Below are 266081 nucleotides of genomic sequence, written 5' to 3' on the forward strand. Positions count from 1 at the left end.
TATCTCTTTGTGGTTTTAATTCACATTTTCCTAGTGACCATGATGTTAAATATCTTTTCATATGTGTTTGCCATTTCTTCATGTGCTTATTTGACACCTGTATATCCTCTTTGATAAACTGTCTCTTTATATCTTTTACCTATTTTTCTGTTTGGATTTATCTTTTTTACTGTTGGGTTTTAAAAGTTCTTTGTATTAATATTCACTACTACATTAGTAGTCATTAAAATTAATTTGTAATGATATGAGTATTTTGCTAGTTTGTGGTTTGAAAACATTTTCTTCTTGTCTATAGTAACATTTTCGTTATCTTAACAGTGTCTTTGGCAGAGTAAAATTGTTTAATTTTGATGAGGTTCAATTTATCAGTTTTTTTTCTTCTATGGGTTATGTTTTTGATATAAAGTCTAAGAATTTTCTGTCTCACCCTAGGTTTAAATTTTTCCTCCTATTTTTTCAAAAAGTTTTATAGTTTTATGTTTCATGTAAGTTCATGATCCATTTTGAGTTAATTTTTGTAAAAGATGTGAAATGTAAGTCAAGGTCCTTTTCTTCTTTCTTTCTTTCTCTTTCTTTCTTCTTTCTTTCTTCTTCTTTCTTTCTTTCTTTCTTTCTTTCTTTCTTTTTCTTTTTCTTTCTTCTTTTTTCTTTTCTTTTCTTTCTTCTTTCTGCCTATGGATGTCCACTGACTGCAGCATCATTTGTTGAAGAGGCTACCTTTCTTTCATTAAATTATGTTTGTATCTTTGTCAAAAATCAGTTGAGCATATTTGTGTGAGTCTATTTCTGGGTTGTCTATTGTGTTCTATTGGTCTATGTGTTTATCCCTTCACCAGCATCACACTATCTGTATTACTATAACTATGGAGTAAATTTTAATATAAGACAGAGCAACTACTCCCACTTTATTCTCCTTTTTCAAGTGTTTTATCTGTTCTAAGTCCTGTTCTTTTTCATATAAATTTTAGAATACATTTATCCATGTCTACAAAAAGCTTTGCTGGGATTCTCATAGAAACAGCAAAAAACAAAACAACAACAACAACAACAAAAAAAACAACAACAACTGGGCAGCCCCAGTGGCTCAGCGGTTTAGCACTGCCTTCAGCCCAGGGTGTGATCTTGGAGACCTGGAATTGAGTCCCACATCGGGCTCCCTGCATGGAGCCTGCTTCTCCCTGCCTGTGTCTCTGTCTCTCTCTGTGTCTCTCATAAATAAATAAAATTTTTTTTAAAAAAGAACAACAACAACAAAAAGACCCAAATAAACTATAGGTCAATCTATAGGTCAATTTGGAAATAATTGACATCTTTATTATGTTGAAGTCCCAACCCATGAACGTGATATGTCTCTCCATTTGTTTATGTTTTTTTCTAATTTCTTTTACCAGCATTTTGGAATCTTTAGTATATAGTTTCTTTTACACATTTTGTTAAATTTATACGTGTCTCTTTCTTTGAAGAGATTGTAAGTGGTATTGTGCTCTAAATTTCAGTTACCACATATTTATTATTAGTATATAGTAAAGCAATTGATTTGTTTTTATTGAGATATAATTCACATATTACAAAACTCATAATTTTGGAGAAGCATACATTCTTTGAGTTTATCTTATTTGGGATGTATTCAACTTCTCGAATCTGTATTTCTATTTCTTTTGTCAAATTTGGGACAATTATTAACCCATTATATCTTTGAATACTTATCCAGTTCAATTCTCTCTTCTCTCCTTTTAGAATTCAGATGATATTTTAATTCTTTTGTTACTGTTTCAGAGGTCTTTAAGACTTTGTTCATTTTAATTTCAGTCTATTTTCTCTCTGTTGCCCCAATTGTATAATTTCTATTGATCTAACATCAAGTTCATTGATTCTATCCTCTCTCATTTCCCTTTTACTATTGAACCCTTCCAGCAGTTTTAAAATTTTGATTACTGCCTTTTTGCAGTCCTACATTTTCATCTAGCTCTTGTTTATGGCTTGTATTTCTTGAGATTTGTAATTCCTGCTTTCCATGCAAAGCAAATAACTAGCAAAAACAGGAGAAAGTTGTATGTGAAATTTAAAATTTTAAAATCACCCAAAATCCCATCTTAAGGAGTTTGTCTATGATGAAACCAAATGAATGTTTTTGGCTCTAGCATTATGTTTACATTTGTATTGTCAGAGATCCTTATGCCTACTATGGTAATCCATTAAGCAATGGAAGACAATGTCCAAAGTTTGCTCACTAAATTTATCTTTTCTACACTGCAATTTTCATTCATTCATTTATTTATTCATCATTCATTTGATCTGTATCTGCTGACTGACTGATATAATCCCCAAAACTGGGTATATAAAGAATAAGATATGCTTTTTAAAAAAAGAATTTACTTATTTATTCATGAGAAACACAGAGAGAGAGGCAGAGACATAGACAGAAGGAAGAGTAGGCTCTCTCTGGGAGCCTGATATTGGGCTGGATCCCAGGACCCTGGGATCATGACCCAAGCCAAAGACAATTGCTCCATGACTGAGCCACCAGGATGACCTCGGAATGATATTGACCATTACTCAATAGTGCTGCTCAGAAATTTGGATATCATCTTTGGCTCCTCCCTCCTGACTAACCCCACTTGCATCCAATCCACTAGCAAATTTTAAATTTTCCCTCCAAAATAGATATTGAATTCATCTAATACTCTAATTGGCAATATTTATTGCCAATCTAATCCAAGATGCCATCATCTTTCTTCTGGGCTATTGACCCACTTTTTAAGCTGACCTCTCTGCTTCCTCTCTTACTCAGCAGCCAAGTGATCTTTTAAACATGTAAATAGGAACATACCAGTGCCCTCTTTAGAATCCCCCAGTGGCTTCTTATATATGAGGAAGAAAATGCAAATTCTTCATCAAGGGTTTATCTACTTCTCCACTCAACTTTGTACCACTCTACTTTGTAATCTGTATACTTCTACTTGCTCAAATTCTCAACCTCCTTTCTACTCTGAATTCTCTGTTCACATAGTTTTCTCAGGCTGAACATTCATTTCATTACCCTTTTCTAGCAAATTCCCATTCAATGTTTTCCATCTCTTTTTGAATACAGAATCTCAAATGTTATTTTTCAATTTCTTCATAAGACTTCTCTTTACCCTCAATTTAAATGTGGGACTTCCAGTTATTCCCTCTGTGTTCACTGTGTTGTTTTCCTCAGACTTCTTACCCCAATTTGGAGTTACAAATTTGGTTCACGTTGGTTTAATACCTACTTCTTTCACAAGGACATACGGACCATGAGGACAAGGGTTATTACTCCATTATTTATAACTACACAATTAAAAATATGATAGTGCTTGGCACACAGTAGGTGTTTGATACGTATTTTTTAATATGTAGGGGGCAGAATGTTTTGTCTTCAATTTATGATCCAACTAAGGAGAGATAAATACACAAAAACTAGGTATTCTGAGTGTTATGTTTCCTCCTTTCTGGCACATGGGTGTATATCTTGCAAATATATGGAGGATGGGAAGATAACAATTGAATAATTTAGTTTCACCATTCCTTGTGCTTGGTGAGCCCCGTTGCCCAATGTCTCCTCTGGGTCCCTCTGTCCTAACTGCTGCCAACTATCTCCAATCCTCTAGCCTTATTTCCCTGAAATCCCTCAAGGACTTCAATAATTTATTTATTGGGCACTTTTATTCAATAATGACTTAGCAAGCACCCCCTCTGTGCTAGGCACTATGTTTGGAACTGGAGGTCAAGCAATAGACAAGATGAAGAGACAGTCTTAGCTTTCATGGACTCCATATTCTATTAATGAAGACAGATAACAAATATGAAATAAAACAGAAATTAACAAGATTTCATAGTGATAAGTACTATGAAAAATATAATACAAAGTGGTGTGGTAGAAATAAGCTGGTGATATGGGGTAAGATGGAGTTGTTTTTGATTAATGGGTTAGATATGATCTTTCCAAGGAGGTACAGTTTGGACTGAGACATGAATACTGTGAAGGAACCAAACATATGAACATCCAGAGAGGAAGGGCATTGTGGGCAGAGCAAATAACTATCATAAAGATAGGAGAAAAGCAGGTATGTTTGGAGAGTAAATGGTAGGCCATTATAAACTGTGATGATTAACAGTGGAGTTGAGGAGGCAGGCAGAAACCAGGTTATGCAGGACTACTCAGTCCATAATGGGCTTTCAGAATTTATTTTGAGTATGAGGGAAAGCCATAGGAGGAGTTTAAAGCAAGAGTGACACAATTAGATTTTTATTTAAAAAGGTCACCCTGGCTTTGATGTAGATAATAGTTTACAGGCAAGCAAGAACAGAAATAAACTAGTTATAATGCTGTCTTCATAATCTCTGCAGAGGGTGATGATACCTTGGTAGGGAAGACAGAAGAGAAGAGATTTATTACAGTTTGGAGGTCATGACAACACTCCTGAATTCCCCTCATTCCTCCTCCGGTCATTACCCCCTGCCCTGTAGGGATACTACTATGCTGATTTTTAACAGCATAGACAGATGTTTGTTTTGTTTTGTAATCTGTGTTAAGTGGCATCATGTAGTATGTACTCTTGTGTCTTTCACTCACATTTTTCCATATTGTTGCATGCAGTGTAGTTTGATCTTATTGTTGTATATTTTTCTGTTATGCAATTCCATCGAAATTAATTTATTCATTCTCCTGTTTATGATGTGTGGATGATTTCCCACATGTGGGGCTATTAGTAATGGTGCTACAAAGAACACTCTAGTGCATGATATTTGGTGACCTGGACTAGAATTACGAGGTTATAAGATATATATATATGTTTGGTTTTAGAAGGTAGTACCAGTTCTCAAAAGTAATTCACAGATTTACACTCCCACTAGCACTTAATAGCAATTCCAGCTACTTGGTATTTTCGGTGTTTTTATTTTAGCCATTCTGGTGGATGTAACAGATAACAATTTCTATTTTCTTTGATATGTTTGTTCTGTGTGTTTACTTTTTAAATCTTTTTAGACCTATGACTTGTACTGTCTTTATTTATTTTATGTTTAGACAGTACCTTCCAAATTTGAATAACTTTCCTTTTATTAATAGGCTTGTCATCCTGTTAGCCTATGTTGCGAGATAGAAGACACCACTTGCTTTCTGTTTTTGCCTTCATATGCCTTCTTATCATTGAAATACAAAAATATTTCATTATTAATAATCTCACATTGTCTTACAGTGACCATAGGATCTAATTATTATTCTATGAATTCCATGAGAGGAGTTTCATTGATAGATGGCTTCAAAGTCTCTTATATCTTCACGTTATTTTATTTGAATAATTTTCATCCTTAATTCTTTTTGTGATCTAATTTTCCCTTTGGACCAACCTCTACTTGTTTCTGCCTCCATGGTGTTTACTCCTCTCCCTCCACCCACTTTCACCTAGTATAGGATCCCAAAGCAACTCTTAGGTGTTTATTCTACTTTGATATGAAATTATATTTTATACATGAATTAATTTCCCAGAGATTTTAGAAGAGTTCTTTTACTTAGAGAAAAGTGTCGTGGAATGACAATCCTTTTAGAATGCTTTGAAAGAAAGAGGTCTTCAACGACCAAAGAAATTCAAAACTATTTTCACAAATATGGTAGAATCATGACCAACTTGTTCCTAAAGTAACTTAAGAGTTAAACAAGTCCTTATGCACAGTAGCCAATAAAAGTGATTAGAAGTGATTAATGTTTCTGGAACTTTGCTAATTGTGCCATCATATCAAAAGGTTAATTAGTTCAACTGAAAGTTACAGTCACAGTAATTTAAGATGGGATCTGCAGCTGTGCTTGTGGGATTAGCCATTGACTCAGAAAATAAAGGGCAATAAGGAACTCCTAGTAGGCAATTTGAATTCCCTTGTATGTGTGTCTATAGCATGTTTTGTGTGATTTTGCCAGAAGTTAATGAGATACTGAGATGCTATTTTCTGAGTCCCTATTTCTGCATGATTCTGTGTTCCACTTCAACATGATTATAGGTTACATAGCAGAAATCTCAGATTAAGCTATTGCCCTTTAACTTTCCTCTCCTGGGGTTTAGGCATGGCTAAATTGTACACTTGATCTGCTGGAGTTTCTTAGTGACTGAAAAACTTTCTGGAAAAGAACATAAACTGTATCCATTGCTGAACTTCAAATATATCTGATCATGCCTGATGACTTGATGAGTTGGCTCCAAAAAAATCAAAGTATGAGCAGGAGATTAAGAATTGTATAGAAAGAGTTCATTCCAAAGGAAGAAGAAACCAGGCAAATGGCTTAGGTCCAGCAACAAAGCCTTTAGTCATCCGAGGAGGAAGAACTCAGTAGAATGTCATGGTCAATATATGATTTCATTCCAGGCTCAACCTCAAGGACCTCTAAATTAAAACAGACAGATTTTTTTTTTTTTTTTTTTTTACTAAACACTAATACTTTGTGGCATAAGCAACACTAATTTTCACCACCAGGGTTCTTTGAGCCCTGAAGGAGCTATATAAAAAAAAATGTTTCAACAAAAATGGATGTATTTGTTATATAAATTGTTAGTTACTAAGTTCTCACCATCTTTCCCTACTGATTCTAGTTCATGGAGAAATAAAATCAAGGGATTAAATAAGGAACAAAATTAAGTACCAACTTTATTACTGATAGAGCTAGGTTGAGAACCCAACCTGAATCTGAGGCCAGAATGGCACTTCCTACGGCCTCTCCTGAACTGTCATTCTGGATTCCCAGGGAAGTATTCACTTATGTACAGGCAGAGATGCTGGATTAGAGAGAGCAGAGGACAAGCAGGATCCACCAAGGCACTTTTTGCCTTGGTGACCACAAAGGTGGTGGGAGTGCAAGGTGGTCAGGCTCTAAGCATTTGAAGATATGTGGATGATTAGAATTGCTGTATGTGTTTGTGTGGGGAGGGTGGATTTTTTAGAAATGCAGCATTTCAACACAATGTCCCTGCCTCCCAGTAAATGCAGCCAACAGATGGTAAGCTTTTCTGGAGCTCACTAATCAGGTATCTTACCTCTGCTCTTACGTGTAGAGTATGTACAGACTATCCTCTCTCAAAGAAAATAGGGAGAAAGAAGTTAAGTAATGAGTTTTCTTCCCCAGTACCCCAAACTTGTGCTTATTTATTTCTGTTTAATAACCAAGGCTGTGGTCAGCAAAGGTTGCAGCTATATCTCTTCAGAGGCGGGACTAGCAGAGTATCAGAGACATCTCACTCCCCATTACTGCCCCTCTGGGCCTTTTTTTTTTTTTTTAAGATTTTATTTATTTATTCATGAGACACACAGAGAGGGGGAGGCAGAGACATAGGCAGAGGGAGAAGCAGGCTCCCTATGGGGAACCCAATGTGGGACTCAATCCCAGGACCTGGGATCATGCCCTGAGCTGAAGGCAGATGCTCAACTGCTGAGCCACTGAGGCGTCCCTCTCGGCCTCTTTCTGGGTCAATAGTGAATAGCTCGGTTTTTGTACCCAGAAGTTCTGACAAAACTCAGAATAAGCCATTAATTGCTGTAACTCACAGGATACAATGTACTCACGGCCTGAAACTGAATACCCATTCAATTTCCAACCTCAAATTATGCCCAGCTTCATTGTCAAATATTTCTTATCAGAAACTATACAAAAAATGCATAGAAAAGCAAAAGCACTTCCAATAATGCAATATAACTTTATAGTATATCACATACTTGAACAACATAAAATTCCTCCTATTATTACATTCTTAGGAAGAAATTAAAGACTGAAAGCAAAATCTGATTCGAGTTAATTAAACTTCAAGGAAATTAAAAGTCCAAAATCTTGCCTATTCAATATGTTTCTCTTTTTATTTTTGTCAAGAAGGATCTCAGTCACATGCAGTCTGGGTTCTTCCAGGAGTGGATTGTCCCTTTTCTATGGGTATGGGTGTCGTCCCTTTGGCAACTTCAAAATTTAATTACTCCAATTTCAAGTCACTTTCATGTGTGACATGTTATCAGACAAAGAATCCAAAGAGTCTATAGGACATGTAAAATGATCTCAGCTGCAGCCCTCACTCATACAATTTAGAAGAGACAAGATAATTTCAATCCTCCCACAGCAGTCATTCCCATACATAATATAATGTCACAGTGCAATTGCTAGCACTGAACCGTAGCAGGAAAAAATAGAGTAGATTTGACTTCAGTCTTGCCAGAATGCCCAGTAGTCTAGGCCAGTTTATTTTGATTCCTTAAACCATCAACTTTAATTCAGTTATGAGAATGCTTCCATTAAGAGGTTAATTGTGACATTGTTTCCCGCATTTGATATATTTCTACATTTTGCAAAAATTGTAAATTTGCTGTGATGGCCTCACCAGCCTCCAGGCCTTATTTGAAGCTCTTTTCTTTCTCTTTATGTGCATTTCACCTCTTTTCATTTTCTGTATCTCCTTTGAGCTGTGTGATCCTGGCATGATTCTGGCATATGGCTGCTGAGGAGTGAGCTTGCTGCTGGGGGATACAATCCGCATTTCCCTGAGAGCTGGGTGCCCTACATTTTAAAAGAACCAGTGCTCCAGAGTTCATTGCATTACATTCTCCACAATGTCAATCTTCTGCTCTTTTTCTGGATTTCCTCAACTTCAGAAACATCTAGAGGCATTTTTAGCTGTGTGCAATTTACTGCTGCTGCCTGTTCTGGAATTCCTTGAGCCCAGGCATCCTGTGTACTAGGGACATCTTTCCCTTGCCTCAGATGGAGATTTCCCTTCAATATATTCCTGAGCTGAAGCTGCTATTGATTTTTTCCCAATATTTGTGCCCTTAGTGAATTAAAAGAGAATAAATATATCCTTTCCATGTGCACTTCATCCAATTCTGCACTCCCAGGGTTTTAGGGTTGGTAGCACTTGAATACCTTATGTCACTTCCACAGCATCCCAAACACTGCTCCATGACATCTCTTTTCTTGCTATTTTCCATTTGCAACCAGTGCTCTACTCCTCTCTGTGTTCCTCCTACTCTTTCAGCCATGCCCAGTGGAGCTTTTATTTTTATTTATTTTATTTTTTAAAAGATTTTACTTATTTATTCATGAGAGACAAAGAGACAGAGAGAGAGAGACAGAGACACAAGCAGAGGGAGAAGCAGACTCCCTGTGGGATCCTAATGCGGGACTTGATCCTAGGACCCCGGGATCATGACCTGAGCCAAAGGCAGATGCCCAGTCACTGAGCCACCCAGGTGCCCCAAGATATTTTATCTTTATAGATAGTTTGCTTCATGATATTATCAAACTATATTTTCTTGTAAAATTGACAACATGCAGTATAGTAAAAGGGGGTTGTTTTATTTTTTATTCATGAGAAACAGAGAGAGAGAGAGAGAGAGAGAGAGAGAGAGGCAGAGACACAGGCAGAGGGAGAAGCAAGGCTCCATGCAGGGAGCCCGACGTGGGACTTGATCCCGGGTCTCCAGGGTCATGCTCTGGGCAGGAAGGCAGGAGCTCAACCGCTGACCCACCCAGGCATCCCCCGGTGGAGCTTTTAAATATGTACCCACTCACTAAAGCAACAAACCACATTATGAATTATAACAGCCAAAATTTACTGAATTCTTGTGAGGTGCTGGATCCCGTGCCAAGATATCTAAAGGGAGGCATGGCATGCTTGCTTCCCAGTAACTGGTAACAATTTTGAGGATTAATGAGGTTAAGATATTTTCTGAAGTTTACAAAATATAAGGTAACCTAAAATTAAGAGAGCGTGGGAGGGACAGAGAAGAAGAAAGAGGAAAAAGATGAATTACCCTGTCCACATTTCAGTGGAATATCTCTATCTCTGATAAATGTGCCCCAAGTTTCTTACCTTACCAGTCAGTTAAATTACTCCTTCTTCAGTAGAGAAGCATAAGTGAAAGGGTAGAGATGGTCAGGAAATATTTATTCCAGTGCTGGAGGAAATTCCTTGTTTGTGGTCAAGGGCCCCAAACCCCTATTTGAGTTATTTGTAGAGACTCAGTGAATTCATGTAAGTTAGCTCCCATTACAGAAATCAGCAATTGCTGCTCCTTTCCCAAGAATGTTGCAAAATCTCCTCTCCTCTATAGACGTGAGGAAGAGGAATAATAGTGTTCTCCAGTAATATCCAAATTCAGGACACTCTGCCAAGGGTGTGACTACTCAGAGTTGGAGTGGGAGGAGAGCCCATTGTTTTGTTCACAGCATATTCCTCTCTATCCTACGGCATAGAAGAGGGTGCTGATTAGTACTTAACTTGTGGTAAGTGTGTCTCTTTTATGCTTTTTGATAATGGTGCTCAATCATTTATTTGCAGTGTTGCATATAAACCCTAAGGATTTTTCTTCCTAATAAATGACTTGTTTTTATTACAAATATAAAGCATGTAGAGTTTAAGAAATTAAACAGATGAACATTGGGGAAAAAGAGAGGCAATCCATAAAACAGACTCAGCTATACAGAACAGACTTCCTGAAAGGGAATAAGGAATGAGCAAATGGGTGATGAGGATTAAGGACTGTACTTGTTGGGATGAGCACTGAGTGTAAAATGAATTATTAATTTCTACTCCTGAACTAACATTACATTCTATGTATTAAAAATTCTGGGACATTTTCTGATACGTATAAACTCTCTGCATCTGTCAGAAGGGACATGTACTGGGAACCTATTTTGTTTGCAAAGACAAAGAGAGCTTAGTCATGAATTATTTCCCAATTCAGTTTCACTAAGCTTGTAATTAGCAGAATTTCTTATAAAATTTTGGAACTAGTTTGACTGTAAACCTAGTTTCCAGTGTTGTTATAAACTTTTCTCTTATTTCTGTGCTCTCATAGGTTTTTAAATTATTTTTTCATAAAAGCATGTATTTTAAGTAGAGAGAATTACAAATAAGGTGACATGTATAATAATATTTTGAAACACTATGTCTTTAATTTCATAAGAACAATGTTATATTGTACAGCATTTTTCTGTTCTACTGGAAACTATCTCTAGGTTAATCAACCACTACTTAAAGCAATGAGGCCAAAGACAGAAATTTTCTCCTGGATTGTATCACGAAAAAGAAGAAAGGGTCGAAATATGTGCTGTAAGGATATAGAAATAGCCAATACCTGTGGAACAATAGAGTGGATTCCTACTACCCAGAATGAACTCATTGCCTTGACCTTGTCCATGTTTTCCTATGGAATCTGTTTAGACCACAAATTAGGACCAGAAGGAAAATCTGTAAACCAAAATAAGAGGTTGACCTCTCAGTAGAAATAAGTAGAAAGGAAACAGCTGTGAATTTTTAGACATTCGGTATTTCTTAATTTTATTTCAAAAGACCAATTCACTTATTAGTATGTACCATGGCTAGCCTATGAACCTGAACTAGACTTTGTTTTTTTTTAATTTTTAAAAAAGATTTATCTGTTTGATTATTTGAGGGAGAACAATAAAGAGATAGCAAGAGTGGGGGTGGGGTGGAGGAGCAGAGGAGGAAGGAAAGAATCTCAGGCAGACTCCTCACTGAGTACAGAACCTAAGGCCAGGCTGGATCTTAGGATCCTGAGATCAAGACCTGAGCCAAAACAGAGTTGGACACTTAACCAACTGAGCCACCTAGGCTCCCCAAGAGTATATTCCTTTAACTCTTAATTTTGATCCCTGTGTTTATAACTTCAACATCTGTATTTCATTTTTTATCCATCCATCCATTCATTCGTTCAGTCAGTCAATGAGTCAGACAGTAAGTACTTATTGAACATTTATTATAGTCCAGGTTGTATTATAGGTTCTGGAGATATAGCAAAAACAAAACAGAAAGAAATTGCTGTCCTCACAATTAATCAATGAAGATTTTGTGATTTGGTAACTTGCCTTAGATATGCCTGACATTTAATATATAATTCAGATCTTTACAATTTTCTAACATAGAAGGGTTTCCTGATCCCCTTCAGACATGATAGTTTGGTTTTTATGTTTGACTCCTGACGGTCCTAACATGGAAAGCCCTGCCATGGCCTTTGGGAACAAAGTCACAACTACTTTAATAGTGCACTCAACCAGTGTAGACGTTTGCAAATGAGTTCTAATTCACATCCACAAGAAATATGGCTTACTTACAATAACTGATGATATCTTTCTTTAATAGTATCTTTCTGTTTTCACTCACCAATTTCAGGGAGCAAGGAAAATATACTTTGTTTTAATCTAGTAATTTGTATTAATTCGATAATTTAAACTTTTTCTGTGAGAGTCTTATTCAAGTAAATTCCCCATCATCCAGATTTCCTGTCCTTGTTCCAGTTATATTCAAGATGGTCTGAAGTTACAAAATTGAGAGGACTACATAATCAACAGTGATTGACAGGAGGGGAGGGACAGTCCTACATACAGGTCCTCATAACTGCTTTATACTACGCTAAAGTTTGTGGTTGGGAAATTTCTTGTCTCCTCTTCAGTTTGATCAGGACTAGAGATTCCCCTCTCCTGACTCAACTTACCTTCACTTCCTGGTGCTAAGAGGTCTTGGGCATGGCTGCTGTAGTTGGGTACTGTAGTTGGCAATAGCTGACCTAGTACACTCAATCTCAGCCAGACCTCTGTGGAGCTTCTGGCAGGTAGCACAGCTGGACTCCCTCCTAACTGCCTCTACATCCCCACATCAACTCCACTGTGAGGGTATGAGGTATCTTTCCATGGCACATAGGAGTTAAGAGTGCCTTAGAGTCCAAAGTCTGCCTAAAGCCTGAGAGGAGGATAGGAGGGGCATCCTGCAGCTATGTCCTCTTCAGGATAGACTTATTCAGGGAGTTCTTGACCCAGGACTCAGTGCTAGCTGATACATGTCTCCATCTTACTGTAATGTTTTCTGTCTGGTGTGGCAGACACATGTATATGTGTTAGGTATGGTACAAATACTATATTCTCACCTTGTGCCAAAAATGCCTGCTTTTCCCTGGGATTTTTCCATTTAAAAATTGACCTAACTTAGTGAGGTACGTAGGATAGACAATCTTCAATCACATTCCATAAAGCAGAACTACCACCAAGTGGCTACAAAAAACATTTGGCTGAAGTTGATGGGGATGTTGATACAAACGAGTATAATAGAGAGATATCCTTTGGCAAGTGAAAAGGTATCTGGATCAGTACTACAGCACTACAGTAATACAGAGTTGTTGCCGGTACTCTTTATTTTCTCAAGTCATTTGCAATTTTAGAGATGCCCAGTTTGCACTAAAGCATAATGAAGCCCATGAGATTTTAACATTGTCGGCCCAGTTTTAAAATGTGGTTAACTGAGTTGTTAATGTAGTGTGAGTTCCTAGGACTGCATTAGGCCAATCAGGCTAATTAGGTTGCATGCCCACTGGGCATGGATTGTGAGTGCTTTACTAAGTTTTTATTTAAGGCTCGTGCATTTTTTATCTCAATAAATTTCTTCACACTAAATTGCAAAAAGTGGTATGCAAATCACCACTTAAATATTGTAAAATTAAAAACATATGATTTGTGGAGCTAATACTTGCACTTGATTTGGAAACTGACCTCTAACATTATGAAAGTGCTCTGGGACTGTTACATAATTTTTTTCAAAACAGTGAAGGGCAAAATCTAGTGACACATATATACATTATATAGATGTTAGGCCATTGGATCCCTGTAGGATTCTGTAATTCTATGTGTATGGAAAGAAATTTAAAAAAATTATTCTATATTATTTCCGTCCAAAATTTGGTAGACTGATTTATTAGTTGTTGAGTGGTTTAACCAGTAGCTCAAGATAGCCTAAGGAGTTTCCACTTCTTAAATAGGCTGAACTAATACAACATCAGTCTATGTAAACATAACTTTTGTGCTTCATTGATAGCTAACTTTTAAAACTTTATCAGAATGATCCTTTTTCTACTATCTACAGCTATTTGTTATATATATATGTATATATATATATACACATACATATAAGTTTATATATTCAGAGATAGACTATTTTTCAAGAGAAACTTTATAACTACATGGAAGTATTGTAGTATTGAGACCGTAAGACTTATGATGGTGTATATAGGTCTTTTCCATCTTAGTTTCACAACAGTCTGGCACATGGCAATGACACAACCCAATACAAATATATAAATACCTGACTGAAATCTCCTAGCAATAAGAAACACCCAATCATGTGTTCATGAGCTGCCACTGGAAAAAAAGAAGTAATAGTGACTCTAGGAGACTACCTGTGAGATTCAAGGGACTCCTAAAGAACTTCAGTCAGGAGAAAACTCATTCGAGATGGAAAGATCTCTGTAGGCAAACATTCTCCTGCAAATACTATACCTGCACTTTGCTTTGGTCATTACAACTTTAACTTCCTTGAACAAACCCTATATGTTTTACAGAGTCTATAAGATCCATATGAAGTGCCGAAATGAAAAGATAAATTCAATATCTTATAAACATTTTACAGTATCAGGGGATCCTAGAGTTGAGAAGAATCTTTGAGATAATCAGGCCAAGCTTCTACTAAAATTTAGGAACCCCTTCCTAGGCATAGAAATCATTGGGTCTGAACCCTTTCACTAATATAGGAATTATGTACTTTGTAATTATATACTTACATTCTTGCAATCCAAGTTAAGCAAATCCAGATCCTAGAGAAAAGAGTGAGCCTGAAGAAAAGAGCTGTACATATGGGACAGAATAAATGGTTCCAGATATAAAAGAAGAAAATTGTAAGAAGAAGAAGAAGAAGAAAATTTACCTAATTAAAAATAAGACATATACCTAAATCAAAGGGAAATATGTTCTAATAGCCAAAATTAATTAAGGAGACCAAAGCTATACATATGTTAGGGAAATTATAATTTCAAAGATTAAGTTATCTTTTAGGCTATATCAGAGATTGTTGACACCCTCAACCCATTATTTTTTCTCATCTTCATCTGTATCAGGAATACTTTAACAATAAATATAATAACTTTAAAAGTAGAATAATCCTTCTCTTTTTCAGCCTCACTTGAATCATAATGTGACCATGTTCTTTGGACCATCATCTGGTCCCCATCCATCTGCCTGAGATGTGAATGTGGTAATGAGCCATCTTCCATGCGGATGAGAACAACCTCCCAGAAATAGCAGAACAGCAAGATGGAAACCTCCATATCAGCCCTGGATTGATTATGCTTAGACTGTTACAAAAGAGAGAAAGAAACTTTCCACTTATTTAAGCTCCTTTTATTTTAGGGTCTACAAGAAACTTAAGCATCCTACAGCAGATACAATACTTTCTCTTTAAAGTTGACAAAATATTTTCAAATATTATATTGTCACAGAAAACTCTTTCAGCCTGCAAAAAGCAAAGTTTGTAAGGATAGTTTTCTTTGATCAAGAAAACAATAACAAGAAAAGGAAAATAGATAATCAGAAAACATTTGACCACCTGGACAATGTGTAAATATATCTCATAGGTCAAAGAGGAAATTAAAGTTCTAATTATAGACTATTTAGAAAATGAATGACAAGAAGTTTCTTTTAAAACTTATGAGCTATGATCCTAGCACTTTGATTATGATCTCTGGATGTCATTTTCTACTGAAAGGAACCAGGTTTCAGGGAAGAAAGCTTATTTTAGGCCTGGGTCAGGAAATGTACAATATGAGCCCAGAACATTTGTCATAACAAAAAGTAAGAAAGCTCTCAAAATATACTAGATTCATTTCATAATGAATCAAGAACAAAATGATATTTCCACTGGACAAAAAAGAACATATTGAACAACAATAAGAATAAAAATATCAAATATGTTTAAATCCATGAGTTCATAAGAATAAATGCCTTCTCTACTACTCCCTGCCAAGTAAAAAAAAAAATCCTTGGAGACCCATAAAGATACTAGGAAACCAACTTTATATTTTTTTAAAATGTAAAAAAAGAAAATAATTAATCAATCATTCCACCCTTCCTACAGGAACTATATACCTCAGAACAACAAAATAATTGATGAATGGAAGTTACTCTTTATGGAAACTTTATAACTAATAAATGAAGGAAAAATGAAAAAAGTGCAAATCACCATTCTGTAACCTCTTAAAGTAAACCTAATGTAAACAATCTGGGCAATGATCAACAACATTTGCTATTTTGACAAAGAGACAATAGACACTATGTGTCTCAGTGGATATACATGACTCCACCTTTGGTTGAGATGACATCTGCTCCAGTAAAGATCAATTTACAGGGAAAATGAGAGACATAAAACACATGGTAAATGATACCTAACAAAATCTAGATTTGGGAAACTATAGAATAATGGAATAAAACAGCCAGATTTCTCCAATAAAAGGAGGGAGAGAGTTCTGTACTTAAAGAAATATAAAGTTACATAAGAATACTTATATTTTAGAAGTTCTTACAGATGAAATGATATGATGTCTAAGATTTACTTAAAAACTTCCAGTAGTGGAAGATCTTGCTGAAGATCTAAAAGTGAAAGAAGACTGGTCATCTGTTCATACAGTGCAGCTGGGTAATAGATATGCATGGGACTTCATTATACTATTCTACTTCTGTATATACTTAAGTAGCTCTACAGTTAAAAAGTTAAAAAATTATGGAACAGGACCAAAATATTTCTCAGAGAAAACATCTTAGTCATGGATATATTCATTATTAAACAAAGCACAAACTAATCATTCAGCTCAAGAGCTTCAAAAAGAATAACAAAGCAAACTCCAGGAATATAAGGCAAATTACAAAATCAAAGCAAATATTAAAAATTTCAAAAGTACAATGACTTCTAAGTCAAAAATATTTTTCAGTACAATTAATTCTTCATTTCCTTTCTAACCTGTATGAGGGCAATGAAATCAAGCCATCTTAAAATCTAGCTTAATAACAAAAAGCCTAATGGAATTCAGTCACAATAGCTTCCTCATTCCTATGAATATGTGGACTTCTTGGGAGTCCTGGTGTCATGGAATCAATAGAGGTGATGGTAATGACGTCTTGCAAGTCAGTATTAAAATCCCAGTATTTCTGGGACCTCATAGCTATTATCCAAGGACTGTTGATCCTCCTCTGACTGGAATTCTTGCCAATAATCTAAGTGATAATCTCACTGTAAGGTCCCAAACCACCAAATTCTTCAATAAGGGTTTCTAGTCATGCTATATATGCCTTTCCTCCTACAAATTACTTTCCTCTGGTTACCCTACCTCTACTCTGCCCTAGTCTCCTTCTCTGGTGCCTCCTTTTGCTACCTGTACTCTACAGGGTGCAAAAATCCAGAAGGCAAGCTTTTCATTTGATAAATTTCTTCTACTCAGTCAAGATAGATTCTCAAATTAAAATCGTCATACAAACATCAGAGGGTGATAGACTCTCCCATTTATAAGGGATTCAGATGTTCGGGTGGTTACGTGTTTGATGCAAAAATCACTTTAGAGCATACTCTATAAGTAAACAGCAAATATACAGTCACTGTTTATTATATGTATTTTAAATATACAGAATCATTTATTTTTCTTTAAAATTTTCTCCCTACATTTTGGATTGGCTATAGCTCATGTAGGCATTATTTTATGTATCTATGTATCTAATTATTTGCTCAAGGATCTATGCAATATTGAAAAAATACTTTGTTTCCCTGAGGCTGAATTTTTTTATAGATAGCATTGAGATAGCAACACCTCATACTGATGTTCTGTGAGGTAGATAAGACAACAATTTAAACCTTCTACGTAGTATCTGATGCATGGTATACACACTGTATATCTTAGATTTCTCATAAATAAAAATGACAAACATTTAAATACTAAACATACAGTCCTTATGAATTGTATATTACTATGACACTATAGTGGCAATACTAAGACATTTGAGCAATAATTCTTTAGTCATGCCTTTCTTGTTCTGCTTTAATCACAACATTCATTCTTCTCACTGTTTAGAAGAAAATTTTAAAGAAAATGATTTCTAAAAAATAGTTTAAAATTTTTTCTCATAACTTTGGGACAAAGAAATTATGCACTATATGTACCCCCAAAAATGTCAGACAAAGAAAATCAAAGGGAAGCTATTAATGCTGGCTTATTCGTGGATTATGGATTATGCTGCTTTAATTACACACATATATAAGATTTTAGAATGAAGGAAGAGTTAAAGGACACCAAGTGCAATTCAGGGCATCTCATCCTCAGTAGTTGGGAGTGTTATTCATTTTTTAAGGGGAATATACATCTCAATAAATAGAAACATAAATGTCTTTGTTCTTTGTTGAGTTATTTAAGAATAGAAATTTGACAATATCTCTGCTTTCTATATCCCTTTGTTTCTTTAATGGGATGGGGTGAAGATGGAGAGGAGGAATTGGAAGAAATGAATAAGAATATGGTTTTAGGTTTATGTAAAGAATAAGCCAGTCGTGTTTCTGTCTTCCACAGTATCAAATAGACAAAATACAAAAAGTATTTATTTTCAAAAAAAGAGGTAGAAAAAAATAAACCTATTAGAATGAATCTTTGATCAGATAGTTGTCTAATCAATGTAATTTTCTTTTTTTTTAAATATTTAATTTATTTATTCATGAGAGACAGAGAGAGAGAGAGAGAGAGAGAGAGAGAGAGAGCCAGAGACACAGGCAGAGGGAGAAGCAGGCTTCATGCAGGGAGCCCGACGTGGGACTTGATCCCAGGTCTCCAGGACCACACCCTGGGCTGAAAGCAGTGCTAAACTCCTGAGCCACACGAGCTGCCCTCAATATAATTTTCTACTGATTTTGTTTCCTTCAGGAAACTCTAAAAATTGAAATTTTGCCCAAACGGAAAAATATTTTTTATTCTTATTTTAGTTCTTAAATTTAGTGTAAGTTTTTCAAACCCCCCCAAAAATGTTTGACTAATATGTGAACAAGAGGTGCATCCAATAGGATTTTCTGTCAAATTAAAAGTCTACAATTTTTTCAAAAGTTACGACCAGTTCTACCACATTTCCTCAGTTAACCCCTCTCTTAGGTAAAGACTACAAGCATTACAAAAGACAACAGTCAAACGTCACCAAATGCATTCCTTTTGGACCAGTACACCTTTTTCCTCTCTTCCCTCTTTCTTATCACTACCCATTGCAATTCACTCCACTAAAACATTTCCATATAATATATGGGTCAATTATATCCTTCCATTTGACAGTCTTGATTCTTTATCTCCTTGAGGCGTGTTTTTTCATCATATCCTTCTATTTGGTGACACTCTTCAAACATTCTGGCCACTTGAGGTCCATACAAAACCAGTATCCATGTCAAATCCATTTCCTGCCAAGAAATCATCTTTGATTTCTCCATTTGGAATGAGCATCTCTTCACTGCAATTACTTGTGAAAGCCCCAGCCCTGGTTAAAGTCAATTTTCTGACTTCTCCTCTTTCAACCCACGCAGCTGATCCTGGCTAGAAGAGAGCGGACAGCCATGCTAAGCAGTGTAATTTTAAACTGTCATCAACACTTGCATCAGGGATCCCTGGTGGCGCAGCGGTTTAGCGCCTGCCTTTGGCCCAGGGCGCGATCCTGGAGACCTGGGATCGAATCCCACGTCGGGCTCCTGGTGCATGGAGCCTGCTTCTCTCTCTCTCTCTCTCTGACTATCATAAATAAAAAAAATAAGAGACTTTACACTCTTAAAAAAAAAAAAGACAAAAAAAAAAAAAAACACTTGCATCAAGTTACAACCAGTTCTACCACATTTTCCCAGTTAATCACTCTCTTTGGTAGAGATTCCATCTTCTCTTCTCTCTTATAAAACTCCAATAATCCCTTTCCTTCTCTCATTTAATTTCCTTGATTCTTATGTCATTGAGAAAATGTGATCAATGAGAAGAAAATGTTCACATGCTCTCAATATTGAATTTATCAACTTACTCGAATCTGTACTCAGGCAATGGTGAACTAATGGCGCCTCTATCTGTGAACATGCCCTTCCTTGTGGAATTCCATGGAATTCCATTCTTCTAACATAGTTTAGGGTATTACTCCTGCCTTCAGCCCAGGGTGTGATCCTGGAGACCTGGGATCAAGTCCCACATCAGGCTCCCTGCATGGAGCCTGCTTCTCCCTCTGCCTGTGTCTCTGCCTCTCTCTCTCTCTCTCTCTATCTCATGAATAAATAAATAAAATCTTAAAAAAAAATAAAACATATGTTAGTTAGATCATGACACTTTTCTGCCTAAACCCACTAGAGATTTTGCATCTAACTCAGAGTAAAGCCCAAATCTGCAATATTGTCTGAAAAGCTCCCATGGTCTGGCCCCCAACCAACTCCCCAGTGTCATCGCCTACTCATTTCTCGTTCTGACATCATCTCCTCTCATTCATTCTGCCCCAGGCACGTTGTCCTGCTTGGAGATTCTTGAGCATGCTGAGCACTCTCAGAACTTGGCATCTGTTCTTCCCTTGTTTAGGAAGTTTTACCCCCAGTGTTTACCTCTCATTTCCTTTGGTCTTTGCTCAAATGTCATTCTGATCAGAAACGGCTTAGCTAACCACTCTATGTTTCCTCTCTTCCCTCTCTCTGCCTTATTTTCTTCATTCCACTACCTGATTATTGCATGAGTATCTGACTGTCATTAATTTTCCCCTGCTAGATAGAATATAATCCACAACGTACTTTTTTTGTTCACTTATTTATTCTCAACAACCAAAATTGCAGCTTTCATGTAACATTGTGCTCAGTAAATATTTATTGGCTAAATATTAATAACATGTGCTTGATCTTCCATTATATATAATTTGTTATAATTTGTACTATTTATATAATATATATGTATGTTTTTATTTCCATATACATAATGTATTTTCAGAGTAATCAATGATGCCTAATACCACACTTGCATTTTTTTTTTAAAGATTTGTTTATCTATTAGAGAGAGAGAGCATGGCAGGAGGGGCAAAGGGAGAGAATCTCCAAGCAGACTCCCTGCTGAGCATGCAGCCCTTCTCTGCTTGATCCCAGGACCCATGAGATCCTGACCTGAGTCAAAACCAATAGTCTGAGGATCAACCAACTGAGCCACCCAGGCACCCTAACCACACTTGCATTTTGTGTACATTATCTGTTTTAGTTCTTACAACAACTCTTAGATGAGGGCTATATTATCCTTATTTTATAGATATGGAAAAAAACTCCAAAGAGATGAAAACTGCTGAAAATGGTTACTATTCACAAACCCCATTCCCACCTCCCAAATTGAAGGCTTTTCCTATTACTTTACATTTGAATTTACTTTTGTAACATTTAGTCCAAACTGTGCTATTTGCTGGAAATTTAATTAAATTAAGTAATAGGTCAATTAAATGTTAAGTATCATTTGTAGACCTTTGAAACTTGGATCTATAGAAATAGCGGTTGAATTAACTATTTGACAAGAACTATTTTCCCATTTGCTTTAATTTTCTTCATTCATTAATGAAGAAAATTTAAGTTCTATGAAATAATGGAGTTACCTAAACCATTGCAAATGAAAGGCTGGAAAAACATGCTGCTTCAGCTCAGTAGGACCCTGAAATTTCCATTTTTAGAAATATTTTTGGAGAGAATAAGTTTTGATGAAGTATATGAAAACTTCAGCCTAAATGTTTTATTCATCAAGCTAAAGTTTTAAAAATAAACCAAACTTTAACATTTTTTTAATGTTTATTCTTATGCTACTCATTTTCTATTACTTTCTACTCATGTTCTCATATCCTCTTCCTCAGGCCTTTATACTTCTAATTCTTACAGATATAGTATGGGCAAGAACAAATGGATGGGAGGAAAAAGTAAAAATTTGCCTTAGTATAATTTTCTAGGTGTGTTTCCCTGCTTCCAAATTAGCTGCAGTTCTGGAATTGATGTTGCTTAAGCTCCAGAGTGAGTATATGTAGATGCAGACAATTGAAAGAAGCTGTACTCTACATAGAGTATCTTTTCTGCACTGCTATGCCTCTCTATGTCTTGTCCATCTCTGCACATGGTTATGCCATCCACCCAGCAGCACAATGTCTGTTTTTACAATGCTTGGAAATGACCTTGGGTGTTTCTTCTCCCTCTCTAGTCTTCTGTCCCCCATATCAAATCCATCACCAAATCCTGTTGACTTAACTAATGTATGAATTTCTCTCCCTATTTATTTTCACAATCTTGGTTCAAGCTTCTCGCTTATGGCAATAGCTTTCAAACATGTGTTTCAGCTTTCAAACTCTTTAAATAAATAACCAGTATGATCTATTTTTTAAAAGATTTTATTTATTTATTCATGAGAGACACACACAGAGAGAGAGAGAGAGAGAGAGAGAGAGAGAGAGAGGCAGAGACACAGGCTGAGGGAGAAGGGAGAAGCAAGCTCCCTGCAAGAAGCCTGACGGGGGACTCGATCCCGGATCCCGGATTAGATCCCAGATACCCAGATCCCGGTATCAGGCTCTGGGCCAAAGGCAGACGGTCAACTGCTGAGCCACCCAGGCATCCCCAGTGTGACCTATTTTAAACAAAATAAACTCATATCTCTGTCAATGTCTTCCCACTGCATTTAGAAAAAAAGAAATCAATTCCTTTCCATAAACTACAATGTTCTCTGTGATTTAGCCTGGCTAACATCACTGTTTCTCTTACATCTCCCATCCTGCATGTGGAATTCCATTGGAACTTTGCAGATAGCCTTCCATTTGCCTAGAATGCTCTTTCACAGACTCTATATGGCTGGCTTTCTCTCACATCCCGGTCTCAGTTTAAATGACTCTTCCTTAGACAAGCTTTCCCTGACCATCCAAAGTAAAGTAATTTTTCTCATTATATAATATGTCAAAGAATCATATTCATTTTCTTTTAATACTTTTTGCATTCATGATGACATATTTACTTGATTCTATGTGTCTCTCAATAGATTGTAAGCTTCACGAGGACAGAAAGAAAGTCTATATTGCTCTCCGGTATATATCCAGGGCCTAACATGGTGCCCAGCATGTGGTAGTCTCTCAAAAAAATAGTCGTTGAACAAATGAATAAATGAGTACTCTACTACTACTTAAATTGTTTGGTAACCTTGACTAACCAATACTATTTGGTTCAGATTATTTTACAAGATTTTTAAGCCAAATAAACTTAATTTTAGATAAAATAAATATGTATAGTCATATTTTTGGAATAGTGCTTTACATTTTTGATAGCATATGAGTACATTTTTGTCAACAAAGGATTTAGTTATCAGACAGACTAAAAATGTTGGACTCCTTAATTAAAAGTGAAGGCATATCTGACTCAGCATTGTGAGTGCCTTGTTTTCACAATGTCCCTCATGAAAGCATCTCCTTCAGTGTATGCCTCTTTCCTTCTCCACAGGGCTAGGATTTATTTATGTTGTAGTACCATTCTGGAAAAAGGACACCACACTATCCACCTCCATTGCCCAAAAACTCTGCCTTATTCAGATAATTTCATGCAAATAGATGCCTGAGAGGAGTAACATCTATCTATCATCTCAGCAGATACATGTGCATCTTTGTTTGGGGCCAATCAGATTCTATATCATGCATGTATCCAGATGGCACAAAAAATGTTTTTTTTATTATTTATTTTTTAAAAGATTTTTTTAAAGATTTTATTTATTTATGAGAGAGAAAGAGAGGGAGTGAGCATGAGCAGGGGGGAAGGCCTGAGGGGAAGGGAAAAGCAGACTTCCCACTGAGGGAGAGGCTGATGTGGGGCTCCATCCTAGGACCTTGAGATCATGACCTGAACTGAAGGCAGACACTTAACAGACAGAGCCACCCAGGTGCCCCTGTTATTTCATTTTTAAAAGGAAATTACTAAAACTTAAGCTTAAAGCATAGGATACAAATACAAATTATTGTGGAAATGAAATTATTGGAAACTTGACTACAGACATGTAAAGTTATATAATAATCTAAGAAAATACATTACAGCAAAAATAGGATAACATTTAGGCTTATTATCGATTCACTTTTCCAAAATACTGCTGAATTCTGGAAAGAACACTAGAAAATAATAAGTTAAACATTTTTAAGAACTCTTTGCTTATGACAGATAGTTTTCCAAGCTTTTTTATGCATTCAATCACTTACGCTTCACAAAAATTCACTGAGGTGCATAGTATAATTCACCCTATTTTACAGATGAGTAAACATGACAGAAATATTTAAGTAACTTGTACAAAGTCACACAGCTAGTAAGTGGCATGAATAAGATTTGAATCTAAAAGCCACATTCTTAAGCATTATGCAATACTGCATCTGTTAAATTACATTTCAATCCATTCTTAAAGAACTTATCTATTAGTAAATTGAGAAGATGTGTGCAGAAACAAATTATTGATCCTTTCATACAATTAATATTTATAATTTCTAAAGTAATTTCAATATATTATTACATTGGTTCATATAGGTAAAAATTAGCATAATACTTGGTGTACAGTATACTTGCAAAATGTGTTCTTCACTAGATCCTAATCTCAACTCAGATAAGAAACTATAGGTGTCAAGATGAGATAAGCTATTCATGATGATAAAGTAACCCTGAAATTCCAGTGACATGTTCAAAAGTGTATTTCTCATTCAGAAAAAGCTTCCTGTGGGTCAACAAGGGCTCTTTTTCAAGCAACAAATCGGAGAGATTGAAATCCTTGATCATGGTTGTCAGTTATAAACCTTAGTTCTAGCTCCTTAATCCCAACACATGGCCACTGAGGAAGGGATAAGGTACAGCCAAAAAGGCACAGCAGCTAATAACTCCCTCCCTCTAATTCAACACAAACGCTCAGATTTGGATCAGAACCAGTCACATGACAAAAGAAGTTGTGAAACGCTGTTCTGTAGACCCATATAAAGAAAATAATATCATAAGTATTGCTGTTAAGTACTAGTATTCCTCTTTATCATATCAGTAAAATGAGATACATAAAGGTACATGGGGAACCTGGGTGGCTCAGTCAGTTGAGAATCTGGCTCTTGATTTTTGGCTCAGGGTATGATCTTAGAATCCTGGGATTAAACTCTGTGACCAGCTCTGCACTCAGCCTGGAGTCGGTTTAAGGATTGTCTCTGCTCCTCCCCTCTTGTCCCTCCCCTCATGCTCCTAACCTGTTCCTAAGCAGGGCTTGCCCTCTTTTATTCTAAAATAAAATTTAAAATCTTAAAACAAAAAAAGGTACAGTAACCTGCTCTCGCCCATGTAGTCAGTAAATGTTAAGCTAAAACTTGAAACGGGCTTACACATTTTAAATTAGCAGTCATTATGTCAAGCATCATAACCAAATAGTTAAAATTTTAGGAAGAAAATAATTCTTTCAGTTGAGATTTATGAAAAGGTTTCATAGAAGAGGTGCCATTGAAATTATTAGTAAAGGATAGAACTTATGTGTTGAAAAATGGGATAAGGGAATCCTAGGCAAAGTCACATGAGCAGAGTAGTAGAAAGTATGTACAGGAAATAAGAATTAACTGTTTGACCAAGTCAGGATAATTGTTTTAACGGGCATAAGATTACACTAAGTAAAAAATTTCACTTGATGTGATCAATAACAAAATATATAATTGCTCAGTTGATATGAGCATTAAGACAACTTTTTATTTCATGATCTGATCACTTTTCCTCCTTTTATTTTTAACCTAGGCACAGCCTTGTGTTCCAAAACATACCTAAGATACCTGAAAACTCATAAGTTATTTAAGTTTGCTAGTACTAAAATGCTTCAAAATATTCCCCTAATGTCAAGTATGGTCATTCATGATTGAATATTGTTATATAATGGATGCCTGGGTAGCTCAGCCATTGGGCGTCTGCCTTTGGCTCAGGGCGTGACCCTGGTCTGGGGATCAAGTCCTGTATCCCGCTCCCTGTAGGAGCCTGCTTCTCTCTCTGTATATTTCTCTGCCTCTCTCTCTGTGTCTCTCATGAATAAATAAATAGAATCTTTTTTTTAAAATAAATAAAATCTTAAAAAATATATTGGCATATACCTGAAAAAACAATCTGAAAGAGCATATATAAAAATATTAAATTTAAACAAACTAATTCACATTTATCCAACTTACTCATTTGACATTTGCCTTTCAGGAAGTTGTTATATTCCAGGCAAGGTACTAGATGGAGGTAAGACATGATTGAGGTAGGGCCATTCATGTTCTTTTTACTAATGCGTTTAGCATAGAATTAGAATGAACAAGATTCTCAATAATAAAGACATGCTTTATAAGTGCTTGTATTTTTCCCTTTTTAAAAATAATTCAAATGTTAAACCAGCAATAAAATTAAGTTGGGTACAACTATACTGGCATTCAAAAGAACAGACTTATTTAATCATACCTGGAAGGATTTAACATAAGTAGAGCAGAGGATCTGCTTTTTCTCTCTTTCTGTATATAGTATCCTGAATGAAGGAGAGATTCTGAAGCTGTGGCGATAGACTTGGAAAAGAAGCATGCAGTATCTCCCCAGGCAAAGTTCTAAAAAGACTGAAAACCTTTTATTTTTATCAAACATCCTATATGTGATATTATTAGAATGAGATAGCCAAGAGCACAGAAAATAATAAAAATAATCCAGCTTTCTATTTGTGTGCATCTTGGAAATTAGGCAAAAGGGGATCACTCGTGGGTAGATTAAGCTACCTAAAATATGGCACCTGTGCCCAGTGAGAGGGTACTTTAATGTTCAGATTCTTTGGTCTCTGTGGTTACGGGAAGCTGGGTCACATGAAGATTGGCTTGCCTTTCTCTTTTTCACAAAGTAAAGGGTAGTAGGCAGGTATTTGCCCACATTTTTACCACATTAGGTGTCACAAATGAGTAAGCTGAGTATCAAGGATGACAAAATATCACAATTGTAAAAGTTTTCAAAAAACACATTTATTTTAGAATCTTTGGCATTGGAAGATAATGGATGGATTTTGGTACTACATATAATGTGCTATAATTTGTATATATGTATTTGTATATATGTATTCTGTATATACTTATGTGTATATGTATTCTAGAAGGCACTGCAGGATTAAAGGAAGTCCCAACAGAGAATAAAATCATCTAGGGATCCCTGGGTGGTGCAGCGGTTTGGCGCCTGCCTTTGGCCCAGGGCGCGATCCTGGAGACCTGGGATCGAATCCCACACCGGGCTCCTGGTGCATGGAGCCTGCTTCTCCCTCTGCCTATGTCTCTGCCTCTCTCTCTCTCTCTGTGACTATCATAAATAAATAAAAATTTTAAAAAAATCATCTAAATAATGTAAGTAGTCTCTGGGATTACATTTTTGTAACTTCATTATTTAGTGGAAATCTTATGATGTGGGAAACCCAGTTATTCGCTAGACACAGATGGTGATATATGGAATCTCTAAGAGGTGAAGTATTTCAAGTGGGGCTTCAAGGTTTGATTAGAACAAGGAGGTCAGGAATCTATAAACCTAAGAAAGAGTCTCCAGGTTTTATGGGTTAAAAACATAAACAAACAAAAAAATGTACTCACAAGCAATAGTCTGCTTTCATGGAGCTCTGTTGCATACAATGGGGGATATTTAAAAGAGCATGAGAAAACTTTATGCCTCTTCTCAGGGGACAAAGATACCATGTGATGAGCACTGTTGTTTGCCAGTGTCGGGCTGGAGTCCTACCAGCTGAAGCAAGACTGGAGACAGACACACAATAATTAAAGAGTGTGTAAGTTGAGATAGAATAAACAGATAAATTTTTAGTTTTCAGTCTTCATATTACAGAATTTTGGAGAAAAGGACTCCATCCAAATACAAGGTTAGACAGAACAACTTCAGGAGGAAAATGAGGCTTGAGTTGAAGCTTAAAGGAAGGGAAGATAATGAAAATAAGAGGGTTTAGAATTCCCAGACACGGGATCACGTGAATGAAGACATGGGAAGAAGATAACAGAACTTGGGGTCAGCAGCAGGGAGGAGTGGGAAGTTGTTGAGGTAACTTAAGGAGGATCAGACAATGAGATAAAATTTTAGAATTGATATGTTTAGCATAGAATCCATTGGAAGTCATTTTATAAAAAGTGTGATGTGATAATTATGCCCAGTATCTTCTGAAAATTAGTCTGGAAGGATTACAAAAAGACAGCTAGGATAAGATAGGAAGTCAGAGAGACCACAGATTGTACTAATTCAAGCATAAGGTGATAAAGCACCAGGAATACTCTACATTATATAAAGGGTGAGGAGGTTCTCCTTTGCTAAAAATAATCCACCCCCCACTACCCTCCCTAGGCCTCTTGATTCATTTCTTTTTTCATAGCTTTCCTAATCACTTTAATTTATTATCTGTCTCTCACCCCTATAATAGGTAAGCTATTTTGTTGTTTTGGTTTTCATTCTTGTATTTCCACAGCCTGGAACAGTGGTTGACACAGGATAGGTGTTCAATAAAATTTTTTCTCAGGAATCAATGAACAAATATAAAAATGCAGAACAAAGTAATACTTAGGAGCAGATTGAATATAAAGCATGAAAAAGAAAGAAAAAACTAAAATAATAATTCCAAATAATACTATCTAAAATATATATATATATATATATATATTTTTTTTTTTAAGTCATAGGAACAATTAGAGAGTTTTTATCCAATGGGGGAAATTTAGAGTCAGTTTTAGATCAAAACCTAAATAATATTAGGAAAGTATTATTTGGTTTTCTTTTTCTTTTTTTTTTTTAAGATTACATTTATTTATTTGAAAGAGAAAGATAGAGTGAGCATGAGCAGGGGTGGGGGGGGTGGAGGGAGAGGGAGGAGCAGAGAGAAAGGAGATCCCCAAAGAGGGCTCCATCCCAGGACCCGTAGATCACGACCTGAACCAAAGGCAGACACTTAACTGACTGAGCCACCCAGGTGCCCTGGAAAGTATTATTTGGTTAGCACTATCTTTTCCACACCTAGCCCAATACCTACAAGGTTGATGTTCCACAAACAGTCTTTGAAAAATACATGTTATTTGAAGACTGAGGATTGTAAATGTATTCTGTTTGGAGTTGGAAAGATTGGAATGAAGAATGGGAAAATACAGAAAAGGTAGATTTTAGACATTTCAAGTTGGAAGCTAGATGATATGGTGTGGCTGAGTTTTTAGAAATTGGAAAATGCGTAAATAGTTTAACGTGTTCATGCAATTGTGTATAAGATTGGTGATTCTCATTTGGCTGAAAACATGTCTTAGCAAATTTAGAAATTAATTTGAGGAATTTGCGACCTGGAGGCAGAGCATACAAACCCTAAACTTTTGAATTAATTTTATGAATACGGGTCTTTTATACATTAGGTAAATTTCTGAAAAGTTATGTGCAGATCAAATAAGGACAAATCTAATTACATTGACTTGAAGTAAAAGAGCTATTTTATTTGCATTTCTGATTGATTTGCAGTTGGCTGTCCTTCCTAACACCTTCACCATTTCTCTGCCTTTCAAGATTCTCTGTGAATTGGTTGATGGACTGTCAGCACTTAAATTCACTGGGGGCGGGCAGCCCCGGTGGCGCAGCGGTTTAGCGCCGCCTGCAGCCTGGGGTGTGATCCTGGAGACCCTGGGATCAAGTCCCACATCAGGCTCCCTGCATGGAGCCTGCTTCTCCCTCTGCCTGTGTCTCTGCCTCTCTCTCTCTGTGTCTTTCATGAATAAATAAATAAAATCTTTAAAAAAAATTCATTGGGGGCTTATATTTAAAGGATGTTTATGATAAGTGTTTCAGTTATATGAGAAAAGCATATTTGGATATATTGAGTTTTATAAAGAGCAAGGAACGGAACATGTATTATAAAATCTTAGAAGAGATTTAGTATTGTAAGTATAAATAAAGCATAGAATATGAGTAAGAGTTGATACAAATTAGTTCATTAAAGTGTAAGAGCAAGGTGTATAATGTTTTTATTTTTTATCGTTTTAAGATTTTTTATTTACATTTGAGAAAGAGAGAGAGGAAAGACTCCTTGCTGAGTAGAGAGCCCAATGCGGGACTTGATTCTAAGACCCTGGAATCATGACCTGAGCTGAAGGCAGATGTTTAATTGACTGAGCCACCCAGACGCGCATATAATATTTTTAATCAGTGTGAGAATTTGACCAGTTATTAAAATTTTTGAATTCGAATTTTCCAAGACTGAGGATTTTTGTTTTTGTTGTTGTTTTGTTTTTTAAAATTTTTTATTGGAGTTCAATTTGCCAACATATAGCATAACACCCAGTGCTCATCCCGCCAAGTGCCCTCCTCAGTGCCCATCACCCAGTCACCCCAATCCCCCGCCCACTTCCCCTTCCACTACCCCTTGTTCATTTCCCAGAGTTAGGTGTCTCTCATGTTTTGTCAAAGACTGGGGATTTGATATGAAAACTTGAAAATGCCATTGGTATTTTTCTGTTTCATTCTCTTTAGTCTTAAGACAAGGTTATTATTGTTATTAGGGGAATATTTTAATTATGTGCATCTGTGTGTCTTCAGTATATAATATACACATACACATAGTTAACTACTCAGTTTACCTTACTTTTTCTTTCTCCTGAGGACACATATAGTACATAATTTGAGTCTATTTGAGCCAATTAATATTTCAAGAAATTCTTTTTTATACCATTTACATGAAAACACTGAGGGAACAAATTTGAATATGTGTTTCACTTGACTAAATGAATTCTGAAGTTAGTGACCCAAAGACCAAACTGAGAAGGAGGAACGAGGAGAGCAGGAATCCTCATCCAGTCTCCCCTTTTAGCTCCTCATTGCACTAACTAAAGCATATGGTTGGTACTTAACAAATACTATGTTCTCTGCTCCAAAAATAACAACAAAAAAATCAAATTTAACCAATTATTGGGTTACATATTGATATAGTTATTCCTGCTTCTTCCCATCTTCTGAAAAAGATAAAAGTATCAGCAACATGAGTCTGCTGGTCCTTAGACACTCTTTTCAGATATAATCTTCTTCCAAACCAAATGCGTTTCTCATGTTTTTCTTCACCCTCTCTCAGCTGTTCCTTTTTTTCTCACCAAAATTCACGATTTTGATGCTGATGGTCTAAATTTCTTTCCCTAGACTTTCCTGCTAAAGATAGAGGCAGAACCAGCATGATCATCCCACTACGTTACTGTTCACATCTTTGATCTTCCCATGGATTAAATAATAACTAGAGATAAGCATAAATTATGTAGGGAAATACCATCATTTAATTTTCACACATGAATAGATCATGATTATTATTCAAGATAGACTAAAAATGTATTGCAGTACAAAAACCTTTAAAAATCTCAGTGGCTTTCAGGATATAGACTTGGATTTTGTTTGTTTGCTTGTTTTGTCTTCCTTGCTCCTGAACATATCCATCTCAGATCAATAGTGAGCTCTGTACTTTGTCATCTTCACTTAGGGGTGCAAGGTGACATTGTTTCATGTTGCAGGGAATCAGCAGTTATCTCCTAAGGGCTTCCGCCTGAAAGTAGCATGCTCAGCTTCCCTTCACACTGCATTGGCCAAAGGATGTCCCATAACTGCCCAACCTCAAGGGGCTGGGAGTGCAGTCTCATCAGGTGCCTGGATAGGAGAATATTACAAATCACAAGTGATCTCATAACTCCCTCACCCTAAAATAAATACAAGTTATGTGTATAGAACTTATTTTTAAATATACATTTTCAGTTTAAATTAGTTCAAATGCACTTCGGAAAGTATAAAATGCAATAGGAATAGAGGTGTTATAATTAACCTATTTTAGATAATATAATCATTAGAATGGAGAGTTTGGTAATTATAATAACTACTTTTAAAATGTCCTCAGATTTTTTTGCATCCATAAAGAATTTATTGAATACCTTCTATTTTCCTAGTCCTAGGTACATAGAGATAAACCAGACACACAAAGAAATTACAATCCAGTAAGAAAAGAGTCACTAGCAAATTGATGCTTTTGATAGAGTACATCAAATTTGATGGCAGAAACAAATTCATGATGCAAAGAGCATACTAAAGGGAGAAATTTCAAAAAGTGAGGTCAGAATGACTCTGTATACGCAGAGAGATTGCAAAGTAGTGACTTTGAGATAAGTTTTAAATACTGAATAGAAATTTTTATGGGTAAGAATAATCCAAAGGAAATACCATCTCCCAGAGCACAGGAGCATGAGAGTTTATATGATGGTGAGAAATTGCAAGTAGTACTAACTGACTGGAGAATACATTTATGGGGAGAAGCAGGGCCACGCAGCAAAATATAAGGTGAAAGGGAGGCAAATGCATGTGTACCATGCTAAAAATGTCAACTTTATCAGAGATAATGGTGAAACACAGGAGTTTTTTTTTTTTTTTCTTTAGAAAGAACATTATGTTGGAAAGTGAAGAATGAGTCTTCACCGCCTGGTATAATACCTAGTACATAATTAGGACTCAATAAAAAATGTTGAGTGAGAAAATGTGGCATGTAAGGAAGGATGAGATCATCTCACTATAATACATTAAACAATTTCTCTAAAATTGGAGAAATATCATACATTGAAGCTATCAGTATTGTTTATGGTGGGTGTTCCTAAATGAAGCAGTGATTCAGAAATGCAACTCATCAGTCATTTATTCATCCCCTGATTTTTTTCTTTGATTCATTTATGTAATAGATATATCTCCTCTGTAAAGCACTGTATTCAGGGGCACGAGAAGCAAAGATACCTATCATATAGATTTTTTTTTATGCAAGAACTCTGGAATCCAATAACAGAAGTAAGACTCATACTCAAATAATTACTGTGACGTAGTCTCTGGAAGCAGGGAGAACAGAAAAACAGATTGGTGCTAATTTGAGATCAGTGGTTATAAATGGTTTCAGGAATAAGTATTATTTAGGTTGGCTTCTTAACAGGTAGATTTATTGTAGACCTTCAGAGATTGTCAAAGTAGAAGGAAATAAGGTAAGCAACAATACCTATTTCAAACAATTTGTTCAATTTTGTTTTTTATTGTTACTGTTTAACCTGTCATAATTATGAGACAGACTAATTTTTAACTAATCAGATGATTCAAGTAAAGCAGTCAGTCAGATAACTCTGAGTTTCTTTTGCATACAAATGAGCTCTCAATGCATCAGCTATTATATTTAGTTACCTCTTCTGACTTGACTTGTGGAACAAATATTGACAGTCTCTTTTTTAATCACCAGTATTTCTAGAGAATTAAAATTTAGCAGCATTCCAAACACTTTTAAAATTTTATGCTTTAGAAAAGAAGTGGTAATGGAGTAATTAAGTGCATATACATATTCTGAAGAAAAAACATTACACTTTATAACCCGAAAGTTGATGAAAGTGCTTTTATTATACCATCATATTTCATTAATTTATTAACCACTTGAGTATTTAGTATGTTCCAGAAAACATACCACATGATTAATAATAATATTAGATTCGTTAAGCCTTTTGATTTGTCAGGCAGTGAGCTGTTTGCACACCTTATCTCATTTAATCCTCAAATTGACAATATGAGATAAGGATTATTATCCTCATTTCACAAGTGAGAAAATTGAAATGTAGAGAACTTACATAACCTGCCCAATGTTACCTTAAAAATATGTGAGGATTATGCCAAGTGAAATAAATCTGACAGAAAAAGACAAATACCATGATTCCACTTACATATGGAATCTAAAAAAACAAAACGAACAAACAGATCAGAAACAGACTTATCAATACAGAAAACAAATAGGTTCAGAGGGGACAGGGTTAGGGGATAGGTGAAATAGGTAAAGGAGATTAAGAGGTACATACTTCCAGTTATAAAATAAATAAGGCATGGGGATGAAAAGTACACCATAGGGAATGTGGTCAAGAATAATAAATAACTTTGTATGGTGACAGATGGTAACTACACTTAACGTGGTGAGCACTGCGTAATGGCCAGAGTTGTGAATCACTATGTTGTTTACTTGCAACTAGTATAACATTGTATATCAACTTCTACTTCGGTTTTTAAAAGTGGAAAAACAAAACAAGATTCATATTCAGATATGTCTTTTCCAGAAGGAAAAAATCTGATTCAACCTTAATGTCAACCCAGGATAATCAATACATAACAGATGCAACAAAAATCTCTGTAATACAAACGTAGATTCTGGGACTGGAAGTTCTGAGAGGCAGAGGCTGTCTTTTCCTTTTTGAAATCCCAATGTTTCATCTTATCTGTTGGTGCATAGTAATTGCTTAGGATACATTTGTTGGATGAACAAGAGATACAAGGAGAAATGGGAGCAACAGGAGACATTTTTGTATAAGAAGAGATTGAGAGGTTAAATGTCCACCCCAATGCCAAACATCTATCTATTCAAAATGTCTAGACTTCAGCCCACCCTTCAATTCTAGCTCTGTTCTTTACCATGGTGCTTCTCTTTGCCACTGTTTTAGTAGGATGGCATATAGATGCAGAGATCATACGTATAGTTTACCAAGATGAACTCCTCGAATGCAGGTTTTGCCCTACCTCTCTGCTTAAAGCTTTGACGTGTTCTTGCTTGCGTCGGGAGACAGTAGGCAGTGGTGGAGATGGGGAGCTCTTGGTCAGGCTGAGTGGGCTCAGATGTCAGTTCTGCCCCTTACTGCTTACTGTGTTCTCCTTTATAAAATGAACATAATCGTACCCAACCCACAGAACTGTGAGGATTGAATGTGAAAATCCATGAAAAATACTTAGCAAAGTATCACATGCATTAATTACATAGTCTGAAAGGGCTGGCTATTATTTTGAATCACTGGGTGTATTAGTTTCCTAGAACTGCTATCACAAAGCACCAAAAAACCCCACAAAAAAAAACTGGGTTGCTTAAAACAATGGAAATTTATTCTTTCATAGTTTTGGAGGCTACAGTCACATATCAGGGTGTTGGCCAGGCCATGCTCTGGGTCTGATGCTTTGAGAGGAGACTCCTCCCTTGACTCTTTTATCTTTTGGGGGTTATTGGCAATTTAGCCTCTGGGTTTTATTGGCAATTTTTGGCATTCTTTGGTTTGTAGATTTATCACTCTGGTCCCATGACTGTCTTCTCCCTGTGTGTCTCCACTTCATCTCCCCTCTGTGCATGTCTGTTTCTGTGTCCAAATTTCCCCTTTTTTAGAAGGATACCAGTCATACTAAATTACAGCCCACTGTAATGACTTTATCTTAAATAGCTTACCTCTATACACACCCTATTTCTAAAAAAGTTTACATTTGGGGGTACTGGACTGTTAGGACTTTAACAAATTTTTGGAGAGGGCATAATTCTGTCTGTCTATTTATTAGACCAGGCATCTACTTTTAATATTGTGTCTTAAAGGAGCCATGTGAGTTGAAATCCCCTGACCCAGAAGAGCATAAAAAGCACTTTTCTGAGAACTATCCCTTGTGTGTCCTACTTTTCTTCACCTAGCTTCTCAGCCATCTCCTGACAGCCTCAATTGAGAGTTGCCTCTTGGGTCTGGTTTAACTTTCACTCCTGGTCTAATTAGGGGAGCCATTGCTGACCTGAAGCTTCCATCCCCAGAAGACCCTGAGTTCTGCTTTTCCTGCTTTGGTACCTGCCTCTGGTGATAGGATTGCCTCCCCTGGAGGCTGACCTTGTCCTCATTTTACCATCAGTAATCCTCTATTGACATAGATGATAGCAGTAACAGTTTCTTGAAAGCTCTAAGGAGCCAGGGGTGATACCAAACACTCCACAGGCATTCCATTATTTAATTGCCACATCAGCCCAATATGGTAGGTTGGCCAATGTACAGATGAGGAAACTGAGGTTTATTGAGGTTAAAGTACATGAAATAGACAAGAAACGATGAGGCTTGAACTAAGTTGGTGGCTGAGGGAACAGAGCAGGGAGAGGCTTTCAGAGAAAGCAGGTATAATCCAGTGCACTGGGTTCTGACGCAATGTGCATCTGAAAGAGGATGACCGTGCTCGCTTCGGCAGCACATATACTAAAATTGGAACAATACAGAGAAGATTAGCATGGCCCCTGCGCAAGGATGACACGCAAATTCGTGAAGCGTTCCATATTTTTAGAAGAAGTTCAGTGGAACAATCCACAAAAACAAGGACTGAATAGATATGATGACACTAAACTCATATCTGTCAATAGTAACTCTGAACGTGAACTGGCTTAATGACCCCATCAAAAGGCACAGGGTTTCAGACTGGATAAAAAAGCAGGACCCATCTATTTACTGTCTACAAGAGACTCATTTTAGACAGAAGGACACCTACAACCTGAAAATAAAAGGTTGGAGAACCATTTACCATTCAAATGCTCCTCAAAAGAAAGCAGGGGTAGCCATCCTTATATCCGATAAATTAAAATTTACCCCGAAGACTATAGTGAGAGATGAAGAGGGACACTATATCATACTCAAAGGATCTATCCAACAAGAGGACTTAACAATCCTCAATATATATACCCCGAATGTGGGAGCTGCCAAATATTTAAACCAATTAATAACCAAACTGAAGAAATACTTTGATAATAATATACTTATACTTGGTGACTTCAATCTAGCTCTTTCTATACTAGATAGGTCTTCTAAGCACAACATCTCCAAAGAAACAAGAGCTTTAAATGATACACTGGACCAGATGGATTTCACAGATATCTACAGAACTTTACATCCAAACTCAACTGAATACACATTCTTCTCAAGTGTACATGGAACTTTCTCCAGAATAGACCACATACTGGGTCACAAATTGGGTCTGAACCGATACCAAAAGATCGGGATAGTCCCCTGTATATTCTCAGACCATAATGCCTTGAAATTAGAACTTAATCACAACAAGAAGTTTGGAAGGACCACAAACACGTGGAGGTTAAGGACCATCCTGCTAAAAGATGAAAAGGTCAACCAGGAAATTAAGGAAGAATTAAAAAGATTCATGGAAACTAATGAGAATGAAGATACAACCGTTCAAAATCTTTGGGATGCAGCAAAAGCAGTCCTGAGGGGGAAATACATCGCAATACAAGCATCCATTCAAAAACTGGAAAGAACTCAAATTCAAAAGCTCACCTTACACATAAAGGAACTAGAGAAAAAACAACAAATGGACCCCACCCCCAGCAGAAGAAGACAGTTAATTAAAATTCGAGCAGAACTAAATGAAATCGAGACCAAAAGAACTGTGGAACAGATCAACAGAACCAGGAGTTGGTTCTTTGAAAGAATTAATAAGATAGATAAACCATTAGCCAACCTTATTAAATAAAAAGAAGAGAGAGAAGACTCAAATTAATAAAATCATGAATGAGAAAGGAGAGATCACTACCAACACCAAGGAAATACAAACGATTTTAAAAACATATTATGAACAGCTGTACGCCAATAAATTAGGAAATCTAGAAGAAATGGACGCATTCCTGGAAAGCCACAAACTACCAAAACTGGAGCAGGAAGAAATAGAAAACCTGAACAGGCCAATAACCAGGGAGGAAATTGAAGCAGTCATCAAAAACCTCCTAAGACACAAGAGTCCAGGGCCAGATGGCTTCCCAGGGGAATTCTATCAAACGTTTAAAGAAGAAATCATACCTATTCTACTAAAGCTGTTTGGAAAGATAGAAAGAGATGGAGTACTTCCAAATTCGTTCTATGAGGCCAGCATCACGTTAATTCCGAAACCAGACAAAGATCCCATCAAAAAGGAGAATTACAGACCAATATCCCTGATGAACATGGATGCAAAAATTCTCAACAAGATACTAGCCAATAGGATCCAACAACACATTAAGAAAATTATTCACCATGACCAAGTAGGATTTATCGCCGGGACACAAGGCTGGTTCAACACTCGTAAAACCATCAACGTGATTCATCATATCAGCAAGAGAAAAACCAAGAACCATATGATACTCTCATTAGATGCAGAGAAAGCATTTGACAAAATACAGCATCCATTCCTGATCAAAACCCTTCAGAGTGTTGGGATAGAGGGAACTTTCCTCGACATCTTAAAAGCCATTTACGAAAAGCCCACAGCAAATATCATTCTCAATGGGGAAGCACTGGGAGCCTTTCCCCTAAGATCAGGAACAAGACAGGGATGTCCACTCTCACCACTGCTGTTCAACATAGTTCTGGAAGTCCTCGCCTCAGCAATCAGACAACAAAAAGACATTAAAGGCATTCAAATTGGCAAAGAAGAAGTCAAACTCTCCCTCTTCGCCGATAACATGATACTCTACATAGAAAACCCAAAAGCCTCCACCCCAAGATTTCTAGAACTCATACAGCAATTTGGTAGCGTGGCAGGATACAAAATCAATGCCCAGAAATCAATGGCATTTCTATACACTAACAATGAGACTGAAGAAAGAGAAATTAAGGAGTCAATCCCATTTACAATTGCACCCAAAAGCATAAGATACCTAGGAATAAACCTAACCAAAGAGGTAAAAGATCTATACCCTAAAAACTATAGAACACTTCTGAAAGAAATTGAGGAAGACACAAAGAGATGGAAAAATATTCCATGCTCATGGATTGGCAGAATTAATATTGTGAAAATGTCAATGTTACCCAGGGCAATTTACACGTTTAATGCAATCCCTATCAAAATACCATGGACTTTCTTCAGAGAGTTAGAACAAATTATTTTAAGATTTGTGTGGAATCAGAAAAGACCCCGAATCGCCAGGGGAATTTTAAAAAAGAAAACCATAGCTGGGGGCATCACAATGCCAGATTTCAGGTTGTACTACAAAGCTGTGGTCATCAAGACAGTGTGGTACTGGCACAAAAACAGACACATAGATCAATGGAACAGAATAGAGAACCCAGAAGTGGACCCTGAAATGCATGGTCATCTAATATTCAATAAAGGAGGAAAGACTATCCACTGGAAGAAATACAGTCTCTTCAATAAATGGTGTTGGGAAAATTGGACATCCACATGCAGAAGAATGAAACTGGACCACTCTCTTTCACCATACACAAAGGTTAACTCAAAATGGATCAGAGATCTAAATGTGAGACAAGAGTCCATCAAAATCATAGAAGAGAACACAGGCAACACCCTTTTTGAACTCGGCCACAGTAACTTCTTGCAAGATACATCCACAAAGGCAAAAGAAACAAAAGCAAAAATGAACTATTGGGACTTCATCAAGATAAGAAGCTTTTGCACAGCAAAGGATACAGTCAACAAAACTAAAAGACAACCTACAGAATGGGAGAAGATATTTGCAAATGACATATCAGATAAAGGGCTAGTTTCCAAAATCTATAAAGAACTTATTAAACTCGACACCAAAGAAACAAACAACCCAATCATGAAATGGGCAAAAGACATGAAGAGAAATCTCACAGAGGAAGACATGGACATGGCCAACACGCACATGAGAAAATGCTCTGCATCACTTGCCATCAGGGAAATACAAATCAAAACCACAATGAGATACCACCTCACACCAGTGAGAATGGGGAAAATTAACAAGGCAGGAAACAACAAATGTTGGAGAGGATGCGGAGAAAAGGGAACCCTCTTACACTGTTGGTGGGAATGGGAACTGGTGCAGCCACTCTGGAAAACTGTGTGGAGGTTCCTCAAAGAGTTAAAAATAGACCTGCCCTACGACCCAGCAATTGCACTGTTGGGGATTTACCCCAAAGATTCAGATGCAATGAAACGTCAGGGACACCTGCACCCCGATGTTTCTAGCAGCAATGGCCACAATAGCCAAACTGTGGAAGGAGCCTCAGTGTCCATCGAAAGATGAATGGATAAAGAAGATGTGGTTTATGTATACAATGGAATATTACTCAGCAATTAGAAACGACAAATACCCACCATTTGCTTCAACGTGGATGGAACTGGAGGGCATTATGCTGAGTGAAGTAAGTCAATCGGAGAAGGACAAACAGTGTATGTTCTCATTCATTTGGGGAATATAAATAATAGTGAAAGGGAATATAAAGGAAGGGAGAAGAAATGTTGGGAAATATCAGGAAGGGAGACAGAACATAAAGACTCCTACCTCTGGGAAACGAACTAGGGGTGGAGGAAGGGGAGGAGGGCGGGTGTTGGAGGGGAATGGGTGACGGGCACTGAGGTGGACACTTGACGGGATGAGCACTGGGTGTTTTTCTGTATGTTGGTAAATTGAACACCAATAAAAATTAATTTTAAAAAAAATGATAGAGGATGACCAATGAAGTAACTTCCAAGCTTCTAGTCTGTTGTTTGGATGGATGCAAAGTGATACTTTTCACTGGAATAGGAGAGAAGGAAAACCAGGTGTAGGGAAGGTGGGAGGCGATCATGGCTTTAATTGCAAACGTGTTGTGTGTGATACTGTAGATTACACAAGCAAAGATGAGGCAGGTGGATATATGAGCCTAGAAGTCATGTAGAGGGGATCCCTACATTCTCTTCCAAACTGGTCTCCCTGCTTCTACCTCTGCCCTCTCCCATCCTTCTCCAGTCTATTTACTATACATTTACATTGAATCACTCCTCTGTTTCCTAGCAAAGGCTTCCCATTTCATGCAAAGCAAACCCCAAAGTTTGACAGTGACCTACAAGGCAAGACACAATCTGGTATCCTGTGGACCATTCTCCTCCTCTTGCACTCCACTTTCGCCAAGCCAGCCCCTTTGCTTTTTTTTTCAAGCCAGGAAAATTCTACCTCCAGGCCTTACTCTTGCTACTTCTACCTAGATGTTCTTCCTCCCAGATGTATGTATGGCTGGTTCCCTCACTTCCTACAGGTCTTTACTCAAAAGTCTTTTTTCAGTGGGGCCTTCTTTGACCATTGTATCAACTCTTACATAGTAACATTTCAAATCCTCTTTCTCAATTTTATTTTTTCTCCTTTACACTTATCACTATTTAGCCTACACTAAAATTTACTTATGTACCTTGTTTATCTGGTCAAATGTAAGTTCCATGGGGGCAGGGAGTCTGCGTATTAGCTCAATGGTCTAACCCCAGTGTCTAGATGGTTATTGACACATAGTAGGCCTACAATAAACATTTATAAATAAATGATTCCATGGAAAAATATGATCAAAATATAGATTTTATTCATTCATTTGGAAATTATCTCTTGAATATCTGTATTATGTGCCAAATACTGTTCTATGTTCTGGAGAATAACAGATGATATGTCTGCCATCATGAAGCTTACTTCCTAATTAGAAAGAGCAAAAATAAATAGTTAATTAAATATACGAGGTTCCAGATGGTGACAAGCTCTATGGGGAAAAAATAAAGTGAACTAAGGAAGATGGATTTCAGAATCATGAACATAAGATATTGGAGTCCCATATAAAAGTGAAGGATCATGAATAGTTTGTGATCTGGGAAGCATAAGCATTAAAAGGATAAGTAAAGCAAGAAGGGAAGCTCATGAAGAGATCTAAATGGGAAATGACAGAGAAATGGAAGGAAAGTCAGGATAGTGTGGTGTTAGGAAAGTCAAGGAAGCAGAGAACCTCAAAAAGGAAGGAATAATCAATAATGTCAAACATCTAATTTGCAGGGGTCAAATACTATAAGAACAAAACATATTTGCTAGAATTTGACATTTAAGCAAATTTACAAAAATTAGTTTCAGTAGAGCAATGAGATAAGAAGCCAGATTACTGTGAGCTAAAAAGAGAACAGGATATGAGAATATCAGTAGAAGTTGATAGGACCCACTTTTTTTCAAGATGCTCTGCTTTAAATTTAAAAAAGAAAGAAAAGAAAAAAATTAAGAGGATAACTAGAGGGACCCATGAAAACTGCATTAGAACTGTTGTGGATATAATCAGAAAGCTGAAGACAGCTCACTTTCTCTGTCTCCCCGTCTCTGTCTCTCACACACATACTCTTCACATACATACACCCCTCCCCCCACAATATTCCCATTGATTAATAATCTTAATTTTCAAAGAAAATAAAATTCCCAGAAGCTTGCATATTTATGAAGTTTTAGCCCAGGATTCATGCTCAGCAAGCTGCAAGGTTGATTTTACCCGTGGATTTAATGAAAACATAGGTCAATTACAAGGTGTGTATTAACAGTAAGAATAAGAGCAGCTAACATTGGTTGGTTACTGGGGTCAAATATTATGACAACTGTTTTAAATTTATTTGTCCTCACTTTTGAGGTGTGGAAATGAGGCTCAAAGATGTTAAATTGAGCTGAAATTCAAACACAATCTAACTTTCAACTTTATGATTCAACTACACGAGGCCACCTAAGCTACACAATGTTTTAGTGTCTAATGCTAGTCCAATTTATGGATAACTTCCAAGTGGGTCAGACGAAATGTAAAAAAAGAAGCCATATAGGTACTAGAATAAATACATGAGTAAGTTCTTCTATAATCTGGTAACAAAAACAAAAACAAAAACAAAAACCTATTCCTATTATCAAAAATGAGAAAAATAAGGGAAAAGATTGAAAATTTTGAGTACATAAAAAAGAAAATAATTTCTTTTTTTTTTTTTAAGAAAATAATTTCAAGCTGAGAAAGTACCTAAGTTATAGACAAAGAGAGAGTAACTCTAATATAGAAAGAGCTTCTAAAAATAGAAAGCTGCCAACAACCTTATTGAAAACTGGGTTAGACATAGAAATAAGAAAAGAAATGCAGTGTATTAGTAATCTATTGCCAAGTAACCAAGTGCCCCCAAACTTAGCAGCCTAAAATGATGAACTTTATTATTTCACGGTTTCTATAGGCCGGGGACTCAGACACAGCTTAGCTGAGTCCTCTGCCCTGGTTCCCATACAAGGTCAATCAAAATGTCAACTGGGCTGTTGTCACAGATTGAGGAAGAGTTCTCTTACAATTTATTTCATAGTTTTTATACTGCAAATCAAACCAGAAGGGATAAAGTAATCTCTAAAACTTCAAAGCAAAATGAAATGAAAGAACCTAACTAGGTATCAAGGTGGTAATATAACCATATGAGGAGGAATTATTTAAAACACAAGAATTTGTCTCTACAGTTGGTGGGAAACACCCTAAAAACAAACAGATACACAAATAAAACTGCCCTTACCTTGAAGAAAAAAAAGCACACAACAAAACTTTTAACAGTTTTTAGCAATTATATTGTTATTAGGAGTGTTGAAAAATATGTATGATTATGTAGTGTGCCTGTGAATCAGGATTTTCGGTACTGAAGAGATGAGGTACAGATGCAAGACCAAAGAGTTAAATTTAAACGCTGTATTTCTGACTCAGGAATGGCATGTCAGTATGAATTTATGGTGTATTTTCTCTAAAAGAAAAAGATATTAGCTTTATCCTTTGAAAAACCCTATAAACAATGACCAACCAGGTGGTAATAAAGCAAACTTTATTGACCAGATTTTGGTCTCTAAATATAATTTCTTCCTACAAGAAACCAAAGTACCTTAGAAAAACAGCTGGTTCCAGGTCTAGGGCAAAACATGTTGGAAATTATCCTAGAACATTTTATCATACCAGAAGTGAGAAAACTTCTCACTTCTGAGAAGTTGAGAAGTTACATCAAAAGAATCCATGAAACAAGGGCAGCCCCAGTGGCTTAGTGGTTTAGCACTGCCTTCAGCCCAAGGTGTGATCCTGGAGACCCAGGATCGAGTCCCACGTTGGGCTTCCTGCATGGAGCCTGCTTCTCCCTCTGCCTGTGTCTCTGCCTCTCTCTCTGTCTCTGTGTCTCTCATGAATAAATATATAAAATCTTTAAAAAAAAAAAAAGAATCCATGAAACTAATGTAAAGACAATCCTGCTGGTCAAAAATAAAATAGCTGGAGTATAAATAAGAATAACAACCTAATGGATTGAGATATCAAATACCTTTAAATTCATAAGTTTATAATTATGTAATTACATAATATATAACATTATTATTTTATATTATTATATTAAATATGGCATAAACAGTGCATATATAATCTTAATAGTATAGATTATTAGTTAAATAATAATTGAATCATAATAATTAAATAAGTAAATAATAATAATAATTAAAATAATTTTGTAAGGGTGCTTGGGTGGCTTAGTTGGTTAAGTGTCCAACTCTTGATTTTAGTTCAGTTCATGATCTCAGGGTCAGGAGATTGAGCCCTAAGTCAGGATCTGCTCTAAACATGGAGCCTTCTCTTTCTTTCTCCCTCTACCTTTCCCCCTACTCCCCACTCACATTGTCTCTCTCTCTCTTTAAAATAAAAAAAGTAAAAATAAAATAAAATAAGTAGTATTGTATTAATAATATAACTAATATATATTAATATTATGTAGGTAATATGTATTAAACTCTCATTGTTCACCTTTGGAATATGCTGAGAAGCCAATTCATGATTTTTAAATGGTAAATAAAGAGAACTAGTCAAATATTTATCCTGTTTTTCCTACACAAATTGTACTATTGAAAAATCAAATAGCTGATTAGCTGATGTTTCTCTTTATAGAAGTATTAGAGCTAAAGAATAAGGATGAAATGATAAAATTAATATTTTTCAATCCCTAAAAGATTAACAAATCGAGGTAATAATCATCAGTGGTTAATAATAGCTCTAACAGAGAAAAACAAAACAAAGCAGATGTCATATACTTCCTAATGTAAGCACACACCAAAACCTATGAAACATTCTTGCCAAAAAAACCCAAAACTAGATCTACCTTCCTATACACAGAAATACAGGGAATGAGAAGATGTTAACTGACCCTATAGATATGTAATTATCAAAATCTAGACTATAGGGACTCTATAGGTTAAATGACTAATTTCTCTAATAAATTCAAAAGAAAAAACCAATGGAAAGTAAATGCATAAATTATTATAGAAATAAGAGACATAACCAATTGCAAACTTTAAATCTTATTTGCGTTTTTATTTGAATAAACTATAAAAAATGACACAATAGGGGAAATGTGAATACTGAGTGGACAGATATTGGATGGTATTAAACAGTTATTAAGTGTGATTATTCTAATTTTGGTTTGTGTTTTTAAAAAGCACTTATCATTATATGGAGATATAGACTGAATTATTTATGGATGAAATGACATGTTGAGAATTTGCTTCCAAATAATCTAAAGGAATGGAGAATTAGAGATAAAACAAGATTGAGGTGATAATTACTGAAGGTGAGCAATAGACAGAAGATTTTATTATACTAATCTCTTTAATGGTATATGTTTGTAAAACATCCATAAGAATTTGTTAAGCTGGTCAGCCCGGGTGGCTCAGCGGTTTAGCGCCGCCTTCAGCCAGGGCGTGACCTGGAGACCAAGGATCGAGTCCCACGTCAGGCTCCCTGCATGGAGCCTGCTTCTCCCTCTGCCTGTGTTTCTGCTTCTCTCTCTTTCTCTGTGTTTCTTATGAATAAATAAATAAAATCTTTAAAAAAAAAGAATTTCTTAAGCGGAGTGATAGTGGGTCCACAGGTTTTTTAAGATATTATTTTTGTACTTTTTTGAACGTTTGAAATGTTTCATAATGTAGGAATATATCCCAGGAAATTGGAGCTTTAACAATATCCTGAAAGTAGCCAGCACCCCTCTAGGACACACTTTATTTATGGTTTTATGTTAAGAAGTTCATTTTCAATTGATACTAACTTGCTGATTCAAAGGAAGTCATTGAATTATTTATTTCTTTTGGTCCCCCACTTGCCTATGTTTTAAATGGGAACAAATGAAAACTGTTAATTAAAAAGCTTTATTTTCTCTGCTTCAAGTTCCTTGGGAGAAAACCATTATTAAAACAGAATAGTTTAATGCATAACCAATCCTGACACTTACTACATTGCTTTGGCCTTTTGTTTTTAGTACAAAATTCTTTTACTATACATTTTGAAATGTTTTCATCTTTCTCACATCTTTCTCACAAGTATAACACATTACTGATTTTCACTGACAAGTGCTAGACCATGTGAAAAACTTTGTGGGATTAATTTTCTGTTTTGCATTTTTTCCCATGCTATGCTGATTGGACATGTCCCATGACTTAGCTCAGCCCCAAAACATGGCACCAGATCAATCAGTGGGTTTGGCACAACTTTAGTTACACTGGTATAGGATTCATTAAAAAGGACTCATATTCATAAGATAGGCTAACTGCTAAAGGAGAAAAAAATAAAAGTGTTTTGTGTCCTTGCTGTTTTTTTTTCCCAAAGGGAAGGGGAAGAGGGGGTGTTAGGGTGAACTGAAAGAGTCAAGGGAGTGGAAGCCACAGTTCCTGGAACCTTAAGGTCTGCCACTAAAGTTCAAGATTAAGCTTTGTTCTAATAAGAGTTTGGCTTTCCAAATAGGGATGCCAAGGTCCTTTCACTCACATATACTTCTAAAACTCTGCTTTTCAATTGCGTTCGTGTGTTCTATTTTAGAACACTTCTCACTCACTCAGTAATCCAAAAGAAAGACTTTGATACCAGAGCTAAATTAAAGAGGAAACAGTGCCTGTTTTCAGATAAAGTGAGAGTTACCAGCCTTCTTGAGAACATTGTGTTTTGATTGATCTACTTTCTCACTGGCTCTTTTCTCTCAACTTCTCTTGGTAGAGGACCTCATCAGGACCTCACCAGATTCTTATCCCTGTTTTTCCGTGGGTTGCTGTACCTATCCTCACCTTCCCATCTCAGTGAAAGAAGATAGCTCCACGAAAGGCTTGACCCTATTGCCCACCTCATCTTCTCACTCTCTTGTCTCTTTTAAAATCTACCCCCGTGAGTAGGTTGTTTCTGCTCTGGCCTCTTCACTCATTCATATTTCCATAGGTTTTTAATCATCAAATGGGTCCACTGATCTTCCCTTTACCTGCAAAGCAAAACAGAATAAAACAGGCTTTACCGTACGACCTCCTCCAGCCGCTACTCTATTTCCCCTCACGTATTGATTCTCAAACTAGTACCACAAATAATCTGGACCCGCTGCCTCTGTTTCCCTACTGCCTTCTGGAATCTGGCTTCCTCTTTGACCATTCAATGTAGAACAAAATTGTACAGGTGACCAAGAGCCTCATCACTACATTCAGTGGCTCAGACACTGCCCTATTTTCCCTCATCTGCTTGGCAGGTTTAATCTGTGCTCACCTTGCACATCTTTTGTGAACTTTCCCTCCTTGGTCTCCTTGACACTGGGAAATCTTCAATATCTTAAAACATTTTCGATGATGACTTTTCTGTTTCGCTGGCTGCTCTATTATACTTCAGCCTTACATATTTTCTTTCTAAAAATTTCTAGAATATTGGGGCTCTTGGGGGTTAATATATAGCATCATTTGATTCTACTGCATAATATTGAACCAAATGGTTCAATAAAAACTAGAGTAGGAGATCAGCAAATGGATATTAACTATTTCTATAGATCCATGACCAATATAGGATGCTAATATTCTCTCTCCACTTATACCAAATTCAGAGATTGAAAGAATCTATTTAAGGAGACAAAGTAGACTCAAAGAGCAGACTTACCCAGAATTGCTGTCCCCCCCCCACACACACACACATACACACAAAGAGGGAGCTGAGTCTCCAGATCGTTAGCCTTTAAATAGATAAGATTTACCCAGTGGAAAACTGTGAACCAGTGAATGTCACCGTCAGTCGAAGTCAGATAAATCACTGCTCCTGCTTGGGGAGAAATGAGTAAGATACATCACGAGTGTTACTCTCAGCATAGGAAGCTATATATACACAAACAGTGTGGGATAGTCTTCATTCTTAATCATCATCTTCATGTAGATAATTCCCAAATCTGTGTCTCTGAGTCTGATGTATTTCTAACCTTTTCAATGTTAAATCAACCTGTTCCCTTCCACCTCATGTCCTCCTCTGCTGTGGTCAATGGCACTTCTACTCCCAGTCATTGGGAATCTTTGGCATCACCTTTCACTCATCACTCGCCTTTGTTTCTTCTTTTAGAATGTCTATGGTACTCATCCTTTCTCTTCAACTTGTACCTCTACCACTATATTCTACTCCTTATTTATCATGTATGCCTTCAACAGCTACTTATGAAGTACATACCAGGTGCCACGACATTTTTTAGGCAGTGGGGATATTAAAGACAGATGAAACATTGATTCAGCCCTTATGTTGAGAAGAGTGGACAAGGGGTTATCAAATTCTAACTTAAGTCAATATGTAACTTCAATATGGACAATTGCAATACTTGGAGGGCACTTGGTGCTCTGTGAGCCTATAACAGGAGGTATGGGAGATGAGAAATAACGTCTCTAGGAGATGATACTCACATTGAAATATGAAGTAAAAGCAGGAGTTTTTTTTTTAATTTTTTACTTATTTATGATAGTCACAGAGAGAGAGAGAGGCAGAGACACAGGCAGAGGGAGAAGCAGGCTCCATGCACCGGGAGCCTGATGTGGGATTCGATCTAGGGTCTCCAGGATCGCGCCCTGGGCCAAAGGCAGGCGCCAAACCGCTGCGCCACCCAGGGATCCCAGCAGGAGTTAATTAGGCAAAGAAGGCAGAGAGGAACATCCCAGGCAGCATTCTATATGCACAAATGCCTTCTGACTGGAGGTAGCAGGAGGAGTAGAGGTCTCAAGAGGGGTAATGTGGTACAGAATAGAGGAGCTGGAAAGGTAGTTAAGGGGCTGTGCCATGTAGGGCCTTATACATTATGTTAAGGAGTGTTTTGAAATCAAAGTCACTGAAGTGTTTAAACGATAGGGATTAGCACTGGGGTTTGAAAAGACCACTCCTGCATTTTGGATCATTACCTTTGCTTCTCAATTGATTATTTGTGTGTCTCCCATTCCTCCACCTTGTGAATTTTCATACAAACCAATGTCCAAATAATCCTCACTATGAGCTGCTTGAACCTTATCTGCTTCCTAATCAAATGGTGTGGATGATGCCCCATTATTTTTAAGATAAAGCTTAGATTTTTAGATCTGTTTTTTTGCTGAAGCTTGCTATCATCTGGGTTCAGTCTCCTTGTCCAAAATATTTTCCCTCTTCTCCTCAATACAGACTTTCTCCTCTAGCTAAGTCAATCTTCCCAAACACCCCAGCCTCACTCAAATGCCATTAAGTGAAAGAAATTGCCTTTGAGACTTTGAAACTTCTGCCAAAATTCTTCCTCTTATTAAAATCCAAACATATTCAAGATTCCAATGAGGTTCCACTTCCTCTGTAAAATGATTGCTAACTACTCTGGACCACAGTGTGAGTTCAGTTGTGCTAAACTCTGATGATATTTGTGTAGTTGTAACACAACTAAGAGCTAAACAGGAATGGGCATTGCATAGGCAAATTTTTATGGGACACAAATCATTCATTTTAGGCATCATCATCTTGGCTTGATGTGTTAATTTGGACCTTGATTATAGTATTCTCAGCAATATTTTGTTTTGTTTTGTCTTTCCATTATTAATTGAGGTTTTTCTAAAGATTTAGAGTTAGAGAAAAAGTGGGGCATAAAAAAAGAGTCTAATTCTAATAAAAATATGTTCAATGTTCTTAAAAATAATTTGGTAATATTTTTATTTGTTGTGTGATATACTTACTATTGATTTGCTATTTCTCAATTTACTCAAAAATGCCTTGTTGCTGGAAATTTAAATATTTCCATTTCATCATGTTTTAAATAATGTGGTTAAACCATTATTTCTATCCTTATGTTCCATTTATTTTCCTAGGATAGATTTAAAAATATGTAATTACTGGGTCTAGAAGCCATTTTTTGTTACATATAAGCTAAAAGGCTTCCAATGAGGCTCTACTACAAATAGTGTATGAGAATGTTCACAACACATTGTTATTAGCATGGGTTTTTATCACTGCACATATCATCTGTAATTTAATGTTTCAAAATTTAAAAAAAGCCCACTATGTTGTTTTGATTTGAATAGCTGTCATTGTGTCTTTGTGGTTTGAGGGAATGTTGGGGAAATTACTGTAAGAAGGGTGCAACTGAACCCTAATAGCTAGAAGACTTTTTGATCTGAGATTCTTTCACTTATTCTACAAATATACATCCAGTGCCTGCCATGTATCAAGCACCACATTCTATGTCAGATGGGCCATAAAGTAGTGGTTCCCAAATTTTTTCTATACATTGAAATTACCTAAAGATTATTAAACAACAACAACAACAACAACAAAAACTACTACTGCCCAGTTCCCATCGGCAGACATTCTGATTTAATTTGTATGGGGTATGACCTGGGCAGTGAGAGTTGTAAAAGCCTTCTAGGGACTCAGTGTGTAGCAAACTAGGTCAGAGTAGAGGCTGGAGTCACAGAATACGGTCAGGGATACAAGTGCTCTAAAGTGTATAAAAAAGACACACACACACACACACACACACATACACAACCACAGTGTTTTGAGTCTAGTAGACTTCCTCTGCACTAGGTTACCTCAGACAGTGACTTTGAACAGTCCTGCTTGAATGACTTCAAAGTGATAAGACTAAACATTGGGCTGAACGAGGTACCAATGATAAAACAAACAGCTACTTACTACCTCAGTCTGAGTTTTAGTTTTCATTGGAGAAAGATGGGAGCTTCAGATGCATCAAATGTGACATCCTCACTATCCCTTGGGTATCAGTTGGGTAGAACAGAGCTCTGCTTAGGAAAGTCATTGTTAAAACAGAACTCAAGCCTTTACCCAGTATGCCTATAAAAGACATTAGCGTGATGTTGTAAATATATTTAATATTTTGATATATATGAATTATGCCTTTTAAAAATAGTGTATACTTCCTTATTTTCCCTCTGAATTGCTCATTAGAGAGTATCTCTCTCCTGGAAAATATATGTAAAGTGTGTGCCATGGTTTTTATCCATCTCATTTTGATTTAGTTATCAGAATATACAACATCTGCTAAAGCTGAAGCCCACAGTCTTAGAAATTTTTCTTTCATTGCACTCTCAGTCTGCACATCATTAGTACAATTCAGATGGAAATTCCGTAGAGATGCAATATTGCTAACAGATTGTATTTTCCTGGAAAATCTGACCCCCCAAATTTGATTTATTTAACATATTTGCATTTTAATGGATTTTTCTGAAAGGATAATCTCATCAAGATGGGCTGCTGTGGTTTTACTGAGTAATTCACAATTTTCAGCTCATTTATATATGTTTATTAATGTGCAGTATGAATATTTGCACAATGTGCAGGCACATATGGATTATGTCTACCTGAAATGCATGCTTATATGTTTGGAGACTGAACATTTGGCATTTTGGTTACCTTACAGATTGATCCTCTAGTTTAATATATTCCATTGAGTCAGTCTCCTGGCCTCAAGGTTAATAATAACAGTGCTTCTGTGGTACCCTACAATTTATAGTACTCTTTTCACATACATTAACTCATTTAATAACATGCCCAAAGTCTTGGGAAAGCACGGTAACCTTTTGAAGCTACAGAAGAACTGCTTAAAGGGCCAGTTCCTCCCTCCACAGTCTCCCTAACCTTCAAGGATGAAAGTTTCTAAGCCAATCCTGACCAAGCTGTTAGTTTTTGGTATAGCAGGTGGGTGTGTTCAGTGGTTGTGGTTAAAGGAGGACCTGCTACTTAATGTGACGTCAAATTCTTGCACTCTTTCCTTTCGCCAGCCCAAGCCTCCTCCCAAATTCCATTTTCCAGGCTTAATTGGCACAGCTGTGTTTTTCCTGATATCTCTTTCATAGTTCTCTAGCTCTCCACGGGAATCAGTATGCTTTCCTCTAATCACTGGGACAGGGTGCCTATTTCTGCCACCAGTTATTGTGGAACGGAGCTTTGGCAGAAGGATTTATCTACATTACCTCTCCCCAACCCCACTATTGGATGGGATGTTCCTCTTTACACAATGAATGCTTATCTGAAATGTTCACATTATTCCATAAGATACAAAATATATATCCTGACTCCAAGAGACATCAGTCTCGATTATTCCTAAGCATCATATTTTACCATCTTTCAAATACAGGTAAGTCAGAATTTATACTTTTCTGGATGGGATTACAAACTCTCACAAAACATGTATAAGAACAAAACTACAGGGACGTCTGGGTGGCTCGGTGGTTGAGTTTCTGCCTTTGGCTCAGGGCGTGATCCTGGAGTCCCAGGATCAACTTCCACATTGGGTTCCCTGTGGGGACCCTGATTCTCCCTCTGCCTAAGTCTCTCCCTCTCTGTGTGTCTCTCATGAATAAATAAATGAAATCTTTAAACAAAGGAAAAGAACAAAACTATAAGAATCTCAGAAGTCTTATTAGTATAGTGAGTTTTTTTCTCCAATTTTTTTCACCCTTCAAATATTTCCTTTTTGGATTTTTATTGATGTGTTAGTGTATAGTTCAATGGATTACAGCACATAAATAGTTCAGATAATTGCCACAATTGGGATGCAGAACAGTTCCATCACCCCCAAAGAACTCCTTTGTGTTATTCCTTTATAGTCATACCACCCACCCCACTCCCAGTCCCTGCAACCATTGATCTGTTCTCCACTCCGTAGGTGTTTTGTCAAGAACAACATATAAATGGAATTGTGTAATATGTAAACTTTTGAGACTGGCTTCTATCATTCAGCTTAATTCATCCAAGAGACTGGCTTCTATCATTCAGCTTAATTCATCCAAGAGACTGGCTTCTATCATTCAGCTTAATTCATCCAAGTTATGGAGTTTTATTCCTTTTTATTGTTGGGTAGTATTCTCTAACACGGATATGGCACAGCTTGTTTATCTATTCAAATATGTATTTTAATATATTTGTATTAAGTATAAATGGTATTTGTAGAATTGGTACAACATTAAAAATTGTCCATATGATGCAATAGTAATTTTCTGGGAACCAGCCAGATCAAGATTCAAACATCAGCCCTAGGGATCCCTGGGTGGCGCAGCGGTTTGGCGCCTGCCTCTGGCCCAGGGCGCGATCCTGGAGACCCGGGATCGAATCCCACGTCGGGCTCCCGGTGTATGGAGCCTGCTTCTCCCTCTGCCTCTGTCTCTGCATCTCTCTATCTCTCTGTGACTATCATAAATAAATAAAAATTTAAAAAAAAAAAAAAAAAAAAAACATCAGCCCTGCTCTTATTAGTCATGTGCAAGTGAGAAAGTCTCTCTGAGATTCAGATTTGGCAAACTGGGCAAGTGAATGATACTTATTTCATAAGATTCTAGAAGTAATTAAATAAGATTAAAATATGAAAAGTGTTTAGCAGACAGTAAATAATCAATTGTGTCTGTTTGCCCTCCCACCTTCCATTCAGTTAAGGTAGCACAGTATGTATTTTTGGAAATTTTTATTCTCCTGATTTTCAGGTGTGGAAACTTTGTAATACTGACTTTTTTACAATCTTTCTTGGTGAACATATGGGAGACAATCCATTGTACTATGCCTAGGTCAGATCTTTGCAGAGTGCAAATTCTTAGTACATTTCTAAATAAGGGCAAAAGGTTAGTTTGCAAGTTTTTCTAGTACAAGGTTATCTTATGAGGTGAGTGTCAGAGGTCAGGAATTTGGGAAACTCGTTTTGAGCAACACTAGCAGAACTGGAGGTCCATGTAATCTAATGACAATGTATGATAGGTGCATATTTCCTTTGGTGCTCATCATGCAGTCATAGCCAGCTGGAAAGAGGACGCAATACTTAAGCACATAGAATGCTTCGGTGATTCAGACAGCACTGGTAAGCCTTCTGATGAAAATGATTCCTAGGCATCCTTATCTCATTTGATGCTGGACTCCATTACTTGTCAGTAATTGATTTGTTGCAATTCTTGGAGCGTAGCATTCGACTTCCTTATCTGTATGAGCAAGAAGCAGCAATTAAATTTCTGACCCAAAGATAAAAAATATGTGTGTGCTTAGCCCAAACTCCCCATATTTTATTCATTTTATACTTCTGGCTGCACAATTGAATAAGACTGTCCTTCAGTTTTAGTGAAGTTGTGCTGGCCAAGTAAATCGTTAAAGTTATATGCCATTGATTCCATTTTAACTCATGCTTTCTGACTTTTACAATGAGGTAATAAAAATACACTTGGTCTCAAACTTAACTTTAAAGAGTTCAACTGGAAATCTATCAGATTGGGAGAAATAGATACCATTAAAAATGAGTAAATACCTTATTATTTCCTAATGTTATAATTTATGGGATGATCATCTTAATAGTCCAGCAATCAAGTATATTTGTATTGACCTTGTAGAGGTTAATCCATTTGAAGTTGCCATTAATCTAACTATTTTGCACCTGCAAGAAAGGGCAAGTTCATACGGTTCAACCTAATAAACATCCTAATATATTGAATTCAGACAGCAACAGGATACTGTTCTGGACTTAATTCTGTTCCCCCAAATTCATATGTTGAAGCTCTAGCTTGAGATGTGACTATATTTGGAGACAGGATAGGGAGATAACTAAGGTTAAATGAGCTCATAAGGGTGGGTCCCTAATCTGATACAGGACCCATAAGGAGGGGAACAGACACCAGAGTTCTTTCTCTCCATGCAGGCATAGGGAAAAGACCAGGTAAGACCACAGTGAGGAGGCACTGTCTACAAACCAGAAAGGGAGGTCTCATTAAAACCCAACCCTGATGACATCTTGATTTCAGACTTCTAGCCTCCAGAATTGTGAAAATACAAATTTCTATTTCTTAAGCTACCTAGTGTACCATATTTTGTAAAGATAGCGAAAGCAGACTGATGTAGGTGCCAATCACTCATACTTCTTGAATCTTCCATTCCTGGCTCAGTAGCTAAGCTGGATTATCAATGTTAAAGGGATATATGGGCATATATTCCTCAAGTCTCATTTCCAGGTCCACTAAACATCAAAATGAAAACTTTGTGTCACTCTAGAGCATTTTATGCTGCTGTACAATTACAAATGGGTATCTTGATAAGTAAAAACCTGATTTATTCACATTGGCTTCCACACACAGTGAAAGCCTCAATTAAGTGGTGTAGTTTTAGTGGTAGCATCAACACATGACCTTTTAGAAGATAGTTAAATGAAAACAGATGCTGTATACCTCATCAATAAACTGGGGGTGGTTGTGAGGATCAGAAATACGTGAGTAAAACACCTATATGCTTCTAGCATAGAGTAGCCACTTGATACATGATTCTTTTTTTGTTTCAATAAGACAAAAACATATTTCAAGAAAAGCCAGTACTGAGGAGAGAGTGTTCCCAAGCTGTGCACAGGCAGGGGGATTAATTCATAGCCTAGGCTGAGGATAGCTCCTGGACCTTCCCAACCAGATAGCCTGTTTGGGAAATTGAGAGCAGATTGGAGTGGCTCCTCCCTCTCCCAGGCAAGGGAACTACAACAGAAGTCCACCTGTGGAGACACTGTGGAAAGTGTCTTTTGTCCCCACCTGACCAGACGGGCTGGAGACAACTACTGGAAACAGTGTGGCCCAGTGGCACTCAAGCCAAAAGGCAAGCAAGCAGGGATGATAGTCTACAAAGCAAAGTCAGTGGTCTGTTTAGTCAGGGTACTTGGGGTGCCAGTCAGCTTGAGTTAAGACAACAAAGAGCTTCACTGGCTTTATAGCTGCTTCTCCTGCTACACCTGGACAGGAAATCTCATTTGTAGCCCGACTCATTGCTGAATACAGCAGTCAGCCCATCTAACTAGGGACCCCAACCAGAGCACACAGGCAGCTGCATAGCCTATTCTACAGGCCTACATACAGTGTCACTTAAACAGAGAGACAGCCTCCGGCTTCCTTGTTACACAGAGGAAAACCTGATCTGCCTATGGAATTCAGTGCACACTCTGACCTGATTCATGTCCCCAGACAATGAGCTTTACAGATCGTGGGTCCTGTCCTGCTGACTTGCCAGTTCAGGGGAGCTAATTCACAGCCCTATCTACTACTGAAAATAGTACTGAGTGCCAGCCATCAAGTAATCCTGAACAAAGAATCCAGGAAAATGTGGAGCCATCCTAAACATACCCTAGTTAGAGAATCAAGCTAGCAGTCTTATCTAACTATTCTCAGTCAGTGGCACGATACCCACCCCCACCTCCATCCTCAGACTCAAATTTTGCCTCACCCCAAAACTGACCATAATAGCAGGCACCACCTGCCCAAAGACATTACCAGGAGACACTTAGAAACCCAAACTGAGCTGACTGATGAAGAACTGTCTCTGTCAAAGCAGACCTGTAAAGTCTGGAAGAGGAGCTCAATTACTCAAATGTGCAGATACCAACATCAGAAATCAAGGATCACAAAAGATCAGGTAAACAGGGGCATCTGGGTGGCTCAGTGGTTGAGCGTCTCCCTTTGGCTCAGGTTGTGATCCCAGGGTCCTGGGATCGAGTCCTGCATCGGGCTCCCCACAAGGAGCCTGCTTCTTCCTCTGCCTATATCTCTGCCTCTCTCTTTCTGTTTCTCTCATGGATAAATAAATAAAATTTAAGAAAAAAAATCAGGTAAATAGGACACCAAATTAATAAAGCTCCAATAACTGACCCAAGTAACAGAGATCTGTAAACTATCAAAGAATTCAGAGTAATTCTTTAAGAAGGTCTAGTGAATGATAAGAAAACACAGACAATTAAACAAAATCAGGAAAATGATGCATGAAGAAAACCAGAGGTTTAACAGGGGAAGAGGAATCTTAAAAAAAAAAAAAAGTCAAACAAATGCGAGAGCTGAAAAATAAACATCTGCATTAAAAAATTCAGTAGAATTTCAAAAGTAGATTCAATCATGTAGAAGAAAGAATTACAACCTAGAGAACAGGATATTGAAAATTACCAAAAAATAAAAAATAAAAAGAGAGAAAAAGAATGAAGAAATCCTATGGGAATTATAGGACACAATGAAAAGAGAACATTCACATCATGAGAATTTCAGAAGGATAAAAGAAAGAGAAAGGGACAGAGTGATTTAAAAAAATAACAGCTGAAAACTTACTAAACCTGGGGAGAGAAATGCACATTCAGATCCATGATGCCCAAAGAACCCCAAATAATTTGAACCCAAAGAGGGAAATATTGAGACACATTATAATTAAATTGTGAACAATCAAATAAAGGTATATATACTATGAAGGTATAGTCATCAAAATAGTATGGTACTGGCATAAAAACAAACAGACCAATGAAGAAAAAAACGTATCTTCAATAAATGGTACTGGGAGAATTGAACATTCACACGTAAAAGAATGAAACTGAACTCATATCTTACCCATCACAAAAATGAACTCAAAGTCAGTTAAAGACTTAAGTGTAAGACCTGAAACCACGAAACCCTTAGTAGAAAACATAGGAAAAATTTCCTTCGTATGTACCTCAGCAATTTTTTAAACATGATACTTCAAGCATAAAAACAAAATCAAAAATAAACCAATGGGGCTACACCAAACTAAAAAGCTTCCACACAGCAAAAGAGACCATCAACAAAGTGAAAAGACAACCTATGGAATGGGAAAAAATATTTGTAAACCATATATCTGATAAGGGGTAAATTTTCAAAATATATAAAGAATTCATACAACTAAATAGCAAAAAACCAAATAACTAGATTAAAAATGGGCAAAGGACCTAAATGGACATCTCTCCAAAAGAGATACACAAAAGGCCAACAGGTGCATGCAAAAATGTTCAACATCATAAGTCATTAGAGAAATGCAAATTAAAACCACAATGAAAAAAAATAAAAAAAAATAACCACAATAAGATATCACCTCATGCCTGTTACAACGGCCACCATCAAAAAGACAAGAGATAACAGATGCTGGTATGGATGCAGAGAAAAGAAATCCTTGTGTGGTGTTGGTGGGCTTATAAATTGGTGCAGCCACCATGGAAAATAGCAACATTTAAAATAAATAATAGCAACCATATGATCCAGCAATCCACTTCTGAGAATATATCCAAAGGAAATGAAAAACCTACCTTGAGGAGATCCCTGGGTGGCTCAGGGGTTTAGTGCCTGCCTTTGGCCCAGGGCATGATCCTGGAGACTCAGGATCAGGATCGAGTCCCCGCCGGGCTCCCTGCAGGGAGTCTGCTTCTCCCTCTGCCTGTGTCTCTGCCTCTCTCTCTCTCTCTCTCTCTCTGTGTCTCTCATGAATAAATAAATAAAATCTTAAAAAAAAAAGAAAAACCTACCTTGAAAAGATATCCACACCCCCATGTTCATAGAAGCATTATTTATAATAGCCAAGTCATGAAAACAACCTAAGTGTTCACTGATGAATGAATGGATGACATTTTGTGGTGTATATAGGTATATACAACAGAATATTATTCAGACATAAAAAACACAAAGAGATTCTACTATTTGCCACAACACGGCTGGAACTTGGAAAACATTAGAAAGTAAATCAAAGAAAGACAAATACTGCATGACCTCATTTACATGTGGAATCCAAAAACAAGCAAATAAAAACACAAAAAAATAAGCTCATAGTGGAAGAAATCAGATTATGGTTACCAGAAGTTGAGGGTAAAGGGGGAAGGGGTTGGAGGAGGGTGGTCAGAAGGCACAAACTATCAGGTAGAAGATAAATAAGTGTTGGGGATGTGATGTACAACAGATAACACTGTTGTATGATACACAGGAAAGTTAAGAGAGTAAATCCTAAGAGCTCTCATCAAAAGGAGAACATTTTTTTCTTTCTTTTGTTTTTATTGTATATGAGAATATGGATGTTAGCTCAGTCTATTGGGGGTCAATTCACAGTACATGTAAATCAAACCATAATGCTGTATGCCTCACTCTAATACAGCGATATACTTCAATTACTTCTCGGTAAAACTGGAAAAAAAAAAGAGTTCCTCTAAAAAATATGAAGGGTTTCTATTAATAAAAGCAGTAGTTCCCCAAGATACCCTATTTTATGAGACTTTTATGAAGTTAATTAAGATTTTACTATTCATGTTCTTCTATTTTTATTAGAGATCCATATGAGCCAGAAGAATATTAAAGCAAGTCATCAGTGAGTGGAAAACAAACTAAAATGTTTTATTCTTACCCATTACATTAAATGGAAGACATCATTACATCTGAAGCGTTGCTTGCAATAATAAGATTGATATAATAAAATATGATTAATCAATACCTGATTCAATAACAAAAAGCGATAATCAGAAGTTAATGATACAAGCACAGGGATGATTCTCTTCAAAAAACTTCCCCCATCTTTCTTTCAAAGTGTTACAACATATAAATACTTAAATTTTAGAGTTAATGCTTTCTGCTACTATCTTCCAATGCAGTAATTAAGACATTATTTTCTTTCCTTGACCAAAAAATTATTCTTCTTGCTTATTGTTGTAAGCCCACAGGGTGAAAAAAGTCCAGAAATTTGATAATCCTTTCAAGTATGATGAAATTTACAGCAGAAAAATTCATTAAGCCAAACATCTTTATGCCCTCACTAAAATAGCATTCTGAAAATTATCTGATTCAACCAATAGTTGATTATGGTCCATATATGAGCATAAGGAACCATTCTGAGTGTCTAGTTTCGCTGTATCTTTGTTTCAATCATTACCCAGTACACTGAAAGACAACCAAACAAGTGCTAATTACCATTCACAATCTGTTTCATTGACAAAGGACCTGCAGCTGTCATGAGCATAGTTTGTCCCACATTTTCCAAAACACCTCTAAAGAAATTCTGTTTCTCAGTGTTAGCAGGATTTGTGATTTTGTTTAGGACAGTCCTCATTTATCATAGCACAAGTAACGACTTTCAGGTGTCTTCAAATAACATGAACTTACATAGACAATTCAGCACGATTTTATGCAGGCATGTTTCCAAATGGATCAATGAAAGTTCTGCTGACCCAGCAGTAGCAAGATTAATTATGCCAGAGGAGTCATAACAACTGTGCTGATCATTTATTGTCATGAATGGCCTAGGCTCTGTGTTACATCTTGGTGAAGTAGGCAGCCTTTTCCTCTTTTTAGAAGGAGAAACTATAGAAATTAAGGAATTGAAATGACTCCACCAAGTTCCCATAATTATGAACCTACATAACGAAAATATCTGTTGAGTTCTCAGTCCTTGGGCTTAAGCACCACTTCCATGATACACTCCTATGTCTTTATCTTTAATACTTGTTTAAAGCTATTCTTAGGGAACTGAATATTTTGAAACTTTCCCCCCATGTTATGGATCCATTGACTTACATTTAACCAAGGAATGTGGGGTTTTAATGATTCAAACATAGGGCAAATAATCCAATATTCACAGATGTGGAAACATATCCAATGGCAAATAATCTGGAGTTTCTTAAATTGGAATTAAGAGCTGGGGAGAAAATTCAGCACCCACTTAGATTAGACATTTTCTCCTCCTAATTATGATATATTTTCTAATGCAGAGTTGCCCAATGCTTTGATATTTCCAAAGCAATTTATAAATAGAAGCCTTTCAATGTTTTTGTAAAGATTCACTAACCCAATTTTACAGATAAGCAAACCGAGATTCAGAGAGGCTGACTGCCATGGCCACATAGTAAGTATCATCAGCATGTTTCATTAACTCTTGCTAACTCAATAATTTAAGTTTTTACTTTAATATAAGAGTGTTCATTTGATAGCATATTACATTTTTCTATTCTTTCCCAGCCTCAATGTCTTATAAATTTTAACTCTTTTACTTAGTCCATCAATTTCATGCCTCTATACTTTCAGTGAAATATAACTAGAGTTAATATGTGCTCCAATAAAATATGTGCTTGGATTGTGATCACTGTTTTGAAAGTGAAAACTTAAAATAATACTGGAAATATAGAGGAATACAATAAGCTGTAATCCAGTCACAGAGTAAGGCATTTTAAAGATATCTCAGATGTTGTAACTGAAGATAAATAGTACTTTTCCAGATCAGAAGTTTCTGGCCCCAGAACTTGCCCGGGGGGCTCGGTAGTTTAGCGTCTGCCTTTGGCTCAGGGTGTGATCCTGGAGTCCCAGGATCAAGTCCCGCATCTGGATCCCTGCATGGAGCCTGCTTCTCCCTCTGCCTGTGTCTCTGCGTCTTTCTCTCATTCTGTGTCTCTCATGAATAAATAAATAAAATCTTTAAAAAAGAAAAAGAAGTTTCTGGCCCCTGTGATAAACATCCTGTTACAAATGGAACCTCAAAGACAGACATACACATTACTATACTAGTTGTTTTTCCTCCTGTTTCCTTGAGAATGCAGCTCCCTCCAACATCAAGCACTGAAGATCATTACATGAGGATGCAGGGCATCCTGTCCATAATTGTGATGTCCATAATTAGAGGGCCAAGTGCAATCCCCAAAGTCCCTAGCTCTCTTTAGTCTGCCTTTGAAGAATCTGTATTTTTGAATTCATATGAACACATTTAAGTACATTTCTTGGGTTAAACAGTTCCACATATTAAGTATCTGAGATGTTTTCTGTATCAAATTGTTTGGGAGTTAGTAAACTAGTGTCTTTGCTCCTTCTCTTGATCCAATTCAATAAAGACCTGTCAAGATATTGCCTTCCGTACTTCAATAATTATTAGAATGAGCCAGATGCCTTTACTTCTTCTGAAAGCAATTACCTGGACTATTAAAAAAAATGACTTTCCAATGTCTATTCCCATTAGATCCTTTACCAATCTATGTGTTAATATTTAAAGTTCTTCATTAGTACAAAGTTATCTAACTTTTCACACTCATGAATCTCTTCAAACATCTGCAGCTCAGGTTTAGCATGATGAACATTTTTTTTTTTTGTCTTTGTCATTGATTTTGTCATTGCTGTTATCAAAAGAAGGACCCTATTCTTTTGGAGATGCTTCCTTAGTTTGTCTTGTGTAAAGTCTTCTGAATCCTTCACCTCACTATCTCAGCTATGCATTGAAAGTAATGTTATTTTTTCTGTTTTTGCACCATGGAATGAGAAAAGTTCAGGAAATTCCCTTGATTTACCTCTGAGCTACTGGAAACACATGGAAACCCAACACTTAACATTCTGTATCTTCTTTAGTCCTTGGAAATGCTCAGCCATCTTTGCCAAAACCATGCTGTTCTATAAACTAATGAGGGCCAAATCCTTAGCTGTTAGTGGAAAAGCCTCCGTCTCCCTCTATTGCTAGCCACAGATGTGCAGAATCCAATTGGTAATAATCTTGAAGAGCTAGGTACGTCTCCAGTTCTCTTCTAGCAAGCACCTTAGATTTTCAAAGTTAAAGAGGAATGCATTCATTTATCTGGCTATGCACAAATATTCAATGCTTGGCTTCCTAAAGAGTATTCATTTGTTTGGTCTTTGCACGGATATCAGCATAAAGATCTACTCCAAATTTTTGTACATTTGTTTTCTGTCTGTAGACAAAAAGGTATAAACCATATGAACAAGGACTATATATCTTCATGCTGGTCTAGCACCTTACTAGTTCTTATTAGAACATTAATATTGAAGTGGGAAGATGAGAGATATTGGAATTGGTGAATGACTCCCCCAAGATTTGTCTCCGTATTCATCATGGTTCATGTTTTATGAGTGAAGAAAGAGAGTAAGATCAGAGTGGTTGTTAAGATGTGCAAATAAATATAATATGAATCACTGGAGGTAAAAGTTATAAATGCCACATTTTGACCTCAATAATCTACCTTGGTGGGAGCTAAAATGGGGAGAATTTGCAGGACTGGATAATGTTTTAAGAAAGACTGATTGCTGGGGTGCCTGGGTGGCTCAGGCCACGATCCCAGGGTCCAGGGTTGAGTCCCACCTCGGGCTCCTTGCAGGGAGCCTGCTTTTCCCTCTGCCTGAGTCTCTGCCTCTCTTTCTGTGGGTCTCTCATGAAGAAATAAATAAAATCCTTAGGGGGGGGGGAAGAAAGATCGACTGCTATAATATATTTGAAAGCACAATGATGTGCCTAAGAATTAAATTAAATTAAGAATTTAGGCGAGGATTCCCAAGGATTAAATATAAGCAGCGCTGTTGTTAATTTAAAAACGATAGAAAGGTAAATTAAAAATTGAGGTAGGGTTCGTAAGGGTTCTTTGAAGTTGAAAAGATGTATTTTGGAAAAGAATGAGCCTAATTAATGTATAAGAAAATAAAGTGAAGAAACATACCAAACAAATACCTTCTTTGGGCTAGGTACTTTACATAGTCTTATTTAATTGTCAAAATAAGCCCAGAGGTAAGAAAAATTAGTTCATTTTATCCCTGAAAAAGCTCAGAGTCAGGAAAGTAAAATAACCAGCCCAAAGGCACATAGCTCATGCTCTTTCATCCACTTCACATCATTTCTATGAATAACCAATCTGCTCAAATATTCATGGAAGTTGAACTTAATATTGGTATCTTTATAATGTGAATTAAGATTCAGTATTAACTCTGAATTTCAGCATTGGATCATTAGTCAACCATGAATCGGTCAACAATACTATTTGACTGTCTATGTCTTATATGGACAAATGATGGGGATATTGAAGATTCTGAAGAAAAATATCTTATTCCTGAGATAACAGCATCTGAAAGAGAAGACAAAATGTGCATAAATCTATAGAAAAGTGTATACATCTACAGAAATAGGGATGCCCCCAGAATTGTTTTGTAAGCCAAAAATTAGAAGGAAGTGACTCGTGATAGATGTTGGAGAGACCTGAGTTAAGGTCTCTGTAAGTCTAGATATGTTTATGTGTACAAGTCAAATTTCATAAAATTTAAATGTGACACAGGTATTCACTACGTGCCGGACATAAGTGAGCATCATTAATCCTCGTATCAACCTTGTATTAGTTGGTAATAATATTATCCTGATTTTACTAGTGACGAAACTAAAGCAGAAAAGAGTCAAGCATCTTGGCCAGGTTTCCAGAGCTGGTACGTGGCAGAGCTTGGATTTGAACCGAAGCAATACCAGAGCTGCTACGCTTACATTAACCGTATACGTTCAGTGCCAGTATGCCATGTAAGTGGGCATGGACGTCAAGATTATGATTCCCTAAGCCTTGACATATACCTCGCCACTGTCCTTAGAGGAGCACAGTCATTAATTTACTCACCAGATATTTACTGAATACCTACAATGTGGCATACGCTGCTCATGCTGGGGACAAGAGAGTGAACAGGACAGGCTAGGACCCTGCTTTGTTACATCCACAGGTCTAGGCACCCCATACACGTTAACAATGCAGTACGTGCATTTTAATTTCAAAAATAATGCATGTTTTCATTGGCTCGGATAAATCACCTCCATCACTTTCCTTGATCCGAATGACCCTTAAAATCTACCCTTAAAATATTAAGACCATTCCAAAAATTCTATTAAGTAGGAAGGTTTGGGAGATACCTGGGTACAACCAGAAGAGCAGTTTAAACACTCTCAAGCTCTTCATATGATTCTCTGAATGGGTTTTTAAATCATGTGTCTTTGTAGTAGTTACATTTTCATAATATGGCAAGCCACTTTTGTCCATTAGGGAACGATTTCCTCCCACTGCCCCAAATTGCTTATTATACATGTTGTTCAGGGTCTTTTATCCAGCAAGTAGTTATTAAATGATGTTTAGTAACATGTGGTGGATAAGGTATCCCTCATTAAGGACATTTCACACTGCTGTTACTTCCCCAACATACCAATCTTTTGCCAAATTTAAATGGCCCTATTAGCCTACCAATGCTGCTTTTTTCCTGATGCTAAAGATCCACCTCTAAAAGTCATCAAGTACAACCCATCAAAATGAATGAATATTCTGGAAACCTGCTAAAGTAATCTACATGTTAACCAGGGGGGAAGGGCTCTGGGAATTTTCTCATCCCCCTGTCTCAAGCATATGCTTCCTCACCTGTTCTTCCCGAGTGGAGGCTGTGAGCAGCGGCAGGCTCTGCTAAGGTCCTCCCCCACCTCCACCTCCACCGCCACCCCCAAGTTCGCTGGCTGAGCTTGCACCCACAAGGCACCCCCAAACTGGGTTCTTTACAGATCTGCAGCTGCACAGCCCCTTACAGAGCTGTGCACACGCGTGCGTGCCCGTGTATGGGCGTGCTTCGTACGCGCGTGGCGTGAGCCGCGCTTGTCCCTCCCCGTGCACCGACCCGTGGAGAGTCCCCGCAGTCCCCGGAGCTCCGGGCAGAGCGGGACGAGGCGCCCTGCCCCCTCCCCTCCCCGGGCGGCAGGCGCCGCTGCGCCCCGGGCCCCTGCAGTGCCTCCTCGCCCCGGGAGCAGCTAGAGAGGAGCTGGCGGAGGACGAGCGAGCGGGGAGCACGCGGAGGAGGAAGGGGCCGTTACGCCAGATGCTCCTGGCGCTGCTGAACTGTGACTGTGGCTCTGCATTCAAGGCCCCGCGGCGCTGGCGGGGAGCACAGAAAGTCGGAGTGTGAAACGCCCTGCGCCGCCGTCAGGGCGCCTGGGAAGCGGCGCGGCGCGGCGCGGCGCGGCGGCTGCGCGGGGCTCGGGGTCGGGGTCGCGGTCGGGGCGCGCGCCGGGGACACTCGCCAGGGCGCCCCGCGGGCGCTGCGCTCCCGAGACGCGGCCGCGCACCGTCTTCCCCGGCGTCGCGCGGGCTCCTGCCACGGCCGCGCGGCTGCCTCAGAAAGGAGTTTCTAGAAGCTCCTTCTCTGCTGCCTCCCCTCCCCCCCCCCCCCCCCCGTGTTCGGCTTTTCCCCCCGCGAGCAGCGCCGGCAGCTCCACTGCGCCCGCCCGGCTCGTGCCGCCGCGTCCGCCGACGCCGCCTCCTCCGGGCTGGCCCGGGGGCTGCGCCCGCGCTGCTGCGGCGCCGACGCTCGCTGCTCGCTCGGCCGCCCGCGGGGCGCTGCGGCCGCCGCCGGCCTCCGGGGACTCCCCGCCCTCCCGCGCGACCCCGCGGCCGGGCGGGCGGCGCTTGCGGCGGGCGGCGGGCGGCGGGCGGGGGGCGGGGAGGGGCGCGGGGGCTCGTCCGGGGGGGCGGCCGCCTCCTCCGCAGCCTGCCGGCGCCTGGGCTCCCGGCGCTGCCTCCGCCTCTGCCCGCGGCCGCGCCTCGCCGTCCCGCCGCCCCCGGTGGCGGCCCCGGGCCCCGGCAGGGGCCCCCGCGGCGGCCCGCGGCGCTCGGCAGCAGCATGCTCTATTTCCAGATGGTGATCATGGCAGGGACGGTGATGCTGGCGTACTACTTCGAGTACACCGACACGTTCAGCGTGAACGTGCAGGGCTTCTTCTGCCACGACAGCGCCTACCGCAAGCCCTACCCGGGCCCGGAGGACCGCAGCGCCGTGCCCCCCGCGCTCCTCTACTCGCTGGCCGCCGGGGTCCCCGTGCTCGTGGTAAGCCGGGGGGGGGGGGGGGGGGCTCGCGTCCGACGCCCTCCGGCCGGCCCTCGCCGCCAGGGGGCGGGGGGCGCCGAGGTCGGGGCGGCGGAGCTCCTGGGCGAGCCGAGCGCAGCGCCTGCCCCGGGGGAGCGTGCGGCGGGCGGCCGGCGGCCCCGATCCCCGCGGAGGCGCAGGGGAGCCCGCGGGCGGGTCGGTGCCTCCGCGCCCAGCGACCTGCAGCGGGCCTCGGCCGCGGGGGGCGGGTAGGGGGAGGGGGCGCCGGCTCCCGGGGCACCACCGCCCTGCCTTCCAGATGCAAGTGCCCGGGGGCTGGGCTGCCCAGGACCGGGCGCCTGGAACAGACTCCGGGACTGCCCGGTGCAGAGGCTCCCGGCAGGGGCTGCTGGAAATTCCAGCAGGAGCCGGAGGACCAGATGCATTGAGAGGCGGCTCGGCTCGGCTCTCGGGCAGCTCAGGTGCTTTGCTCTGACAGCCTGGCTGCGAGGGCCTGGCGGATTTGGGGCGTGTGTGTGTGTGTGTGTGTGTGTGTGTTTACGGACACACGCACACACACGTAGGTCACTGTTAGGGTGGCGATCACATCGTAATCTACGTATGCGAACCTGGTGCGAAGTTCTCGGGAGGGGACCTGGTGCTGGTTCTTCGGAGGACGCGATGGCCCTGGCCAGGGTCCGAGCGTGCAGGTGTCCTGCCCGCGGTCTGCGCTCTCTGCAGCTCCCAGCACAGGACAGGCAGTTAGGACACGAAGAGGAGAGGGAAAGGGAAGTTTGAGGTCCAGTGGCCGAACGTGTCGATCTCAACGAATGAATGTTGGGAACATCACTCGGACCCATGGGTGTGGACATTCATGTCTACTTTGATTTTAGGGGAAAGTGATTTCATCGGTTTTGTTTTGTTTTGTTTTGTTTTTTCCAGAAGATGAGAAGTTCCTAACACGCATAATGGAATTCCACCAAGGAACTTCTTGGTAACTTCAAAGTAACTTCGTTTATCTCAGGCCCCCATGATAGTCGACTTTGAATTCAGCTTGGCTGTCCTGGTTGGACAAGTGTTAGACCTTGCGCCAGAAAATGCCTTGTTTTGTTTCTGATACTGTAATTTGCTAAAAAGTCCACCTTCATGTTTGTGTTCTCTCCCTTCCATTTGAAAAACTGAGAGAGGAGAGGGAATTTAGTCATTTTAGGGATTTCTTCTCTCTGTAGATGTTGGGTTTTCAGGCACATGTTTTCTGAATAGCCCAGGGATTTTTCTGTGTGATTTATTTATTTATTTATTTATCTATTTAATTAATTAATTTTTTTAAAAGAAAAAGTCTGTCTCTTTCAGGTCACTGGTTTGGTTATGACCGTAATCAATAAGGTCTGTAAGTTGGCCCTTGGTAATTACCATTCCGTGTCTTACTTAAATGAGATGGCATTTCAGATCCTAACCATCCGTCCATGGTGGCAGGTGCCAGTTAGAGACGAGAACATATTGGCCTTAAGATGTTGGTTATTTCCCACTTACAGGGAAGCTAGGAGGAGAAAGGGAATGAAGTCATTATTGAGGGCATACTCTGTGCTGGGCACTGATAAGCCATAACTGCATTTATTCTTCAGAGCATTCCTCTTCAGATAACATTTAAGGACACTGAGGATCAGATAATAAAATGGAAACACTTGAAAATAAAAATGGTGGGTGTGGTGCTTGTACGCCCATGGGACTGATGCCAAATGCCATGCTACTTCTACTACTTCTAAAGAACATGTTCTATGAGAGGGGATGAGAGATGGCTAATGCGTCAGGCATCTAGAATAAAAATTGAGGGGTTTTCAAAGGGAGGATCTGACTTAATTTCCACGTTTTGACTTTTAGTTCTTAAGTTGCAAGAGAAAGAATTTAGGAGGCCCATCTGAAGAGAAGGACATGTAGGGTTTTAGAGGCTAGCTGAGCTGCTGGCCCTTGTTTCCTCTTCTGCTTTCCGAATAGCATGCTCTCACAATGTGAGAGGTCGGGAACAGTAATGGCACCTCTGTCTTTCCCTTCCTCTCAAAAACACTGGCTTAGCACAGTCACTTTGCATGAAAACAATATTACTGATAATAATAATATTAGTTGTGCCCATCATTTGTTGAGTTATATACCTTATACCTGTCTAATATTTGCATTATCTATGAAAGCATTTGTTATTATTGTCACCTAATATTTGCAAAAACTGAGGCTTAGAAAGATAAGGTAACTTGCCCAAGTTATGACACAAAGTGTTATACTCAGAATTTTAACCCTACTTGGTCAACCTCCAGAGCTGGAGCCTTTTCTATTATAATACAAAATTCAGTTTACTCATAAGTTATTCTAAATAAATGCCTCAGACAGTCTCCCCCCCCCTTACATTTCTTGGACTGTACTGACAAATGTTCCTCGTATTGTATATTTTTTAACCTTCAAAACTCATTTTTAATTCTTTAGATTAATTTGCAAACTAGCTCTCCTCACTACCACAAGCTGTGGTTTTGTTTCATACTTGCTAAGTTCATTTATCTAAAAATCAAAAGCAATATATCTTTTCAGTTTTATCACTTTTATGTAGTGTTGATTTGGAGCCCAGGTTTGGAATCTAACAAATTTGGATTCAGATCCAAAGTACATCCTGCTGCTATGTTAACAGTTGGGAACTCTACTTGCTGTGTAACCTTGAACAACTTATTTAAGCTTGTTAAGCCTCAATTTCCTAAGTCACAGGATTTTGAATATTAAATTAGGTATAATACATAAATGTCATCCTTGGCCCATAGTGGATTCTCCATAAGAGATAAGAGATCAGTAAATCATTAGCATGGTTAATTAAATGATAATTCAGTTAATGGTTAATGAATTCCTGTGTTGCAAGCATGACATCAGACAGAGTAGACGTTATAAAGGAAACTTCAGAAATAAACCAAACTCCTAAGGAGTTTACAGCCTAATTTGGGAAATTAGGTAAATATGCCAAGGTCATAATATAAATCACCGTAATAGAAGTGTGCGCACACACACATACATATACACACACCACAAAGACCTTTGGTGGGTTCAGAAGAGGACAAGCTTGTTTTTATCTAGAGGAAAGGCCTCATGAAGGAAATGGTGGCATTTGAGATGTGACTTGCAGAAGAGGCTGGAATGGATTTGGCGTCAGGACATCACAGAAGCAGCTACACGGATAACCACTTGGTAGCAGAAAACGTAGGCTGTACTCTTGAAACAGCAAGTGGTTTGTCTTGTTTCTAAGAGTGGTGTGTGGGGAACACTGAGGATATACGGCTGAAGGGGAAGACTAGCGTCTCATTGATGAGTCCTGGAATGCCCGGCTGAATATTTTTCTCAATTTGTTGGGAACTGACTAGGGACATTGTCTAATGGGGGGTGTTTTAGGACATTTTGGGGACAGTAGTATAGGGCTCTCCTTTATTAAAATTCCAGTATAAGAATTTCAAACTTTAAATTTTATCCTCAAGTCTATTTTGTGTTGTGAAATATTAATTTGTGTTTTCAGAAAATACCTGTAACTTGGGATCATTTACAAAGATGGCTTTTTTGTTGTTGTTGTTGAAGATCTTATTTATTTCTTTGAGATGGAGTGTGAGAGAGAGCATGAGTAGGGGGAGGGGCAGAGGGAGAGAGAGAGAATCAGACTGCCTGCTGAGTGGGGAGCCCCAACAGTGGGGCTTGATCCCAGGATCCTAGGGTCATGGCCTGAGCCGGAGGCAGATGCTTATCCAGCTGAGCCACCCCGGTGCCCCAAAGACAACATGCTTTATAAGCTCTTTGAAAATGTCCTATTCACCTTGATCTATGTAGCATTTGCTGAAGCATCACATACATAATTTTATGGACATAAATTTAATTAGTGATCTTTGATTTTTCATGGATTGAAAGATTTGGGGATGACAATATTTTCTGCACCCCAACTTTGGATACAGTGGCCATGAGCAGCTCTTGTTCCTTAGGTCATTAAGCAACAACACAGGTGATTTGAAGGACACCAGGGCTAGAACATTCATCTTCGTAGAGCCAGAACCAAGGCAGAAAAAAATCCAGCAGTGAACCCATTTCATACTCATGGTAATCCTATGAGGGATTATCTGCAGGGAAGATTTGAGTGTTAGGAAACATTTCTGATTCCTAATGTCTGCATCCTCAGGAAACTCCCTCTGGGCTCTGAGACTGTGAGGGATGCAGCTACTGCTGTTGTCCCAAGGGTGTTGAGTCATAAATGTGACGGGTAGATAATGACAGAAAGACATCTTGTGTCCAGGCCCTCCAGCTTATTAGATCAAAGAGTCTGAAGCTTTCCCATGGACCTCTTCTTCTATGAACCTCACCTTGAGTGCTTGCTCCTATTTCAGCTCCTGGAACACATGCCTGTGGCATGGTGCTGAAGAAGCACGGATATGGGTGTCCGACGAGCCTGGATTCTTATCTGCATTTCTCTCACTTACTCTACGTGTGACCTTGGGCAAAAATTTCTTATTCATAAACTGGAGATAAAAATGCCTACCTCTTGAGAGGTTAAGATCACAGACTCTGGAGTCAGACTGCTTGGGTTTGAAGCCCAGATCTGCCGTTTTCCCGCTGTGTGAACCTGAGCCAGTCTTTCTACACCTGTTTCTTCCACTGTAAAATGGAGATAATATGAGTATTGACCTCATAGGGTTATCATGAGTATGAAATGGGTTCACTTAGATATCAGAGGAGTGCCCAGCTATACCATTAGCTATACCATTAGGTATACCATATACCAGCTATACATATTAGCTATACCATTAGTCCTCTCCAGGTTGTGATGATTAATCAAGATAATCTATTTAAGGCACCTAGCAAAATGTGTTTTGTCAGTGGATTCCAGAGCTGATAAAATACTAGAGGTGGAAAGAGGCCACCCGATTCAACCCACTCACCCACAAAAATTGGGGAGTCTGAACAGCAAGAGTAGCAAAACTCAGAACTCTGTTATTGGCACCAAGTCCACGATTCCTACCTTTGATGATCCCTCTATTTTTTCAAGTAGGCTGACACTAGCTAGTACTTCCTGTGCAGCAGACACTGTGTTAGATACATTTAGCATTACTTGATTTAATGCTCACCACTGTAGTACTATCATTAAATCCACTTATAGATGAGAAATATGTTTAAGTCAGATTATGTGTCAGACTTGTGTTAAATTATTTAAATCTATTAATTCATTTTTTACCTTCAGCTTATGAAGGAAATTTGGATGTGAAGAGGTTGGAGTGCCAGCCAGGAGTTCCACATTGACAGTGTCAGAATCCCCAAAGCCTGTGCCTCTAGTTCTTCTATTACATCCCTTTATCCTAACCCATTAAATAGATCTTTAAAGATACTCGGTCATAGTGATTCAATACTAGAGGAGTCAAATTTTTCTCAAATCTTTTACCCTCCATTTCAGTTTTTCTGGTTTGATCAGAAGCTTTGTGTCCCAGTGTAGATGATGGTTTCAGTGTGGTGTAGGAGATTGTTTTGTTTCCCGTTAAGCTCAAAATGTTGTAGGGAGGTGGGTGGCAGCAGAAGGGATTCAAAGATATTTCTGTTATTCTGATCGGAAGCCATGGTTCTTATCTCTGTATCATATGCTGATCCAGTGCTGCAGGAACCTGCATTTATGTGGAACCGCTGTCTGGTTTCTAGGTCTGCACACTACGGGGCAGGGGTTCTATTTCTAAGACATGTTTCTTAAAATGGGACTTAGCACTAAATTTGGGGTGCAGCAAACTCATTAAAATTGTGTGTAAATACTATATATATATATATATATATATATATATATATATTCACACATACATATATACAAACACATTTTTCTAGTAAGAGCCTCTGTAGCTTTATCAGACTGTCAGATATACAAGATTCCCTAAAAGTTAGAACCGCACTTTGAGGGCTTATGAATCTGATTAAACTCCTCCATATGTCTCTTAGGACCTTCCCTCACTTAGATAGTCTCATTCATATTCATTCATTCATATTTTCCTTCCCTTCCTGCGTTTCTTTTTGTCTCTCTTTTTCCAAAGATCCTCTCCACTTTGCATACTGGTAAAGGAGACAGTGATACCGAGGGGAAGACAGAGGCTGGTCTAAAAACCAGCTAGCGTTCCTCTGCTTCTCCTTTCTCTCTCCCCTTCTCCCTCTGCTTCTCCTTCTCCCCATCTTCTTGTCCCTTTTTCTCTTGCTGTCTTCTTTGTCCCCTCCAACTCCTATCCCTTGGTAATCCCTGTGGTTTTTCTGGGCCAGTTACCTTATCTGAAAAATGTGGACTTATTTCTTCCTACCTCTTAGAGCTGTTGTGAGAATAAAATAGGTGAGAATATACTTTGGAGACAAAATGAGGAAAACATACTGCGAGCAGATTACATGGGTTATATACCCACTGGTCACTGGAGATGATTATGACCGCTCATAGCATGACTACATCCCAATCTTTGGTATAGTTTGAGACAAAATAATGTTTCCAGGGAACAATATTGATACCATCTGTTAGGCATGTGCTGTGTCATATTAATTTTTAAACTTGCATTTTTCCAAAAAGACGTTATTTGTAAAAGTTTTAAATGATAATGCATCTACTAGGTACCAGGTACAATGCTATTGCTTGAACTTGTATAAGGAGGAAGGTATATTCACTGCCCTTCAGGCGTTCGGATATTGTGCAGCAAGTTAGAGCTGCAAGCCTCCGCATCCTTGTCTGTAAGATTGAGATAATGATACTTAACACAATGATTTATGAGAATTAAATATGAGCACGCATCAAGTACTCGATAACTGATAGCTGCTCTTTTAGCATAAATGCCAATAATATTTATTGATAGTACATAGTGAAATGACATCAGGTGGCTTAATCATTTCTGTGAAACAAATGAAGCAAACCTATTATTTTTCACTTTAACCCTTTCATATAGTCTGTGCAGTAATACATCTAGGGGGCTTTAGCAGTTCCCTCCAGCTGGTAAATGACACATCTAGGATCTGAATCTATTACTTCAAGTCCAATGCTCTGTTGGCTGCATGCAGTTTCCCACTAATTTCATTCCCAACATAAATGGTGACATTTCTAGAAGACAGAGGTGAGTTAAAGCATATCGATTATGTATCGGTGTGCTGTTTACAGTATCCATATATTTGTTAATGTATAGGCTCAGTTACAACCAGACATGGCAATGGGATGTTCAAAGACATGTTGAAAGACAAAACTTCATTGGCTTTTAGAACCAGTGGAATAGCCAATAGAGCAGCTCAGCCTTCCCATTCATTCATCAAGTTGAGTGGCAAGTTCTGATCTCAGAGATCTTAACCTATAGTTAGGAGGATCCTTTTAACAGACTGGAAAATCATAAAGAATATCATTTGGATGGAAGATATTTTAAAATATGTGAAGTGGAGTTCTATATTCAGTACTATTTAAACTATTTCTGAGAGTGCCAGTTTTCACTCAGCAGGCTGGTTATTTTTTTTAGTCTTATTATGACAGATGTAGTTTGAAAATCACTGTCAGTAAAACCACCATTTTTTTTTTGTTATTGTTATATGAAACAGAATCCGAAAGATTTTTTTCCCAGACCAGGTGCATTTAAGATTCTAAAGGCAGGGGCAGCTCAGGTGGCTCAGCGGTTTAGCGCTGCCTTCAGACCAGGGCATGATCCTGGAGACCAGGGATCGAGTCCCACATCAGGCTCTCTGCATGGGGCCTGCTTCTCCCTCTGCCTGTGTCTCTGCATCCCTGTCTTTCATGAATAAATAAATTTAAAAAATTTTTTAAAAAAGAAAGAAAAGATTCTAAAGGCAGTCTTTTGGTGGATATTTCTCAGTGAGTGAATATGTAAGTGAATGTGTTTGTGTGTGTGTGTGTATACAGTGCATATATATATAATTTGGTCTGTAATAAACTTGGAATTTCTTATATGGATTAATTTTTATCTCTCTTGCTTCTAACCTCTATAATGCTCCACCATCCACCCCTCTCTCCCTCCAAGAAAACCCCCAACTTTCTGGAACATTCTGCTATATCTCTTCAGACTTAGCAGTAAGCAAATTTCTTGGACTCCCACATTCTCCTCTATGACTCCTTTAGCCTCTTCAGCAGATTATGATATTAAAATAGCCTTATATTGTGCTTTGTGTTGTATTTATTTTTATTCCTGTTTCCATCACTAGACATAAGCATCTCAAAGTCAGGGTATTATAATCTGACTAGAGCTAACTTCATCATACCCAATTCTTCAGTTATTCTCAGTAGGTAAGTTATTCAGGCACCAACTAAGGTTGTGATAATGAGGTTATAATGACCAAATTCTGATGAGCATGCAGTTACTTAAAAACCATTTGTTAAAACAGGCAAAAAAAAAAAAAAAAAAAAAAAAAAAAAAAAGTCCACATGCCCTGTTCTGTATGCTCAGTGAACTGACGGCTCTTTGTCCTTTGAGGTGTCTTAAGTGTATGAACCCCTGTATGAAAGGTTCATCACGGACAAGGTTGGATTCTGTGCCCTTGCATTGATGTGCTTCATGCAGAAATCCTAAACCACTGGCTGGACCCAAGATCCGCTGAGAATAAGCCACTGGAGTATAGGTTACAGGCCTCACTGGAGTCTTATGGGTTATTCATTCAAGGATAGAAAGAATGTCCAAACTATTTTAGTCAATCCACATAGCTTGAAAATATTTAATTTCACCAATAAAGATTCTATTCTTAGCATTCATCATGCTAATTAAAAGTCATTTCTTTCATCAACAAAAAATCATTTTTCATATTCATAACTCTAATTAAATCAGTTATTAATTAACATACAGATAGCAAAAAGACTTGTAGCAGCCTCTTTAGGTTGGGCTTTTTTCTGATAAAATGTTAGTAACTTTCCAAGACTCTCCCTGTATTCCTCATTCCCTCTTTCCCTGAACAATATTCAGTGAGAAGCGTACCTTGAAAATGAGGCTAAAAGAGCTTACTTGGTTTGTTCCAAATCCCAAAACCAGGATTAAATCCCAACTTTTCCCTTCTTCAAATCTTTCAAAGTATAAAAGACTTATGAAATCATAGGTCAGTTAAATACAGATGTAGTCCTGACATATCTACGTATTACCAAAATAGCTTGTGGCATTTCCTCTCTAAGGGAAGCAGGATTTGTGTTGATAGAACCAGAACCTCTGTCCTGAGTAAATTGTGTATTGTTTTTCTCATGTGATGATCCCCATTTTTTAAAGAGTGCTTTCAATCATGCCAGCAAAAACTGTACTTCTCTATCAAGATTTTTTAATTGAGATTTCAGATTTATCTTTTTCTCACACTGGGGTGCACAGAAGCACTTTTCATCCTGAGAAGCATCTTATATTTCCAGAGATCTCCTCAAAGCAGAATGCCAAGTTTTCACAGACACCAAAATTGAGCAGTCTTGGATAGAGATAGTGCACCTGGAGCCTCATATTGTAATTTAAAATGAATTCCTAACATTTCCAGTTAAAAAACAAAATAATATCTTTGGGTTGGTGACAATGACCTCTTCCTTCACACGTGCCTTTGCAGTGTTGGCTTCGTTCAGTTACTAAACTGAATGAAGAGACTTAGTCAAAACTACGTGACAACCCTTTTGGTCTTCCACAAAGAGACCTTTGTTTCCTCTTCATTCTGGCTCCTAATCACATGATTATTTGGGGTCCCCTTTTTATTTCTCCTGGGGCTAAGTCTAGAATACAGATATAGGAATCCAGTAAACACTTTATTCAAGCTACACTATTAGGCGCTTTTTGACATTCAATTTTTGGAAAAGACTTGTGAATCCAATGTTAGAAGATGCTTCTTTGTGGCTGAGATTTGTTAGTCATGAAAGCAGCCTTAGAAATCATTTAGTTTCATCTATTAATTTTCAAACAAATGGTCAGACAAATTAAGGGACTTGCCCAGGGTCATGCAATTAATGAGGAAAGATACAAATAGCTGTCATATGTGGGCACTGGGTATTTATCAGGCATTACCATGAGTACTTTATATATATTAATTGAATCCTCCCATCATTGAAGATAGGCACAACTGTAATCTCAGTTTACAGATGAGGATATTGAGGCACAAAAAGATTAAACAAGTGGCCCATAACCCCACAGCTAGGAAGTTGACATACCTTAGCAAAATGGCAGATATGTGCTTTTAACACAGAGATGGGCCTTGTCCCCTTACCAAATTTTTTGCCATCTCCTGGTGGGGCTAAGATCACCTGCAAGAAATTGTTCCGCATAGCAGTATTAGTTGGGAGGGAGAGAGGAAGACTATGTGATTATTATGGGAGCTTTTCCCTCGTGGCTTTTATACTGTTGACCGAAAAGATTTCACTGAATATTGTATTTACAATTGACACTGTCTGTGATAGTGAAAAGGTAGTGACAGATAAAGAAAAAGAACATTTAATTCTCAAATCATTTGGTTCTCCTATGTCTTTTATGCTTCTATCATCAAATATTTTTAGACAAAAAGTTAAACTACGTTTGAAACTTGCTACAAGTGGATGTAATAAAAACCTACCCATTTTTGATGCACAGATTCCAAAGTCTTATAGTGTTATTTTAATATAACACGATATAATATAACACTATATATAATTAACATATAGCATAGCTACTGCACCCAAGGCAGAGTCATTATGTTAAGTTTGTCAACTAGTTAGAGGCGTGAAAGAAATACACAGTGGTGTGTGTGTGTGTGTGTGTGTGTATTTCAAGGAAAAGCATAGACATTTATATATTTGTATGTTTTGAAGTCATTTTTCTTTGAAGGGACTTAAGATACTCTTAAAATTATTGTAGAAATATTTGGTACAATCCTGTAGTGCCATTTTCTGCAAAATAGCAGTGACTTGAGGAGTCAGTTCTTTACTGTGCTGTGCTTTATGTTATTTTCCCTCTTCATCATTTCCATCTGCTTAAATACTTTTCAGCCTTTACTTTAGGCAACCACAATCCCACTTCTTTCATAACTCCTCCTTTGATGCTTCTAGTCAACAGTGATCTACCTGGCCTTTAAAATCCTTTTTGAATAATAGTCTGTCTTCTTAGATACTTTCCATAAAAGTGTAGTTGTGGACGAGGGATAGGGAGCTGGAGAGACAGCAAGACCAAAGAAAAGGTACAGTAGCGATAATGTGATATAGTATGGACATAGTGAGTTCTGGTAATACATTTTATATATACAGGTTTTATGATGATCTGAAATTAAGAGAGAGAGAGAGAGGAAGGAGGGGAGGGAAGAAGGGAGGAAGAAAGAAAGAAGAGAAACTCACTGGCCTGAGAGGCCATTACTCATTACTTCTCCTTATTACTTCTGCTATTTACTGCCTTTGAGGTCTTGAGAAAATCAAGTAGTTCTGTCCTCTGTATCATTAGATACTTGATTTGGAAGAGTTTGAACTCCACCTGGGGCAGGAGACTAACAGACTGACTCATGATTCCTTACATAGCCCTTTATGTGTATGAAACAAGTGTAACTATTAGGACATTTTACCTTTCTTTAAAAAAGGAAAAAGATTTTATTTATTTATTTATTTATGAGAGAGAGAGAGGCAGAGGCAGGCTCCCTACAGGGAGCCTCAATCCAGGATCCTCAATTCCAGGATCCCAGAATCATGTCTTGAGCCGAAGGCAGATGCTCAACCACTGAGCCACCCAGGCACCCAACACTTTACCTTTCAATGAAGTAAAGTTTCTCTCTGAGTTGTCTGCTCTTAGGCCTCTCACCATTTGAAACCAGTATCATATGATGTTATTTTTCAGTACTTTGACGATTCTTCTTCTTCTTCTTCTTCTTCTTCTTCTTCTTCTTCTTCTTCTTTTGAGACTTAGAGTTTTCATGTTCACATGGCATGGATTTGAGTCTGGCTTTCACAGCTGACCTCACTTGACAAGGTAGGGCACCAGCACTGAATGATGTATTCCAGGTGTACTTTCTCCCCTGGCAAATACATCAGAAGGTCTGCATACTGTTTTCTTTAATGCATTAGCCTTGGGGTCAGTATAAAGTCTCCTTGTGGTTGATTTTCTCATTTGTGAAGGGAGTAGGTTAGACTTTTCTTCAGGTAGACAAAAGCACTGGATGATGATGTACACTGTCTCCTTCCCATGACCATAGTAGACATTGCTAAGAAATTGTGGCATTTTCTTCCCAAATGAGACTGATCTAGGTTTTCAGTCCTTGAGGTAGAACTACAGGCAACATCTTCTAAGTGGATTTGCTGTCTTGCAGTCAGATAATTGTTAAAATTCCAGTTGTATGTCACATATACAATGTAGTACACTACATATTTATGTATTATAACTAATTACATGAGAGTATTTTGCCCATAAAAAGGAATTTAAATTCAGAAAATATGTCTTGTATATTTTTGCCTCTTGCTCACTACATAGTGCCTAATATAATGACTTTCAAATGGTAGATATTAGTAATTATTAATGTATTTAAAGAACACAATTGGAGAAGCAGGAATTGAAGTTCTTTGGGGGTACCCATTGCTAGATACTTATGTTATGAAGTCCAAATTATCTTTCCAAAACCCATTTTTTAATGTTTTAGTTACCAGTCATCCCTGATTTCAGATATTTTCCCCATGCACATTTTTCATTTATTCATTTATTTGTAAATTTAATCAGTCATATAAAATATAGTTCAAAATATTTACTTAGAATGGAGAATATTTCAAACACCTATTATTTTGTTTTAAAAATCTTTAACATCATCATATTTTTGCTTCTGTAACCATATTTCCCCCATCTTTAATTGTCCACAGCACAAACTTTTACAACTGTAAATTGTTACTCTGTAAGCATTTCTGTAGCATATGCTTTCTCTTCATCAGATGTGACATATTCCGTATTTCAATACTTCTCCCCCTGTTTTTATTTTTAGAATGAATTGGTGGATTTAAAGAGCATATCATCTTCCATTCTATTTTGTAAATCAAATAAGCAATACATTCTACATTGAAAGTTTGTCTATTTGGTAAATTAGAAAACTTTTTTTGATCTTCTGATGTAGGATTCAGCTAGCTGGCAGAGTATCTTTCTTTCTTTCTTTTTTTTTTTTTCCAGAGGTTTTATTTATTTATTTGAGAGAGAAGACAGACAGAGCACCAGCCCAGACAGAAGCAGAGGGAGAAGGACAAGCAGACTCTGCGCTGAGCACAGAGCTTAACACAGGCCTCTATGCGGGGCTCGATCTCAGACCCTGAGATTATGACCTGTATGCGGGGCTCGATCTCAGACCCTGAGATTATGACCTGAGTTGAGACCAAGAGTTGGATGCCCAACTGACTGAGCCAGGACTGAGTCCTCCTGCTGGCAGAGTTTCTAAATGAAATAAGTCATGACTTTATTGTCACTCAGATCTCTGAATCATAGTATGTACATTTTCATTACTAATCCTAAATAAAGAGTTGAAACGTTTGACTCGATACATAGAACTGTTTTTGAGAAGAGTTTGTTTCCTTAGAGAGTGATAAAAGTTAGCGGTACTTTAGAAAATGACATTAATGAGTAAAGAAAGATTTAATGCTGCTTGGGTAGGCAAATTACTTACAACTTCAATTAACTTCAGAAGGAACCAGGAAAATGAAATTAGGATTTTATCGTTTATGGATACTTTTCATTGAAATTCAGGATTTCCCAGTTAGAGTGGAAAATCAACCAAGTGCAAATTAGCTGCCTACCTTATCCAGTGGGTGCAAATGATATAGCCTGCTAGCAATCACATTGAAGTACAATGATTTGTAATTCAATAATTCTTTCCTTCGTTTGTCCATTAAAAAACAGTTACTGAATTCTCCCTGGACAAGGCTTTGTATGTGTAATGGACACTGCATATTCAAAGATGGAAGAAAGGATCCCTCTCCTCAAGGAAGTCAAAGTTTAGTGTTACGGGAGACTTAAAATAGACTAATCCTGAAAACTGGCCTGAGAGAGGAAGACAGAAGGAATGAGATTTCTGAGAGGAGGCGCCCTTGGCTAGTCAGGGCAGTGAGGGAAGGGCAAGAGCATACATATACAAAGCCATTTAGGCTGGAGAAACCTTTCCTGTTGAAGGAACTCCAAGAATGTCTGTAATGGAAAGGCAGATGGCACAGAAATAATTAGGTTCAGAACTTAAGGACACATAGTAGAAAATACATTACGATAATATGCAGGGATTCCCTTACCAGCATGAAGAGGTAAGTCTTTGATACACATTCTAATGTCTTAGACTCACTTTCTCTGTCTGCAAAATGGGACACCTAAATCTGCCTGTCTTACAAGTAATTCTGTTTCTGTGACTGATTTTAATTTAGTTTACTAGAAGGAAAACATTAGAACATTGTTTTAGAGTTTTAAGGAATCTAGAGAAATAGTCATCACGTTGATCTTGACTGCCAAGTGTGTTCCAGAAGTGCTTACGTTTTCCTACTTTAAAATAAAAATACTGCTGTGAAATAAACTTTTAATTAGATAGTGCCTAAGAGGACAACCCCTCTGACATACATATTACATGGTTTTCAATCATTATTTGCAACATGGACAGTGCTAAAAGATTGGTATTGGTACAATTATGGAAGCTTATGTTGATATACACAATTAAAATTTAAATTGGCAAGGGTATTTTTGTTACTATTGCTGTTTTTCTTCTATAATTAGGATACCTTGTCTTGCATTTTCTAAATTACATAACAGGTGGGCTCACCTGTGTAGTAAATATCTTTAATCTCCTCATTTTAAATTGGAAGGTAAAGTGAAATATATACATCTATATGTTGCTCTAGAAATCTGAGAGCATGATATTCTAGTTTTTTTAGAAAGCATGGATTGAAATTTATGTGAAACCAAGCAGTACTATTCCTGGTAGGTGAAATTCATATTTTCCAGTTTATGGTATTAAGGATTAAATGTTAAAAAAAAAAGGATTAAATGTTCTTGGTTTTCTTGCAAGATGCTCTATCCTTCTAAATTTAGTCATCTAATTAAGATTTCCATTCATGGGAAGTGACTTTAAAGAGCACATAAGACAGGCTTTTATACAAACAAGCTTTGATTGGATTAATTGGATTTGCATAAATTTTATGATGTGAATATGCTAGTGTCTTGGCTTCATTCACTTAGAAGGGAGAACTTAAAGGAATCAGAAAGAGAAAACACATGAAAGGTTGCAAAGGAACCATGTAAAAACAGGTTAATGGCATGGAAGCACAAACTGTAAGGAGCTAAAGCAGTCCAAGCTTGAGCAATATATAAACTGGCCAAGCCTAGAAAAGCTGAGCATAGGAAAAAAGGGATGGGAAATTCGGACAGACCACAAGATTTGAGTGTTTTTTTCCCCCTGAAGACCTGTAGCCTTTGCACTTGACATGGGTTTGATGACAGGGTCTAGAAGGCTGGTGGTACATGTAGGGCTGAGAAGGCCAAGTGAGGATGGCAGCATGGACTGTGGGCAGGCAGGCTTCTGGCAAGTAGCTCTCTTGAGGGTCACTTGGTCTTCAGAGGCCAGTGCTGCCCCAAGGTTACCAAAGAGATGGTAGCCTGGAACTGGTACACTAACAAGTAGGACAGAGCAGGGCCGTATGGAGGAAGCAAAGACGTGGTGTGGTCTCATAAAGGTGCACATGAAGGGCAGCCCGGGTGGCTCAGCGGTTTAGCGCCACCTTCGGCCCAGGGTCTGATCCTGGAGACCTGGGATCGAGTCCCACGTCGGGCTCCCTGCATGGAGCCTGCTTCTCCCTCTGCCTGTGTCTCTGCCTCTCTCTCTCTCTCTGTGTCTCTCATGAATAAATAAATAAAATCTTAAAAAAAAAAAGGTGCACATGAGTAAGACAGGGTGGGCTGGTCAGAACAGGCAAGTCCAGGGGACCTGGGGAACTGAACAGGATTGTGGGATGAGGCCCTACACATACAGTCCACAGTGCTGGGGGTCAGCAGCCCACATCAGGATCACCAGCGGGCAGGACCAGGACCCCTTCCCAGCAGGCGGCCATCAGAGCCCAGAAACCGATTCAGAGCAGAGTCTAAGCAACAGGTATAGGCTAATGGAATTAAGAAAGCATTGGTGTGGAACCAGACTTTGGACCTTACAGCTGCTAGTGCACAAGTGATCTGCTGAATATTCCTTCTGATATTCATGCACTCATTAATAACAGTGAGACACCAGCAGTAGCAACAACATGACCCTTTACATTTCTGTAAGGCTCTGTCATTCACAGAATGGCTCACAATAATAATGCAACATAGATTGTAATCATGTTGAGATGATGAAATCCAGGCTTAGGAAAATTAGATTTGCTCATAGCCTTGCAGCCCAAACAGTGGCAGAACTTAGATTAGAATGTGTCCCTGATGTATTAAACCTTTGTTTGTAACCTACTTTGCAGTGAATAAAGACAACGGTAACCAGAGTGAAAATAATGAGGACTCTCCCGACCTCAGGAGGTTTACAGTCCAGGCAGGGATGCAGGCTCATGCTGATGTAACCTTAACATTTCGAAAACTCGTCCCAGGTCTAGAGGAGTGACTGAGATTTAGGAGGCACTAAGTCACAGTTTGATGTATTAATGAATAGCTAGTGAAATGCTGTGGTAGCCTAGCAAAGAAAATCATCAGTTTGGACTTAGGCTACAGATAAAGCTTCTCTGGGAACATGGCATTTTGGCTACTCAATGATAGGATGCGTCCATGAGGGACAGGCATGTTTAGATTCAGTTGGAAGAGAAAAAAGAACTAATAATTATTGAGTTCGATTTAGAATCAGACATTACCAGGGTTCGGATCTTGGATCTACTGCTAACTTGTGTAATTACTTGACCTCATTGATTCTCAGCTTTGTTATGGTAGGTGCTCATTGTATAGAAGCTAATGCTTTTGCACATGTTAATTTTGGGAGAGGCTAATTTAATTTTCACAGCAGTTCTATCATTTTGTATTATCATCATCCTTTTGCAAAAGACAAAACTGGGACTCAAAAAAATCAAAAAAGTAATTTGCATAAAATTAAGTAATTTGAAACCAGAAGGGTCTTCTTGGTTCTAAAACCCATTCCTTTTCTACCACCCTCCAGTGACACGCAAATGATGTATTGAGGGGATCCAGGAGGAGTTTTTCCTCTATATAGTCCCTTTGACTGCATAAAGAATTTATAGAAGGACAGAGTTAGGAGCAAGTGAAAAGAACAATAATTTATGTGTAATTGGGACTAGTCTGAATGCAACAATGAACCACCACTGATGGAGCAAAGGAGGCTTAAGGGATGAGATAAGAATCCCAGAAGAACATCAAATAGCTGAGATGCCAACTGAAAATGTAGCATTATAAAGTAAAATGAGGTGGGTCTAAAAATATAAACGTATTCAGCTAGTGAATCCAGATAATAATGGGTTGAAATAAACAACCAGAAAAAATGTATGTCTTGTGGATGTTTTGAATTAGAGAAAAAAGCTAGACCAGTAAATAGGATGGAGATGAAAAAAATATATATTAGGTACTATAATCTTACCTGGGGTCTATTTGTATTTAGCCATCTTTTCATATCTCCTTTTTTTCAATTCTGCTTTTCCCAAATTATTCTTAATTGATGTAGGATCCCAAATATACAGAAATGATAAAAATGTAAATGAAAGGGCTGTGGATTCTCATAGTACCATAAAAAAGAAAGCTGTCCTGCCACTGGATATGTGATATGAATAAATATTTTTAATATATTAAAGTATAAGCAGAGGCATGAATTCTAAGCCATACGGACTGTCTGCATATGAGTGTGTGGAGGGGTGAGGACACACTGGCACCAAGGCACGGCCATGGTGTCAAGTACACAAGTGTCCTGTCTGATCCTACATTTGTCATGGCTAATACCGTCCATTCAGGTGGCAGTTAAGTTGTTCATGAATCAACAAAGTGGAGCCTCTTTTCCTTTCTCCTATGTCTCTTTTCCTTCCTCCCACTCGTCCTCCCTTACTCCCTTCCTCCCTTCCTTCCTCCCTTTCTTTTTTCAGGAAATTTTCATTGACTGTCTTCTCGGTGCCAGGAAATAGGCAGATTCTGGTAATTTAAAGATAGATAAGAGTCAGGAATTCATAGTTGAGACTTGACCATCATAGACCTTGGGGGAATTTTTAAACTCATTTCTGCTTTTCTCCTTTTATGCTTGATAAAAGTTTGGGGCCGTCAAAAGATTTTACAACTTTTGCTTCCAGTTTTTTTCATGACTTACTGTATAGGTCATAACATCAGAGGTGGTTTTGAGTTCTGCGTGGGCATTTTGAAAGAACATTCCTTGGTTCTTTGGTTACTGGTTTACAGGATTGATTTACAAGTACTTTCCAAAAGCTTCATACCCTATAGTATACGTACACACTATATATGATATAGATGTTCTTGAGAGCCTTCTCTACGTAAGAGGACAGTTCCCTAAGAAAAGAGAAGCCACCCCTCCTTAGCAAATTATCTACAAGCGTTAGCCACTCACAGGGACACTAACCTGATAAAAACATACCAGGAAGAAGGTATGCTTAAATAATGTCAAGATGAGGAGCTAGATAAAGGAAGGGTTTAGTTCACTTAAAAAAAGTTTATTGAACTAACTTGCTGCATTTAAATAGCTGATGTCTATAAAAAGGTTACCTGAGAATCCTAGTTGATCAGCAAAAAATCATGGCCAAGAAAAGCTAGGTTAGAAATTGTAGATACATTAGCACGTGTCTAAAGAAACAATAATAACATTGCTTTCAGAAAGGAAGGTAGGAAAAAAACCAATCAAGGTAGATTGATTTTGTGAGTTGATTTCTCTGATCTGTTTTAGTTAGAACATGTAGGAATAATGGGTAGTAAATGGATTGTTGCAGGTTAGACCTCAGATGTGATTGCCAAGCCAGAACTCTATCCAATTCAGGAATATGACAAATGACAGGACAGTCATTTACCGACACGGTCAAATACCCACACAGCACACTAGAGTTTTCACGTGTGTTTATTTAATCCACCCACAAATGTATGCTCAGTTGTTTAGTGGAATCCTTATTGTAGATCATTTTATCTTTTAAAGATGAAGATAATATAATAAAGAAACATGACGGAAAGTTTTCTAAAAGCTCTGCTCATGTCTGATGTTATACTTCTACCTTAGAAGGCCAGTCAGTTTTGCATGCTAAGTAAAGGTTTAAAAATCTATACCCAAGATACCTCTGTAGCTCTTCCATCTGCTCTGGTTCCTCTGGAAACCCAGGACCTATTGAGCCACCTACAATGATGATGGGCCAGGGGATGTAAAAATAGAATCTAGCCCCATACTATCCAATGGCAATATGATGCAAATATTTTAAGTTTTATAGTAGACACAATTTTTAATGTTTAAAAATTAAAAATAGGTGAAATTAATTGTATATTACTTAAGTCTGTATATCCAAAATATTTCAACAGGTAATCAGTATAAAAATTTACCAATAAATTATGTCCTATGGCTTTTTGTGCAAAGTCTTTGAAATCTAGTACATGTTTTCTCACTTACAGCACATCCCAATTTTGACCAGCCAGCTTTTGAGTGATCGATAGCCGAGCACTTAAGGCGAGTGGCAAACTGTATTCTCAGGGCAGATCTAGACTTTTTCCCCCCCACCCCCTGTTATTTGAAAGAAACTTCATCATTTCCTAGTCTACTTTTTCACTAATTGTGGGAATACTGTTGAATAGATATGCACCATTTTGATCTGTACTTCAAAAGACACACCTGAATAGATTTTTGAAGATGTTTTCTCAAATTAACAAATACTTGGTTTACTGTAACTGTTTCAAATATGATTTGTAAAACACTTCGTTAAATAGAAGATTCTTTTTCATCAAGGTTGGGGGGGGGTATGGAAATATTAGAGTACTTTTGAAACTTAAACTTGAATCAGGGCATTTTACAGATTTCCTTTCCACATTGTCTTGCTGTGGGAGGGAAGGATTCATGACCCTGTGTAGACTCTCCCCATTGCCTCTTCCTTTTGCCAGTTCTTCATATATGTTAATGAAGTTGTGGAGAAAGGTTAATCATGGTAGTGTTTAGGCATTCTTGCTTTTGCTTTTTTTTTTCTAAATAATAGGATTATGTCTCATCTCCAGCACACATGGTGGCAACAAGTGCCCAAAGACTGTAGTTCTAGCACTGTCTTCCTTCCTTCCTACCTTCCTTCCTTCCTTCCTTCCTTCCTTCCTTCCTTCCTTCCTCTCTTCCTTCCTTCCTCCCTGTCTTCCTTCCCTCCTTTCTTCCTCCCTCTCTTTCTTCCTTTCTTTCCTCCTCTATCATTTAATCAAATATTCATTCATTCATTCACACAATTCTTAGTGAATATCTGTTATATGCTAGGCAACTTGCTAGACATGGAGGTTAAATGATAAAAAGCATCTTGCAATGCAGTGGGAAAATTGTATAAGAAAGTGACAAATGTTATGATGTTCATCACCATCATCAAGAGGACACATTATTTATTCTTTGTGGTGTAATGGAGCTTGGGCCCAGCTATCTTGGAAATGGGGAAACATTCCTCTCTTCATTTTATGAAAGGTTCTGATCATGTTAATATTTCTGGATTCCAGCCAATCCCTTTCCAACAAATAGCCCTATCAAGAGAAGCTTATGTCAGGATGCCTAGTGGCTCAGTTGGTGAAGTATCTACCATGGGCTCAGGTCATGATCTCTGGGATTGAGCCCTGTGTTGGACTCCCTGCTCAGTGGGAAGTCTGTTCTTCCTCTCCCTTGCTTCTTCCTTTCCCTCTGCCTTTCCCCACCACTCATGCAATCTCTGGTCTTTCTCCGTCTTAAGTAAATAAAATCTTAAGGAAAAAAAAAAAAACAGAGAGAGAGAGAGAGAAGCTTATGTCTGTGTTTGTGCTCAGTTACCAGAGCCATCAGATCAGATTAGATAGACGTCTAGAGAATTTAACACTTGGGCAGCCCAGGTGGTTCAGTGGTTTAGCATCACCTTCCACCCAAGGCCTGATCCTGGAGACCCGGGATCAAGTCCCATGTCAGGCTCCTTGCATGGAGCCTGCTTCTCCCTCTGCCTGCGTCTCTGCCTCTCTCTCTCTCTCTCTCTCTTTCTGTTTCTCTCATGAATAAATAAATAAAATCTTAAAAAAAAAAGAGAGAGAGAGAGAACTTAACACTTTACTGTTTGACATTACACATGGGCTTTGTTTGTACTTTTATTTCAAGTATTGTCATCAAAATATTATTGTTGACAACTTTGTTCATACTGCAAATATTGGCAACAAATATGCTGCTGTAATCTGTGTTCATGGATTAGTTCTCTCTGCTTCCAGTATATCTCCAAGTACACGAAGCGCATGCCATGAATTTTATTAATGGATGAGGGTAGTATAGAATCTCTTTCTTCTGGACCAAGTTACTAGTGCTCCCACTTGTAGTGAATACAGACATAAGCTTCCCCTTTTCTCATCTCCTTGATGCCCTTTGCAAAGGTGAGACTGGATTTTTTAAAAAACCTATTACCATGTATCAAGTAAGGCAGACACCCAATCTGTAACCCAGTGGAATGAATTAAGTCAGGAAGCGCTGGGACATCGAAACAATTGAGGAATGGACACACAGAAAGGTAGACTCCCTCAAAGGTGCTCTGGGCACCTGGTCCTGCAGCAGAACATGGGCGGTGGAAGGAAAAGTTACAGAAGACAGGGATTCTGGGAAAGCGTTTCAGGGAGGCCAGTGGGGAGTAGTAGCATGGTCTGGTATTGGATGGAACGCAATGCCTAAGACTCTAGGAGCCGGTGGGTTGAGGAAGGTCTGCTGCCAAGTAAGAGAATAGGGACTTTGCCACTGTATAGAGTTAAGCAGAAGAACTCCAGTGCCCGGAAGACAGATGGGAACAGATCGTCTCCTCCTTAGGGAGACGAGGTTTCTGACTAGGTGACTAAAACAGAGCCTCAGGAACAGAGATCAGCTAGTAGAAATCAGGCACAAAATAGAAATTGCATTTCAGGAACAATGTATAACTTTCGTTATCAAATATAGGCCAGAATTAGCAACAGAGATTTGATACTGAATCACAGGCCTTGGGCTGAAGCTGTGTAAATCCCTCTTGTGTAAGGTCAGAGTTTTCAAAGATCAGATAGACCTGAGCTTAAGGATTGGGGACAGAAGGGATAGAAGCATACTGAAGTGACTCTGGCTTTGTGAAGAGAGTGATGCAGAGCCGAGATTGAAGTAGGATGACACACCTGTAAGCCATGTCAGAGCTCCACCTTCTACTCACCAAAACGGTTTCATTATTTCAGTTGAACCCACTGTCAGGTTTTTTAAGGTTAGATGGTTTGGGGAATTGCTGCGCTGATTCCACTAACAAGGTTTTCTGAAAGGCAAAGGAAACACTAAAAAATTCCCTGTTTTTGTCACTGTCAAACCCTTTCTTGGAGGTCACCAACAACCTTCTTGCTTGGACATTAACTTCCTCTATTTCCTTACGGTACTAAAGCACCAATCAAGGACCACGTGCCCACTCCTCCTTGAAAGTCTCTCCTTTCCTGGGTTCCTTGACAAGATCATTTTCTTCAGACTCTAGAACACTCCCGCTGTTTACTTCTCTTTTTATTTCCCACTCCACAATTGTAGGCAGTCTCAAAATTTATCCTTAAGCTTTTCTTTCTTTCTGCCCTTTTGTCCTCATTATTGGCATGTTTCCCTTTGTTTTTCCCACTGTTATAAGCTTGGCTCATTACCTAGAAGGATTACTGCAATAGTGACTTAACAGACTTCTCCCCCTTTTGCTCATCTTCTCTGCTTCCCGATTGATTTTCCCAAAGCATAGGTCTGATCACACCACTCCCCTGCCCAGAAATTTCATAGCCTCCCACTGTGAACAAAATTAAGTACTAACCTTATCTTGGATCTCAAGGCATTTACATCACCGTCCCAACATAATCTCCTATCAGCCCTCCCATCTAGTCTACATTGCAAACCAAATTGGGCCACTTACTGTCTCTCAAGGACACCTCAGACTTTCCCTCCTCCAAGGCATTATTTATGTTCTGTGTTCTATAATTTTGGCAACCATGTGTCCTGGTTTGCCTGAGTCAGTCCTGGTTTATTCCTGTTGTCTTGATATTAGTATTACTAAGCTTTTATTTCACACTCCAAAGTGTAATGGTTTGGATGATGAACTATATTGTCACCCTACCTGTAAAGCTCTTTCTCCTGTTCCTTCTTGCAGTCTTGTTCTCCAGTCTGCACTCTATTTAACTTTGCTTCTGGTAAACATAACTCTATCCTTTTAAGCCGTGTGCCATGTAAAAAGCATCAACTTTCATGAGATTTTTTTCATCACTAAGTTCAAGGCTATATTCTTTTATCAATTAGATTGTTTTCATCTGCACATAACAGAAAACTCCAACTTAACCATTTAAACAATAAGGAAAATTTATTATGTCATACAACAGGGAATGCCATTAGGATGGCCCAAAATGTCTAATTCAGTATCTGAACAGCAGATCAAAGATCCAGGTTTCTCTTATCTTTCCACTCTGACATAATATGTGTCTGCTCTGCTCTTGGTGGTTCCTCTCATGATTTTACAATGACCACCCTTGTTCTGGAATCACGTGCAAAGTTGATGATGTCTAGCAGAAGAATACTTCTTCCATGAGTCTCTTTTTAAATGCAAGAACCCCTATTTGGAAGCACTATCCCTAGCAGAGTTCTCCTCATCCTCCTTGGGTGCAACTTCATCTCATGCCCAGGCCTAAATGTGTCATAGACTGAGCCACCAGGTCCCCAGGACTTGACAAAGCATTCATCCTTTGAGGGTCAGGATGGCGGTAACTCCCTGAGGACCATGACTGTAATAGAGAAGGTTGATAACTGAACAAAATCAAAACTCTGTGAGGAAGATGGACAGTTAACATTGCTTAGATAGACGACGGTGTCTGCTACATGTAAGTTTGGGTTCAATCAATGTTTATTAAATAGGGGTTTAGTTTTCTTTCAGATATGAAGAATTTTAATTCACTTGAATATTCTAATGCTGTCATGAATTATAAATACTGATATTAAACAAACATTTAAAATGATCAGCACTACACATAACAGGTTCACTTCAATACTATTTTGCTTGAGTTCATATGGAGAGATTATAATTAAGATTTTGAAAGAAAACTTGATTGAGATTTTAATAGCCATCTAAAACTGCCGGCCAGAAAACTGCTCAGAATTGCTCATTAAGTACAATTGTTTCCTGTTGCTTTTTGAGGGAATGTTTTTCCAAGGATTTGAGTCCTATATTCATTGGACTCCAATCTATATTCATTGAGTCATATATTCATAGGACTCAAATATTCACAGGATTTCAATTACCTGTTACAAGTTTACCTTTTGGGACTGAATTGCAGAATTCTCAAAACGTCTGCCAGTTGTGAAATGTGATAAACAATGGGTCAAAAAACTGTGATTTTGAAATGCGCTATGGCACCAAGGGGGGCTTGGAAAGAAAGGCTGCTAACTGAAGATCTTCTTCTCTCATGCCCATGGCAGGACTCTCATTCTTCCCACTCAGAGTCTATTCAGGCCCGGCACCTCCCAGGATCCTCTGTGGGAAAGTCAGAGGTGGAAGCCAGAACATCTGAAAATTAGTAACGTGTAGCACAGATGGGGGCTTGCTCTACCTTTTGAAGTGTTGTCACTGGTCCACAACACAGATGGTCTCAATGGGGGGACCACAGGGACCCAGGACCTCACCCCCCCAGGTCCACATGAGAAGGAGCCAACACTATTAACATGAAAATATTCCATGCAATGAAAGGATCAGAAAGACTCATTTTGTTTCTGAATGAAATAGAACAGAACAGGGGCAGGGGCACTCTGGATGGCTCAGTCAATTGAGTGCCTCAGGACACTCAGTCAATTGAGTGTCTGCCTTTGGCTCAGGTCCTGAGATCAAGCTTTGCATTGGACTCCCTGCTCAGCGAGGAGTTTCCTTCTCCCTTTCCCTCTGCCCCTCTCCCTGGCTTGTGCTCTCTCTCTCTCTCTCTCTCAAATAAGTGAATAAAATCTTAAAAAAAAAAAAGAAAAAGGAAATAGAACAGAGTAGAGAAATACTGTTTCTAAACCCTTCATTAGATATTGCTGCTCAGAGTCACAGACCTTGATGCCAGAGGGCATGGAACTGGCATCGTATGTTTTCATCAACACTCTTCCTAACTGCTGAGATGTGATGACTCTAAATATTTTGACAGCCTACAATAGGACTCAATAGAGAAGCAGAATCTAAGATTATGCATGGTTTGGACATTTGAACAAGTTTTCTAAAGGATGAAGGGGTTGGATAAGATTGAATTCCTTCCAAATGTAAAAGTCAAAGTTAGTCAGTCTTACCTGAGGGAAATTTTTTACGTGCATGTTCAAATACCTGTGAAAGCTAATCTGAATCTTGCAAGGAGTGCTGGTGGGAAATAGCATAGAAACTGAGTAAGTTATATATGGAAGAGACAGTGAACTTCAAAGTCATACTTTTCCCCCTCTTAATAATTCAAGTCAATAGAAAGACCTTCACATTAGTTCTACAGGGTTCTACTATTCTATTCAACTTCTCCAAATGAATATTTAATCATTATGCCTTTGAGAAATAACATAAATCTATAACTCTTCCTCAAAATTTTCTCTTCCTTAAAATGAACATCCTGTTAATATTATCTGAACGTCCCACCAAACCACTGCATCCTCAATCTTTCCAAATAACATTTTAAGGTAACAGGCTAATTCTACAAATAAGTTGAAGCACGTTGGGGGCACATTTAGAAAATTAGTATTCCCAGCCTAATTGCACTCTGCCAACCCATATAAACTCTGTCTTTTACTCTTTGTTTGAATACATGCTATTGTTTGTTGGAGTGTCTTATCTATAAGCTTTATTTATCTAGTTGTTTCTTTTTTTTTAAAGAATAGATTCCCATATTTGTGCTTTCTGTAGGAAAGCATATTGGGGGAAATTATATTCATAAGTACAAAGTTCAGATAAAAGGCTTTAACTGTCAGACTTTTCTTCCTAAAATAAAACGAACTAACAAAATATTATAATGTCAAGGTTGACATCAAGTGATAAAGTGAGTTCATATGTGCTTCATAAAGAGCTTTGACTCCATTCCTGAACAAATCTTTGATGATGAGGATAATATTAAAGTTAGAGTGATGCTGCTGAGGTTTGAATCTCAGGCCCGCCATACTAGTTGTGGGATCTTGGGAAAATTATTCAACTTTTCTGTGCCTCAATCTCCTTATCTATAAGAAGGAAGAGTAATATCTCCCTCATAGGGCAGTTGTGAGGACCAAATCAAATTAGTATATGTAACGTGTTTAGAACAGCACCTGGCCCATGGTGAGTGCCATATATCGCTTTTAAAAAATGACAACAAAAGGAATATATTTATGAGTTTATATAATAAATAATATGTATCATAAGCTTAATTTAAAGGCCTTTGAGATCCTAAATAATCAGTTTTGTAAAAGGTACATCCTGTTATATATTGGAAACTTTCAAATTGGCTTGCTTAATAAATTTAGTTGAACCAGAGCTATTAGGGTTTCACATTTAAATGATAATTATACCTTTTCCTAATACACCATGAAACAGTAAGCTGCGAAGTTGCACTCATACCAAAAACAAATGAGACCAGACTGCAAAATGAGTTTATGTTCCAAGATTCATCTCATTCATTTATTTTTGGGTCTCAATCATGCTTTTCTTTGTGCGTTCTCATCAAACATTTTTAATGGCTTAGCAAAGTATAAGGATTTCCTATGCAATCAACATTTACTCTTTCTGTGAAAGTGTTTTAAAAATAAAGTCCTTCAAATGTCTAGTCATTTTTTTTCCAGTAAAAATGAATGGCCTTAAAAGACATTTGTTCTGGCAGTCTGTTTAAAGATGAGAGAAATGAAAGCCAAGAAAACCGGAAGAAGATGGCCTCAAGGGAAAGATCTGTATGATGAATTGGAAATTGCAAGGAATACTATTTCTGCTTTCCCAGGCAGAGCTGTCACCTCAAAAGCCATGGAAAGGAGTGTTACCCGGAGTCTCACAGTCGGTTGAGTGCATAGTCCCTTAATGGGAGTAAGGCACTTGAAGGTGACCACGAATCATTCAGTCCTGTTGAATAACAGAAACTTAGATTTTGATACAGAAGAAACCTCAACTGTACAGTAGAAATCTGAACCATGCAGCAGTCTCAAGTTTCGGAACCAGTAAGAAAATAAACATTAAAAAAAAAAAAGATAAGGAGAAGAAAAGAGGTAGAATTACTGTCTGCTACGAGCAATTATGAAGAGTTCCTACACTGGCTCAGGTTCTTTGATAATTCTCCCCAGACTCAGCAGCCAGCAGATACCTCAAGGAGGTCCAGTGGGGAAAAGTATGAATCTTCTGTACTGTAGAGAAAGGAATGTGAGTCTTAGATCGGAAAGGTCAGGTAAATCCCACTGTGGTTCCCTGGCCACTTTGTGCTGCACGAATAACATCTCAAAGAGCTACTTATATGCCTTTTTATTTCCCATCTGTGTCACTGTTTAGAATAACACTTCCCTCTCTCCTTGTGTGAGTTAATACTTGTTCTCTTTTTTTTTTGAAGTATTATTTTCTCCTCTTCCTAATAAACGGGGAAGTGGTGAATGAGTTTGCTGTCACTTTATGAAGTTAGCCTTTAACATTTTTCCTTTTTTCTTTCTGAAGAGCCCTAATTCTTTTATTCGATTATCATAAATAACTCTACTGGCTAATCCTTCCTAAATGTGAATTTCTGTCCTCTAAAAAAGGAGATGACCTGCTTTTATTGACTCCCCCCAGTGTTTCTGGGATATCAGCTTTAATGATATTTAGGATTGTCCCTAAATCATAGATTTCTAAAATCAAATACGTTTGGGAAACACTTGGCAGTAAACTTCAGTTCTCTTTAGTAGTTTTCTGTAGCAGATTGTCATGCTTTTGGTCCTATAGGAAAGCTAATTAGGAGGAAATTGCCCTCTTAAATACAGAAGTTCAAACAAGAAGGCTTTGATTACCAGATGCTTCTTAAAATAAAGCAAGATTTAGAAAAACATTATAAGGTCAAGTTGAACTCCAGAACTGGACTGCATGGAGTCGAATCCTGACTTTGTAACATACTAGCTAAATGACTTTAGGTAAATCATATAATCTTTCTGTGCTTCAGTGTCTTCATCTATAAAATAAAGACAATGAAATAATACCATCAAGGGGCAGCTAGACATTTTAAATCTTAATGTGCTAATATGCCCTGTGAATCTCTGGGAAGGATTATAGTTTGTAACTTTTAGCTGATTGTTTTTTTGAAACCAGGAATATCTTCCCTCCCCCAAAAATCCCTTAACATCCTGCTGAACATAGTTTTGTAAGCACTGATTTAGAGACATTTAATTATTGCTTGTGCTTCAACGGCTGATGTCTAGAAACTCCATTATTTCAAATTCCCACAGAATATTTAAGTTTTATCATGTTTTATTTTATTGTTGATAAAGAACAGGGGGAATTAATTTTAACGGGCATTTTAGAAGACCTGGAAAGGAAGCCAATCTGGTCTAAGCATTTTTATTAATTATGAATTAGTTCTTTTGAGGAATGACAGGTACATTATAAAGGTAGTGGCCTACAGTAGGTTTATGAACATGAAGAATTTGATCTTATATATTATTTTTTTCAAAACTACAAGTATGCAAAATAACTTTGAATTGTAGTGCTCTCATAATTCATTTTTCTTATAGCTTATGTTCACTACCTTCGTGTGAATGGTTGGGCAAGTATAAAGATCATGGAAAATTTAATTAACTAGGAAAAGAGGTTTTTAATAGTTTTCATAAACTTATTATTATTAAAAAAAAAGAATGTGCATAATGTAAACCTGCACCTTGCTGTTAGGCAGACCATGCTTTCTTTTTCTGTAGGATCGTGCTACTTGTTTCCCACCCCCTGACCCCCCAACCACACACACACATGCACTACAAGATTAGTGTCAGTACTTTCACATTATCCCAATGTGTCAAACTACTATATTATACTATTCCCAGCGTCCCAGATTTCCTTACCATGAGCACTAACCCATCACTTATCTGAGTTGGAAAGAATCTCAAGATCATCTAATCATAGCTAAAATTTGCCTAGTGCTTACCCTGGGCCAGCTCCTGTTCTAAGAATTTTATAACAGTTAACCCATTTAAGTCTTACAGCAGCCTATGGTGGCATTATTTCTGTTATCTTCATCTTGCAGAGGAGGACACTGAGGCAAAGATTCCTACTACACTACTTTGGAGAGACAAGTATGCCTTTCCAGTGCTTAGAGCAAAAACATTCCAGGTAGTACTTCTCCATACTGTGCTCTAGCTAGTTCCTCAGGGTCTGGAGGGTTTTAATATTGACCACACTGCTCAGGTGGAGTTGAAGAAGACTGGATACCTTTCCGTAAGAGTGTTCTGGAAAGGAACACCATGTTTGGTCACTTGCGTGTTCAGTCCCCAGTCAGCACTTACTCCTCATATCCTCTCTTCTTTATTCATTCACTAGTATAGTTAGTGAGTGTGTCTGTGTTGGCAGATATGTTGTAAGTTTCTCTGGCACCTCCTGCATGTCAGCCAGAGTGAGAAGTGCAGTATACTCTAAGCCAGAGGATGAGCATGTGCTGGGGTGCTGAGCAGTGAGTGTCTTGTCAGGACACTTCATCTCTCCAAGGCTCTCTTAAAACATGTGGAAAGCAAGAGCTTCGGGATTCTTTTTTTTTTTAGATTTCATTTAACCTTGCCTTCTGCAGTCCCACCTAGAATCCCATTCTAGGTATCACAATGCCTGGAATAGGTCTTTGCATAATATAAATATGTGATAATTGTTTGTTCAAATAAATATCTAGAAATTCCTTTAAAAGAATCTCTGAAAAATACCAAATGTGGTAATCAGGGCTTTTAGACCCCTCGAAATATCCTGTAAAGAGCTTGGGGGACTTCTTAAGACACAAGTGACTGGACCTCATACCCAGAACTTCTGAGACAGTAGGTCTGGGGTGAGGCCTGTGAGTGTACACTTCCATCAAGTCCCCAGGTGCTGCTGATGCTGCTGGTCTGAAGACATCTGAAAACCACTGTCCATAGAGCACTCTGAAAATTGACACCTATCCTCTGACTTCACAATTAAAAAATGATTTAAAAGGGCACCTGGGTGGCTCAGTGGGTTAAGTGTCCATCTTCCACTCAGGTCATGATCTCAGGATCCTGGGATTGAGCTCTGTGTCAGGCTCTCTGCTCAGCAGGGAGTCTACTCCTTCCTCTCCCTCTGTGCTCTCTCTCTCTCTCTTTCTCTTTCACTCTCTCAAATAAATAAATAAAATCATTTAAAAGTTTTAAAAATAAAAAATGATTTAATAAGCTTATCCCACCCACTGGCGGATATAACAGTTTCATGTGTTTCTTATCCCTGCTATTTGCATTTTAACAGGAGTCTCCTAAAGACTGCAAACCCTCACTCAAAAGAACAAGTCCATTCCTGGCCTCATTTCCTTCTGTGTAAGCTGCCTTTTGACACACTGCTTCACTAAAACTGTCCTACCCCCCAGGATATGGGGGCATTCTGGTTGCCACCTGCTGCAGTCCTAACCACCATTACTACTGTGTGCAGATTAAGACCAGGGGTTCAGAAAATGAACTGCCTTGGGTTCAGATGTGCCTCTTCAGTCTACACCCAGCACTGGGTAGTTTACTTTATCTGTGCCTTATTTTCTTCATCTGTAGCTGGATTTTTTAAAAATTTATTTTATTTTATTTTATTTCTGTAGCTGGATTTTAATAACAATACTTATAGGGCTTTTCGATTAAATTGTGAAGCACTTGGTAACAATCCCTAATACCTAGTAAATGCATGTAAGTTAGTTTTCTTTTCAATCCTTTCTCCCCCAGCTTTATAGAGATATAATGACATATTACATAAGTTAAGGTACCTGTACAATGTGTTGATTTGATAGATTTCTGTATTGCAAAATGATTAACACCATAGCATTAGCTAACACCTCTGTCCTCTCACATAATTACCATTTGTGTGTATGTGTGGTGAGAACATTTAAGATCTACTCTTATAGCAACGTTCACCATGCAGTACATTAGAACCTCAGAACTTGTTAATCTCATAACTGGAACTTTGTGCCCTTTGAACAATATCTTTCTTTAAAAAAAAAAAAAAAAGATTGGGACGCCTGGGTGGCTCGGCGGTTGACCGTCTGTCTGCCTTTGGCTCAGGGCCTGATCCTGGAGTCCTGTGATCGAGTCCCACATCAGGCTCCCTCCATGGAGCCGCTTCTCCCTTTGCCTGTGTCTCTGCCTCTCTGTGTCTCTCTCTGTGTCTCTCATGAATAAAGTAAATAAATAAAAGATTTTACTTATTTGTTTGAGAGACAGCACACAAGGCAGTCGGGGGAGGGGTGTCCAGAGGGAGAGGAAAAACAGACTCCTGGTTGAGCAGGGAGCCAAACTCTGGGCTCATCCAAGGACCCGAGCTGAAGGCAGTTGCTTAACTGATTTAGCCACCCAGGCACCCTGACCAGTATCTTTTCACTTTCCCCACCAGCTCCTAGGCCCTGAGAACCATCATTCTGCTCTCTGTTTCTATGAGTTCAACTTTTTTTTTTTTTTTTTAGATTTCACATATAAGTGATGCCATGCAATATGTGTCTTTCTGATTTATTTATTTAGCAAAATGCCTTAAGGTTCACCCAGGCTGTAGCAAACAGCAGAATTTTCTTCTTTCTCATGACTGGTATTTAATTGTATATACCACATCTTCTTTATCCACTCATCCATAGACATCATTCCACATCTTAGCTATTGTAAATAATGTTGCAATGGACATTGGAGTGCAGATATCTCTTTGAGATCCTGTTATCAATTCCTTTGGATAAATACCCAGAAGCAGCATTTCTGGCTTACATGATGTTAGCATATTGGGTTTTTGTTTGTTTTTGTTTTGCTGTGCAGAAGCTTTAAGTTAGCTTTTATTATATGTTAAATATTCCCCAAATTTGCCTCTTGGGGTATCATCTTCATGACTTCTCTCATAGCTACATACCACCTCAACTATCACTTATTTTTTCTTTAAATCAATCCACTTTACTAACAAATTGTAAAAGAAAACATACCATTATCATAAATGAAATAATATCAATTGGTAAATAGAAAGTAACCACAAAGTGAATATACTGAAAATCAGTATTTTTCAATTTTTTTTTAAAGATTTTTACTTATTTGAGAGAGAGTGAGAGCAAGAGAGCACAAGCAGGGGAGCAGCGAGGGAGAAGGAGAAGCAGACTCCACGGTGCAAGGAGCCTGCTGCAGAGCTTGATTCTAGGATCCCAGGAACCCAGGATCATGCCCTGAGCCAAAGGCAGATGCTTAACCAACTGAGCCACCCAGCCACACCAAAGACTTGATTTACTTGAGAGACAGACAGACAGATAGAGTGCACGCATGAGTTCGCATGCACATGAGTGAGGAGAGGGGTAAAAGGGAGAAGCAGACTCCCCACTGAGCATGCAGCCTGAAAAGGGGCTCATCCCAGGACCCTGAGATCATGACCTGAGCTGGAGTCAGATGCTTAACTGACTGAGCCACCCAGGCGTCCCTGGTGTTTTTCAATTCTAGCTAAGTATTATTTTCTGCTGAAAACTGAGCCTGACACTCATTCCTTCTTTATTGGGGGGAAGAAAAGGAAATTAGCAAGTTCTCACTGCTGTTAGATAAACCCCCCCCCATCTCACTGGCTTCACACGTTAGGGTTTATCTTCCACTCATGTAGCAGTCTAGCACAGGACTACTGGCTGGGGGGCTCTGACTCCTTCTGTCTTACAGCACCAACAACTCCCAGGCCCAGAGAACTCCCTGTTTCTAGGCAGCAGATGGGGAGAGAACATGGGGAAGACACATGATTTTTCCTCTCCATCTGAAACTGACACACATCATTGATCCTGACGTTCCTGTGGTGTAAGTCACCTAGCAGCAGGCATGCAGGGAATGATGGTCCAGATAGGTAGCCCCTTCCCAAGCCAACTTTATAATAATGAAAGTGAGAACACAAGTTTCTGTGATCAAATTAGGAAATATATACACTTATAGCAAAACATAGCCATAGTTTCTTACCTGTGGGGAGGGATGGTGTGTCACTAACTACATTACTAACCATGTTACTGTTGTATCACTCATTATATTGCCTCTCCAGTAATTCTGCTGAATTCCATTAGTTCTTTTTCCTAATCTCAATTCCACTAAGAGACTATGTTTCAAGAAGTTAGCAATGCCTTACTTAGCAAAAGTGCTGGAATACATATAGACACTGAAGAAACCTTAATTTCTCTGTATCATAACACAAAGTTAATGAGATAGTACCCAGTGTAGCTTTTTACCCCTTGGTATAGCTTAGAACTTTCCTTAGCTAGCTTGAAATTGATGATGGGAAATGAGCTCTCTCTTTATATGTTCCTGTATGATAACCAAGAATACACAGTGTGTTTGATAGGGACCTAAATCTAAGCCCAGTGCCTTCCTACGTTTTAAATTTTAAGTCTGTCTCGTGACCTTACCTTTATGGATAAGTTTCCTTTTCAGATATTGTTTCACATATATCTGAAGTGCATGAGACATGCCAAATACCATCACACCAATTGCATGACCTCTACTGCTGCATTATGTCTGAAATGGTTTTCTTGTACCAATTTCAAACCAATGATGCATGGATATCTTTGAATCATCACCAGTTGAAAAAGAGAGGAATTTCTAATTAGGTTTTTATAAATGAAAACATAAAGCTATTTTATAAATGAAAACATAAAGCTAAACATCAAATGTTTGGCATTTGATGAAAGTCTACAGTGATTTCATCTTCCTGAGAAAACTTACAGTATTTTGTCATTAAGGAATATAGATACTAGAGGGTCAGCCTCTGGGAACTGAGGCATGAGAGCAACATTATGTCCTTATAACAAACATTTAAACACTTATATTTGGGGATTTATGATTCACACTTGCATTTTTGTCAGTTGCTATTCATCTACACAGTGGGGCTTTTACTCACTGCCAGGCAGGACAATGGATGAGATATAGGATCACACACCAGTTCTAGCCTCAAAGATGGGATAGAGACGTGGATGGGTGATTTAGAAAGGTCCTGCTTCATAAACAAGGTAGGGCTCAAGTGACTTTATAATGTCAACACCAAGTTCAATAAAACATAATGGAGTCACTCAATCAGAGAATGGGGTATAATAGGAAACATGGTCCTCCAGCTTGGGAAGATCTGTGGAATGTAAGGCTTCTGTCTACCAGACGGGTTGAGGTTCAGGAGCACGGCTCTTGCCTCCAAGCACAGAGACTGTCAGGTTGCAGTTAGGAGGGGACTGTGACTCAAGGAAGAGCACAGTTGCTCAGACACAACCCTGGCTGGGTGGGTAAAACAATGAGGGTCCTTCAGTACCAGCTCCTGAGCTCTTCGTGGGCATCATCACATTCCACATCAGATTTACAAGGACCATGAATAGACACCACCAACCTTCCACAGGGGTTGCTTAAGGGCTTCCGGTAGAACTAAGGATCAGGCCGGAGCTGTCTCCTTTACTGGCAGAGGAGGAGTGGGGGTGTGATGAGTTAGTGAGCCCAGATGAAGGGAACTGGAAGGCACATGCAAGAAATGAAGTGAGGGTCGACACCTGTGTACTTACTGTGCCAATTTATACTTTCTCTTCCAGTAGTGTCTTTTTTTTTTTTCTTTTCCTTTTCTGTCCCAGTGAATGAACTTTGCTAAGGTGGAAGAGCTATGAACAGCTGATCCATGGAATGCCAGTGGCGGATTCACCCCAGTGGGGCCACAGACATTCTTCCTTATGTTCTGCTCCCTTCTCACTCTGCTCTCCACAGACAGCTGGAAGCTGAGGCAGGCAGATGGAGGGGCCATGTTCCTTACCAGCCCGTGTTCCTTACCTCAGCTGTCTTTGGAAACAACTTTCATTTATTAGTTATTAGTTGATAGAAGAAAGAAAATTTTATCAAGGAAAACTATGAAGTGACAAGACTTTTAGCATCCCTGTCTCTGAATTCCATGCCCTCTACTTGTCATGTTTCCCCCTCTCCTACTCCCAGAAAAAGAAAGCAAACTAGTTACACTCTTTACCCAAGAACTGCTTTGGGAATCTGATGAGAGTGGCAGCCAGTGACTCCAGATTAAGAACTCCTTCTTGATGATGGTGAGAAAATAACCAAACCACCAGGTGCTTCATTCCATATAAGAACTGAGAGTATGCAAGGACACCTGGGTGGCTCAGTGGTGGAGCATCTGCTCAACCTTTGCATCCGGAGCGTGATCCCAGGATCTGGGGTTGAGTCTCGCTCCCTGTGGGGAGCCTACTTCTCCCTCTGCCTGTGTTTCTGCCTTTCTCTCTCTCTCTGTCTCTGTGTGTGTGTGTGTGTGTGTCTCATAAACAAATAAATATTAAAAAAACTGAGAGTATGCAGAGGAAACATGAAGAAATTTCATTGAAAATGGAATCTCAGAGAAATAACAGCAGAGTTAGAAAGGATGGCATAAAGCTCCCTTGGTGTTTATTGGAAGCGTGGCATTTTATATCAAAAGGATCAGGAAAGCATTTTTCTAAACTCTGTTCTTTTATGCCTAGAGACCTCAGGATTGTAGAGATCCTTGTGAGGTGCTGTCTGCCCCAATACTGTCCCCTTAAAACTGTAGAAATTTCTAGGAACGTGGCAGAGCTCCAGGGTATAACCTGGTTGTTGAGAAGTGTGAATAGAGGGCAGGAGGCTGAAAGGGGTGGGCCAGCTTAACCTAGAAAAGTTTGAGAAAAGCTTACAAGTTTCTAGGCAGAAGCTGTGGTCAAAATCCCTCTGAACCTGGATTCAGATTCTGGCTGTGCCAGTAACTGTGTGATTCAGGCACGTTTAACTTCTCTATTTCTCTCCGAATAGGTGCCCTTATCTATAACATGGGCAGATTGAACTGGATTTCATTCACGCGTACAGCCATTCACATTTATTGCCTATGACTATGCTTTCATGTAGATGTATAAAGATAGACATTTTACAGTCCCTGCTTCAGAGAAGCTCTCAATTGAGTGGAAGAGACTGATATTGCTGATTATTATAGAATCATGTGAAAAGTACCATAGTAAATGTACAAAATGCCACTGGAACATGGAGAAGGGATAGGTTGCACCAGGAACAGGCACAAAGAATAGGCAATATTTAAATTATGTCTCAAGCACAGAACTATGCCTTGCCTACCAAGCTATACTATGTGATGGACCAAGTCTAAAATCCTGGATGTATGGAAAGGCCTGGCATGTTGGCATGTTGGGGGGAATTTACATGTTTAGCTCTGGCTAGAACATGGCATGTGGAGGCTGTTGTAAGATTTGGAAGAAGCTAAAAAAAAGAGAGAGAGAGAGTTGGAGGAAGCTGAAAAGGGTGATTTTAGGCTCAGCTATAAACAGTCTTTTATGATAATTCCTATTATCCCATTGTCTGTGAAGACACACAGGAACATCATAAATAGGAAATTTGGATTGTACATATTTGTTTTCAATATATCAGTGTGGCAGTAGATGTCTTGATGGCCAGAGAAAAATGGTCAGATTTGAAATATAATGAAAATATAAAAGAAACAGGAGTTAGCAATTGCTGGAGAGAGGCAGATGAGGGGACAGAGGTGTCAGCATGGTGTAACATGGTGTGAGAGTTCAAGCTTTAGTGCCCAAGTGGAGGATGGTGGGTTAACCGAGATGGTGACACGGAGGAGCAGGAGGCTTAGAGTGGGAGAGATGAATTTCGTTTTGGATGGGAAGGCTCTGAGGACTTCAATGTACAGATCTGAGCATGTTGAGATGTTATCACTTAATGAGGTGGTTGGAGACCTGCATCTGAAAGTTAGGGAAGAGAGAAATAGGATTCCTTAGAGTGGTAGGGATTGGAAATGCCTTTGGGAGAATAAAGTCCTCCAGGGAGACTTCTGACAGGGCAAGAGAGAAAGAACCAAAATAAAAGGCCAGGCACCATAGAATTTAGGTTTGTAATTCACAGATGAGAGCTTTTGCCTCCAAGGCAAACTCCATCTACTTTGGTTCTGTTTGGGTCATGTTGAGAGCTACCAGGAGGAGGGCCACCTCCACTCCTCTTCCAACATTACCTTCCTGGTGTTGTTTGTGTCTAAAACCTTTTCATCTATCTGATAACATCTATTTACCTTTTCTTTAAAAGTAATTAGGTTTTCTTTGATGCTGTGCTTTTTTTGAATTCTCCTAGAAGAAAGTACCAAATGTGATTAGATGTACAAGAGATTTATCAAGAGAAACATCTGTAGAAGATAAACATTTGAGGAGGGGTAGGCCAGAGAAGGCTGGGAGAGTATGGAGGTGTGACCCCTGTGAAAGAGAGGGGGAAGGAAGGGGAATGGGGTAGCAAGCACCTCAGACTACAGTGCAGTTTCAAGAAAGCCTTGGCCAGGCGGATTGGCAGTTTTCAAGTCAAAATTGCTAGTTGGAGGTATCCCACATCTCAGAGGAATAGGCTTTCCTGAGTACCCCCACCATGCTTAGTTAGTCATTTACTAAATGGAGCCTACAGGAAGTGAGATCACAGTGGAACAACAGCTGGGCCCATGAGCTGGAAAACCTCCCTACAGCAGGAGAATCGGAGTGGCACGTTTTACTGATACCACAGATGCTTTCAGTGACTCAGTAACATTTTTTCCTAAATGTGCTTGCTACTGGCAGTTATTGTCCAACGAAGTGAAACTCAGCATCGAACCTTTATAAATTATTTTATCTGTGTCCACCCAACTAGATGATAAAGCTTGCTTAAAAGAGCAGTACCTAACATGGAACCCTTAACTCAGAAGGCATCTAAGTATTCATCATAATAAAAATGGTTTTATTTTTACTACGTGAATTTGCTGATAGTAAACAATGGGAGTTTTGATTTAGGAAGTTGGGATGGGTGGAGAGATTAAGAGAGAGTATGATTTGGATGAGGAGTTGCACAGGTATCACAGTGAGGAGGGCAGAACTAGAGCACATGACGTAGACACAGCCATGGGAGGAAAACAGACACTAGGGTCTAGGCGCCTACATTTGATGAGATGAAGTCCCAGTAGCACACAGAACGCAGTATCCAGAGAACATGGTGGAAAGGGCTAGTCTAGAGAAAGAACTAGCGTGGGGAGAGGTCCAGCAAGATGGGATAGATAAGAGTTGAAATAGACCTCACTGCAACTCCCTTTTTTTTGAGAACTAGGCTTTCCACCCACAGAGGCAGTTTTCATACACCATGACTTACCTTCTTAACTGGTTAATTGGAGCAAAAGAGACACCTGTCCCCAACTAAACCCCCTGGGAATTTGAAGTTGGGGTTTGGTAAATCTAATTAGTTGAACTTTCCCTCAACTGACCTGACATTTTAAAACAGGGCTCTTGGAAACTTCTGGGGCACTCATGTATGCTAGGAAATAGGAGAACTGGCTTGCAGAAAGAGAAGAATGAGTCAGGCATTCAGAGAAGAGCTGAGAAGCAGTGTGACTCCAGAGATAGGGAGTGAGATGAGAGAGTAGTTGCTTGAACTTCTGAGGAATTTCCATTTCTGGACCTGATCCTGAGACCCATCCCTCCGAGTTCTGAGATAACCCTCCAACCCTAGAATAAGTTTCCAATTTTGCTTAATCCAGTGTGAGAGTTTCTTTTAGTAGCAGCCAAACAGTATTGATTGAGACAGCATTTTGGCAGATATGCTGAAGACACAAATAGGGAATTCAGAAACGTGCAATGTGCTGACATGCAGCCAGGCAAGAGGTTAGCATTAGGAAAACCAGGAAAACTGTAGCCCTGGGAAGAGGGGCCCAGACAAGGCAGGTCTGGTAGGATCCTGGTAACCAAACGAGTTATCAAGTCAGGGATGAGCACACAGGATCTGGTTTTAGGAAGAAACTAGGGTGTAAGGTAGAGCCTTCATCACAGGAACAAGGCAGAAAGAAGTTGGTTATCAGGAGTCCGGCAAAAGGTCAGGGGCTGACTGAGACCTCGGATCTAATGAGGATGGAATTCATGCATCCATTTAGTAAGAATTATTGGATATCTGTTGTATTCTAAGGAATGTCATGTAGCATGTACTAACAGACCAAGTTGGGGGGGTCAGTGTCCTAGGGAGTGGAGCCATTCTAGGAGTGGAGACCCACTGGTACCTGCTGTGGAGAAGAGAAGGCTGGGAGGCCAGAATTAGGCTGAGAGCCAGGCAGCTCATGATGTGGAGTAGGTGATAGATTCTTTGAATTTGGAACGTTGTGGGGGCAAAACAGACCTGGAAGTAGTTGAAACTGAAAATTCAGTAATTTCTTTCAAAGAGCAGAAGAGTGATTCAGAAAGGAAGAGGAGAAGATGTCAAGTACACAGCTTATCTATTAGTTAGCTTCTTTTAGGGCCGTGGTGGCACCTGATGAGCCCATAGAAAATATCTCTTGTGCCTCTTCAGGTCAGGTGAACTGTTTCATCACATACCTGCTCTACTTTATCAAAGTTAAAAATTTCAGGAGGATTTGGGAGGCTATAAACTATAAATTAGCCTTTCCTAATTCAGTCCAATCTTACCAGATAGGCAAGACTGGGTTTCTTTATTATAATTCAGCTCAACATCTTCTGGTTTAATCTTGAAACTTGAACTCCTTGGAAGAAGAGATATAGTAAGAAAAGAGGAAAAGTTAGAAAGAACAAAAATTAAGAAATGCTTTATAATCGGTTACCCATGTAGGAGTAGAACTAGGTTAAATGTTTCATCTCCTATAAACTCCTGTATCTCCCACTTACAATTTTGAATATCCTATAATACAGATGTTGCCTTTCATCGAGACCCCAAAAGCATTTTTCCAGGCAATGTCCCTGTATAGTACGTTACTTAACCTAGACAAGACGTACTGAAAACTAACCTTAATAATGACAAATTAGGCAACATACCATTTGCTCCAGTTTCTTTTCTCTTAATCATATTTCTAGTGTTGTTGATCATAGTATTAAATGGAGTCAAAAGATCTGGGGGAGAGTCAGCAATTTCTGCTTGGCTTCTGACTGGTTTGATGGGGACCAAATTATTTAACCTCCCTAAGCATTCATTTCCTTATTCATAAAATGGAATATTAACACATACTCTAATACCTTGCTGGATGATTTTAAAGGACATGAATGAAAACCACTGCAAATGGTATAAATACCAAGGGAAGATAGGCAGGTCCTTTAATAAATCAGCATAGTAGAGCAAAGAATCTGTACCAGAATCTAATTTTTCTCCTTATTGGCTATGTGGCTTTGGGCAATTCATTTGAATTCCAAGTCTTGTTTTTTTCAATTGTAAAAGAAATATGGTATTTTCTGTTTCATTTTTTTATAAAGATTAAAATGACATATGTTATACTAAAGTATAAAGAATATAGTAATGACTGTAATTTTTAATACTGTCATTAATACAGAATAAAATAATGAGATTTTGGCAAGGGGTAATCTCATAGCCAAACACATGTGAATTAATTTTGGTTTTTGTTATAAAAGTATTAATATAATTTGACTTTAGGATGTCTTTATCCAATCATTTCAAGAATACTTTCATAGAAAAGTTTCATCAGAAAATTCATTGATTTCTGTGGCACTGTCAAATTTAAGCAAGACATAACCCCTTAAAAATAAAACATGAAATTCAGTTACATACCAAAAATAAATGAGTGCATCCTTAAAGCAAAGATCCTTTGTAAATTTTTTTTAACTAAATCCATACAAAAATGGAATGGTCCATTTGGATTCATAATTCATCAGCTTAATACTCCCTTGAATTGAGAGAAATATGGGTTGTACACATAGAGATAAGGTTCTAATAAAAGGATTTAGTTAAGTAAATATGATTCAGTTTTATATTGAGATTGTTGTCACTCAGAGGAGTTACTTTTTGCATTTTTTCTATAAAATTATTCTTCATTTATACTGCTTAAATTCTAATGTTCTTTAACCTTTTATTTCCTTGCAAGATAATAGTTGGAGAAACTGCTGTGTTTTGCCTACAACTGGCCACGCGGGATTTTGAAAACCAGGAGAAAACTATTTTAACTGGAGATTGTTGCTATATAAATCCACTGGTGCGGCGAACTGTACGATTTCTGGGTATGTGTTCATTGAATTATTTTTATTGTTGCTGCAATCATATTTATGTGTAAGCTAACCCCTAAAATGATCAGCATTTTAACTCTATGCAAATACTGGATTATATTTTATATGAAATGTTTTAGTTTGGCTTTAAAAATAACATTGCATACTACGTTCATGTGGCTCCACCTCAGGTATCATTTTCATATTACTTTAAGAAAAAAAACACTACACTTGGATGTTTAATATTTATTAAGAAACTAAAAATTATATAATTAAAAGAAATTATTTACTGTGTTTATGAAATTTCAGAAACAATGCTTGGGGAGAAATGATAATCTAGGTAGACTGCTCAGTGTCATGACAAACAAGAAAGATAGCTTGGCAAAGAAAAGGTATGTTGTATTCGTTAACTGCCAGATGTAGCACTACCTCTGAGCTTTTTTTTTTTTTAATGTGAACAAAAACGTATTAGTGATTTTATTAGAGGAAAAGATTTACTATTACATATTGTACACCTGAAACTAACATAACGTTGTATGTTAAATATACTGGAATTAAATTTTAAAAAATAAAATTAAAACAAATTTTAGAAAAAGATAAACTGACTTTAACCTTCAGTCTGAAATTCTAGCTCTAATACATATAAGCATTGATGAATTAATGCAAATCATTTCAATTCAATAGAAATTTGGCCAAGACAGATTTTTTAACTGACACAATAAAGTTTAATATAAATTATCATTTCCTGTATTTATCAGATAAAAGTATGTCTTCATATACTAATAAAATTTAAGATAAATTTTGACTTGTGTTTAGATTAAGGTACTGTATCCTTCAATATATATTTCATATCAATGGGATCAAGATGAAGACTTTGGAGATATTATGCACAGATCACCTAATCTATATATAAACCCACTTAAAGATTAATCAGATGTCATCATACCTTTGAATCTCTCTAAAGACAAAAGGTCTCCTTATCTCGGACTGTTCTTTCTATTGCCATCAAGTTATACATCTCCAAAGCCCTCATTTATACTGTTGAAGTAATAACTTTTATATGAAACTTTAAAAAGCTTTTTTTTTTCACATGCATCAATACTCTGTAATCTTTGCACGAGTCTTTTAATAAAAAAATAAGCAATAATATACTCAAAACTAAAAATGATGAAATTGACACTTTCCAAAAATACTGTTAAAGCAAATTTTATTAAGCCTACTTAAGTAGGTATGTTTTGCATTTGCACATGTATTTCTAAAGAATTATGGCACAAAATAAAGCATACTTTAAATCTCCTATGTTTCTTATTATGTGATTTTATAAAATATTTAGGAGTGCTTGATTTGTTTCTTTTCCCTTGTTCATAATGATCTGGGTATTTCTAGTTGTTTAAAATGGGAAGTTTATAAGCAAAACATTACTGCATAATAGGGCATCATTCTTTGTAGGGACTTTATCCTGGTGGTCAGCACTGTGGATACACTCATGGGATCTCACTTTAATAAGTATCTTTGTAGTACAATATTGGCCTTGGGCCTAATGCAATGAATATTTTAATTTAAAAGCACATTTGGGAACTTTACAAGTATCAAGAGATATTTCCGTATCCTTATCAAATATTTCTCTCTATTTTACACAGGAAACCTTATTACAGCAGATAAAAAGAAGGGTTTGGTTAAATAAGATGAGTACATCTTAGCCTAAATTTCAAGGGAGTAGAGATGAAGACTTGCCATTTAGGTTCCTGTGCTGGGGCATGATGATTGGAAGGAGAGGTTACGTACAAGAGCATTTTATTGAGCTCCATTCTCTTTCATTTCTCTTCCTCTCCTAAGTTTCTACTTTTGATAGCATTACTTGTATGACTCATGACATGCTGGGAAGATGTAAAGAAAGAGCTTTTATTATTTTCTTTTAACATTTTTAGATAAAGAACTAAGGTTTTTGTTTCACAACCATTTGCATACACAGTTTTGCTATGTGCAGATTTATGTGCATCAGCCTTTTATAATCTTATATTTCAAAAATTAAAAGGATAGCCATGCTTCTGATGCTGGAAAATTATTTGATCCTGCACAACAAAATTATTTGTTTCCTGCATAACAGCCAATAATTAAGTATAAAGGTCTAGCAAATAAGCAATCCAGAAATCTATGACTAAAAGATAAGTGTCTGATTATTCTAATAGAACCATATGACTGTTTAATGAATAAACTGTTTGGAAAGTATTCTGTCTCTAATAATTTATAAAGTAAAAATACCTGATTTGAATATTATTTCCCTAAATTAAAAATAATAGATTTTTTTCACATTGGTACCATATCCTCAAAGGTTGTATCTGTCAGTTTAGTTGAAAATGATACTAAGGAATTTATTTTGCCTACTCTACCTAAAGAGAAAGATAAATTTTGATTCTAATGACCAATGATATTGAATTTAGAAAGAAATTTTTAAAACTTGAGTAAATTGTCACATTCCTTTCAAGGGACAAAAAAAATCTCTGTATACCTAATTTTCTACCTTCCGATTACCAAAACAAATCAATGTCAATGCTATAAAGATAATTGACAAATTATCATTTTGATTGCATTATTATTTATGAAATTGCCCCAAATTTGATAAATTAAAATACAAACATAAAATATAAGGTGGGACTAAGTTACTAGCTGTTATGTGACTTTTTAAAATACATTTGTGAAAGCAGGTTAAAAATTAATCTGAACCATTCTTCTTAAGATATTCTGTGATATTTAAATGAAAGCTAATGGCATTGGATTTTACTGCTAATTGGCACCTCCAACAGAGTTAACATCAGTCTGGATGGGTTTAAGAGGCATAATCAAAGGGAGACAACTGCTTGGCTTTATGTTTGTAAGATGCAAAATATTTTCAAAATAGGGAAAATAAAGATTGCCAACATTAGTACAAGGTGAGAGACGGAGCCCTCTCCAAAGAAGCATGTCTCCTTGTTAAAAACCACATTACCCAACTATAGTCTTCTTTATCTTATGTCTTACAAACCTGCCATGCATAAAATTGTAGCCAGTGGTAGACAGCACGATATGTTAAATGATTTAATACTCTCATCACTCCAGAAAGCAAAGAGCTGGAAAGAAGTGAAATGGAAGGAACCATATGTATGTACGTATATGTATGAATGTATGAATTATTTTGTAGTTTCCAAAATGTTGCTATGTTGGCTTATTATAGACAAATACAAAAAAAAAAAAAAAAAAGCAAAAAGAAACAAAAAAAAAAACAGAAAAACAACAAAAAACAGAGTTACAATGGTTTGTTTTCTTCCTCAGGTATTTATACATTTGGGCTATTTGCTACAGATATCTTTGTAAATGCGGGGCAAGTGGTTACAGGGAATCTGGCTCCACATTTTCTTGCCCTGTGTAAGCCCAACTATACAGCACTCGGATGTCAGCAGTACACACAATTCATCAGTGGGGAGGAGGCCTGCACGGGCAACCCAGATCTCATCATGAGGGCAAGGAAAACGTTTCCATCCAAAGAAGCGGCTCTCAGCGTCTATGCAGCTATGTATCTGACGGTAAGCAAGGATTATTAACCAGTTTTAGTCTATCTTTCTGTTAATTCTTCCAGTGAGGAAATTATTTTTTCTGCCATAATGGAAGTCACATTAACAGCTTTCTGTAGGCCACTTAATTTATTTTTAATAATAGCTGTTTGTACTGCGGATAAAATTAAGTCAGTTGACTCTCATGAGATTATGTGTGGGTAGTTGGTTGTATTAAAAAAATATAGCCATTAGCATTTCTATTTGAGAATATGTTTATCTTTATGTTAAATAGGGCTTAATGGAAACAAATTTGTCCCGTAGCAGTCCCCATAATCTCGTAATAACCCAATTAAGAAAACTATCCTGGCCTCTTAGCTGCCTACTCAAGCTCTAATATTTTCTGGTGGAGGCGGGGAAAAGAGAACTCTTTTTTTAAGAACGATTTTTGTTTGGTTATTGGTAACTATTTCATCACAATGTCTCAACTAGTTTTAATATTTTCTCCAAGAACTAGCCAAAATGTCCTTATAAATTATGTTTTTCCCTTTTATTCTTGAGTCTTTGCCATCATTTCAGAGGTGAGAGCCAGGCTTCTACTGCAGCTGTCCCGGACCTCTAGGTGGAAGTAAATGGTCATGGTTGAGCACTTTACTGGATTTGCAGGAGTAGAAAGAAGGGCAGCCTTGACAGGCAGTTCTTGGCCCCAGAATCCTGCCATCAGCCCTCCCCCCTATTACCAGGATCTGCCTGTAACTATGGAGCTGGACTCCAAAAGTGTGCTCTGTAGGCTTTGCCATGGCTACAGTAAGAAGTTTAGAGAATTTAAAAGACTTTTGGGGTTCTCCATTCCAGCAATGCCAATAGCTATTTTCTTCTGTTTTCAGCTCACTGACGAGAGATCTCAGGACCTAAATGCAACCAAACTTGGTCATTCCTGATGACTTAAAAAAATTAATTCTACCCACAAGGAGTTTTTTGATTATGGAAATATTTCTGATATTCTTGTTGTAATCATGCCAGCTTATCTCTAAAAAGCAGAGAGAATCCACAGTAACACCCTATGACACCTCTCCTTGAGATTGGAAATAAAATTACTAAATAAGCAACAATTTAGGGGGAAAAATACAGCACTATACATACCACTCACAATGGCAGGATAATTTCGGAAGCCATAAGCATATGCATTTTAACATTTCTGAAGTTTTCTAGCTGAGGCAATTCTATCCCTCGCAGCCCAGACTTTTAAAAATCCCATCAAAAAAGGCTTTCTGGAGTTAAAGATCGAATCTCATCCTATCCATTTTCTCTTCCACAGTCTTCTGACGTCTGCTGCACCTCCCTTAGTCCCCTCTCAGTGTGCTCCCAACTCTGCTCCTCCCATTTCTCCTGATTTCTTTATCCCATCAGCTTTGCTTTCTGCTTTCCATTCTAATGTAATTCCAACTTGATATGAAATCTGTTTATCCACGCACATTCTTTCTATTCATTAAATTGCTTGACTGCATGTCCCACCTCTCTTAAAATATGAAGCATTCAGCCTTAAAATGAAGATTTTAAAACTTGAGTGAATCACAAGTCACAAAATACTTTTCATTCACTGTCATCACATCTAAATCTGACATTGTTATTTGTATCCGAGTATGAATTGCAAATGTCTGCATATACATATGTGATCAAGCCAATGACTTGAGACCAATTCCAGAATACTCTCTGAACCCAAATCCTATTACATGATTATTTTAGCACTAATAGATGATAGATTTTGCTGGCAAACCAGGGTTTGCTAGTGGTGGTGAATGTGCTAGTATTATAAATACTTGATATTTCTGTCCTGCCAAAATCGTGTTTTCAAAGGCATTGCTTTGGGAGAAGGTATTATCCTTTGAAGTCCCAGAGAAATCTTCATATCTTGTCTTGCCTCTCGTCAGCTGCATGTGTTTTAGCAACTTCTTATATATATAATTATATGATAATTTATGTAGTAATTTATGTAGTAATTGATTATTTGTACTGATTTATTGAGTCCTCATAAAAACTTCTTGATGTAGTATTATGATGCCCATTTTACAAGTGAGGACACTCAGAAAGCGAAGCAGCCTGTTCCAAATCCATAGAATCGCCCATCTTCCTGGCTACAATGATTCCAAATATTCCAGAAAAGGACTATTAAATCATATTAGCTCTAATATGTGCATGGTCAGCTGAATTTCCTCCTGCTGCCACATAACCTAAGTAACCTTTATGTGTAAAGGTTACAGCCAAAGGTTCAGATGGTAGATATGTTTAGAGAAAAAAAACATTTAATAACACTTCAGCACTCGGAAATCTTCTATCACTAAACAGTGGTTTGGACTAAAAGTCAGGATTCCTACTTGTAATTACATTGCAGAGTACCTCTGTCTTTTTAACAATAGATTCTGTTCTCTGCTAACTGCTTTTTTCTCTTCCCTACCATCCCTTTATGAGTGTGTGAGTGTGGGTGGCTGCTATGGCAACTCTGAATATAACTCTTGCTGCAAATGTAGGCATTACAGTCAGGTTTTACTGTTATATTTGAACCCTTATACATATATATTTCTTCCCAGCTTCACTAGAGACACCTTGGGAAAACTTTATAATAGAAATGTTGGGGTGTTTCAACACCCCATCTCGTGAAATACTTGCCAGAATTTTGATGAGTAGGTACATAGGAAAACAGCTGTATATTCAGTATTTTCTGTGGAAACAGGCTTATTGCTGTATTTAGGTAGAGATAAATTTGTTTAATGTTGTATAGGTGTTATAAACATACGTAAATACATAAAATAAATAAGCTCTATTATGAAGTCTTTGAATAAGAACTGAGGCATATTTTTCTGATGTTTCTCTTTGTGGATTAGTCAATAAAATTAAGGAACTTAAAGTCTCCCTTAGCATTTGACTTTAATTAAGGCTTTGGGGATAATTTGATAACAGAGTTGTTCTCTTTTGCTTTACTGAGAACTTTCAGGGGAAAAAAAAAATATATCTCTATGCCTATTTTTGCAAATGTTGTTGGATTCCCAGGAAAAAAATTCTGAAGGTTATTTAACCCTCAACCATTAAATTTATAATTCAGTGTTAAGTCACGTTAGAATAATACTTAAATTTTACTTTGTGTTATTCATTTCATATAAAATGAGAAGTTTTTCTAATTAAAGTTAAATGAACTTCAAAGTTGAGAATGAGAAATAATGTTTGGTGACTTTCCAGTGAACCTCATAAGCCAGTGAAACAGAAAGACCTAAAATAATCTCTTTAGGTTACTTCCAATTCTGGCCTTATGTTGATTTTTCTGAAAATCTTTAGAAAAAGAAAGAAAAAGAAAGGAAAGAAGAAAGAAAGAAAGAAAGAAAGAAAGAAAGAAAGAAGAAAAAGAAAGAAAGCAAGAAAGAAAGAAAAAGAAAGAAAGAAAGAAAGAAAGCAAGAAAGAAAGAAAAAGAAAGAAAGAAAGAAAGAAAGAAAGAAAGAAAGAAAGAAAGAAAGAGAGAGAGAAAGAGTCAGCTATGCTTGTTGGCCTTTTTCCATTATCTTTTGCTGTAAACAAACCATCCTAACCCTCAAAACAAGAATTTGCTATTCTCAGGATTCTGTGAAGGTGATCTGTGGTTTTACTGGTAGTCAAACCTTGCTTCTCTCATGGGTTGTGTTTAGCTGGTGGGGGGAGGGAGGCGCTGGGACAGCTCAGTAGCCAGGCCTTGCTCCTTCTCAAGAGATTTTCCCTTAGAGACTCTGAGAGCAGCCCCTCCTTTATTTTTATTTTTTTAAGATTTTATTTATTTATTCATGAGAGACAGAGAGAGAGAGAGAGAAAGAGAGAGAGAGAGGCAGAGACATAGGCAGAGGGAGAAGCAGGCTCCATGCAGGGAGCCGACGTGGGACTCGATCCCGGGACCGTGGGATCACTCCCTGAGCCGAAGGCAGATGCTTAACCGCTTAACCGCTGAGCCACCCAGGCGTCCCCAGCCCCTCCTTTAGTAACATTTTCCCTAGTCTATATAGGGGAATGCACAGGTCCTCATTCTGGGATACAGGAATTTGGGGAACGCATGGCAGCTTGCCTGCAGCATTTAATGTCATGAGACTGGACAGGGATTGTGTTTGGTGGAGAACCATTGGGGTGGGTAAAAAGAAAAGCTCTGGGTTACCTTCAATATACTTGCCTTGAATGACTGATGAGATCTGGCTGCCATCAGAAAGCCATTCCTCTAAATCTTCCCTGCTCAGAAGTAATTTAATGCTGACATGTATAAGATCCCTGTGCTCTAGATTTCAAATGAGCAAATTTGTGTCTGGTAGATAATCTATCAAACAGTATTTATTGAGCACCCACTTATACTGTGACTGCTCTGCTATTACCGCGACTGCTGCTGCTGTGACCACTATTATTAGTCGATTGACATTTGTCCTGTCAGCCTTCAGCTAAGTGTCATAGGGGGCAGGGAGGTTACTAAAGACATCTGCAAAGTACCCACTGAGTTCCAATGTTTTCATTACCAAGGACCCCTTTTATAATTTACCGTCTTCTTGTCCCACATTCCCCCATGAACTTTGTATTTCTAAATCTTCTATCTAATATAATGCTTTCCAATCCCGACTTAGGCCCAGATATGAACAGTGGCCCATAATAATAAAAGTAGAATTATGTTGTTTTGAAATTGTACACATACAGTTATTAAAATTGCACACATACAACTATTAAATAACAAGCGTAAATGACTAAAGACACATGTATACTCTGCATCTTTACCATAGTTTTCCCTGGCTTCTGTAAGTGAGACTTATGATTGGGTATTCTGTGATTGACCCATGGCTTTATAATAGTGTCTGGTTCTCCAGTCACATCCCAGAAATTCCTGCATCTTCCACAATGCATCAGAACCACTAAGCAGCGTGAGATCAACAGTGTTGCCAAATGACTTAATATAGTTCCGGCCAAAAGTAAAGAGTACTGACATTTTAGTTAGTGCATGTGGGCTTATTGTGGGTAAATATACTATTCTATTAAGCTCTTTGAAATATTGAAAAATATGTCATAGAATTCCATTAATATGTCTGGAGTTCCTTATGTGTTAACAAATTCCAGGTTGGGGATTCCTGGCAACATTTGTACATCCTATTTAGGAAAACAGAATTTACTCTCATAGGACAATACAAAGTATAGTCAGGGCTCTATTATGACTTTTGTCGGCCGTAGGCAATTAACTTGTGCTCTCAGGGCCTCTTCTGCCTTTGAAACAAAAATGTATACTTTTACAACCTCATTGCCATAGAAACAAACTTATAAATAACATATGTTAAACATTTTTTAACCTACATTTTCACTTTTCCTTCTGTTTTTAAAAAGAAATTAAGACAGTTTTATTGGTCCCTAAAAGTATCATGGGCCCTAGGTACCATGCCTACTAGATATGTTTTCCCTGAAGATAGTGAATAATAAAGTTTTAGTTGGAGTATGATTGTCAGTATATCTGGTTCTGACAGTGAGAGCCACTCAGTGTCCAAGAGGGAAGAGATCACTATTGCCAAGCACCATGAGAGAGTGCTTCAGAAGTAAGTGGTACTTGGGCTGGGTTTTGAAGATGAATACGATTTGAATAGGGAAAGAAGAGGCATTCCAGGTAAGAGGACAGTGTGAGCAGGAGACTGCAGATACAGTTAGGAAAAAGTGAGGGGGAACCTCAGATGGGGAATATATGGGGATTTAAGGATTAGCAAGGATAAATAAATCAGAAACACACGGTAAACCAACCTGAGGCTTCACATTTGGGTTAACAAGTAATGCGGAGTTGAAAAATTACATTACAGTAGTGCTTCAGAATTATTTTATTTAATTCAATTCCATAAATATATATGGAATACTAGAATGCATTCAGCCTGTACATGCTGATATAACCTCCTTATTTAAAATGGTCTGATAAAGTGTAAAGAGGGAACTAGAAAGGAAAGAAACTAAAAGTAAAGGGAATATTTTAAGGAGATTGTCAAAGAATCTCAGACATGAAATAAGGATTTGGATATAGCTGGTTCTCTTAAGATTGAGAGCCCTGGGGTTGATGAGACCAGAGTCAGATGAAATGAAGTGAAATGAAAGGAAATTCCTAGTTTCTGAGAAACGGAATAAGCTTGGACTCTGTGAACTGTCAAGACCCTGAGCAATGGCAAGGGGAGTGTAGATTTGAGCAGCTGGGAATCCGTAAGCATTTTCTCTTAGAACAAAGGAAAAAGAAAGTCTGATCTAGACCAAGATCTCAGTGCTCCAGTGTGCACTGTGGGGTTTGCACACCATCATCAGCTTCCTTCGATGCTATGGCTAAACTTAGCCAAATCCCTGGGCATCCTGCTCCTGTATCTCAACCCTCTGTCCCCCAGCTTCCATTTATTGGAAAGTAAGCCTCCCAGCCTCCTACTAAGTAGTTTATAGAACTTAATCTTCACAGTGGCTGGAATGAAAGTATGGCCATCTTCATGTTACAGGGAACAAAAATGAAGATACAAGAGGCTAATTAACTTGCCCAAGGTTGTATCGCTAATATTCATTGGAACCAGAAATAGGACACAGGCCAGTATCACTCCAAAGCCAGCATTTGGTCTCTTATATTGCACTGCTTCCTGGTATGTGCCCAGTGAAAAGGAGGCAGCCGCATGCCCTGTGATCTTCAGAGTGCAGTGCCTCACACACAGTAGGTGAAGAAAACTACTCCATTGATTTTAATTGAATGTTGCACAGTATAAATTAGGAAGGTTGTTGAAAAACTGTATACTCCATAAATTCCTGTCTCATGTCTTATTTTCCAGGCAGCCAAATAGCTCAAACACACAAAGTAATATAAATGGTCATGATGATTGGATTTTAATTGTGCTTTTGATTTTAAGTAAGTGAATATTTTATTTTTATGATCCTTAATTTGTAATATCTTATGTTCTGCACATCATTTGAGATGTTAAAGAACTTTAATTGCTTTTAAAATGACGACTTCTAAGTTACCTTTTACTTCTTTACAGCATACAGTAATTGGATACATAATAATCTAACTGGCATTGGTAGTGCTTAATGCTCATTAGACCTCCATGGTAGGCGCTATCACTTTGACCAGGTCCAACAGAACCCAGATTGCAATGGGCAGCTCTGAATGTGTGGTCATTTGATATCCCAGAATCAAACATTCCATTTATTCCATGCCCAATAACATGCTCAAGTGTACTTTTCAAAAGATGCATTAAGCTCTGCTGTAGAAGTAGTGGACTTGCTCCTGAATTCCAAGAGCCACACTGAATTTCACAGTAGGGCTGGTCATGAGCTCCAGACTGTATGCTTTCCACTGCTGACATCTCAAGAACCATAGGGTCTCCTGGATCTTGTGGCCCAAGTAGCAGGGCTGCTTACCCCCCACAGGATCTTTTCTGTTCTGGCCCCACTTAAAGCTGGCAGATTTTCATGTCACTTGGCATATAGGCCAGAGCAGTATTCATAGGTGTGGGATGTGTGTCCCCAAGAACAAAGTGATCTAAAGGTGCTGTGCTTTTCTTTATGGTGGGGGTACAAGATATAATAATTTGTCTTTTACTTTGGATGGGATATGTAATATGTCCCTGGTCAATGGATCCCTAAAAACTTTAGTGATGTCCCAGGCCCTTGAATCTTATAGGGTTTATCTCCCAAGATCTGGAGTGCATGTGTCTTACGAAGGCCTCCAGTGTGCTGACCATCTTTTATTTATTTTGCTTAAAGTTTAGCATGTCATCTTTGATGCAGAGGATCAATATGATGGTCATGTCAGACTATGATATGGCAAAGTGCAGGAGGGTTAATATCGCATTGACATAAACGGTGATGTAAAATTTGCCTATTCCATGTGAATGTGAACTCTTTCTCATCCTCTTTTTTGAACAAGACAAGAAAAAAATGCATTTGACAAATCAGTGGTCACTACTACTTGGTTGAAGATTCAGTAGTCTACAGTCATTCTCGGATCTGTCCAGACTGTTGCATTAAATGGAGATAGGATAAGAACCACCACTCCTGTATTCTTGAGATCCTAAGTGGTGGACAAATCTTTACCATCCCCCATCCCTTAATGCAGTATTGCTTTTGATTTACTATCTTGGCAGGAGTGGGCGGGTATAGTTTCATAAGCTTCCTACTGAATTTCCCCAATATTCCACCTGCCAAGGGGAAAGTGACCCCTGGATGTGTTCACAGACCTAGAGACTTTGGCCCATACTCACTATGTAGTCCTCCTAGGACCCTACTCCAGCAGGGGCCATGATGATGCTAATTCAGGTCTCCAGGTATCAATGACCCCTTAGACTCTGTGTCCAATAGTCTCAAAATATCTGGATATTCTCTTCTTCCCAATAGATAGTCACGTGAATAAATGATCAGAAGTCCTTTTGAGGAAGGACTGGGAAAATCCTTACATTATATACTTTCTGTAGAGTCACAGGGTCCTTCTCTCTGGGCACCAGCTGCCTCTTCAGTTAGTTTCATTCTGATTTGGAAACTGCACAAAGGATTAAAACTTTTTATTGGGGCATCTACTTTCAGCTCTGCATTCTTGTTACCTTGTGGTTATACAGTATTTTTCTTGACTCCTCATCTTTTGCTCCAGGGAGCACTATGTTCTATAAATCCTCTCTAAAACTATCTGCTGGTCAAGTCACCTTGGCTGTCACTCAGGCCTTCTGCATTGTTATGATAATTGGACACACCCACACCCACACCCACTCCTGCTTCCAGTGGTAAAGCACTGGCTTCTGTTTCTTCAGGCTCCCCAGGATCTGCATGGGTGTAAAGGACCCAGCTACGTGGTAACCTACCCTACCGTCAATCTTGGCCTACAGAGGAGAGGCACCCCTCAACTTCTGTGCCTTTCTCATTAGCACATTCCTGGTGCCTCAAATGGACAGTGTGTCCATGAGGTCCTCCTATACTACATCATCCTTTGGTGGGTCCTTAAGGCTCATATTATATGTCCATTTCAGCAATGCCACTTCTCTGAGCCTTTTAATTCCTTCCTCCACCATCTGCCAAAGCAATTCAGGCATGCCAGCTTCATGGAGAGAAAGTAATTCATTTCACCAGGCTGTTAGGAGCCTGCCCAGCAGGGAGTTTTTACTTTTTCCTGGGGGCCTTGCAAGAGTAAAATCCCACATCCCCAGGGAGAGTACTCATGTCAACGAACACTCCCTTATCTGTTTATATTTCAACCTCCTTGATAAAGCCCCCTCAAAATTCAGCCATATAGGTCTCCCCTGGCTCCATCTGTCATGTATCAGCTAATTCATGCAGCAGTTTGGGGATAGAGGCTCTCTCCTCCCTTATCAGGTTCATCTCATCCTGAGCCACTAAGCCCTAATTGTGGGCCTGACAGCAGGAAGAAGAGGTAGAAGCAGATCTTGAGAGAGTCCCTGTTGCCCTGGGGAAAGAGGCTTCTCATACCCCTGTTAGAATGTCTTCTGGTGTGGGTGGGACTGGGAGGAGTGCTAGCACTGCATAGGTAGGGGTAGGTCACATCTGAAGGCTCCAAGGGTTTAGAGGAGTGTAATGAACCATAATCTTCGTGTACATCCTCTCAGATGTCTCAGTCCCTCATGTCAGGGTCTAGATTTTTCTTTCTTTTTTTTTTTTTTAAAGATTTTATTTATTTATTCAAGATAGACATAGAGAGAGAGGGAGAGAGGCAGAGACACAAGCAGAGGGAGAAAGCAGGCTTCATGCAGGGAGCCTGACGTGGGACTCGATCACAGGTCTACAGGATCATGCCCTGGGCCAAAGGCAGGCACCAAACCCCTGAGCCACCCAGGGATCCCAGGGTCTAGATTTTTCTAACCAGGGTCCTGTCCTTGGTCTAATAGATCTGCCATATCTGAGTATTCAGTCATCTTTGAAGATCCCTGGACTCTTAGCTCATAAGTCCTAAGTCTGGCCTTCGGCTCTTTTTACTCTGACATTGCAGAAACAAAAACTTTCTATTAAGTTCTTTCTACTAAGAGGCACTTTGACTATCACACTCCATTTTGATTTGTTTGTTAGCTGTCCTCAGTTTTTCAATTTCCTTCTGTAGGGCACCAGCACAACTTAGTAAGAGCCAGTCAATCGCATTATCCCTCTAAGCATTGTTTCCAGGGACTTCTCAACTTCCCACATCATTGGCCTCATTAGGATATTTCTCTCCACTAGGAGAGAAATTGGTTGGTTGGTTAAACTAAACCAGGTTAGATCAGTTACCTTATCCCTACCAGAAAAGTCTCCCAAGTCACTACTGGTGGGTTTTAGCAATTGGCTTGCTACCTGGTGGACTGTATGTGCCTCATTTCCAGCAAGAATGTGTCCCCAGATCCCATCTTACCACCTCCTTTCTTAAATTGTCCCAATTCTGTTAGGATCCTCCAAGAAGTGGAAGCTGAGATAGACTTAGGAGTAATATTAGAAATAAAATTAGGAAACTGAGATGTACTGGCGGATTGGAGGGGATAATACTTGTGAAAGCAGATAGAAGCAAGATTGAATAGGGAGAGTCTCAGACCGCAGTGTAGACCTGAGAGAGTCTCGGCCAGTCTTGACCAGAGATTCCCATTAGGAGAGCCCTACACTGCAGAAATGGCTCAATCACCACCACCCCCCCTCAGCCCCCTGGTTGGGGGCTGGCCAGGCACATTGTGAGCTCTGCTCAAACACTATGTGCTACAGGTGGGACTCACCTCACTGCTCTCCCTATAGCAGAATGGCTGGCTCTTCCCTGAAGGGAGAGGAGAGCAACTTAACCTCTGTGGCTCGCCATACTTGTTTCATGTAGTTCTCACTCAGAGAGGATCTAATAAGCTAACACACAGCAAGGGGTTAACACTGTGCTGTATTATCTTCTGTCATAACTGCCTGTGCCAAATATACTTGCATTTGAAGTGCCTTCACGTATAGGAAAAAAAATTATGGCACTGTAATTTCAGTCATCAGACCCCTCCTAAATTGAGATAGTTTAAATCAAGGAGAATTCTTGGCACCTTTCCCACTGCATTACAAAAGAGGTTACCTTCTCCTATGAACACAGTCTGCTTTGAGCCATTTGTTTGTTTATGCCACTTAAAGAAAATCTTGGAACAGGAACAAAGGATTTCAAACAACAAGGAGAAATCCCTCTATAATGATACGGAAATGTAAAGTATAAAAATAATAACTATTATTACTGAGTACTTACTGTGCTAAGCACTTTACACACAGATATTTATTGCTTTCTCTCCTTTGTCAAACATGTTAATCAGGCATCTTTTACCTATAAGGATGTGCGCTATTAGTTTCCATGTGATGTAGAGAAGTATGATTTCTTAGACTTGCTAAAATTTCCACTATCAAAGAACAAAACCAATAACTACCTAAAAGCCATCCATTAATTTGAGCTACCATTCCATCTCTGAAAGAAACTTCTAGAAAGATCAGTTTATATTTCTGCACCTTATAAGCCATTTACAATGTGTTTTGTTCCCCCTTCACCCTCCATCCCCCCACCACACACTCTACCAATACTACTCAGATTTCATCCACAGTGACCTTACCAAAAGCCCCTTCAAATCCTTGTTTTGCCAGCCATGTCAACAACATTGAGGCTCTTGCTCACCCTCTCCTGTCTCAACTTTTCTCTTTTTAAGACATTGAGGACAATGTGTCCAAACTTGCTTCTTCCCTCAGTAAATGCTTTATTGCAATGTCAGAAAATTGTCTACCGGTGTTTACGAAGTCTCTGTTCTTGACCTTTGCTTCCCTCTATTATCCCTCCTAAGGGTGATCTCATGCGTTAACACCTCCATGTCTTCAAGTGAACCACCAATTCCTTCACCAACCTTAACCTCTCTCCTGAACTCCAGACTATTCCTAACATGAACATACCATGTGGTATTCCATTACCTCTTTAAACTCAACATTTCAAAAGCCAAAATCATGATCTTGCCATTGCTCCAAACGAGCTCCTGCTTTTGTCTCTTCTGATTTGATTATTGGCATCCCTACCCTCCCAGTTACCCAAGCCTGAAATCTCTGAGTCACCCTCAACCCCTCCCACTTCTACACCCCCACATCCAGATGTCTGATTAATCCTGTTGGTTCCACATTTGAATATCTCTCAAATCCAGACTCTTCTCTACCCTGTCCCCCATTCTGCTACGGCTTGAATTTGGCTCCTTTGTATCATTTGCCTTTACTATTGCAGTATTGACCCTGATAAAGGTTGACCTTTTTGAAGTTTTGTTCCATCTTTTTAACACTCCTAAAGCATGAGTGTTAAGCAGATCTCTCTTTGCACAAAAGCTTTCCATAGCCTGCCCCCACCTACCCTTCAATCCCTACATGTAGCATATGAAGCCTTCTTGATTTTGGTTAAAACCTGTTTTTTCTTATGCTATGGATTGCATTGTGTCTTCCTCTACACCCCCACTCCAACTTCATACGTTGAAGCCCTAACCTCTAATTGTTGGTATTTGGGGATGAGGTCTTGGGAAAGAATTAGGTGTTGATGAGGTCATGAGGGTGGAGGCCTTATGATAAGATTAATGCCCTTCTAAGAAAAGAGAGCAGAGAGCATATTGTTTCTCTGGGCCCTGTAAAGATATAGCAAGAAGGCTGTCACCAGAACCTGACCATGTCGGCTCCTGATCTCAGATTTCCAACCTCTAGAACTGTGACAAAAATAAATGCCTGTTGTTTAAGCCATCTAGTCTGTGATATTTTGTTATGGTAGCTGGAGCTCAGACACTTCTCTTATTTCGTAATGCCCTCTTTCATGAGTTCAATTCTCAGTTCATGGGAACTTTGTTCAGAGTGGACCATTACCAACTATGAATCACAATATTTTCTTCTACTTAAATTCTTTTACTTTTGTTACTCTCTCCATCTGCAGTATCTCTAGTACCTGTAGATATGGTCTGCTCAAACTTCTATTCACCTTTTATGCATTTGTCAAAATCTCTATTTTTAGAGACAAATATTTATCTCTACTATAAATAATAGAAAGCGGATCTGACAAAATGAAGTGAAAGGACAAGCTTAGAGCCCAGGTTCAGGGAATGAGCAGGAGCTGCTGGAGCCTGAGCAAACAGAGCCACAGTCAGAATCAGCCCATAGGAAGTGTACGGTGAGGATGCACTGCTCTGACCACAGGACCCTGGACACTACTGGTGCCACACCTCTTGATGCCTCCACCAGCACGGCTGCCACTGTGGTTGCGAGTGAAATGGATGTTTCACTTGACTTCTTTGGGTGACTTGTAGGCATATCTGTTTGACAGTGCGGATCATGTGCCAGCAGCAGTTGTTTGCCAGGGCTTAAAGGAAGGAGACACCAACCTTTGTGTGGTTTTGGCAGGGGAATGAAGTATATGCTTCTCATGTAAGAGGCATACCATGGAGTATCTCCCAGTTACAACAAAGGATTAAGATCCTCTGTAGTGAAAAAAAAATTCTTTACCGTTATGACCCTGATCAAGGTTGATCTTTTTGAAGTTTTGTTCCATCTTTTTAACTGAAGTTACTCTACCCATCTTCAGTGGCACACCTAGTATATTTGCCACAAAGCAAATAATTTTCATATCTTTTCCTCTGTATGGAAAAAAGTACTTTCAATGACATTTACATGATAACAGTAATACTAACAGTAATAATCACGATTTTTCAGTTTTAAAATAAATAAGAATAGATTTTAATTTTAAAGCATAAAAATGTAGAACAATTCATGTGTCTTGAAAATTTGCACTTAACAACAAAAATACTATACATTTATATTATTTCATTAGTTCACTGTAATGGAATATTTCATTGTTTTATTATTTTCTTTCCTTAAGTTAAACATACAAACAAACTCCAAGTGGTCACACAAATAGGCAGAATTGAAATAACTCAAGATCTCTTTCTTCATCTTTACAATTATAATCCTATTGTGTTTTTTTTCCTTCTCTCAAGTCTGCTTAAATGTAACACCAGAGGAGTTGGAGATACTCTGGGGCCAAAGCTTGCAATGAGTGGCTCCCAACTTTTACAGATTTACCCTCAACAAATATATGTAGCTGAGTCCACATGCCAGAGGCAGATGTGTAGTTAAGAGTTCTTCAAATTAACTTCCTTATACAATAAAATAATATTTATTAGAGATTATGTAATAAAATGTGCTGATTTAAAGTTTACATCTATGTTATTAACACTCAACAGTAACTGCAGTGATTCTTTTAGCTTAGACCAATGTTCCACTTAACTATTGTTCCATAACAAGTCACTCCAAACTTGGTGACATAAAACACTCTGCTGTACTCACAGACTGCGGGTCTGATATCTGAAAAAGACACAGTATGGCTGTCTTGCCTCTGCTCCATGATGTTATGGATGCAATTGGGAAGACTCAAAGGCTGACTCAAAGTATGTCTTGATACCTGAGGCACGGAGTCATCTGGAAGACTGCTCATTCATATGTCTGCATCTGGGCTGGGACTTGAAGGTTAGGGCTGCCAGCACATGGCCTTTCCATGTGTCTTGGCTTCCTCTCAGCATAGCAGCCCCAGGTGATCTGGTTTCTTACAATACTCTAAGCACAAGTGTTCCAGAGAACTAGACAGAAGTTCATGGGCTTTTATGAATTCATAGTGTCACATCTGCTGTCTTTTATTGGTGACAAGCAAGTCACAAGACTGCCCAGATTCAAAGGGAGGAGAATTTAACTTCACCTCTTTCTAGGGAAGAGGCAAGGGAGCCAGGGGTTGGGAGACTGTTACAGCCATCTTTGAAGGAGACTATCAACTGCATCAACAAAAGATTCTGGGGGGCAGGAGCATGTTATTCCTAACACTGTTCATAATCGCCTGGCAATCATAAAGAGCAGAGAGACATTCAGTAGGGTTTATTATTGCATCCCCTTATTGCTTGCACCTGGGGCAGACTGCTGCTACTGCCCTGCCCCTAGTGTGCCACTGCCTCTGTTCTAATCTGGAAAGATTTTAGTAATGCTGCATTTAAAATAGATCAGCCTCCTTGTTTTATTATTTACATATTTCTGCCTCTAGTAGAGTATAGATTTCCTGAGATTAGAGACCATTTCTTTATAGTAAGTACCACAATGTCCACAGTAGCATGAATATAATACAGACATAGAAAAGTGTGTTGATTGGTTCAGACAACTACAGCTGTATCTTAAATGCTCATATTTTGTAACCAGGAGATTTAAATAGATGCCTAGCCTTGTCCCCTGATGAATCTATAATCTCAAAGTATAGTGATGCAGAAAATGATACTCAGACTGAGAGGCTGTGCCTACTCAAAGCACTGGATCGATTCCTCTGATAAATGGGGTCAATTCCTTAAATAAATTAAGCTTCTGCATTTTCTATGGCAATTTTATTAGAGCCAAGAGAGAAATGGGGATACTGCTTGGCATTTATATAAAGGCCACAAGCCATCTCACCAAGGCTCTTTGCCACTCTAACTTCAACTGGGAAAACCTTTCATCAGTCTGGTAACTGGAGAAAATGCCTGAATGGGATCTGTGCACATCCTGAGGATGGACAGGCCCTGCTGCACGCCTATAAATGATCCCAGTTAACCATAACTGCCCGTGGACATGGAGACAGCTGGATTAGATTCACAGAGATGCTGGCTGGTGAGGTCCCTGTCCTTAGCTGCGTCTGTGGCTGCTCCTGGCTACTTTCTCACCATCCTGCACAGCACCCCTTTGGACCCTCCAGCGGCCAACTCTAGAATAGTCCTCATGCACTCTAAAAAACCCTAAAACTGAAGACCCGTTTGACTCTTATTTTCCCTTAAAAAGGGAGCCTGTATTTGCGTGTACAGCTACCAACTGCTGTCTGAATAAGTAACATCCTTTTGCTATGTGTGCTGGTACTGTGCTAAGTACCTTACACAGATTTTCTTGTTCAGTCCTCACACTTGTATGCCATGGGTACTATTAGAGTTTGCAGATTAAAGATGAGAAAACTGAAGCTCAGAGAAATTTAATAACTTGCCCAGAGTCACACAGCTAGTGTATGCTGGAGCCAGGATCCGAATCCAGAATGCCTCTTCAGTGTGCTCTAAACCACCGCCTTCCGACTGCCTCCCAGTAACTAAAGTACATGCCCTGGAGCGCTGACAGTGCAGAACTTCAGGTCTCTTAACCTTGGTTCTGCACCGCTCATGTCTCTGTAGTTTCCCAGGAGCAGTTTTGATTCCCATCGTGGTCCCTTGCTGCTCTCATGGCAATGGCATAATGCCGTGTTCTAGCACTGCTGGCTTCTTAGAGTGAGCCACAAATCTCAGGACATTCATCAGATAAGAGACACTAAAGGGAGCCACCGCACGTAAATCAGACATATTTCTTGTATTTAAGTGCTCTCATACGTTCATTGCTATTATGTTTAACTTACTTACAATGCTACCCACTAATTCATCTGGGCCATTTTTTAACATAGAGTCACAGGGCCTTTTAACTCAGTCTATAATTGATTTTTCTTATTCCATAAAGTTTTCTTATTGGGTACTTTCATTTCTTGGAGCTCTGCAGTGTTAAGATTATAGCTTTGGAGTCATTTATGAATATAAATAAAACAGGGGAAATTACATAGCCAAAGTAGACAGTCAAAGGAGGTATTACTTCAGCATGTTAACACTTCACTCCCAGTTCTACAAACTTGGTTCAGACCCTCATCATCACTTGCTTGGATTATCAGTAAAATTTTCCTAATACCCTGTCTTCTTGCCCACCATAATCCACTCATTCTTTAAGTGATTTTCCAAGTAACTTTCCAAACTGGGAATCATAACATGCAGAGCCAGTTTCACGGGTGTATAACCTCTGTTGTCACACAGGCCGCATGTTCCGGAGGGCCCCACACTTGGTTTAATGCTCTGCTGTCACGATCTTGAGATGCTTAATGATATCTCAACAAGGCACTTCACGTTTGCATTTTGCACTGGACTCTGCAAATTAGATCACCAGTCCTGGTAACATATAATCATATCATTCACCCTCCTTCCCCACTTTCTTTCTCATAAATGCCCTAAAAATTCTTCTGTGAATTTCCTAAGAATTCATGAAATATAGTTTGGAAGAATCTGAATTTTCTTCTAATTATGTAATTCCATGACCGTAAAATATTTTACAAATATAATTATTAAAGGGTATCAGAGATCTAATATTTACACAGACACTTCAAAAATTGACACAGCACTAATAAACACAAGATCACGTTAAGTTTTCTTTATTTGGCTTGATTTGTTGTCTGCTTTGTTGTTTTATCAGACACATCACAACATTGACTTATATTGACCTGGTGGTGACACAATTCTCAGGAATTTTTTTTAGCTGTGATCTTTATCTTTTCCTTTAATTCACAGACCTAGATTGAGTTTTTCACTAATTGTCAGTGTCATCAATTATCTTAGTGTCTGATAAGAAATGTCTAAAAGGGCTCAAAATAAAATAATCATGATTCACTCCATTTTTATCTCAATTTAGAGTGTGTGTACCACATTTTTTTAAAATTTTTTTTAAATTTTTATTTATTTATGATAGTCAGAGAGAGAGAGAGAGAGGCAGAGACACAAGCAGAGGGAGAAGCAGGCTCCATGCACCAGGAGCCCGATGTGGGATTCGATCCCGGGTCTCCAGGATCGCGCCCTGGGCCAAAGGCAGGCGCTAAACCTCTGCGCCACCCAGGGATCCCGTGTGTGTACCACATTTTAAAGAAGAAATTTATATCAGACAACGATGAGCTGGTTTAATTCTGAAACATTGAAAATAGCAACTCGTTCAATTATGTATCAGTCCATTTGGGCACCTACCATATTTTGAAGATTCAGAGACAACGACCCTCAGCCTCTGATCTCAGGATACATGCGTAACACTTAGATGTGTCCGGGAGGTGAAGAGATATATTAATCTGCTAGGGCTTCCATAACAAAGTACTACAGATTTGGTGGCTTAAATAGCAGAAACTTATTTTCTCTGAATCCTAGAGGCAAAAAGTGCAAGACCAAGTTGCCACCGGTGTTGGTCACTGATGAAGCTTCTCTTTTTAGGATGCAGACAACTACCTCCTTTCTGTGTCCTCCTATGGTCTTTTCTCTGTGCTGTGTGGAAAGAGAGCTTTCTAGTGTCTCTTCCTCTTCTCATAAGAACACCAATCCTATCAGCTAGGGCCCCATCTTTATGATCTCATTTAATCGTAGTTATTGCCCTAAAGGCCCTATTTCTAAACATCATCACATTGGCGGTTAGGGCTTCAACATAAAAATTTTGAGGGAACATAGTTCAGTCCATAACCAACGCAGTACCTCACACTACCAATAAAATGTGTCCTAAGTGCTTTCATAGAAAGGGACATAGGGCAGTTGTGTGGCCAGAAGGTTTTCCAGGAAACAGAAGTGATTTCTCAGTGAAAGAGAGCCAGGCAAGGATGGTAGGTGGTTGAGTGTATTAGTTTCTTATGACGGCCATAGTAAATTGCCACAAACTGGAGGGTTTTAAACAACAGAAATACATACGCTCACAGTTCTGGAAACCAGAAATCTGAAATTAAGATAGTAGCAGGGACATGCTCCCTTTGATGTCTCTAGGGGAGAATTCTTCCTTGCATCTTTTCGTTTCTGACGGCACTAGCTTTTCCTTGGTTCGTGGCAATCTCAATTTCATCTCTACCTCCACCTTCACACGGCCTTTTCCTGTGAACATCCCTTCTCTGCCTATGTCTGCTCCTCTCAGGAAGACACTTGTCTTATCCCAAGACTCTTGACTGAATAACATCTGCAAATACCCTGTTTTCTAAATAAGATAACATTCACAGGTTCCAGGGATTAGGACTTGAACATATTTTTTTAGGGGTCACTATTCAACCTACTACAAGGACTTGAGAGAGATGGGACGGTAGAGAACAGAGTGAGGATTACAAGCAGTTGAGCATGGCTAAAGCATAGCCTCTGGGAAAGGAATGAGAAGATGAGGCTGGAGCAACAAGAAAAAAGGTCATGTTGGAGGGGGCCTTACACATCAGTAAAAGTTGGACCTTTATTCTGAACGCAGTGGGGTTACTTCACAACTTGCCCCCACTCTGAGCTTTCCGTACTCTTGCTTTCCCATTTAGGAATGTGAACTAGCTGCCGATGACTAAATCAATTAACAGATGTATTTTTATCTGTCTAGCGTATTTTTAAAAATGTAATTACTTCCCCAAGCTTTTAGTGGGAGAATTTCATATCAGAATAATATATCTACTTATTTTTGAAACACTAGTGTTGTGGTAGCCCTGGACTTATGTTCCCCAACAACAATAACTGGTTGGCGCCGAGCATGACTTCCCACTCTGGAAGGCACATGTTCTCTTCTGTTGGCCTTGGTCCCTCTCCTTCATTGTCTTCTCAACATAAGGCTGAGGCCATTTACCTCAATCACCTCTACTGTTGGCTTTTTCTCTAGTTGGTCATCTTGGCTTGTCTTGCCCTTCAGGTAAAGGGACTTGGAACCTTCTCTTTGTATAAGGTATCCTCTCTCTTTCTCTGCCTTATGTTCTCTTCCTCTGCTTTCTTCTCCTGTCTCCTATTTTTCAATCTTATAAAAAAATCCCCATGGGAAACTGCCTGGCTCTCTCCACATGTCTGGGTTGTTGCTTCAATTTTACTCAAGGCAAGCAAAAGGTCTTACATGTCATTTTATAGTCAGGACCTAGAAAAATCTATTGATCAATTCAACTTCTATTTTCTGTTCATTCTTTCTGTGATTTGTGCCCCTGTATCCCATACATCAATTATTCTTTTTTTTACATCAATTATTCTTACTACTGACTCATATTATAATGATATTTTTACATGTCTCTCTTTTTTCTTATACTAAGTTTCTTGAGGTCAGAAATGAAAGACTTCCCTATCTCTGTTTCTCTAGCCCAACACATTGTCCAGGACAGTGAAGGCACAATAAATGTTAATTGAAAATGAAGAAGGGAGGAGTTGCCTGGATGGCTTAGTCGGTTGTCTGACTCCTGATTTCAGCTCAACTTGTGACCTCAGGACATGGGATTGAGCCCCACAGATAGCTCTGTGCTCACCATGGAGTCTGCTTGTTCCCTCTCTCTCAGCCCCTTTCCTCCTCCCTCTCTTAAATGAATAAATAAAATCTTTTTTTTTAAATAAAATCTTTAAAGAAGAAAAGGAATAAAGGTATGAATTCCATCCACATCTCTTTCCTTCTCTTGAGGCCTTACATCATTTTTGAACTTTTACTTCATAACTTTTTCTAGCACATAGTGTGTTTTTAATCATATTCTAGGAACTCTTTTATGCCTGTCCAGAAACATAGAGCCTGTCTTCCCTTCTCTGCCATATTTGCCCTGGGGGATAATATGCTTGCCAGACAGCAGCTCCTGTCCATCTATAAGTACACCCCTGCCTACATGCCCAGTCCTTCCTCTATCTCCTCAGCTGTCATTTTGCCACCCAAGTTCCAAGCCCCAGCAAACCAAAAGAGTTGAATCATGCCTGTGAAATAATCTCCTGTCTCTCATCTTCCCACTGAGGTTTATCCCCTGAGTATGGTCAGATTCTCATATTTCGTTTCTCCAACTTTATGTCCCTGATTCCACTGAAGTAGTGAGACCTAAGCATCTCTGCCCTCTGTCTTCCTTCTTCCCCTGTTGCCTCTGCGGTACCACCCACCAGGCACATCTTCCTCTAGCACCTTAAGCACCTGTGATACTTATCTTCTCTCCTCAGGTTGAGTAACATATTCCTTCACTTAGCTTTTAAGGCCATGTTAGGTTTCTCAGCATAATTCTTGAACTTGATCCAGGTCTATCTGTTCACTCTTCTGAGATCAAGCCTTACTCTGTACCCATTGGTCACTTCACTGCATGCATCATAATGCACCCCCAACTCTGGCCAGCCCTTTACAATGAAAGTCCTTCCTCAGGCATCCAATATATTCCCATTATTTGAATGGTCAGTGTATTTTTAGGGCTTACTCATTTTTCAAAGCTGATGGGAACTCTTCCATATTTAGTCATAGCACTTCAACTGCCATAGTTGGAATTACCAAAAAGTTGGAGCCCAGGCTTTGGCTATGTGAAGCTCATTTCCTCATCTCTGCTTTGGCCATTTGTAGTATCATGCATCTGATTCTGGTCTTCAAAATACCTCACAATCTCATGGTCCTTTTTTTTTTTTTTTTTTTTTAAGACTTATTTATTTGGGAAAGCATGCATGCTGTGGGGAAAGAGAATCAGAAGGAGAGAGAGAGAGAGAGAGAGAGAGAGAGAGAGAATCTCAAACAGAGTTCATGCTGAGCACAGAGTCCCACGTGGGGCTCCATCCTGTGACCTTTAGATCATGACCTGAGCCAAAATCAGGAGTCTAACAGCCGACTGAGACACCCAGATACCCCAATTTCACAATCCTTTATCATCAGTTCTGAAATCTCCAAAACAAAAACAAAACTATAAAAACAAAGTTATTTTTTATTTTGTTAGCTTTTTGGGTGACTGTGATTTTGTGATTTATAGCACATATGTATTTGGTCTTTATCCATAGTTCCTGGCCCACAGCTCTGAAAACCCTTGGAATTTCTTGTGACAAGAGTGATAAATGTGTCTTTGTTATGTTAATAAACTGACTTTTGGAAAGCCCTGGGTAACCTAAGGACAAGGGCTGGCTGCTAGGAGAGCAAAGGGTTGAAACTCTCAGAGGGCCTGGAAGTCCAATCATTGCCATGGCCAATGATTTAATCGTCCATGCCTATGTAATGAAGCCTACATTAAAAACCCAAGAGGATGGGGTTCAGAGAGCTTTCTGGTTGATGAACACATGGAGATCTGGGGAGAGAGGTTCACCAGAATAAAGAATGGAAGCTCCATGCCCTTTCTTATGCCTTACCCTGTGCATCTCTTACATCTGGCTATTATATCCTTTTATAATAAATCAGTGATCTAGCAAGTGTAAGGTTTCTGTGAGTTCTGGGAGCCACTCTAGCAAATTAATCAAACCCAAGGAGGAGGGTCATTGGAACCTCCAGTCTGCCCCCAGTAGGTCAGAAGCACAGGTCATAAACTTGGTTTGTAATTCATGTCCTCAAGTGGCAGGGAGAGGCAGTCTTGTAGGGCTGAGCCCTTTTTTTTGCGGGGGGAGGGGGGGTTGGCTGAGCCCTTAACTTATGAAATCTGGTGCTATCTCTGGGTAGATAATGTCAAAATTGAGTTGAAATTTAGAACACTTGGTGTCTGAGAATTCTTTTTATTGGGATGGGTGAATTCCCCTGCCCACTCCTCACCTCCGTTGGAACTGGTGATCAGATTCGAACCTTTTTAATGACAAACCTGATATTCCCTGAATTAATTCAGTGTATTAATGTGAAGCTACTTATATTCTTATTTATTCTTCTTGCTGTGAATATCTATATATTTAAATGTAGAAATGTGAATATGTTTTATTGTGGGGCATAGCTTCTGACCCCATTTGGAGTAATGAGAAGTATATGCATCACTTTACCTTTCTAAAATCTGAAAATATTCTGAATTCTGGAATATTTCATAACTCAGTAGTTCACATAAAGGATTTCATTGACACTTTTCACATTTGACCAATGATGAAACTAAGGCTCAGAGATAGTAGGTCACTCACTAATGTCATATCCCCAATCTACTGGAAGGTTAGGCCTAGAAGTTGGGTGCTCTGAGTCCACTCGAGGCATGATCCTCTCACTATGGCCACCAAGTGCAGAAGCTTCCTGTAAGGTGAAGATAGGAAAGAAAGGAGATTCTTTTACCACAGCCATTAATTTTTCAGAAAACCAATAGAATTCTGGAAAATACCTTCTTAGACATAATTTCTGAAATATAAAAGTCTACAACACACTTCAAATATAGCTCAAGTAACACCTAGGGTAAGAAAGTCACAGATTATTTATGGAATAATTGTGGAATTTGCTGTAAGTTTTGTATATATATTTTTGTTTTAGTTAGATGTTTCAGTATAATATGACACAAGCCTAGTTTCAAAAGTAGTAAGTTCATCCATTCATTCATGCAGGGCTTCCTATATTCCAAACTCTTCTTATGTTCTCAGCCCCTGTGCTGCCGTGCAAGTTGGCGGCCATGTCAAACATGGAGTTTGGGTACCTAGGTCAGCCTTCAGAAGCCAGTTTAATTCATTAACGTGCTTACCATAGAGTACGAAAAGTGCTGCAGGACTACCCTGGAGACAAGGTTTCCATGAGAAAACAGGTAAAACATTCAATTCTTGGTGCATATGTGAACATCATTATCCCTCCAGGTGGGAATTGAGATTTCCTCACTAGAAACTTTTCTGTCAGCTGTTGAGGCTTGGGACTACCTATGCCTTGCTCTTCCCTCACCTTACTTTCCATGCCCACCAATCTCCACTCAGTTCAAACTCATCCACTCAAATGCGTGCGTGCGCCGCGCACACACACACACACACACACACACACACATATCTAATTAACCAATGAGTTTTACCAATTCACCTTCCTAAATATTTATCTAATCTGTTCATAATTGCAGTTCAGGACATGATGATCCAACACCTGGAACCGCTTCAGCCAAAGTGACACTTTAAAACTCGAATCTGCTCCTGTCGTTTCTTCCTGTCCCCATCGTGGCTCTCCATTTTTCTTTTACTAAAAATCCAAACTCCCTCACTTGACCCACAAATCCTTTGGTAACCTGGCCCCTGTTAACCTCTTTATCTTAATTTTCTGCCACTCCCCTCTGGGCAGGTACCTCCCAGGGCTCACCCCCAGCCCCACCCACAGAGCTTTCTGTCTGACACTTGGAGTTATTTTCAATTCCTCCACCATCTCCATTGTATGAGCTCTCACCTCTGTTGAAAGATCTCCTTGAGCCCTGCCCGTCCCCCACAGACTGAGGCAGAGACCTCTCTATTCATACAGCCTTGGGGTAGTCAGAGCATGGACTTCATAGTTAAGCTGCTTGAGTTTGGATCCCTGCTTCATCATGAGTAGGTCTAAGTCCATGGGCGAGTTACTTAACTTTTCTGTGTCTTACTTGCCCCTCCTGTTAAGTACCAACACCATGGGATTATTTGGGCTACATAATTGATACATGTACAGCACTTGGCACAGTCTTTGATGCACAGTAGACATTTCAGTAAATTTTAACTTTCATTATGATTAACTAATTATTGAGAGTGAGTCATGCTGGCCACTGAGGTGACAAAGAAGAAAAGCTATTTCTTTCCCTCATAAGCTAGCAAAAAAGAAAAAAATATATTGTTTCAATAACAAAAAAAATGATGTATTTTTCCAGTACTTATCATGAAACCAAATGCTGGGTAGCAAAATGAGATCACTCTCCCCAAACAACTGGGACCAAGGCTGAGAATGTGATTTGAGATGCAGGGCAGGCACCCAGGATCGAGGGATCTTTTGACATCTGACAACTTTGTTGCCCCCAACCCAGAATGTCTGGTGGTGAGGGGTAGAAGCTGGAGGGTGTGGGAGAAGAGTGGCTGGACATGGGGGCTCATGCTTTCCTCTTTCCTTCTATGTCTTGAGGGGTAGTGAGGTGAAAGCTGAAAATCTGGGTAGGGTACAGTGGGGGTGAATCTAGGCAGCTCTAAGTTAAATAAAAATTGAGGGAGCAGGGGAGGGAAATCTTTAACCTTGAGAGAGGGGAAAAGAAGGTACCTCCTGAGACCCCTGGGTGACCAACCACGAAATCTCCCCTGTGATTTAGCCTCAGACAAGCATTAAGCATGAGGTCAGCGATAGCCTAGTAGCACATGGTTCAATCCTGATATATATCTTGAAATGTCAAGCTGTGGTTAATATTTATGATGTTTATTGAAATTAGCACAAAATTGATAAAGTACTTTGCTGCTGGCTGCAAACCTATATATATAATGTCAATTCACATATGGCCACGGTGACTACTACGAGACTCTGTGTATGTGTGCATGCCTTGTAGCACACATTTCTTTTCCTCGTTGTGATAGAACATTTATCTTTTTAAGTTATGAGTCTTTTCCTGTTATTTATAATTTAACACAGTCTCTCAAGATGTGAATCCAGTTCTTAATATTTAAAATGTTTCTGATTCTATATGTTATATGGAGATATAAAGTGCACATCATACAGAGATCATGTCTGCGAATAATCACATACTCATTAATTATAGTTTCTTCCCTTAACTTAAATCCTAAGATTTATTTACAAAATCAGATTGGTGGATTAGGCAGAGATATTTGAGATATGCTTTCACCATTTTACCATTGATTTCTCGTCCCTGACATTGAACTTGCATATTTTAATAGCTATTTGGGTTGTATTTTCTTCATTTGCCTTTAAGTTAAACTAAAACTGATCCCTAAATTCATCTAGCATTCAAATGAGCATTTGTGTAGTATTTAAAGATCTCCAGATCCATCTTTTAACATATTAATTTGAGTTCCTTACTTGCTAGTCGGCAAACTTAAAATCTTAGAAATGACATAATTCTTAAAATTATAGGAATCAAGTATCTTTTGCCTGCATGTAACCCCTCCCCCCATGTATAGCTTCCTTTTCCTTGTATTAAAATCAGAAACAAGACAGCAGCCTATTTTTATCTAAATATTCTCTTACTTTTTATATGGTGTTTGGCAAACAAATGTTAAATGGTTAATATGTGTGGTTCTTGATTTTATAGATGACATAGGAAATGTCAAGTAGGAGTGTTTTGTTTTTTTCTAGCTGATAGATGAAGCACCATGCATACAATCTATTTATCAGGAGGTCATACTGGAGAGAAATGGTCTCCATGTTAAATCAGCCACGGCTGCTCTTCAGGGATAAGGTAAATGTGCCAGTGATGAAGGAGCTGTTATTTACAACCAAACCATCAATTGGCCATTGTGCTGGGGGCAGCTGAGTCACTGAGCATATTCGGATCTTAACTGCACGTACCAGCTGGTCCTGAACACTGAGGGTGTTGTTACTCACATCACATTTGTGACTCCCTACTGTTGCCCATTCAAGGACATCAACTACATGATAAATTTGGTGTTCATGATTATGTAATCTTTTGTTAGGTACCCACTAAGTATATTGTAAGGAAATGGATGACTACTCTTCATTTTTCAACTACAATATGTTTAAGGACCTTTATCCCCATGCCCATTTGCTAGGCAAATTGATTTTATTATTTCTCCCAGTAAATATATAGTTTTAATCTAAATAATATCTTTTGAATCCTTTAGGTGGATTCCAGTCACAAAATAAACAAAAATCTTCATGGTGCCAAAACTTGCATTCCTTTTGCAATTTCTGTGCTAAATCCCACAAACTATTATTGTCATTTTCATTTTGCAAATAATATAAAAGTATGACCTAGAGAAGTTAATTTATCTAAAGTCACAGAATTATCCAAAGGTAGATTGATGTTTTAACCCAGAATATTATATTCAAATATAGATTCAATATTTAGAACCAGGAGTTTTACCTCCTGGTTTACGCTAACTAAATATGGAATCTCTCAAGTTCCTAAAGGGTATCAGTAAAATACAAAACAGATGATTAACTTTGATGAAGTCAAATATTTAAAAGTGGATGTTATGATAATTAGAATCTGAAAAAAATAGGATAACTGTGACTCTGAAAATTCAAACAATATCCAAATATCACTAAATCACATTATGTGTTATTTAAACTGTAATATATGAATAGATATAAAAGATAAATATAGGTAAAAAGATATAGATAACTATAGTCTGATAAAGCACAGGTGCCCTAAAAAATGGTTTTAAGCTCAGTGTCCAACTCCAACCAATAAAATAATTAAATAACAAAATAGCAATAAATGATGAAATGCATATAATCTTTTTTTTATAATTAACTGATATAATGTTCATTCCCCTTGAATCATGATGTTCTTATTTAGGTCAGCATTCTCCAATAGATTATTTAGATTATTCAGTAGGAATATATAATGAACCATATATATGATATTTAATTTTTTTAGTAATCACATTAAGAGTTTTTTTAAAAGTGAGATTAATTTTAAAATATACTTTAAACTGAGTACATCTGAAATATTACTATTTTGACATGCATCAACATAAAAATCATTAATGAGATATTTTGCATTCCTTTTTTGGCAAAGTTTTTTAAATCCAGTGTGTATTTATTTGACACTTGCAGTACACTTCAGCTCAGATACTAAATTTTCATTTGAAATACTTTATCTGTATGTAGATTTCATAAAATTTACAGTGTAAAACCTAGATCCATATACCCAATTTTTTCTAAATATATTTAAAATATTTCTAATAATTAAATCACATTCTAATTTCGAAATTTAAATTAGCTCAATTTAACTAAAATCTAAAATTGTCCCTTGATTCCATTAGCTACATTTCAAATGCTCTCTTGCTACACTAGCTAGTGGCTACCATATTAGACAACATAGCTCTAGGATTTCTCATCTTTTATTCAGTGCCTTAGAGAAGAATGGGCCATAAGAGAAAGGCTGACATCTCCTCATCCCTCTTCCCTCGATTCCTGGCAACCACCACTCTATTCTTTGTTCCTATGAGTTTGACTATTTTAGATTCCATGTAGAGAGGTCATGCAGTATTTGTGTATCTGCACCCAGATATTTCACTTAGCATAATGTCTTTCATGCTTATCCCCCAAATGGTAGCATTTCTTTTCTTTTTTTTTAAGGCAGAGTATATTCCATTGTATATGTAGTATATGTACCACACGGAGATTTAATGTTCAGCAATGTGATTATAGTTAATACGTATTTTATACTTAAAATTTGTTAAGAGGGCAGGCAGGTCCTAAATGTTCTCACTACATACATGCACACAAAATGGTAACTCTGTAAGATAATGGATACATTAATTAGTTTAATTGTGGTTATTTGATAATGTATATATATATATCAAAATCAAGTTATATATATTAAGTATATATATTTTTTGTTTGCAAGTTATACCTCAGTAAATCTGGGGGATATAGGAAAGAGATGAGCCAATATCAGTCAAAATGGAAGATATTATTTAGTTTTAATAATCAAATCTTTGGACTCCTAGGTGGCTCAGCAGTTCAGCGGCTGCCTTTGGCTCAGGGCCTGATCCCAGAGTCCCAGGATCGAGTCCCACGTCAGGCTCCCTGCATGGAGCCTGATTTTCCTTCTGCCTGTGTCTCTGCCTCTCTCTGTGTATGTCTCTCATGAATAAATAAATTTTTAAAAAATCTTAAAAATAATCAAATCTTTGTCAGAAGAGAACAGGAATTTCTAAATTCCCAAACTACCTTTACATACCAAAAGCAAAATTTGAAGTTCTGAGTATCATGAGCCAGTAATAGAGAGAACACTGGATATCATATGAGAGGAGGTACCATCAACTTAGGAGAAGAGAAGGTGCATTTCTGGGCCTAGAAAGTGACAAGATTGGAAGAGAGCAAAGGGCAGGATGGCAGATGTGGTGATCATTTTGAGGGAGTGCCCTTGGGTTAGAAACTCTGAGAAGGAAATTGGTCACCAGATAATAGAAAATCTAGAAAAGTTGAAAACAGAAAACAGAGGGGCTTATTCCTTGTTTCTGGCTTGAAACAGGAAGAACTTAACTTAATTGCACCCCTAGAGCAGTAGGGCAGGCAGCAGAAAGATGTATGACGCACACCAGAGCTAGGGATGACAGCAGCCCACCTGGGGCTAGAAGGAAGATATGCTGGAGATTCAGAGGATTTTTATAGCATGTGAGCCTAGATGGAACAAGTCAGCATGGGTTCACAAGGACTTTAGCAGTGATTGTCAGTAGAGCACTCAGTGGAGACCAAGAAAGAGAAGCACGGGGCAGTGGAAACCAGCAGAGATGAAGAGGCCATTCTGTAGGACAGCCCTGTGGCTGCTCTGAAGTTGCCGCCCCACTTGGGCCGCGTAGTCTTGCAGACCTCCAGCTGGACCCCAGTACCATTTTTGCCAGAAAGCAAAGAATGGAAAACTGAGAACAACTGAGGGTTTATTAAACATTCCTCCCTCCCCTGTTCCATCTCTATTCAGTCTTGGATGGATGCTCATGATGAAGTTTAGATCATTATGGAAAATAAAGTAGCTGCATGCTTTATATGACCTAGATTGTGGTATATAAAATTTATGGCTTCAATATACTACTGTTTATTGCATTCCCCCATCACAGCCCTGAAAGGTCTGAATTATGTGAACACAAATCTGTCTGGCACAAAGTCTATGATCTTCCCTCTACTACATTACCTCCCATCACCGTTCTGTTACATACCCTATCAGATATCTTATTGTTGTTTGGCGAATTTATGAATGTGGATAAGTATGGATACAACAGTAAGACTTTCAGGACATAGCGTGTCTAGCTTAATAAATGAACCTAAAATACAGTGCTCAGTGTCTCCATAACCAACTTGCAAATAAATCTCTAGTGGAGTGCCATAAGGTTCTGTCTTTGATGCTGTCTTGTTAGTGGTGATCTATATAGAGCTAACGAGAAGCTCAGAGAAAGAACTAATATGATAAATGTCATCACAAAAGTTCAGAATGAGGGGATCCCTGGGTGGCTCAGCGGTTTGGTGCCTGCCTTTGGCCCAGGGTGCGATCCTGGAGTCCTGGGATCGAGTCCCACTTCGGGCTCCCTGCATGGAGCCTACTTCTCCCTCCTGCTGTGTCTCTGCCTTTCTCTCTCTCTCTATCATAAATAAATAAATAAATATTTGTTTAAAAGTTCAGAATGGTCCTGATAGGGTGAAATATTTTGAGAACAAGAAATTGGATTTTTTTTAATAATCCCAGGAGTCCAAAATAGGGGAACCTGCTAGAGCATCAGCCCATGAAAGAAATCACAAACACCCTGACCAGTAGTGCTATGTAGGTACTAAAAAATAAAACCCCCAAAACAGATTCCTTTTTTAGATTGTATTATTCAAAATAGTCAAAACATGGAAATCAGTTTAAAGATGATCCAATCCTAACCTAATTACAAAAGACAGATTCATGAGTAGGAAGACTCATGCATGGTCTTTTGGATTGGGTACAATCCAAAAAAGTTATAATTGTACTCTGGGCTGGTCAGAGGATGTGTGCACTGGCGGGCTTAATATTGGACTCTACATTCTGGGAGGAGGACTAGAGTATGTCAGAAGCACTAGAGTGTCATGTTGCTGAGGGATCTGGCCACTGAGTTGCTTCTATCCTGATGGGTGGAATTTAGGTCAGTTCACCTATAGGAGGGAGGGGGCAAAGGATAAGAGTAGGTGGTAACCACTTACAAATAAACAATTAGTGGCTGTCTTTAGAAAGATAACTTGGAAGAAAGAAAAAACTGCAAAATAGCATAAGGGAAAGGTGAAAGAAGCATAAAAACAAGAGAAGGAACCAATTTATCCACATGCTGTGCCACGAAGCCACCATTAACTTAATGATCCCAACTCACCAGGCACCACCTTCACAATCAGGCAGTGCAGTAGGTCCTGGGCTTGCTGTGTTCTTCAGCCTGGCCCTGACTTAACCCCTGCAGGTACTAGGCATTCACCATGGGCCATGCTTATAACTTGTCTACATGAGTGGCAGAGCTAGGAATTAAACTAGATCTTATTGGCTGCAAAGTGGATGAGCTAATCACTAGGCTACAGTTATCTCTTCCTTTGGACCCGTTTTACAAATCCCAGTACATTTCATTATTCACACACTGAGCAGATATTGATTGACTGTAGTAGTTCTCTTTTGACACCATGACAGATTATCACAAACTTAGTGACTTAAAATAACCCAAATTTATTATCTTGCAGTTCTGCTATTCTGAAATTCAGCATGGGTTTCACAGGGATAAAATCAAGGGTTGAGGGGCACCTCAGTCGGTTAAGCAGCTGCCTTCAGCTTGGGTCGTGATCCCGGAGTCCTGGGATCGAGCCCCGCATGGGCTCCCTGCTCCATGGGGAGCCTGCTGCTTTCCCTCTGCCTGCCCTACCACCGCCTGCTTATGCATGCATGCACGAGTGCTCTCTCTCTGTCAAATAAATAAACAAAATCTTAAAAATTAAAAAAAAAAAGTCAAAGGTTGAGCCCAATCGCACTCCTTCTGGAGTCTCTAGGGAGAGAATTCATTCTTTGATTTTTCTCAACTTCTAGGGTCTGTCTGAATTCCTTGGCTTGTGGCTCCCTTCCTCTGTTTCATAGGATGAGAATGTGGGCATCTTTAGGGTGCTGTATTCTTCCTATCATAGGTGCCTGGCCTGTACTGGGTCTTGCTCCAGGCAATATGAGATAGACAAGGAGGAGAAAGACAATAGTAAGTAAACAAAATACATATGCCAGAAAATTTGTGTGCCAAAAGCAAAAACCAATATAATCATCTCAGTAGCTGCAGGAAAAGCATTTGACAAAATTCAATAGTCATTCCTCCACCCCTTCCTCTTTGCTGGGAACTCGCATACTCATCTTTCTGGATCTCACCTTAGATGTCTCCTCTTGAAGAAACAGTTTCAGGTGTATAGTAAGTGCTTAACAAACACAAATGTTTGTCTGTTTTTATTTTTATTTACTTATATAATAGTATTTTAAAATCATATGGTGCTTTCTCAAGTTACCCAACAGATGGATGTTTATTATCACAAGTGAGTCAATTCACATTTCTGGATAACATGGGCATTGTGATTACATTTTAGTAAAAGCAAACAAGTAAGCAAAAACTCTTTATGTATGTGTCAGTTGTTGTATATATTTGTGTAAGTGAGGAGGAAAGTGTAGAAGAATATATGCCAGACTGTTAGCGGACAACAAATGATCAGCTTTGGATTCTGCATCTTTATGCTGATAAATACTCATGGAATGGATGAACAAAGACTGCTAATAATAAGAGGTTAAATAATGAGAGGGTCTGTAAGGTAGTGAGCATCCAGTGACCCTTGAGGACTGAGTGGGTATCATTTTGTTCAAACCATACCCTCTTCTGTTTGTTTTATTTTAGCTACATTTTGACATCTGGTTAACCTAGATGGTTTTATAAGTGAATTAAAAACCAAGAGAGCATTAATAATCAATTTCTGTACTGCATCCAACTTGCTTAATAGATTCTTATGCCATAATTTCCTCTTCTGCAAATTAGGAATAATAGACTTTCTACAAGGATAACACAATTAGACTGGTTAAAAGGCACTTATATTCATAAAGTACCAAAGAGTTGTTGAATATAAGTGAAAACTCTCTAATTTTTCTTTTGTGACATCCATGCCAACTGATCATGCTCCAGAAAAATCCGTGTATTATAACGCACTGCTATGATCCACCTTAAAGTTAAATGTATTTGTACAAATGTCACCCTTTTTCCATAACCCTTAAAATTCAATCTTCTTTTCTGGGTCTGGCTAGTAAGTGGGGATCTGGTGGAGGAAAAGCCAAATTCCAGGCTATGTTTCATGAGTTGTCTTTGTGGACAGACTATATCTTTAGACTCCTTACAACCAATGCTTGAGTCATTAGAGCAAGTAGCGCAAACATTCAAAAAGAAACTTCACAGTCATCACCAAAGCTAATAGATCACTCTAAGCCTACATAACTTGGACAGGTATCTGAGATGGTCTTTGAGGATGAGGGGGAAGACAGTGCTTTCCAAAACCAGATAGATTCTGTAGTAGGTTTTCCACATAGGCCATACTCACATTACTTCTTATTTCCCTCTAACAGCAGAGTTGAGATATAGCCTCACTCTAGGATACTACAGTAACCTTCTTTTTCCTCTCTTTGATTTCAACTCTCTTGTATGTCCATTGGCCATTTCCTCCATGCAAGAAATCAGTAAAGAAATAAGAAAGAGTAAGAGGTGCTTTACTTCTCATTTGCACCTCTCCATTCTCAGCAGTGCCACCCCCAATAGCCAAATTGTATTTTCTTCATAAGCTTTATCTTGATTCAATTTTTTCATCAATAAAATGAAAGTATGATGAGATCTGACTTCTATGGATATTTTGAGAATTTAATAAGATAATCTAAGGTACTTAGAACATTGCCTTGAACAGCGATCACTCATTAAGTCATAGCTATAATGAATATTAGCAATATTATTTGCAATACTATTCAATTATCATTCCACATTTATTTTTGTCTTAATAAGGACAGAATATGTTTAGAGTCCTGGACAGATGTGAAGAAATACAAAAGTAAAAAAAAAATTAATTGACGTTATAGCTGTGTTAAAAGAAATCTCACCAGCAGCCCAAATTTCACTCCCTATTCATGTGCACTAGTCAAATAAAGAATTACTCCATTAGATGCATCACTGGCAACCTGAAGTGGTGTGATATCCCAGCCTTGTTATTCGTGTGGGCAGAGCTCTTTAACACATTCTCTCAGAAAGGCAGAAACATCATTTTCTCTCTCTCGTCTCTTCTTGTTTCCCCCTCATGTATACTTATCCTTCGTCACTGAAATTATTCAGCTCTTCCATGCACGGGCTTAGAATACACAGACTCAGCTCCAAAGATCACAAGCCCAAGATGAAACAATTCAACTTTTTTTTTTTTTCCTCTAGAATATTGGGACCTGAGAGAGATGGCAAAGGGCTAGAACTTGGATAGATAGAAGCCTTGTATCACATGGACTGTTTAAATATTCATGCAGCCTCTTCTGGCAGCTAACAGGGCTGCAAACTTTGCCCAGGAAAAAAAAAGGGGGGAAGATAATTACTGAATTTCATCACATTCTGAAATGGCTGCTGTGAAGGAAAACCTTAAGTGCTGATTTTTGGTTTAATCTCTTAGGGAAATATATTTTTTAATTATTCAATGCAGGACAATAGGCAAGTGATTAAATGTATGTCTAAGTTTTTTTCTGAGTATGTCATCAGTGTTAGGTACCCACTGACATTAATACCATAAAAACGTATTGTACTGTCAAAGCCATTTCCTTTATAATTACTTTACTAATGACTTGAAATATTAACTGACACACTCCCCTTGCAGTCAACAGCTTTGCTTATGTAGTAATACAAGGTTTAAATCATCGGCAACTGAGCGATAGAATAAATCAGAGTGGAAGAAAGACCAAATAAATTATTCTTGAGTGTGATGCCTCTAAACATGAGGACATTTCATTTAGTGCAATCAATTGGCACTATATGTTCTTCATTAGCATATGTGAAAACACCAGCAATGTAGGTATCTATTCATTGTCTTGTTTGTTTTAAGGAGACATTTACCCTAAATGTAATTAAGTTTTTTTTGTTGTCCTAATTCTGGCTGATAGATAAAATTTAATAAAAACAAAGTAACTTTCACAATATCTGATAACAACATGAAAGCAAACCTTGTCACCGCAGTGAACCCCAAATTCCTTTTTCAAAGTACTTTCTATTTAGTGAAAATCAACTATATCTTATTTTTTATAGCTACAGTCATACATTCTAACCTATCAATTATACGTCCTTCCAATGTGGCATACAAAAGTGTAAGCATTAAAAACATTCCTTCATCAGTTTGTCCCTTCTAACAGTAGTGATCTAAGATGTCAATTCAGAAAAAACAATAAGTACATTAATAGTTAAATGTTAATAGTTTCACTAGTTAAAAAAAATCACTTGGAATGTCAGTATTCAGTGTTTCTAGGTAATTCATATTACAGAAGAATTGGCCATTAGTAAATATGAGGTAAGTAAAATTAAATAATTACCATTCTTAAATTCCACTTACAAGAAAGTTACTTCAAAAAATTCATAACTAGGACTAATTATTTGAACTCTGTATGCATAGCTATGTCTATAAATATATATGTGTACATATATGCAAATATATTGGATATATATTAAGAAAATACCTTCATGAAATGTTATGTTTTTCATTTAATGTTTCAGATGTACATTACCAACACAATCAAAGCCAAAGGAACAAGACTTGCTAAACCCGTTTTATGTTTGGGCTTAATGTGCTTGGCCTTTCTTACTGGACTCAACAGAGTAGCAGAATACCGAAATCATTGGTCAGATGTGATAGCAGGCTTTCTGGTTGGAATATCTATAGCAGTGTTTCTGGTAAGTACAAACTTACTTGGATTTCACTGTATTTTTGATTAACGTCCATAATCACCTACAAGAAAAAAAAAAGGGTGACTCACATGCAGGTGTCTCTGCATGTGGTGTATCAAATGATAAGATGTATATTTTAAGTCATTCATTTCTTCCTCCTTCCTCATTTGTTCTGCCTAAAGTCAAATTTGGGGAGGAATATATATAAACTCTACACTTAAAGGCGAACCAAATATTTTCGTATTAAATGGAACAGAGCTAAAAACACTCAGTCCTTCTTGGATAGTTTTTAAGAATGGGTTGCTTGGATATTTTAAGAATTTCCTCAGGTCACTTTCCATCCCAGAGTATCTAGAGCATCCCAGAGTACCCCCAAGGCCTCAGCATAGTACTCTCCATGAACTGCCATGTTACAGCGCCTGCTAATAGGTAAACCTCATTTGAGAGATCAGTTGGTTCCCTTCAGCAACTAAAAATGCATGGATGATTTCCAAGATAATACCATCTCACATCAGAATTTGCCAAGTCGTGAAGAGCATCCGTAGTGATTTCTAGTGAAGTAAGCATGCCATCTCTCTTCTTTTTATAAAACCTCTTTGTAGTATTACTACAAAACCAGGTTTTGGTTGTTGGAAAATTTATTTTAGTCTGGCTTTTAAAAAAAAATCAATCCATTATGAGTATATAACATTTAACCCAGATGGAAAATGTGTAGGCTATAAATCAAAACATATTTTTTGCATTGACACATTATAAAGGGAAAAAACACTTTATTTCCATTTTGATTACATTTAAATTGCTTCTCACGCTTAACTTCCCTTCTTCAGCTCCTTTCCCTAGTTCATAACCAGTAAGCAAAAACTCATATGAACCTTTCCAGCTAATGATTTGTGTGCCAGGCATTTTAAATAGGCTATTTTCTGTAGACCGTCCTATGTTAGAGTGGTGAGTAGGACCTGTCCCTGCCCCAAGTTCTGTGCTGGTTTTCTTCCTGATGTCCCCCCTCTGATTCTCCAGGTGCCTGGGAAACGTAGGCCCATTCTAATCTCTCTCCCAGAGATATTTTATGACCCCAGAAAGCCTGGGGCCCTGACCTGGGCCAGAGCCTTTTCCTTCCTTTCACTCACCACAAATGAAGCAGATTGAAACATTTAAAATAAAACAAAACAAGACAAATATCCTGCATAAACCCTAAGTAAAGAACTACCAAAAGTTAAAATGTCAAAGCACTAGTGTCAGATGTAGCTGTCTTTCATCTCCATGGGTCTAGAGCATCTTCACTGGCATCTCATCAGTCTACCTGCTTATCTTCCCATGGCTGTCGCCAACTTTCCTTCACTTCCAGTGAACATCTTGACACCTTGAAAGACCAAATCCAAAACCCTAGTATCTTCCTTGTCACTTCCTTATCTGAAAACCATGTGGTGAATGGGTTGGATTCTGGATCCCTCCTGGGCTCAAGCCTCTCTGACTGTACATATTCAAAACATTCCACAGCAGCCCTTCAGACATTCCCACACACCTGGTAAATGACCTTAATCAAAAGTCACATGAAAATAATGCTTTAACTGTAATAACTAAAACAGACATTTGTGCATTCATGCACAGTCGTTTCTGAGCATGAGTGCCTACAGGTGCCAGGCACTGTGCCAAGAGCTGGGGATGCAAGGAGGCTCAGATGAACATGATGTCTCTCCTGTGAGAGTTACGGTCTGGTTCACGGGTCAGACACTAATAGGGGTTATTCCCTCAAATATTCCCTTACTCCCTTCCTTAAAACATAAACATTTAGTGAAGCCCTGTTATGATCCAGCCACTGTGCTTAGTGCTGGGGATAAATACATGAAAAAGATAGAGTCCATCTACTTGAATAGATCACAAAATAGACACAAAGAGTTTTACAAACTCTAAAATGTAATGATATTAGTTCCTAAACTAAAGAGATTTCTGTTGGGATTAGGGACAGTCTGAAAGAGGTTGGGATACATAAACTTGAAATGTTTGCAAAGCAGGGAGGTCAAAGCTGGGGCATAAGGAATGAGGGGCAAGGAGCACAGTGCTCAGAAGCAACATAAAATGCTTCGTAAGAGGGACACCTGGGTGGTTCAGTGGTTGAGCGTCTGCCTTTGGCTCAGATTGTGATCCCAGGGTACTGGGATCGAGTTCCGCATCAGGCTCCCTGCAGGGAGCCTGCTTCTCCCTCTGCCTGTGTCTCTGCCTCTTTCTGTCTCTCTCCTGAATACATAAATAAAGTCTTAAAAAAATGCTTCATAAGATAGGCCTTTATGGTGCCCTCAGTATATTATAGGCCTGGGCACAGCATTCACACGAGGGGAAGTGACATCTTGGAAGTGGTACCAGTCATCCAACGTGAGTGACAAGAGTGGGAAATAAAAAAAATACAGGGGTATTTATTCTGTATGGCCTTGTAGGTTAGAATAATCTGGGCTTTTTTCTTTTGAATGTGGATGATCTGAGAGCCACTGTCAGAGTTCAAGTGAGTTAAAGCTGGTTGAATCTCAGCTTCTTTATTCACTCAGTTTGTGCCATTGCCAATTTACCTTTCCGAGCCTCAGGTTCTTCCTCTTTAAATGAGGCTAATGACAGCCTCCTTAAAGCTTATAAGGACATAAAAGTTGAAACGGGATGGTGTATGTTCAACAAATGGCCACATGAATGACTGAAATAAGTTCCATAATTGATAGTTTGCTTCCTTTCAGCCCCTTCTCTCCGATACAGTTTGCATTTTGAAACTAGTTTTGCTGGAAAAGTAAAACTCCAGGTGAGGGTAGGGGAGGCAAGTTGTGCGGAAGCAGGGAAATAAGATGGCGCCAATCAGGCCTCCATGGGCACAGAGAGAAGGGAGGCTATCTGGGAGGTTTGTGAAACAGAAGGTTTGGAGCTTGATGGCACACTGGGGATGATGGAGGTGAATGAGAGGGAGCAATCTGTGATGATTCCCAGGCTTCTCATTTGGGCAAATAGAATATTTATTCTGAGCAGCGACTACAGCTCTGGCTTGCAACATCCTGGGGTGTCTCCAGTTATCTTGCAGTGTGTGCAGAACTCTGAAATGGTTCCAGAATAAAATGAGCACTAACCTACTCCAAGACTCTATGTCTTGGTTAAAGGCATCCACATCCCCCAGTCACCCGGGCCCAATGTCTAGTGTCTGCCTTTGACTCATTCTTCTCGACTCACCCGGTGAGTCATCTGATCCCAGTTTATTTCCACTACAAAATGTCTCCTCCACATTTTATGTCTTGGCCATTCTGACCAAAGTGTATACTGTGAGACTATACTCGATTTTCGAGATTAGTGCTTCTTCCCTGTCTTCTATCTCTAGGTTCCTAACTGGCTCCTCATCTCAGACTCTCCAAATACCTCCCGTTCTGCCTCTCTTCTTTAGAACATAAGCTGTTGCTAATAACAAGACAAAACAAAACAAAACAAACCTCATTCCTGCTGCATTAAACTCAGATATGTCCCACTGGGCTTCTGGGATCATCAGTAATCTGGCTGCACTCTTCACAGCCCAGTTTTTTTTTTCCCCTCCTTGCAGTGAAATCCTGTATTATGTATCCACTCAGCTTCCTTTGCCTTGCAGACAGGTTCTGTGTCGCCTTTATGTTTGACCCAGTGAGAATGCCAGTTCCTCCATATTTTTTTTTACAGAGCAAAACAGGGGTCTGGGAGTCATGTGAACCTAGGTTTGAATCCTGCTTTTGCCATATGGTGCATATGTGACCTTCAACAGGTCACTTGGCTCCTCATTTTTTTTTACATAGAATTGTATTTAAAATGGCTTTCCCTCTCCAAGGAATCCTTTCCTCCTTTCCTGTTCACTTTTATCCATAGGATATTTCAATTTTTAATATGCCACATATAATAGTTTTGTTTTTGTTTTTGTTTTGTTTTTGCTGTCAAACCCACTAGAATGTAAGCTGCGCGTGGAGAAGGCGCTTATTTGTTTTCCTCACTGTGTATTCCCAGTACACAGTACAGGGTCTGGTAGATAGGGGGTTCTCAGGAAATATTTGATGCATGAATGAATGAATGGAGGAACTATGTTATTCCCAAAGCTCTTTTGAGGGTTAAATGAAATCTCATACACTGTAGGTACAGTTGAGTGTGGGGTGCAGAGAAGGCTCTGGAGATCATGGTCCTCACTTTTGATGACTATTCAGATCCTTTTTGCACTTGAGATTGTTCTCAGACAAGTCCTAACTTGCCCAGGAAGTGTCCCTGATTACCTGGTTCTCCCATTTTTCTGGAGTTTCCACTGCACTCAAAGTCTGGCCTGTCACATTATACCTGAGGAATTATATCCTGTCTTGTTGATCACTCCCACCCCTGTGTGTTTTCTTTAGTTAGAGAAACGAATCCCCATGCTTAAGAAAATGCAAAACAAATACTAGGTGAACAATAGTTGTAGATTGGTTAATATTATGTAACAAATACATGCTGAACAAATGTCTGCTTCAAAGTGCTTCCAAAAACGATGCCCAGGGTCAAGTTAGTAGTTCAAGTTTACTGAGCACATCAAGAGCTTGTCATATTATCCTGTGTAATGTAATAATAATGGTAAGAGTTATTTGAGTAATCTTTACTAGATTAACTCAATTAATCCTCACAACAGCACAGTGAGATACAGTTATTTTCCTCATTTTGCAGGTAAAAGAAGCAGGTTTAGTTATATTGTGTGGCTTGCCCAGGCTCACAGAGTGAGTAAATCAAAGAGGCTGGTGTTAAGGCCCAGCCTCTTTACCAGAGCCCATGCACTTATCTCCATGCAAAACACATGTATTACTTGCTGCAAGGGAAGAGGTAAAATGACCACAAATAGATCTGATTAATAAATCATCACCAAAGGCAAAAGAACACAAAAATACATGTGTAGTGGTAACTTATTAGTGTCAGTTTTGTAGGACAGGATAAGATTATACACATGGAAGCTGCTAATGTAAAAACAGAGTGTTTCAGAGGAATGTCACTTTAAATTATATAGGAACATTGGGAAACTTGAGAATTCTTGGCTGGACACATGCTCATTAGTTAGTCTATTCATTCTCTGTGGTACTGCGAATACAATGATGAGCAAAAGGAAAAAGAAGAAGGAGAAGGAAGAGAAGAAGTAGAAGGAGAAGAAGAAGAAAGAAGAAGAAGAGGAGGAAGAGGAAGAGGAAGAGGAAGAAGAGCATTTCTGCTTTCATAGAGCTTATAAGGAAGCCCTCTAAGGAAGAGGTTCACATCAACCAAAGTAGTATGTTTTAGGAAGGAAAATTGAGCAAATTGAATGACTGGTTGAATATAGGAGAATCCTATATTCATCCCTTAGGATAAATCCAAGTTTTCAGCCTTGTGTAATCAGGGGAGAGGGAGTGTGGGGGTTGTTTTCCCGACAGAATCCAGAAAAAAATCAAGTTTTATAGGGGGGGGGTCCAAAGATAGGCAGATCTTGGGTTTCACTTTGAACATTTGTTGAATTTTTCATATCTTTGACAACCAAAGGAATGGTTGTCCACTTACCACTTAACTTGGTAAGATATTGCAACCTCTTCTCTTACAAATTGAGAAAATTCAGACCCAGAGGACTAAGAACATACAGACTCAGGATCAAACACCAAGCCTCTTGCTTTCCCCTATGAGGATTTTTCCTTTTTATTTTTTTAAGATTTTATTTATTTATCTGAGAGAGAGAGAGCCATAGGAGGAACAGGGAGAAGGGACAAGCAGGACCCCATGTTGGGTGCAGAGCCTGACTCAGGGCTCCATCCCACAACCCTGAGTTCGTGACCTGAGCCAAAATCAAGAACTTGGATGCTTAATGGGCTGAGCCCCCCAGGAGCCCCCCAACCATGTCCATTTTTCTAATAGGACATCAGTTCCATACTTGTGAATGTTAGCAGGCAAAACTTGCTAAATATTTGAAAATGGTTCTGAAGAAGATTTGGCAATTTCCTCCCTTATAATTTAAATAATAACAGTAATGAATAATCATTATGCTAATAGATACTATTTAATGAATATCTACTATCTGTTAGGTGTTTAAATAGTGGCATTTGAATTCTCAGCTGCTTCAGTGGTATTGTCCTAACCCTCAATTAAGGCAAAGACATAACTGATACAAGCTTTCAAAGAGTTTACGAAACCTAAATAATATAAAAAAGCAATTATACTAATTTCAAAAGCCCATATTAACTCTAGATGAACTTTTCTTCATCTCATGACTTCCATACATCTATGTACATAGTTATTTCATTTCAATAAATATTACTTCACAAGAATTTGTAGCAATATTTTTCATCTGCCTAATCTTTCATTAATTTATAATATTAATGAGAAGGGAAATATGTGTGTATGTTTCATGGAGTGAGTGTGAAACTGCTTGCTTGTTATGCTGTTATTGGCTAAATTCTTGATTATATTCTTTGTACTCTAAGCAGTGGTCAGTTAGCAAACTGCAACCAATTCAACCCGCTGTGTTTTTTTTTTTTTTAATTTACAGTGGAACACTGACATGCCCATTCATTTATGAATTGCCTATGACTGTTTTCACATCAAAAGCAGAGTTGAATAGCTGCTGCAGAGATTGTATGCCAGCAGAGCCAAAAATATGTACTATTGTGCCCCTCCCTTATAACCAAAATTTACTGACCTTTTCTATAGGGAAGTCTTTGCCCTATAGTCTTTTGTAGGGTCATCATTTGATACTAGGTTTATCAAGTTCCCATCTCCAAGCCTGTACCATCCCTTACTTTAAAGATCTTAATGGCACTGATAAAGTTGATGTATCAAATTAGTAGGCTTTGATCTGTGCTTCTGATCTGTAATTATTCATGGAAATGGAAGTATAATAAGTATTCCACAACTAGGGAGATTTTTTTTCTGAAATAAAGTTTCATAGTGTGTGTTATTATTTTGTAGATTTATTAATTTTATTTAAAAACTGGAGAATAATCAAGATCTAATTGGCCTTTGAAAATACTCAGTAATGAGGCCTACTAAAGAAAAGGCTTTCCAGTGGAGCATTTGTGAAAATATACAATGTAAATGTGTAATTATATATTAAGCATTTATCCTTTTTAAAAATGAATGTTAGGTTATAACTGCAAGTAAGTTCTGGGTTTTGGCTTGGTAATAGACTATAAACCCAGCAAAAGAAGGCTCAAGAATATCTTATCCAGGGCAGCCCAGGTGGCTCAGCGGTTTAACGCCACCTTCAGCCCAGAGCCTGATCCTGGAGACCCAGGATGGAGTCCCACGTGGTGCTCCCTGCATGGAGCCTGCTTCTCCCTCTGCCTGTGTCTCTGTCTCTCTCTCTCTCTCAATCTGTGTCTCTCATGAATAAATAAATTAAAAATCTTTAAAAAAAAAAAAAGAATATCTCATCCACTGCTTAATATAAGTAAATATAGCAAGTAATTTTCCTGTGTTAATTTACTATTCCTTACAGTATGATTCACCTGCATCAGAAGCTTCTAGACCCCATCCATCATCTACAAAATCAGAATCTTCAGGGAAGGTTTTAGGAATGTGCATTTTTAACAGTGCTGGGCCTTTATTATTATGTAACCCGAAGTATGAGAACCTCTGGCTTAGTTCAAATACTGTCGCCTATGGGAATATAATCAATTGAAACAAGGGTCAATTTCCTTTATGTAAAAGGTCTTCTATTTCACTGGTAGCCCCAGTAAGCTATTGTTTAAATGCCAAGTATACATGGGATACAATAATAGACAATAAACTAGGTTAATTAAAGGGATGCTACTAAATTAGAAAGTGCCAATTGTAGAAGGTTTATTATGAATGTAATGATCTTGAAGCAATGGGAAATAATTAGCATTTAAATTAAGTTGTAGGTTAGCCACATTAGGGAAAGGTTAGCTTGCTATGAATTTTTATAAGGCTATGATGTTATTTATAGATTGATCTGAGCATTGACTATAATCTAATTTAATGAAAAATTTGGAATAATGAAATTGTCATTATTAACTGAGCTACACATTATTCGATAAATTTTCTTGAACACATTTGCATTGGAATAACTATTAAAATTTATACAAGATAAATATGGATGTAAAGTTACATATGTAATACTTAAGTAATTTTTATACTTTAGTACTATGATTCAATTTATTAAGCTACTTACAAAGGTCATAGTCACAGGGAGTGTGGCTTTGCTTCAACCGCATTTTTTTCCTGAAATTTTAGGTTGTGTGTGTGGTAAATAATTTCAAAGGAAGACAACCAGAAAATGAACATATACACATGGATAATCTGGCACAGATGCCAATGATCAGCATTCCTCGAGTAGAAAGTCCTTTGGAAAAGGTAACATCTGTACAGGTGATTCATGATTTAAATTCTTAAATGTGATTGTTATCTAGAGCAAATGAATAATCATTTCTGAGAGTTCCTGCACAGTCATTTTTTATTTAGTGAAGCAAATTTAGACTCTAATGTGGTATTTAGCAAGAATTTAGTCACTGAAGACATCATCTTAGAAAAATGCATATTGCATCGAAAATAATTCTTTGAATACCTAATGCTAAAGGCTGAGTATCTATACATGGAATATGCTCTGTGCTTTGCCATAACTTTGAGATAAGGAACATTGTGCAATGATGGTCTCATGCATGGGTGAAATAATAAGGTTCTATTTGAGAATACATGCATTTTTTTCATTAAATATATTCCATTTTTCCCATGCTCTATTTATGTGAGAAACTGCTTAGTATAATGCCTAGGACATAACAGGGCTCAATAAATGTTGTCGAATCTCATTATATAAAGGTCTGGCAGCAAGAAAACACCAGTCATGCCCTCCTAATCAGGGAGGTCCTAAGGGTCAGGTTGGGCAGAATGGAGCTGGACCAGATAGTACTTTGAATGGCAAGTCAAGGCTTCACTGGGCATAGCAATGAATAAGAAGCCAAGTATTTAACAAAAACTTTTCTCAAAACTTTGTCTTGAGACATCTGAGAGCTACAGAGGATAGTATTTCTTAAATGATGATGCAGTTATGTAATTGGTTCAATGATTTGTATTTGTAATTGGTTCAATGATTGCTCAGAGGGTTACTAAATGCTTCTCAGCAGCCCTATCCATATCCACATTTTGATCAATATGTTAGATGAAGAGATCAATTACATGCTAATCAGGAGCTTTGATGGATGAATCAGTGAGGGATAATTAATACATTGGTTGAAAGAATAAAAGTTCTTGAGAGATTGGATACAATTAACAACTAGGAATAAAGCAAATGTTTTATATTTGGATTTAAAAAGAAGTTCATGTAGGGTAGGGTACATCTAGGGTAACTGCACAAACAAAAAATGGCTCAGAGGGTATAGTAGGTTACCATTTGGTGTGTGTCAGCAGCGTGTTACGGCTGCCAAGTGTTATATGATCTTAAGTTCCACTTAAGGAACATAATATCCTGAATGAGGGGATTGATGATTTGCTGTGCTCAGAGTAGCATGAACACCATATACTGCCCTTGGTGACATAGTTTTAAGGTGAGCATTGATAAAATAGAGTAGTCGGTACTCAAATATTTGTTAAACGAGTGAACGAATGTGTCCAGGACAGTGAGTGGCCTCAGAGTCACAGATTATGAAAGACTGTTGAAGGAATAAAAAATGACTAGAGAAAAAGAAAACTCATAAAAGAAACAATAACTTTCCATGTATATCTGAAGGACTATTGTATGGCAGAGGAATGCTATTTGTTCTGCTAGTGCCTCAGAGGTGCACTCTGCTAGTGCACTCAGAAAAGTAAATATAAAAAGATAAAATATCTAGAAAGAAGGAAAAACTCTAAAAATGGGATGGCTTCCTTAAGAGCAGTGAAATTTCCTTTTTTAAGGAAATTCCTTTTATTATAAGGATTCAAGAATAATTAAACTATCACTTATCCTTGATTCTGTGGAGGGAATTCAAGCATTACATTGAGGATAGAGGTACTAGATCATCATCATCATCATAAGAAGAAAATATTAATAACTACCATTTAATGAGTATTCAATATGTGTCAAGTACTATGCAGATTGCTTATGTAAATTCTGCAAATACACTTCTATACTCTGAAAGTATAACTTCATTCCTTACAACAATTTTTATAGTAGCAAATGCTGCTAATAGTCCATCTTCCCTTCTTCCTTTTAATAATTGAATTCCCCAATGCAATTTTAGCCACATCCCCCACTGCCCAGTCATACATAGTCTGTATCTCCCAGCTACCATTGCAAGTAGGCAATGCAGCTAAGTCTAGACCAATGGGGTATAAGCAGAAGTGGTAAGTGCAACCTCAGATTCATTGCTTGAAGACTCTTGTCTCTGTCTCTCCTCACCCTTCTCATCAAGTAGAAAAAGTATGACTGGAAATAATCTTTAGCTTTTTGAGATAGCCGATCCACTTTGACAGCCTAGTTCCTGGTTGAGCTCAGGGAGCAGTCCACAGACACACTCTAGATGGTTCTGAAAAAGAAATAAACTTCTTTCTTCTCTGAACCATTGGACTGTTTTCATCTCTTTTTCCACAGTGGCTTAACTAATGCCTGATTACAATAAATGTCCCCATTGTACTAAACTCCTAAATAGTTAAGTAATTTGTGAAAGTCCACATTATTGATAAGGAACAAAGTTCTATAATGTGATATTTCTAGATGCAGATTTTTTTAAAAACTGAATAATATGTACAAAATTAGATCTTTTTTAACTCAAGGATTAAACATAGCAATAGAATTTAGGAAGAGCTATTAGACATTTTGAAGACAATGGTCAGGGTAACAATTAGTCTTCATTTCATATACCTCTGAAGTTAATTTGAACAATAATCACTGTCTTCTGTTTTAGAACATATTTGTTTATTTAAGGGTTCTTCAGTAGCCCCCTAGCATTGCCAAATATCCTGATATATACCATTATGCCCTTTTATATGTAACATGATCATAAATTCCTGTTGTTGAATTTATGCAAATTTATTTAGTAAGTTTTAAAATATGAAAGCAAAAATATTCTATTAGAGTATATAGATTTCAAGATATCAATGTTCATTAACTTCTTTCATTAATTTTTTTTTATTTACAACAAATTCATGTGCCCTATTTTTACTTCCCACCGAAGTGTGTTGGCACAGACCTTCCTGAGCTCCGACCTTGTTCCCGTTCTTTTCATCCTGTTTCCAGGCAGAACATTGTCTGCAGAGTGCAGGGTCTGTTCTTGCATCACACAGACCACGGGAAGATCACAAATCCAGCTCCTGGGGACATATCTCAGACTTCCCTGCAGAGCTCTGTTGCTGAGAGGACATGTATTTGGCTCATCAGCCAGAAAGGGAGGAAGGCCATCACTTAAGGGAAGCCCACGATGGCTTTCTCTTTCTTATGTGATAAGGAGTATTTGGAGTAAATATGTTGCTTTTCATCGTACTTCACAATGGGAAACAAGTGAATGCAAAACTCTTCCCACTGTTTGATCTTAGTAATTGATAGTTGGAGAGTGACATTAGGTTCATGAAACTGGCTCTCAGAGGAGAGGAAGGGAGTCCAGTATTAAAGTTTGGTCTGCAGACATGCAGTAGTTTGAGCACTATTATGTATTATGCCAAGCTATCATTTTCTGCTTGCCAGTTTTGTGTGGAAAAGGCAAAGGGTTTCTTTTAGAAGTTATGTACTTATATAACCTCCTATGTTCAGAGTACATGTTTGATAAACTGTAAGCTACAGAGTAATTACAGCATGCCAGCGTTCTTTATTTTTATGCCAGCAATTTATCCCTTAATTATAGGGAGTTTGTCATATACTTAATTACCGTAGTTTATGAGGAAAAGTCATGATTTTTCTGAAAGCTAAGTAAATCTGAACATTCATTACATTTGGTTTTATGAAAAGAATTAATCATCTGTGGAAACTGGCCCATCATATCTCATTGTCCACTAAATATTTAAGTTGCCAGTAACTTCATTACAGCTGTTTGTAATATCAAATCATAAAAGTCTGTTTATCAGTAGTGAATGATTACATTCGCTATATGTTACATTCCTGTAATGGAACCCAGTACATTATAATGTGGTGTTTCAGCTCACAGGTTCTGGAGGTAGACTGGTTGGGAATTTGGGACAATTTTGACCATGGGCAGCTTATTCGAATACTCTGATTCAGTTTTCTCAATCATAGAATGGCCATCGTGAGAGTTCAGTAAGCTGATAGTAAAGTACTTAGAACAGTGTCTAGAATCTGTAAAGCCATTAATCATTGCCAGTTATTATTACCATTTAACAGTTGAAATGGATGGGGTAAATCAAGGTGTGGAAAGTTTTTCAGATATATATTGTGAAGGGGTTTTTATTTTTTGTTTTTTAAAAATTTTATTTATTTATTTATTTATTTATTTATTTATTTATTTGAGAGAGTCTGTATGTGCCCCTGAACTAGGGAGTGGGGGGAGCAAAGCGGGGGAGGGAGAGGGACAAGCCACAAGCTGACTGCTCGATAAGTGTGGATCCTGGGATCCTGAGATCCTGACCTAAGCCAGAACCAAGAATCAAGGGCTTAACTGCCTGAGCCACCCAGGTGCCCTGTAAAGATTTGTGTGTGTGTGTGTGTGTGTGTGTGTGTGTGTATGATTTATGTGTATGATGAAGCCAGCTAAGCAAATTACCACACAAGATAATTTCTTTCTAGTAGGATACAAAAGAGCATGTAGGTGAGAGAGAGAAAGAGAGAGAGAGAGAGAGAAAAGAAAAAGAGAGAAACTGGATACCAATTTGAAAGCAATGCTTAAACCTAAATAAGCAATTGAATAGTGGGCCAGATTGGTTTCTTTCCCTTTTTCATTCCCTCCTTTCATTCCTCCTTGCCTCCCTTTCCTCTATCTTTTGTTTTCCCTTTCTTTTTCTTTCTATAATGAATAATTCATGAATAATTGTGTAACAAAAATAGTTACAATTTTTAAAAATTATCCAGTTTTCTTAAGCTAATCTAAGGAAGTTCTGGTTATGATTCCTCGTATTGACCACCAATATGTTCAGATTTACCAAAGTCGCTTGAAAAAACTCCCTCAGAGTAATTTAAATCCCTGTGCTCCTTCCTTATGAGTCATAAGGATTTAAAAGGATCCTTTTAAAACTGTTTGTTTGGTTTATTCTTCTCTGCTGAATTGAGCATGGTGGTGGCTCCCAGGCCTTTATGCTCTCATGGCTAGAGTCCAACCTGTAGCCATCCCCATTCCAGGTCCCATCTGTCCTGAGAACCTGCACACAAGCTTTGTGCAGGTGCCTCTTACTTATAGGAGCCACAAAGTTCCCACCCCACAAAGGCCCCAGGGAACCAGTCTTCTTCATAGGTCATGCCACTGCCTTTCAGACTCATCTTTTTCTGGCTCCTGCCTTCAAGGGCCCATGCATCCTAGACAAAACCTTCAGTGGTGCTGGCCTCAGGATGTCTCCAAATACATGAAGATATTAATTACACTTGGGAGTCCAAGAAACAAAAATCTGATTCTCCTTCTGGGAAGTGGAGATGGAAACATTTACATATTCATTATCTTTAGTTCCTCATATTAGCAAGAGTGAAGTAAGAATTAATATATTAATAGCGGTGTCATGAAGAGTAAAAACTAGATAGGATAAAATTTTAGTCATTTCTTTTAAATAGCATATAAGTTGATCCAGTTTGAAGGGTGTCATGAAAGGATGATTAAAATGTTTCCTTGCCAATAAAAAGTTCAATATTGCAGACTTGGCTAAAATCCTATAGAATCCCAGTAATATACCAAAACTTCAAAGAGTAAAGATAGAGATAGGAGCAATCTTTGAGAGAAGAAGTCTATTCTATTTACAGTACATTTCAGCTCCTTGAACCAACACCATTTTGAAACTGGGTTAGCAAATAGGCAAATACATGACAAAAGAAAGCCTTCAGGCAAGAAGTTTTCCCTCTGATCAAGCTTCTTATTAATATGGGTTCATGGCAAATGAAGGAATTCTTTTCCTCAATTAAACGTGTGCTATAAGATGGAATGGAGAGTTAACCTTCATTCAAAAACAAAAAACAAAACAAAACAAAACAAACTAGCTCCAATGACTACATCTATCTGGAGTAGCGGTTAGGCTGAAGAGATTAGCAATCTCTCTGATATACTAATAACCTTGGGAATGAAACGATATAGGAACAAAGTAATTTTCCTATAGTCTCAGCTTCTTCTCCCACTTCACTCATCAAATAATCAAAATAATGTTATAAATCTATATTCATCATCTTTCAGCTCAAGATCTAAGGTAAGGATTCCTTGACTATTTATGGAACAATTTGGGGATCTTTGATGAATCTTCTCCCACTCGTTTTAGGAAGACAAACTGAGCTAAATCTATTATGATTCGATAAAAAAATCAGGATAATTATTTAAATACTTTAAAATGAGAAAGACACATCTCAAGAGTTAGAATATTTTTTTGAAACAGAAGATTAACTACAGGAAATTTAATTAAATTTATTATAGGTATTTATTGTAGGTAGCATCTTCTTTTCACTGTCAATGAAATTAAATACATGAAATGAGAGATGAAAGATAGCTGGCACAGTGGTACAACTAGGAAACTAATTAAGAAAACAGGTAACTAAAAGAAAAAAAAAAAGAATAGAAATAGGTAACTGGGCAGCCTGGGTGGCTCAGTGGTTTAGTGCCTGCCTTCAGCCCAGGGCGTGATCCTGGAGACCTGGGATCAGGTCCCATGTTGGGCTCCCTGCATGGAGCCTGCTTCTCCCTCTGCCTGTGTCTCTGCTTCTCTCTCTCTCTCTCTCATGAATAAACAAATAAAATCTTTAAAAAAAAGAAAACAGGTAACATTATGGCAGGATGGAAACCAGTAGTATAAACCCTAAAGAACAAAATCCACACTGGAGAATGTCATATCTGTTCTATTAAGGACAGGTTTCAGCATATATAGTAAAAGAACAAGAAAATAAAATTGACCTGAGAGAAGATAACAGATACGGAAGACATACTGTCTAATATGAATCATTGTAGATCCAGAAGAAATGGACAAATAGAACTATAGCAATATTGAGAGACAAATATTAAGGAGACTTTTCTTTCAAATAAATACTTTTAGTCTAGAAAAGTTAACTAGATACAAAGTAAAATTAAAATATATACTAAAACATAGATATTTCTCAGTGAAATTTTTGAATTTCAACACTGAAGAAGGAGTCCTATAAATTCTGTGAGAGATGTTGTTGTTGTTCCCACTTATTAACTACCCCCCTTCTGTAGGCAGAATATCCTTCCTGCTCCGGTTATTTTGGATTTGGTCAATAACATGTTAATGAACCTGATTATGCATCACCAATCAGAAATTTGTAGAAACATTAAGAGTTTTTGCCAACTTTATTACTCCTGGACATTTTCCCAGGAAAAGTCCATGTTCCAGATAAGGCTGCTCCCTCCAGAATGGGGACACACGAGAAGCAGAAGAGTACCCAACCAGATGGCTGGAGCAGATCTATAGAACCTGACCACCAACCTGTGGTATGAGGGAGAAATATCTGTTGTTGGAAGCCACTGCACTTTTGAGGTTATAATATAGTATACCTAGTGAAAACTAACACACATACCAGGGCAGAAAAAGTAGGTTATCTACTCTAGACTGACAGGATACTGGCCTCAGACTTCTCTCTCCATAAAGAGAGTAGATGCCAGAATAGAAAGGAGTAATGTCTTTAGAGTTTTCAAAGAAAAAGTTTGTGACATAAGAATTCTATTCCCACCAGAAAGGATATTTAAGTATTAAGATAACCATAAAATATCAGATATGCAAGAATTCAGGAATTATATTATCCTGAAATATTACCAGAAGATGTTTACCAGCTAACTGAACAACACACCAATATCTGGAGCTCTCAAATTGGCAAAGTCATGATATGAATGAATTAGTAGAAAGAATGGAAACCATTTACATAAGGAATTAGTTAGAATTGGCTATGGTAAATATAGTAACAACAAACCAGAAAAAAATATAAAATTTATTTAAGGAGAATATATATAAAAAAGAAAATAATATGGGACACCTGGGTAGCTCAGTGGTTGAGCATCTGCCTTTGGCTCAGGTCATGATCCCAGGGCCCTGGGATCAAATCCTGTATCAGGCTCCCTGCAGGGAAGCCTGCCTTTCCCTCTGCCTATGGCTGTGCCTCTCTCTCTGTGTCTCTCATGAATAAATAAATAAAATATTTTTTAAAAAATAAAATAATATAATAATGACAAAATGAGACAGACATCCTAGATAATACCAACAAAAGTAAAATTATGATGATTTCCAGACTTTATAAAGAAAGGACTCAGTACCACTGTTTTGTTCTTGACATTGCTAACTAGAAAAATATAGGTTGAAGCATTTTTAAAAGTAAAAGTTATCAAACATAATTAAAAACAACCTAAAAAGTCTAATAACAAAGTATAAAATATCAGCAATACTTGTGTCAAAGGTTGATGTCTGTAATGAAACATCCTAATTGAAAAATGGGCAAAGTTCATAAGTATGCAAATTATTAGAGGTCAATGCAAATGAGAAATAAATATATGGAAAGTATTCTCTGCCACCTTTTTCCCCTTTTCACCCTTTTTTCTTTCATGGAGGTATAATTGATGTATAACACTATAGTAAATTCAAGTGTATAATACAATGATGTGATATTTATATATATATATATATCCCAAAATGATCACCACAATGAGTTAACATCCATCATCATATAGTTACAATTTTTTTCTTATACTGAAGACATTATTTATAGTCACCATACTGTATATTATGCCCCCATGACTTATTTTATAACTAGAAGTTTGCATCTTTTGACTCCCTTCACCCATTTTGCCCATCCACACCACCTCTTGCCTTTCACAATTACTGATATGTTCTGTGACTATGAGTTTTGATTTTTCAGATTCCATGTATAAGTGAGATAATACGGTATTTGTCTTTCTTTGTATAACTTATATTACTTAACATAATGTCCTCAAGGTCCATCCATATTGTTGCAAATGGCAGGATTTCTTTTTTGATAGTTAAATAATAGTCTTTTGTGTATATATTTACCACATATCTTTTATCCATTCATCCATCAATGGACATTTAGATTGTTTCCATATCTTTGTAAATAATGCTGCAGTGAACATGAGAGTGCATATATCTTTTCAAACTAGTGTTTTCATTTCCCTTCAGATAAATGCCCAGAGGTGGAATTGCTAGATCACATGGTAGTTCAATTTTTACTTTTTTTAGGAAACTTCATACTGTTTTCCATAGTGGCTGCACCAATTCACATTCCTACCAACAGTGCACAAGTCCCCTCTTTTCTCCACATCTTTGCCAGCACTTGTCATTTCTTGTCTTTTGATAATAGCTATTTTAACAGGTGTGAAGTGATAGCTCATTGTGATTTTTACTAGAATTTTCCAGATGCTTAGTGATGTTGAGCATCTTTTCATGTATCTGTTGGCCATCTCTATGTCTTCTTTAAAAAAATAAAATTCAGAATTTTGCTCATTTTTTCATAAAATTAATCTTTTTGCTGTTGAGTTTGATGATTTTTTTACATATTTTGAATATTAACCTCTTATCTGATATATGATTTGCAAATATTTTCTCCCATTCAGTAGGTTGCCTTTTTTTTTTCTGATGGTTTCTTTTGCTGTGCAGAACCTTTTTAGCTTGATGTAGTTCTACTTATTTATTTTTGCTCTTGTTGGTTTTGCCTTTGGAGTCAGAGCCAAAAAAATCATCACCAAGATCTGTGTCAAGGAGCTTACTGCTTACGTTTTCTTCTAGGAGTTTTATGGTTTAGGGTGTTACATTCAACTGTCACTTACATTTCGAGTTAATTTTTGTGTATGGTGTAAGATAACGATCCAGTTTCATTCTTTTACATGTGGCTGTCCAGTTTTTCCAACACTATTTACTGAAGAGACTGTCCTTTCCTGTCCATTCTTGCCTCTGTTGTCATGAATCAATTGATCATATGTTCATGAATTTATTTCTGGGCTCTCCATACTGTTCTATTGACATATGTGTCCATTTTTATACCAGTACCATTCTGTTTTGATTACTATAGTTTTTTAATATAGTATGAAATCAGGGAGTCTGATACTTCTAGTTTTGTTCTTCTTTCTCAAAATTGCTTTGGCTATTCAGAATCTTGTGTTTTCATAGAAATTTCAGGATTGTTCATTCTGTTTCAAAATGCCAATGGAATTTTGATAAAGGGATGCCTGGGTGGCTCAGTCAGTCATTGGTCTGCCTTCTGCTCAGGCCATAATCTCTGATCCTGGGATGGAGCCCCACATCAGGCTCCCTGCTCAGTGGGGAGTCTGCTTCTCTCTCTGCTTCTTCCTTTCCCCCACTGCTAATGCTTTCTCTCTCTCTCTTTCTCTTAAATAAAGAAATAAATAAGTAAATAAATAAAACCTGTAAAAAAAGAAAAAAGTTTTTTTATAAGAATCGCATTGGATCTGGAAATTGCTTTGGGTAGCATGGGCATTTTAACAGTATTAATCTTCCAATCCATGAACATTTATTCATTATCCTTCCATTTATTCGCTTTCTTTAATTTCTTTCATTATTGTCCTGTAGTTTTCAGTGTACAGGTCTTTCCCTCCTTGATTAATTTTAATCCTACACTTTGTATCCTTTTTTATTCAACTGCAAGTGTTTCTTCATCTTTCTTTCTAATAGTTTGTTATTAGTATATAGAAATGCAGTGGATTTTTGTATATTGACTTTTTTGTATATTGATTTTGTATCCTGCAGTCTTATTGAATTTGTTCATTAGTCCTAAGAGTTTTTTGGGCATAGTCCTTAGTTTTTTCTATATACAGCATTATGTCTTTTGCAAGTAGTGAAAGTTTACTTCTTCCTTTTCAGTTTGGATTTACTTCTTTTTCTTGCCCAATTGCTCTAGCTAGGAATTCCAATACTATATTGAAGGGAAGTGGTCATAGTGGCATCCTTGTCTTGTTACTGATCTTAGAGGAAAAGCTTTCAGCTTTTTCATTGGGTATGAAGTTAGTTTTGGGCTTGTCATATATGGTCTTTATTATATTGAGATATGTTCCCTTTATACCCACTTTGTTGAGAATTTTTATCATAAATGGATGTTGAATTTTGCCAAATGCTTTTTTATATATCTATTGAGATGATCATGTGATTTTTATCTTTCATTTTGTTAATGTGGTATATAACACTAATTGATTTGTGGGTGTTGAACAATCCTTGCATCCCTGGAATAAATCCAACTTGATCATGCTGAATTATCCTTGTAATGTGTTGCTAAATTTGTTTTGCTGAAATTCTGTTGAGGATTTTTACATCCATGTTCATAAGGTATATTGGCCTATGATATTTCCAGTGGTATTCTTTTTAGTTTCAGCATCAGAGTGTAACGCTGGCTTTGTAAAATATGTTTGGAAGTGTTCTTCCCTCTTCTGTTTTTTTTTTTTTGAGTTTGAGAAGAATTGATATTAATTCTTTTTAAAATATTTGGTAGAATTCACCAGTGAAGCTTTCTGGTCCTAGACTTTTGTTTGGCAGGAGGAAAGGAGATTGCTGATTTAATCTTCCTACTAGTAAGATTTTCTAGTTCTTTATGATTCCATCTTGGAAGGGTGTATGTTTCTAGGAATTTATCCATTTTTTCTAGGTTGTTCAATTTATTGGTGTCTAATTGTTCACTTACGATCCATTGTATTTTTGTGGTACAAGTTATAATACATCTTTCACTTCTGATTTTATTTATTTGAGTCCTTTCCCTTTTTTCCTGATGAGTCTAGCCAGAGGCTTGTCACTCTTGTTTATCTTTTCAAAGATTCTGCCACTTTTGATGAAAATTCATGAAGAGTCTTTTATGGGATACTTACAAAGAAAGAAAATGTCATGTCATTTTGATTGACCAGTCATCTTCTGGCAAAGTTTGTTTTTAGTTAGATGCCAATTCTGGTCAAAAGAGTTGACTTAGTGTGTTCAGGCTGCTATATCTAAGTGCCAAATAAACAATAGAAATTTATTCCTCAAAGATCTGGCAGCTGGGAAGTCCAAGATCAAGATGTCAGCAAACCTAGTGCTTGGCGAGAGCCCATTTCCTGTGTCCTCACATGGCAGAAGGAGTGAGGGAGCTCTCTGGAGTCTCTTTTATATGGACACTAATCCCATTCATGAGGGCCCCACCCTCATGACCTTATCACTTCCCCAAAGACCTTCCTTCCAAATACCACCACACTGGGGGTTAGGTTTCCACACTGAATTTGGGGAGGACACAAACATTCAATCTATAGCAGGAGTTATCTAACTATCCCAATGATTTACAGTGGAAAAGGCTAACTGCTAGGCAGGCTGTCACTAAGAAAATTGTCCCTGTACTCTCACTCCCGGGTACAGGCTGACCTTGCATCTGTGGCATTTGCCTGTTTTCTCTTCAGAGATTTCTTTTGTCTATAATTAATGAATAAGGAGTACATTGACATTCCTTCCAGGGATTCTCCTGGGTCAAGCTGCATTCATCACAGCAGCAAAGCACTGAGCACTTTTGTCCTTTTCTCTCTCTCTCTCTTTCTTTCTTTCTTTCTTTCTTTCTTTCTTTCTTTCTTTCTTTCACTCTGCTTATTCTCACTCTAAGGCAAACCACTGGCATTCAGATTTGAATAGGTAAGCATATGCAAATAATAATGTGTGCATCTGTATTATTGATTTTAACTCTAAGAAAATCTAAGGAAAGGAATAATTTAGCAAAAGAACAAAAAACTCTTAAATATATATGAAGATGAATGGTATTTGATAGAAAAGGGTGTATTTGTAATAAATCTAAGAGTTTATATCTACATACGTGTGTTAAGGCAGTTAGGCCACGATAATCACTTAGAGCTAATTTGAAATAATCTTGAGAGTTAACTTAGTGAATATAACCAGGTATAATAGATGCTTTTTTGAGAAAATAATTTTGTTTCTATCTAAACCTAGGCATTATTTTTTCTTAGGTTTAAGTGATCTTATCAAGTGAGTCAAAAGGAATTCCCTTTGCCAATAACACGAATGATAGGGATAATTTCCAAGATTACAGTTTTGTATTTTAGGTAAGGGACTTTTCACCAACCTACGCTACCCAAGAAGCTCATAGTGTAAAAGCACACCCTGATTAACAGAACTATCACCTAAATGAAAGTGGTAAGCCATGATGACAGTTCCAAAAATCTAAAAATGTCATGTGTGTATTATTACAGATGGAAATTACCATGTTTAATTCCCATGGCTATTGCAAGGGAAAATAATATGCATAGGAACATTCTAAGAGAATTCACAATGAGAAGCATATGCATTGACCTTTACATTTACTGTTTTGCAGATTATAAAATCACAAGGGTCAAGGAGAAGCCTGAGCTGAAATTAAGGCAGAGTGGAGGTGGGGGGCAAATGGAGAGCCAGGCTTTTACAGCTGGAAATCCTGAATTTAAAGCCTTTTTTGATTACTTAATAACTAGGTGGATTAAAGAAATTATTCCTCCTTAACTGAAAAATTGGTACAATAATGACTCCCTTGTAGGGTAACTGTTGGAATTAACAGATCACAAATAAACTTCTTGGTACATTGTAGGTGGTTAGCACAAGTTAGTTCCCACCTTCAATAATATGATTCCCTTAATAGGATTTTCATCTTATCTCAGACTAGGAAACTCCAATAGATGTATTTCATAGACTTAAAAGTTTATACAGATTTTCTATGACATACATAGCACAAGTGGCAGAAAATATTATAGTATAAAATTTTGCATACATTAGTGTCATAGCAATAGCAAAACAATCCTGTGGTTTCTTGCCAAGACAAATATGATTATGCATTACGTGCTCTCTGTGATAAATTCCTTTGAGGTTTCAGAATGCTGTGCATGAATAACTACGGCAATCTATTTAAGATTTAGTTGCTTTCCTATAATGCAAATCTTTGTTTTACAGAACTGCTGAACTGTATATAAATGTTATATAGGACCTTGTCAAAACAATTTTATTAGTGATCAGATATTGGAATAGTTAGTGAAACTAAATATATTCATATTTTAGGCATTTTTCCTCGATCTAAGCTTTGAACACTAATGAAAAATATTTGAAGTAAATGAGTGTTTACATGCTGTACTCTGTTCTCATTTGTTAAATTTAATTTTGCTTAAAAAAAGTCAATTGAGAAGGGAAGCTTAAAAATTCCAACAGACATCAACATTTTAGGTTAGAAAAACTAATGCATTCTGTTATTACTTTGCCATATGTCATTTTTCCTATTTATGTTCCCATATATTTAGTATTTTTCCACACTATTTATAAATCATAATATCCTACATAAAGAATAAAAGCCAGATTTTTTTCAGTTATCTAAATTGGCCTTTTATAAAAGCAACTTTTCAATAAATTACTTTTGAATATAAACATGCTTCCTCATCTTATTTGTGTGAATAAATATACAGTTGATGACTGCATCTTTAAATTATGTGATTCTTGCAGTCAGCAGTTAAGGAGAGAATAAAACAATGATAGATTAAAAAATAATCCTTGATACACACACAATTAATTATACATAGGAGACAGCTCCTACCCATTCATTCCCCTCTTCTCTCAGATTTGTTCCCAAATGGTGGACTGTCCTAGAGACACGTATGGAGGCCTTCAAAACCGATCAAGAGCACCGTGACACTATGAATGCTTTTTGTAGAGAAAATGTAAACTTTTATATTAATAAAACTAGGAAAATAAACAATAAACTCATTCACAGTTTTATGAAACAACCATAATTTTTTGTTGTTTCAATCAAAGAAGCAAGTAATTTGTGTATATTGTTTAAAATGTCAAAGTCTGGCAAGCAAAACAAAGGTAGATAGAAACTATCCATATCCCACCACAGTGATCACTGGAAACTTTTTCTTCTTTTTTAAAAAAGATTTATTCATTTGAGAGAAAATGTGCACGTGCATGTGTGCGCATGCATTGGGAGGGGGATATAGAATCTCAAGCAGACTCCCCACTAAGCATGGTGCCCACTGCCCCAGCTCTATCCTCTCTCCATCTTAGGATCCTGAGAGCATGACCTGACCTGAAATCAAGAGTCAACTGACTGAGTTGGCCCTGGAAACACTTTCTTAAGTAGCCTTGATGATCCCGTGAGTCTATATGTGGATTTGTATATAGTACGGGATTTCCCTGGATGTTCTTTTCTGTAGTCTGCTTTTGTTTGGACAACAGTATATCAAAGATATGAATACAGATCAATAAATCTAATACTCATATCAAGCATAAGAGTAAAAGCTAATCTTTAGGAGAGCTTAATATGTGTCTGCAAAGAACTTCACACATTAAACATCATCTTATTTATTTATTAAGATTGTATTTATTTATTTGAGACAAAGAGTGAGAGAGAGCATGATACTGAGGGAGAGGCAAAGGGAGGGAGTAGCAAACTCTCTGCTTAGCAGGGGCCCTGATGTGGTTTTGATCCCAGGACCCTGAGAACAGGCCTGAGCCGAAGGCAGACTCTTAACCAATTGAGCCACCCAGGCCTCGTTTTATTTTTTATAGAAACTATTTAAGTATATCTTATTATTTCTGTTTTACAGAGAATGAGATATAGAAAGGCTAAATAACCTGCCCAAGGTTACACACCTGGTATGTGTTCTGAAACAAGAATACAGAATTGTATTTTCCATTTTCCATTTCCAAATATGTTTCATATTTATCACACTTCAAGAGCTCAAGCTCATAATCACTCTGCTATACAATATTACACAATTATATTGAAAAAGTTCTAATTCATATAAATTAACCACTACCTTTGTTAGGCATAGGAGATTCTTTCCACTTCCAATTTCCCATAATTATAAACAATAATAGGGTTAACATCTCTAAAACAGATATCTTTGTAAGTTCCATTAATAATTTATTTAAGAATAAATTCCACTTCCATAGAAGTGGAAATGCTCAGAAAACAAGGATGAGTACTCTTCAGGCTTTTGGTGTGATTCATATTTTTATGTCTCCAACAATGGAGAATATTACTTTTAATAATCCTCACCAATCTCATAGGTCAAAAATAAATGTTGTACCTCATTTAATTTGTATCTTTTAAATATCCTCCCATACATATATTTTATATTTTTCTTTTGAAACAATGAAATATTGAAGCAATAATTCAATAATTGACAAACCAAATCCTAGGTACCATTTGGCTTTTAGACTTAGTTCATATTGTAGCTAATGGTTTCAATATTTGAGGGGAGGGTATTAAAGGCATACTTTACATTCTATAAAACTCTTTCTTTTTTTGGCACATAGTTTTATGAGTTTTTGTCAAGTACATACCATCATATAATCATCACCATAATCAAGTTATAGAACATTTCCATCACCCTAAAAAGTTCCTTCCTTTCCCTTGTTGGTCAAACCCCTCCTTCAACCCCCAACTCCTGCAACCACTAATCTGTTTTCTGTTCCCATAGTTTTACCTTTCCCAGAATATTGTGTAAATGGATGCGCGCCATCTGTAGCTATTTGAATCTGACTTCTTCCACTTGGCATAATGCATTTGAAATTAATTTATGTTATAATTTACACGGGTAGGTTATTTTTTTCCTTTTTATTGCTATTATTCTGTCATATGTATGTACCACCAATTGAAGGATATTTGAGTTTTTTTAAGTTTTTCACAGTTATGAATAAAGCTGATATAAAAATCCATGTACAAGTTTTTGTGTACATACATATTTTTCTAAATCTTGGATAAACACCTAGGAATAGGGATTGTGGTTTTATAGTAAATGTATATTTACCTTTACAAAAATGTTCCAAAGTATCTGTGTCATGGCTCATGATACTTAAGGTTTTGAAAGGTTCTGAAATGAATCTTGTTGTGACTCATCTAGATTTTTACCAACTGGTACCTTCTGGTGAAAATAGGCAAGTTTTATTTACTTATTTGTTTTAATTTTTTTTCAAATTTTTATTTAAATTTGAGTTAGTTAACATATAGTGTAATGTTGGTTTCAGGAGTGGAATTTAATGATTCATCACTTGTATATAATACCCAGTGCTCAACAACAACATGTCCTCAAAAAAGGGAAGTTTTAAAATGAGTTTTAATCAGCTCCTGGTTGTACAAGAATTTGTCATGCACTTGACCCCTTACCATGTCCTCTGATTCTTCTGTCAAGTAGCACTGAGGTGCTTATATAGCAAATCTAAAGCATTTTAAAAAGTTAAAGAAAAATGAAATAGTAATCCAATTAGGTGATTAAAATGCCAGTGTAAAACAAGGCCTGGGTACAATTTATGGAAGAGTTACCTTTCTTATTATCATTTGTTATATGTAGTAAAATTTTACTTGTAATTAGATTTATAATATATGAGATATGTAACAAGTACCAAATAAGAAGCACTATGGTACATTTCCCAGGATCCATGAGCTTACAGTCTAGTGGGAAGATCAATAATCTTATGAGCAAATATGGGACAGGGTGATGAGAGCTGTGCTAGAGGAGGGCATAGAGGGTGACCTACCTAAACGTAGAAATGCTTGCAGCATCCTCTCAAGGAACAGCCGAAGGACTGTTAGCCAAGTGAGGAGGAGAGAGAAGAATGAGGAAGATAGAGGAAGCAGCTTTTTCAAAGATTTTGTTTGGCAGGTGAGATAAGAGCATGGAGGCAAGAGACTTGAGGGTTCCATTAAAGAGTGTTCAGGTAGGATCCAGAATGAGGGTAAAAGAAATTGAATTGAGAAGGGACAAGATGCACTGGAGCATAGTAACAGATTAGTGGTTGGGAAATTTCAAAAATGGCCAAAGAAACTTTGTAGTATAAAGGAGGTAGGACAGGAGGTAAACTGGGGTTTTACATTTCTAAAATTTTATTTGTTTATTTGAAAGAAAATATGAGTAAGAGAGAGCACACAAGCCAGAGGTGGGGCAGAGGGAGAGGGGGAAGCAGGCTTCTGAGGAGGGAGCCCGACGTGGAACTCAGTCCCAGGACGCTGGGATCATGACCTGGGCACAAGGCAGGCGCCTAACGACCTGAGTAACTCAGGTGCCCTGGGGCTTTACATTTTCAATGTGGTTGATGGTTGGGAATATAGTTGTGAGCATGTGCCACAGGTCATTAGAGTTAGGGAGGTTAAGAAACTAAAGATAAAGAACATGGATACCCGCATCCACCAAGTACGCAAGTCCATTAATATTAATAGACTCACATGGAGCTTCATGTCATTGTGCTGAGAGACACTGAGTTACAGTGAAACCCAGTCTCTGCTGCAGATCCCAACACCTTTCTGCACTTGCTCTAAGCAAGGAATATAATGTGCAGTTATTCTCAGAAATTTTTGAACACAACAATTTTATTTTCAGTGGGAATCATTCAGGATTATTGCTTTTTAAAGCAGTGCTCTTGGGGATCCCTGGGTGGCGCAGCGGTTTGGCGCCTGCCTTTGGCCCAGGGTGCGATCCTGGAGACCTGGGATCGAATCCCACATCAGGCTCCCGGTGCATGGAGCCTGCTTCTCCCTCTGCCTGTGTCTCTGCCCCTCTCTCTCTCTGTGACTATCATAAATAAATAAAGCAGTGCTCTTTTTACCAGAGAAATGGTAGTTTTTTTTTTAAGATTTTATTTATTCATTCATGAGAGAGAAAGAGAGAGAGAGGCAGAGACACAGGCATAGGGAGAAGCAGGCTCCTTGCAGGGAGCCTGATGTGGGACTCGATATCAGGACCCCAGGATCACGCCCTGGGCCAAAGGCAGGCACTCAACCGCTGAGCCACCCAGCGATCCCCAAGATGATAGCAGTTTTAAAGAGAATTTCTTTCATACACCTGACAGTGTTTACATTGCTAACTAATCACTTTACAACACCTTTAGACAGTGATTCTCAGACTGGTGTAAAAGGGAATCCTTCCCTTATAGCATTTGTGCAAAGGGCACATTTCTGGGATGCACGCCCAGAGATTCTGATCCAGTAGGCCTGGGTGTGGTTGGGCCTGGGGATCTCTAGTGTATCAGCCTCTCAGGTGATGTGGATATGGAGTCAGCTGTGGCCTGGATTCAGCTGGGCCTGCAGATCTTCTGAAACAGTAGTGTTCAATATTGGCTAAGCATTAGAGTCACCTGGAGGGCCTTTAAAACTACCATTGACCAGACCATGCCTCAAACCAATTAAATCCAAGTCTCTGGTGTCATGTCAGTATTTTTTTAAAGCCCCCAGGTGATTTCCAGCATGCAGCCGAGATTGAGAACCCGTGCTCCTAAACATTCATTGTGGAAAGCCTTAAATCCTTGGCTCCTCGGGACTTGGGAATACTTCATAAGATCTATAGCTAATGCTCCAGTAAAAGCCCGGGCTGTCTGTGGTTTAATTAGCTTATCAGTGAAAGCCACCTAGAGACTTCTTCTTCCTCTGGAGAGTAACGATTCTCTCAGAAAGTAGCTTTGAGCCCCCGTCTCCAAATAGTACAAAAAAGAAATTCCAGAATAGAAACAAAGCTGAGTGAATGTAAAACTCTGAGCTGAAAAGCAAACCTCGGTAGAGGAAGAAATGGTTCAAAACAATCTTCTTTCCCATGAGAACCCTGGTTTTATCACATTTCAGCGTTTATGTCTTTATATCCCCAACTTCTTAAAACATGAAACTGTTGAGCATCTTTCAATCTGCTTCACAGCCTAAGTTTGAGGTTCTCTAGTAATTTCTTCTCAAGCAGACCTAACATTGTTTCTCTTTTACTGAAAATACCAGCTTCACAATCTACCAGGAGGAAAACTGAATGTGACGAAGGTCCTAGAGCACATGCTCCAAGTATTACTCCTTTCCCTCCTTCTCTCTTGTGCCCACTTTGTCTCCCTCCAGGGACACAATGAACAAACAAAGGAAGCAAATAGTAAAATACAGAGGGCCAGTATTTAGGAGTATGGCATTCCTTTACCCTCCCATGTTGAAATAAATGTAGGCTGCATCTATACAGCATCAGAATTGTTAATTATTATAGGACCATGATACCCTATCCTAAACCTTAGTGCTAGAGTTTTTCAGTATTCAGTATAAAATAAAAATATTTTATATTTTAGGGGAAAATACTGTGTATTTTGTTATACAAGCAGGGTCTTGGGCAGCACTTTGTAATCAAAGATGAATATTTCTGCAGCACAACATAAAATATAAATTACCTCACAGCATAAATTATCTCACACCATAGAGTATAAATTGTCTCAAAGCAATTCACCACCAAATGAATTTGCACCAATCTTATAACAAACATTTGGTTTTAAAGTTTGTGTGGATATTGGAATTGTAGACTACAACATTGTGAAATTCCAGCCAGCTATAATATATATGTATTTCTTTCTCTTTGTGCTTTTTGTTTCTTTTTTTATTTTTTCATCTTGTTACCCTGTCTTTATAGAAAATTATAGATGTTCGAGTAGAGATAAGGAACTTGGTTCATATAATCTCATTTAATCTTAGCAAGAATCCATTCAAATGGGTATTATTATTTCCATTTCACAGACGAGAAAGTTGGGTCTCTCTGAAAGGTTAACTTGCTTGTGAAAATTTCAGTTGTTGTGAAGCCCACCTTCGACACTTGACATTCCTACTACTTGACCACAGAGTCCACTGTACCACACAGCTTCCTTACCAATAGAGGTGAAGACATAAATCATTGAATTAACGACATTCTATGCACAGATCTCATTTTATATTCAGGTTAAAAGCCTGAGCTGATTGCTGACAACCTCCTATTAGAACAGAAAAGCTCTTAATGATCATCTTGAAAGAAAGAAACTGGAATAGTATTTAGCCTCAGCATTTGGTCTAATAATAGAACAACATAGAACTTGAAGTAAACTAGTACTTTGTCCAAGTCAGTCAATCCACATTAAATAAGCATTTAAATAATGAATAAAACACATTTTGTAGGTGTCCCGAATCCAACCCATTGAGAATGGTCAAGAAGAAACTTCACAGGGAAGGTCCTTTAAAGACTGTCTTGCAAGGCTCTTCAGCTGGATACTGGGACTAAGCCACTGCGAACATCTTCAATTAAGGCAATAAACGTATGTGCGCTAGAGCGCACTGGCCTTGAAGTTGGGTTGCAAAGCTAAGGCAAATACAGAAAATGTCCTTCTGTGCAGGTTTCTATTGCATCCAAAACTCGAGGTACTTGACTATTGTTATTATTTTACCTTCCAAATGTATTTTTTTAATTTTTTACTTAATGGGAATTTGGCATTCCTCAACTGAATAGCCCGTAATAATAATGGCTTTTTTGTTTTTCCTATCTGAAGTGCTCTTTTTACATTTCCCTCATATTTTCTTAAAGGGAAATGGTGAGTGGCATGTCTTGTCAAGTGACATGTCATCTCCACATTGTCATAAGTTGATGATAGTTTTGTTTTAAATAACATCTTTTTAAATAAGTGTAATTTCTACAAAGGGAAGTATAGAAGAAATAGTAAAATAGAGATTTTTATGTAGAACTTAGAGCTTCAAAAACTGGCATACTATATAGACTTTAGAATTCACCGAATTTAAGAATCCAAAACTACTTTTCAAAAACAAGTGCTTGTTTTTCCATGGGACCTCTGCACTCAAGGACTGGATTCGGTATTTTGCACTCTGATTTGCTGTGGACTTGAATGAACACTTTCTAATGGATGCAGCACCTTTTAATCTTCAACTTCTTGAGCTCAAACTCTGCCATCTGTACTAGAAACCTCTGTGTGTATAGTGCAAAAAGCAGTAATTGCACTGATCAAAGACCTGACCACTTTCTTCATGTGACTCTGAATTAAACTATTATGCATGAATTTTTAGTTTGCCTACTACATGCTTTCAGTATTATCTACTAATAGGATTTAATATTGCATATTAAGAATTCAGCCAGATTAAAAGGGGAAACCTCTCATTACCTGGTTTTGCCTCATAAGAAACACATTTCTCAAGACAGGTGACCTGAAAATAATAAATGCAATTCTGGCTTTTTCTATCACTGAGAAAAACGCTGACCAGAAGTGAGCACTACCATAACTTCCTTCATAGGAATTATGCCATGTGTATATTTCAAATTATGCATTTACATACATTGCTAATGTAATTTTTATAACATAGAATCAGAGTGTTTTAGGGATGGTAGAGACCTTAAATAATTACCCTTGTACTTTCTCTAGATTCCTTCAGGGAAAAATCACCCCTATGTTAAAGAGACTTAATCCTAGTTTTTAAATCTTACTCAGCTAAGTAATCCATCTCCTTCATTCTGTGGTGTGAGTCCATTTGCTCTTAGTGAAATTGATTAACAGATGGCCCCCATGCTCTCTGTATACTCCTTTCATGTACTTAAAACCTATTATTAAATTTCCCTTTAATTTTCTCTTCCCTATGTACAGTCACTTTAATGTTTTATTTTCATCTGTTTAATCTCTCTGCTAATGCCAACCTTTAAATGATAAGCCGCAAGCAGCATCCTTCTAATCCCAGTCAGACAGAAAAAAAATCATCTCAGAAGTTAAAACTTAAATGTGCATGAATTAAAAGGGTGAAACTAAAAGGGTGCTAATTGGAAAAAGCGGGAGTTGGGATCTAAAAATGTAGTAGGTCTGGAAACTGTAGTCTAACTTGATAATGACTTAGCTTAATGCAAAGGGTAATATTGTTTGGACTCGATGGGCAGTGAAAGGAAAATCCAGTGACCACTGAAACATGATTTTAAAGGCCCAGACTGAACCCAGTATTTCCTAGTTCTCCATAGTAGACTTCGAGATACACATCTGATGCCATATATCTTAAGTGTCCTTACACCCCTGTTTGGGACCATCTCAATTCCAGCCTATTGTACTCTGTGTATTATTAGCAACCCTCTCTAGGGTTTAGATCATAATGTACAGATAGCCCTACATCCACCACAATATTCTTTGTCACTCTCTTCAGCTTGCACTTGTCACTTGGCTTTCCTCTGCTTCTGTCCTGCTTTGCACTGATTATTAGTGATTTGTTTCTGATACTTTCTCTGTTTTATTAAGGTCTTTTAATATTTCAGTTCTACCTTCCAAGGTGATGGTCGTCTCCTTCACTTAAGATCATCTTCAGCAAAATTAATGGGCCGTGTAGACACTTGATTACTTGGGCCAGTGGCCTTCAGAACACCAACCATTTTCTCTCTTTTGTCTCCTTTCCTTTATTTCTGTTGTCACCTTTTCACTCCTTTCCTACCCACCGTTGCCACTGACCCGTTAATCTTCAATTTATGTCTTAACATCTCTCCAGCAATTGCTATGTGCTAGGTCCTGTCCAGAGGTACGACACCCCCGCCAGTTTTGTAGTGAAACACTGTGTATCAGATTGTATTTTCTCAGTTCACAGGTTTCAAGTTCCCACAGGGCCACTGGAAATAAAATTATGATGTCCTGTTTGCACAGGTCTGATGGCTTTTATCCAATCACAGTGTATCATAAAGCTCTGACAATCCTTTTTGTCCTAAAGTCATGCTTGTGCTTTTGTAAGAGAAAATCAAGAAGACTCAGAGATGAGTTACTGAGTTCCCCAATGTTTTCATCTTGCATTTTTAAAATGAAAAATTACAGTTTCTTAGGTATTCTTGGTAGTTAGTGAAAAAGGCAGTATGTTCTGCTCACTACTGACTCCTACTGTTTTTCTTTAGGTTTAAGTGAGTCAGACCTGGAAAATAATGCTGTAAGCACTAGTCAGTGATATTCTTCTAATTCTGGTTTAATATGCCTAAATTTGGTACAAATGAGTTTTAATTTCTTCACACACATTTTGTGAGTGTTTTAACTAGTTAAGATGCTTTAACTTGAAACGTTCTACATATACATGGAAGAAATTTCATGGCATGCATTCATTACATGAAATTCTGTTTATGATGTCCTTGACTTAAGAAGAGTCAATACGGAAAACTACTACGAAAAACACTTCAAGCAGGTAATATGGTAAAATCCTTTTGTAATGCTGCTCTTATTGGTTGGGGCTGTCAAGTTTATTACATCTTGATGTAACCCTATATGTAACATGATTATGTCATATCAATTTTCCACTGCAATATTTCAGAAGCCATGATCTGGCCCTCTGTATATCTGAAAACATTTGAATAGTAGCCCTTCCACAGGGTGTTGCTTTAAAGGAAAGGGAGGAAGAAGAGGAGAAGAAAGCCCTGCAAGGAATTCTATAATTGAACGAAACAACAGAAATTGCAGTCTGCAGTCTTTGATTCATGAATTCAAGACTGAAATGTTTGGAGTGACACTGCCACAATGACAACACAGGTTGCTCCTGACTTTGCTCCCCACTGCCCACAAGAAGAATCACCAAGAGCTGTTTAAGAACAAGACATCACTGAGAGAATCCTAGACCACAGGAGCCTTCAGCTCCTCCAGTGAGCAAAGAGAATCCCAAAGGGAAACCAGCTCCCCCCAACCCCAGAACTGTGGGTTGCTTTGAAGGAATCCCTATTCTGATCTCACACCATGGGAATTGCTGGGTAATCTGCAGGCTCAGCTATGGGGAATCTGCATGTGATAGAGAAGCAGGGAGGGGCTTGCAACAACCAGCCCAGGGATCTGGGCAGACCAAATTCATACCTGCAATGCCCAAGTAGTAATCCTAACCAGCAGTTTGAGTAATCTCCAGGACCAAACTGAGGGTGCACTCTGACTAGGGGGATCAGCGGGGTGTGGATCTGCCCAATCCAGATCCTTAAATGAGGACTTCTGCCGGCCTGCAAGCCTGGTTTCCCCACACCCAGGTGAGGAGCAAAGTGTCTTCCAGCCCCTTTGGTCCAGAAGGGCTGGTGACAACTTCTGTAAGCAGTGTGGCCCAGCGGTACCTGAGAGACAGGGACTCAGAGCAAAGAGAAAGCCAGACTGGGCAGGGAGCATTCCTGTGCTTCTGCCCAGGCAAGGACGCAGCAACATAATCTCACCTGCTGTGGAGAGTGTCCTTGGGTGCCATCTAACCAGAAGGACTAGAGACAATGGAAGCTATCCAGCCCAGTAGCATTAGACAGACAAGAGGCAGACAGGCGGAGCCAACGGTATGTAGAACAAAGCCTTTGACGTGTTAGGTCAGGGAACTTGGGGTATAGGTCAGCTGGAGTTAAGGTAACAAACAGAGCTTTACCAACTTTAGAGCTACTTCTCCTGCTGTGTCCAGGCAGGGAACCAAATTCATACCCCACTCATCACTGAATACAGCCTTCAGCCTGTCCAACAAGGGAATGAGAGCAAGCTCCACCTGCCCAAGGAGTTTACTAGCAGACACAACCAGAAGCCCAAACTGAACTGACTGGTGAGGAACTATTCTCTGCCAAAACAAACCTATAAAATCTGGAAGAGGAGTCTAATTATTGAAATGCACAGGATACCAATCTAAGGAATCAAGGATCACAAAAAAATCAGGTAAATATGGTACCACCAAAGGAAACTAATAAAGTTCCAAAAATATCTCTAAATAAATAGAGATCTATGAACTGTCAAAGAATTCAGAATAACCCTCTTTAGGATGTTTAGTGAACTACACATTAAAATTAAATATAAAAATAAATAAATAAATAAATAAATAAATAAATAAATAAAATTAAATATAGTTATAGATTCTGCCATATGGTAACAATGGTACCTAATTCACTTAAAACTCTAGTTTAAAAGTTAAAAAAATAACATAGTAAAAATAACCTTAACTACAATAATCTGTTATTTCACAACATAAAACATGTAACTTGTAATAGCAGTAACCTAAAACGTGAAGGAGAGGAAAAATAAAAGTATAAAGTTTATAAATTCTCCACAAGTTAACTTATTATCAGTTTAAAATAAGTTATGTTTAAGATATTTTGTATGTGCCTCAAGGTAACCACAAGGGAAAATTCTGTAGAAATTAACACAAAGGAACACAATAAAGAAGTTAAAGCATTCTGGTACCAAAAAACATCAAAACACAAAAATGACAGCAAGATAAAAACAAGGAACAATGGATTTATTTTTTAAAAATGGCAATAGTACATTTTTACCTATCAACAATTACTTTAAATATAAATGAGCTATGTCTTACAATTTAAAGACATAGAATGGCTGAGTGGATTTTTTTTAAAAAAAGATCGAACTATATGCTGCCTGTAAGAGATTCACTGTAGCCTTGAAGACACTCAGAGATTGAGAATGACAGGATGGGAAAAGACATTTCAAATAAATGGCAATTAAAAAAGAGCAGAGATGGCTCTGCTTATATCAGACAAAATAGACTTTAAGCTAAAAATGGTAAATAAAAAAGTCATTATATAATAATAAAGGGGTCAATATATCAATAAAATATACCAGTTGTAAGCATTTATACACCCAACATTGGAGCACCCAAATATATAAAGCAAAAACTAATAGAGCTAAAAGTAGAAATAAACAGTAATACAGTAATAGTTGGGGACTTTAATACCTCACTCTCAACAATGGTCTTCCAGACAGAGACTCAGTAAGGAAATAGCAGATTTGAATACTATAGACCAAGTGGATCTAACAGATATATACAGATATCCAACAATAGTAGAATATACATTCTTATCAAGCACACATGGGGCATTTTTCTAAGACAGACCATATGTTTGGCTATAAAACAAGTCTTAGCAAATTCAAGATTGAAATCATGCCAAGGACCTTCTCTGTCCACAATGGGATGTAACCAGAACTCAATAACAGGAAAAAAAACTGGAATTAATGAATACGTGGAAATTAAACAGCACTTTCCAGAACAACCAATAGATCAAAGAAAAAGTTAAAGGAGAAGTAAAGTTTCTTGGGATGAAAGAAAGTGGAAATGCAACATACCAGAACTTGTGGAATGCAGCAAAAGTAGTTCTAAGAGGGAAGTTTACAGCAATAAATGCCTATATTAAGAGAAAGAAAAATCCCAAGTAATCTAACTCTCACTTTAAAGAATGAGAAAAAGAAGAATGAATTGAGCCCAAAGCTGTAGAAGCTAGGAAACAATAAAGATTAGAGCAGAAATAACAAAGAACAGAAAAAAAAACAATAAAAAATATTAGCCAAATTAAGGATTGGTTCTTTGAAAAGGTAAACAAAATTGACAACCCTTATCTAAACTAACCAAGAAAAAAAGACAAAGGACTCAAATCAAAATTAGAAATGAATAAGAAGATACAGTAGATACTATGGAAACTTAAAGGATCATAAGAACTACTGTGAAAAACTATACACCAACTTACTAAGACAGAATCAGGGAGAAATAGAAAATCTGAAAAAACTAATATTAGTAAAGAGATTGAATCCATAATCAAAAATCTCCCAATGGTGAAAAGCCCAGGACCAGATGGTTTCACTGGTGAATTTTACCAAACATTTAAAGAATTAATAGCAATCCTCAAATTCTTTCAAAACATCAAAGGAAAGATTCTAAAACTCATCTTAATAGGTGAACATATCCTATTACTAAAATCAGAAAAAGATTTACTAGAAAAGAAAACCAAAGGCCAATATCCCTGATGTCTATACATGTTAAAATTCCCAATACGACACAGGCCTACCTCATTTTATTGTGCTTCTCTTTATTGCAGTGCACAGATACTGTGATTTTTTACAAATTAAAGGTTTATGGCAACTTTGCTTCGGGCAAGTCCATCAGTGTTGTTTTTCCAATGAAATTTGCTCACTTAATGTCGCTGTCTCACATTTTGATAATCCTCACAATATTCCAAACGTTTTCATTATGATTATATTTGTTACGGTGATCTGCGGTCAGTGATTATGACTTACTGAAAACTCAGCTAATGGCTAGCATTTTTTGGCAATAAAGTATTTCTTAATTAAGGTATGTTCATTGTTTTTTTAGACATAATGCTATTGCACACTGAATACACTACAGTATAGAATAAATACAACTTTTATATATACTGGGAAACCAAAAACATCTTTTGACTCACTTTATTGTGATACTTATTTTGTTGTGGTTGTCTAAAACCAAACCTTCAATATCTTCAAGGTATACTTGTACTAACAAACTGAATCATTCATCATAAACAAGTGTCATTTATCCCTGGGATGCAAGAATGGTTCAACATATGTGAATCAATCAGTATGATACCACATGTTAATAGAATGAAAGAAAAGAATCACATGATCATTTTAATAGAGAAAAACATTTGACAAAATTCAACATCCATTCACAATAAAACTCTTAACACATGAGGCATAAAAGGAATGTTTCTCAACATAATAAAGGCCACATATACCTAGCCTACAGCTAACATCATACTCAGTGATGAAAAGTTGAACACTTTTTTCTCCAAGATCAGGAGCAAGACAAGGATGCCCACTCTCACCACTCCCATTACATAGTCCTGGAAGTCCTAGGTAGAGGAGTTAGGCCAAAAAAAAAAAAAAAAAAAAAAGTATCAGAATTAGAAAGGAAGAAGTAGTAAAATTAAAATTTACTCTATTTACAGATGACACGATTTTATAAGAGAAAAATCCTAAAGACTCAACCAAAAGCAGATCTAAATAATTAGTTTAGTAAAGTTGCAGAATACAAAATTAACATACAAAAATCAGTAGCATTTCTATTCACTGACAATTTTTTAAAAAATAAATCAATCCCATATACAATAGCATCCAAAACAATAAAATACTTAGGAATAAATTTAAGGAGGTGAAAGATCTGTACTCTGAAAACTCTGAGACACTGATGAAAGAAATCAAAGAAGACACAAATAAGTGGGTATCTCATGTTCATGGATTGGAAGAGTTAATATTGTTAAAATGTGAATACTACCTTACCAAAAGCCATCGGTGGTTTCAATGCAACCCCTATCAAGATTCCAATGGCACTTTATACAGATTTAGGAAAAAAACACTCCTAAAGTTATATGGAATCACAAAGACCCCAAATAGCTAAAGAAATTCTGAGAAAGAAGAAAAAAGGCATCACAGTTCCTGATACTATACTATAACACAATAGTTATTAATATAATCAAAACAGTATAGTACAAAACAGTATAGTATATTAATATAATCAAAACAGTATGGTACTTTATAGTACCATAAAAAAAAGACAAATAGACCAATGGTATAGAATCGAGAGCTAAGAAATAAAACCAACCATATATATAGTCAACTAATATTTGATAAGGGAACCAAGAACACTCAGTGGAGAAAAGGTAGGTTTTTTTTTTTTTTAGTAAATGATGCTGTTATAATCGAATATATACATGTAGAAGAATGAAACTGGACCTAGGGATCCCTGGGTGGCTCAGCGGTTTACCACCTGCCTTTGACCCAGGGCATGATCCTGGAGTCCCAGGATCGGGTCCTGCATTGGGCTCCCTGCATGGAGCCTGCTTCTGTCTCTGCCTCTCTCTCTCTCTCTGCATCTCTCATGAATAAATAAAATCTTTTAAAAAAATTAATAAATACACATCTAAGAGAAAATAAAAAAAACATTAAAAAAACTGGACCTATATTTATACCACTTAGAAAAATTAACTCAAGAGGGATTAAATACTTGAATGTAAGGCCTGAAGCCATGAAAATCCTAGAAGACATAGGAATAAAGTTCCTTGAGGAGTCTTGGCAATTATCTTTCTGATAGGACATCTAAAGTATAAGCAGCAAAATCAAAAATAAATAAGTGGGACTACATCAAACTAAAAAGTTTCTGCACAGCAAAAGAAACCATTAACAAAGTTAAAAAGCCTATGGAATGGGAAAAAATATTTTCAAACCATATATCTGAGAAGAGGTTAATATATATATATATATAATATATATAATAACATATATATATTATATGCAAAGGACATGGATAGACATTTCTCCAAAGAAGATATATGAAAAGCCAACAAGCATATGAAAAGATGCTCAACATCCCTAGCCATTAGGGAGATGCAAATCAAAACCACAATGAGATATCACCTCATGTCTTTTGGAATGACCATCATCAAGAAGACAAGAGATAGCAGATGCTGGCTTGCATGTGGAGAAAAGGGACCCCTTGTGCACCACCAATAGAATTGTAAATTGTTGCAGCCATGTCACATGACCCACCAAATCAACTTTTGGGAATATAGCCAAAAGAAAAACACTAACTCAAAAAGACATCTGTACTTCATGTTGATAACAACACTATTTACAATAGCCAAGACCTGGAAACAACCTAAGTGCCCATTGATGGAGAGATGTATAGAGAAGCTGTGGTGTGTATACACACACACACACACACACACACACACACATACAGAGAAATATTATTTAGCCATAAAAATGAAGAAATCCTACCATTTGTGACAACAGGGATGGACCTTGAAGACATATGCTAAATGAAATCAGTCAGATAGAGAAAGACAAATACTGTATGATTTCACTTATATGTAGATCCTAAAAAAACAAAAACAAAAAACTTAAATTCATACACAGAAAAAAAAGAAAAAAGAAGAGATTTGTCCATCCGAGGTGAAGAGTGTGGGAAGTGGGAATTGGAGGAAGATGGTAAAAAAATAAAAACTTCCAGCTTTCAAGTAAATAAGTACTAGGGATGTGATGTACAACATGATGACTATACCTAATACCACTGTATGACATCTAGGAAAATTCACGAGAGAGTAAACCCCAAGAGTTCTTAGCACAAGGGAATTTTTTTCCTTTTTTTTTCTTTCTTTTAGTTGTATCTATATGAGAAGATAGATGTTAACTAAACCTATTGGGGCGATCATTTCACATCATGTAAATCAAACCATCACGCTGTATGCCTTAAACTTACACAGTGATTTATGTCCATTATTTCTAAATAAAACTGGAAAACAAATGAAGTGTTTAAGCAGATCTTTGTCAACCAGCAAATGCCTTTTAGTCTGAGCATTTCACCAACTCATTGTATGCCAACTGTCTCACTAGGAGCAATTAATGTGAACCTCCAAGCCTCAGCATTAAAATTCCATTACCAGTAAGCAGAATATTAGTGTCTGGGATTACCATTTTCATCTCTCCACATTTCAGTGTTAATTGTGACCACGATTTCTTAATCTATTGGGTGAATTAAGAATATTGAATAAAATCTATAATTAGCCATTAAATGTATGTAATGATACATAGAACTTAAATGCATGTTTCTGCAACTTAAACGTAGATGGGCTACAGATTATATTAAGCTAATGGTCATTTGTAAAGCACTAAATATCTTTCAAAGCCAATTTTCCCAGGACTCTGACATTGTAATTCCATTCTCTTTTCCAGAACCATATCACCGCCTTTGCAGAAGTCACATGATATTGAAGAAGATGGTCTGTCACTACATTGGACATCATCCCTTTTCACCATCCACTCATAACACCCAAAGTTTGTTTGATTACAAAAGAAATTTATAAAGTTGTCTAATAATTTTTATAAGTTTAAAACCAGTGTCCACTTATCTGTTTCCCCCACTAGACTGTGAGCTCCTCAAGGGCAGGACTGTGTCTTTCTTCTCTGTATCCCCAGCACCTACAACAAAACCTAGCACAAAGTAGGTGTTAAATAAAATGTGACGACCCAATGAAAAAAATTAGTTCTGAATTAAAACACATTAGTTTCTCGCAGAATCACTGATACTGTGTGAAAAGAAACCTTAACACAAGTCATCCTGTATAAGAAATTCCCTCCATTTCAGTCTAGTTAAGCTTTTTAGTTGCTCATATATCTATTTAGCAGTATACCACATTTCATTTGAAGTGGACTTTGAAAGTCATGGGGGTTTTATGTTATTTTTCAGCATGACATTATTTCCATTCTAACAGATTTCAGTGTGTGAAATTACTTTACTTTTAGAAAGTATGGTCTATACTAAAATAATGTTTGCACATAATAATATGCTATATTTCACTTAAAATACCATTCATACTATACATTCTAAGACTGGTGCTTCTGCTTTTGAAGGGGAAAATGCCAATTTTTACTGTAATAAGTAATGTATCATAATTAAAAATTATTTATTTGGACTTTTGTTCCTGACAACTGTGGTTTAATTGTTGACTTGTAGCTTTTGAATGTAGGCAGTGTGTAGGATATTTTAAGTGACAAAATCTAGCAGTGGTTCCTATGTAGTGAGCAATTTTCCACTGATAAAGTGTCTTAAGAAGGGTGAAAGTCTCCATTATTAGGGTTTTTACTAGTCAGAATTCCAAATAATTTAAACAGGAAAGAACCACACTCTGACACATAAATTAAAATCTGTAAATGCCAGAAATGTGGTTAACACATTTTACTTTGCATTTGTATAGTACTTTATGGTTTACAAAGGACATTTTTATTTATAATTTTACTTAATCCATATAGTAACCCTGTGTAATAATTGAAAATGGCTTTAGTTTATAAATGCTAAAAATAAAGCCAAGGCAAGGTGGATAATATGCCTAATTCCAAACAACTAGCAGGAGACACTTAAAATTTAAATTCAGGTTTTCTGACCCCGAACTTGTATTCTTTTCGAATACACCACAGCTGTTGTATCATTTTGGACACATTAAAACCTTTCAGAGGTGAGTAGAGTCCTGGACAACTGCCTATGTTTTTTAAAAATGAAGAAATATCAAAATAGACTTATAAGACCTATGCTGTATTCTAAATATTTATGTTTTAAGAATGAATGCTTTACAAATATGCAATTATATGGTAACCTATTTTTAATTTTCTTTAAAAATAATGTCAAGAGTCTAGATGTGAGGTCTTTTGTAAAGTTGAAACCCAAATCAGGTATATGTCCTGCAACCCTCACCCCTGTGCTCTACACCCCACCTCTCAGTAGAGGCCCCAAAAGACGTACCTCACTGAGCAAATGAAATTAAGGATGAAATCATGTGAATATAAGGAAGATGAACCAGGCTACAATTACACCATTAAATGTACTCCTCTACCATAACCTCTCAATCTTTAAAGCCACCCTGAGTAGCTTTGTCTTATATGAGCAGTAGTTAATTGACTGAAATGATTCTTCCTCACCTTGACAGTATTAAAAAAAAAAAAACTACATTTTCTCTGTAATTTCAACAGAAATCAGCAAATAAATATAACCAAAGACTTGTCTATTATTCCCCAAATAGATTTTACTTGCTCTTTTCCACCAATATGGGACTTAAAACACTTTTTATAGGGTCAAAAGCAGAAAATCCATATTTCTACCAAATTCAGACTTCTATATAGCAATTCAGCATGGTTGGAAATTTAAAATATAAAAAAAGTTAGAATGCCTTGATCCACTTTAATGACTTTTTTAAGGCAATAACAGTAATGGGGAATTCACTTACAGGGAATGGAAGTGAAAAAGGATGATTGTAATGTCTTCAGAGGCAGGATAACCAGTAAGACTTCTGGAGTCAAATTAGTTCTGTAGGTTCCAGAATCAGTTTTCCAAGGAGCCAGTTTGGATTGTTTTTCCTGTTGGAAGCCTTAGCTATATATTCATGTGTAAATGTTGTGTCTTTGCACCTTGCTAAACCAGGTCTGAATACAGGAGTTATAAATTCCTCAGAAACCCAGATTTTATCCAGGATCTGAATAAGATCATCTCACATATTAAATGTTATGGGCTTAAGATTGTGCATTGAATGATCCTGCCATGAGGAAAATTTAGAAGAATAAAAAGATACACATGCATAAAGGCAAAAAGCCAGCACAGAGCCCTGAACTATGATACTATAACTGCAGATAATGAAAAACACCTTTAAGAAAACATTAATTTGTAAATATGTACATATATAGTCTAGTAAAAGCAGGCAAACACATACTTTTCTGATAAAGACATCTTTTTATTCTACTCACTTGGGGCCCAGCAGTATAAATTGGTCAGCTTGAAAATTTTAGTAGTCTCTGTTTGCATGGCAGAAATTCTGCACATGTTCTATCTGATTCCTAAGATTATTTAAAAGGCTCTTTTATGTTAAAAGAGAGGTGAACCTTCTTTGACAGACTTTGTCTTTTCCACTTCTAACTGGGCCTCTCTTTTCTCAGGATCTATCCTAGCCAAATATCACAGTTACATTTACCATACAGTTTCCTTTGTGAAAGAGCAGTAGGGGAGGACATAATTCTCTGCTGTGTATTGTATTTTTCAAATAAAATTTTAAAAATTAAAAAAAAATAAGTTTTATTCATTTATTCATTCATTCTAAATCCTTTCCTGGGGTAGACAAAGAATACTTGTGTGATAGAAGTCAGTTTGTCAGAATGACTGGGGAATGTTTGCAGAGGGATCACAGTGGTTGACATCAGATCAGTTCTCTGGGCAGCTATATGCTGTGGGCCACCTTGGGATCTTTGCCACCTTCTTATTTGCAAAGAAGCTCCTGAAAGTATCTGAGACATCAAGCAGGAATATGAACTACTACGTAATTTGCTTCCTATGTAGAAGCAAGGTGTTAAAGAATGAATGTAAATGATCTTGTTCTTGCCTCTCAGACACCATTTATAAATTTTGATTGCATGTTTTAAAAAGTTTCCCTGGACATATACCAAATGGTTCTATTTTTGCCTTAGAAACATTAATCTTTTAACAATTTGCCAGACACGGGCTTTGAAATGCAGGTTGTGACTTTGGGTTCTTTTAAAACATCAATTAAGGACATTTCTTCCAGATTTTAAGTGAGAGATTTTTTTCTAAGAAGAAAATAATAAGAGTATTTATATTCGTCTTCACTGTTCCCTTTACTTTTTGATATAGCTGGTTCTTAGTCTGGTAAACCTTGGGATATGATCAAGGTTAATAAGAAAAAGATGTCTTTTCCCCCCAGCCCAAGCTTTGTGAACCGTGGATGGATTACAGGATCTAAATTCTAAACTCAGACTGACATTTTCAAATCTGTGGCCTTGCTCGTAAGGACCCTCCCGATAAGAAAATACACAGGAGTGGACAGACAGCCTCCTTTAGCATTCAGATGAAAACGTGAAGTTCCCATCTCAAAGATGCCATCCTTACCAAGAGTCATCCTCACGAACACCATCCTGTTTCTTGTTTACCTTATATTATTGCATTTATAAATGTGTGTCCATTTTTTGCTTTGCACTGAAACACTATAATTGTACAAAAGAGGAAAAATTGTTCTCTTCCCAGGAGGAAAAAGAGAGAGATTTTTAAATTGATACTAGAAAAAGAAAGATCTTTCCAAACTAGTGAGACACTTTGAGTATTAATCAGGCTTCCCTAGAGTTATTATTGCTCTTACTCAAGAAGAAGGTGTCCTTCCACCTTCTTCCATTCAGCACATATTTACTGACTGGTTCACACTGGAAATTTGGCAATGTGCCCACTAAACTACATGGCCAGAAAGACAGACATGGTCCCTGTCTTTTCAGATTGAACAACTCAACAGCCCCAAAACTGATGGTACCGTAAGAGGTCTGTTTAAAGTTAGAATGAGAGAACTGGCTTGGGGTTAGCCAGCTAACCACCTACTCTCAGGACAAAGCAAAGGACATTTTCATAGATTACAGTGACAGCTAAGGTTAACGAAAAAGCATTGCCTCCATAAACAACATGGTATAATTTGGCTATTGCTGAACTTAAGAAGCTCTAACGTCCAATAATCCTCACAAATCTGTGGTTCATTGGAGCCTTTTTTCTAGTCTCAGCTGGCTCATTAATGCCTTTGTAATCAGGCCAGTAGCTCTGCTGATCTTGGTTAGATTCTCACATAATGGGGCTCAGCTGGCTGTCGGCTGATCTAGGGTGGCTTCACTTGAGACACTGAACTTTTTTCTGCATGGTCTCTCACCCTCCCTTTGTGCTAGCCACATGGGAGTTGTGGGGAAGGGCAAGACAGATCAGAAGCATGCAGGCACTGGCACATTGTCACTTCCATCTCATTTAATTGGCAAAGGCAAGTCTCAAGGCCAGCCCAGGTTCCAGGATTATAGAAGTAGCTGGAAAGTCACATGCAAAGAGGTGGACACAAAGATGGGTGGAGAATAAGAGCCATTTTGCATTCCATGTACCATAAAATTTTAGTGCACCTTATACATGTTTAAGCAGTGCCCCCTTGAATTGAGTTCCTCACCTTATTGAGTACAGATTTTTTTCTGATAAGCACAGGACACCCACAAATGACAATAGAAAGCAAATACATTGTATCTGAACAAAAATGTCCACCCCACTCATCACCAACTACACCGCAAAAAATGTCTCTGTGATAAACTGGCTCAAGAACTGCCCATCAAGCTCTTAATTGGATGTGACGGGGAACTTGCTGGCGCTCTTCTAGGTTTTCCCAGAAAACCTCCCTAGGTCTTCTCCTATAGTAATAAAGGAAGTAGTCATAATTTTATAAGAAAATGAAGAGACAGAATGAGAAAAGCATCTGAGCAGAAAGAATAGGGAAAAAGTTGAAGCCAAAGAATAAGACCTGAAGAAGGAAGAAGAATAACTGAAATAGAAAGCCAGGTTATGATTCACTGATTGATTGATTATGTGCATGTATATATGTATGTCCTGTATGTACCTACTTTGTGCAATTTTTATTTTCACAAATTTCAGTTACCATGGGTTTTGAACTGAATATTTGTGTCCCTCAAAATTCATATGTTGAAGCTTAGATCCCCAATGTGATGGTATTTTGAGATGGGGGAATTTGGGTCATGAGGTCATAGTTATGAGAGTGGCCCTTCTTGATGTCAGTGCCCTTATAATAAGAGACATAAGAAGACTGTCTTCTTCTCTTTCTGCTCTCTGACATGTGATATATGAGAAGACAGGTATCTACAAACCAGGAAGATGGCTTTCCTCAAGTACTAAATCTCCAGGACCTTAACCTTGACTTCACAGCTTCTAGAACAATAAATGATTATTTTTCAAGCCACTCAGTCTGTGGTCTTCTGTTATAGCAGCCCAAACTAAGAAATGGTTTAGTTAAATAACATCACTCTCCCAGCAACAGGATTCACATTTTAGTTTATTTTATCATTCACCATGATAACTATGAGTTATTGCATAAAGTGAAAATGTTGCTGCTAATTCTTCTGTTCTCAAGTCACTATGTAAATAACACATGTGGGTTATGATCAGTGACCTATTATGTCACAGTTTTAGAGTCTGCCAGTGATCGCTGCATATTTGTTATTCTGTTCATGCACAGACAGCAAAGCATGCAATTGTGTTAACTCCTTGTCTCCCTGTGATAATTTCATGTGACATTTTTTAATTTTATCTTTTAAAGATTTATTTATTCATGAGAGATACAAAGAGAGAGAGGCAGAGATGAAGGCAGAGAGAGAAGCAGGTTTCTTGCAGGGAGCCCGATGTGGGACTTGATCCCAGATCCTGGGATTGCGCCTTGAGCCTAAAGCAGAAGCTCAACCACTGAGCCACCCAGGCGTCCCCATGTGACATTTATTTAAATGCATAATTAAAAGGAGGAACTAGCCAACAAAGATAGAAGTGCAGCAAAGAAGAAAAGGTGATAATGCTAAACATGAAATCCAAATCAAACATACAAATGGTTGTAGAAGACTTAGCTGACTATGAAAATGTTGACACCTCCACCATTGTTGGAGATCATATCCATACCATTTCAGAAACCTTGATATTTATTCTGAATCCCTGATTTTGATCTTGAAATACTAAAGACACACAGACACACCTGCTGGGCCACCAGCAACTGAGACTGAACACTGTTCACCTGAACAGCTAGAAGAGTTAAGGAAAAGTGACTTTATTAATGAAAATGAAAAGAATTTGTGATGAAAAAGATGAAGATGTTTCAGAGAAAGTGATATGGACCCCCCCCCCCAAAAAAAAAAAAACCCAACTTTACACTCAAGGTACTCTTAGAGATATTCTACAACATTAAAAGGTGAAAACGATAAAATATTGATAGCTGATCCAAATGAAGAAAGGAATATGACAATTAACCAAGACATAGAAAATAATACTGTGTCATAAGTTAATATGATAGGAAGAAGGCAAGAACTGTTCAAACTGCTCTGAATAAAATTTTTATAAAGAAATAAAGCATTTCTTTTCAGTGTTCCTAATGCTTTAAACTATGGTGTATTGAATCCATATTAGTTTTGCTATTTTTTTTTTTTAATTTTTATTTATTTATGATAGTCACAGAGAGAGAGAGAGAGAGGCAGAGACACAGGCAGAGGGAGAAGCAGGCTCCATGCACCGGAAGCCCGACGTGGGATTCGATCCCGGGTCTCCAGGATCGCGCCCTGGGCCAAAGGCAGGCGCCAAACCGCTGCGCCACCCAGGGATCCCAGTTTTGCTATTTTTTATTTCTTATACATTTAAAACTGGCAGTAAGAAAGTTTTTAATATTTTGACAAAAAAATTTAAAGATAAAAGATAAATTGTAACTTTTCCCTTTGCTTATTATGATCTCTGCACGGATTCAGGTTGCAAGATTATTGTTCATGGTCCCACCCTATGGTACAAAATAAAGACTGCTTGTCTACATGTATATAAGCATATGTGTATATGTATATATGCTGGATATTATATATAGAAGCATTTAGAGACCATTATAGGGATATATATATATATATATCCCTAATATATATAAAAGCTTTCTTTTTAAAATAAATATTTTATGATTTTTTTTAATACACAACATAATTGTAGTCCCATATTTGTTCATTATTATATAGATCTCTTTGTATTGCAATTATTTGGTCACATAGTTTCTATGGCCAAATTAAGAAATATTGATCTTATGAATGGATAGAAACGTATTTGTATTAGAATGCCATCTCAACTCTAGACTATTCACTAAGAAGAGTGGAAGGGTGATCAGGAAAAGTGATTTTTTTTCCCAAATAACTCAAGCTTAATACGGTAGGTAATCTTTCTAAATTATATTGCACATATTCTGGCTTAGTACATAAATACACATAATTTAACCCACACCGCCTTTTGAGCAGGAATCATTTTTTGGTGCTCTAATAAAGTAAAGTTCTTGGGAGGTATGCTGAGTTATGACGTTATATGGCGGAGAGGGGGGTGTTTCCTTGCTCTAAGGATTATTTATTTGATTTTTCTTCCTATTTACCTTCTTAGAGCTTTCTCTGCCCTCTGCTGTTAATTTTCATTATTTCTCATCTTGAAATCTCTCTCAGCAACCTTCTGACCTGCTTTTAGTATGTTACTGTATTAGTCAACTCAGGCTTGCCACAACAGAGTACCACAGGCTCAGTGGCTTACACCATAGAAATTTATTTTCTCACAATTTTGAGGCCTGAAAGCCCAAGATCAAGGCCGTGTGTGGTGAAGATTCTCTCCTTGGGTTGGAGACAGCTGCCTTCCCTCTGTGTCCTCACATGGCCTTTCCTTCATACACATGCAGAGAAAAACAGCCCTGGTGTCTCTTCCTCCTCTCACAAAGACACCAGTTCTATCAGAATAGGGCCCATTCTTGTCACCTCATTTAACCTTAGTTAGAATAGGGCCCATTCTTATGACCTCATTTAACCTTAGTTAAATCTCCACAAAGGCTCCATCTCCAATACAGTCACACTGGGGGTCAGGGCTTCAACATATGAATTGGGGGGGGGGGGGAGGATGCAATTCAGTCCACAACAGCTATTTACTCACTCTCTTAAAATTTCATCCTCTATAGTTTATAATGTCCCACCAAGAAACGGAAGGGTGCCAGTGGAACACAGATAACAAGGGTGTTATTATATGTAAAACTAAGTCAATTAGGGTAAAGTGGACTCTACTCTCTCAAATAAAATATGTGGGCTTTGTGATAGATGTTTTCACTGCTGCTACTCTGACTTATTTGCTGTGCTACTGATTTCAGATGTCTTTCAATGGTTCAATTTCAAGCCATCTGATCATTAAAAGTGGGGCAATGATTATATATTTGTTGTGGGTAAGTATATTTAAGGCAGGCTATTTTTTTTCCCACTACTGAAAATAAGAATGTGTAACATGAGATTTCCAGATGTTATCTTAAGGCATGATCTGCAAGAACTCAAATAGATGTCAGATTATGTTTGCTCTCTTAGAAAATGCTTTTGGCATATAACCATATGTAATGTTAATACAATTTGTTATAAATGAAGTTTAAACTTTTGAGATCCTAAATTGCAATGATTGAATGTAAAATTTCAGCGCCATGAAGATTTCAGCTGTTTTAACTAGATTGCTTTCATTGTTCTTTGGTGCTTTGTGCTAAGGAAGATCAACTTGTATATTAGACTAGATAAGCCAGATAATATAGACCTGGTATTTTTTAAGTGAGAAATTCATAAGACATATGGTGACAGCATCTGGGATCATATCCATACCATTTTAGATGCTTTTATATTTATTCTGAATACTTGGTCTTTATCTCAAAATACTAAAGACATATGGATGTACCAGCTGGGCCACCATCAATTGAGACTCTAACATTGTTCACTTTAACAATATATATTTTAAAAAGACAGCATTGCTATTTTTCAACTCCATATTCCCCTCCTTTATTGCTGCCTCTTTCTAATTCAACAGATTTCTAGGAACATTGAAAGGATAGCAGAAGCAATAGTAAGCTAAATTTTCTTCTATCCAGGTTAATCTAGATGTAGCTACAGAAATGTTATGTACTGTTTATACCCTGATATATAAATGGGGGATGGGGATAAGGAGTGTACCTGTTGTAATGAGCACTAGGTGTTGTATGTAAGTAATGAATCACTCAATTCTACACCTGAAACTAATATTATACTGTATGTTAACTAACTGGAGTGTAAATAAAAATTTGGAGAAAGAAAAAATAATAAAATTTATGCATTCCTAAATAAATAATTTATATGTATCATAACTTATATATATAGTTTATATATATAAATTATATAAATATGTAAAATAATAACTTCCATAATATTAAATACTATATATCATATATTATACATTTATATTACATACAAATTACAAAAGTATATAAAACATTAGCCTTAATAATATTAAATAAGTATTAAATATTATAATAAATATTAATGTTTACTAATAAATACAGAAGGATTATATATAAGTATATGTATTATATATATATATATATGTATATTTCATTTGGGTAATATTCCAAGCAAGCACTTCTATTCCTATTGTTATGGATTGAATTGTGTCCCTCTAAACTCAATATGCTGAAGTCCTAACCCCAGGTATCTCAGAATGTAACCTTCTTTGGGAAAAGAGTAGTTGCAGGTACAATTCTTTAAAATAAGATCATCTTGGAGTAGAATGGGCCTCCAATCCGATATAATTGGTGTCCTTCTAGAAAGGGGAAATCCGGACACAAACACACATAAGGAGAACACCATGAGAAGATGAAGGCATACACTGGGTGATGCTTCTATGTGCCAGGGAACTCCAGGGGTGCCACCAAACTGGCAGAAGCTAGGGGGAGGCAAGGACGAAACTTCCTCGCAGCCTTTAGAGAGAGTCAAGTCTGTTGACAAACTTGATTCAAATTTCTAGCCCCTAGAATTGTGAGATAATAAGTTTCTTTTATTTATACCAACCCATTTGTAGCACACAGCCCTAACAAGCTACTACACCTACTCCTGCCCGTGGAAGTCAGCAATAGCAGGCAAGGTACAGACTAAATGGTTTGAATTTCCCCTTTTCCATTGTAGTTCTGTGATTTAGACCATGTTATCTAAACCCACCAATCTCTGTGTCAATCAGGTTACACTAAATTTTACTACAGAAAGAGTCAACCCCCAAATCTCAGCTCAAAGTAATTATTGTTTATTTCTGGTTCACATATGCTCACCAAGGGTTAGTTGGACGTTCTGATCTATTTAATACTCACCCTTAAATGAGACCCAGGCTGGTAGAAGAGATGCTATTTAGAACATAAGTATTAACTCTGGGGGAGGGAAAAGAGACCAGTAGTGAGTGTGCCTGGCTTTTAAATAGTCCACCCCCAAAAGACACACATCACTTCTATTCACTTTTCATTGGCCCAAGCAAATTGACCATTGCTTGAATGCAGGAGAACGAAGAGGTAAGTACTCAGAAAAGAGAAACAGCACCAAATATCTATAAACAGTCCTAATGGCCATCTGTCAGAATTGATATGATCATAAATTGAAGCTAATTAAATCCTTCATATTGTCATTCAACAATATTTATCCAGGCCCTACTGTATGCTGGGTATTACCCCAGAGAGCAACACACAAGACAAAATCCTGGCCCTCAACAAGTTTTCATTTTATTTTCCTTTATAGTTTTTAAAGATTTTATTTATTCAAGACAGACACACAGAGAGAGGCAGAGACATAGGTAGAGGGAAAAGTAGGCTCCCTATGGGGAGCCTGATGCAGGACTCCATCCTAAGACCCCAGGATCACCACCTGAACCAAAGGCAGACGCTCAAACCCTGAGCCACCCAGGCGCCCCAGGTTTTTATTTTATTAGAGGAGTTTTATAGTAAAATAAAGAAGAATGTAAATGTGTAATATAATTTCTGATATTTCTAAGTGGTATGAAGAAAAATGAAGCAAGGCAAGGTTATTGAGAGACACTGGAGTGGGAAGGTGAGGTCGATGTTTTAGACAATGTGTACAAATTCCCTAGCATGGTCCACAGCAAGTTGCAGGCACCCGAGAAATGTTTTTTTTCTTTCCCGCAACACCCTAGGTCACTGGCATCAACAACAGAAGACTCAAAGCAAATTTTGTGACTATGAAATTATAAAACATAGAAAAAAGATTAAAATGCCCAATTCTGGCAAGAATGTAATGCAACTGAGACAAGCATACATTTCTGCTGGCAGTATAAATCCCTTTGGAAAGCAATTTGGCAATACATTTCATGATCCACTAAAATGCTCATAACCCTGAGTCAGTAATTTCATTCCTCTGAATCTGTCTCCAAAAGTAATATAATTTAATAATCACAAAGATGATTATTGCAGTGTTATTTGTGATATCAAAAACAACATGAATATGCAGCAATAGGGAAATGGTTAAATGGATTATGGCTTACCAACTATATAGAATATTATGTAGTAATTAAAATGATAATTATGCACATTATGTAGCAACAGGAAAAATGTTTAGGATATAATTTTAATTTTAAAAAGGATGCAAATTATACCCTATAATTATGTGATGTAAAAATCATATATGTAAATGCATAAAATTAAAAGTACATGGAAAAGTGAAATCTGGAATGTACAAATTTACCGTAATTAAAAATATATTTTATTCATTTTGTTACCTTTATCAAATGTTTAACAAGTACTCCACAGTATTGTTTATATAATGGATTCAAAATTATATTAAGAGAGCTATGGAGAACAATGATTCCCCACTCAGTGGATTTGATCTTGACTGAAATCTTACCATCTATGTGCTCTAACCTAACCAAACCTTATCCTGTCTTAAATTTATAATCTTCAAATTACCACTTTTGTGATTTCTATATTAAATTGATATTGTAAATGATGTCCTATATCTTAAACAAATAAATCCTGAAATTTAGTAAATGTCCTAATCAGCCAGAACTTATTTCTAAAATGTTGCATTAAACGTGGATTTTCAATTTTAAGACATTTGATGTCTTAACTGCTGAAACGTGAGGGGGCTAGAATCTGTGCCTTTATTGCTTAAAAGCAGATTATGGGCTAAATCCAGTAGTTCTCTAACAGGGCTCAATTTTGCCCCCCAGGGAACATTTGTCAATAATTAGAAACATTGTCACAACTTGGGGCAAGGAGTGGTGCTGCTGGCATCCAGTGAGTAGAGGCCTCATGTAGCTAAACATCTTACAACATACAGGGATAGCTACAGGACAGCTCCCACAACAAAGACTGATCTGGCCTAAAATGCTATTAGTATCCAGGTTGAGAAATCCTAAAATAGGTTGTGGGAAGAATACAAGCTTGACAATAAAGAAAATCAACTTTTAAATTTTGCTTTCATTGCTAAAATGGTGACCTTGAGGTAGCTACTTACATTCTATCCCTCAATTTAATTATTAGCAAAATTAAGGTAAATAATATTTTTCCTACTTCATGGGATGATTCTGAGAGTAAAATGGAGATAATGCAATAACTCTAAGAAGCTAAGGCATACCATATAAATACTGTCATTGTATATATTTCAAAAATCTCTTTAAGCTGATAACCATAAAAATGAAGATAGGAATAACTATCCAATAGCTTATGAGTAACTTCTTCTGATATTTTTGTCATCTTTCCCCCCAAAATATTAATGATAACCATTACAAAATATGCCACTTTACTGATATTTTCCAAATAAAATCTAGTTGCATTAATCAATTGTCTGCCCCCATCTCATGTCTTGAATTTCTCCACTGTCACTGGGTTCTTACCTTTAGCTACAGATATGCCCAGGATCCTTTGGGGGACCACCCAGGCTCCTGTTTAGTTTACCACTTCCACTCTACCATTTATTACTTGGTACTACCGATTTCTCACCTCCATTTCACTCCAATGCCAAATGATATCTAGCCCATACATTTCTTCTTTGCAACCGCTTAGATAAACCTCAACCTCCCTTATGGATTCCCACTAGCTAAAGAGAATGCCTAGAAGCAATGACACTCCACTAGAAAAGCACACTAAATGCCTATATCTTGGTTTTTTAATATCATTCTCTAATAAGAGGAACCAGGGCCTCTCAGAGAAATAGCTGATTCTCTGACTGGGACAAGAAAATATGCAAGATATGCAACCTGGGGCATCTTGTAGTTCCAGAAAGAAATGAAGTGATAAGACACGCACACACACACACACACACACACACACACACACACACACGATGATGGGAATATGTTGAAGGAACATGAGGGCCAATTTAAAAAAAGCTCCCAATGGCCAAAGCCAAAACAATTCAAGTAACAAAATGAATAAAGTAGTATTGGATTATAATCAAAGCACAAGATGAATACCAAAGATCTCATGCTGATATAAATAAGTGATTGAATAAATAAATGGAGAATAGATAATTCTATGCAGCATAATTAGATACTTCACCTCAGGGAGATAGAGAATGACTTCCCACTCAGACCCCTCACTAAGTGGGGACCAAGTTGAGTGACTTTGATCCAAAGAGGACAGTATGGAAAGTGAGGAAAAAGAGTGACTTACCAGTGAAGGAAAGTGACAAATAGTACCTCAATCAGATGATCAAAATTTTGATCAACAGTCACAAATCATGTCTATGGTATGTACCTTTGATTTGATATGATGAAAATGGCACTTTATCTTTGTGGTCTTCCCAAAACCCATTAACTCAATCTAACCACGAGAGCGATATCAACAGATCTTCATTGAGAGATATTCCACAAAATACTAATCAGTACTCCTCAAAGCTGTCAAGAGTGTCAAAAACAAAATAGGTCTGGAAAACAGTCACAGCCAAGAGAGTCTAAGGAGCACAACAAATAAAGGCAATATGGTATTCTGGATGGGATCCGGAACAGAACAAGAACATTAGGTAAGTTCTAAAAAAATCAGAATAAAGAATGGGCTTTTAACAATGCCTTACTATTGATTCATTAACCGTGAAACTGTGCCATACTAATGAAAGATGTTAATAATAGGGGAAATTGAGTGTGGGTATATGGAAAGAGTTTTTGTACCATCTTCACAGCTTTTCTGTAAGCCTAAATATTCTGAAATACAGTTTAAACTCAAAAATAATGTTTTTTTTAAAAAAGCTCTTCTCAGGGATTAGTCAGTGCCATCTTCTTTGCTGAACTACCTAAATGTCACAGACAGAAGATGAAGTTCACATTTGTTACTATTTGGACTTTAACTTCATCTGTTGCCTATCACTAGTTATTCATAGTATGACTAATGTTTACTTGGCAGACTCTCTATGTATAATAGTCTACATATCAATTAAGAACTAGAGATATTTGGGGGCACCTAGGTGGCTCAGTCATTTCAGTGTCCAACTTTTGGTTCTGGCTCAAGTCATGATCTCATGGCTGGTGGGTTCAAGCCCCATGTTCGGGTCCATGTTCAGCAGGGAGTCTGCTGAGATTCTCGCTCCCTCTCTCCCTCTACCCCTTCCTCTGCTCTCCCTCTCTCTCTCTCTGTCAAATAAATAAATAAGTCTTCAAAAAAGAACTAGAAATATTTGATCAAAAAATAAAATAAAAGAGGAGTATTGAAGGGAAATAAACCTCACTGTTCTTTGAAGAACAGGGCTTATACTGGGTGGACTGCAGTGAGGTAGATCGGAGTGAGGTATGGGGGTTAGGGGAGCAGCCATGACCGCTAGTGCTTGTCTAAGATAAAAGGCCATTCTTGTAGGTAATAATACAATAATCTCCCCGCCAAAGCAGAGCAATAGAAAACCAGAGGTAATCTAATAGGTTAGTCTGTCTCAGAAGAGCCTAACGTGGAGCAACATGGTTTGAAGAGGCATTGAACAGGATCCAAGAGTAGTTGCTACTACAAATACGAATGGGCAGTTGTCATGTAATGACCCTACCATCAGGGCAGTGGTTCAAAAACCACTGAACTAGGTTGGGATACTGGGGCTATGCCTCTGAATCCTTCTCCTTCACCCTCCCTGCCTCCAAAGGAAAATGTAAGGCAAACCTTAGTCCTGAAATGTGTTTAGTAGGCTTGTTATCACAACAGGCATGAAAACATGAGTATCAAGATAAGACTTTGATTACCAGTGGAAACATAAGATTAGGATCAGATACTGAAAATGAAGCAGAAACCTAGGTTTATTTAACAAACAATTATAGAACCCTTATGTGTCAGATGATTCTAAAGTACTTTGAAAGTTTTAATTAATTATATCCTTATAAGAGAAGATGACTTTTCATTACCACTTTATTCTCAAAGCCTATGACAGAACATGGTTCATAATAGGCCCTTAGTACATGTTTTTTGTAAAGAAGAAAAGAGAGAAGGAGGGAGGGAGATGAACAAAAGGAAGGGAAGGGGGGAAGAAAAGGAGGTAAGAGAGAGGGAAGGGAGAAGAAGGAGGAAAGAAGGAAAGGGAGGTGAAGGGAGAGAAGTGCAACAGGGAGGGAGGAGGGAATAGATTAGTTCTCCTAAAAGTCTAGGTTTAATATACTGAAATATCTGTTGTCTGGATCAGGACTGGTTTTAGGAAATGAAAGGGAGCAGAGAATGGAGCTGGTGGGGGGGATTAAGAAGGTTATGGTATCTTTGAGGAGGGATGAAGACAATAACAACAAAATGGCTAACATTTATTCATCACTCGCTATGTGCCAGCATCGCACATGTATGATCCCTATAATCACTTTTATTATTAATATTGTTATCACCCATTTTACATATAAGGAAAGTAATACATATTTAATAACTTACTCTAGGGAACACAGATACTAACGCACAACGCTGAAACTGAAACTCTAATTAGGTTCTCTGCTCTTAGCCACTGCGTAAAATCTAGGCTAGGAGCACACAGATCCGGACAAAATAGATCAAACGGTGGGCCCAGTTTTGAAGCAATTTGGTACCTGTTTCAAGCAATCAGGTCCACTTGTAAATGTAAGAAACACATTCTACAGAGTCAATATAGACAGCCTTTGTGAAAATGAGTCAGAAGGGTATACAGGGACATGGTACTCAGAAGGGAGGTGTCGGGGGTGGAGAGGAAATGATTAAAGACCTTGGCATTTACATCACATGTATCAGTATCTGCTTTAAAATCCTTCTGATTCTCTCTCTCTCTCTCTCTCTCTCTGTGTGACTATCATAAATAAATAAAAATTAAAAAAAAAAAAAAAAAAAGGGATCCCTGGGTGGCGCAGAGGTTTGGCGCCTGCCTTTGGCCCAGGGCGCGATCCTGGAGACCCGGGATCGAATCCCACGTCAGGCTCCCGGTGCATGGAGCCTGCTTCTCCCTCTGCCTGTGTCTCTGCCTCTCTCTCTCTCTCTCTCTCTCTCTCTGTGTGTGACTATCATAAATAAATAAAAATTTAAAAAAAAATAAAATAAAATAAAATAAAATCCTTCTGATAAAAAAAAACAAAAAAAAACAAAAAAAAATAAATAAAATCCTTCTGATGACTGAAAGATAGAGGATATTAAATAAATTCTGTGATGTCAGTCAAATATATGCAAAAGCAAGTAAAATAGTCTTATTTAAAAAGTCAATGTATATGGCAGGGATTTTGAAAACCATTCAAACACAATTCACACTTGTACACAAATTACTCTTTGGTCAAAAAATTTTTTTCATCCTCAAGTAATACGTTCACCTGTAAGGGGGAAACATTTAGCAGTAAAATAGTAAGAGGAGCTTGAAATATCAGATAGTATGAAGTCCCCTTTAGCCCAGAACCAAAAGTGTCCTCGTTTTTCGGAACATTATTCAGAGCATTCCATCTTTAAGAGCTTCGAGGTGCATTAATGAGACCAGCATCATGAAGCTCAGGAGACGGCCTGTGCTCCGACTTCTTGTAACGTTGTTCTTGAACTTCAGCTCTTTTCTGATCCCTGTTGCAGTCCCAGAGCTGGGGCATCAGCCTCACTCTTTTGAACCTGGTGTGAAAATTGTGCTATCTCAGAATCTGACCTCAGACCAGATATGTCAAGTTCATTTCCAATCACTTCCAGCCCAATATATTAGTAGTTGCTGCCTTCCTGGTTGGGTGAAGAGTGCGAAGCAGTATCCAGGCTCAGCGGGATGCAATCCTGTGATTGATGAGCAACGTCAGCCAGGACACTGAGGGGAAAATTGTGGGACTCTACGTCCCTTTGGGGCTTCTATTTCTAGCACCAGCTAGCTAGGACTTATTTGTGTGATTCTCTTCCACCTACACTGGAAACAAGGGATGACTTAACCAACCCTCTGGCAGTCCTAAACTCTTGTTCTTCCCTGCAAAGACTGGGAGTTCCTCTCATAGCTATTGGGTGAGCCCCAGGCCCTCTGCCCAGGGCTGTCAACTAAGTCCCATTTGCTTTGCTGCATGAGATAAGTTTACTTCTAGTATCCTGGGACATTGGCCTGAAAACTCACCTGACTTTTGCTATTCTTGCCCTAAACATATAGGTCAAGATACCTTTAAAGGTAACACTATGATAAATCACTCCGTGGTCCATTTTACCAAGTTTTATCTCCAACTGTCCATTCCCCCTCCCCCCACAACCAATTTTTCATGGCAGATATTGCTAATCCATCACCAAATCCATTTTTTCGCTGAGCCTAGATGCAGCTTCAGAACCGAGCTTAACTTGGCAAACCAGAGTGGAGAGGGAGGACACCAACTACTCAGGGCTAGGAATCCGATGGATCTGTTCTCCTCACCACCAGAAGCAAGGATCTGCGAGAAGTGGGATTTACTCCGATGACATTACATCTGCTATGGGAGGGGAAAATTTAATTCTAGAGATGGACATATCAAAGCCAGTATATCCTGAGCCATAGGCAGGACTGAACTCAGACAAAATTCCCAAGGAAACTAAAATTCAAGTTTCTTTTCCCATGTCCCCCTTTCAGTTTCTTTACAGTCCAGCCTGCCTAGTGTCCCTCCCCAGTTCCTCCCCAGTAATTTTTTTCTTCCAACGACTGCCTCCACCTCAAAACTTAGTAATTCATTGTCTCATTCCTTTAAAACTAAGCTCTTAGCTTGTGCACATTTTAAGTATTTAAGAAATGCTGGCTGGCTGGCTGATTGGAGGGGAGAGGGAAGTGTCAAGAAAAAAAATGCCCATTAGATACAAGAGGTTCTTCCCAATAGGTACGGAATTATACTGCATCTTGTGAAGCTTTGTACAGCAATGCAGGGCAGATTGTGACTGCTTGGATGCATCTACATCTTATATGTAAAATGGGTATGAAATAGTTAAATAGCAAATCCCAGCTAGGTGGCACTGTGTTTTAAGTAAATAATTTTCAACCCAACTGCAATAAGCCTGCTGGGAAGTTTGCTACACAGATAATGGCTTCCAAACAGTGAGGGGCAATTATTCAAGCTATAGTGCCTCATGAAAACAAACAGAGCTTCATGGGCGTGAGGTTGCCAGATTTGGCAAACTAAAATACAGCGTCCAGCTAGCTTTGAATGTCAGACAGACAATGAACACATTTTATGCCCTATGTCATATTTGGGACATATTTAGAGAAAAAAATTATTTATTGTTTATTTGAAATTTAAAGTTAACTGTGCATCTTGTGTTTTATGTGGCAACTCTATAGGGATATCTCTTGTGTATCTTGCCTAGCATTGGGCATTATACTCACATTTTCCTGTCCCTTTTGCCCCTATTCAGATCCTCAGCTCTTTACTATCCAACTCCCAAGTTTCTCTGGAACTCTCTAGCATGCATTTCATATGTGCTAATAGTGACTCTGTCACACTGTTTTCTCTCTTTCTTTCTGTCTCTTTCTCCTTTTCTCCCTCCCCCTTTCCCTCTCTCTCTTTCAATGCTTTTCTCTTTTGCCAGAATAGTCTGGCCACAACATCAAGGCAGTAATACCAATTCTCCACTCCTGTCAGGTGCCTTAGCATCTCCCGGGTACCACACTGGTCCTTAAGTTGGCTCTGGCATCAACAGGTGTCAGCTGAGGCTTGCCACATTTACCAGGAACTATCTCATCCACCTGACTTTGCTACTTCTCTGGGGAGTGCCATCTCCTGCCAAGTGTTGCTGCCTAAGTCAAAGCATTGAAGCCGGCTGTGTTCTCTGCATAACTACACAGAAGGATTCTGTGTTAGACCTGTTAGATCTCTATTTTCTCACAGGGACCCCAAAACCTGTTGCATGTGTTCCAATATCTTAAAGAGTTGTAAATTGAAAGTACATAACACTTTAAACTTTTTGCTTCCAGTTCACCCTGTTCTATTGCCCACCACCAACATAATTCCACAGACTTCACAGTAGTCAGATATGAATTAGATATGGGACCAAATTTGGCTTACTCCCACTCTGTGCTCAGAAATTTTTCTCTTCTCATACACAGGAGGCATTTGTTACTGGGTGAAGCACGTGTACTTATTCCTTCTTCCAGAATGAATTCTCTCCCAGGATGTTCCACAGTCATGAAGAAATGGCCCCTAGAGGTGAACATTTAGTCCTTGATTGTATTTAATCTTAATACAACCCAGTGAGAGAGCTGTTGTGTCCCTCATTTTATAATAGGAAATCTGAGATCAGAAGTAACTTATAGATAGATGTGAGAAGTACACCTCAGTCATCATCACCTGCTGCTCTCCTCTGCTTTCATTCTGCTTTTAGAACATATCAAGGTCCTTCTTGCCTTTATATTTGCTGTTTTCATTGTGCAGAGAGTGACGAACCCCAGGCTGACTCCTCAACATTCCATTTTAGTCAAATGTCACCCGCCCAGGAGGCCTTCCCTGACCTGCCTTTCTACAGCAACTTTTCAGCCATAACTCACTTCCCTCCCCATCACCCTGTGATGCATCATAGTTCTTGCCAATGTGTAATATCATCTATTTTGTTTATTTTTATAATTTATCTGTTGTCTTCTCCACTAGAATCTAAGCTCTGAGAAAGAATGAACCTCAAACCTGCTTTATCTCCAGATTAATTTATTCAAACCCCAAGCCTTAGATGGTACTCCATAATTAAAGCCAGTAATAGGGGCACCTGGGTGGCTCAGTGGTTGATTGTCTGCTTTGGCTCAGGTCATGATCCCAGACTCCTGGGATGGAGTCCCACATCAGGCTCCCTGCAGGAAGCCTGCTTCTCCCTCTGCCTATGTCTCTGCCTCTTTCTCTGTGTCCTTCATGAATAAATAAATAAAATCTTTTTTAAAAAAGCCAATCATAATGATAAAATCCTGTTATTCTTAGTTACTCAGAAGATATTTTATAAATATAAACATGTAAATACATACATACGCAAATTTTACAGAAGACATAAATATCAAATGACTGGTGATATAGTCCAATATTGAAGAGAAAGAAAAGGACAAGGGGAAAGATGGCTTTTTGGCCCAAAGTAAAATTTGGTCACTTGATAATTTAGCCTTAAATAGGCCCTCATCAGAAAATCTACTTAATCTAATGCAATTGAGAGCCTCTTTTCTACATGAAAGCCTTCATGCTGAAGACATTTCTAGGACCATTTCATTGCACTTTTCAAAATAAATAATCCCAACTCCTTTAGACTTCCCTTAGGGGTCCTATTGCTTTTCCTTTATTAGATCCAGATATGAAATACTCTGGCACTTGTGACTTTACTTGCAACTTAAATCAAGTACTGCAAACTCAAATGCCTACAAGGCCAGGAAGATAATAAAAATGAATGATCCTTTGGTCTTTATGTCAACATGTTTACATTGTATAAATAAGGGGTGCATGCCTAGATAAAGTGTTGGTGGCTGCAATGTGTAGTTCCTGTCAGTTATTACCACTGACCTTAAGCCACTGGATCTTCTAATATTTCAAGAGAAGCCAGAAATCTGGGGTTTTTTGAGAAAACTTCTAATTTTTGGTTTATAAACCACTTTAGGCTATATATGTATGTCGTGTCTCCAATGCTAGTAGTTGGTCTGTGACACTAAGATAATGATTCTCTAGTTGTTTTTCTCAGACACATGCAGCCTTTGGCTCTCCAAGACCTTTGACTCTCTGTGTTAGGACACATTATTCTATCAGACTGGGGGGGGGGAAGCAACATGTCATATGGCACCCTCGATTAATAATGATTAGCGTCCATTCTCCAATCTCATGTACATGCCTAAGGCAGTCCTGGTGTCGACAGTACTGAATAATATTAGAATAACCTTACCTTTTTCTGGGTTATACATTCCCTTTTTTAATGGTTTTGTGTGTGTGTGTGTGTGTGTGTGTGTTTATTCTTTATTACAAACCTGCTTTCTTTTTAGCGTATTGGCATTTGAGCCACCAATATAACGCAGTCGTTTCCTCAAATAATGATTCTCAATAACTTAATGTATGGAGTGTATTTTTTGTCCTTCAGGGTTCTCCCTTGACTAGTAATCCAGTGTATATTATTTAATTTGGCTCATTCAGTGTACTTGAACAGCATGCTATATATTCAATAACTGAATTATGGATTATATGTTAAAATCGTCTCATTAATCCAGCTCTTCCTTTTCACTAAATCAGCTCCTGTTAGTTTAAGTCTTCTTTTTCCATTACAGTAGGCTTCCGATTACTTCCCAACTTCAAGTTTTGTGCTCATTTTGCCAACCATTCACATCATTCACACTGCTGTGCAAATACTCTAAGACAGTGGTTTTATCATAATCTGATAAATATTCATATCTAATTATCTATCTCTTGGTAGTCTCCCAAACAGTCGAATAACTAGTCTCAATTCTGCAAAGATTACTTATTTTCAACCCTCTCTGACTTTACTAAACCACTAGTTCCTTTCAGACTTCCATCAAACATCTACGGATTCCATGCAAAATAAATTGAATATAATACATTATGAGGGTCAGAATGTGGTCAGGCAACCACGGAAAGGAAATTAGCATGTAGAGGAACTAAGGGTAGCTCTGTGTTATTACCAGTTTTGCTACTTAGCCCTCTGGCCATATACTCTGCTGGAAAAATCCACATTAGCAAGCCTGTGAAACATGTCCTTAACCACACACTCCGGTGAGAAAGAGAGAAAGGAAAAGGAAGAGAGAAAATAAAATTCAACTACACTGTAGAAAAAAAAAATATGGAAAAAACACAAGTCTACCATTTCATTCAAAGAGTATATCTTCAAGGAGAGTGTAAGACAGCAGATAAGAATCTGACGTTTCTTCAGTCAGCATTCATCTCCCCTCCCAGTGTGAGCACGAAGTGTGATCCAGTGCTTAAAGAAGTAAGTTTTCTTAAAACAACCAACTTCCTCATCTGGTGCTCAAAGACATTGACTATCTGTTGAGTTTTCTGAAAGGTGGTATGTAAATCTCCATTCTAAGGAGGCTTCAATGATAATTTGGAAGATAGGTGGTTAATGTCTCACATGCTAACTTTAGAATTTACCCTCTATACACACATACACACCCGGCACTATCAGCACCATCAATACTTTAAATGCGGTTTCACTATTAATTATTCATAATTTCTGCAGCATATTTTTCTAAGACTGAGAAAAGTATGCCATTCAATTTTTTTTCCCCCTGGGGCACCTGGGTGGCTCAGTGGTTGAGCATCTGCCTTCGGCTCAGATTGTGATCCTGGGGTTCTGGGATTGAATCCCCCATCAGGCTCCCTGCAGGAAGCCTGCTGCTCCGTCTACCTATGTCTTTGCCCTCTCTCTGTGTCTCTCATGAATAAATAAATAAAATCTTTAAAAACAAATGAACAAACAAAAAACAAACCTTTTTTTCCTGGGCACCTGGGTGGCTCAGTGGGTTAAGTGTCTGCCTTTGGCTCAGGTCATGATCCCAGGGTCCTGGAATTGAGCCCCACCTCAGGCTCCCCACTGAGCAGAGAGCCTGCTTCTCTCTCTCCCTCTGCTGCTCTCCCTGCTTGTGCTTTCTCTCCCTCTCTGTCAAATAAATAGATAAAATCTTTTTTTTTTAATTTTTATTTATTTATGATAGTCACAGAGAGAGAGAGAGAGAGAGGCAGAGACACAGGCAGAGGGAGAAGCAGGCTCCATGCACCGGGAGCCCGATGTGGGATTCGATCCCGGGTCTCCAGGATCGCGCCCTGGGCCAAAGGCAGGCGCCAAACCGCTGCGCCACCCAGGGATCCCCAAATAGATAAAATCTTAAACAAACAAAAAAACCAACAACAAAAAATTTCTTCCTTAGGGAAAAAATTAAAACTCTATTAAAAAATGTTAAAAATAACAATATCATGATTCAGTTCATGATTGAAGAGCTAGTATTAGATTCATTTCCATGTACTATGAAAACTGAAACTGGAGAAAAATGATTTTTAAAAACTGATTTCTGACATTGAAACATGGACAGTACAAGGCTGTGCTCCTTGAAAGAAGGAAAGCTCATGAAGCCAGTTTCCCATTCATGCTGGCTTTCTGTCTGGGAGAGATTTCCAAGCCATTTCTCAGAAAATTGAAGAACTAAAGAAGAGCTATATGACTGGATGGAGGAAAAAGTTAAGTGGGTAAAAGAAATGGATATTAAGCTTCTGGGGATTCTAAGGCATCTGTAATTGTTAGGGCAAGGCCCTGGAGAGAGGACACCACTGAGAGGAAGCCTGGGAAATTAGCACAGAGATTCCCCTCAAGTCGTTGGCCAGATTTTAATTTGTGCCTGTGCAGGGCATGAGTCTGTGAGGATAAGCAAAGAACAGCTGCTGGGGGACTGAGAGGTGAACAGAGATTTCAGAGCCTCGGAGTGCGGGGGAAACATTGGCATGCCCATCCAGCCAGATGGAGAGATGCTGATGAACAACTTGAGCATTCGATTGAGAACTTAGGAAGCCTATGCCTTAGGATTTAGGACCTCAGCCTAAGATCCTTACCCTTGAAAATGTGCTAGGACCAACAGCAAACAAGAGCAAAGTAACCTGACACTAATTTAACTGTGTGTCAGGACACAACCCCCTCTTTATAGAAAAATGACATCATCCAGAAGCTCTATGAGAGATCATTTATAATGTTCAGTGTACAATTAAATTACCAGATATGCAAAAAAGTAAGATGACCCATGACACCCCTGTCCACAGAAAGTTGGCCAATAAAAGATTTCATAAATGACTCAGATGTTGAGTCATTCATTAGGTGAAGGACTTAGACAAACTATTAGAAATATTTTAAAGAATTTAGTATAAAATACAGGCAAAAGGTATGAACAGAAAGAATTTTAGCAAAAAGTTGAAACTTCAAAAGAGGACTGAGTGGAAATTTTAGAACTGAAAAGAAAGTCTCTCCAAAACAAAGACTTTATTGGAATATTTAATGGAGTGAGAAAGCAGAAGTTTAAGTTTAAGTTTAAGTCTCAATCTATAGAAATCATCTAATTTAACCTACAGTAAGGAAATAGAAAATAATGAAAAATGCAGGCCAAAGTTTCCATACATGTGCGCTAATGTCAAATGTAACTAGAGTCCAGATGGAGTAGACACAGAAAATGGAGCAGAACAGAAAACATGTGAAAAGATAGTGGCCAAAAATTTTCTAAATCTGATAAAAAATATTGATCCACAGATGCAAGAAGGACAGCAAATTCCAGGAAAATGAATAAATATAAAGACCATGCTGGGGCACGTCAAAGTGAAACTGAAGATGAGGTACCTGGGTGGCTCAGTAGGTTAAGCATCCAACTCTTGATTTCTGCTCAGGTCATGATCTCAGGGTGGTGAGGATCAGCCCCATGTTGGCATCCATGCTGGATGTGGAGCCTGCCCAGGATTCTCTCTCTCTCTCTCTTTCTCTCTCTCTCTCTCCCCCTCTGCCCCTTCCACCCTGTGCTCTCCCCCCAATAAAACAAAACAAAGAAGCAAACAAAACAAAGTGAAACTACAGCATACCAAAGATAAAGAGAAAAATCTTAAAACCAGTAAGGGGCAAAAAACACATTATATTCATGAGTAAAACAACAAAAATGATGCTGTCTTCTCATCAGGAAGGAATGGAAACCAAAAGAGAATGTAATGACATCTTTACTGACATATCTAAGGACCTAGAATTATATATCCAGCAAAAATAAGTATCCAAAAACAGAAGCAAAGTAAAGACATTTCAGATAAACAAGTTCTTAATGTGTTCAACATCCGTGAACCCATGCCACACAAATACAAAGGAAGTTCTCAGGTTAAAGAGAAATGTTTCTAGATGAAAATCTGGACCTATAGGATATAACGAAGATCGCAGAAAATGTTAAATACAAGGGCAAATATAAAAGGTTATTTTAAAACTTGTTTTCAAAAGAACACATAACAGATGGGATACATATACAAAGCAAAGAGTAAAATAGTAAGCTTGAACCCAACCATGTCAGTAACTACAATAAATCTGAGTAGATTCAACCACTCTATTTAAAAGACTTGCCAGATTGGAAACAAGAAAGACTCAACAAGACACTGTTTGTAAGGAATTTATTTTGGGCATAAGGACACAGATATGATTCAACAAAGAAAGCATGCCATATGATTCCAAGTCAATGAGCATTAACGCAGGGAGAAGTCCTAATGATAAGTGTTAATGCATTAGGAAGACATAATGAACTTAAATATATTTAACTGAATAACAGTTTTGAAGTACCTGAAAAAATGAGGGGAAAAAAAGGAAAAAAAAGTCCACAATCCTACTTGGAGATTTTCACATGTTTCTCCCAGTGATTAATACATGAAGCAGACAAGACATTCAGGAAGGATATAGAAGACTGGAAGAACACCACTAACTAGCTTGACCTAAGTGACATTTACAGCACACTATGCCCAACAGCTGCAGAAAATATACTACTTTCAAGTGTACATGGCCCCATTCATCAAAAGAGATCATACGGTGGGCTATAAAAAATGAGTCTTAATAAATTTAAAAGATTGAGATCACACATAGTATGGTCCTTGAAAACAATGGGATTTAAACTAGAAATACATTTGGAAAAGTAGAAAATCTCCTGATAAATGAAAACTGAAGAACACACCTACAAATAACCTATAGATCAAAGAATTATTTGTATTGGGAATTATAAAATATTTTGAATTTATATGACTACTGTGTAAGATTAGACAAGGGAGAGAGAAAAAGACCAGAAACAAGGAGAGCACTTAGGTGGTTATCACATGTATCCATGTGATAGATGACGGCATCATGTGGGTGGTAACAGAATGTGAGAATTGGTCAGGTTCTGAATATATTTGAAGATATAAACAATATAATTTGTGGATAAATGAATACAAAGTATGTATGTATTTATATTTATTTAGTATTAATGTGTTAGTATTTTAGTATTATTAGTATTTATTTAGTATTAAGTAAATAAAGATGAAGGGAAAGAAAGAAGTCAAAGATTAATGTGAGATTTTAACCTGAGTATGCAAAAAGATGGAGCTGCCATTAACTGAAATGAGGAAGATTGAAAGAGAAATGAGTTTTGAGAGGGAATAGCATGAGCTAAGTTTTGATCACAAATGTTAGATTTAGATGCTTATTTTCAATTTTAGAGATGTCCAGTAGACAGTTGAGTCTACTATGAGTCTGTTATTCAAGGGAAAGGTTGAAAGTAGAATATACAATTTAGGAACATATAAAATAATATATATCTGAAATACTGTATGCTTACATACTAAGATCACTAGGAGAGTTCAGACTTATCCCTGAAGCACCCTAGCATTAAGTGTCCAGACAGATGAGAAAGAATCATCAAAGGAAACCAAGGGGTGGCCGACAAGGTGGCAGGAAAACCAAGAGTATGATGTTTTGGAAGCCAAGTGAAAGTGTTTTAAGAGGGAGAGAATGATCAAATTTGTTAACTTCTACTTGCAGGTCACGTAAAATGAGAACTGTGAATTGATCTTTGATTTAGAACATGCAAGTCAGCTGGTGACCTGGAAAAGACTAGCTGAGGGGGAATGGTGTGGGTAAAAATGACTGACTAATGAATTCAAGAGGAAATGGACCCAAAATAAAATGTGGACATAGAGTAATACAGAGTATACAGAAATGGCAAGAACTGGGAAATTCACTTTTGATTGCTTTGTCAGGAAGATGAGGAAAGTGTTGGCGATCAGAAGTGTGAGAAGAGAAGAGGAGATACGAATTAGTTATTTGGGAGAATGGGAAAATGAATGGAACAGGAAATGTGGTATTATTGTTGAGCAGCACTAACAGACAATTAAAGTAATTGACTATGAACTTAAGTGAAATCAATCATCATGATGCTTGTTTTTCTCCAGACATTTTCACCTGAGCCGGTACAGGGATAAGGTAGACAGAGATTTATATTTAAGGAGAATTGGGACTTAGCCAACGAAATACAAGATACGCAAAGGTGTATTCAAGGAAATGATTATAATGACTGAAAGGGGAATCTAAAAAGGGGAGGGAGAACACAAGAATAATTAAAAATCTGGTGGAATCAATGTATTTTAACTATGAAGGGATTGAAAGAGTATAGGAACAATAGCAGGAGTGAGCAGAAAGGCTAAGAGGTGCTGTTCAGGGACCACAGTGCTTGGATTTAAGATTGTGAGGGATTTCATGATTGGTGCTGTTAATGGGAATGAAGGTCTGCAGTGGTTTAGAGGGAAAAAAGTCATTGAATGACAGCAATTAAACTGAAATTTGGGCAGCACCGGTGGCTCAGCAGTTTAGCGCCATCTGCAGCCCAAGGCGGGATCCGGGAGACCCGGGATCGGGTCCCACGTCGGGCTCCCTGCATGGGGCCTGCTTCTCCCTCTGCCTGTGTCTCTGCCTCTTTCTTTCTTTCTCTCTCTCTCTCAAACAAATAAATAGATAAATCCTTTTTTAAAAAACTGAAATTTTAGGAGTTTGGAAAAATAACCCATGTGAGTATTGAAATTACTCACTGTTATGACAAGGGTAGTGTTGGACAGCATGACAGCAAGCCAGGAGCTAACATCTTCAAGGAATAAGGGGATGCTGGTTGGCAGACAGGTTGGTACATGGGCTGCATATGGGCACAATCTGTTGGCTTAGAAAGGAAAGAGAACAGTCTAGAAGGTACAATAGGAGCAAGAAAGATCCCCGCCTCACCCTAGTGCCTGAGGTACTACAAGCGCAGGAGGGAAGACAGATATCCTAAAATATATCCACCACCCCCCAGCCCCGAAAAGAAAAAAAAAAAGATTGTCCTCAGTGGAGAATCTAGTTTTAAACTTCTTTTTAATGACGGAACAATCCTGGTTTCTAGAAATAGCCCAGGAGAAAATGGCTGTCACTAAATCTGCTTTTCTGGCTGCTGAAGTGTCTGCTCCATCTTGACACTTCCTTTGGTGCCATAAGGAAGTGTTACTGCTGCATCTCTGGCAGTCTCAACCAACCCTCAAACCACTCACAACTTTGAGGATCTCACACCTTTTGACAAAATTAGTTCCCATGTGATGAGACAGAGGTTCTCTCTCTCTCTCTCTCTCTCTCTCTCTCTCTCTCGTCTTTTGCAGGGGGAGGATAAGCAAAGAGATGGTGGGAGAGTTTAAAGCACATTTGGCTACTGTTAGAAGCAGAAGGTAGGAAAACTATACTGTCAGAAAACACTAAATATAAAACTGAAGCATGCAATTTGTCAATACCCTGTGACACACTAAGTGGGGTGTGGTGGATCCTGAAAGCACCCGAGGGAGTTCTGAAAGGTGAACCCTCCAAGCTGGGAAAATATCCGACAGAAAACTGTATTAAAGAAGAAAAACAATCAATGCCCAAATGTTCATCTTTCTCAAAATTCTGCCTACATTCCTTCTTGTTAATTTGTTTTTTTTTTCAGCAGTTCTTAAGGGTTAACTTACTAGATAATTAGTCTACAGTGAGGAATCAATTCCTAACATCTGATGACTCACAAGAGTGCTTGTGAGGGGGAGGAGAGTCAAAGGAGATGTGGGAGATGTGACCACGGGTGCTGAGATTGGAGTGCTGCCAAGGAAGGACCCAAGGAATGAAGACAGACTCTAGAAGCTGCAAGAAAAAAAACAAGGAAACTGATTCCCCAGGGAAACTTCAGAAGCAAAGCTATTCTGGTGACACCTGGCTTTTATTCTGACCTGTTTTGTAGGAGGATACATTTGTGTTGTAACAACTTTGTGGCAATTTGTTCCAGCAGCAATAGGAATCTGAAATAGTAAACTGATATTATGGCACAGAGAAAGAAAAACAAGAAGTCAAAACAGTGGTTGACTTCGAGACTTTATGTTACTAAAGCCTCCCTGAGCCTAGTGGGTAACACATCAAGCTTCTATTCTGAACAAATGCACTCCTGCAAAATAGAGAGACTCAAATGACTTTAATCATTTAATTAGGAAAGGCATTTGAAAGGCATTTGACAATGCCAGACCTTTAGCACTTTCATCCAAAATGCAAATGAGAGAAATTCTGTTTCCAGCATGGAATTCCATAAGTATTTGTTGGCCATGATATAGAGCAAAATTTATGAAGAGCATTTTTGGCAACAAAGTAAATTTGGGGATCTTTGGGTACTTGTTCTTTCCATAAGTGAATTTTATGCAATCTGACTAAATGGAACTGATCTTTTCAAAAAAATTTTTTTCTTGGAGTACTTTTATAGCCTTTCACAAGATGTTTTTACATACATATCTCACGTGATCATCACCGCACTCCTAGGAAGTGATTGAGACATTTTATTGTTTTTATTTTATTTTATTCATAAAGAGCCTAAGTGTCAGCGAGGTTGACTTCTCGAATGTCATCTGACTACAAATGACAGAGTAACAGCAAAAAATCCCCCATTTAATTATAAACACTCTATATCTCAGGCCTCTTCATTTTATACTAAGCTTTTCTAGTGTAAATTAAAAAAAAATCTGTTCTTAGCAAAATAACTGGATAAAAGGTTTATCATTTTTTCTCTTTTGACAAATATATGTTACAGGTACTAGATCTACCACAGTGAAAAAGATGAAATCCCTATCCTCAAGAAGTTCATTGTGTAGTAGAAGAGACCAGCTGGTATTTTTCTTTAGGCTGGTGGGGGCTAAATGAGGGTAAGTACTGTGGCAGAGGAGTAGAGAGCAAGGGATACTAATATAGGATTGGGGATATCAGGGAGGATTTCTCAAAAAAGAGAACTTAAATTTGTCAAGATGAGAAAACTAGCCCAGCAAATGGGAGATAGGAGTGAAGGAAGATACCCAGGAAGAATAAATAAAAGTGGGGCTGATAATAGGTTTCCAAGAATGTCCCAATACAGCAGAACTAACTGCCTCCTCCCCCAACATTGGGTAACACACTTACTATTCAATAGATGCTACTAGTACCCAGTCGCCAGCAAGATGGTGCTGAGTCCTGCTGGTCTATCCAGGAGGCCACCTGAGTAGAGAGGTGGTTTTTTCTTTTCTTTAGAAATTAGTAGAACTTTCTGATATCAAAATGTTAGTATGTTCACTGCATAGTTTAAATGGCCGTTTCCTGATTCCTTCTAGTAGAACTCCTAAAAGACACTCATCTTTTCAGACTGTGCATCAATTCTTGTTAGCTCTTTCTTGTTAAATAACAGTTAATTGGCTTACCGTGTTGTATGCTATATCATTTAACAAACAGCCCAAATTAATGCACTAAAGGTCATGCTGGGGACCTAAGAAAAGAAAAAAAAAATCAATAGCTTTTCTAACATCCCAAATTTACCTCTAGGTGGTATAAATTAATTTGTTAAATATAGCTGAAGAATTTATTTATTGTACAGGCTTTGGAAAACAAGATATGCATACTCTTTTAGCCATTTAAAAATGGGATTAAAATGTTAAAAAAAATACTGAGAAAATTCATATGGAGTCCAGTGGGGTGTAGCACACAGCACTTTGGAATGGCCAAGTACAGGTGAGAAAGCATGCCATTCGAGCAGGACCTTATCTGTTACCCTCCCCCCCCATCTCAAACAGTGCCTGGCACTCAGTAGATGCATAGTAGTTATATATTTTAAGTGAACACATGGATAATCTGTTATAATCTGAATTATGTCTCCTCACACCCAAATCCATGTGTTGAAGTCCTAACCCCAAGTACCCCAGAATGTGACCTTATTTGGTGACAGGCTTTTTAGAAAGGTAATCAAGTTATAATGAAGTCATTAGGGTAGGCTCTAATCCAATATGACAGGAATCCTGATTTTAAAAGGTAAATTAAGAGAACGATACGCACACAAGGTGTTGATGGAGGTGGAGATCAAGGTGAGGTTTCTACAAGCCGAGGAAGAGCAAAAATTGCCAGCCAACCACCAGAGGCTGGGCAAGAGGCACAGAACAGATTTTTCTCTCTGAGCCCTCAGAGGAAAGTGACCCTGATGATATCTTAATCACAGATTTATAGCCTCCAGAACTGTGCGACAATAGATTCCTGTTGCTTAAGCCACCCAGTTGTCTAAGCCCTAACAAACTAATACAATCTCTTTCTAGTTAAGTTTTGAATATCCAAGTTACAGGTTATCTTGATTTCATTTCATTTATTTATTTATTTATTTATTTATTTATTTATTTATTTATTTTTTGGTTATCTTGATTTTAATGTTCCACTCTGAGTTGTGTGTGTTCTTCAGTTGTGTTTATGTCAGTATTTGACCGCCTAACTACTCTGTAAAATAGTCAATAACCCTATGAGCTTTGTATTTCACATATCATAAAACTGTTCACAGTGTAAGTGCTCAAAAAGATGCTTAAGTGGACACAACCTATAAAAGTCTTGTCTCTTCTGTTAAGTAGCTTCCGCATATGCTTGAAGATTAAAAGAGATGATTTCTGCAACGTACATAGATGGCCCAGAGAAAGTCTCCAGTAGATGAAATTTGCAAAGATAATAGCTTAATTTAGTGTAAACGAAATGTGTTAAACTTAGATATTGTGGTTTTAAACTTGTACTAATTGTATGACCCTGAGCAAGCTATACAATCTGTGTTCTTGGAGAGGTTACAATTCTTCATGCTCTCTTGTAACTATTTTGTAATAGGATATAAAGATGATCCTATAGATATATGAAAATCTCCTAGCATAGTGATGAACACATAGCAAGAACTCAGTAAGAGATAGTTTTATTGTTACACATTGAATATAAAAACACTGCTAGGACACTGAGTAGGAGTTGGGCATATAAGAAGTTTCAAAAGTGAACAAGTCAGTTTGATTTTTTTAATTAATATTTTTTAATTTACTCATTCATGAGAGACACAAAGAGAGAGAGACAGAGAGAGAGAGAGAGAGAGAAAGGCAGAGGGAGAAGCAGGCTCCATGCAGGGAGCCCGACGTGGGGCTCAATCCCAGGACTCCAGGATCACACACTGGGCTGAAGGCAACGCTAAACCGCTGAGCCACCTGGGCTGCTCTGATTCCTTAGTAAATTCAAAAAAGCATATGAAACTCTTACATTTAGAAAATGCCAGCTGCTGTAACAAAGAAACCACCAAATTTCCATGGCTTGCCCCCATACAAGGTTCTTTCCTTCTCATGCAAAATCCAAGGTGCCTGTTCCTGTTTGACAAATGTATCTTTCTTTTAGGCAGTGATTCAGGCAACTAGACTCCTTCTGCCTGGGGCTCTGGATTCCCTCAGGACCTCAGTGTCATCTGCCTCCCGCCAGCAGAAAGGAAAAGGAAGAGAGTGTGAGGGAGACTGGAGAAGCATAACTACTTTTCAAAAATCCAGATCCAAAAGGGACCATTCCACTTCAGTTCATGTCTCATTGATGAAATCATTTGACCTGGATGCAAAAAGTCTAGAAAATAAAGTGTCTGGCCCAGAAGAACTCCCAGCTCATACTCTGAAAGTGGAAGATGTAGCTTTGCTTTATCTGTCACAGAGATACATCTATATACAGTGACAAAATGGAGTGAGCCCAGGATGAGGAGGAATTATGGGGTATAGTTGGATGTGAAACCAGCCATTCTTAAGGCTCCAAAAAGAACTCTGGAGTTCTGAGCACTTTTAAACCTATTATCTGCCATATAATAAAGGGTAGAAACTCCTACGTGGTGGTAGAGGCAGGAAAGAAATAGGAGTGAAGGGAAATACTATTAAGCCCTATTTCAGGAACCTGGTTAATATTACAGGATTCCAGAGTTATAATTTAAAGCAAAAATTTAAGTTTATGGTTGAAGAATTTTGACATAGTTTTATTTCCACTCATCCTTGGTAGACTGAGGCTATGAACAAGATAGAATATAATTACTTGGTGCAACCATTCTTCAGTAACACATATAAATCCCTGGAGTGCATTGGGTCTGATCTTAGGAGGTATGATGGCATTTTCCTATTTTTGTGGTTTTGCTTAGTAAAGGATCAGTAAAACAAAGGTAGCATTCAGTAGCAGCACTTCGCTTTTCAGAAGATCTTTCCCCAAACTAGCTAGGTCAGCAGCACTCCTGTACAATTTGCTGCTACACAACGAGAGTTTCCAAATTCCATTGCTGAGAACGAGAGTTTCCAAATTCCATTGCTGAGAAAGCCATACACTGAAATGCAATACACAGCGTACAGTGTATGTAAGAAACCTTCCAGGTTGTGAAAGCATTTTCGAAGAACTAATAAACCCAACCAAATGGTTGATGGCTGGTCTCAGGCTGAGGGGAAAAAAATCTATCCAAAGGGAAATGTGCACCGACTAGCATTAATTTATCTGTGAGCCAACTGTTCCATATTAAAGGCAGTCAACAGAAAATGCTTTCCTAGAGGACTTAAACAGGCTTGAATTCAATTTGAAAATAATTCACTGTGTTAATTTCTTATTAAAATTATGTCCTCATAACAGAAGGGCAGAGATTACTCTGATTTCACTAGTAAATTCTTGAAGTTGCGTAATTTAACAATGTAGTTGTTTCTTTTTAAATATCCCTAATTAGTGATAAAATCACAGTGTGACATAAACTTGCTGTGGCTGAAGGGTTTCCTCACTTGTATCCTTTCAAATGTTATTTTCTATTAATAATGATTAAAAAAAAAAGATGTCTGTGATTTTATCCACAAATGCTAAGGCTGTGGGTCAAATGATATTGAAGGAACACATGAAAGTTCTATGTGCTGCTTTTGCTTTATAGAATATTTTCACATTTAATGGTAGGGTCTCCTTAAAATATTCAGTATTGATTGAAGTTCTAAAGCTATTTAAATATTCCATTAAAGTTCATCAAAGAAAAATATGAGCACTATAATTTAGTACAAAAAGGTAACTACTAATACATGAAAATTGGCATATCAAAAATAATGACAGTGATGCAGTTGCTCATAGGAGATAATGTTTTAGAAGTTGCATCAAATGGCTAGCTGCTCCATTTGCTAGGTCAAATGAGACAAGTCTAATTTATCTAATGCTGTTTGTCTCTTACAGCTAAAGGTTTATGTATTAAGGAAGGTACAGGTTTGGACAATAAACCAGGGGCCTACCTAAATGGGCTCAGACACTTAGTGAAAGGTTACCATTTCCATGGCAGGAAAAAAGAAGACTTCTTACCAGTAGGGAAGATCTACATGACAGTTTATAAATTGCAAGGAAGAAAATTTAAGGTTTAAGAATGAATCCTCTGTCCAGTAGTAAAAAGCAAAACAAAACAAATGAAAGAGATTATCACAGTCAGGAGAGCTTTAACCAGTAATTTAACCAGTAATTTATCCCAAGAGCTCCAAATATTCAAAATATTTGGTTTCTAGGGACTAGAAACTAACAGGAATAGAAAGAGTAGTATTATACTTTCATGGTCATCACACTTTTTAGTGCTGGCTTTCCAAATTGCTTTAATTTTTTTTTTTTTTTATAACAGATGAGCTCAATGGGAGGGGGATTGGTTGCTGAGTCTGGAGATGATGGAATGTGTGACTTTGGAAAAATCATTTATGAACTCTTGGCCTCTATTACCTGAGAGGCAAATCAGAGGATTTTAATGTTCAATGACTCAAATCTTTCCTTTGCTCCAGTATTCTGAGCCTCTTTATCATTCTAGTGCTGGGGCTCCCAGTTCAATGACATAAAGAGGAAAGAGGCATCCCTTGCAAGCAAGGGTTGGTCCAGCAGTCTGAGATTCCCCAGAGACTCCACATTTTTGATCCAGAAATGTAGAGATGAAACACCAGCTAGTGGCAAAGTAATCACTGAAGCAGGAACTTTTAAAAGCATATACCCCAAACCCAACTTCAAAGGCAGGTAGAGCTGCAAGGTGACATCATTGTAAATGACCCCTAGTTCCCTATATCACTCTGTAGTTTAGATTCAAGAAAGACTTTTTAGATCACAGAAAGAAAAATTAACCAAATGTTGAGAGAAACTATTCATTACTGAGAACAGATGATGCTTTCCAGAGCTGATTGATTGGCTTACCTGACACCTCATTTACTTTCGCACACAATCATAAAGTAACAGTTTTCCAACACATTGCCGGTGTGTAAGTCATTCGTTTCCAACTAAACCAGGAGATCTGTTTGAAAAATGAGTCTGAGAAGAACCGTTTCAGATTCTATCATTTTTTTCTTGTGCAGTAGAGTAATATGGCTTCATATTTACCAAAGACATTATCACGTCAGAGCCAAGAAACTAACAAATAAATTGCTAGTCTACCATAAAAATTCCTCTTGAAAGAAGAAATCCAGGTGGTCATAAATAAGCATTTTCCCAGGCTTTATTCCAAAATCAATAGTGAAGTTGAGATAAGACCAAACTTCTAGATACCCTACCACCTACCTCAATTCAACATGTTTCCAGAGGCTGACATAAATAATTGTATGAAAACTACATATCTGTAGTACTCATTGCCTCCATGGGCAGTCAGTCCACATCCCGTTCCGGGATGAGAGGGTTTGGCACAGTTGAAAGAAAACCTGCCAACATGTCACGGAGCTGAGCTTTTCCTCTCAAGCGTGACTATTTGGCATTAAATTACTGGGTTCTTTGGCCCATCACAGGCATCCTTCATGACCACCACTCAGGCATCAGAGCTGGCTTCCTTCCTGCAAAAGGGTCTTGATACCCCTTTCCAGGAATCTCTCACAACAGGGAGTTGGAATCATAGAATTAAAGACTGGCCATCCCAGATTAGGCAACTTCCTCTTGCTTTCTAGAAAAACAAGTGAAAATTTCCCAATAAATGCATGAATTCTTCATGAGTGTATATATAAATGGGTAGAAAACAACCATCCTGTGCTCACTTCAGCAGCATGTATGTTAAAATTGGAACAACACAAAGATTTGCATGGCTCCCCCAAGGATGACACACAGATTCATGAAGCATTTCCTATTTTGAGGTGGTACAGCCTTCCGTTGTGGAATGAATAAGTCACGGGGATAAAGGGAATATAGTCGATGACATTGTAATAGCATTGTATGCTGAGAGACGGGAGCCACGTTTGTGGTGAGGACAGCATTACAGGGAGGGAAGCTGAATCATTATATTGTACACCTGAAACTAACGTAATGTGTGTCAACTCTACTCAAAAAGTTTTTTTTTTTAAAAAAGAGAATCTTAAGTCCCCTGAATTTAGAATCTTCAACAGCTCTATGTTCTTACCTAATCCTGCTCCTATGTAAATGAACTAACAAGTAATTTAAAGCTCCATCCCTGAGAAGCTGCTGAATCATAAAAATATATATTTATACTTAATTGTTCCAAATCTTTACCACCTCACCCCAACTACTCCATTGATAGCAATTCTGATTAGGTGAAAGTGCTAAGAGAGATCGTATGAATATAATAACATTGATCTCAACTTATAGATGAAATCTTAATCTCTCAAAAGTATTTTCCAGGGACGCCTGGGTGGCTCGCGGTTGAGCGTCTGCCTTTGGCTGGGGGCATTATCTCGGGGTGCCAGGATCGAGTCCCACATCGGGCTCCCTGCATGGAGCCTGCTTCTCCCTCTGTCTGTGTCTCTGCATTCTCTCTGTGTCTTTCATGAATAAATAAATGAAATATTAAAAAAAAATTTCCACTCAGGCTAGAATATGCTGGATCTCAATGGATTTCTGCTCTTCAAGTCAAAGCAAAAAAAAAAAAAAAAACCAAAAAGCAAAAAACCAAAAACAAAACAAAACAAAACAAACCATGTTTAATTCATTTATTTTCTTTTCCTCCGTGGCAGTTAAAAAAAAAATGAATGGAAATTCTTTGATACTTCTCCCATGGAGAAGTCTACTCTGTGTCCTCTCTCCTTGAATCTGGGTACACTTGTGACTTACTTGTAGCTAAGAGAATGCAGAAGTGACTCTGCATGACATCCAAGGCTGGATCAGAAAAGATGACATAGCTTCTGTCTTGTTCGCTGGTACACTTGTACTTGGGGCTTTGAACTGCTGCCTAAGAAGTCCTATTACCCTCAGACCATTATGCTGGAGAGACCACGTGTGGTCACATTAGCCAACAGGCCAGTGAGGGCTCAATGAACAGCTAGCAACTCACATTCACTTGAGTGAGCCATATTGGACGTTATGCCCCATTGGTCCTTCATCTGACCGCAGTCCCAGCAACATCTGACTGCAACCACGTGACACTCCCTGAGCAAAAGTTACCTGTGTGAGGACTTCTTAAATTCCTGACCTGCAACAAAAGTGTGAACAAAAAGAAAAGGGTTATTTTAATGTGGAAAGTTTTGAGGTACTTTGCCATGTGGCATTTGTAACTAGAAGACACCTTTTCCTGAGAAGATTTAAGGCAACTTACCAAGGTAGAAAAACAATGGGGTGGCAGATATTAAAATTTATTTTCATCATCCCATGCTTCATTTTTGAATTCGATGTTCATATAACTTTTAGAAATGCAAATGAAAATATTTTTCTTGTCACCAGATATCAATAAAGTAATATATAGAATAGAGGGTATAACTTTCCAAGATGTACTTATTGCCTAATTTGTTTGTGTATTTTGGATGGCAAATATAAGGACATATTTTTTTAAATTAAACTATGATCTTCATAGCATTTTTTATTTTAGCCAGTGTAAAATTTATATATAGTGATTTGATATACAAAATTTGATGAGATATGACAAGTGGGACATCCCCATAATGACAGGCCAATAAAGATATGGAATATTTCAACCATTCTGGAAAGTTGCCTGTGCCCCCTTTTGGGTCAAACCCTACACACCATAGGTAACCACTGTTTTATCTATTATCATACAGATTGATTTTGTCTGTTCTAGAACATCTAAAGGAGGCTCATACTGTCCACATCACTATAGCTCATTAAAATGTGTTCTCAACGAAGGTATTACCCCTGGTGAAAATTGGTTCTTGGTTATGGAGTGAAAAAATCTTGGATTTACATTGGTGAATAACACCTAAATTTCAAACTTACCGGCAAAATCTTATTACTTAAGGTGTAATTTCTCTCTTTCTGGAGAACTGTAATTTAATTTTCTTCTGAGAGAGGGGAACAATAATGAAAAAAATTTCAAAAAACACTGATCTCTGAAGTCATATAGCAAGTCTTCCAAATTTGTTCTTTTACAAAATTCTTTCGGTTATGCTAAGTCCTATTCATTTTCATATAAAATTTATGATCTCATATTCTATGAAAAATAATTTTGAGATTTTGTTTGGCATTACAGTGACTCTGTGAATCAGCTGGGAGAATTGATATCTACATATATTGAGTCTTCTATTCCATGGACACAATCTTTCCAAGTTTGTCTTGCAGTTTTCAGCATATAAGACTTGCATTTCTTTTGTTAAAATTATCCCTATGTATTCTACATTGTTACACAGTATTGGAAAAGGTGTTCTTACAGTTCATTTTCTCATTGATTACTGCTAGCATACAGGAATAAAATGTATTTTTGTAAATCGACCACACTTACTGGTTTGTGTGTGTGTGCATATGTGTGAAATGCAGTTTAAGATAACCAATCATATTGCCTGTGAATAAAGGTAGCATTACTTGTTTGTTGCCAATCTTTATAGTTGTGTTTCTTTTTGGTGCCATATTGCATTGGCTAGGAACCTCTAGTACAATGCTGAGTGAAAGTTCAGTGTTCCTAACTTTGGGGTGAAAGCATTTTTTAGTTCTTCATTAAATATGATGTTAATTATAGAGTTTTCATAGATGATCTTTATCAGATTGAGAAAATTCCCTTTCATTCCTGGCTAGCTGAGACTTTTTTAAAAATCATGACTAGGTAATAAATTTCTCAAAATTGTTTCCCTGCATCTATTGAAATGATCATAAGATTTTTCTTATTTATTATGTCAACATGAAGAATTACACTGATTGGCTTTTGAATCTATATATTCCTGGAATAAACTTCACTTTTTCATGACATATCACCTCTTGTAAGTGTTGATGAATTTAATTTGCTAATTAAGAAGTTTTGTATATATTTCTATGGGTAATGTTGAAATAATTAGCTCATAAATTATTTAGAAATTAGTGTTTAAATATCTAAATATTTAGGGGCTCTCTAGATGTCTTACCATTATTGATTTTAATTTAATTCTACTGAAGTCAGCAAACATCTATTAAGATTTAAATCATTTGAACTTTATCTAGACCAATACTCCAGCAGATGCTCTATTCCACGTGCATTAGACAAGTTGGTTTTCTGCAGCTTTCTGTAATGTTCTACAAATATTAATTGGGTCAAGTTGCTAAAACCTTCTATGTCCTTATTGATTTTTTGGTCTACTTGCTCTATCAATTATTGTTAGAAGAATGTTAACTCTTCATCTGTAATTGTGGATTTGTCTACTTTTGGTTTAATCAGCTTTGTTTCATGTATTCTGAGGTTTTACTATTGAGTGCTCTGAAATCCCAGTCCCTCAGGCCCCAAATTGGGCATCATCCTGGGCTAATATCACTACTTTATGCCACATATCTGCCAACCTAAAGCGGTAAACTGAGGCTACCTCAAAAAGATGAGCTTGTTTGGGACTAGAACAGGGATTGCATTTGGGGACATACAAACTGTAGCAAGGTACAGGTCAGCCTGCTAAAGTTTAGGGCTAGACTGTATTTATGAGCAGGGAACATAAAGAAGGGAGACATCAGTAAAGTGTGTTAAAATCAAAACAAATGGAGACCAGCTTTAAACATTTCCCAAGCAGACAACATACAAACAAAAGTTCAGTTCAGTTGGTTTTGTGAAACCAACTCAACCTGGGTCATTTCTTGCTCTTGCCTCTGTAAACCATAACCAAAACCTTCCAAGGCTAATATGAGGCAAATCCTGATCAGTTCCCTCTCATTTTTAGAAAATTCTAAATATGATAAATTTTCTGTAAATTGGGCATTTACAGGATATCAGTTTCTCAGTCATTAAGTCCTGTTTTTCTGAGAGCACTTGTGTGAGGTTTTCCATTTTACATCCCCTGGTTTCATTTTAGATTGAAATTCTTTATACATCCCCAAGTTGTCAATTCTGTTGTTTTAACTTCAAAATATATTCAGAATCCAATTGTTTCTCACCCCCTTCACTGTCATCTCTGTGGTTTCAGTCACGGTATCCCTCACTTGGATCATTGCAGAGCCTCCTAATGGGCCCTCAGTTTCTGTGCGTATATACAGATCTGTCCTGGTCACCTTACCATTTTTTTTCTATACATCGTGATCTTTTTAAAGTGAAAATCAGATCTTATTACTCCCCAGCCCAAAATATTCCATTGGCTTTCCATCTTTGTTATATAAAATCCAAATTTCTTACAATGATACACAAAGTCCTACATTATCTATTCCCCATTCCTACTTCATTTCCTATTACTTTTCCCCTCACTAAATTGGCTCCTACCAATGCCTCCTTGCTGTTCCTACAGTACACTGGGCATGACCCAGCTTCAAAGCTTTTGCACTTGGTTTTCATTCTGTCCAGAAGGCTTTATTCAAAAACATCAGCATGATGTTTCTCTCTCTCCCATCTCTTTCAGGTCTTTCTTCAAATGCTACCCTATTCAAAATGGCAATATTTATCTCCTTTTCTATTCTCCTTCCTTGGTTTTGGTTTCATTTTTCCAGTTTTACTTATCGCCAAATTCAATATTATATTGGTTTTATTATTTGTGTCTCCCACCAGCATGTAAATTCAAAGAGGACAGATATTTTTGTGGTATTTACTGTGGCATGTTCAGCATTTAGAACAATTCTTGACACATAATAACCACCCAATGAATAGTTGTTGAATGCACAGGCACACATTTTTTCTTTTAGTACAGTGGTTCTCAATAGGTTCCACATAGAATCCTCTGGGAATTTTCTAAACATACTGATTTTCTAAACTAAATCTCACTCTCTAGGGGTTTGATTAAGGTATGGATGCGCTTTCAAAACTACTCACAGGATTCCGATATGTAGCAGGGAGTGAAACTACCTATCTAATGTAATGCCTTGTCCATGTTAATTACTCAATAGACAAATTAAATATTGATCTGAGTCTATGCAGTGGATCTCCCCAGTACCTTTGTTTATAAAGAATCTGAGCCTCACTTTGTCTATAAAATAAAAACAACACCACTCTCCTACCCCAACGGATTACATAAGATGAAATGGAAAATGTTTTGTAAACTATAAGGCATCTCCAAAAGGCAAGTTATTTGATTTACTGTTGTTGTTATTATTATTATTATTTAATGAATTCGAGCTGGGTGTCAAGTGAGATCAAGGTTCTATTCCCGGTTTTTTGGGTATAAGACATTGGCCAAATCATTAACTTCTCTGGGTCTCTGTTTCTTCACTGGAAAAAAAAAGACTGAAGATCTAGAAGATACGTCTAGATTCTATAGTATATCAGTTGAGTATTATAGTATTCTATTCTGACATCTCTCAGTTCGGTCGATAGGGACCTCATTTAGAATTTTCTAACACACATCTGTAAAGTCCATGCTGACTCAGAGAGTATGAGCAATCTGAGGATGGATAAAGCAGGGAGAAGCAAGGCATCCATGACTCTTACTCCCCAAATAATCTGCATGTATTTTTTAAAAGAAAAAGAATCTGTCATTTGTTTTCTTATAAAAGTCATATGCTACATTATTACATTATTAGCGATTTCATCATTCCACTCTCCTTAGAGGCATACCACATTGGACAAAACAAAACCAAAATCAACACACACACACACACACACACACACACACACATACACACAAAACATGGCTAAAAGGGGGAACAAAGTCCTCAGGTACAAACCTTCAAGTTGGTATGTATAGTATTATTAAAATACTCTGTTTTACTACAAATGTTTATGGTTATTTCAGTATAATGTTGCAATGGTGTGCTTTTCTTCTTAATTTATGTAAAAATATACTGCTCTTATACAAAAATTACACCAAATATTTGTTTTGGCAGATCATATTCTCATACAAGTACAGTGAAGAAGGAGATCCAGTTAGAAGCTGAGAAACATTTGCTCTCATTGATTTCCAACTCCACGAATTCTAGGTAGAATTCTATTTTGATTAGTAAAGGTCAACATTTTTGAATACTGGTTGTTGTCAACAGAACACATCCCTTGCCATGATTTCATTCTCTGAATAAAAGTGCCAGATAGTGTCTGGCTAATATACTTGTCATCTAGAATGAGGATATATTTTTTTTTATAAACTACCATGATTCACGATTCTCAGTTAAAAAATAACACTGCATTTTTATCCAGATTTTTACTTTGCAACACTCTCTCATCTGACCTAAGAGGATATTTTAATGATAGTTTTTAATAGCTAGAGATTGTAATCTCCACCTTGACTAACTCAAAATTCCAATTTATTATATATGTACCTTCTAAATGTATTCATGCCCACTTGCATTTTTGATCCTATTTATTTATTCTTTTTTCAAGTCTTAACTGTTTCATACTCATAAGCATTAGTATTCATGATATTCCAATCAAGCTTTCCCACAAGAGAAATACTTTTTTAAATAATTTGTCTTTTTAAATATTTAATGATTTTTTGGGCTGATAATAAACATAAGATTATTTTAGAAAAGTTTGAGAACACAGAGGCATAGAAAAAAGTAAATGAAAAGTAATCAGCTTATGGAAGTTCACTTTACACATTATTAGGAAGGAACTATTTTAGTTTTGCCCTTAATCTTATAATGTATCCCTTAGTTCTGGTCATGTTCTTTTTTTCTAATCTGTGACCTCCCTGTAGTTTCAGTGGAAACCTCAAGGTATTTAATAAGCCTGTCAGGAGTCCAGGCAAAGCTTAGCAGGTTACATTAGGCTCATAGTCTTTAATGAGGTGGCTGTTGGTCAGAGCTGTGGTCTCATCTGAAGTTCCAACTGAGGAGGTGCAGGAGTGTCATCCATTTCCAAACTCACTTCTATGGTTATTGTTGACTTTGGCCCCGAGCTGTGGGTCCTTTTCCCAGAGCTACCTCATTACATGGCAGCTCACTTCCCCCAGGGTCATGAATCCAAGGAAGAGTGGGGGTGAGAACTGGCCCCAATAAAGAAGACCCAGTTGTTTTATCACTTAACTTTGGAAATGATATATCATAATGTCCATCATATTCTATCTTTACAATGGAGTCAATAAATCCAGGCCATACTTAAGGAGAAGAGGATTACACAAGACAGTAAATACCAGAAGGCGGGAATCTTCAGAAGCCATCTTAAAGATTGCCTACCACACCATGTAAGCTTCTATAATTAATAAAAAGTATAGCAACATTTTATCATTTTGTACCCATTTTAATCAGTTGATTTGACACATTCTTATCTTCACTAGATTGGCAAAACTAGCCTCAGAGAAGAGACGATCGAGATGCCGATATCCTCGGGATCCCTGGGTGGCCCAGGGGTTTAGCGCCTGCCTTTGGCTCAGGGCGTGATCCTGGGGACCCTGGATTGAGTCCCACGTCAGGCTCCCGGTGCATGGAGCCTGCTTCTCCCTCTGCCTGTGTCTCTGCCTCCCTCTCTCTCTCTCTCTCTCTCTCTCTCTATCTGTGTGTGACTATCATAAATTTAAAAATTTAAAAAAAATTTTAAAAAAAGATGCCGACATCCTAAGTGACTTTCCAGCTAAAATCTCAGCTTTGATCTTCCAAATTCTTTCTTGTGTAATCAAAAGGTAGAACATTCAGAGGGCAATCTCGTCACCTTTTTCAAGTCTCAGCTGAATCATCGTTTCCTCCAGAAACATTGTCCAATTCTCCAAGACTAAATTTGGTATACACTTCAGGTGCTATTTTAAGTCTCTGTTGCTGCCTTATTACAGTGGTTAATATCCTATACGGTAACCTCAACATACTTGTCTGAATAGCAACTATAATATAGCTCTTTGAGGGCAGATATGGTGCCTTACTTACTGTTACATGTCTTTTGTTTTTGTTTTTTTTTTCCTACCAATCTTCTAGAAAGACCTTACTTCAGGGTCGGTCAGAAATGTTGATTTCTATAGGCTTCAGAGGGTATCCCATCTATTTACTTAATGTGAAAATAGAAATAATACTGATGTTTGATGAGAAAAGAAGAGGACAATAGCCAATGAGTAATATAAAAAGATGGGAGAAAAGAGTAGAATTTCGGTTTTTTTAAAGACAGCTTTCTTCTTGGCAACACTCTTGTTACCAGATTTGCTCACTCACTAGCCTAAGGATTATTTAGTCTTAAAATATATTTCCAAAATGAAATGGAAATAAGAATGTTAAGAACAGGTTGCACATTAGCGGGGCAGTGAATCAGTGCACTGTGGCCTCTCCTCAGTGACTGGGCCTTCCTGCTGGGGTAATTTGAGAAGTCATGACAGGCATTGTTTGACACTCCAGGAAGGTCATTTTTAAAGTCAGCAGTTAATTTTCTGACGTATAGCACTGGCTTTTTTTTTTTTTTTTTTATCTTTCTAAATCTGGAGATGATGATTCTTTTGTATACTTTGGCTTTTCACTCATTAAATTCTCTAGGATTGCCAGAGAGGATTGTAGAGAGTCTTTTGAATGACAACATTTCAGCACTTTTTCTGAACATTGAGGAATATTGTTGCTGGGGCTTTTGGAGGATGGATTATTTTCTTGGCAGGTAGAATGGCCTCCACAGGGCTCATTAGACTTTCTGTTGGGAAGATCTAAAGTGCACAGTTGAATACTGTCATAAAAAAAAAAAAAAAGAAGTAGTTTGGGTCTAATTCCTAATGGAGCTGCAAAGACTACAGCTCCTTTTTGATCTCTGAATTCCAAAGTAAGCCTTTTATAGTTGTCATATTATTGACTGCTCATTCCAGAGCCATGGTTCTTTTTCTTTCTAAATCTTTTATGCTCAGAATGTTATTTTGATGCTTAGTATACATGAGCAGATTTGGCACCCTTGTGTATTTAATAATAACATTTCCTTCTAACTGGTTGTGTGTGTGTTTCTTACAAGAGGGCTCCTTCTTTGCAGGACCTAGTTTCTCCGGGTTAGGCAGTCATACGTCAAACTCAGTTTCCTTTCTCTCTATTCCTCGTGTAAGCACTAAATTACAATACCCCTCACTTGATCACTGACATAGAAATTTTCATGTATGATGTTCTTTTGGTGGTGTGGATGGAAGGAATGATTTCTCATTTTTTGGTATAAAGATTATTTGCAAATTTTCTTGAGAATTAAAGTTCAGGGCAATTGCATGTTCTAGATGATGACAGTGCCGCAGAGGAAATGACAAGGTGACTATACATGTAAAGCCTTCATTTCTTTCCCATTTACAACTCTTTCACATTATTTTAGAAAAGATATAATTTCAGGAAAAAATAGTTTTATTCTGCTCATGAAATAAATCATGTATCCATTATTAGTTTTTTTTCCTCTGTTGCAAATAACTAATAGGTATGCATTGAACCACACAGCATGAGTTCAACGTTTATAATCATAAAATATTATTATTTATATCCATGTCACAAATTAATAAATATAGAATGAGTGATAACATTTTAAAATGTTGGATTTTAAAATAAAAATATGGTGTAAGGAAGATTTTAAAAAATAATATCAAAACATCATACAGTATTTATTTGGATTAATAGATCTGATTATGACTACTTCTTTCTCCTTTTTGTTAATAATTATTTCTCTTTTAGTCCATTCCAGTCTTATAGTATATCTGAATATCTACAACCTATAGGTCATTTTTGTTTATAATTATTAAAAATTAGACTTGCTTGGATTTAACAGTTTGTCAGAACATGACTGAATGAGGATTTTTTTTTAAAAAAAAGATAAAGGTAGTATGAACTGAATGCCTATACAAGGAATGCAGACTACTGTAGCAATTCCAACGTCATCATCTCCACTCTTGTAAAGTAATCCTAAACTGTGTGTTCACATTTCCAGGATAATCTTTTTGTCTTATAATGGCCCCAAACTGTATTATCTCACCATTTAAAAGAGGGAAACAATAACGCAACAGCGGTTTAGAATGTCATTTTGTAAAAGGAAAAATAGTCACTTATAACCCTGAACCCTAACTAGCTATTCTAATTTTTGCCTGTTAGTATCTAATCTTTATCTATTTGCACCCATATTTTCCACATAACATATATTCCATTAAACATCAAATCCTATACACTTCTTCATGCTTTTGAATAATCTCCATGCTTATTTTCATGTGAGTATAGCTTTTCAAAGGATAGTAGTTATGTTGCTAACTAAGAAGTTTGTTACACTTAAAACAAGGAAAGGTACAAAGTTAATACCAATTAGCTATGAAATCACTGATGCAGTGCTGCTGGCATGATGAAGACTTAGGCAGACAGAATTTAAAATGCTGAGCTGGCTGTGCTGAATTGGGACTATTCTTTAATCAGTACCTGTAACTATAAATGCCACATTCCTGTCCTAGCAGGTTCCCAAAAGTAAATATTTCAATGCAAGCTCAGACTCTGAAGATCAAAGGAGATCCATTTCCTGAAGTGTCTTTATTATCTTTAAAAGTCTTTGGATATGTTTTGAATTATGGTGATGATTATTAGGATTATTATTTTGTCACCAGCCAAAGTATGAATCAGTAACAACAACAATGACAAAAACTAATAACATTTTCCTGGAACATATTTTCTCAAAGCGTGAAGAGTCACTTTGAATGATTTAACATTATTAAAAATGTATCTATGCGCTTGTTGCGATGAGCACCAGTGTTGTAAAGGAAGTGCTGAATCACTGCATTTTACACTTGAAACCAGTATAACATTTTATGTTAACTTACTGGAATTTAAGAAAAAACTTTAAAAACTAAATAAAAACGAGGAGCACAGCATAAAGTATAGAGACGAAGAATCACTATATTCTCCTGAAATTAATGTAACATTGTGTGTCAGCTATACTCAAAGAATTACAAAAGAAAAAAAATCTATGCAAAAATGTATGTTTTTCAAGTGACTTTATTGTGATTTCATAAGTAAAATAATTTATTGTACTCTTTTGGCAATGAGACATGATGCTTACTTTAAAAGCTGGTCCTAATTAGAATAAAAACCTCATAAAATTAGCTATAGAGCTGTCTAGGAGACCAAAACCCAAATGGAATCAATGTAAATCATTCATTCATGTATTCATTCCATGAATATGTACTGAACATCTTTTCCGTGTGTGGTAAGAATATAACAAAAACCAAATCTATGTAGGTCCTTGCCCTCATAAGCTTAAATATTCAAAGTGAAACACTTTGGAAATTGAAGCCTGTTAGGAATCACATCATTCTGTTATTTATCATATGATTTAAGAGGAAGAAAGAAAAGAATGGGAATAAATATTTAATTTCCTTGTTTTCTTGTGCAGAGTATAGTCCTTCTTCTTAAGGCCTGTCTAGAAAATTAAGAGCTTGGGGTGTAAATATGTAAATGGATTATCTTCCTCAGTGGGGTTGGATAATCTTAATTTAACAAGAATTTCAACTCTGTGGTGGTGCTCAGCTCCCACTGAGATGTTCGTTTCTTTGCCAGAGTGATCAGCTCTAACTATGCCAGCACAATGTAGCTCCATTTTGAGCAGATGGTAAATATACCTCAATTGCAGGTATGTGTGTAAAGAGGCTACTTTGCTAACATGCCACATGTATTTGCAATTTTAACAAATACCCTACTACATATATATCAATACTGATACTCCAACTTTGAGAAAGAAAGCTCCCTATTTGTAATAAGGGTGAGGTCAACAATATCTTCTCTTTAGACGTTGGCACCTTACACCATGAGGTCTAAGGATCAGAATAAAGCTTTGTTCTCTTTCTGCATTCATGTCAAAAAAACACTGTACTATCTACAGTGTTTCCTGTGATAAATATGCTTCACTAACTTTCAAATGTGGATATTTTTAATCCGTCTTCAAAGGATGAAGCTAATTATTTTGAATATTTTTCCTGCCAGAATAATAGTTTAAAGAGAAAATCACATGGAAATCCTCCTCCAATCAAAATCACTGTCAGGGGGCCCCTTAATCCACGTAATCCATATTTTTGTTATTTTTCTTCCCCCTGGTTAAGTAAAGACATGCAACTGTAAATATATCCAAAGCAGCTTTGTAGGATCAGGGAATTACTAAAAAGATAATCTGAGAGATAGTAGATGTGCTTGTTATAATAATTAGTTCAATATTTGTTTTATTTTATTTTACTGTATCTAGTTTTTTTTTTAACTGAAATATTTATTGTGTACCTAGAACTCCAGACTGAAATAAAATGAAGTACCAAAATGTGATTCCCCAAATAAATTCAAATCTTAGCTGAAAGAGAGATAAATACACATCTCTCCAGGTGTCTTATTTAAACCCAAACTGGAAGTTTGGCAATTTGTAACACTGGTGGGTTGGAAACACCTGGTTAGATGTGGTTCCTTTGTTGAGTCAGGAACTCCAGTGAAGATAAGTTCTAGATGGAGTAGGGCAGAAAAGTCTTGAAAATCCATCGTCTACGTTTTCTAATACTTCTGATGCCACCTTCTGACAGAGTACTATACGTTCCTACTGAGTTCAGCATGAGAGTCGCCTGACTGATTCCTGCCTCTGAATTCATCCCATTCCATCTGAATCCGATCTTTGACACTGAAGCCAATTCTAAAATGTGCCTGATTCTTAAATCTCCCTGCTTAAAAACTGATGAATCCCATTGCTCTTATAATAAAGTCAAGACCATGAGCTTATTTTATAGCCTCTGAATGATGTGGGCAATGCCTATATCTCAGCTCATCCCCACCCACTGCCCCTTCACATTGCAGCCTCTGGTAGAAATGGATTCTTGAGAACTCCTTTTTTTTTTTTTTAAGATTTTATTTATTTATTCATGAGAGACACAGAGAAAGAGGCAGAGACATAGGCAGAGGGAGAAGTAGGATCCCCTTGGGGATCCTGGGATCAAACCCTGAGCTGAGCTGAAGGCAGATGCTCAACCACTGAACCACCCAGCCGTCCCCTGAGAGCTCTTTGAATACAACATGCTCACTGTTGTACTGGGGCCTTGGCTTCTTACATGCCCTGACACATCCACCCTCAGTTCTCCTCCAACCTGGTTGACTCTGATTCATTTCTCAGACCTTAGATTTGATGCCTTGGCTATCCCTTCCCTGTGTGGCTATAAGGTCTCGACTGGCATGAGCAATACATTCCTTTTTTTTTTTTTTTAAATTTTACTCATTTATTTGAGAGAGAGCACGAGGGAGCATGAACAGGGGCAGAGGTAGAGGGGGAAGTAGACTTCCCGCTGAGCAGGGAGTAGGATGGAGGGCTCAATCCCCCAGACCCTGGGATCATGACAGGAGCCATAGGCAGACACTTAACTGACCGAGCCACCCAGGCACCCAATTAGTATGTTTCTAATGTTCTATTTTAATTTCTGATTTACCCGTCCACTAGTCTCTAAACTCTGTAGGAGAAGTTGCCTTCATGCAATGGTGAACTGTAACCAGAGGAAATTCCTGTACAGGAAGTGTAGCGCAGTTATTGAACTATATGGCTGGAATTAAAGGTTTTGGGCAATGAGGGTACCTTGAATTCTGTCCTTAAAGAGATAATTGAAAGAACAGAAAAACAAAGCAAAGAATCTAGGGCTCTGGGAAATTCAACCAGCTGAAAAAATAAGAAACTATGGAAGTAGCACGTAGCAGACAACACATTTAGCATTGACCAAGTATCCACGTGCTCTCTTCAGTTTCCCAGAGTCCCTTTGCAGTTAGGTCACATGACTAATTCTGGCCAGTGGATCCAGCCGTGTGTGTCACTTCAAGGACAGGACAATTAACAGTTGATTTACCCTTTCCATCTCTTTTTTCCTCTGTCAAAGTGATCCTGAGGGCCACATGTTCCAGACAGCATAGTTTACAAGATTCAGAAAAGCATCCTGACCCACATGAGGAAGAAATAAGCCTTCACTGTGATAAGCCACTGAGATTTCAGGGTTTCTCTGATGTGGTCTCTAGAGTTAATTGCGCCGACGAATACAGGGAATAATGAGTGTCTTCAAGTACTTTGAGAAGCTGGTCATGTGAAAAAGTAACAAATCCCCAAGGAATAGAATTAAAATTGAAGATAAAACATATGGAAACAAATACTTTTTAAAAGACAAACCATTGTGTGACCATCAGAACTCTACAAAGATGAATTTGACTCTGTTAAGAAATAAGCCCTGCTGGTGTTTGGACACAGTGGAAACATTGCGTAAGGGATTGAAGCATTTCACGGACAACTGGGCCAGCACTCCAACAGAGAGCCACATCACTCTGGGAGAAGCAATAGGTTTTAAGAAGAGGAATGATTCCTAGCAAGACTGCCTGGGAAGGCCTGTGTTATTACTTTCTAATAGCAGCAAGAATATATGTACTAGCCACCTCTCTGGAAGCTGCTGCCACTCAGAAATTTACCTCTCGCCTTACCACTTCCCTTGATGAGCTTGGAAGCTACCTCAGTACCCAGAATATCCTTCTAATCATCCCTTTGTCAGTGCTCCCAGCCTCTGACCCTGGCCTCTCTAATCAGCATCTTTTCTTTTCTGCTTTTCTGTTCATACCTGCACCACTACTTTCCAGTGTCCCTTATCCATTACCTTGGAATTTCCAGTCATGAACATGAGACCTGAAAGCAACGTGACCTTGTACCTCCCAGCCTAAAACTCGGATTACCTTGGGTGCTACCTGCTGGAAGCAGGAAATGAGAGAGTTCAGTGCTCTGATTTGTTCAACTCACTATATGCTACAGTGACAAGGGAAGAACTGCTCAGCAGCAAATTGGCAACTGCCCTTCCAGCTAACATCCTCTTAGGAAGGTAAGTTCAGTTCTCACCCATTTAATGGATTCTTAACTCAATACACTTTAAAATGGATGGCCTAGTAGATAGCAAGATGACAATCAATTATTCAAAATATTTATTGAGCATCTACTATGTACCATGTATGCCAGAAATATACTTGCACAGATGTATTACAGAGCTCCTGCCTTCTTAGAGCTTGCATTCAAATGGGACTGTGGAAAATTAATAAGGGTGGGAATAAAAAGTATTGCTGAGCAATATGAAGGAGATGTGCATGATGCTATCATAGAATCCGATGGAAGTACCTAATTTATTCTGGTTAAGTTGCTAATATCCCAGCAATGCTAATTTGATTTAGCCAGGGATCTTAAAAATTAAACTTTTCATATTGTTCGCCATCTATCTCACAAGCTGCCATATTTTATCAGACAATTACCACCAAAACCCCAAACAGAGTGACGCATATTCTTGGATCACAATCAATGAGGATAGCAGTCTGGAAAGGAAGAGAAGATGCAGCGTCTCTCTTGAAAGAGGAAAGCAGAACTTTTGCCAATGCAACAGCCAAAATTCAAAATTCAAGAAATTTTCAGAAAAGGGACAAAACAGAGCTGTTCAACCGTAACAGCTTATCCTAGGCAGAGAAAGGACACAGATGGACAAGGGATTACTGCCATGTGCAGGCCGATGCCACCACCAGGTCAGGGCTCAGCAGTGCCCAGCCGGCGTGCAGGAGAACACCCAAACGCCATACGCCATGGGCAGCCATATGCAAACTCCACTGAAAGGCCGGCTGGTTGTCTCTCTGCTTTTTAAAACTGGCATTTAAAATCACTCTGGCAGATGGAAGAAAAGTATGTAATAAAAGTTGACATTTCATTTTACTCTGTATGTTTGTTAAGTTAATTCTGTTATCATTCACTGGGAGATCAGTACCGAATGGTAATCAGACTGTGACAGCTCATGGCTAAGTAAAGAGTACACAGTTTGTAAGGGCCAAGCAGATATTAAATGACAGGCAACAATTAATCACAAGCACGTCATTATCTTAAGAAGTTCCAGGGTGACATAAAAGGTAAAGACAAAGGTATTATAGAAGAAATCTATGTATACTTTACAACAGCATTGTCTTTGAGTTGTACGTTTTAAGAAAGGAAGGAAAGAGAGAGGAAGGGGGTGGAAGAGGGACAGTGAGTTTCCATTTTTTTCATTTGGCCAAAGCTCTCCTATCTCTCTTTCTGAAGTAGAACAGGATTCTCTTTTCTAGTACCTTGTCTCTCTCATTCAAAACGCAGCTTTGAAGCAGAGCACCCTTAGCCAAAGTCTGTTACTTCTATCTCAGAAAGGTACCACTTCCCATATTCGACTTAGATAATTAAATATGAAATGATTTGAAGTTCTAAATTATAATATTTGATCCCAAAAGTTATGGTAAATGTAGTTGGTTTTACATCATTCTTAGGAGTTGTAGGAGAATTAATTTTCCCTCCATAAATGGATTTCCTTTTTTTTTCTTGCTTCCTTTATGTTCTTTCATTGTTCTAGTTTTTCTTTTCTTTTTTCCCTTTATCCAATATGTCACTATAGTAGATGCTGCCAGGGCCCTATACCTGCACCCACCAAACACGTATGCAGTTCCTATACTTCCAAGCGCCTGTAATCAAGGAAGGCCGGAAGTGTCATGTTAATGGTCTCAGGAACAACACTCCACCCAGAAGGGTTTGAGTTGATGGCCGGATACCCTAGCCTCCTTGTCTCTTGGTGGGATTGCTCAGAGATGCATTCTTTATAACCTTTTAAAAAAACACAGATAAATTGAGTTTTGCTTGTCCACACTGGTAACGTAACTGTAGCTTCATCTTCTCTTTCCTGTCTCCCTTTCAAATTACCTCACTCTGATTGTTGGAATCCCTCCCCAAATAAACTACTTATGCCCACATCCTCTCAGGGAATGCTTCTGGGAGAACCCAAACTTAAACTGTCACTGATGAAAACTAGTTCAGTAAGCATCTAAATAAGCACTTACTATGTGCCTGTCACTGCCCAATGTTTACATATAAGAAATATATTTTAATTACTTACTCTTGGAGGTTCTTCCCTTTAAAGGCCTCACCAGAATAAGGTTGTTCCTGACATTCTGGGGGCAAATATAATGCCTTTTTTTTTTTGCTTGATAAATTCTTTACTCTTTTTTATTGCTTATTTTCAAATGTGTAACAAATGAGAGCCCAGGGGACTTGAGTCTGCCCATGCACCTTAGCCACAGCACACTGCCAGCACATGTGCTAGGGATGGCTACCCTAGTGTGGCCCACTGAAAATCCACCCAAAAAGGAATGTTCTAGCGAAAACAAAACATTGGCAATGGATATGATAGATAATAGGTTAATATTCCCAATATACAAAGCACATCAACAAATGAAGAAAAAGTCAAATATGAAGATTTTTTTTAAAGGCAATAAATAACTTGCAGGTGGTCCCTAAGTAGGAAGACTTTTTCAACACTACTTGTAGCAGGTGTTTTTTCTTTTCTCCCCCAAGAATAGCTGTAACAATATCTCCCATTTGACATGTTCTTCCAACAATATGAACTCAATGTTCCTCAAACAATAGATTTCCACTGAAGTGATGTTAGTGACTTCTGAAGCTATGTCATAAAAATGTCATGCACTTCCACCATGCCTTCTTGAAATGCTCAGCCCTGGAAGCCAGCCACCATGCTGTAAAGAAGTCCCAGAAACCCATGGAGAGACCCACAGGAAGAGAAATTAAGTCCCCTGACTGACAACTCTGAGCCAACAGTCTTGATTGATTGAACCATCCTGGAAATGGATCCTTCAGGCCACAATCAAGTTGGCCCATGCCATGCTGCCTGGAGCAAAGATAAGTTATTCCCAGAGTCCCACCCAAATAGCAGAATTGCGAATAAAATAAATGATTGTTGTGTCTTTAAGCTACTATATTTGGAGTAATTTGTTATGTAACGGTGAGTAGTAGTCAATACTTAATTTGATATCTGGAAATGGATGCGGCCATAACAAAACCTTAAAAGTATGTCGTATTGGCTTAGGGCTGTGGCAGGGCATAAAAGCTAGAAGAATCCTGAGAAGATATAGTTAGATCTTAAAGGGATTAGTGGAGTCTTAGCAGGAACATAAAGGTTCTCAAAGCCCAAACACTGTTTATGAGGGTTTAAAGGAAAATAAGAATGCTATGAATGAATAAGAGTGAATTATTACTGGAAGCTACAGAAATGGGTTCGTTGTTATGTAGAGGCAGAAAGCTTGGCAACTCTATTGCCCACTGTAATTGAAAAAATAGAAAATGTACCTCATGAACATCATGCTCTAGCTAAGGGGATTTCCAGGCAAAACATTAAAATTACCACCTGGCTGCTTCTCCTAGCCTTCGGTAAAATATAAAAAGAACAAGTTGAGCTAAAGGAAAAAAAAAAAAACACCTGTTAAATATCTAAGATTTAGGACTTGCCGGGCTCAAAAATAAAACTATTTCTCTTTCCCAGTCTCCCGGATGGCAAATGATTCTCAAATTAAGTATCACAGGAAAGATCAAGTCCTGGGGATCGCTGGGTGGCACATCGGTTTGGCGCCTGCCTTTGGCCCAGGACATGATCCTGGAGACCCGGGATCGAATCCCACGTCGGGCTCCCAGTGTGTGGAGCCTGCTTCTCCTTCTGCCTGTGTCTCTGCCTCTCTCTCTCTCTCTCTGTGTGTGACTATCATAAATAAATAAAAATTTTAAAAAAAGATCAAATCCTGGATCGAAGTTAAAGCTCTTTTGTTGACTTCAGAAAGTTCTAATATAGTGTCTTATAAAAAATAAAGTTCAGACAAACAAAAGGCACTTTAAAGATCTTAAGAGATTATCTTGAGATTCCACCAAAAAATAGGGCTTATAAGAATATAAATTAAGTCTTTCATCATTTGGCTTCTTTTCAGGGACCTCAAGGTAGAAGAGAGCCAGTCTTAAGGATACTTGTACTTGTGGCATTCGTGTACTGGAAGTAACCTCAACAAGAGTTATAGAAAAGTCACCAGGGTTTTTAAAAAGAATTGTTTTGGCATAAGCATTGCCATCATCGATTGAAGGGGACAGAGACAATACAAAACGAAGAGAAACCTTTGTGCCAGCACCATTTTATAGGCAAGAACAAGCTAAGAAGATTTCTCAACTGAAACCACAGGCTTTTTCTTGAGAAAAAGGAAGAACTCAGGAAATAGGACCAAGAGACTGAGAACTCTTATAGAGTGAGATTGAGCCCTAATCAAAGAACTGACTAAATGTTTCCTGCTGGATTTCAGAAGTACTGTGAGCCAGCGAATACTGTGTGCTTTTCATCTCCCCACTTTTGAACAATTATCTTATCCCTGTACCAGAGTTGTATGTTTTGGGGAGAGGGAGCTGAAGGACATAATTCGTCCCTTTTAATTCATGAGTCTTTAGATTGAACTGTACCAAGTTGCTGCACATGAGTCTAAAGCTAATTTAAATGGTGAATTACTGGACGGTGAGCAGATGCTGTAATGGGATAAAACTTTGGAAATCTTGAGGCAACGATGGATGTAATTTGCATGTAAAAACTATATGAATTGTTATGGCCAGATAGTAGACTGTGGCAGACTGGATTTTGCAAAGATGGCTATCTTGGGTATCTCTTATCTCACGTGGTCTTCTTACAGTATCATCCTGATGCTCCTCCCATTGAGTAATGAGATCTATGCCCCTTCCCAGGGAACAAGGACAGACCTTTGTGATTGTGCTAACCTATCCAGTACTGTGGAAGTGATGCTATGTGACTTCTAAGTCTGGGTAATAAAAATCTTCTGAAAAAAAATGTATTAAGAGAGGTGGAAATATCATGGGTCATAAGAAAATGGACAGCAGAATATGATTTTGGCAATATTTCTCTAGCACTTTTAAAAAAACAGACAAGAAATATGACAAATACATTTCTTACTCACTGGAGAAGTAGAACATGTTGTGAAGAAGAGAAGGTTTGTAGGGCCTCACCATGGTTCAGTAGAACCATCCACAAAATATTTTACTTTTATTTCTCTGCTTCTGTGTCTACTGAGAAACATGCCAATTGCCAATTCAACAACCCCAGACTCCATCACCGGGGAGGGATTGAGTTGGGTGGAAGGATATCCTGGTTGCTGGAAATGAAAATTCCTCAGACTCAATTAGTGAAATAGCCATCTAGTTTACTTAAATTTGGTTACTATGAGTTAATATTTATTATCACCAATGAACTGTGGTTATGTCATTGAGTTATTGGATCTCTAAAGGTGAGAAAAACACTAGAATGTAAAAAAAAGTGCACTTGGGAAACCCATTTGACAAGGCTTTCTGTCTTCCATTTCTATCCTTTCATCTGAACATTATTCAGTTTTTAGACTTCATGAAATGGATTTAGAAAATGTAGTGTTTATACAACAGGCTGAGTTGAAATGACAGGCAGGGGTAGATATAGGCCAATTAGTAGGCATTTATGATGTTAGAGACCTTAAATAGTGGTTTAAATATTTTCTCCAAAGGCTTTCGCAATAAAAATAAGCATCTAAGTATGTAAATTGTATTTGTTATTTTAATACATTCATTACCAAAAACCTGTCAGATTTATCACTCCAGTCTCCTTTTGGTTGGACATTTCCTACAGTCTTTGGCAAGTGAAAATTGTCTTTGAACATCTGCTAGAAAAAGAAAATAATTAAATCCATATGGTCTGAAACCCCATGAGAAATTTTAGGATTGAGAAAATAGCACCTAGATCTAGTAAATATGCACCCGATTTTTTTTCTTTATTATTTTGTGATCCTACTCTTTCCTCTTTGCCTTGTCTACCCTCACTCATCTTTTATACAGACATACCTTAGAAAATGACCATTAAATGCCTTCAAAAACTTTCCAAATTCAAATTCAGAACCAGATATGCAGTAAGGATATTTGACAGAAGAAAACCATAAATGTACATAGCAGCAGATGAGAGCTCTGTCTCTAGCATCATCTCCCCACCCCACCCCCACCCCCCCGGGCTCCAGAGTGGTCCGCTAGTCACCGAGCACACCGCACTGATTGCCTTCTCTGGGCCTGGGAATGCCCTGATGCCTCATAGTCCGCTTGATAAACTTCTGCCGCAGAACAGCTTAGTATGACATGTACTATTCTTTCAAAAGGAGATAGCCTTAAAAATGTTTTGTGGGGAGTTCCTAACTACAGGTTAATTAATCCCTGATGGTCTTTTCCTCATCTTCCAAAGTGAAACAATATAAACTTTAAGAAGAATACAAAGAATTGCCATTTGTACTTAAATGCTACAAAAATATCCTGATTCCAATCTCCAAATCTCCAGATGACAATGGTTCCCTTTTTATAACCATAATACCCACTATCTGCTCTTAGCACATCTGTAATGTTTCATTACTGTTTATTAAGTCTGTCTTTTTCAGACTGAAAGTTTCTTGAAGGTAGAAACCATGTTTTAATCGCTTCAGTTTCCCATGGTCCAGAGACAGAGTGGAAACTATTTTACCCTATATTCTGGCCAATGTAAGTAGTGTTGGCTTAGAATTATTTCAGCTTTGAAGGAATATAGAAGACTTTATCCATTTCCAGAATATCTCAGAGAAATGGCTGTGGTAAGTAGCGAATGATTTCGGGGTCACTCAGGATTGGTTTCACTCTGGGTTAGTTTACAGTTTAGCTCACCATTTATTTTCAGTCTGGACTACTCACTGTCCCTGATCTGAAAACCTTCCAGTGATGGGGATTTCTAATTTAATGTCTGATTTTAGATGAAATCCTAAGGTGAAAACATCAATTCATTAATTTAATAAATACTAATTAAGCACCTACTCTTGGAGAGGCATTGAGACATAATAGAGGCCAAGAGTCCCAGTCCCTTCTCACTCTTCGGCGTGGCCTAAGTGGTCTGCTTCATGCCCAGATTGGGAAATAAGAAAGAGCCAGCATCATCTGCTCCCTCTCCACTTAGCCTCAAGAGTCCCACTATTGGAAACTGATAAATCAGCTGGACGAGTTGCTGTCGGAAGGCTTGGGGTCATCACACAAGGATAAGACTCACCTATGTGTCATCCAAGCTGTCCAACTGCAGGTTATTTACAGAAGCCTGTTTTCTATTATCTAAGCAACAAAAATTACCCTTCAACTTTCAAACAGTGCAAAAACCAAATCTGCGTTTGAATGCCTTTAGCATGGATTACAAAGCATGCTATCTTTTCTGTTCAAATATGCTTTTGTGGGTATTACATCTAAGAAAGCAGAAAGCCTCACTTTATCACAAATCACCAGAAAAGAATCTCTCCTAATTCACAAAAGCCCTTCGAAGACCAAGTTTACGTTCAGGAAACTGGAAAGGACATAAAGGTCAGTCCCTGCATTTTCCAACTCTCAGTCTGGCGTGGTATTTTCTTCTGAGTGGTAAAGAACTTGTCCGTGTCCTAGTTTATGTGTTTAGAGATTAAGAAAACAGATGTACAAAAATGAGAAAAACACCTCTCGAAAAAATTTAATATTTTAGAAAATGTCAGGGGTGTCCTCAGCGCATTGATGAACTTTGCCACGTGTCTTTTAATGATGACTATTGCTGTTATTTCAATTTACCACACTGAAGGCTTTAAATTTCAGTCAGATGCTGGGTAGTGAAGAAAACAGAGCCTCGTGTCCTCATCTGTAAAGGAAGTATATTTTGACATGCTGGGGGGTTGGGTGTCCTGCCCCCTAAACCACCTCCCTCCTCCAGGAGTTACCCTTAGAGAACTATTTAACTCATGGCCCCACCTCTTGTTCCATTTCATCCATACAGGGCATTTCAGTTTCTCTGCTAAATTGGGGTACAAGAGCTTCTAGTAATTTGCTAGAACTGCCAGAGGTAGAATTCAAGAGAGAGAGAGAGAGAGAGAGAGAGCAGTGTTGGAGGGGGTAGTTAGGGGGAGATAGAAAAGCCACACAAAGCAGTGGAGAGAGGCTTGGGCAGAAGAAAGGGCTTTCCTCTTTCATTTCAGCACGTTATAAAACCTAGGCATACATCCTGCTTTTCGGTTTTGTTAGAGTTCCTGTCTCCTTGTAATAAATCTCCCTTTACTTAATCTACTTGAGTAAGTCAGGTCTCTTGCTCCCAAACAATCTGTGAGGAGGGCAGGATAAAAAGTACCTGGTGAACACAGTTGTAAGACTCAAAGGGAAATAAGGCTGGTTAAAAGATAAAGCACTGCTAAAATTGTTATTAAATATTTGGGTCATTGATACTATTAAAGTTTCACGTTCCTCCATCACCTCGTTTTTTTTTTTTTAAACTGGAGTGTTGGGTTTCTATTGTTATCATTATTGTTTCTATTATAATTAGCTGGTCCTATCAGGAAGGGAAGGGTGCCTATTGCTTTCAATGGTATTCTCTCTAAAAAATGTATGTGAATATCTGTAAATACAAACACACTTATATATACAAGCATATGATTTATTTTAATCCAGATCATAGCCAAAGTACCCAGGAAGGGACCTCTTAAGTGAGATAATATTATAAAACTAGAATTCTGAAACCACATTTAATTGATCCTTCCTATGCTCCTCTCTTCTATTAAGAAGAGCTTCACTCAGCCTGCAAAGGGAGTTTTATACTCTAAAGAATATAGGAAGCCCATAATTTCTTTCTTAAGGATCTCCAAAAATGAGGCCTTTATATTCCAATATAGCTTTAAGGCTTCTTATATCTAATTAGCATTTTTCATCCATATTTAAAACACTTTTATTTTATTGTAATCGATGCCTACATTTTTAGTCATTTCTAGGATAGATTGAGTATTATCAGAGTAACCATCAAAGAGTTTAAATCCAAGTGGTAATGTAGGAATGTCCCTCTTTTCCCTTTCTCCCTTTTCCTTTTTTTTCTTGCTCTTTTTTTCTTTTCCCTTTGTGTGTGTGTGCACACATGTATGTGTAGTAGAGCCCTTCACCTTTCATTAAACTCTCCAAATAATTCAAACACTTTGCAATTCTCACTCACAAATTCTGCATTTATTTAATGCGCTGTGCCATCACACCGATCATTATTTCTCAAATCTGTCCATGTGTCAGGCCCAGGGCCAGTGCATTCTTTCATTGTAGATCACAAGCAGAGTAGAAAACAGTTGTGACCATGAAAGATGGTGTGCAACACACTCCGCAGCATGGGACCAAAGGAGAGTACATACATTTCGAAAAATAACCTTAAATGCAACCCAGCAGAAATATCTCGGAGAGGGAGGGATACAGAAGCCCAGGTGTTTCAGAGCTACAGCTTCACAGTTGGGACAATGAATGAACATGAATAGAGACCTCCTAAGATGTTAGGGAATTGAAGATGTGCGCTTAGGACACTACCTGACACATAAAAGGTGTTCAATACCTGCCTGTTGGTAAAGAGAAACATTAAGTGCTCTCTCTCATTTTTCTAAACATATTAAATATGCTCATTTTAAATTCTGATTCTGCTCAGCCTAGCACTTGCTGTCTTGGGCTTTTGATTCTGTAGTTTCTGCTGTCTCCCAGTGATGGTGGCTTGTTTCCTTTTGTGTTTAGGGAAACTTTACTGTGACAGTGCTTTGAGGCCTCACTGCACAGGGAAAATTTATGTTTGCTTCTGCTAAGCGCCTGGGGCCCTGCCAACCATGACCACGTTAAAATGATTCTCTGGTGTAGTATTTGGGGAACCACACAAGAGCATTCCATACTCTGAATCCAGGCTTGTGGGTAAGAATTCCCAATGAAAACGTCTTTTTCTCTTTCAATGCACCCAGAAGGCAAGTTTACTCCCACCTTCAAGACTTTGCATCAGCTACTTATTCCACTAGATCTTCAGATGTTTGGTCTTTCTTATCTTTCACATCATAGCTCAAATATCACCTCCTTACAGGGACGGTTCCTTTCACCTGACTGAATTTCGTTCATCACACCACTCACTCCGTGAATCCATAGAAGTACACAGTGTAGGTACTCAGAACACATTTGTGTAATTGATTAATTAAACCAAAAAAAAAATAAAATCTCTGTCTGTGATTACATCCTTCAAAAAAAAAGGACACAGGATTTTCACCACATGTAGAAACTATGTTAGAGATGATGAATCCACATTTATGGAAAGTGACATATGGAAAATAAACTTTGTGGAGTGCCATGTTGCTAACATTTTCACTTCATTTCCCCCTTCCTTTTTATTCAGGATGGATTGTCAGCATCTCTGTTATTAAATACCTAGAATAGTTTATTTATCAAACTTAAGAATAATAGCAGAGATAGTTTCTCTAACTACATAACAGGAAATCATGAACTCCCTGGCAGGGCTACACCTAGACATATGGGTAAGCTGAACTAGCTAGTAATTTCATGCACATTTAAACCAATATTTCAAAAATGTCTATCCAATAATTATTTGCTGAAAGAGAAAAAGTGCCTTTTATGCCTCTGTCATTATATTTAAGATAATTCAGTCATACACACTGAGTGCAGTGTAATATTCTAACTTCATTGGAATCCTCTGAGGATTTTCCCCATTCACTACTTACAGGCACAAATAGAGAAGTAACTAATAAGGATACATTAACAAGTTCTGTTCAGAATATCACTGAAAGTTCTCTCTCTTTTTTTGTCCTTTACATCAGCAAAGAATATTTTCACCTTCTCATTAGTTCTTTCTCAGTTTGTAGTTTCTTTTGGAATTTTCTAAGTCAGAAAACACCAAACCGTTTAAAGTTTAGGGGAAAAATGACTAGTTCTCACTAAGCACGGTATCTCATGCATTTTTCAATTTCATCTCTAAGTGCTGACGTTAGGCAGCTGTCAATTGGCTGTTCTCAGAGTGGTTGTCACCTGTTGAAAAAATTCTCAACAGAAATCCATCAGTGGTGCAAGAGGGGGCTTTGGTTTGTTGCAATTTTGCTCCAAGATGCAGTTTAATTTGGCAGACGTTGAACTATGAAAGAAGCAACTACAAACAGAGTCGTGTGCAGAAACCCGAATTAAATGATGCCTCGTCTTTGATGCACTTTAGCTGTGTGGTTTTAAAAAATATTTTATTTAAATTCAATTTGCCAGCATATAGTATAACACTCAGTGCTCATCTCATCAAGTGCCCCCCTAAGTGCCCATCACCCAGTTACCCCATCTTCCCACCCACCTCCCCTTCTCCAACCCTTTGTTTCCCAGAGTCAGAAGTCTCTCATGGTTGTCTTCCTCTCTAATTTTTCCCCACTCAGTTTCCTCCTTTCCCTTTTGGTCTCTTTCACTATTTCTTATATTCCACATATGAGTGAAACCGTATGATGATTGTCTTTCTCCAACTGACTTATTTCATTCAGCTCAATACCCTTAATTCCATCCATGTTGATGTAAATGGTAGGTATTCATCCTTTCTGATGGCTGAGAAGTATTCCATGTGTGTATATATATATATATACACATATACATGCATGTATGTATACATACATATACATACATGTGTATCTATATATGTATACAGCTGGAAGGGATATACACATACATATTTTGTATATACGTACATATATGTATATGTATATGTATATGTATATGTATATATGTATACATACATACATGTGGGCCAGCCTGGGTGGCTCAGCAGTTTAGTGCCGCCTTCAGTCCAGGGCATGATCCTGGAGACCCGGGATCGAGTCCCACGTCGGGCTTCCTGCACGGAGCCTGCTTCTCCTTCTGCCTGTGTCTCTGCCTCTCTCTCTCTCTCTCTCTCTCTCTCTCTCTGTGTGTGTGTGTCTCTCATGAATAAATACATTTTTAAAAATCTAAAAAAAATACATACATGTGTATGTATATGTGTATATATACAATATATTCATATACATGTGTATATATATATTTATATATATATACCTTCTTTATCTAGTCATTGGTCAAAAGACATTGTGGCTCCTTTCACAGCTTGGCTGTTGTGGACATTCTTTCTGTGAACATTGGAATACAGGTAGGTGTTCCATCGCTTCACGACATCTGTATCTTTGGGGTAAATACACAGTTGTACTCTAGTTGTTTTAGAGTCACTTACATGTTGAGGCCCCAGGCATCTTTTCATTTGGTCCTGCCCATCACCCTTTGCCCTTCCAGCCATAAAGGATCCACAGATAACCTGTCTGGTCTGGCAATATCCTCCTGTCTGACTTTGTCCAGAATCTAAGCAGTGCGTTTAGTCATTATTGTCTCATCTCCATCAGTAGAGAAAATACCAAAGCATTGGTTATAGTTGCAAGGGCACCAACTTTCATTCGCATATTTTGATTTGGAGTTGGGTCTAATGGCATGGAAAAGGAGAAATAAGAATGTGCAAGGGATCTCTGCTAAAGGAAAGGAGAAAGGGAATTAGATTTATGTGAAAGTTTACAATGAATCCTTTGATGAGTTAAGCTCTAGATCCTGGAGCCAAGCTACATTGGATTAGCTGACCCCCTCTATCCTCCCCAACCCTCCTACCTTCCTTCCTCCAGCAGTCCGGCTCATTTATTGAGGCCCGACCATGTGCCAAGCACTGTGCTTTATCTGTAAGCTTATTTTTAAAATACAATACCATGAGTTAGATATTTTTATTCCCATTTTAAGGATAAGAAAATTCATGCTAAAAGAAGCTCTTTCTCAAAATATCACGTCTAGCTGGTCTTCAAATCCATGTATACTTAGCTAAAAGAATGAGACATCTAAGATTAAGAGAATGATGACCATACGTTTTGAACCAGAAGTCCATAATCTTAAAATGACTGAGGTATATTTATCATCAGAATCAAAGTTGTAAGTAGGTGGAGTATGAGTTCAGGGGAAATAGGAAGATCTTCTTGTCCAAAAAAAAAAGAAATCTCTGGGGTTCCTGGGTGGCTAAGTCAGTTGAGCATCTGACTCTTGATTTTAGTTGAGGTCATGATCTCAAGCTCTGAGACTGAGCCGTGCATTGGGGCCTGAGCTGAGTGTGGAGCCTGCTCTAGATTTTCTCCCTCTTTCTTGCTCTTCCCCTCCCTTCCCACTCTCTTCTCTCTGTCTCTTCTTTAAAAAAAAAAGAGAGAAAAGTAAAAAGTCTCCTATGACCAGTGATGCCTGCAATTTGTTTAGTGAATAACACTGAAAATAAAACAGTATAAAAGCATAGAAATTTTACAAAATAAATAAGCATTGTGACTAAAAAATACTAGCAAATACGTATTTAGTCCTTACCATGCACCAGAGACTATGCTAAGTACCATTATATGAATTATCTACCTGTAAGCCTACTAATGACTACGTGATTAAATTATTATTGTTTTACTCATTTAAAGATCATGAGAATGATATCAACAAGATGGCCACTAAGATGTCCTTCATGATATCCTTCCTCAATAACACTAATCTGGCATTCATCCATGGACAACAGTCCCTTGTGGATCTGTGGGATCCAGCACCATGTACCAAGGGACCCGGTAGTATCTTTCCCACCCCTCCTTCTGGTAATAGCCATACAAACCTCAGTCCAAGCTGTGGACCTTGAAATGGACTGAGAACCACCTCCAGGTCTTTTTGGCCATAGTCTGGGAGCCCCTGGAAAACACTGTCTTAGACAGTGACCCATAGACAAAAGAGCCATTGCAGAAATCCAGCACCCTTGGGGCAACATAACCTGAGGCTGGACACACTGGAGTCCAAAGGAATTGTTGGACTTTCCCAAATCACCCCTCCCCCAAGTTCATACAGTTTAAGGCCAAGAGAATGTTTCTGGGACCTCTGATTTCTCCTTTGAGGCAAAGTGGGAGCTTGTGAGGAAACACCTGCTCCCTCAGCTTTTCAGGATGCTGTCAAGGAGGCCCATTTGTCTCTTGCCTCATTACTAGTACTAAGTCATAAGCTGCGTGATGCGGGTATGGAGCAGGGAGGGGCTGCGAGAATGCAGCCAGGGCTTGAAATGAAAGAATCAAAGGGACACAGATCCTACTAACCACATTACCTACTCCATCGAGAGTTCGACCAACAGGCCACTGAATCGCCTTCAGATCCCCCCGGCTGGCCTACCAGGCACCTCTAGAACCCCAAATGCCTCACCCACACACATCCACACCCACCCCATGGCAGGCTCCCTGTGCACGTTCCCAACCAGGGCAAGAGTAAGCTGCTGCAGATAGCTAGTAAGCATCCTCAGAAAGCCACTCTGATTCTGCAGGCCTGGGAAACAACACAAACCTGAGCATTTAGCACCACCCTTGGGAAAGCAAGAGAGAGGCTGTCAGCATTCAGCCAGGTGCTTTGCAGGATCCAGAGAAATCATTCAAGAGGGAGCAAGAAGTGTGGAGCAGGTGTATCCGTAAAAAGTTTGAGAAAGCTTCAGAATCCCTAGCAGGACTCTTAGAAGATATTTTTCTCCTGAAGTTAATCAGCAAAGACTGTAGGAGGTGACTGCTACTTCAAATGCAAAGACAGCAGTACAAGACTTCAAGGAATGTGAAAAATCAAAGAAGCATAACACTACTATAGATCACAATAATCTTCCAGTAACCAACCCCAAAGACATGGGGATTTGCAATTTACCTGATAAAGAGTTCAAAATAGTTGTTTTAAGGAAATTTAATGAGCTATAAAAAAAATACAGAGAGACTATTCAACGAAATTTGGGAAACAAAAGCAAAATAAGTTTAACAGAGATAAAAATCAGAATTGTGGTTATTGCACCGCTGTTCACAATAGCCAAGGTATGGAAACCACATAAGTGTCCATCTCTGAATGAATGGATAGCAAAAGATACCATTATATATAATATTCCTTTATATTTATTATATATAATATCTCATCATATTATATATAATATTCCATTACACATACATATGAATAATATTCCATAAAATATTGGAATATTATTCAGCCATGAGAAAGAAAAAATCCTGCCATTTGTGTGAACATGAATGGACCTTGAGAGTATTATGCTAAGTGAGATAAGTCAGACAGAGAAACATAAATACTGCACAATCACTTATATGTGGAATCTGAAAAAGCCTAACTCATAGAAACAGAGTAGAATGGTGTTTCTCAGGAGATGGGATGGGGGATGAGGAAATGGGGGAGATGGTCGAAGGGTACAAACTTTTAGGTATAAGATGAATTAGTTTTGGGGATGTAGATACAGGTACAGCATGGTGACTTTAGCCAACAACACTATTACATATTTGAAAGTTGCTGAGAGTAGATCTTAAATGTTCTCATCACTAAAAGGTGATTGAAAGGTTGACTAACCTTATTGTGATCATTTTACGATGTCATCTGTCAATTATATCTCAAAACCACTGAAAAAATAAAAAAGATCATTAAAAGTGAGGTTTAACAAGGTTAAGTAAACTTCCTAAGGTCACAGAGTCAGTAGGTGTCATAACCCAAGTCTGTATGGCCCTTGACCCAGTGTTTCAAGCAACTGACCTAAACTACTCCAAGAAGGAGAACTGATGACTATAGCATAGGTCATCTAAGTTACTATCTACCTAAGCCGGAGGCCAGGCTCCACAGAAGAGGATTCTGAGATTAAGAGAATACTCAAGGGATCGCATAATAGTAGCAAAAAGAAATACCATTTATGGAGCAGCGTTCACACTACACCAGACACAAGCTAAATGCTTTATGTGGATTATCTTGTGTTTGGCCTACAACAAATCTAAGGGATATTATCCTTACACTGAAGTTGAGGAAACAGAGTAAATCAGTGTCTTGCCATCTCTTCAATCCTAGTTGCTAGGAATCATGTATTCTTAGTCACTTTATACAATCTCAGGTACGTCTATATAGAGTGAGAGCTCTAATTCCGCCTTTAGCAATACTAACTCCTAGGTACCCTAGAACTTAGAGTGTTTTGCTCTTACATCTGAACCAGTCTTGGGTGAAGTTGAGCAGAATGGATGGAGTAGCCTCCAGCTCCTCCTAGTGGCTAGAGTGGGCACCAACATTTTCTGAAGGGACTAAGTAGTGTGAATCAAGGCAAACCAGGAAACACCAGTTTGTGGGTTTGTCTGAAGGCCTGATAGGCACTAAACACCTGCAATCAAACCCATCCTGAGCCTCTGAGGCCTCATTAAATGTCTGACATCTGGTAAACACCAGGGTACTTTAGCAACTGGGGAAGAGCATCACGCAGATTAAAATGATAAAATTACCCCCAAATTAGTTCGGCAGATGTGGAGTAGAGACACCAGGAGTTTTGTTTTTCAGTTTCTTCTTTGCATTCCACAACAATAAATATCAATGCTTGTTATCCCAGCTAATTACACAGTTCTCCAGCACCAAGGAAACTCCATTTTCCTTTCAGTTCTGACACACAGCATTTAGATGCGTCTCCTCTAATGACCCGCTTCTTCTTTTAAGATGAGTGCTACAGCCATCCAGCTAGTAATTCAAAACTAAAAGCTACTCCATCCTCCAACCTGTGTTCTTTTTAGGGTTAATTTCTAAGGCATACCCTAATTACAGGAATTTACAGTCTTTAAAAAGTGGCTATTTTCAGACCTGTTTACAAGACCACAATCTGAAGCATCAGTCAAAAACAGCTTGAACTGATTGCATCCTTCCCTGGAACAGAACATCTCGCAGCAGAACATCCATTTGTAGCTGGTCCATCTGCCCTGTAATTAAGGTTGCATTGCAGCCCTGCTCCAAACTTATTTCTGCAGGAGAACAGCTGAGATCCCCTAGATAAGATGTCAGAATATGTGCCACTGGAATTGCATCCAATTTGTTGGTTAACATTATCAGAGCCAATTTAGTGCTGAATTTAAATCACCAGAAATGTTGGTGATATGGCAACATATATCCACAGTAGCTTTTGTAAAGTCAGTAATCACTGCCTTGCTCTCCCAGGAGCCACTTGAAAATCCTCTTCATAAGACCCATTCAAAACTCAGTGAAGGAAACATATTGCTGTTGAATGGGAAAAAAATGACTCATTATGTACATCAACTCTGTATTGTGGACTCAAAAGCTATAAAAGCCAACCTTTCCAAATCACAAGTCATTTGTAACCATGAGTTCATTCTCATGCCATTATTCACACAGACAGATGATGTAATAATGCATTTTAAAAACAAGAACTCAAGTTTAGGGCTCAAGTAGTTCAAGGATGAGAACAGTGTGGCCCAAAGGACTCAGTGTCTCTCCTCAGATTGAAGTGAGAAATTCTTAAAATGAGAACATTAATATCAGGGGCAAATCTTGGAAACAATTTCTTTTTTTTCATTAAAGCAAGTTCTATGAAAACAAGCAGCAGGTGTTTTCAGAGGCTGGCATATTTATATTACGTAAACCATATCTGGTTAATATATCTTTATGTGTTCCTTTCTCCAAAAATATAATTATTAAAACAGTCCCAAAGTAGTCCTCAATGTAAAGATAGAGAATATAATATCAGACTGACAAAATTTGCTGACAACCTACTATGTGCAAAGCACTGTTTTGCTCTGAGGTACACAGTGATATAAAAAATTTGGAACCGACCATCTGCCCCCTCCCTGTCCATCTACTTTTAGAAAACTCTCCTCCTTAAAATTTGATGCCTCTTCTTTCTCCTGGCTGACAGCCTTACATTATCCCTTACAGCTTTGAGATTTAGAGTCAATTGTTGAAGCAACACAATGCTACCAAGAGAGAGAGGTAGGAAAAAAGATGGAGCCTGTCTTCACACTAAGGAGCATGTTGTGCACTTACACATGTGTGAGCACATACACACACACACACACACCAGATTGTATGAAATCACTCCAAAAACCCTCTCCTAGAATATTCAGATAAATTAGCTTTTCCATTTAGCAACCTCCCTTAAAAAATATTTTAAGAATTTAACCCTATGCAAATGTTCTTTGTTTTCTCCCAAATGCAGAACCTGTGAATGAGCATGATTTCAAGTCAATAGAGACATACATAATTTATAAGGGGATTTTAAAAAAATCATGCATTTCCAAACACAGTTGTTAAGGTTACAGAAAGTAATAAAAATGCAGAGAGCATCTTGCAGTAGAGACAGGCATTGGGAACACCCTACTGGCTTAGCCAGAGGAAAATGACCCCACTGGTTCACTTAGCAACAGCTGTGGGATCCAGATTACAAATTCCTCCCAAGGCAGTAGGCATATGAGCTTTGAAATATTCATCTCTCCTCCCAATACAAATTTGCTGATGCATTGCTGTCTCAATATTTCTATAAACTAAAACACCCCACCCTCAGAGCAGAGCAAGTTGAATCCTAAATTCTTAGGAAATAAAATGCACGATGCTCAAGAAGGCACATATGAAAAATTTTTCCTTTGGAATCTCAAAATCAGTTGGCAGTTGGTAGCAAGGCTGAGCACGGAGATAAAATCAAAGCTTCTATCACTGTTTTAGGTTTTGAATCCAAAACGTAAACATATTTGTGGTTGGATTAATAGTTTCCTTTGGGAACCATCTCCAGTGAAATGCAGGCACATTATTACATAATTTAGAAGAATATCTTGTGTGTTGGTTTATAAACATCACTACAGAATTGGAAAAAAACCATCCAGACGAAATTGTATGAAATCCAAGTTCACAGTGCCTGGGAAATGCCTAACGTAGACGGAAGGTAAAATTCTGAACCACTAGACTTAATTGAAATTGTGATAAACAGAAAAGGAGACAGAACATGAGAGACTCCGAACTCTGGAAAACGAACAAGGGGTGTTGGAAAGGGAGGTGGGAAGGGGGTTGGGGTGACGGGTGATGGGCCCTGAGGGGGGCACTTGATGGGATGAGCACTGGGTGTTATGCTATATGTTGGCAAATTGAGCTCCAATAAAAAAATAAAAAATTAAAAAATAAATAAAATTTATAAAAAAGAAATTGTGAGAAAAAGTTGAAGAAATAGTGAGCTATCCAGATTTTTATTCTAATTTCAGTTCAAGTGTTGGATATATTCTGTGCTCCTGACAGTGCAACACATGCCAGAAATACAAGGATGAAAGACACACGTCCTCTCCTCAGGAAGCACACAGTCTCAAGGGAGACGTACATAGAGTCTATTGTGACTCTAACAAAAAAAATCTGCATACAGTAAGGACTCGTAGGCCGTAGGCAAAGCAATCTCACCTGTTATTGCATTAGCCACATTTTTAGAAGTATAGGCTAATAATCAACTTAGTTGTCACTTTTGCATTTAATAATTCCCACCATTTTATGGACAGTGTACTTTAACAGGAACTATTTTATGTACTGTTCACAACAGTTCTATCAAATAAGCAGGTAATGCAAAAACCGAAGCATCCGTAGATCTCAGATTTGGAAGTCATGTTTAAGAGCTTTAAAGTCCATCTGTTATAGTAAGAAGGACTCGTGTTGAGGCCTAATGGCAAAGAAAGCCACAATTGATTGAAAATGTCTGTCAGGGCACTCAGGACAGGAAGTGGCAGCACGTGTCTTACATTTGGTGCTCTTTTCTGTGCTTTTCCCAGCTCTTTTAAAAAACTACAATGAGATATCACCTCACACAGGTCAGAGCAGCTAGGATCAAAAAAGACGAGAAATAACAAGTGTTGGTGAGGATGTGGAGAAGAAGGGACCCTCCAGCACTGTTGGTGGGAATGCAGACTGGTACAGTCACTGTGGAAAACAGCGGAGAGTTTCCTTAAAAGATTAAAACTAGAAATATCATATACTCCATTAATTCCACTATTGGGTATTTACCCAAAGAAAATGAAAACACTAATTTGAAAAGATATATGCACCCCCATGTGTATTTCAGAGTTATTTACAAGAGCCAAGATATGGAGGCAACCCAAGTTCCACTGACAGGTGAGTGGATAAAAAAGATGTGATGTATATACATACACAATAGGATATGACTCAGCCATAAAAAAAAAAAAAGAATGAGATCTTTGCCACTTGAGACAGCATAGAGAGACCTAGAGGATATTATGCTAAGTTAAATAAGTCAGAGAAAACACAAATGCCACACGATTTCCCTTATATGTGAAATCTGAAAAACAAAACGAATCAACCAACAAAAAGCAAAATCAGATGCATAAATACAGAGAACAAACTATTGGTTGCCAGAGGGAAGAGGGGTAGAGGATGCATAAAATGGGTGAAGGGGGGGTGGGAGATACAGGCTTCCAATTATAAAATGAAAAAGTCACAAGGGTGAAAGTTACAGCATGGGGAATGCAGTCAACTGTACTGATACAGCGTTGCACGGGGACAGATGGGAGCTACACTTGGAGGAGAGCATGGGTGACATGTAGACCTGTTCAATTACTGTGCTGTATCCCTGAAACTAAAATATCCTTGTGTGTCAATCTACTCAAATTAAAAAAAAAAAAAAAGACTAATAGTGTTAAGGGCCCCTTAGCACGTGGCTTCCGGCTGCATTCTGAGCACTAAATACTAGGTGGTCTCATGTCTCTCCCACCCAGATTATTTCATCTTTACTCCAGTAGGAAGGAAGTTCCAGGATTTTATTCCTTAGCTCCATCCTGTCCACAATGTTAGCCATTCAAAGTGAATGATCCATCTTTTAAAACATTTTAAAACATTTCACAGTAGTGAACCAAAGCGTGTTCAGTTTAAGTTTTATTTGTCTTTTCATTGATACCAATATAACTTTATTACCCATAATGTGTTTGTTCAGCCAGGGTTTTAATTTGCCTCTGGCTACTCTTTTGCTCTCACTTTGATCTTCTGCTAAGCGGTTCCTACTTCCCTAGCCATCAACACTAATGACTTCTCAAATATTTCCACCAGCACCTTTTCCCATTACATTTTTTTAAATAAAAGCTGAACTTTGTGGAAGAAAATTCCAAACACATTTTAAAAATAAAAAATACTGACACCATTTTTATTTTATGACATTCTCATAGAGAGAGTGACTGAGGCGGGGAGGCAGATTGGGGAGGGAGGCTTTCTTGGCGTGCTAACAGTAACAAACTCAAATTTTCAATTTGATTTCATCTCAGAAACCATCATTAGAGTCAGAGAGGTAGTAGACCTTTAGACATTTCTACCCAAGCCTACGAGGGTTCCTAGGAGGTGGTTATTACTTAGCACAGGAATGTCTGGTTCAAGTTGAACTGACTTCTAAGGAAGTCCTGGGGGAGAACACACACAACACACACAAGTTTCAGGGGAGTCATAAGGTATATGTGGGTTTTTGACCGTGCAGGGTTGGCACCCCTCACCCCTGTGTGGTTCAAGGCTCAAGTGTAATTCCAGTCCGGAGACACCTCCTCAAGAAAGCAGTTTTACATGAAAGGGGAATGCGATCATATTATGTATAACAGCAAGCCATTTAAAACTATGTAAGTGTCTAACAACAGATGGGTGATAAACTGTGGTATGTCCAAATGATTGAATTTATGATAGCCATTGAAATCAATGTTTAGGACAAAAATGCCCTTTTTAATATCAAGTGGGGAAAAAAAACAAGATACATGATTTTATATATTATTATAACATGTAAACAGGATTTTTCATTGAACAATGCAGGTAAATTATGCCAAATATTAATAGTAGTTGTAACTATATAGCACACATAAATGTTCATTTTTTGGTATTTTCTAAATTTTCCTTTTTTTAAAAGATTGTATTTATTTGAGAGAAAGAGAGTCCATGAGCAGGGGGCAGAGGGAGAGGGAGAAGCAGACTCCCCGCTGAGACATGGGACTCCATCCCAGGACCTGGGATCATGACTTAAGCTGAAGGCAGACAACCGACTGAGCCACCCAGATGACCCTAGATTTTTCTGTAAGAAATATGGATTGTTTCTTTTTTTATATATAAATTTATTTTTTATTGGTGTTCAATTTGCCAACATATAGAGTAACACCCAGTGCTCATCCCGTCAAGTGCCCATCACCCAGTCACACCCCCACCCCCCAGCCCTGGATTGTTTATTTAATGAGAAAAATATTTTTCCACAAAAGGCTTCTTTTTTAATATAAAGATTTTATTTATTTAATTTAGGGGAGGGAGCACACATGAATGGGGGAGGAGCAGAAGGAGAGGTGGAGAAGCTGAGGCAGAGCTGGAGGAGAGGCTCCATCTCACCACCTTGACGTCTCAACCTGAGTGGAAACCAAGAGTCAGGCACTTAACTGGGTGGTGCAGCCAGGCACTCCTCCACAAAATGTTTTAAACTTCCCAAATTTAAGAATAATTTCTTTGGTAAGGGCATGGATTAAATGATTTCTGTGATGAAGAGTTAGTTGCACAATGAAACGCTTAATTGGGGAGTCATCACAAAGTGGGCTTTTCTTGCATTGGTTTCCAGGGCTGAGGTAAGGAGGGATAATACATCTAGTTAGGGGCAAAACAGCCCCAAAAGAAACATCCCATTAAAGAGGGATTCCAAGATGATGAAAATATTTATATGCAAAGACACTTAGTCAATAATTTGTATCCTAGAATAAGATCATAGTAATGTCAAAGGAACATACACATATTTTTTAAATTTTAAAAATAAATTTTTTAAAAATTTAAAATGTTACCACTGTGACACTGTGGTGCACTCCGAGTTAGAGTGTTAACAGGGGGTGGCGAGGGCCAGGGAAGGGTATGCTTTCCTAAACGTACTTATATTTTAGACTGCTTTATTGATGTAAAATTAACACACAACAAACACCACATATTTAACATGTATAAATTGATGAGTTTTGACATATGTATACACCCACACAAAATTAAGACAATCAAGGTAATGAACATTTCCATCACTCACAAAGGTTTCCTTGTACCTTTATAGAAATCCTCTCTCTGGCCTCTCCTGATTCCGCCCACACACTACTCTGCACCTGAATTCGTTTGTGACTACAGAATACAGATTAGTCTGTCACGAGGGATTGGTTTGCATATCCTAGAATTTGATAGAATTATACTGAATACTCTATTTTTATGTGCTTCATTCATTCAGCAAAATTATTAGGAGATTAATTCATACTGCAGAATGTATCAAGAGTTCATTTTTATTGGTAAACAGTATTCCATTATATAAATTTTGCATAGACTAATATGTACTATATACATGTATGAAACATAACTGTTTGCTTATCCATTCACCTGTTTATGGGCATTCGATTTGTTAGGAGATTTTGGCAATGAACTTTAAAGCTTCTTTGAACAGTCTTGTATAGATATTTTTATGGACATATTTCTCGTGAGTTAATATCTAGTTGTAGAATGGCTGGATCACAGAAGTATGTGCAACTTTGTAAGAAACTGCCAAACTTTTTTTCAAAGTATTATATTCTTTTGTTTTACAAATTCTCATTGGCAACAAATGAGAGATGCAGTTCCTTCACATCCCTGTCAACACTTGGGATGCTCACACCTTTTAATTTTAGCCATTCTAGCAGAAGTGTGGTGGTATTTCATTATAGTTTTAATTTGCATTTCTTTAATGATGGGTAGTGAAGTGTATTGTTTCATTTGTTTATTTGCCACAGTAGTATATCTTTTCTTGGTCTTTTCATATTCTCATTTTTTAAAAAATGAGTTGTTTTAATGAGTTAGAGGAGGTTTTTTATATACTCTGGATAGAAGTTCATCATATAAATGATTTTAAGAATTTTCTCTTTATTACTAGCTTTTAACAATTGGATCAAGAATGTGACTTTCAGTTGACTTCTTATTTCTTGGGCTTGGGATTTGTTGAGATTCTTGGATCTGTGGATTCATAGATTTCATTAAATTTAAAAATCTTTCAGCCTTTCTTTCATCAAACATTTTTTTCTGTCCCTGCCCCCCTCCTTCAGCCACTTTGACTATAAGTATATTCACTACTTTTCAAGTTTCAGATTTTGTTGTTCCGTATCTCATAGATTCTCTGTTCATTTTTTTAAAAAATTGTCTTTCATCTGTTTCAACTTCATAGTTTTTATTCCTAATTTTCATGTTTACTAATTTTATATATACAATGTTGCATTTGTCATTAATCTCATCCAGTGTATTATTTATTTCAAACATTTTAATTTGCATTTATAGAAATGCAATTTTTATCTTTTTTATATCTTCCATCTCTATACTTAATGTTTGAACATATAAAATTGAATTATGATAACTACTTTAATATGTTTATTGGTTAATTCTAACATCTGTTTCAGCTCTGGCTTTCAACTGATTGATTTTTATCCCCTTCATTATGAGTCATATTTTTCTACTATTTTGCCAGTTGGCAAAATCATTGATGATTTTTTATTGAATATCAGGCTTTATAAATTTTATTTTGGTAGATGCTGGATACTTTTGTATTATCATATATATTCTTGAGCTTTGTTTTGAGTCACAGTTAATTTATACGGACACTGTTTGAACTTGCTTTTAAGATTTGTTAGGCAAGATTGGAGAAGTGTTTAAAACTAATTATCTCCCACTATCGATAAGGACACTTCTGCGAGCTCCACCTGATGCCCCGTGAATCATGGAGGGAAAGGACTATTTTCAGCTCTTTGTCACTGCCAGGCACTGTCACCTTTACTCCATGCAGGCGGTTCTTTCCCTGGCCTTGGAGTAGTTTCCTCCCACCATGCACTCACCTACACTATGCTAAAGACATGAGTCCTTCTCAGATCTCTGGATTTCCTGTTCTGTGCAACTCTCTCCTCTCCAGACCCTTGAAGAGGCAAACTCCAGCATTTTTTTTGTCCTCAGATCCTCAGCTCTGCTCTTCAACTCAGGGAGTTGGTTGGACTCTGGCTTGGTTCTGCCTTCATATTCTATGACCTGGAAACTCTGTCAAGACAATAAGCTAGGGAAATCATAGGGTGCACCTCATTTTCTCCGAACTTTCAGGATCAGTGTCCTATGTTACCTGAGGCTAGTGTCCCAGTAACTCTTACTTCATATGTTTTGTCCATTTGTTTCCTTTTTCAGCTTCAGTGGAAATTCCATTCTCAGTTACTCCACCTCAGTTGGAAGTGGATATACCTAAGTGTATCCATTCTGATCTTAAATGACAGCCTGCAAGGTTCAGCATTCTGACAGTGCATAAGAAATTATAATGTCCATACAGTCATGGAAACTCAGATATTTCTCTGTGAAATAATTCATACAAAAAGAAAAAGACAGCTTTCACCAAAATTGTTGTTGTCATTGAATGTGTATAGCTTTCAGTAAATATTTTTAAAAATTGCACTTTTTAAAAATTGCTTTTTAAAGTTAATATTTTCATACTATTCTTGATTAGCTACAGTTGTTAAAGTGCCATGTGTTAACTTTATTTTTCACTGCCAACTTAAAGCTCTTCTCAATAGACTATAGAGATAAATGTAGAAATTATTCATTTTCCATTTCTTTTTAAAATTCAGGATGTTTCCATGTAAACCTATTTTAGAAGAATATACAGGTAAAAACATAATAAATCAATAGGAATATTTTATAATAAGGAAAACATAATTTTTATGTGGATAAAATATACCAACCTATGTAACTTCATATCAATCACTTAGACTATACCTACAGGTAAAATTACTACTTTAATTTCTTTGCTTGAGTTGATTGCTTGGTTGTTTCAAACTCCCTGGGAATTCAGTTAAATTGGTCAGACTGGTACATGAGATGAAATTTACAGGTTGTTTCACTGAACTGACTCACCACATCAGTCAAAAATGGTTGAACTGGTTGTGTGTGGAACCATAAGACAATCTAGGAATAGTAGTTTTATCTTGGGTGCTATGGATTCTGAAGAGTACCAAGAAAACATATTTGAATTATTTCTTTTTTTTGTAGTATTTTTATCAAAGGACTTCGAAGCAACAATGGTATGAAAGTTCCTTAGATGTAAGGTGTTTTTGTTATTTGAGGAAAAAATAGAAGTGATTACAAATAGTCTGTAACACGCATTGCTTGTACAATAGTACAAAGTGAAAAATCACAAGTAGAATTTAGAACAACCCCCTGTTCGGATGATGGAATACTCATAATAACTAGGTTAAATATACACTACTAAGAAACTGGCCTAATATTTACCCAATGACCACTGCAAAACTGATGTAAAAATAGTGATATTCAATAAATAGATCAGTACATTCATGATGGATTTACAAAGTATATCATGGCACCTCTTGCCATTAAAATGTCAGTAAGCATTACATAAGCAATACAGTAACAATAGGTCTTGCTTAAAACTTCTTCTTAATAGCAAGGTTTTTGAGGTTTCTGCTTAGAATGTTATTTGCAGATTAAGAGACTTCAACAAAGATTAACTTGGAAGAATAGCACAGTTTCTTTAAAGTCTTGTATTTGAAAGTGACATTGACACTTGTGTATTCACAATTCTAGTTCTCTCCTGAGTGTACATGTTTTCATAAAGAAAGAAACAATACAGGCTGAACTGAGCATTAGAAGGGAAATAATAGATCTAAGATGGAAATTGGGGTAAAGGGAAGATAATCTACATTCTGAATGCAGTATTTCATAGACTTACATTTTAGAGGTAGAAAATACTTTAATAGCCAGCTAATACATTCCTTAATTTTGCAGATATCCTAGGAAGTGAAGTGACCTTACACAGATACAGGATAAAGGCCCATCCACACAGGTCTACTGTTAGTTCTCAAAGTCTTAACTGGTAGATCATCAAATGTGTTGACACTGATATTTCCTCCTTTCTGCCACTCAGTAGGGTTTCTAAAGGTGAGACACAGTTGCTGTGGCCAGCAGGAGTGGCTCTTTCTTGCTCTAAGTAGTGGGGTTGACATTCCCTCCCTTTTTCAAGGGACTTTTCTGGGAGAATTCTACTGCTCCCACCACCATGGATCTAATGATTCAAGGAAATGCAAAGTGGTTTATGCTTATTAAAAATAAGCGGGCACCAGGGTGGTTCAGTTGGTTGGGTATCAGACCCTTGATTTTGGCTCAGGTCATGATCTTAGGTTCCTGGGATCAAGTCCCACCTGAGTTCCACACCCAGAGAGTGGGTGGGAGTCTGCTTGTCCCTCTCCCTCTGCTCCTCCTCTTCCTCCTCCTCCTCCTCCTCCTCCTCTCTCTCTCTCTCTCTCTCTCTCTCTTTCTCTCTCTCTCTCTAAATCTCTCTCAAATAAAAAAGTAAATAAAAAATCTTAAAATAAATAAGCAAAAGCCTGGAGTTCTTAAATAGGGAAGACAGTTTAGAGTAGTGGTTAAGGGCACAGATCTTTGGTGTGGATCACTCTAATTGTCATGTGAGATTATATAAGCTATTTGACTTCTGCAAGTCTTACTTTCTTATCTGTAAAAATGTAATAATTATTTTGGTCTCATAATATCAAGTAAAGACTAATCACATGTAAGTTGCTGGACAAAGAATTTATCCAAAAATATTCATTGTTACTGTGTAATCAAATAGGATTGTTCATCCCCTATTTCTTTTCCTGGAAGAGCACTGTGGTCTGGTAGCCCTTTGTTTTTCCTAAGATTCACAATGGGAAAAAAATGATATTTCTATAGCTTACAAATTTGTTGAAGCAACCATGGTTTCCTGTATCAAATATAGAATATTATACGCAAATTATTTCAGAATCAATACCAAATTGTTACCCAAGTTCTATTTCAGATTCATTTGTGGCCACAGGTTTCTCAAAGGACTATGAGCTTGGAAATACAGCAGCAATGGAGCTTCAAAGCCAGTGGGCTGATGAGGGCAGTCACCCATGAGCCCACGAGTATTCGGAATTGGTGAGATAGCGCTCTCCACCTCTTCAACCTCCTTTTTCCTTTTAGGCAAGCTGAATTCAAAGGGCTGGGATCCATGTGCCCAGTTGATAACAGCTCCTGAGAGCTCCCTGTAGCAGTTAAGTCAGGGAAAATGAGGGTGTAAGAGGAAAGTTTGAGAATCACTGAATCAATTCAATGTCAAGTGTCCCTTTGTTCTTTGAACTAGAACCAGATAAATGTATGCTGAAATAGTATATAAATAAATAATTTTCCTCTTGTTTATTTTAAAAGATCTTTTGATGAATGAATTATTAAGTTAATGAATGAAGGTAAGAAAAGTGGAACAAATTTATTCTTCTCTATAAGTTTTGTTTGGACATACTGCAAAATGAATGGCTCTCAGCCTTCAGAAAGAGTGTTCTTCCCACACACAGTGTGCCTCTCTGTTACTGCTGTGCCACATGTGGCACAAAACACAATTAGCCTTTCAGTTGGGCTTTGCATTTTTCTGATCTTCTAACAACTGGGTGTCAGATATCTCAATGTATAACCACCCACTCACAACAAGATTATACATTAGATTCTTTGTTATCTACTTTTATGAAAGCTTTCTGAAAGCTAAAAGGAATAAATTAACTTTGCCAAATCTGAGATACAGTTTCTTTTTCTGGTTGTTAATAGTATTTCCATGACTGTACAGTTAATCCCCATCAAGGGCAAGATGTTTACATTATCCAAAAGGAAGACCCTGAAAGTTACATGACATATATTCTTTTGGGGGGAGGCTAAGTAGTCATATTTGCTCTAAACTAAGTATTAACGATAGTATCTAATAGAGGCATCAGTGGTCAGTCGGTCAAGAGTCCGCCTTCGGCTCAGGTCTTGATCCCAGAGGCCTATGATCAAGTCCTGCATCAGACTTCCTGCTCAGCGGGGAGCTGACTTCTTCCTCTCCTCCCCTACTCATGCTCTCTCTCACTATCTCTGTCTCTGTCTCTCTCAAATAAATAAAATCTTTAAGAAAAAACAATAGTTATCTAATAGCACACTGTTAAATAGCTATTAGAACAAATCTTTCCTAATGTAATGTAAACATAAATTCAGAATGCAAAATCAAATATAAAACTTTTATTTAAAATTTTCAGATTTTAATGATCTTAACACCCAAGTTTTCCTCCAAGTGGGTAGTATAGTATTAACATTCCTGTGTTCATACTTTGTGGGGTCTGGTGAATGCTTGTGAGCAGAGATGTTTATCTTTTTCACCATTAACTTCATAAATAGATATTTGAAAGATACTTATAGCTGAATGAAACAGTACATAAATCAGAAACCGTGGAACATGGAGATTAATATATATTTTAAACAAAATAATGACTACAATGTTTGAAGTGGTCTTGATGTGCTAGGTAGGCTGCTTCATGTACCTTACTTATATCTTTGCAAAGTCATAACCAAATGATATGTGGTTTCATGATTATGAAGATAAGAACCTTGATTTCAGGCTTCTCACTTCATTATTGTAAGTAAATAAATTTCTATTGTTTAAACTACCCAGTCTGTGATATTTTTTTATTATAGCCCTAGCAAACTAATACACTGTTCTTACAGGAAAAACAAAACAAAACAAAACAAAACACTGACACTCAGAAAAGTTAGTAGATATGCCAAAGATCACACAGATAATAAATGATTGATCCAAATCCATGTCTTAGCCTCCGATTCCTCACTCTTAACTTAATTATGAGAGCATTTGGTTCTCTTATCTGCATAA

General features: G+C 37.9%; 1 protein-coding gene and 2 non-coding genes across 3 annotated transcripts; all 3 read left to right on the plus strand.

Moving 5' to 3' along the window:
• Positions 1-35932: 35932 nt before the first annotated feature.
• Positions 35933-36039, plus strand: LOC121488425. Its single transcript, XR_005987054.1, has one exon. It is a non-coding gene; the product is annotated as a U6 spliceosomal RNA (small nuclear RNA).
• A 29798-nt stretch (positions 36040-65837) lies between these two features.
• PLPPR5 (phospholipid phosphatase related 5) lies at positions 65838-187051 on the plus strand. Its single transcript, XM_041750720.1, has 6 exons — positions 65838-66174; positions 107270-107402; positions 110697-110947; positions 145784-145960; positions 154169-154288; positions 185264-187051. The coding sequence occupies exons 1-6, from the start codon at positions 65971-65973 to the stop codon at positions 185294-185296; spliced, it is 918 nt and encodes a 305-aa protein (XP_041606654.1). The 5' UTR covers positions 65838-65970; the 3' UTR covers positions 185297-187051.
• Positions 187052-221658: 34607 nt separating this feature from the next.
• LOC121488511 lies at positions 221659-221760 on the plus strand. The gene has a single exon (XR_005987130.1). It is a non-coding gene; the product is annotated as a U6 spliceosomal RNA (small nuclear RNA).
• Positions 221761-266081: the final 44321 nt, after the last annotated feature.

Source organism: Vulpes lagopus, chromosome 3, assembly GCF_018345385.1.
Source record: "Vulpes lagopus strain Blue_001 chromosome 3, ASM1834538v1, whole genome shotgun sequence".
Lineage (NCBI taxonomy): Eukaryota > Metazoa > Chordata > Mammalia > Carnivora > Canidae > Vulpes > Vulpes lagopus.

What these genes read in the sequence shown, in the direction of transcription:
- PLPPR5 (XM_041750720.1), top strand. Translation starts at nt 65,971, where the DNA reads ATGCTCTATTTCCAGATGGTGATCATGGCAGGGACGGTGATGCTGGCG. An exon ending in TATCTATAGCAGTGTTTCTG is followed by an intron (nt 145,961 to 154,168) that starts GTAAGTACAAAC and finishes CTGAAATTTTAG; the next exon opens with GTTGTGTGTGTGGTAAATAA. An exon ending in TAGAAAGTCCTTTGGAAAAG is followed by an intron (nt 154,289 to 185,263) that starts GTAACATCTGTA and finishes TCTCTTTTCCAG; the next exon opens with AACCATATCACCGCCTTTGC.